This window comes from Acomys minous (assembly GCF_964271855.1).
Source record: "Acomys minous genome assembly, chromosome: 3".
NCBI lineage: Eukaryota > Metazoa > Chordata > Mammalia > Rodentia > Muridae > Acomys > Acomys minous.
The window spans coordinates 23,408,326-23,685,349 of record NC_140485.1 but is presented as its reverse complement, the minus strand read 5'-3'; the positions used below and the strand labels follow the sequence as shown (position 1 = coordinate 23,685,349).

Below are 277,024 nucleotides of genomic sequence, written 5' to 3'. Positions count from 1 at the left end.
TGAAACACTAGAGTAGGTCTCTGGGAAAGACAGGAAGTTTATCAGTGAGCAACAATACATCCTCCTCACAATGGACCTGTTGTGGGGACTGGAGGCATCTGGGAGTGGAGGAAGACAATGGGTGAGCAGTGATGTGGGGACCGAGGACTCGCTAGCCCAACAATCTGGGGCTAGAATGATCCTTCGAAGTAGCCCCAAGAAGAGAGGAGAGCACCCGAGAAGAGAGGAGAGCACCCGAGAAGGGAGGAGAGCGCCCAAGAAGGGAGGAGAGCATCCAAGAAGGGAGGAGAGCATCCGAGAAGGGAGGAGAGCATCTGAGAAGGGAGGAGAGCATCTGAGAAGGGAGGAGAGCGCCCAAGAAGGGAGGAGAGCATCCGAGAAGGGAGGAGAGCATCCGAGAAGGGAGGAGAGTGCCCGAGAAGGGAGGAGAGCATCCGAGAAGGGAGGAGAGTGCCCGAGAAGGGAGGAGAGCATCCGAGAAGGGAGGAGAGCATCCGAGAAGGGAGGAGAGCGCCCGAGAAGGGAGGAGAGCCCCCAAGAAGGGAGGAGAGCATCCGAGAAGGGAGGAGAGTGCCCGAGAAGGGAGGAGAGCCCCCAAGAAGGGAGGAGAGCCCCCAAGAAGGGAGGAGAGCATCCGAGAAGGGAGGAGAGCATCCGAGAAGGGAGGAGAGCCCCCAAGAAGGGAGGAGAGCCCCCAAGAAGGGAGGAGAGCCCCCAAGAAGGGAGGAGAGCACCCAAGAAGGGAGGAGAGCGCCCAAGAAGGGAGGAGAGCATCCGAGAAGGGAGGAGAGCATCCGAGAAGGGAGGAGAGCATCTGAGAAGGGAGGAGAGCATCCGAGAAGGGAGGAGAGCATCCGAGAAGGGAGGAGAGCATCTGAGAAGGGAGGAGAGCATCCGAGAAGGGAGGAGAGCGCCCGAGAAGGGAGGAGAGCATCCGAGAAGGGAGGAGAGCCCCCAAGAAGGGAGGAGAGCCCCCAAGAAGGGAGGAGAGCCCCCAAGAAGGGAGGAGAGCATCCGAGAAGGGAGGAGAGCATCCGAGAAGGGAGGAGAGCATCTGAGAAGGGAGGAGAGCATCCGAGAAGGGAGGAGAGCCCCCAAGAAGGGAGGAGAGCCCCCAAGAAGGGAGGAGAGCATCCGAGAAGGGAGGAGAGCATCCGAGAAGGGAGGAGAGCATCTGAGAAGGGAGGAGAGCATCCGAGAAGGGAGGAGAGCATCCGAGAAGGGAGGAGAGCACCCAAGAAGGGAGGAGAGCACCCGAGAAGGGAGGAGAGCACCTGAGAAGGGAGGAGAGCACCCGAGAAGGGAGGAGAGCGCCCAAGAAGGGAGGAGAGCACCCGAGAAGGGAGGAGAGCATCCGAGAAGGGAGGAGAGCATCCGAGAAGGGAGGAGAGCACCCAAGAAGGGAGGAGAGCATCCGAGAAGGGAGGAGAGCACCCGAGAAGGGAGGAGAGCATCCGAGAAGGGAGGAGAGCACCCGAGAAGGGAGGAGAGCATCCGAGAAGGGAGGAGAGCATCCAAGAAGGGAGGAGAGCGCCCAAGAAGGGAGGAGAGCATCCGAGAAGGGAGGAGAGCACCCAAGAAGGGAGGAGAGCGCCCGAGAAGGGAGGAGAGCACCCGAGAAGGGAGGAGAGCACCCAAGAAGGGAGGAGAGCATCCGAGAAGGGAGGAGAGCACCCGAGAAGGGAGGAGAACATCCGAGAAGGGAGGAGAGCATCCGAGAAGGGAGGAGAGCATCCGAGAAGGGAGGAGAGCACCCGAGAAGGGAGGAGAGCATCTGAGAAGGGAGGAGAGCGTCTAGGGTGGGCTACCCAAGAGGAGGGGTGAACTTGTTCTCTGACAGCAGGTTCTGAGGAAGGGTATCACCATTTCCATCAAAGGAAGTATATAACTCTAGTTAAAACAAAACAAAAAACAAAAACAGAAACAAAACAAAACAAAACAAAAAACCCTTTCCTCTCAGACTGGCCTGAGTTCATCTCCATTTATTGGTGGGGCCCAATCCTTAGACATTAAGAGATATAGGTCAAGCCTGGGTGTGATTATTTGGGGTGGGTTTGTTATTGTTTTGTTTTTATCGGAAAGATAGGATCATATAGTTCAGGTTGAATTCAAATGACCTTGGACTTCTGTTCCTCCTGTACCTACCTCCCAAGGACTGGAAGTCCCAGCATATCTTGTTATGGGGTGCTGGGGTTGAGCCCTAGGCTTCACGCATGCCAACACGCACTCTCTCAACTGAGTTAACTGGCAGCCTTGCCAAGCCTGCTTTTTAAGGTTCATTGACCCCAGGTCTGGAAGCTTGCATTGCTTGACAGCGCTTTCACCACCACTATTTGAAGAGCCTCACAGTCTTTATTATTGGGATGAACTAATTTTATAGTTGGGGGTCACCACAACACGAGGAACAGTATTAAAGGGTCACAGCATTAGGAAGGGCGAGAACCACTGATTTAGAGGTTGGTTTAGCGCAACAGCTTCTCCAACCTGTCTGGTCTCTAGTTACCCCAGAATATGCCTTTCTCTACTAATCTCCTTTCAGTGTCACAGCACCTAACAGCGCCCAACTTCACTCTAACAGCCCGTGTTAGAAAGCGAACAATGGGTAACTCTGTTCACAGCAATCTGCTGAGCCCGTTTACTGTTGCTTGTTCATGAAGGTGACAGACCAGCCATGACTATTAGATAACCAATTAGGGCCTCATCCCTAGGGAAGTCTCTCTCTCTCTCTCTCTCTCTCTCTCTCTCTCTCTCTCTCTCTCTCTCTCTCTGTCTCTGTCTCCAGTTGTTAATTGTGTATAGTTTTTCATCTAGGGGTGGGGCCCTTTGCCATTTTCCTACCCATGTTAGCATGTCTGTTGGTGTTGTCCATGAGCCGCTGTGCATTTTCTGGCTTCTGACGCATTTGGAGGAGCTGGCTCAGACTGCTAAGCCTGACCCAGGTGCAGGGGGGAGCAGGTCACTTGGTCTTACCATTTGAGCGACTCTGGGTTGCAGTCACTGTTGTTGCCTTTCTCTCAGCCTTGCCTGGCTTCTGTGAGAAGGGTATGGGTTGGCACTGCCACTGTGTCACCTCCATTGTTTCCCCCTCAGTGACACCTGGCTTCTGTGAGGGCCCCAGAACTCGTGAATAATTTCCATGCTCAGCATTATTCCCCCTGGACAGAAGTATGTACAGCTTAATCTGGGAAGCTTAGGCTTCCTTATTTGTATTGAGTTCTTGTTAATGTTGTCTGCAAACTGTTGATCGGGCTGTGAAACCTTCCGGAAGCTCACTAACACATTTGGACTTTTGTCAGTTTTTCCCTTAAGAATTCCAGCTTGACCCAGATTTTGCAAGACTTTGCAACACTATACAGACCTCTTGGCCTTCCTCTTCTTCCTCTTCCTCTTTCTCCTCCTTCCCCTCTTTCTCAAAGATTGCTTTACCAGTTTACAAATTCAATTCATATGCTGGTCTTGGTCACTCACCAAAGCCTCTCCTACTTCAAAAAGATCACATCCCACCACGAGAATCAAGAAAGCCATTAAGCCTTCCCCACCAGTCTCAAGATGCCTGCTGAGTCAACTTCCTTTTTAACTGTCCAGTGAACATCGGTTTTTCTGGCCTGATGAAGTGGGGTTCAAACACAGCTTCACTCCACCTCCTCAGTAATACCCATCCTTACTGTTCGGTTCTCAATCCCCTGATACCTTCATGGACCTCAGACAGAGGTAGCCAAGTGTTCCTAATGGCTCTCCTTAGTCCATCAAGACTTGATTTCCCTCATACTGCTTCTGGTTACAACGTATTTGTCTTAAGGAGGGATGGGTCATTGTATTGCTTATTTTTCTGCTTCCACAGCAGTTAGATGGAGCGCATATGTTTGCATGTCCCATAACCTCAGCAGCAAGTGTTTTTTGTTGTTGTTTTTTGGGGGGGTTGTTTTTGTTTTGTTTTGTTTTTCTTTTTCTTTTTTTGCTTATTTAGAAGTCTTCCCCAGTTGGAGCAGTTCACAGGCTAAGGATCACAGATTCCTCCCTTTTCTCTGTTAAAGTTCCTATACAAGGGTTATTTTCTATCCCTGTTGCATGTTTTTCTCCTCCTCTCCTATTCTTCCCGGGAGTTCCAATTTCTTGGAGCCCAAGAAGAGCTTCTTACCACAGATCTAAGCTGGACTCGTTTCCCATTGGCCTCCAGATGTAAGAAGTGACAAACCCACACTTGCATGTTCTCCTGTCTTCTATCTAACTTACCTGTCCAGTCAGAGGCAAACACAGAGGATGCTAGCTGCATCTCCCTTTCTCATCGAGATCCCTCCTGTTTCGCTCCAGCTGTGCAGCCACTTGGCCTTCAGTCACATCTCTTCTTACACATAACAGTGGCCAACACCCCTACAGGCACTTGCCAACACCCCCAACTCTTACATGCTTTCAAACACTGCAAAGTTTGTCTACACAGCTACGGGAAATGTAAAAGAAGCATACTGCCTTTTCTGTCAAAAGGTTACATAAGACAAAGAAAGCTCCACTTAATCTTTTTTAAATTGCCATTTTGCAAGAATCCTCCTGAGGTGGCATTGTCCTGAAAGCACGTGCTTGAGGCTGCTTTCTCTGCTCAAGGCTGCACTCTGCTTATCAATTGCTCTGCTTCAAGTTAACCAGCCCCATAAGAATATGAGACACCAGCCCACTTTAGGAATGAAAATCCAGGGGTATGCTTGCTTGCTTAAGCTTGGCTATGCATCATTCTCTAGAAGTTACAACTTTTTCCCTTCCATGTTTGTTTGTTTGTTTGTTTTTGAGACAGGGTTTTTCTGTGTAGCCCTGGCTGTACTAGACTGCCTCTGCCTGCCTCTCTCTCTCTCTCTCTCTCTCTCTCTCTCTCTCTCTCTCTCTCTCTCTCTCTCTCTCTCACCAGGCTGGCCTCCAACTCACAGAGATTCATCTGCCTTTGACTCCCGAGTACTGGGATTAAAGGTGTGCACCACCACAGACCAGTTCCCTTCCATAATTGTGTGGTCACCTTCTTGAGACTCCCAGACCCAATCCTTATACCTTTAACTGGTCTCAGGGCATCCCTGTATTCAAGTGGTGGACTCCACTCATTAAGCAAGCATGCCAGTCCACATCATACAGAGGAAGACTGCCACTCAGGGATTCCCCCCCCCCCCCCATGGACACTCTACTCCTGATACGAAGCTTTAGTGACACATCTCACTATGGATAGCAAGAACCATGAAACCACTCCCCACTGCAATGCTCTACCCCGAGGCTGTTTAGCCCCAGTTGCATGTCTTGCTACCCATAGCCAGGACCATGCAATCCCAGCTCCCCAACTCATCTTTGGTTCTGTCATTTCCCTGTTTGGGTACCAAGTGTTGTGTAAAAGACTTTTCCCATGGAGATGAAACACATGTGCATGCACATGCTTGTATATACTTACTCTTCCCAGAAAGAGAACTCAGGAAAGATCAAAATAACAGTTGACCAAAGTCCAGTTTCCTGAACCCAGATCCAATGAGTCATTATTGGGGTTCCTAGCAGGAGGAAGAGTGAGAGCTTTCTGACATCAGCAGAGAAGACTTAAAAACAGGTGCAGCACTCAACATCCCGCCCCAGCACGGCAACAACTCCTCATGGAAGCTGCAACCTGGAGCCCCTCTGCACAACTTGTAGGCAGCGGAATCGCTCAGCTTCTGATATTCTTAGAGCTCGGCTTAGCTGGTCAGAGTCTCCCCAATGCCTCCTGTATCAGTGGTTGCTTGTAGTTTCTCAGAGCCGAGGAGGGGCCCTCAAGAAAATTTCAAGTTTCCACTTTCCCAGACACACACCTTTCTGTTTTGTTTTGTTTGTGCGTTTGTCTACCTGCACACGATGAAGACTCAGAACCTTGGGCTCCCTGACCTTCTCTCCCCTCAGGGAAGGCCTTCCTCTCACTGTAGGCCTCTTCTCGACAAGAAACCAAGACAACTACCCTCCCCCATTTTTTCCTTGCCATACAAACTCCTCCTCCTCTTCCCTAGGAACTTGACATTACACCACCACTGAGTATATGAAAGGATTCCTTCTCTTGGCTCATGGCCCACTTCTCTCTAATTTACTTGAGAGTTGATTTGTCCTAAAGTATAATTTCCCACTTTGTGCTGGCTTCTAGAAATACCTACCACCCCATCACCCCCTACCCCCATCCTGTCACTTTTCCACTGTGACAAATATTTGAGAATAACACCTCAAAGGAGAAAAGATTTTGTTTTGATTCAGTGCTTCTGAGGTTTTATCCACTCTGGTTGCCTCGGTTGCTCTGGGGGAGGGTGAAACGTCCAGTCAATGGTAAAGAGAAGATGTTTTTCCCTTCATAGCAAATGAGGAAGAAAAGACAGAGCTAGGGGAAGGAACTCAGGACAAGAAACACCTCCAAGAATACTCCTTTGGTGACCTACTTCCTCTCAGAGTGTCTACCACCTCCCCAAAATGTCATCAAATTATGAATCAATCAATGGATTAATGACTGAATAGGGCAGAATCTTCATGGTTCAACTGCCTCTTTATGGCTGGATCCAAGAACTGGGATCCAAGCCTTTTAGGGGAAACTCTTACCCTAACTACAACAGTGTGATCTTGGATATTCTTGAGGGAGAATTAAGGGGACATAGGTAACTAGGAAAGTGAAATCAGGCTTTCTGAGGTGAAAGTTTCTTGTTCTCAGAAGACATTTGGAGGAGGAGCTAAGGACGTGAAGGATTATGTTTCCTGGTCCATGACGTGTGAACAACCAGTGCCACAAGCTTTTGCCACAGTGAACATCTCTGCCTTTCCTTCATTACACCAAGACAAACTGAATCTGAAATCGTGCATCTAATAACCTGTCTTTCCTCAAATTGCTTCTGTGGGATATTTTGGATTCAGTAACAGAAAAGCAATGAGTACAGGTGAGGGAAGAGGGAAAAAGCCTTCAGTGGGAGCTCTGTGCTGTAATCCTCCTTTCTGCTGTTTCCCATCCTGTGCAGAAGACCATCCCATCTAGATAAGTAACACAGGTGTGTGTATGGGGCAAATCTGGATAATCAAAACAGATACTTCAAAACTATTATGCCCTTTACTTGGACTCAAATTGTAAATGTGAGTGAATTGTGAGGCATTGCATGAAGGGTGTCTAGAACAATTAAAAATGAAAAATTAGTCACCATGCTGGAATTAAATTAATTCTGTCCTCATGACCAGATGGAACCATATAATGATGCTGTCACCAGGGACCAGTCCACAGCAATGACCATATTATAAAGCTAATTGTGCAGTCCAATAATACCCTTCAAAGATGAGAAAGGAAGACGTAAATGCTATAAAGAAGCATTAAGGGCCAGAAGAGATAGAGAAGGACCATGGCTCCTCAAGTGTGTCCCGGTTCAGTACATGGAAGCCCCTCCATTTACAGCCCCTTATCGCTTGGGCTTCCATTTTGTACTCGATAGTAAGTTCAGTTTCAGCTTTTCAGTCCCATTCAGTTGCTGATGGGGCATCTTTGTGACTTGTCCTAACGATCACCATTCTGCTTAATTAACAAAGCAGTAGCAAAGCAGCAGACACTCTGAATGCTGTCTGTTCTGTGATGATTAATAAAATTACACCACAAAATTAGTACTAGGAGCCGGGCATGGCGGCATATGCCTTTAATCTTAGCACTCAGGAGGAAGTAGCAGGCAGATCTTTGTGAGTTTGAGGCCAGCCTGGTCTACAAAGCAAGTCCAGGACATCCAGGGCTGTTACACAAAGAAACCCTGTCTCAAAAAAACCAAAAATTAAAATAAAATAAAATAATTATAATAATGCTAGGAACAAAGACTCCAGCCTTGCTCATGGATTTAAGATGATGATGTCTCTACCAGAAATCTTCCGCACAGCAGGTTTGGCAGAGCTGGTAATAGTGACTAGGTGTGAAGAAATTATTTCTAGGGTGTGAGGAGCCCACAAAATTATCTAAAAATAAATCCCCAAAGTGATGGAATCTAACCATGAGGAGCAACCAAAGGACCCTGAGAGCTGGGCGTGGTGGTGCACTCGGGAGGCAGAGGCAGGCAGATCGCTGTGAGTTCGAGGCCAGCCTGGTCTACAAAGTGAGTCTAGGACAGCCAAGGCTACACAGAGAAACCCTGTCTCAAAAAACAAAAAAAAAAACAAAAACAAACAAAAAAACCCAAAAAAACAAAGGACCCTGAGGTCCGGACGTGGGCTGGCTTCAGCCAAGCTCTCTGGTCATCGTCCTGTGTGCTTCTCTTCTTAAGGCTGTCGCTTTTACACTGTTTACTTCATAGGAGCTAAACAATGCTTTCAAATGAGATAACAATAGCTCATCTCAAAACTGTAATTATGGAGACTGTATAATCTAGAGTCATCTCTTCATCATGGCTGCCCTTGCTAAGTTAGATTGAACGTTCAGTGTATTAAAGAGAACACTAGACTGTCAGATTTTACTGTTAAGCACTCTGATCCCCACCAGCTTCTGCAGCACGGCAAGGCGATACTTATGAGTCAGTTCATAGTTTTACAGTAAGAAATGCTTGTGTGATTAGTTTCCAAGCCATTTAACTGACAGTCAATTTTGTGTCAATTTAGAGAGCTATGTCTTTTTAACTTCTATTTATTTTTATGTGTATGTGTATGTATGTGTAGTTTTTTAAAACAAAATCCCAAACGTTTGATTTTTGAGCCAGATGCTGGGGTAAAAGCCTACTAGCGCAGAGAGGCAGAGAAAGCACCGGGCTGACTTTCCTACGCAGCCATCCCATGAGGAAAAAGTCCCTTCTCCTTCTCCACGTTGTCTTAAATACCCTTCAACTCGATGTCCCTCCTTCCTGTGTTTTCTTATGTTCACTCCTTGTCAACTGGTTGCTCGCTCCACCTCTTGACCTACCGTTGACTTTATTTAGCTCTTGTTTACAGAGAGCTCTTGGGTTAAAGGTCAGTGCTAGGCCTGAGCCACACCACAACAAGAAACAGGTTTTTCCAGTTCACAATCTCAGGCTTCATCATGTGATCAGATATCCTGCCACATGTATGGGTCTTTTGCTGGCGTGTCGATACCTGAACTGCACGCGTGCTTGGTGCCCATGGAGGTCGGGGGGGGGGTGTCTGAACCCCTGGAACGGGAGTTAGGAAGGGTTGTGAGCCTTTGTGTTTGTGCTGGGAACTGAACCCAGGTCCTCTGCAAGAACAACCAGTTCTCCTAGCCACTGAGCCATCTCTCGAACCCCTCCTGAGCTCTTTGTATACTTAAAATCCCAGTGCTGACCCCACGAAGTCAAAATCCTGCATCTGTTCATTGTACTCTTCATGGGAGTCTTGGAGGAATAGTCATGTGTGGTTCCTAAATTATACACTGACAAAATATTTTCAAATATGTCTGAACACACTTCTGGTGGACACAAGAGATTCTCAGAGGATTCTCAATGCCATTATTTTCTAGGTGTGTGTGTGTGTGTGTGTGTGTGTGTGTGTGTGTGTGTGTGTAAGCCAGAGGTCATCCACCTCCTGGGTAATTTCTTAGGAGACATTCACCTTGTTTTCATAGACAGGGCCTTTCATTGACCTGGAAATTACCCAATAGACTAGGATGGCCGCCCAGGTAACCCCAGTGGTCTGTCTGTCTCCACTCCCCAGTGCTGTGAATAGAAAGTGCACACCATGACACTTTGTTTTTTACATCGTAGTGGGTATCGAACTCAAGTCTTCCTATTTTTTTTTTTATGGCAAACAATCTACTGATCCATCTCTGCAGACCCCACAATGGTGTATTTATTGGGTCAAAACGTTTTAAAATATTATATTAGCAAAAAGCATTCTGAAATTCTAGAAGAATAATTTACATTAAAGACACTGATCTAGATGCTCAGTGTTTTATTTAAACTTATCATTCCGTATATTATCAGTTCATTTTTTCCACTCCCCTATGTAAGCATCTGTTTACAAGGGCACACTTCCCCCATCCCCCATCCTATCCCCACTCCCTGCCAGCTTGCCTCAGATTTTGTTCCTTGTTGCAAAAGCCTCCAGAAGAGAAGCAAAGGGACACTTTTCAGCTTGCATGTCAGAGCCCTAAGTGACTTCTGCATTCTCATGGCATCCGTGTCTGATGGTGAACTTCAGCATAAGAAACTTGGTGACTCTGGCCCATTTTTGGCATGGTCTAAATTCAGACAGAGTTGGCCAGCTAAGAATAATAAGAACAGTCTTCCATTCCTGCCTGCCTCTCTTCCATTCCTGCATTACTGTCCAAGAAAATATCCTCCCACTGAGAAGGAATGCAAGCGTTTCAAAGCCCTCAAATCTGAAAAAGCTCCTCTACCAAGGGCCTTCTCCACAGCAAGTTGGATAGAGAAACAGTGACACTGGCCAGAGGTCTGAGACATGGGAAGAGGAGGGAGAATGTGTTGGCTCGGATGCATTCGTCACCAATAATGCATCGGTGTCCCATGAAGAAAAGCAAATCTAAAATCAGTTCCACTTGGTGTGTGATTTAATCAAGAGTGAAGCCAGATTTGGATCTCTACTTGCCTCTCCCTGTGTCTTTATTATTCTTGTGTATCTGGGGCATGAGTCTCAGTCTGCGCCTGACTGGGTGCTCTCTTGTCAATCTTATCCTGTATCTGTATATCCCCAACAAAGGGCTTTGCTCTCTCTTTTCTACAGCATCACACAGGGGAAGGAATGAGGGACACCTTGGGAATCTTCAGCAGGGACTTTTATAAGGTATTAAGGCAATGGCTCTAACTGATCCAATAACAAGCAAATTCTATCAAGCAATATCCACATGTTGTTGTCAACATTTACAGGAAGTGATCATTTTAAAAGGTTTCCTTCAACATATTTGCATATCTAGCATTTATTACCATAGCATGACTTGCTCTCTGTGTCAGAGGAATGGGAGAATACATAACTTATGACTACAAGTATGCATTAGCTTAGGTTTTAAATGTTAACTACATGGGAAACCCAACTAGGTATGGTTGGTTGTTCTACTGTGCTCTAAAAGGCGGGTCAAACAAACAGTCTGAGTAAGTAGTAAGATAAAAATCTTAAATTTAAGTAACCCCAAGATGTGTTATTAACTTAGGCTGTGAGTTCCATCAAATGTTCCAGAGTCTCAGTTTGTAAGAGATGTCTTAAAAATAATGCATTGCCATAGGTAAACATTGCTTAAAATGGCTATTCAAAGTACCACAAATAATGGGGATTATCAAAATTAAGCACTTAAATTAAAAAAAAAAAAAAGGATTAACAATGTCAAAGCATGACAAAAACCTGGTATTATCCAGGGGGAAAAAAAAGAATTAGGCTAATTTCATATTTTAAACACTGAAAAAGCAAACACACATTCAAAACAAAACAACCTCCCCCCCTAAAAAAAAACAGTAAGACATAACAAGAAAACATGAAATAAATGTTTAGTAAGCTTAAAAGAAGACAGAAAATGGGTAAGACAATAATTAGAACTCTAAAAAGAAACCAACTCACAGTTTTAAATCCACCAGGGTGCTTCCATGCTAGTCAGGGACAGACGCACAACAAGGAGGTGAAATGAATAAACATATCATTTCATATATCCCTGCATAATGAAAATTCATCAAATAGGTAAAGTATTAGCTGGTGCCCAGGAGGAGACTATTTTTATTTATTTGTTTTTTTAATTTTTTTTCACATCATTACTTTTTTTTTTTAACATTTATTATTATGTATACAGTGTTCTGCATGCATGTACACCTGTAGGCCAGAAGAGGGCATCAGATCACATTACAGATGGTTGTGAGCCACCGTGTGGTTGTTGGGAATTGAACTCAGGACCTTTGGAAGAGTAGGCAGCGCTCTTAACCACTGAGCCGTCTCTCCAACCGAGGAGACTATTTTTAAAGAGGGCAAGACATGAGAGTAAGAAAAACAAAGACTCTTCTTAAAATATTTTGTTTATTTATTTGTTTGTTTGTTTGTTTTTGAGACAGGGTCTCACAGTGCAGCCCCGGCTATCCTGGAACTTGCTCTGTAGGGCAGGCTGGCCTCAGACTCAGAGATCTACCTGCCTCTGCCCCTGGAGAGCTGGGATTAAAGGTGTGCGCCATCATACCTGGCTCTTCTTAGATTTTTTTTTTTTTTAAACTTGAATCTTAAGTTGAGAAGGATCAGGAATGCACCTGAGAAGAAGAAGCATTTCGGGAAGGGCACAACCAACACTGAAGTGAATCCCGATCACTCACCAGTCTTCTTACCAGAGGCAAAGAACATGGGCGGCGGTGGCCTGGGTGCTGAGGCTGCTCAGTTGTCATAGTCTCCTTGGGACACGGTGAAGCCTGCAGAGAATGGAAGGAGGACAAGGACTCTGATGCTGACCACAGAGCACCTGACGTTGAATGGCCTAGCTCCTATTAGACCCTCAAGTTTCAAGCTGCTGCTGCGCATATGCAGTTAAATTAGTCAGCAGGACTGGTGATGGCTGTCTCCTATAGAACAAGCCATGATGGGAGGATGTCTAGCTCTTAGCTGCAGTGGCTTGCATGTAGGGTTCATGTTCTTTTGGAGCCAATTTCCACTGTGGTTGACACTGCCCTGTGCTGTTTACCCCCTCAGAGTCCTGACACTCCTTCTCACTTGGCTAATAGCCCTTTCTCTGTCCGGTCTAAAACAACCCCAGATGAAAAGTGATCATAAGAAAACACTTTCTATACCCAAGTTAACAAAAGATGCCACAGGATCCGCGCTAGCCTGGTGCTAAGCGTTGTAAGCCCCTTGACATTTTTGTTTGACTAAAACACTCTGTTAGTACTCTGAGGCATTCATGAAGTGAAATGGCTTGTGCTAATCTGGAAGATAAGATGTGAGATCACACACCGAAGCTAAGTGACAGGTAAATGATACAGGACGTGTTATGGGAGATAAGATGAGGGCAAAGTCGCTCCTCGTTGTAAATTTCTTGAGTGAAGTGAGATTTTACTCTGGGACTAGGAAAAGGGAGTCACTGTAGTTATTACAGGATAAGAGAAACAGGTTTCAAACAGTTTCTCTCCTGTGAACTCTCTTTAGAAACTATCAAAGAACCCAGGAAAATGAAGGACCATACTAAGAGAGGGGTGCTGGATCCATGACACCATAGTCCAGTATGAGAGCACCACGTAGAGGTTTGTCCTTTTATATGGCCCTGGGCAGGGCCACGCCCCCGTGTCACGTAGCAGTGACGTCACAGGTAGGCCAACTGAAGCAGAACACTAGCAAAGTCAACTAAAGAAAGCATTTAATTGGGGCTGGCTTCCAGTCTCAGAGGGTTAGTCCATTACTAGCATGGTGGGAAACAGGCAGGTGGGCGTGGTGCTGAAACAGCTGCTGGGAGCTATACCTTGATCCTCAGGCAGGAGAGAAGGAGGGGGGAGGGGAAGAGGAGGGGAAGAGAGGGAGAGGGAGTGAAGCTTGGTGTGGGCTTTTGAAACCCACTGTTAAGACACCAAGAATACGAAGGCCAATCAAGTCCTATAGGGTCCTTCCTTCATGAACTTTGTATCTAACTAACAAGTTGACAATGGACAAGAAAATATATGCACATGCAGTATGTAGTACCAAGAAAATGTTCAGATAGTAAACAGTGCTGAATGAAGACAGGCCTGGCACATCAGTTAAGTTTTTTCCAGAACGTCTCTTGGAGATAAATTGAGTTTTGCTGAAGCCAAAGCAGGAATTAGAAACTCTGAGAAAGGCACTGACCAGAGGCTTGTGGGATAACAGCTCAAGTCGGAAAATGAGCAGAAATCTGATCACATTGCTAGACAGTTTGGAAAGTTATGGCGTTGAGATAAAATGTAAAGCCTGGGGCCCAGGAAGCAGGCTGAGTGGGAAAACGTGCTTGCTGCTCAAGCCTGGCAAACCAGAGGTCTACCCCAAACCCACCGAAAGGCGGAAGGTGGAGGTGATCTCACACTGGCATGACCCGCAGGAGCATGCGTACACATCATGCAACTGCGCGACAACAGATTCTTTAAAAAGCCCCAGGACGTATAGTGTACTGCACACCCACCAGAAGAACCTCGCTGGCCTGTAGAAAAGGCATGGGAGTGACAACTGTCCTCTGATACGTTTAGTTGACATTTCAATAAAAGTGCCTTGGGCCTTCTACTTATTTTGAAAAATCAGAGTGCACCACAACATGAGTTTCGTGTGTTTCTGGCAAAGTCCAGATAAACCCGGGGAGTCTAGAAAGTTCCTTAACTATCCCCTCTGAAAAGCCAAAAAAATGTTTGACTCCCAGCCATGGATTCTCCCTATTGCTTTGGCTGATGTCAAGATATTTTAAAACGGCCTGCCTGTCCTTTTGCGCAAGGAAAAAGGTCTCACGTTTGTGCCGCTGAACGTCAAGGCGGAGCGCGGGGCGGGGCCGCGGGCGCTGGGCCTGTAGGGCCTACAGCTCCAGGGAGGCCCAGGGAGGGCCCCGCCATGCCACTCCTGTGCTCGTGGCTGCACGGCCGCCTCCTGCGGGCTCTGCACCGTTCGTGCGCGCTCGCGTCCGCGCAGAGCCGAAGCTGCCACGGAACCTGCGGCGTCCCGACCGGGGGCGCGCGGGGCGGGGCGGGAGCGCGCTTGGGTGAGGTGGGTGGCTGGGGCGGGAGCGCGCGCTGCTAGGGGAGGCCGGGCGGGAGCGCGCGCGCTTCTGGGGGAGGCGGGGGCGGGAGCGCGCGCGCTGGTCGGGAAGCTAGAGCTGCTTAGGTAGCCGTGAGGTCGGGCCCGAGCGCGGGAGCGAATCCATTGGGGTCCCCCGGGGAGGGGAGCTTGCGGCGGGCGGAGCCTCCGCTTGCCCGCGCTCGAGCCCTTTGCGGAAGGCCGCGCCCCTGTCTTGCGCGGTGGGCTCGTCCAGGCGGGAGATTTTTTTTTTTTTTTTTTTTGCCCCCGGCTTACCGGCTCCCGCGCTCACAGCATTCCGCTTTCCTCCCTTTTACCGCCATGCCCTGCTCGGAAGACGCTGCGGCCGGCTCTGTGAGCAAGAGGGCTCGGGCGGAGGATGGCGCCTCTCTGCGCTTCGTGCGGCTCTCGGAGCACGCCACGGCGCCCACTCGCGGATCCGCGCGTGCCGCAGGCTATGACCTGTACAGGTGAGAGCCACGGCCCGGCGGCATGGATGCAAACACCGAGCCTCGGTGCAGTCTTGGCTCCACCGCGTACGCGCAGAAACTCGAGTTCACCTGGAGCAAACTTCGGCAGGGGTTTTTGGGCGAGAGCGCAGGATGGAGAGTAAACGGTTGTGACATTTCCAAAGCGTTACTCTGCAGCGTGCACTCCACCCTTTCCAAGTGGAAGGTCCGGATGAGCAAGGCGTATCCTTGACCGTAGGGTAACCGTCTGTGGTGTGCATGTTAGGAAGGCTACGTGGGAGTGTAGGAGAAAGATCCGTAGAGCTGCTTGCATTATACATTCACTCCGTCCAAGGACTGGGAACTTAAGTACCAGCATCCAGGGCTAGTGAAATGTTTCAACGTGAAAGTACTTGCCGTGGCCACCAAGCCCGATGACCCGAGTCTATACTAGCGTGTCGCATCTTAGGAGAGACTTGAGATATTTGGCCATCTCCTAAATAAGCCGGTGTTTTCTGTATATTGAAAATGACCGATGTCTAAGAGTGCAAATTCCATGTGAAAGGAATGGAGCTACTCTATACACTATCCGATTGAATTAAGGCCTCCAGAGTAATTTCCGGTGCACATTGTAAAAGTGTCTGAAGTTTTTTTATCAGGAAGGGGGCTGCAGTATTGGAGACAACAGCATTTGGCAGGTAGATCTTCAAAAGTCGATTTTGATCAGTGTCCAGCCCAGAAGCTGCTCTGGGAGACTAGCTCTCCCAGCAGCCACTCAAGTTCAAAGCCATAGCGTGGGAGGCTTATTGAACTACCTGGCCAAGAAGGAATGCAGTGCACCCCAGCCTCTCTCCTGTGTTTTGTCTTGAGATTTTCTCCTCAAAAGGAGACGCGTTTCAAAAGTAAAGTGGGCTCAGATGCATTAGCAGGTTAGACGTGCCTGGCATGGGGTGAGGGCCTAGTGAGTGAGCCCTTTTCTTGGCTTTTATTTTCTTTCCATAAGGTTAGTGAATTAAGCCTGCCTTTCTGAGCCTCGCGCTAATTCCCCAGCCATCACTTTCAGAGACAAAAAACTCAGAGTAGTGACAATATTGACATCTACTTCCCCCCCACCCCCATCCCCACTTCGTAGAACCAGCTGGCCTGAAGGTCATAGAGATCTCTGAGTGCGGGCATTAAAGGTGTGTGCCACCACGTCCAGCCTACCAGCTGTCTTTATAAAGCTAAAAGAAAATACCTACTACCTTCTAAGCATACTTTTTTAGGTGTGTTAAGAATCTATCATTAAGATTTCTTATAGGATCTAAGTTTATATGAAGCGATGACCTATCTATATACACTCTGTGTGCGTACTCACAGGTGAGAATGTTAAAGCAGTTTAATAAATACTTACTTGATTTAAATGACTTTTTAGTGCCTATGATTATACGATTCCACCCATGGAGAGAGCCGTTGTGAAGACAGACATTCAGATAGCTGTCCCTTCTGGCTGCTATGGAAGAGTAGGTAAGAGCTTTAAGAAATGGCTAACAACTGTCGTGTCCATCATTTATGACAACTCATGTGGGCACAAAGCGAAGAGATAAGGCCTGGGCTGTGTCCTAAGGTAATGAAGTGCCATCTGACCAGATACACCCACTTAAAAAAAAACTGGGACTCAGGTCTGCTTTGGGCCTCTTTTTGCTTTTTATTTCGAATACTTTCTTGGGTTTATAGGGTTATCAAGTAGACAACCCAGTTGTTGGTTCTTACAACTTCACAGAAGAGTAGAAAATTGAGGTGCTTTTTATTTATTTATTTTGGTTTTTTGTTTGTTTGTTTTGAGACAGGGTTTCTCTGTAACAGCTCTGGCTGTCCTGGAACTTGCTCTGTGGTCCAGGCTGGCCTTGAACTCACAGTGATATGCCTGTCTCTCTGCCTCCCCAGGGCTGGGATTAAAGATGTGCGCCACCAGGCCCGGCTTTATTGAGGTGCTTTTTAAATGAAACTTCCTCCTGGTTAGCATTGTCAGTTCTGCAAGAGTTAGTCTGCATATGAGGTCACATTCTTTGTAAGTGATTATATTTGTGTAAGTAAATGGCCCTTAGAGTGGTGGCTCCTGGCATTTTATATTGTGTGGGAGAGACTACCGGAGTGCCTGCATCCACCGAACCCTAACCTGTTCTGCATCCCATTGATGAGGCGGAGGGCCACTCTACTCCAAGAGAAGTACCTTGTATGTTACTGCCGAGAGAAAATGGACTGTGAGTCTGTGGACCGGGGTTTTTAGGGGCACACCACCTGTCTAGAGTGTGGATTCCAAAGTTGTCAAAAACGTAAATGCTTTTTGTTAGGTACTTTGGCCCCTAAAAGAGCAAAATGGTTCTCCTGGTCTCTAGCATCACCAACTACTACACTTCTAAAGTCCCAGGGTAGAAAAGCCAAGAGCTGGAATGAGGTAGATATCCCAGGGAGAGGTAGCAGTTACTGCCATAGCGCCTGCTTTAGATTACTCTGAAGCGAGGAGCTAGACATTAGGATGGTTAAGGTGGACCTGAAGACATTAGGATGGTTAAGGTGGACCTCATCAGCAAGTTTAAGCTATACAGCGGTTTTCCTATTTTTTAGAATTAAAAAAAAATGTATAGGAGATTTTGCTTTTGACGACAGCTATAGATATTTTTAGTTCACTGTTAGGGCCTTGGCCCTTCCTCATGTTTCATGGTCCAAGTCTCCCATTTTGAACCACAGGTTGGGTGAGAAAGATGGCTCAGCGAGGAAAGCCTTTGTCACGAAAGCCTTGTGACCCAGGTTCCATCCCAGGGACCCCTCGTGTAGGAGGAGAGACCTGAGGTCACATGAGTTGTCTTCTGACCTTGGACACACATCATACACGTGCACACGTCATAATAAGTGAAAACGACTGAGACGCTGGTCAGAGGGCTCCAAGCTGTAACTAGGGTGAAAACAGACGCATTAGAGGAGGCCACGGTACTTGAATTATGTCAAAAAGTAGTGCGTCTGTTATTTCCCCTTACCGTTGGAAATGACCACTGTTTTCCTGTTTTGTTTTTAGCCCCACGGTCCGGCTTGGCGGTGAAGCACTTCATAGATGTGGGAGGTAACATTATCTCTTTATCCTATGAAACTTTGTGGGTGTCCTTGCCACTGGGAACTTGTAAACCCGAGGAGGTGATAATGCTACAGGTGTTCGAACACTATTCGGTAATGTCTAATGCTTAGGGATCGTATTACATGAAACGCGTGTTACTTTACTAATAGGCGCAGTCTGGCCAACGGCTGTGCCGTGCTGTGCTAATAATCTGTGTTTAGTGCAAAACTGGTTCTTAGACTGGGAAAACCTTTTGTGTGGTTATTGAGTTATAGTTAGCTGAACTAATAGAGGAGAAGGTTCTAGAAAGGCAGATCCAGTTTGTCAAGAGTTTTCTTAGCTCTGTGAAAAAGGCCATGCTTGTTTTGTAAAATATAACAAGGTACTTTTTCCACATGATGCTTTCCTACATGTCTCAAAATTATCTTCTGAGACACCTGTTTCCCTTGTCCCCTTTGTAACTGTGTCGTCTGGTAGCCGTCCTTACGACAGGGCTTCTAACCGTGCCTTTATTTGTAATGAACGTTCACTTTCCCGATAGGACTTTTACATATTGCCTATCCGGTGTATGTGAGCCTTTTTTGCCTTCGTGCGTACACAATGCGCCATGTGCGTGTGTGGTTCTGTTGGAGGCCAGAAGAGGGCGCCATCCCTAGACCTGTTACAGAGGGTTGTGAGCTGCCATGTGGGTGCTGTTAAGTGAAACTAGGGGTCTTCTGCAAGACCAGCAAGCGCTGCTCATCCCCGAGCCATCTTTATCGGCCCTCTGAATAGGATTGTCTATTTCTGATCTCTTACTGGGGCACACAGCTATACTGATGTGCTAGTGTTTTGACTTTTGCCTTCGTCCAGTGTTTCATTTCAGACACATTGGCCCTCAGAAGTATAAGTATGCTAGATTGTCATTTTTTTTAAAAAAAGATTTATTTATTACTTATACAGTATTCTGCCCACACCTGTGCCTGCCCCATCACAAGAAGGCACCAGATCTCATTACAGGTGGTTGCTGGGAATTGAACTCCGGACCTTTCGGAAGAGCAGACGGTGCTCTTAACCTCTGAGCCATCTCTCCAGCCCTAGATTGTCATTTTTACAGAACCATGCCAAAAGATGCTTTTTAAGATGAGAGAACTGACTTAGAAATGTGTTTCTAGCACCACTGTTCTCACTGGTGGGATTAAAAGCTGCCCGTCCCCTTACTGTCCTGTATTAACTGTTCTGTGCCAGTGTAGGTAGGAGGAGGCTCATTGAGTACAGGATGAAGCTTGGCTGCCCAGACCACCTTAGCTGTTTTTTTAAAGTACTGGAGTCTCCTATAGTGTCACTAGGTGGCGCTGTGGGACAAGCCAGATACCCCCAAAATAATTTTCTGATCTATATAGCCTCAAGGTTGATATTTGCAAGCCTGTCTTAGGTTGAGAATTCCCAGGGCTTAGGTATATTTAATTTTCAAAAATTATTTTTCACAAGCCACTGATGGTCCAACAGTTAAGAGCACTGGCTGCTCTTCCAGAGGAGCTAGCTCAGGTCGCAGCACCCGTTGGACTCACCTCTAGTTCTGGGGTATCTGACGCCCTGTTAGACCTCCTCAGGCACTGAATGTGCATGCTGTGTGATGCACAGATACCTATGCAGGCAAAACAACAACCATGTACATTTTTTTTAAGCCAAAAACTAACATTTTACCAACTCAAATATGGTCACTTGGGATATGCTAGTTATCTAACTTAAAGTTATAAAAGATTTTGTATTTTTAAGTGAAATTTCAATTTTAGGGGACGATCCTCATCTGAAACTAGAAATTACCATGCCTACCTCTGAGGGGTATGAGAGCTAAGTAATGTGTGTGCAGCAGCCCATAGTGTTTGGCACATAGTAATTTGAGTTAACAGTTCTGTCTCCTAAGGACGTAATAGATGTTTTCATGTGGAAACTTCCTTTTTGTCTCTCCCAACGTTGTTTCTAGATTTTACTCTGCTTAAAACACCTCTCTGGGGGGCATCGTGTGATTGGAGAGTTAGTGTGCCTGTTGGTTGGTACAAGGCTGCTCATAAAATCACATTGTGGTATGTTCCAGGATGCAGAATATTAAAAAAATAAATAAAAAAAGTCTCCTAGGTACAAGTTTATCGTAGTTGGCGACTGAAAGGAGATGCTGTTAGAGGCTTCGGGCTGTAAGTAGGGTCGAGAGGAAGTGTTGAGTTCACATCTGGTAGGTGTGGAGCATCTGTACCAAAGCCGTTTCCAACGATGACATGCCAGAGCCGTGACACAGAAACCTTGCCTGCAGTCGGCTTAACCGCTGCCAGTTCCAATGCCTGGTTTTTCCATGAATAACTTTCCAAGATCCTCAGTGCAGGCTCATGGGGAGATGTGAGAGTGCATCAGTCTCCACAGGAATTATACGCAATGCTTATAACCTCGGAGAGAAAAGATGGATGTTGTGGGGGTTTCTTGCCTCTTTCCTTTTTTGTAATAGCAGTGCTAGGATTGAACCCAAGAGCTCACACACCCTCGAGGCAAAAGTTCTGCCTCCCTCTTGTCTCTTGTGCTCTCTTTCCTTGCAGTTGCCATGTAGGTCCTGGGAACTGAACTCAAGTCCTCTGCAAGAGCGGCTAGTGCCCTTAGCTGCTAGGCCGTCTCCGGCCCCTCTTTTCACATCTTCCAAGAGACAATCTCACTAGTTACCAAGTGAGCCATGAACATGCAGTCATCCTCCGTCAGCCTCCTTCCCTCAGCCTCCTCCCTCAGCATCCCAGGTAGTTGAAATTATAGGTCTTTGCCACGGAGCCAACATTGCTTTTATTGTTTATTTGCTTGGAAGTAGATGGCTTTCACATTTTTGTGTTCCTGTTTCATCCTGTGAGGTCTTCAATGGGTACCCATGGAGGGGGAAGACAAGTGGGGGGACAGGAGACACAAAGAAATGAGGGCAAGTCTGGATTCTGCCCCAGCGTGCCGGGGTTCAACTAACGCTCGGGAGGAAAATTTTCCTGTATAGGGACAGAACACAAGACACGAAGAAGGGGGCAAGTCTGGATTCTGATCAAACCCCGTTTATTGAAAATGTTCAGAGTTTTTATAGGCACAGAGGCATGGGTATTTGCATAAGCAAGGGTTGCTATGGATACCTAACTGTGGAATGCTCCAGCAGGTGTCTACCTTTACAGCTGCTATAATTGCAGAAGAGAGAAATTCCAGAGAGAAAAGGAAGTTGTGAAAGATCTGGTTAGTCAGGAAAAAGTTCCCAGAACTGCTGCTCGCAGGCAGCTGGCCTTTAATCTGATCTTACCAGTAGTCTTACTGGAAAAGCTAGTTTATAGCCAGAAAGGAGTAGCTCGGGGGTCTTAGAATGACCAGCCCCCACAATAAACCACAACAGGTGTCTAACTGCTGAACCTCGACAGGGTCAGCTGGTTTCTGAATGACAGACTGCTGAAGAAATAGGAACCTAGGCTCTGACAAGATGGAAGAACATTGGCCATATAGCCTGTCCCCTACATGTTCCAAGCATATAGAATAGGCTGGCCGTATAGAATTCAAGATAGCTATTTGAATACTCTCTTCAACAAGAGAACTTTGTAGATACACAGAGGAGGTATATTTATGCTAGAAAATTACTATATTTGTAACTCAAAAAGAACACACTAAAGCGATCATAGACAAAAATATAAAAAAACATGTGATATGCAAGTATCCATTATATATGTGGAAAGAAAAATGTCTAGCCACATGGAAATGGGCCATGGAATGTCATATTTATCATATTGGCCAGTAAGTCAGACTGCTGCCGTCTGGTCCTAGTGCAAATGCACACTCATAGTGTTGCTGCTGGCGTTGGAGTGGCTGTTCCTTTGGGAGTTATCCAGCGATATCCTCACAAATACATACATGGATGTATATACGTGTCCATCCTTTGACACGAGAAAGTTATTTGTAACTTATTTGAGGTAGCAGTAATGCACAAGGATGCACATCAAGGGGTGCCTTGTATATCTTAGCAAAACCACGAGAGCAGGTGGGTAAGTGGTGTTACGTAAGATAATATCTGCATAGAGATAACGGCGCTTCCTTTCTACGTACGCATCTGGAAGGAATGGCTAGAATTTCTGCTCTTTCAGAGAATAATTATTTGGTGTGGAAGAATTTTAAAGTAAAATTTCTTACCATAATATTGGCTTTAACCTTGTGCATAGTGATGCTGTTTTGAGTAATTTAGTTTTCTAATAAAGTATGACCAAGAAAATAAGTCAGTCCAGGTTATCGCTCACAGACTTAACTTGTAATAGATATGCTTATTAGGCCGAACCTCAGGGGTCAGCCACGGTGGAAACTCTCCAGCCTTCCGTGGTCATCCAGCATGGCCCATGCTCTACACTGAGGAGTTTCCTTGTTAAGCACAAACTACGTCGGTCCTGCAGTCAAGCTTTCTCCAAAGAGTACAAAAATAGCTGGCCCCATCTTTACATCAGTTCTTTCCCTGAGTAGTAAGGCCTGAACTAATAAATTGGTAATAAAAAGGAAACCTTATATAATATTTGGATTGGTGAAAAGTTTGTTGCTGTTCCACTGGGGGAAAAATAGACTCTCCCTTAGTCTAGACAGAATGAACTGCCTTTGACATGTGGATTAGATCTCCATGTTAAAAACAGAAACGGAGGGAGGGCTGTTAGCCACATTATCTGTGCTTCCGTAAACACATCAGGTTCCTGACTCTGGACACAGCTGAGGGCAAGTCTGGGCATGTATCTTCTGGGCCTTGGCAGGTCTACTGTAAAAATCTATTTGGCTTTATAATATAAACAGGTACTAATTAGATGTTTAAAAACAATCTTACTGTCTTTACATAAGGCCAGCAAGATGGCTCAGTGGGTAAAGGTGCCTGCTGCTGAGCCTGGCGGCGGGAGTTCAGGCCCCCATGGTAGAAGGAAAGACAGAAAGACCCGAACCCAGCACTTGCCTTCTGACCCCCACACATGCGCTGTTATAGCAACAACAGAAGCTTTAATTGAGCTCAGCAAGCTAACCAGCCAGCGTTTACTGCACAGTCAGGGTTTTAAAAAGGACAGTGCAGAGGTCTTAGCTATTGGCCAATAGGACAGTGGTTGGAATTGACAGGGGCCGTATAAGGCTCAGTTCTGCCGCTATCCTAAGAGCTGCGAGGCTGCTGCTCAGCCCTGCCACCACTGCTTCCTGCTGCAGGTCACCAGGCTCTGGAGTGTCTTTATAAAGTGAATTTCTTTGTAATTCAGAGTATCAGTGCAAGCTGTTACCATAGAAGACTTGAAGTCCAGCTCTTAATTTTCTCCTAGTCTTTTTTTTTTCTTTTTTTAGATTTATTTATTTTTTATGTATACAGTGTTCTGCCTCCATGTAACACCTGCAGGCCAGAAGAGGGCACCAGATTTCATAGTAGATGGTTGTGAGCCTGGTTGTGTAGCTGTTGGGATCTGCACTCAGGACCTTTAGAAGAGCAGGCAGTCCTCTTAACCTCTGAGCCATCTCTCCAGCCCCTTCTAGTCTTTTTCAGCATATGGACTGGGAGGTTGGGCACCATAGTTGCTCTGCCCAGCTTGAGGTAGGAAGTGCTCACAGCTGATAAGCATCCAGCATGGAAAAATTGAGACCCACTTTTAAATTCTTGTATTTGAGGAGAAAAAAAATTTTTTTTCAGACTATGTAGGACCAAAGGAGATCCACTTTGTCCACTGTAAGAATAAGAATCTCAGAAAACCTTTCAAAAAGTGGTTTTGAGAGGGTTGTAGACCCCTGGCGTTTTGATGGCAGAGACCAAGATAACATTTTCTCTTCCAGCTGGTGTCATAGATGAAGATTATAGAGGAAACGTTGGTGTCGTGCTGTTTAATTTTGGAAAAGAGAAGTTTGAAGGTGAGTTAAATACATATGCTCACGTACATAGTAAGTTTTGGTTTTACCTGTAAAGCTGACTCCAGTTCTCGTTGAACAAGACAGGATGTCGAAAGCACATCAATAAATATTGGTATTTACTGGTATTTTATTTGCATTTTCTTCAAAGTGAAAAAAGGTGATCGAATTGCGCAGCTCATTTGTGAACAGATTTTTTATCCGGACTTAGAAGAAGTTCAAGTAAGTGTTGAAATCGGTGAGTGGTGTGGCATAGTCGTGTGGCGTGGCATAGTCGTGTGGCGTAGTGGACAGGAGGAGGGTTTGAGAATGTGCTGTTTGTGGCTAAATCGTGTGCGCGACTGGGAATATCTTAAGCAAGATTAATTTTTTAGTTTGAGAATGTTGAGTGGCTTCTGTCCGGATGATGGTGAAGGGTTGAAGGAGGAGACGGTCAGGCAAAGGGCTTTGTGTGCCGTGCAGAGGCTCGGACACCGCCTGGTTCATCTTCCTGTCATGTCTTTCAGGCACTGGATGACACTGAAAGGGGCTCAGGAGGTTTTGGCTCCACAGGAAAGAATTAAAAGCTTGCTTGAAGGAGTTTGCTGTTCCAGTGCTGTAAACAGGAGCTTTCATTCTGGAAGCATTTCATGTTCTACGATGGGAGAAAGGAGCCCTGTCAGGGTCCCATGGGGACTACGCTGTCCCTGGTTAACGGTGCCTGAAAATCTGCATTGTGAGGATGGCATTGACATGCAGACTTGTAAAACCGAATGTACAATTAGATTTGTTGTTGTTGTTATAGTCTTTAAATTATAGCCCTCAACTGGTTTTGCTTTCATTGCTGTATCAATTGTAGCTTTTTTATACAATAAAGTTGAAGTTGTTTAGCAGATACGATTTTAATAAGCTGACTGAAGAACCAAAAAGAGGTCATGTGTGGTTCAGGGCTGTAACGGCACCTGGAAGCTGAGTCAGGAAGATTGCTGTGAGTTAAGAGGCTAGCCAGGGCTACTCTGTGATGCTAAGGGAAGGGGGAGAATGTTAAAAGTTAACTCCTTATTCTTTTCGGCACTGGTGCTGTGTGTCACTGGCCCTTTAAAGGTCTGCCCACCCCAGATTGGGAACCCACAAAAGTACTAGTTGGTGAAGGAGTGAGTAAGCTCACAGAACCAAGGGGGAGGTCTTAAAAAACAGGAGTTGAAATGACTCAAAGTTACCCGCATCACTGAAAGCCCAGCCGGCATGGTGACCCCTCGCTGAGACCATAGCCCTAAGCACACTGCACAGGTGTGGGGTGGCTTGTCAGTGCAGGTGTCTGCAGTTAATGGTCTGTTCCATGTTGTCGGAGGACATGACGGTTCATGTAGCCTGGCGTCTGGAGTATTATGACCCCACAGCAGCTAAATGGACAGTTGTGTCCTCTTGTCTGAGCACTGGGAGAATCTGTGCAGGGGTCACAGTCATTGGTAAACCGTTATGAGGCTGAAGGACATTTTCAGCGTTACCTACACAGAGGAAACAGGTATTGACAAGTACATCTGAAGTGACTGAGCCTAGCGCGGCTTCTCTACTAACCACACTTAAAGTCTTAGCTGCTCATCTGCCTTTAGAGGCCTCGGATACTGAAGATTGGTTTTGGTAGAAGCACTGTAGGCTTCCTCTGCATGTACCACAGCATGGGCAACACCTGCTCTGCGGGGCTGTCACACACGTACTCCACACAGGCCTGGGTCGGGTCGATGGCTTTTTGGATAAGCACACTCTTGGTGGCCTGGGTGGCAGTTCAGCTGGTGTTCAGTGCTGGAGCATCCCTCACCGCGTGTGTGACGTGTGACGGTGCAGGGGCTTCTGGCCCAATAGGGCCGTCACTTGTTTGGACTGTCTGCCACCCTGCTCACTTTCCCTCACAGCCCTACTGTCTGAATAGAAATCTTACGGGCTGAGCCAATGATAATAACAGATTCAGGAGTGTCTCGGGAGACAACGCTACATGCAGAATCCACCTGAAACATAGGATCCTTCAAATGATAGCGCTGTAACCCGTGCCTGGACATTTTAGTTGACATTTTCAGCTGGTGTAAACTGCTCACCTCAGCACAGCCCCCAGTCATCACTGACCTGATCATTTCAGCTGAGAAATGCCCTAGTTTATCATTCTAAGAAGAGGGTCAGGTGAGGATTTTCTTTGCAGGTTGGCTGTGCATACCCAGATATTCTGATGTTGCCTTTTACTTCCTTCCTTTTTTAGATTTTTTTTTTCCAAACAGGGTTTCTCTGTGTAGCCTTGGCTGTCCTGGACTCCCTTTGTAGACCAGGCTGGCCCCGAACTCACAACAATCCACCTGCCTCAGCCTCCCCGCCCGGCTTGTTGCTTTCTCTAAGCCAAAAGAAAACAGAAAAGGCATAAATGGAAAGCTCTAGAGGTTCCTTCAAGAAACGTGTGTTTAAACGGTATTGATTTGAAACTACGTGGTTAAGTTGGAGAGATTTTTTTTTTAATTTAGCAGGTCTCATATATAAGATTATAGATAAAATGTAATTAATAAGATCATTGTGTCTTGGCCCTGCTTTAAAAATAGATCTAGAGGGGTGGGAAAGAGGGCACAATGGTTATTGGCTCATGATTTATCTGTTGGGTTTGGTAAGTTCTCTTTTTGTATTGTCTGTAAACTGTTTAAAAACATGGCTCAGTCCACAAGAAGACCAATAGAGCCAGCTAACCAGGGTGCCGGGGCAGGGGCGGGGCTTGCTGAGACTGGACCTAGGCCCCAATGGGCAGCTCAGGATTCATGCGTGTCCCCTAGTAAGGGAAGCAGGGGCTGTCTCTGACGTGGACTCTATTGCAGCTATGTGATCACTTCCTCCTGGTGGGACTGCCTTGCCAGGTCCCGGGAAGAGGACACACTCAGTCCTGATATGACCTGAACTGGGGTGGATGGGAAGGGCTCCCCTCTTTTCTGAGGAATAGGGGAGGAGGGAGAGGGAGATAGGGTGGGGCTGGGAGGAGAGGAGGGAGGGATGGAGCTACGACCAGGATGTAAAATGAATAAATAAACTAAAAAAAAACATGGCTCAGGAAAAAGATTCAATGTTAGTGTGTATCTTTTAAGCTGTGTTTTACTGTATTTTCAATATGAAAACTGGATGTAGATTTTGAAGAAAAACAGAAAATGAGTTTGGGAACTACAGTCAAGGTTAAGTCCTTCTAAGAAGACTGAGTAAAGTCTCAGTTCTCCAAGGTTTCTTAATCATAAAGACCATGTCACATATTGAGGTGAAGGCCCAGCTTTTGTGAAGAACAAACTGTGACACTGACGGTGGCAAGATACTGCCACCTTGTGGCAGCGTACTAAAGCGAGAAGGCTGGAGTCAAGTTTCTATTTGTAGTGTGTGGATGCTAACATTGAATTCACTCAGACTTGGTCTTTTGTTCGATGATATAAATGAGACAACTAAGACAATAAATTGTCGCATGCCACCACCCCTGTGACCTAAAGAACAATATTTAATACGTTGAATCTGAAAAACAAATGCATATCATCTTAGGAAAAGTGGACATTATGTAACATGGGGCACAGCAAAGGAATGCTTGATCAATGGTAACAGTTACCCTCGGAAGAGAAGAGTTTAAAAACTGAGTGGGGTGATGCATATCTGAAATCCAGCACTGGGGAGGTAGAGGCAGGAAGACCACACATTTGAGACCAACGGGGGCTGCATAGTGATAGGTTGTCTCAACTTGGGAAGCGTGGTGGAGACCTAGGCAGAAGCGCAGGGTTATGCTATGAAGACAGAAGTGATGTAGTCAGAAAATGGCAAGTGTTCTCAGTGGGCATTCGCAGGGTACCCTGGAGGGGACACTCCTCGGGAAGCTATGGTCACATGATCTCGTGTCTGACAACTCAAGCTATCGCCAGCAGCCATACTGTGAGCAGAGTCTGGCCAAGGAAAGATTGCTGCAGATGGACAGAAATCAAAACCATGGCTGTGAATGAACCTAAGACAACTTAGAACAGTGGGCGGTCACAGAGGAACAGCAGGGGAAGGCTGAGGTGTGCTTGTTACCATGCCAACCCAACCATGGCAACTGTGACGCTGGGCCTGGGCTCCTGACTGGCTCCTGCAGCCCTTCCCCTTCCATAGCTGATGTGAACCCCACTTTCCAATGAGATGAACACTGAATCAAAGATGAGGCCAGACTTAATGTCACACTGTACATAGGAAAGTGGCTATCAGCTGATATGCCAGAGGGAGGGGAAAACTGGGTTTCTATAGGCTCATTTACTGTGGAAAGAAAAATCCCAAGTGGTCCTCTTTGAAACACCTGGTTCTTGATTCTTGAGCTGCTTTTAATGAATGTCTTTTGCTAATAAAGAGCAGCAGGTAATTTCAGGGGTAGTATTTTGACGAGTGACAGAGAAATCAGGACAAGTGACAGGAAACAAAGTATTCTGTAGAAGAATTGTTAATATTGTTGGGTTCAGGATGGATGCAGAGAAAACTTACTTCAGACACAGAAGCTTTATTTTTCTGAGCTCAGGGAGGTGGCCGGTTCAGGGTCTGAACCGCGTCCTTGAGGAGCAGTTGTATTCATACTTAGAGGTGAAAACTGTAATTAGCTCATACAGACAGGCGGATGGTGGAACAGGGTGGTCAGCTCTGACTATTTTGCTGACAAGAAGTTCTAGCTAACCTTGAAAGTGTGCCTGGCAGTTGGAGTACACTTTCCACAGCTGGGCTTGTGGTTGGGGAATTTTTGCTGATTAACAAGGCCACAGGGTATGTTGAGCATAAACATAGTTTATGGTCAACTTCACCTTGTATGGAGATTCTTTTATATCAGCATCGAGCCGAGATGATGTGGCTGGTGGGCCTGAAATAAAAATATCTATAGTTATTCTACCCGAAAGATACAGGCATCAACAAACATTTCATATTGCTTTATCCGGATTATTAAATGCAACGGTTATTATTTAACTCATTATTATGGAAATAAAAGACTCAGACACCTGTTAGATTTTTAATATACCTTAAACACTGGGGCTGCACAGACCTTAATCCCCTAAGCTACCCTGTTATCTTCCAGCCCCACATCCCACCTAAAATTCCCACACACACTTGCACATGCTTCACTGGGGCGGCTTCTCCATCATGCCAATCCTCAGGGCAAACTTCTCCTGGCCACGTTCTTGTTCACGCTAACCCCTGGCGATCTCCTTTCTCCTTCATCCTTCCTCCCTGCTCCTCTCTCCCGCTCTCCAGGCTCACGAACCTTAGCTCTGCCTACCACTCTTCTGCCCAGCCCAGGTATAGGCAATTTCATTGGCCAATCAGGGATGGTTTGGGAGAGAAGGTTACATAGCATCACTTGGTGTATGTGAGCATTTGCTCACAGACCAGTAAAGATCTCAGGGAGATAGCGGCGGGGGGTGGGGGGGTACAGAGGGTGGGGTGGGGGGGTTGGGGACGACAAACAATTAGCACTAGAATACATAGTAGCTCCAGATCAGCCACAACAGTGTACTTTGAGGAAGCAAAGACAAGTAGGAATAAAATCCCCAGAGCTACATGCTGAGAGATGACCGGGGCAGTAGTGTCAGGGGGAAAAGACGCAAGCCACACCAGTGTCCTGTCCCGTGGGAAGCATGGAGTGATTCTTAATGTCAAAAAAGCTGCCTGTTGGCTGAGGTTATCTCAGAAGTGGAACACTTTTTCGTAATAAAAAAAAAAAATTCAATCTACAGCTCAAGGGAAGAAGCTATCTGATGACAAGACAGTAGAGCTTCAGGAGGTTAAGCTGAAAGTCCACGTTTGTTTCAGTCAGATGATCCCTTGTGGCCAGATCACTCCGCCAGCCAGCTCTCTCCTGGAATGTTACCAGTCTCCTGGGACTGGAAACTGTCATGTCTCCAGGGGAGAATGAGTAAGAAAATGATACTGGAAAAAAAGGAAGGAGAGAGAAGAAAAAAAGTTCATGCCGACACTGTCTTGCATGCATTTCGGGACAATGGCCTGTGCCAGCGGTGACATGTCCACTTTACTGTTGCTTAAGGATATTTTCGGAATGGTGTGAAAGTCAGTTCTCCCACCCCCAGTGATCCCTAGCTCACTTTGGATTAGGAGAAGTAAAGACACACAGCTTTCACTGTGGCGTTACAGCTGCTCAGAGGGAGACCTCCCTTCCAAGCGCATTTTGAAAGGCACAAGCCCTTCTGATGGATAAGCACACCTTTGGGGGGAGTTTGGGCAGTAGCTTCAGACCCTCGCTAAGACCACGCGTTTTTCCAAGTAGAGCTGCTAAAGGAGCTGGTGCCAGCTGATGCTGAGGAAAGCTGAGGAATGGAGAGGTTGCCTCTCGCCAGCCCTCGGCGCCGGCCCATGCACTCATAGTCCACAGACTTCCAGGTCAGCTAGGGTTGTCTGAGCTGTGGATAGTGGAAAGAACCGGAGGGGTGAGAGGTGGATTTATATATATATATATATTTGAATTTATGTATGAGTTCTCTATCTGCGTGTACATTTGCATGCCAGAAGAGGGCATCAGATCCCAGTGTAGATAGTTGGAAGCCACCATGTAATTGCTGGGAATTGAACTCGGGACCTCTGGAAGAACAGACAGTGCTCTTAACCAGCCGGAGAGGTGGATTTTTTTAAAGGTGGTTTTATCTGGGCACAGAGCAGTTGTCTGTACCGAACATCTTGTCAAGGAGGCAGAATAACTGCCCACTTGCTCTGTGCTCTTTCTCTTCAAGACATTTCAGTAGAGCTTTTCTTTCTGAGTGTTTTGCCCTAATACAGTCATTCAATGCCCATGCCTTGAAGACTGAATCCTGGGCCCTTGAGTTAGAAAGCACACAGGAAGAGAGGAGCTTTTTAAAGCGCCGTGTGAGGCACGTGTTGACCTATGTGTGTTTTATCTAAAGGGGAGATTCTGCACACCTGGGATGGACCACTTAGGATGAGGAGAGAAATCCGTTTCTTTTTAGCTTAGTTTCCTTTGGGCTATCTGAGTCGGAACGGGGCCCAGGCGCTGAGGCAGCCTAAAAAGAGGGTGTAGGAAGGTAGAAGGGACTCCTCAGTTATGAAACAGGGGACCCTGTAGGGGACGGATGGCAAAGAGACCAGTGAGAAATGTCTTCCTGCAATTATTTCCAAAAGACTTGTTTCTTTAAAAATGTTAGTGGCATCCCAAGCATAGGCTAAAAGTGGTGCAGTAAGGTCCCGTGTCCTCCCACGGTTCCAGCAGCCCTGCAGAAAACTGTCTCCTGCGTTACCCTAATTTCTCACTCCCAAGTCTTCCTCTCCCCAAATATTTTGAACCAAGTCCCAGACTTCATAGCATTGTGGGTGACGTTTTAATCTGTGTCCTGAGCCGTTAGTGCTGTAGCTCCCTGTCCCTGTCCCCACCGTGCAGGCAAGTCCACCTCTGTCTTTCCACACTCGTGGTGCTTTGGAGGAGGAGGAAAAGGAGGAAAATAATTACACTTCAGTCAAAGTGAGGGAAGGCGAGACAAGTGCACAGAGCCCTTGGGAGTCGGGACAGTGAGTGGGAAGGTGGGGAGAGGTGAGCCAAGGAGTTTCGTGGGAGTTTCAGGAAAGTCTGTGCCCTGTGCGAATGTGCTGTTCTTTAATATTCCTGAAGACTCGGGGGAAAGCAGACAGCTGGCATTTAGGTTACGGCTGAACATTTTCTTCAAAGAAATACCGCCTTTCTTTTAGTGACTAATTTCTTTTTCTGTCCCTTTCACAAATCCAGTCTGTAGACATCAGTGTGTGCACCTCCCCCCCCCCCCAGGCATTTCTGAAGCACCAAACTGTACAAGGAGCGAGTTCAGCTATCCTAATCCCAAGTTAAAATCTCAGCTGACTCCATTGGTCCAGTCACTTATGAAACCAGCAACGGTTTACCCCAGTGTAGACAGAGCTGTATCCTCACCTGCTATTTCTCCCACCCATTTGAGGGTGGGCAGTAACTGAAGTAGATGCAGATTTGCCAAGTTAATGTTCTTTTTGTTTGTTTGTTTGTTTTTTGTTTTTTGAGACAGGGTTTCTTTGTGTAGCCCTGACTGTCCTCAACTCACTTTGTAGACCAGGGTAGCCTCGAACTCACAGAGATCCACCTGCTTCTGCCTTCACAGTGCTAGGATTAAAGGTGTGCGCCACCGCGCCAGGCTAAGTTAATGTTAAGGCGGCAAATCAACTGGGGTCTGTGACTGCGCCACCTCATGTTCACACCCACCCACCCGGCTGGTGATTGCACTAATGCCAGTGTCCAGAAGCACTCCTCCTACTTATTTATCTAGAAAGTTCTTGTTCATACTCCGTGAGAAGAAAAATGTTTTCTGTAAGGGAGGAAAATGACTGTTTCCCATCTTTATCAGACAGTCCTTTATCAAATGTTTTTCTTTCTTAAGAAGATAAGAGGCTATCTGAGAAACAAAAATTTTAAATATTTATAAAATAAGTTCTTGAAATTATATCCAGAGAAGCGGTCCTCCGCCTGTGGGATGCGACCCTTGGGGGAGCTGTACGACTCCACCACAGGGCTTGCAGATCAGATACTCTGCATATTCAGATATTTACATTATGATTCATAACAGTAACAAACTTGCAGGGATGGAGTAGCAACAATAATTTTATGGGTGGGCGTCACCACAACATGAGAAGCTGTATTAAAGGGTCAAAGCATCAGGAAGGTTGAGAGTCACGGCCCCAGAGGCGGTAACTAACCCAGACATCCACTAGGTGTCGCTGGTTGTTTGCTTTTTTACTTTTAAAAGGACCAAAGCAAAACAAAATATTGGCAATTATAAATTGGAGATTCCCAGTGGATGCAAAGCCTGGCAGAGGATGGGGTGTAGAGACATTTGAGAGCAAGTGGGCAGCAGTGGTTTGAAGAGTGAGATTATGTCCTTAAGGAAGATTTGGGTGTTTGTAGGCTTTGTGTAATCGCTCCTGGCATTCGAAAGGCCCAGAGAAGCCAGAGAGGCCCTACCCTCCTGCCTTGTTGAAACAAAGATGAAAATTGTACCGATGGGCTAGACTTGCCCCCCGTCTTCCATTTTCTCTGTTCTTCTCGCACTCCATGTCCCCCGCCCCCGCCCATTTTAAGGAGACTGTGGCTTTTTCAGGTTTTACCCTTGTATGAAATCATCTGAAGCATTTTAAGATCGAGTCTTCTTTGTTTGAACTCTCTACACACAAGTTAAAACTGCCTTACTCTTCATTATCTGAGTGAAAAGCATGTGGCATGCATAGGGAGAAGACTTCTAGAAGTTTCCCCTGGGGGTTTTCTGGGGTTATCCACTTCCTGTATTGGCCAAAACTCTAATAACCGGTTTCAGTGGAGGCCATGTACCCAGTGGTTTTGTTTTGTGTAACAGCTGTTTGTTTATTTTTTTTTTTAAAGCTGTTATTGTGTTTTGGCTTCACGATGGTTAAATGACTCTCAGTATTAAGTAAACTTCACTGACCTGCCTATTTCCTGTCCCGTCAAGCGTTCCCGTGTAAGAATAACAGTGTCCTTTTATTTGTAGTGTGCAGCATGATGTTTTTGGCATGCCCAACATTTTTGACTTGCAAAACGTTGTGACCTCAAGTGGGAGAGCGCCGAATGCTTTCCTCAGTGCCTCATAGGGTTCCAGTCTTCAACCGTGCCCTGATCAGATGTGTTAGGGTAAGGAATGAATTATCGGCCTGTTTCATCCCCTCCCCTCACGATCACAAACAACAAATAGGAATCCTTTTCAATAAGTTACTGAAATGATTAAGCCTTGGACTGCTGCTACCACGCCTCTGTGATCCTTCCAGCTAGCCAGACTGGACAAGATGTGGTACTTTTATTTGTGGATGTTTAATTCAAATCTTTAAAATGTATTGTTTTCAAACCAATAGTCATGCTGTGGTTGAGGTTGGATTGCTACTCACTCAGGTCAAAGAGTGGAAGAAATACCTCTGTTGCCTGATCTTTACATGCCCAGCTCTGTTCAGCTGTCTAGTGGGTTCTGTAAGGCCAACACACCAGAAGCCTCAAAAGTCATCCTTCACTGTCATCTCCATTTAAAATGCACTTGGCCTCTCTACCTCTTGTCTCAATACTGTGACTATTGTGACATAAGAATGTGATGGACATCTATTGCGTTTAGAGATTGGTGCCTAGTAAGTATTTACTTCCAAATGTTGAGAACTAATTACAGCCTAAAGAAAAGAGATTGGGTCAACAGGAAGGTGTCAGGGAATACCTGTTCACAGTCAAGCGGCTACTCTGGCAGTTTCCTGAAAGTCTCAACGGACAAAAATCACAGTATCTGTGGAGCTTGGTGGTGAGAAAGGAACCTATCAGCAGTCACCCCTTAAGCCTAGAAATACTCTTCTACAGGTGGTGGCGGCACATGCCTTTAAGCCCGACACTCGGGAGGCAGAGGCAGGCAGATCTTTGTGAGTTCGAGGCCAGTCTGAGCTACAGATCGAGTTCCAGTACAGCCAGGGCTACACAGAGAAACCCTGTAAAAGCAAACCAACAAAAATTCTCTTCTACCAAGAGCTTGTGATCTGGGTAACAAACAGCAGGCGTGAGGGAGATGTGGTAGCCATCACGCTAGCCAAAGCCCTGAAACAGCCGTCGAATGCAGCCCTCTTGTCAAACTTCCTGCCGCTGTCCCTGGCCACCAGGCATTTCTTCTTTTGTAGAACCAAATCCAAGGAGATTTGCATTGTTTTTACCAGGATTTACTTCATTTGTACCAAGCACATACACTCCCTACAGCCGTTCAAAGCCCCTCTCAACTGTCCGTTCCTTTTATGGAAAACACGAAGTGCGGTATACTGGACACATCACACTTTGCAGTCTTTACCTTTTATATAAAATTATAAAGCAACATACTAAGATGCAAATTGTGTTTTAAAGTAAAAATTGACATCCATTAAAAGAAATTGCTCTTAAGCGAAAGAATTATGAAAACCTACTGTAAAATGTGTCAGTTGCTGGTAGTCTGCGCTTTGTTGTAGAGTGGTCAAGGGGCTAGCCCGGCCTGAGAGTCAGACTGTCTGCACTCGAATTCTGTCTTTCATTAGTTACAGATTTTGGTAATGGCTAATTAACCTCTCTGGCTTCGGTGTGCCCTTTTGGTAAAGTGAGGGGAATTATACTGCTCAAGACATTACTTTCTTAATCATAAATAAATCCTATTTGCAGACTGCTTAGCCCAGGGCCTACTCCCTAGGAAGCGTTTGCCAGAATCTCCTGCCCTAATCCTTGCTGTGAGGGTGTTCAGGTGAGCCTTTACACATCTTGCTGGAGTTAATGGAGTCTGTTACGTACGCTAACGGGAACCGAGGGAAGAAATGAGAGATTGAAGTCAAACTTTCCATATCTCCGAGGGACCTGAAGATCGATTTGTGTTGTGATCGGCTTTGACACCTTCATGCAAATGTAGGGCTCAGTGACATTTTTTGCTATAAATTCTTCGTATTTGTAATGGGGTAGAAAATAGTTTTAAATTGCTTTAAAACATTTTTACTCTACATGAATTTTTTAGATTTCTTTATTTCTTTATTTTTATATGTCCAAGTGGGTGTTTTGCCTGCATGTGTGTCCGTGCACCATATTCCTGCCTGGTGCCTGGGGAGGGCGGAAGAAGGCACCGGGTCGCCTGGAACTGGAGTTATTGGTGGTTGAAGCTGCCACGTGGGTGCTGGGAATTGAGTACATCCTCTGGAAGAACGAGGCTTTTAAATTACTGAGCCATTTCTTCAGGCCCCTACAGGATATATTTTAAAGTAATTATTAAAGAGTTGCCCACTTAAGAGAAAATAAAAGGAAATGCTGGCAAATATGAAATGTATTCACTTACTACTTCTTCTCTGCTTTTAAAACATCTGAATATATGCCCATCCACTTAGTCTGAAGTTGCATCAGGATTTCATAAAGTACTCAGCAGTCACCATGCGGCCACAGTCGCATGACACTGCTCCGTAGCACAGCACATTTTGAGATTGTTTTGTTTCCCAAGACAGAGTTTCTCACAAAGCCCTGCTTATCCTGGAACTTGCTCTGTAGAGCCCAGACTGGCTTCAAACCCGGAAATCCTCCTGCCTCTTCCCCCAGCGCTGGGATTAAAGGCATGCACCTTGATTTATTTTCATGCTTATGTATGTGCAGGTGTCTGTAAGTGTTTGTCATGTGTATGAGTGGGTCAGAAGAGGCCAGAATCGGTCCTTGTCAAGCCTGAGTTACAGGTGGCTGGCTGTGAGCTGCCTGCCATGGGTGCTGAGAACTAAGCAGGAGTGGGGGGTCCTCTGGAAGAGCAGCAGGCACTCTCGACTGCTGAGCCATCTCTCCAGCCCCTCTTTAGCGACCTTAATTCCTGTGGGTCAAGAGGTGATCTGACTTACACAAACAATCCTGTTAGTGGTAGAGCAAACTGAGTACTGTCCTTCTACTGTGGCAGCATCTAGCCTAAACACGAGAGCTTACCCAATACTCAGTTACTGTATTCACAACAAACACAAGCGACCAAAGAAATGCAAACAGTCAGAGTGACAAGATGCAGGCATCATAAAATGACTATGCATCTGTCCTGGACACTTAATGCCTGTCACGATATCATCTCTTGTTTTTAACATTGGTTGAAAGCAGGAAGTTAAAATTATATGTTTTCCTTCCCACATGCCATTTTTTTCCTCACTCATGGGTTTCAGATGACAGGACCAGCACCATGGGCTAATTTATTATCTCTCTGGACTAGGGTTGCAGTGAAAATCTAGTGGGTGTAGTGGATGCTCTCTGTCCTTGGAAGAGGGCAGTCAGTGTGCACACAGAAGGGTCTGCCTCAGGCAAGGCCAAAGGAATCCAAACAGTATAATAATCCTCTGGGATTAAAGGCATGCACCTTTATTTATTTTCATGCTTATGTATGTGCAGGTGTCTGCAAGTGTTTGTCATGTGTATGAGTGGGTCAGAAGAGGCCAGAATCGGTCCTTGTCAAGCCTGAGTTACAGGTGGCTGGCTGTGAGCTGCCTGCATGGGTGCTGAGAACTAAGCAGGGGTGGGGGGGGGTGGGGAGGGGGGGTGGGGGGTGGGGGGGGTGTGGGGGTGTGGGGGGGTCCTCTGGAAGAGCAGCAGGCACTCTCGACTGCTGAGCCATCTCTCCAGCCACGATTTCACTTGTTGAGGGCCTCACACCCACACCTAAGTGTAAACTTGATTCACTTCCTATTGCAGCTTTTAAAATCTTCAACAGTTGTGGGTATTCTCATACTGACGCCTGTTTTAACTCTCATGACTGCTGAACAGTGATGATGATGATGATCATCATCATCTTTTTTATTATTATTATTATTATTATTATTATTTTGATTTTTGGAGACAGGGTTCTTCTGTATAGCCTTGCCTGTCCTGGAACTAGGCCTCTGTAGACCAGGCTGGCCTCGAACTCAGGGATCTGCCTGCTTTCCTCTGCTTCCTGAATGCTAGGATTAAAGGCGCGCGCCACCACACCTGGCTTCAAACTTACGTTTTAGATTGGAGTATAATAGACGTAGAAAACATACTGAGCTTAAGTGACCAGTCCATTAAAGTTTTATGTCCCCTGTAACCTCCATCAAGTGGGGGAGCAGGAAGGGGACTAAGTAAGAGCAAAGTACTTATGAAAATGCCACAGTGAAATCCATCATCACTTTGCATACAACTTTTGAAAGATTGTGCCAGGATTTAGAATATTGACTAGCGGTATTTACACGCCCCACTCCAGCACACTCGGGCTTCTCTTGGTTTGTACCCATCATCAGCCTCTGGTCTACCCGAGAGTGCATCACCATCCGCTCTCTCCCGCCAACGCTTGTGCCTGTTCTTGAGTGTCATAGTGAAGGCTCATGGGATGCCGTCTTCTTGTTCTTTACCACACGTGAGCCATCTGGGTCGGTGCCTGTTCCAGTAGTTAACTCTTTCATTGGTTTTTGTTTTTGATTTTTTTTTTCTGTATTATGAATACAAGATCACTTGGCTATTTTATGCATGGCTGATGCGAAGAGTCATGTACATTTTAGGAGCTACTACCTAGAAGTAGAGCTGCTAAATTAGACAGTGGCCATGAGCTTTTTGAGAAATAGTGTAGTTAGAAATATTTTCTATCACTTGTATGTCAGGCTCCGCCGGAACATGCTACCAAAATGAATGCGTACCAATTCTCAGCGGTTATACGTGACGTCTCTGTGCTTCACAAGTGTCTGACGGGGTGGGGGGAGTTGGCAACTCTCCAGGGCAGCTGTCTTCCATGCAGTGTGTGTGGTGTGTGTGTGTATGTGTATATGTGTGTGTTGTTGTTGTGTGTGTTGTGTGTGTGGGGTGTGTGTGTGTGGTATGTGTGGTGTGTATGTATGGTGTGTGTGTGGTGTGTGTGGTGTGCGTGTATGTGTGGTGTGCATGTGTGTGTGCCTGTGTGTGTGGGTGCATGTGTGTGTTCTGTATGTGTGTGTGTTGTTGTTATATGTGGTGTGTGTGTGTGTGTGTGTGTGTGTGTGTGTGTGTGATGCTCTACCACCAAGTTAGCCCTTAGATCAAACTCTTTCCATCTTAGTATCGAGCCTCATCAGAAAGCATTGGGTTCACATCCTTGGCTTTCACTGCTTTGACCAGGAAATGTGTCACAGGTGGCATCTACTTACAGCCACTTGATCAGAACATATGGGCTGGCCTAATTTGAAAGGAAGTGAGGTGTTCTGAGTAACTAAAAGAAAAGAGAAGCAGATGTTGTCTAGTATAAGTCATGCTGACCACACTCCACACATCTGACAGAACCTTGCTTCTGACGTCACACTGTGTGAGTTTGGCCAGGTGTTAAGGTTTCAGCGAAGTAATTGTTTTCCTTGGAATCTTGATTTTCTTCCCCCTCATCTTTTGGCTTCTGGTATACTGTTAAGAAGTCCAATGTCAGTGTGATTCATTATATGGGGACAGTTTTTCTCCTTGAAAAAAATTTTAAAGCATTTTCTCTTTATATCCTTGCTTAGTATTATGACATTTCACAGTGACATGTAGTATATTTTACTTTTGTATTTTTGATCACTATTGCTTTTTTGTGCCGTTCTCTAGATGATACTTTTCAATCATTTAGTTGATTTTAAATATTTTTATTTTCATATTTAGGAAAGTTATCTTTTTATATATTATCATAGATCATCCTGCTATTTTATGGATAAACTTACTCTTGACTAATAAATGACGTTCAGTCAGCCACCACTCCTTTAATCCCAGCACTCAAGGAGGCAGAGGCAGGCGGATCTTGTAAGTTCAAGCCCAGCCTCGTCTACAAAGTGAGTCTAGGACAGCCAAATCTTGAGAGAGAAAAAAAATGGCTTTCAAGGTTTCCTCACCTTTTTTTTTCATGTTTTATGTTTATTTTAACTTGTTTATTTAAAAACAACCTTTTTTTTTTTAAATTAGAGAACTTCCTCATATATCTCCTCTCTCCTCCTCCTCTTTCTTTCACCAGCCTTTGTCTAATGTCCCCTCTCTGGCCCTCTTTCCCCTCAGCACCATTTTAAATAGATTTCTTCAGAAGAAAACTTATAAATACTTACTTTTAATGTCTATGCTTAATTTAAGTAACTTTTTTTTTAAAGTTTAGAAGTTATGATATGTTTGTATCACTCCCCTCAAAGAAACACAATGCATACAGCATTAATATTTCTATGTATCTATTTATTCATCTATGTATCTATCTATCTATGTATCTATCTATCTATCTATCTATCTATCCATCTATCATCTGTCTATTCATTTGCTTTACATCTCAATCATAGCCCGCTCCCTCCTCTTTTCCTGATCCCACCCTCCCTCCCTCTTCTCCCTCCTCCCTCCCTCCCGTACCCATCAGGGAAGGGGAGCCTCCCCACAACCAACCCACCCCAGCAGGTAGCATCAGAACTGAGCACGTTCTCTTCCAAGGTGGCCCGGCTAGGCAGCCCCGCCAGGGGGAAGTGATGGACAAGCTCTGCGTTAATCTAAACTTCCTCAAATTCCTCCACAAAATCATCTATCACGTGATCTATGACATCTGCAACAAAGAGATTGCCTCCTAGTTCCCAAACATGCCAGCTTCTCCTCCCTGTTCTCATGGCTGCACACACACGTTGACCTTGCAGTACAAGGCCAGGTCTCCTTTCTTTTTCTTTTTTTTTTTTTTTCTTCCTAAAAAACATCCCATCTTCTCCTTTCCTGCATTCTTTGCTTTTGCTAAATCAAAGTTGGCCTCTTCTCGTGTGTTCCCATAAAACTCAAGGTTGTATATGAAAGTTGTGTTTTCCCTCCCCTGAGACAGGGAACTTGGACACAGTGTTTCCTATCACCACAACCAAGAACTGCTACGGAAAACACCGCCCCGGAAGGCAAACGGGTGCCTTATTCCTCTTGTACTTTTCTAGCACTTAGCAAAGTATCTGTCACTGTCTCAGACGCTCAATTATCTGTGTGTCAAAGGAGTGAATAAGGAAGAGGCAACCTGAGGTCCCTCAGCAGTAGGGAACGAAGTGCTCTCAAAGGGACAGTTTCACCTGGAAGCAGGATATGCAGGTCTCTGACCCTGCTTGGCCTGAGCTTGCTAGTACACATTTCTGCTCTCAGAATTTTCTCAGCTCCAGAACAGGGACATCTTCCAGAACATCATTTTTGGAGAGCAGTTAAGAAAAGCTCTGTGAAGCCGGGCGTGGTGGCGCACGCCTGTAATCGCAGCACTTGGGAGGGAGAGGCAGGAGGATCGATGTGAGTTCGAGGCCAGCCTGGTCTACAAAGTGAGTCCAGGACAGCCAAGGCTATACAGAGGAACTCTTGAAAAACCAAAAACAAACAAACAACAAAAAAAGAGAAAAAAAAAAGAAAAGAAAAGAAAGAAAGAGAAAGAAAAAAGAAAAAAGAAAGAAAGAAAGAAAGAAAGAAAGAAAGAAAGAAAGAAAAGGAAAGTGTTGTGTCCCAAAGCCATTTGGCCAGCTGTAAGAAAGTCACAGACCGGCCTCCAAGGTACCTTGGCAGGACAGTCATCACCGTGAATGAATGCCCCACAATTAGGTGCAATACCCACTGCTGTTCTTGGCAATTCCTCCCTTTGGGAAATATCACCAAGGCTTTTTACAAGGTGCCCGCCCCCCTTCTTGCCTGACCTCTTTTGCTTAACAATGACCTCAGATGAGGCTATGAACAAGCCCCACCTCACAGCTGCCGTCTCTTTGTGTCATCATATCTTGGGCTGGGATTTGTTTGTTGAAAAAAAAAATCCATCTGTATGGAAAGTCCCAATAATTGCAGTCAATAGAACGGCCCCCTCAGCTCTTTGTGGCTGAAACTTCCAGACAGGAACCCTGGGAAAGATCTCCCCTTTTCAAAGCACTTTTTTCACCCAAGCATCATTTCTGATAGCTTCGGGGGAGTTTGGGCAACACATTTTCCTTTCAGAGCACCAGCGTATATTTGGACAGTCGTGTTTTTGTTGGGTAGGAACATTAATTCTTGCCTAAGTGCTGGTTGCGTGGTTCTGATGGTTGTTCCTTAAGTGACTGGCAATGGCACCCCCTATTTAGCGTTTTAAAAAAGCAAGTCACTGGCTTTCCCTTGTCAGTGTCCCTGCCGGCCCCGTGGAACATCTTCTAGAAAAATAGCATAATTTGGGATTTCTGCATCTTCCCGGGCCTGCCCTTTCTGGCTGAAGTGTAATTGTGTAAAATAGGGTTTCTAGCTTCACACACAGCACTGCCCTAGATTTGACAGCAAATGTACTTATGGAGATATTGAATCGAAATAAGAAAAAATTTAAAGTAAAACAAAACACAGCTAATATGTCAGGAGCAGACTTACTACTACCCTGCAATATAAAGTGGTTTTTTGCCCCCTCAGATTTTCTTTATAAAAATTTAGACACTTAAGTAATCACTCACTTTCCTTTGGAAATTTCCCTTATGCGAAAACCATTTGCAAATAATTATAAAGTGACATCATTCCAGACTTTAAAATCTTACCTCTGGAAACTCCCGTGATAGGGTATTCCTAGTCTTTTCTCTGGCTCACTTAAGAGGGAGTGGCCAAAGGTCTAAATGGCACATGCCAAAAGCAAGCCGGCTAACCTGTCCATGGAGTTTGACAAGCAACTGACATCTAACATGTCACCAACACGTGGCCACACAGATGCAGTCAGGCTGGTCCTGGGATCTCCACGAGATATGGGTCAGGAAATGCTTGGCACTTACGCATCGTGGGACAAACCCAACAGTTGACACATACCCTATTGTCTGGAATTGTCTTTTCTTAGATTTGATGTGCATGTTCCCAATCACGCCAGAACTCTCCTTCATACCTGTAGGGATGTGCAGTAAAATCATATGCTTTTCTGAGTTCTAGCTAGTTTTTTTTTTTAATTTAAATTTTATTTTATGTGCATAGGTGTGAGGTTTTCGGATGCCCTAGGACTGAAGTTATAGACAGTTGTGAGCTGGGTGCTGGGTGCTGGGAATTGAACCAGGGTCCTCTAGAAGAGCAGCCAGTGCTCTTACCACGGAGCCATCTCTCCAGTCCCTCTGTCTAGTCTTTCCAGAGATTCTTTCTCTCTGCACCTCTATATGGTCCTTTTCTCCTCTTCTACAGTCTCCCACTCTTTCTTGCACATGAGGACACTCATGTTCTCCAACTTTCCTGATGTAACTTTGAATATTTAAGGCTCCCTAACTCTCTGCAAAAACACCTAGTCCTCACATTGAGAATCTGGGAAAACAGCTTGCAAGGCTCAAAGTGATGGCGTGTTTCCAGATGGAGAAGGAAGTCACACACAGCTTGCATAGTCTCCTTCTTCCTAACTCTCTGCGAGGCTGCCCCAGTCCTCAGTGCTTCCACTGATCAGATGTGACCCACTGACCACTAGGAACTTCTTCTCCTTTTTAAAAATAGACTTATTTTACCTTAATTATGCCTGTGCATGTGTGACTCTTGCGGGCGTGGCCGTGTGAGCGCATATGCCCAAGAGGTCCACAGATGCTTCGTTCTTGGAGCTGGAGTTACAGGGGGTTGTGAGTCATTCAGAGTGGGTGCTGGGAACCAAACTGGGGTCAGGTCACACTCCTAACTGCCAGCTCTGAGAATTTATTTCTTTTTATTTCTTTTTTTTTTTTTAATGTATATGAGTGTTTTGCCTGAATGTATGTGCTTGGGGCCCATGGAGACCAGAGAAAATATCAGATCCCCTGGAATTGCAGTTATAGATAAGTCTGAACTACTACATGGGTGCTGGGACTCAACCTTGTGTCCTCTGGAAGAGCAGCAAGTGCTGTCAACTGCTGAGCCCAGAATCTGGTTCTTATCAAAAACATACAATCTTATCACTTTGCCTTTCTTGTTATCAATAAATCCTAAATATTATAGTTACTTTCTTTTTAAGTGCAATGAGTTTCCTAAGAAATAAACTTCTGACATCTGTGCCTTTAAGAGTAGGGAGTTACGCTACTTTTAAATTAATAATTTAGCTTACCCAAGAGGAGAGTTTTCAAACCAGCCAGGGGACAAGCATCAGGTAGAGATGAGTTGTTTATTGTTATCAGCAAATTCTGTTTTTTGGTTTGTTTGTTTTTTTAAACTGTTTGAAAGAAATGGATCAGTTTCATGTCGATATTGAGAAACGGAGCCCAATTATGCTAGTAGTCATCTGCTTTTCACATAAGGAGTGTTTTTTTTCCGGAAGGACACGCCCAAGCAGCAGGAGCCTGGGAACCTCATGTGTTCCAGAAACCAGAGTTCCCGCATAACTGCATAATGCGATGCTATCAAGTTTCCAGCTCCCTGCAATGCCTGATGCAGCAGCAAATGCATCACTGCCACTGGGAGGAGGAAGTACCAGGAGGATCCAGTCCTGGGGATTGCTGTGCAAAGGCTACAGCAGCCTAGGCTTCCGCCTGAGCTTTCAGCCCCAGGCCAAGTTGATCCTGGACTAAGCATGCAGCCATCTTTCCCTCCTCTCTGAACTAACACTGTGGGCTGGTGCTTCTGTGAAGGTCCAGGAAGCAGAGCATTCCATTCTTCTGTTGATTTTGTTTGTTTGTTTGTTTTGTTTTGTTGGTTTTTCAAGACAGGGTTTCTCTGTGTAGCCTTGGCTGCCCTGGACTCACTTTGTAGACCAGGCTGGCCTTGAATTCACAGCAATCTGCCTGCCTCTGCCTCCCGAGTGCTAGGATTAAAGGCGTGCGCCACCACACCCGACTGATCTTGTTTTCATGCTCTGGGACATGGCAATATTTCCGACAGCAGCTCTGATTGTCCCTTTGCAAGAACAAAAGAATTGGACATTGACTTTTGAAGATGGGTTCATGATGGTAAAGATGAGGGTGGTAGCTTACAGGTAAATGCCATCATAGGTGTATTAGATTTTAACCTGTGTCCACTCTGATTATTTTTTAAAATTTATTTATTATTATGTATACAGTGTTCTGCTTGCATGTATACCTACATTCCAGAAGAGGGCATCAAATTACATTACAGATGGTTGTAAACCACCATGTGGTTGCTGGGAATTGAACTCAGAACCTTTGGAAGAGCAGGCGGTGCTCTTAACCTCTGAGCCATCTCTTCAGCCCCCTTCTACTCCAATTCTTAAGCCATTACCCAGTCCCAGATCCTGACCTGAAATGAGACAGGCTTACCAGTAGAGTGGATGGGGTTGAACATGGACTTTGCACACTTAGAAAGTGTTTAGATAACAAGGTCAAATTCTGTGTAATGTGATGGGCAATCGCACATCAGGTCATCAGGAGTGACTCGGACCCAGATCACAAGGCAGAGAATTCCAGCAGAGGCGTAGATATGTTCTGCAGAACATCCTTCCGCATTCATCTTTACCTCCCTTTTGAATAGCACACATCCCATGATGGGGCCCTGGTTGGTTCAGCTTTCCTTTGTCACAGCCTGGGTGGGCCACTTCCTGTGACCTGGATGATCAAATCCCCATGACTTCTAATCCCATGTCTTAAGAGTGATCATCACCCTGGCTCCTAGCTCCTATGTCACTGTTTACCTTGCTAGTGGCAAATCCTTTGGCTAAAAATTATCCAGATGTCCCCAAGAGCTAAACACAGCCAGAGGTTAAACAGTCTTCCCAAAGAAATCCCTCAAGTAACAGGATGCTTTTTTCCCCCTTCAAATTAAATCTCATGCAGATGCCTGATATCTAAAACAGATGAGTGTGGCATCACAGACAACGTTCACGAGGTTCTTATATTAACCCCGCAGAATCATTACAAACTCTAAGACCCCTCTCAACATGGATTAGAAGCCATTACCATACAGGATTCCAAATGGGAAACGGGGACCAAAAGGCATGAGCATCATTTCAGCACCTGCTCACTTCGTAGTTATAACTTCTGTTCCGTGACCTGCCCCTGAACTCGAGCTTCCTGGATCTCACTCAGAGTAGAGGATGGAGGTGACCTAAAGTAGAACTGACTTTCCACTCCATTACTCAATTTGTTGTTCCTATTTCTCATCAGCACCCTACTCTTGAACTTGCTGTGAGCCTCTGATCAAGGAAATTAGGTTCTGGGACCACCCCCCCCCTTCCTCTTTCTACCTGTGTAAGGGACCTGTGAATGTCCAGAGCCTTGGTTTAGTCTTGGCTTTGCTGAAGAGACTAGTATATACTTTGTGAAGATAGATGAAAATAAGCTAGCTAGATGAGAGTATTACATTATTATTATGTATGCTTCAAAATGATTAATACACATGCCAAGGACATAGCACTGAATTTTCGTTGAACTGCAGTCACCCCTAAAAACCTAGTTGGCTCCAGGGACACACACAGAAGTTACAACACTGAAGAAAAATGAGCAGCTGTTTTCAGCATCCCTTGGCGCTATGACTTCACACTTGATCGATGATCTATGTGCCACCAGGACACTTTAAAGTGATAGACACCTCCTCTAGTAATGTGCTGAACCACAGAGGACAGGTTGACAAGCTCACCTACTTAGCCACACTTGGAAAACAGTGACTTTCCAAATGACCAGCACTGGAGGTTTAAGCTGCTCCTATGTGGGCTGTGGTAGAGCAGGCATGTTTCAGCATCCCTGCTGTGTCATCCACATGACAGTATCCATGGGGCTCATAAAGGCTTCCATAAGGTCAGATAGAAGCCTTCAAGATCCTGGAGAAATGGTGGCCAGTGAAGGCAAAAAATAAAGGGGGCAGGGTCATATGTTTGGGCAGTAACCTAGCCAAGTTCAAAAACTATCAGAGCATTTGACAGGACAAAAACGGAGGCACCTGGAGATGATCTGGCGCAGAAGTTGGAAGCCTAACATGTCTATTCCATCTCCACTCTGCCCCATGCCCCTGGTGTACAAATGTAGCAAGGCGTCATGATAATCCTGGGCCACAAAATGGAGTCAGCCATAGACAGTTCACATACACAATGAAAGACGAGGATTTTGACAGGCTATGCAAGAGTGCCCCTCTCCCAACTAAGCCATGCTAACATGTCTCCTGCATAGACATGTACTCCCAGAATCCCTTTCAACACTGCATTCTGAAAAACCACTTCCAAGACTCTAGACGAGATGTAAGGGGCCATTTCTGTGATTTCTGCTTTATTCCTTTCTCCAGTCCTCAATCCACCACTGTGTTGTGACTAAGGAATCCAGCTGAGCAAGGCGGGGTGAGGTGGGGTGGCTTCATCTTCATTAGCCCCTCCAAGACGAGACCCCATCCTCTGAGATGTGGACCAGTCACTCTTTACAGGAATGACATGTATCTCTTAGGCAAGGCGCTCAGAGAGAAACTGAGGAGCCTGCTGTCTGCTGAGCATTAGCGGAAACCACAGGGTTTTATACGAGAAGAATAGACAGTGACTTATCCTATGTGAATTCTCAGCGACAAGGCAAGATTCCATAGGGCTGATAGGGACCGTTCCAACATTAATTACATAATTTGGCAGCAACAGCTGGCTCTACCCTTAAGAATTTTTTAAAAACTTCTTAATTTTCTAAGCTTCCTGATGACTTCAAGTAGTGTCCAGCCCAGGGGCCCACCTAAGTGGGACAGTGAGTCACTGCCCTGAGACTTCCCATGTACAGCTCTCTGGACTGGGGCCATCCTTGCTTTCCTGTTCAACCCTGTCTTCCTCCCAACTTTCCCCCAGATGGATTGTTAAGTCCCTTTGTTTGGGCCACTCACTGCCGGCCTCCGCCCCTGTGATTGCTTCACCTTCCCCAGGCTGCCACTATCTGTCCTGACTGCCCTTTTGGCATCTCTCCTTTCCAAGCCTGTGGTGCTCTGGGACCTCGCCCACTCTTCTCTACAGTTGCTATCTTTCCATTCCCCGTGCTCCTTTGTTTCTTAAGTCCTCACCCTTCCTGGCCCATCATCCCAGTGCTCCTCTTCAAGGTCTGTCCTTCTAGGTGGGTTTCTTCTTAGATAACCCCCACCCCCCCACCCCCAATTTCAAAGGACACCTGGTCATTCTCTTCTCAGGAGTTTGGCACTTAAAAAAAAAAGATCTATTTATACAGATAAAAAAAAAAGATTTATGTATACAGTGTTCTGCCTGCATGTACACTTGCAGGCCAGAAGAGGGCACCAGATCTCTTTATAGGTGGTTGTGAGCCACCAGGAGGTTGCTGGGAATTGAACTCCGGACCTTTGGTAGAGCAGCCAGTGCTCTTAACCACTGATCCATCTCTCCAGCCCACGAGCTTGGCACTTTTCTTCATGCTCTCTGTTGCAGCTCTTCATTTCATCTTGCCCACTGATAGACTTTTGTCAATAACATGCGGGAATTGACAAAGCAAGTTCAATCTTTCTTCCCTCGTTACCAGAGTGAGCAGGAACATAAAGAGCAGTGAGTCCGTGTGTGAGGTACTTCTGTAGTGATCAGATGCCTGTGAGAAGCACCTTTGGGAAGAATGGAGGCTGGGCTGCCATCAGCCTCCTCAGCATCTCACTGGAGGAGAGCATTTTGTAGCTAAGGTAGAGAAGGTTGTAGCAAGGTTCACATCAGCCATTTGGAGCTCAAGTCTGGCTGCTTATGGACTCTGATCCATGGGCTGTAGAAAACAATGTGTTAACTCCCCTATACTCACATCCAGGGAACCTTTCCTCTTGTCTTTACTCTCCTGTGAAATTCAGCACACACATACCCACATGCACACACACACATGCCCAAATGGCTCAATAGATTAGTATAGGCCTTGAAGCTTTCACTTCCCCCCACCTCAATTTGTCGCTAATTCTGACATCACACAGATGTATATTTTAAAGACTTATTTTTATGTGTGCCTATGTGGTTATGTACACAAGTGCAGGTGCCTGCAGAGGTATCAGATCCCCTGGAACTGGAGTTACAAGCCATTGTGAACCACTCAGTGTGGGTGCTGGAACCCTAACTTGAGTCCTCTGCAAAGACAGTAAGTGCTCTCAGGCCATGAGCAATCTCTTTAGTCCTTAAACATGCTCTTTGAAGCCTTAGAGGCCGCCAAAAGAAGAAATAGATGTAGCAACATAATGATCAACAATAAAGAAGGCCATGGAGGTTTTTTCCTCTGGATAGTCCGTCCCTCCTTATTGCGTCTTGGGCTTCTCTCGCCTCCCAGGGCTCCTCTGGCTGTCCTGCCCACTCCCATTGGCCCTGGTTTTGTTTTCCAGTCACTTTCATTCCAACGAAAGTGCTTGGTTCCCAGGCCTTGAAATTCCTGTGTTGGGAAGTCTCTGCTCTTTCCAAGTCAAGGGAGCCAGTCTCAGGCCAGTGCCACCAGTGGCATCTCAGGCCTGCCGAACTCAAGAGAGGACTGCTTCCAGCGGTGTCGATGTCAATGAAGGGCTTTGATTTTACCCTTCTTACATTTTTTAAAGAAAACTTTGGGGGAAAAAGAAGCATTTGGCAAATGCATCCCAATCCATCTACTGATATTAACTGTTTAGCATTGGCGTATGAGGTTGTAGATGTTGTCGCTTAAATGAGTCAGACTAGCCAGGAAGTGTGGGGCTGTTCTAGAAAAAAGTAAGACTGTTCTTGCTTCAAGCTACTGAGGAATGCACTTGAGGAAAAATGAGAAAGAAAACAAGGGAAGAAGAAACATGAGCTCAGATATATGGGACAGAGCACAAGAATAGAGGGAAAGGAGTCTCAGACGCCAATTATGAGACAGGGGGTTACGCAGTTTGGAGAAGAAGCTTGTTTCCCATGCTATGACTGGAAGGAGGAAGCTTGAGAAAAATCACACCCTCTTTTCTTTTTGTTTTTGGTTTTGTTTTTTGTTTTTGTTTTTTGAGACAGGGTTTGTGTAGCCTTGACTGTCCTGGATTTGTTTTGTAGACCAGGCTGGCCTCGAACTCACAGTGATGCACTTGCCTCTGCCTCCCAAGAGCTGGGATTAAAGGCATGTGCCACCACCGCCCGGCCCATATCCTCTTTTCTTAAGATTCACGTTGATATTGATTTACATTCAGAATCTTAGGCTCACCAAGATAAGAAAGAGATTTTCTTCAAGATTGCCAAATACAAATAGCCAAAACACTATGAATGTAACATTTATATAATTCCTGATTGTTTCATGGTTCTCCTTGCTATATGCAGTTTATTTTTATTTATATGTAATAATATGGATGTATACTTAAAAAAATAAATATAAGAAAAAAAAAAGAATCAAGTTGCCAGGTGGTGGTGCAGGCTTCTAATTCCAATACTTGGCTGGTAGAGGCTGGGGGATTTCTATGATTTCGAGGTCTAGCCTGACCTACAGAATGAGTTCAGGGGGAAAAAAGAAAGAAGAGCAAAGAAAAGAGGGGTGGGGGGAGGAAAACCCAGAGGGCAGAGACAGGCAGATCTCTGAGTTTGAGGCCAGCCTGCTCTAACAGAGTGAGTTCCAGAACAGCTAGGGCTACACAGAGAAACCTTATCTGGAAAAACAACAAAACAAACAAACAGAAAGTCAAGCAAAGCCAAGGGGACACAGCGCAGAGTGCAATGCTGGGGTTCACCTCGGATGCCCACACTCATCCCCATCCCCTCGGATTTTTATTTCTCAGTCCTATTTGTTCTCCGGGCCTGGGCTCAAGTGATGAGGTCCTCTGGCTTCTGCATCCTCAGTAGCAGGGACTCCAGGGGCCGCTGCAGAGTGTATCCCTCTCTTGCTCTTGTTTCTGTGGGTAATGGAAGAAGCTGGTAGGGAATGTGGCTCCCTGAGAGCAAGGGGGCCAGCTGAAACAGCGCAGGCTCTGCTGTCCTCCCCAGCTCTGGGTGTCTTGTGACTGTCCTGATGTCTCAGCAAAGCCTCTAATTCTGGTGCTCCTCATAAAAAAAACTCCGTGTTCTGAACCTGGACCAAGTGGCACATCTTTCTCCCCAGAAAGCAACCACGTTGTTGTCACAGAGAAACTGAAGGAGCATCTGTCCATGGACTTCTTACAAATATCCAGACACAAAAACTATTGGCAGCTTTTCTTGCTAAAACGTGTTCACGTGATGTCCCACTGGCAGTCCCTCCCCAGTGGCGGCTGCTTGGCTTGGGTGCCGTCATTCTGGCTCCAGGCACTTTCAGTATGGCCTTCATTGGGGTCCTTCAGTTGTGGGTGCAAATGTGATATCAACCCTGGCCAGTGTTTCGGAGCCGGAAGACGCCAGCTCACAGTGCATATCAATTGCTGCGGACCTCAAGGTTGCGTATGTGCTGCATGCTCGGTATTCTGCCTCACTGTACGCGAACAAGTCGGTCCCCACAACGTGGCAATCTCGCTTCAAGCACGGCCATGAGAAATGAGAGCAAAGCCCTGAAATCAAGACAGGTAAAATCTTGATTTAAAGAGGAGTTACGTCCTAAAGAGGTGTGGTTTTTAAACAATGGGTACTGTATAAGAAAAGGGAATCTATTTGTCCATGATGCAAACAAGGGAACTTTGCAGAAGCACACGCAAGCAAGCACGATACCTGATTTAGAAGTAAGCAATGTGCACTCAGATAAAGCGATGTGAATATTGTGTGTTGACTCTGTTTGTTCAGGATTTTTCGTTTGCCTTTTGCTTTCGTTTTTTAAGACAGGGTCTCCAGGCCCAGGTTATTCTTGAGCTCACTAGACAGCTAAGTGTAACCTGGAACTCTTGATCTTTCTCCCCTCTGCCTCCCAAGCTCTGGGATTAAAACTGTCATAACTTACCAGGCTTGGAATGTTGCTTTTTTTAAATCTTTTTCAGGGGGGGCTGTGCAAACTGTTGCACCAACCAAGGACATTGCAAGCAGACAACCTAGACCCGTGGTTCAGATGTAGCCAACGGACAGCGCATTCTCCACATGGAGAAGGGGAGGGGAGAGCGGGGGAGGGGAGAGAGGCCGGGGGGAGGGGGGGGGGAGGGGCTGCCTCTGACTTTTAATCTTTCTAAATGAGTCAATAGACAAAGCACAAACGCTTGACAACTGAGCACAAGTAAATGTTAGTTGGTTTGGTTGTGCAAAACTATGTCTGTGGTTGTAGTTTACAGGAGAAAGACATAGTAGAAATTAAAGTTAAGTGAAGCCCCTCTCTCTTCGTACCTGTTCAGGGCAGTGCAAACTCTGCAGCCACCTGGGGCTAATTTCTTCTTTACATTTTCCATGCCCTGTGTTCGTTTCCCCCTTCCCTGCTCTGTAGTCTCCAGAATGCAATGACTAAGGTACCAGCATCTGCCGTGGAAAGTCATTCTTTAGAAAACAAACATTACTGTTTCTAGGCTGGGATTTCATGACCAACGAGAAGGCAGTTTATTTACTGAGTCCTGGGAAGCTGGAAATGGACAAGAGGGCAGGAAATCCCCAGTGCCCGCACGCCTTCATTTTCTGTTCTTGAATGACAGTGAGCACATTCTGTGTATGCAGGTGGCCTCTTGCTGAAATGTGTGAGGGAAATTGTAAACAGTGATTTACAATCTGTTTGTCCATGTTTTTCTGACACGGTTCTCTTACCTCTGCTGCCCACAAGGGAAAGCCTGGAATAAGAGGTAAGACTCTCGGGTTGGCCACCAAGTTCTGGCCTAGCTTAGGGCTTTCAAAAACCTCAGAGCCCAGCGACACTCTCACGAGGTCATCTGTGACCACATTGCATGACATCTGCCCATGTAGACAGAAGCTGCCATGTGAGATCCAGGCATGGTCATTAATGAGGGAGCTAGGGAACCAGGCAGCAGGATGGGACTTCCCAAAACTCTAATCCAGGATTTAGACTTTGAGACCATAGAAATACTAAAGAATCAACACAGCTTCCCTCCAATGGGTTCCTTTCTACACTTATCAAAAATTCTGGGATGAGATGTGCAGGTTTAAACCGATCTTCGCGCTCCAGCCATGATAACTTAGCAGGCGTCTCGTGCCGACATACCGACCGGCTCTTTAAATACTGTAGATCACATTTTGTATCAGTTGAGTTCCAATCTTGACAGTTAAAGCCACCCTCAGAGAAGAGTGTGAGAACCAAGAGAGTTGGGTCTGATCTTTACAACTGTGAGAAAACGACAGACCATAAACAAAAGAAGAGTCAAGTTTCTAAAAGTTAAATGGAGTTGGAGTCATGAAACAGAATCTAACTGTGGGGGAGGAATGTGCGTCAGGTCCCGGGGACCAAGAGGATTGTTGGAGAAAAAAGTGGCCAAGCAAGAGAGCAGTCCAGACCCCAGCCTGCCCAGCAGTAAGAGCTCTGATGATCCTGAGGGGAGAGCAGCCTGCCAGTGGCCTTGGAGTCCTTCCCCATAATTGAACCCGAAGATGTGACTCACCTTTCCCTAGAGAATGCCAGTCACAATGGGACACTTGTCCACTAAACATTCAGGCTCCAGAGCAGTATCCCTAAGTACCACTTGGGAACCTCAAGAATACATTCATAACCAACAAGATTCTGCCATTTCTTATTAACTAGATGCCAGAGCCTAGTCTCCCAAGCACTGTATGTGGATTGCTATGCCACCCACATCTCTGCATATCGCGTAGTGACCTTTGCTAAGACATCTGTGGAAATGATTTATGCTCACTGATATTGGAGCTGACTTTGAATGTGGCCGCTTCATCTTGCCAATCAAGGGTTATATTGGACCAAGGTGCACCACTCTGATGCATGCCCTATTTGTGCTGTGTGACTGTATCACCATCTTTCAGCCTCCTCCTCTTCCTGGCTGTGATCCCTGGTGGCATTTGTGATTCTGGGAATTGGATCAGGGCCTCGAGCAAGTGGTAGGGCTGAGTTCTTCACTGGGTTTCACTCTTAGCTCTATCCCAGTTATCTTTGTTTCTTGATAAGTTCCTTTGCGTCTGTGATAAGGGAGGTGTTTTAGCTGAACAGACCTTGTGTGCTGGACTCTGCCTTCTTTACCAATGGTTCTATTGGCTGGGCACAATGGCACACACCTGTAATCCCAGCACTCGGGAAGGCAGAGACAGGTGGATCACTGTGAGTTCGGGGCCAGCCTGGTCTATAAAGTGAGTCCAGGATGGCTAAGGCTATACAGAGAAACCTTGTCTCAAAAAAACAAAAAACAAAAACAAACAAACAAAAAAACCCCAGTAAAAACAAGAATGATTTTGTCCAAAGAGTCACCCTGCCAAGCCACCAGTTTCCCATGCTCATCTTCTGGTGATCAGATGTTCAGACAGCCATGAGTATGACTCTCCTATACATCTGTCTCTAAGACTGGAAGACAGAGTCCGCTTTGCCCGTGCTGCTTCTTTGAAGTGAAAACAAAGCGAAAAACTCCTTTGGAACTTACTGTTATACAGGCAGCCAAGATTGTTTGAGAAGGACCATGAAACGGATGAACCAACGAACAAACAGAAAAATATAAAATTCCTCTGACTAGGCTTCTCTAGTGGGTCGTGAAATGGATCCCCAATGTCTGAATAAAATCTTACTGGCATGAGCCAGTAAGAGTCTAGTCCAGACTAGACTCCAAGCCAGACCTTCCCCAGAACCAGTCGCCCTGTCCGCCCATCTGGACTCCCCCTTCCTACTTGGGTAGGTGCCTGTTTGGACCTTTGCTGTTCTAGGGAGCATCTGTCTGAACTGTGTTGCTGTCTCGGTGACGCCTTAATTCTGTGCGCTCCACCAGAACCTCCATGTTCCGAGCCTGGGCCGAGCAAGGCATCGTTGTCCCTAGACAGTAGCCCAACCTGAACTCCATGTGTAGCGGAGGATGACCTTGAACTTCTGATCCTCCAGCCTTTACCTCCCAAGTGCTAGGATAACAGGCCTGGGCCACCAAGCCCTCTTTTATACAGTGCTGCAGGGTGGAGCCCAGGGCTTCACTTACGTTAGGTGAGCACTTTACCTGTGGAGTCCCGATTCCGACCCATGACCAATACTTTGATTAGCATGTTCGTGTCTGCTTTAGCTCTGAGCTTGTGAGAAGGAGCATTTTAGCACCTTTTCCACTCTGGCAGCCCCTGTTCCCACTGCAGTTAATTGGGTATTATTCACCACTTACGTCATTTTAAGAGATAAACTGACTTTGAGCTAAATGAAAAAATTGGGACAACTAAATGGGTTCAGGGTTAGGAGGAAGCTGAGAGTTACTAATTAGATTAGTGTCATTACCTCAGGATTTTTGGCACTCTTACGTACCCGTTCTCCACACCCCAATTCCACTGGGAGTAAGAAAGCATCGATGTCACCAGTTAAACATACATAAGTGATTTACAATAGGGAGCAAGAAGGCACCAGTAAAGCCCCAACACTGCAACACCATCTGGGGGACCAGGGGCCGGGAAGGGAGAGCTCACCATCTCTTCTCTTTACTGTCCCCATTTCTCTTCTTTCAGGGTACATGTTGAGGATTGCAAATCCCTGGCAAAAGCATTTCCCTTTCGGAGGAAGGGGAGAGGAGGAACTGGTGTCGGGAGTCCTAAAGGCAGGTGACGAGCCCCTGCAAAGGGGAGGATTTCTCATCCACAGCTGGCAGCTGCAACAGCTCGCATCATGTGGGAAAGACGGGGAAAGATCTGGGTGGGAAGTGGAGGCCTGAGGTAATGGCATTCCGTTGTGCACAGATCCTTCCCTGCAGGCAGAGACTGTCCAGGGAGAGACTGTCCCAGGAGCATCGGGCTCTGCTCCTCATAAATGGCAACCGGCAAAGGCAGACGTTTCACCCAAGAACACTGTTCAGATGATCACAGCTCCGTAAGTAGGAAGTGGGGCTGCTCTCTCGTTAATGTAGCCCTGTCTGTCCAGCAGCATTCCCAGATCACTCTAATGGAGAAGGTATTTGCTGAACCCAGAGATGTTTCAACTCTTCCTTGTGCACAATGTTGCTCCTTTCCAGAGAAGAATGATTTAAAACATGGTTTTAAATAGACATGTGTGTTATTTTCCTGCTTTCCTATTCTAACAAACTTGTCACTGGTTCCTGATTCCACTCTGTGGGAGTAGAGCCTTTAGAGGTTTAGAACACTTTTCAGTTCAGAGTACAAGAACCAAGTGCCTTCAGCAATGAAACAATGGCCTCTTGCTTTGAGACAAACAACTGAAAAATTGACCTTTTATTTAAGGTGCTTCAAATTTTAGCAATAGCTTTCAAAACGAATTAAGAAGTTTAAGTTTTGGATCTTTGTCATCCTTTAACGATTTTTGTTTCTATTTAGCTCTAGGTTCAGAAAATTGAGTTGCAAAAATTAAAATGTTTGATTTATTTTATTTTATTTTTTGTTTTTTTGAGACAAGGTCTCTCTATGTTATCTTGGCTATCCTAGACTTGCTTTGTAGACCGGGCTGGCCTTGAGCTCACAGTGATCTGCCTGCTTCTGCCTCCCGAGTGCTGAGATCAAGGGCATGCGCCACCATGCCCTGCAATTTTTTATTTTTTATTTTTTAAATTATTTTTTATTAGTAAGTTAACACATGCACCAGAAGACAGTTTTGAAGAGCTTCTGTCCTTTCACCTTTGGTTGCTTCTGCGATCAGACTCAGATTGCCAGATTCTGCAATAAATGCCTTTATCTGTTGAGCCACCTCACCAGCTCGAAGCTTGTACATTTTGCCAGGAGGACCATTACCTTTCTAATAGTTCTGCATTACTTTTAAGTACACGGTTTCTCTCTGTTCAGGTGCAGCATCCTGTCTGGACCCCTGGTCCCTGGCCTGGTGACTGACTCTCAGTGTCTGGAGAGTTAGAAGAGATTTCAAAGACCATCTCTCTTCAAAGTCCTGCCCCATGAAGGGAACCTGTCCTGAGTACTCTCTGTCACAGTTGCTAATGGCATCTCCAGGACACCCACGCTGTCTCTATTCTCCAGGGCTCTTCCCTGCGGGAGATAGACTTATTTGCAAAGATGAGCAAGGCAGGAAAACTGGAAGTATCCAAGTCCATTTGCCATTTCATTCTTACATTCGTTTACTCTTTGGCGAAAATGTACTGAGCACACCTGTGCTTTGTGCCGGCACCTAGGGCAGAGGTCACTGTGAGGAGATATGTCCACCTCAGGAGGGCCTTCAGGAGGGAGACAGGAACCTGCTGCACAGTGTACAGCTGTGATGGGTGCTTGAATCACGGGTGTCAGGATGATGAGGGCAGACTGCAGGGAGACAGAACCCAGACTTGGGGGCGGGGGCAGTTGGTACTTTTAACTAAGCTTCATTTTTCTCCTATCACCCCAAGGAAGCCTGAGACATGAAAGCTTAGATTAGAGTTTCTTAACAACTCATCAAAGGGGGCAAGAGGTTTCACAAGTGACAAAGGAGAGTGCTGACAAAACCCAGATTTTTCTTAACAAGTGAGCAGGTATCTTAGATGCTAATCCTTAGGATGACAGAGACACACATTTAGTAGCATGCTAGGGAAGATCTCACCCTCTGAGAAAGGCCGGAGTCAAGCACCTGTACATCCAAAACACGGCTCTATACATAACTACTTTACACCATACAGATAACATCTCTCTTTCATCTCTTCTTGTATTGGTTTGAATCTGCAATGTACCCCATGCATTTGTTGAAGACTGTGATGGGTGCTTGAAATTCGGATGTTAGGGTGATAGAGCCAGCTGGAGGAAGACGGAACCTAGACCGTGGGTCAGTTGGTACTTTTAGCTAAGATTCATTTTTTTTCCTCCTCCTACGCCAAGGAAGACTGAGATATGAAAGCATAGGTTAGGATTCCTTAAAATAACTAGTCATAAAGGGTGTGGCTTTAACCTCATCAGTAGATAGATGACGGAGTCATAATTAGATGGCAGTATTGGGAGGTGCTAGAAACCAAAAAAGGAGCCTGTGTGGAGTGAGAAGGCTGCCAAGGGTGTCTCTGGAAAGGTGGGTCTTATCCCGGATCCTCCCTCTTGCTCTCTCTGCTTCCTGCCAATGTAGCATAAGCAGCTTTCTTATACAGCGCACTTCTCCCATGCGGAAGAGCCTTCCCACAACCCAGAAACCTAGAACAAGTGACAATAAACTACATTTCCCTAGTCAGTGGTCTAAATACATCTGTCCTCTCTTATTTGATTTGTCTCATGTTTTTTTTTTTAAATAGCAAGGCAACTATGATTGACACATATTTCCTAACGAAAATCCTCAGAAGTTCATTTTGCAAATGAGGGTAGAGGTAAACAGAGACCCAGGATGGCTGCTGTTGGATCTTATATGTGAGTCAGCAGGAAGAATGTCAACCACAACTCCCTGGAAAGAAGCTGAGGCACCAGAGACGGTGGTTAACATATAGGCCTTCTGAATTCATAGACACCAGCGGGAGACTCTGGATGTTCACAGGGTGTGGTGGCCATGGGGATAGGATTCAAGCCAAAGAGGCAAGAGCTGAACTCGAGGCCCAAAAGCAACCTAGGGGTAGACAGGGGCTCCCTCTGACACACAGGCCTGTGGACTCACCCTCAGAGCTCTTCTTAACCTGGAGAGAATGCCCTAAGCGGCCACAGCCCGCTTGTGATGTGACACACTCCGGTTCCTCACAAATGACTCGGGTGCTCATATAGTAGAGTTCATTTCCGACAAGAACATTGAGCTTGGCTTCCTCCACCTGGTTTTTCCACGCCCCGCCCACTGGCCATGTCCAGCGACTCCATGAAGAAACACGTTCACTATCTAAGAAGGCCTTAAGCCCAACTCAGATAGCCAGCCCAAGCAGGAATGTGTTGGCAAGATAAGGCAATAACTGTGAAGACTGTGTCCAGGGTGAGGCTTGAAGTCCCACGGAGCTCTGCTGTTTTAGCTTTGTGACCTTAAAACATTCCCTTGAAGTTCTGTAGTGTCCCCATAGGCAAGATAAGGCAAATCACGCAAAGAGGTGTGAGAAGTTTAAGGGAAAAAAGTACCACAGATACTAAGGCAGAGTAGCTGGAAATCAGACAGCTGTCCTGAGGTGGAAGCTGGCCCGATGGTATGTGTAGAGAGGAGGGTTTCTCTGCCTCTGACAGGGCAATGCAACCCATGACTTAAAGTGTGATGGGCACTGGTCTAGTGACACAGGGCTGTCATCCAGCTGCTTGGAAGACTGAGGCAGAGAGACTGGCAATTCAAGGCTTTTCTGGGTTACAGTGGGAGTTTACGGCCAGTGTGACCCAGGCTCATGAGAAAAGGAAGGGGGACAGGGCACTTGGCATATAGCTCTGAGTAGAATGCCTGCCTAGCCAATGCCTACAACCTGGCACTCAGTCTCCAGTACTGAAAGACTCAGTATGTATGATGGGTAGATAAGGACAGAACAGTGGCTGTAGGTCAGAGCAGGGGTGCTTATGAAGAGCAGAGCAGGACAGGTTCTGGTACTCAGTATCCCATAACTGAGGGGTCCTGAGATGAAGTCCTGTGCACGGACAGCATCATAGTATACAGCAGGCACACATTCTGGCTCCCACAGGGCTTTGGCCCTATCCCTACCACTGCCTTAAGGACTCTGGCTCCTTAACTAATCAGACAAAGGTTGTTTTGGGGGCCAGGGTGTGTGCTCCACTGGGGGGTGGGGGGAAGGGGTGCCACCAGAGGGGACACTGTGTAACTATGCCAGTGGCAACTACTGCCAAAAAGAACGGTCAAGAAGCTCGCTTGACCTTCTGTTTAGCGCCTTCCAGTGATATTTCTCAAAACTAGCGTGTTGTACTGAAAAGGCCTTGCTAGGGTCTTGGGGTTCTCAAGTGGGCATAATGTGGTTGCTTGGGCATTTTGCTCTGCCATTTGAGGGAATGCGACTGCGTTTTGTACCCCCAGGCTAGTGAATCAGTTACATTTGGGAAGTGGTTATCAGGCTGCCTGGCCCAGTTTTAAAGGCTCCATAAAAGACACTCCTTATTAACGAGCACACGTGCCTTCGCAGCCAAGAGCACAGAACAGAACTTCTTGGCAGTCAGGGCTCCCTAAGGAGAGGGTGCGCCTTAGAAGCCAGAGAAGAGAAATGGAGTCATTTAGCTGACATACACCCGGAGCCTCCTTGGAATCTTCCACCCCAACACAGAAGTCTGACCCAATTTGTTGGCTCTTCTCCTGAGACCCCCTGGTTCGGGCGCTGCATCCAAACCTCCATAACGGGCTGCGGTTGGGAACAGGGAAACAGAACTTGCCGCACCCCCAGTGGAAGCCTTAAACCTCACCCCATCTTCTCCCTGGGGCCAGGAGGAGGCTGTAATTTCTGCCTGGTGGACAGCAAAGATCTTCCCTTGGATTGAGAAGCAACCAAGTCATGGTCACCCTGTGGTTTATTGTCTTAGGGGAGAAGAGGCCACAATGTCAGTGCGAGGCCGACCCTGGGCTTAGCATCTAGCTAGAGGGCTTTTAGATCAAGCTTGGTGTTCTATGCCATCTGTCTCAAAGTGGGGGTTCACATCAATCATTTGTGGGCAGAGCCAACAGCAGTTTGCAGCCTGGAGTTCCTTATGTTTCTGGAGACCCATTTGTGCCCCACAGAAACTAGAGGAGCAGATGGTTAAGTGTTGAAGCCATCTTGGATGTGGATTTTCATGTCATCTGAGAGCTGGGAGCATGAGTTGGCTTCGGACAAAGGACATGGCGGGTGGCAGGTGTGGACATCAACCCAAGGCAGTGCTCATGGCCAGCAGTGTCACTAAGTCCAGCTGAGGCACAGACCTTTTCTTCTTCCTGCTACTTTGCCTGTGGCACTAAAGCAGATTCTCCTGGAAGCGATGATCTACCCGTTGCCTCTGTTTATGGGAAATTAGCAATCCTAAAATGTGCTTTTTGCCATGATGAGAGCGAAAGGGAACCGAGAGGAATAGAAACTCTTCAACGCTCGTGAGACTGAGGTAGGCAACAGGAAAAGGCCAAGTTCGGAGAGAAGAGGCAGAGGTTGGAGGTGGGTAGGGCAAGTGGCTTCCGTGGCGTGTAGACAGGCTCTGGGTTAGACACAGCAGCCAAGGCTTGTAAACCGTGTGTCTACTGTATGTGTGGGCACCCTCTTCCTTTCCAAGATCTATGCAGTACCTTGCTCCTTCCAACCTCCTATAGTCCCCTCTATAGCTCCACCTTCACAATGTTTACACTTATGGAACTGGGTAAGTGTAGGAAACCCGGGTCCCGGAAAGAAGGGACTTTCCCTGGGTCACCAGATGGCATATCAGAAAAACTCTCTCTTAACCAAATGTGTCCTTTTACTTCCACTTCCCCAAACAACTACAGTGCATAGGGCCCTCCTGCATAGGGTTATTCCTTTCAACAAGGGACTGAGTGAAATGAACATAATTCTGCCCTCATGCCTCACCATGCGGCAGGATAGGTAGGCAACGGCCAGCCGAGTGACTGTACATAAGCACCGACCGGAGAGGAGTCACGGCCTTCCCTGATTGACCTGCCATCTCAGTGGCTTCTCATTTCAGACATAAGCCTGTCCACTCCATACAGACTAACATTCCAAATGTTCCCAAGGCAACCCAGGTAGTCAGATTACTGCAGAAGCCATGCTAACCATGCCCCCCCTTCACCCCCCCCCCCCGTTCTCTTTCCACACCCAACCTGCCAGCTGGCCAAAGACCACTCTGTCCTTGCCATCTGGGGTACCCTTTCCATGTAAAAGCCCAGCTGGGCTGCCACGCCCCATGAAGGATTCACCAGCATCTCCAATGGAAAGGACCTTTCGCAGTTTACTATGTAATTTCATAGCATAGTTTAAGACTTCTTTTGTGGAAAAAGACACACCACCGCACAGCTTGAGGAATTTCTGGCTCCTTTGGGTGATTGATGAAAAGGCCACTCAGAGACAGACCGAAGTAGGGAAGCCCCGGTTGTTCGCCTCTCAGCACATTTTTGTAATGCTCGCTCCCATCAAGCACGCCCGGTTCATCTTTTCTCAGTCATCAATGCATCCTGGGTGCCACGGGACAAAAATGCAACCAGAAAAGCAGCGTCTGGAAAGATACAAGTAGCTTAACACAAACCACCTCTGTCAGTTGACATTTGGAAAACTTCCTAGAAAGTCTATGGAGTCTGCGTCAGCTGAAAACCATTTACCGAGCCCCATTTCCCCTGAATCGGCCCCATCCCCACACAGCATTTCGTGTGGTGTGTTTTACATGTGGAAATCACAGCATAGCTGGGCACACACCTCCTGGGCTCACTCTGCGATCCTAGCCACAAGCGGCCCCCTCCACACCACTTTTCAGCACCCCACTAAAGTTTCTTTTCCCTCTTCAATCTTACGATCTCCCACTCCTTACAGATGCTCTCTGTTCTTAGTTTAGCGCCGCACAGATCATCTCTGCCTCTAAAGTGACTTAGAAGCAGGGAGGTTAGCTTGACTGGGAGTCTGTGGCAGGGAAAGCTAGCATGGCTGCTGTCCTCCTAGAGGACATGTTGTTTTGTTTCGGGGACCCAGTTCCCCATGACAAGCTATCCCTTCCGGCTAGAGCTTGTTACAGCATCTCAGGTGCCGTGAACACTACATCTTCCTCTCCTTTTTGTGCTCTTGGATGCCACACACGGGGAGCTCAAGGTCAAGAGATTCAATGTAATAATATATACGAGGGTCCCTGATTTAATTCCCCACCCCCACCCCTGGGATTTCTGAGAGATTGCATCCTCTGAAACCGGGCTTAGAGATCCATGTGAAGAGCAGTGCGGACACTGGGACTTGAACTCCGGTAGTCCAGTTCTCTGCTAGAACAAGCTGTGTTCATAACCGCTGAGCCATCTCCCCAGCCGGGGTCCCAGATTTGAAAACACAAGGTTTAGTAAATATTTTTTCCTCCTATTTCCTGGATCACCACTTGGGGAGTTATCTCCCCCCAAGAGTCTGATCCTCTGCCAGCCAGGAACAGCTGGACAGGACTTGGGGGCAAGAAACAAACGTCCATCCTGTTAAACCGCTGAGATTTTTCTCTGACCAAAACAGATGAACGAGACTGAGTTCCACCTCTGCGACAACTCAGCTGTGCGTCGGGAAGGTCGCTCAACTTGCCCTGGTTCAGATTCTCCACGGATAGAGATTGATCAGCTCTGGCAGGTTGGGTGTGAGGTGTGAATAAGATGCTTCTGAAGTGCTTGCAACTTCTACCTCCCTGTGTCACGTGGGCATGCAGTAGCTTCACGCCTCAGTCTTAGGATTGAAGTGTATGTTCTTTGAATAGTCAACTTCTGTAGACACCAGAAATCCCGGTACAACTCACACAGGGCCCCGGCGACTATTTACTGAGAAGAGAATCATCCTGATGTCTCCCTACCCCAGCCCACCCATCTGGTGACATAGCTCCTTTTATTCTCCGCCACCTATGACCTTCGGCTGATCCAGTGCTCCCTTTGGCTTCCCACAGATCAACACCTTTAAAGCGCATCTTTGTGTAGGGCTGCTTCCCAGCGGCTGAGTAAATGGGTGTATCTACTTGGATGGAAGTGCTTTTGTGGTTTGTAACAAATGGAGTGAAGCCAGGCAGGGGAGGGAGGGAGTGAGTGGATGACTGAGCTCTCGGAGGACACCATGCTAGAGATGACCTTGTTTTAATATTTTCGCAAACGAGCTGTAGACATGAGTTGTGTGATGAAATCTCTAAGTTGGAAGATGTTGCTAAGCCCCCACCCCCACCCCCCCGCCCAGAATAAAAGATCAAGTTGACGGGGCTCAACCACCTCATCCTCTTGGTATGTTGAAGTCTTGGGCATCGTTTCAAGGCATTTTTAAAGAGCACATATACTCAAAGAGTAAGAGCAAAGAAGGAATGAGTGATGGATTGCTTTGTGTGGCCTTAAGTCAACACAATTAAGCTAATCTAAAAGAAATCAGACACTGTCCTCCACCGTTGGAAAGACACCCACAGCTCCTCTTCAGACTGGAAGTTTTGACATGACCTTTGCATATATTTCCTCACCCTCTTCTATAAAGGCTCCCAGGAAAAGCAAGCATGAAGAGTCTAGAAGCATTTCTGCTGATAGATGGAGGAAACACGTCCACCCAATTAAAAATAAAAACTTTTTGTGTGATTTGATTTAAAACATGTCTTTAACATGTAGACTTCATTTTAAATCAGTGTATGTATGTGCACAAGACACAAGTGCAAAAAAAGGCCACCAGGGAATCGGGGAACTTCGACTGAGGAAAAATGTTTAGAATTCATCTCTCTGATCTAGGAGGAGTTCTGTTTAAGGAGAACCGAACCGCAGAGAGAACTTTTGTACAGTTATTGCATTCCAGCATCTCTTTGTCATTTGGGGCCTTTGAACATATTTTATGTGATTTGAGAACTGGTAATGCTGAGCGGAGGCAGGCTGTGAGGCAGAGATGATGTTCTTCAAAGCAAAGTCCAAAGAGACCCTGGATTGAGAAGCATAAACGAAAACTGTGTTGTCTAAAGACAGGGCAAGGTACGAGACACACACTGTTGGGCACACCCCAACACTGATCTGGGGTGCTTTAAATCTGGATTTAAGGTATGCAAACTGCAGGCTCTACGTTGTGGGCTGATTGGCTGTGGGCTCATTGGCATAGTGTGCACACCTTGTGGGTGCTAGAAATTCAGACCCTCGACCCTTATGTCAGCTCTGTAGCTCCCTTTGCCCATTACAATCTGCCCAGGGTGACTTGCACACAGACAATCTTGACTTGTGAATGCTCCCAGCAGAATTTGGTGTCTTCAAGCAGATACTCAGTAGACATTATTATCTATTACTCTTATTAAGGACACAAAACATTAAAACATGTGTCTCTTCATATTCAACGCAGGTTATTTAGGTCATGTGAGTAGTAACGCTTAAAGGTGTTTGGAATGACGTCTCTGTATTGTGTCTGTAACCACACAGCTGGTTGTTCTCAATGCGTACACACAAGTTCCCTTTTCCAGCTCTCAGTTGGCAATGGCAGCCTACTTTTCTGTAATTCTTGTTTTGCTCTGTATTTTCATGTGTGGTTTGCTGAATCAGAAAACTTCCTGGGAGGCATATTAAAGTTTACGTTTTATAATAGAATGCATTGCCCAAACCACTGTGTAATTTATACATTTCAAAATGGAACCACTGGGGCCAGGATGGGTGGTGGCCTGGTCTGTATCCCATCATGCAATGTGTGCATCCTCAGTAGAAACTGGCGGCTGAAAAAGAAAGCATTTGTTTTCTCCTTAGAGAAAGGAACTGAATGGTGTTTCTGAGGTCCATATTTTGGAAGGTTTCTTTGATGCTTTGCTATGAACAGGCTTTATGTTAGAGGCATTGGCTTCCTGCAGATAAACCAGTGTTGAGACAAGACTTCTTCACAGTGGCTGTTATGAGAGGGCAATTGTCGTTGGTCGGAGTCCCAACAAGTACCCAGCAATGTCCACAAAATATCTTTCAGCTGCCTGTGAATTGTCAGCTGGTGCCACAAAACTCCAGTGAAAAGTCACAGTCATCAGAGGCTGGAGATGACATGTGTTATTATGTGATAATATGACGTCCTATAGATTGACAGTGGTAGTGGGAAGGGGGCACATTGGAATTATCCAGAACAGTACACCCCTGCCCACCCAGTTCTCACAAAGGCTCTAAATCTTCAGAGCAGCGGTTCTCTTTCAGGGATGCTAACTGGAATCACCTAGAAAACTCCTAAGACTGGTCATGGCTGGACCACAGACCCAGATTCTGAATTAATGTATTAGGGATACAGTCTAGACCCAGACATCCCTTTTAAAAGGCCAATGCGGTTCTCATGTGCAGCCAAGGTGGAACTCCATTACTGTGTGGATTCTTCACAGTGAAACAGTAGAGATGTGCATATGTCTTCATTAGAATAACCAACAGTATGTGTTACCAAAAAAAAAAAAGCCCTAGACTATTAGAGATGGAAGGCAATAAACTTGATTTCTTGTGGGAAGGACTATATGTTTTTGTTGGCTGTTGTTTGTTGTTGTTTTCAAGTAGACCTGGCAAGAGTGTGTGTCAGTCCCTCTAAGAGCATCTTGGTAAGCATCTTGGCTTACCTAGCCCCAAACCATCTGTTGAGATACGGTCTTTCTGTGGGCTCAAGAGGAAGAAGCAGTGTTGATAACTAAATACTTAGTTTCTGCTACAGAGAAATGCCGGGAAAATATTTGAAACCCTTTCCTTTGTACATGGTACTATAAGGCGTTACTTCAGGCCACGTCTTAGCACTTCAGTGTGGATGTTTAATATTAACCTCACTTATCAACTTCCTCCTATCTTATAGAGGCGCTGGTTCCTTAAAGCACACTTAGGTGGTAATTTTTAGCAGGAGATGACAGAGTCTAACTTTATAAATGAACTCACCTCTTTCTGGTAGCTCACCAGATTATTATGGGGAGCTATGGGGAGAATGGGTTTGTGATTTGGGTGACAGACCCTTATGTACAGGGTGAACATACCACACTTTCTTGCATATTGTCTCCGAGGCTGTGAAGCCGAGATTCATAACACAGACACTGTAGGTCTCTAGTCAGATGCGTAATTTCTGCTTTGCATCAACACACTGTACTTTAGCCATTCATCTTTTGCCTCCCACAGCGATTGGGTACATACTGTCTTGTTGAAGAGCAGGGTGTTTTAATCTCATCTTAACCTCTGTAAGGTGAGAGACTTTTGGCAAAACCCTCAGACTTATGTCCCAATAAATACCCAAGTAGACATCAGAATCATGGAAGCATAGATCAGACAGCTTAAATTTAGAAAAAAAAATATAAATAGAGGGTAATAGATATGGCAAGATAACACAGAGAGAGTGATACTGTTACCAGGAATTACCAGGCTCAGAAACCCAACGGAGTTGCCCAGGGCCCATGGCTGGAAAGGGATGGAGTGGAGCAGTTGTAGGACTCAGCCCTCCAAGAGGATCAGATAGCTCTGTCAGTGCACGTTCGTTGTAGGTCAAAATATCATGGGCTCTGGGGGAGACACCCTTGCCAATGATTGGTGAAGACCATTGAGAATGGTGAGCCCAGCTTGTTCCTTCCAGTAGATGTGAGGTCTGTGTGGGTGGACAGTGGGCAGGACCTGAAGCCATTGTTTCCTGGAGTGACGCAGCATAGACACAGAGCCATCTGGGAGTTCGTGAAAGCCTGCCAATGACCCCCCTGAGCAGCCAGCCCACCAGAACACAGGAAGCAACAGGCCTGAAAGGGGTCCTGCTCCCTGCTAGGGCCTGCAGCCCTGGTCTTGGGACCACTTGAGAGAAGCACAGAGCACATCCAGGGAGGATGGATCGTTTTGATGCTCTGGACGACAGAAAGGTAAAAGAGCCCCTCACGCTGGCTCTGTGTAGTTAGGAAAACACACCATTCTGACAAATGACCCATTAATCCTCTCTGACAGGTCTGGGTTTCTCCTCCAGGGCTCGGCTCAGCATGTAGGCACAGCTCCACAAGTCTGTGGCCCCTTGCTGTTTGTGTCTGGGAGGGTGGATGGGAGGCATGATTATCATCCGGATGTTTTCAAATAGCTCCATTTCCAGACCCAAAGAGTTTAATCATTTAGGTTTAACTTCATTCTCCCCAAGCGAGTGTTTTAGGGTGAAGAGGAAACGGATCTCTCCCTGTATTCCCTGCAACTTCCAGCACAGCTGCAAGGAACAGGTCAGGTGGGGATGGAAGCCAGGCAGGCACTGCTGAATGTGGACTTCTCCCCTGCCAAAGGCCCCGCCTCTGTGCTACTTAACCTTGAATCTGAGCTCTTGTCTGGATTGGAGAAATACTGAGAAGCCTTGGTGCCTCTTAGCTGACACTGTAACTGATCCCAGGGGACAAAGAAGAAGAAGGCAGGGTGCCGAGGACTTTTATGAAATATGAATAGTCACAGGGGTCAAAAATAATAATGGCTAATGAGCCAGCATGACTCACAACTTACCTGCTAGGATACAGACTCTACTTGCCAACGATCAAACGTGACCTTTCCATGCACACGGAAAGGTCAAGGATGCAAACAGCTCACTTCCTAAAAGGAAGGCCATGACTTTTTTTTTTTAAAAAAAGAAAAGAGAAATAGGATTCATTAGTAATTAGTTGAAATAACAGATTGTGTGGCATTGCCAGGTCCTGCAGTGTCGAATGTTCCAAACACATGGCTATGAGGATATGTTATGTGAAAGCCAATCTTTCTAGTGCTATTCATCTCCTACCATTTAAAAACAATGTCCTTAAGCCATTGGACAGCTGTGTTTCTGGTATATATCTCTAAAAACTACAATTAAAGCTAGAGTAAAGTGCATAGTGTTGACAAAGCTGACCTGTCACTTGAAAAACTCCAGCAGCTTATAGGTATATAATATGTTTATATTATCAACCCGATTGTCCTCTACTTTGGCCCATCCAATTTACAAGCATGACTTCTGAAGTGGAACAGTATTTGTAATGGCAGCATCCAAAGCAGTTTTGGCTGAGTAAAGCACGATGTGTTGCACAAAAATTTAGCTGCTTATGCAAGTTTAAACATTTCACAAGGGCAGCTAAGTTCACTTCTTACAGAAACGCAAATGAAATGGGCTGTGGGAATGACAAAGCGTTCTCAAGCTTCTGAATGGTTTGCAGCATAAACTCTCGGACTATCAAAAGCAAAATGAAAAGGCCCAAAACAATTGAAAGGTGCAGGTTGAAACCTTGGGAGAGAAAGGGATTTTTACAAGAGAATATATTTACAATGGAACAATGGGAGAAAATGTTGTGTTATAGTCAGAAACATGGAAAATATGCCATTTCACACTGCTGGCTCTGAATAAATAAAATCCAGATTTAGACTATTAAAAATATCAAAGTAGCCTACCACATGCCAACTCCATTTTCTTCTGGTGTTTGTTATAAAGAAAATCTATTATTGAACGGAATATAGTTCTGGTTAAATTATCAAAGACGTTTTCCACATGAAAACCATAGTTTGCCACATGTTATCAGTTCTTCACTAGCAATTTTAATACACTTCTGTCACAGAGTGATAGACGCAAAGTTCAAAGGAAATTCTGACTTGCATTTTAACCTCCTACTTGTCATCCCCCGCTCTTCTCTGCTGAGCAATGATCATGGCCAAGATCCTTCTGGATGTCAAAACCAGAGATTAAACAAACATACAAAACAAACAAACAAACAAACAAACAAACAAAAACCTAAGAACAAAATCCAGACAAACCAACCAACAAACGAAAATACCAGACTCTTTAAGATACGGGCATTAAATAGAAGCCAGCACCCCTGTCTAAGCTAGCTGAACTCAACACGTTTCCAGAACGCCCTTCCTCTCAATGGGTAGTTTTCTCATTAGGAAGGTATGTGTTAGACTGAGGCGTAGAGCAGTTGACACTAGTTCTGCTTTCTGGAAAAGCACAGACCGTAGCCTACTCTACTGGCTTTAGCCCACGCTTCCAAGAATTTGAGAGGACTTTCCCATGTCTTGGAAAATTCCACTCTCACCCTCCCTTCATGTAACAAGGTTAATTCGTCTTATTTTCACTACCACAAACTGTTTTGCTGGCCTGGAGGATTTAAAAAAAATTTTTTTTTCTCCTATTAACTGAATGAGCTTAACAGTTAAATATTGAATATTGCATTTAAAATAAACCAGCCTTTTTCAAGTTAGGACATCTGAAAACCAAGAGTGGCAGCATTAAGTTGAACTCAGCTTGGCTTTGGCTCTCTGTAATTAGTCTAGCATTGACCAACAACGGACAGGGGAGAAGACAGAGAAACTTGCCAACAGTGTGGGGAAGGGGCATAGAGTTCAGATGTTTGAAGAGGATGACTGAATAGTATATCTGAAAGTTCTTAAATCTGGGAGTTTAAATGTCACATTTTAGAAACGATGCTGCGGTCTAAATGTCTTCCTAGTTAAGTCACGGGCACGAACCGCACATTCAGCAATTAGTGATAGCAATTGAGGGACTAACTGAAGATGTGATTTCTTCTCCCAGTGCTTAGGCTACACACCCGTAGACGGCACAGATAACAGAACAAGGAAACTTTAAACCCAGGAGACTTTATTTCACCTCCAGAAAGGCCCCTCCAGCCTCAATCCACACAAGAACACAAAACCAAGGAGTAAACTAAAAAAGGGAGGGAGGGAGTGATCGCTTTATTATGACATCATGACATTAACCCCTTGCTGACAGGAATGACTGAGAGCGATTTTGGCATATTGCACTTGCTGGGTGATGTAGGATGCACTGGTGATCCTCTGGTGGCTGAGACTGTTTTCTTGTCCTCCCCAGCCTCAGTGCACAAGTGGGCCAGTCACAGAGAATCCACTACCACGTGGTGTAGATGTTTAACAAGTCTTTGGTCTTAACAAGCACCATTACAAACCCTCACATTAAGGGCTTTATTATTCTAGTTTATAAATGTTTCAATGATAAAAAATAGCACGATTACAGTATACACACACTTAATTTACATGTAATGTATTATACTCATAAGTGAGATAAGCTACTGAGCTAACTTTGGTTGATTGACATGAAGTACTTGAACTGAATACTTGGCAATTTGGTTTCTAACCTGTGTACTTATTACAGTGCATCAATAAATCTATTTTGAGAATTTACTAGCACCAAATAGACACCATAAGCGGCCGACCTACTACTTGCACTCGGAGAAGCGAAGTTTCGAAATTTGAAAGCAAATGGAACAATCCATCAAATGGGAGCACGGTTTCTGTGCGGCAGCTGCAAAGTAGAGCCCGTCGGCGTGGATGGCCAACCTCAGTGGATATTCACGTCCCAGTTTTCAGGAATCAACACATAGGACAAGGTAGCTGGGCTACTCACGAGATGCCTGAGAAAGTGGCTGTCTGAACCAGGATCATCACTGTCCCACCTCGATGCTGTCATTCAAGAACCGTGATCATTTGCGCAGATTGACTCGGTGAATGATTTGTACCATGGTGTGAAGGTTCTGGTTTGGGGAAAATATAATTCTACCTACCTAAAGTTGCTTTTTTTTTTTCTTTTTCTTTGTAATTATTTGGTCTCTGGATGGTGAGTTAATGAAGCAGGATCTGAATTTTCATCTTCAGGTTATCGCCCAGTTCCCCGCTGAGGTAGTCTTTGTCATGCCTGTCTTCTAACTGGTTGAGTTCTTTCCTTTTATAAAGTGGAGTACTACTGATGTGTAAGGAGTAGCTTCCAGCCACTGGCTTCTTCTTCGTGAAGTGGAGGTAGCTGACCCCTTCCTTCTGGTTGATTTTGAAGAAGCCGTCCTCATTTCCAGACTCAATCAAGTATCTGTTGTGGTTCGTCAGAGTCGTCAGGGCTGGCAGCAGCTCTAGGATGCGGACCTTGTTATTGATGTGGGAAATATTGAAGGCAAAGCTAGCTGGCTTCTCCACATCCCAACTCGCAAGGCTCACGTTGGCTTCCATCTCAGACCCATCCTGGAAAGACACACAGTAGTGAGTTACATCCAACTAATTATGTTCGTTAGTTCTCATACTGGAAATTAAAAAAAAAAAAAAGCCATTCAAGTCTCAAGCCAAATAGAGTTTTCTGCTCATGCAGTATATGTTATGCTGAAAAAGCACACTCACAGGCACTTTTGTTTAAATCACAAATGCGTTTTCAAAAAAAAATTTTTTTTTTTAATTGATGGCAGGAAGCTAGGTTGAAATCATCTGTATTGGGGGAGGGGGAGTCCCTCAATAGGTCTCAAAATGTGGTCCCTAAAAAAAGGCAGTCTCAGGCTGCCTGGAAACCATTAGACATGCAAATTCTTAGCACCTCCCAGACCTGTTGAATTAGCTTCCCTGGGGCTCTTCCTAGCAATCCAGCCTTAACAAGCCATCCAGGTGATTCAGATGCAGTGATTTTTTTTTTTCCTAACGCTCAGTTTATAGATTGTTTTCTTTCCAAAGACCTATCTCACTTCCCAAACCACAGCAGGTGGGTTGCAGCATAGATACTCAGGCTCAGAACGTGTCAAGTTCAGTTTTTGCTCACTGACAGGAAAGCAACCCCTTCGGAGGGACACGCTTATGGACCTACTTCCTGGCTCTGATGAGCTGCTAATGTTCCCTGCTTTTCACCGAGCTTTCTGCTTGCCTCTTTAGGACCACGGAGACTTAGATGCTCCCAGCCTCGAGCCAGAGATCTGGGTGCATGACTGCATTCCTGACTTCATATAGCATCGTGTGTTCCTGCTCGCCATCCAAGTTCCCCCACACACCATGTGACTCTTTCATTGGAGGAGCCTCTGCTTTCTAGACCTCAGCTTCCCCAGTGAGGGGAGCACCATGAGTGCATGCCTTTCTGCCCACCAGCTGTTCCTGACTTCAGACCTTGTCCTGTCTGCAGACACTGGGTGGGCGGTTGACTTTCTTCTTGGTGAGACAGAGGAAGTGAGCAAGTGTGTGAAAACCTTTCAAACTGCCACTCTCGGAGGCAGCCAAAATAAATAAAGAAAATAAAAACAACTCCTCACCCCTACGTTCAAGCCCCTTATTAAAAGACTGCTAGAGCCAGGAAAATGACTGGGCTTTCTGTCTGGGGAGACAGCTCACACTTTGGGGTGTCCTTGGAGAAAAGCACAGGAGCCCAAGGGCCCTTACCTATCAGCAGGAGAGGAGAGACTGACTCCGACCTACCTGGACGTCGGAGGCATCCGTTTCATTTGTGCTTCTCCGTTTCCTGCCTCGTTTGGGGTAGCCATTGATCTTACACTCATAGCACGCCTCTGGGGACAGTGAATTGTCGTCCATTTCACCACTGGCAGGTGGCTCTGGGCCTCCTCGGCCCATGCCCATTCCAGAAACACAGTGCCTGCCGCAGAAGGGAGCACAAGGCAACTTCCATCAGACCCAGTAGCTCTGATGCCCAGCGTCCTCACTAGACAGCAGACAGACTGCCCACTGGACAGTCATCTGCTTCTGAAAGTCATACCTATGCCCTGTGTTTAGAGTTCCTAGTCCCCAGGCCCCTCAGCACAGAGCTCCATCCCTTAAGACTGGTTTGTATGCTTCCTTGCCCGTCATCTCCCAGCCTAATGGCACAAACCTTTGCAGTACTCATGCAGGGAGGGGACACTAAAAACTGCCGCTCAAGAGTGAGGGAGATCGTGTGACTCAGTAGGTCACTGAAACATGTCTTTTTTTTTTTTTTTTATGAATTTTGCCCCATGGTAGTAAGGAATTGTTCCCTGCCAGCTATACCTCTAGGAGGCAGCAGTGAGTGGGGCAGGTGGGCCATATATAGGGCCTCTTTCAGGGCAATGTATTTTTTCCCCTGCTGTGACTTCGTTTTTATGTTTTAATTTTTAAAATCAGCATGTAATATGTCAGACACCGTTATGACATATTTGGACAAAGTGTGTTTTCGTGGCTGTCTTTGTCATATGCCTTCCGCCCTCCTGCTGCTACCTCTGCTCCTACCACCCAAGTCTTTTACTCTTTTATGTCCCATGTTTTTATGTTTTGTGTCCATGTCCCTCTCTGGGCCCTGATGGCTCAAGTATGGCGTGATCTTCAGGTCCTTAATAGCCCACTTCTTGTCCTGTTCCACTGCCACAACCACCCCTCCCCAATCTGTTGGGTAAGCAACTGCTTCCATTTGACAGTTTGCTCTTGCAGACGTTACTGCAGTAGGACGAGCCGTCCACGGCACTGTGCTGTGAAGACATACAGTTCGTTCCTATGGACAGTATGGGTCAGAGCAGAGCTTTGCCCAACTGTGGGAAACAGTTTAATGTCAAGTCATTTCAAACCACCAAGGCCACTGGATCTGACTCATGTGAAGGCGGAAAAACAAACCCAAACCCAAGAGAGAATCTTTCTTTTCTTTGCCTTCCAGTTACTGAAGCCAAGTTATGGGATGGGCTTCACACAGTATCTGCCTTGTCTTTGTATGGCTCCCTTTCTCAGTGTGTCAAGAAGCTGGGAATTATCCTAAGACAACCCTCATTTAGGGGGTAGAGTCCACTGCAGTGATGTCACAGAGGGGAGGCCAAAACCGTCATACAAGGGTGGGTTTCTATCACAAAATGTGCACCAAGCCTTACTAAACTGATTCTGGGACTGTGGCAGCTGACCTACTGTTCACAGCTCATTTCCTTGCGTGTACACAGGATTCTCACTATACTTTTGTGCTTCTCTCTATTTCCTAGGGTCTTCCTAAATGCACACTTTTCTTTCCTCTTCACCTCGCAGTATGGAACATGGGTAAACAAGGAAATGGATGAAGGAGGAAATGCCCATCCTGTGCATCCATATAGAGGATGGTTCCAGGAGTTAGCCCAAAATCTGCAGGCTCGGCTCCTTTCTCAGAACGTCTCTCCAGGATTCTCTTGTTCCAGGAGCACCACTTATAAGAAATGTGACTACAAAATCCCACTGGCAAAAAGCCAATTTGGAGTGTCACAATTTTTTTTTTCTGGGAAAAATGGTTCTGGCATTAAACTGTAAAAAAAAAAAAAATGAGTCAATTGAGAGTCAGACAGACATCTGGGAATTTGGGTCCTACTGCTGGCATTCCGAGAGCTTCCCACGAAGCGATCTTCTACCTTGAAGTTTATGCAGACTGGAATAAGTCCCTGAGTGCCAGTGTGTCATAGACACCAGGACCACTGAATTCATATTTGGGATAAGTGTGTATGTAATTATATATATATATATGTGTGTGTGTGTGTGTTTGTGTGTGTGTGTGTGTGTGTGTGTGTGTGTGTGTGTTTGTGTGTGTGTATATGAGGGGGGTGAGGGGAGAGGGAGAGAGAAGCAGAGAGTTCTAATTAAGAGAGACAGAATTCTAATTAAGAACTAGATGTATATTCAAGTCATTAGGGAAGACCTCAACCTTAAATACTTACTAAAATTTTAAGCCACTGATATTGGGGTTTGGTCTGGTGCTATGTATTCTAATGATAATTACTGGCCCCCAAGATCTGGCTGCTACCCAGATGGGTGCAGCCTGACAAACACTGATCTTTGTTGTGTAAAACTTGCTCGACCTGACTTATAGGTTGATTGGTTAATAAAGTTGCTGAAGCCTGTAGCTGGGCAGAAGAGAAATAGGTGAGGCTTAGGTTTCTGGGATTTGGGGCTCAGAGGGACCATGAGGTGGGAAGGAGGCAAGAAGAAGAGGATGCAGTGAAGGAACAGGAGAGAAAGCCAGGGAGAAGGAATCACCATGGGAGAGTATGGACCATGAGCAGGTGGCCATGAGGGCTGGCTTGATGGAGCAGAAGCAGCCAAACAGAACATATGGCAAACAATATTATGGTACATGTAGCCGGGAAATAGCAAAATAGCTTAGAGGGTTGATATCTGCCCAGTTACTGTCCCTTAAATAATATACAAACCATAAAAGGTCTCTATCTTGAGTATTTGGGAACTAGCCAGGGTAGAAAAGACCTCTAGAGTCTAATGTCAATTCCACAGTACACTGAGATAAACAGTGTTCCTTCTCTGTCCCAGCTGTCACATGCACACTCCTAGTCACATTACTTTGTAAAGCTGTCTACTTGGAAAAGACAGCTAATTATTCCAACTCACATTGAATGTGCCTGTTTTGATCATTTCTAACATAAATTCAAGAGTGAAGGGCAAAAGATGTCTTAAAGACTATAAGAGACCTCCAGCAAAAGTTATCTATAACCTGATGCGAACTAGAAAAGAAAGCACTGTAAGTCAAGACAGAGCCCAGGATGCTCCTGTGGGAGGTGCATCAGGTGTGTAGGGTGGGCCCAGTTCTGCGTCAGCTGACCTCACCATGCGTTCTTGAAGAAACCCATCCTCTGCAGCATGTGAAGAACAAGAGACAGAGAAGCTGCTCGGTGAGATACGCACAGTGTAGCTGCATCGCGTTGTTGGGTATTCTATGAGTTTCTAGAAACCTGGAGACCCCCTTACAGATGCTCCTCTCCAGCGTTCTCAAAGCTAACTGGAATAATCTTGAGGGTTAGAGAGAGTGTAGCTCTCGAGTAGGGTGGGTGATTAGGTACCTATGCATATTCAGAGAGTAGCCAAGTGAGGGCAGGAAGAGCAATACTTACCCTTGGCCTATGCGGAAGTATCCTGGAGGACAGCCGCACAGGTAGCCACCCTCTGTGTTGGAGCAGCCATAGCTGCAGGGAGCCTGTGCCGAGCCACACTCATTGATGTCTTGACAGCCGCCGCTGAACTGCTCATACTGGAAGCCGGTGGGACACATGCACTTGTAACTCCCTAGGGTGTTGTGGCAGGAGGCTCCCCCGCAGACGTGTGCACTCAGACATTCGTTCTCGTCTGCGGAGAAAACAAGGAAACAGGACATGTGTGACGCTTGCCATAGGACTCCAAGGAGGAGTTTGGGTTGTGTTCCTCCTGATCAAGCAGCTGGCCGATAGGTAGGTAGGCAGGCTCTTGGGACAAGAAAGTGTGGCCAGCGTGGACAGAACAAGAGATGGAGGGGGGGAGGGAGGGAGACACGGGTGGAGATGCAAGTAGCCTCTTGCCACGCTGGTTAAATACAGTGGCAGAGAGCACCCAGGACGGCACTATGAGGAGCCTCAGACACTGGTTCTCACTGAAAGCCATGCTAGCTTGTTCTGCTCAATGTGAGGCAGGACCACAGCTAAAATTTGGGGTTTAGGGCAGGTGGGAAGGGACCATACAGTTGTCTGTGTTCTTGCTTCACAAGTGGCCGCAGGATGGATATCCCCAGAGCAGAAACCTCCAGATGCTGCCCTCAGGCCTTCCTGATGCAGGACGTAACAGGTCTGGGGATGGCTGATGCCCTATAGGGGAGGGGAACCTGGCCCATTTGTGTTTCCTTTTCAAAAACTCTGCAAGGGCATCCCCGGTGCCTATTCTTAGCTAAGTCGTATCTCCTGGTATGTCTGCTTTCTCTCTGGACGCCTATCCAAACCATCTGTGGCTCCAGTGTCTGAGCCATGACTAAAGCTAAGTGTGGCTGGGAGAGATTCCATGCAGACTTTTCAGACAGTAACAGGGGAGGGGAAAATCTATGAGACATGGTTTCTGCCAGGCAGCCTACCATAGGAGCCTGCACAGCCTGGAGGCAAGAGATAGGAAACGAGAACAACCCTTTGAAACTAAAAAAAAATAATTATTATATGTTCATCTGTATGTCACATGCAGGCCAGAAAAGGGCTCAAGATCGCCTAGAACTGGGCTACAATGTGGGTGCTGGGAATCGAACCTACTGGAAGAGCAACCAGTAACTCTTAACCACTAAGCCATTGCCGCTCCAGTCCCAGAAACATAACTTTCAAAAACATCAGTTCAAAGGATTGTGACTGTCTCACTATTTCAATCCACGTACTTTTAAAAATCTCTAATATTCTTTTTCTGGGCCCACCATGGTAGGGCATGCTGGGAACTTGCTAGAGAGACCTATCTTTAGAGCTACAGCACACTCTAAGGAGCATGGCTTTCATCCCATGGACAGCCACGTCCAGTGGAAGCCAGGAGGGAAAGGAGCACCCACCGGGGGGTGGATAGGCTACGGGGTGGGGTAGGGAGTGACTCACATTCATTTATACAAACCTTCCTACCACCTCTGAGAAGCAACCAGGCCAGGGCCCCATCTGGGCTGTCTGACTGCAAAGGGTAATGCTCTATATACCATATTGGCTTGCAAGAGCATACCCATGTTTAAACTGGTATTTCTTCTCTCCTATAACTAATTTGACCTTCTTTGTTCAGAGAACACTTTTCTTCTCTTTTTCTCCAAATACTCTAAATAACATTTAAAAAATCTTTTTTATTGTGTGTGTATATGTGTGCACATACAGGCACATACAAGAGAGAATGGTATGTGGAGGTCACAGGACAACAATGAGAGTCCTCTTTCCTTCCACTCTATGGATTCTCTAGATTGAATTCTAGTCATCAGCATTGGCAGCAACTGCCTTTATGCACTGAGCCAATTAACCAGCCCTCAAATACTTAAACTGGTGTATATTCATTGTATAGATTGTATACAGTGATAAGTCTAATAAAGGCATTGCCATCCAAGTGTAATGTGTAATTTGAACATACTCACTCTCCTATACCCTTCCCTCCTTTTCCACCTTCATCCCCTTTCTTTTACTGGATAATTTCTCTTCTTCTTCTTTTTTTCTTTTTCTTTTTTTTCAAGACAGGGTTTCTCTGTGTAGCCTTGGCTGTCCTAGACTCACTTTGTAGACCAGGTTGGCCTTGAACTCACAGTGATCTACCTGCCTCTGCCTCCCGAGTGCTGGGATTAAGTGTGTGCCACCATGCCTGGCTATCTCTCTTCTTTCATGTCATGTATTTAAAGTTAGTAAATAGGTATGTAAAAGTGAAAGGACTAGGGGTTTTGCTGATAAGTACTAACATTTAGTATCACTTGTGTGTATGTCTAGTATTATTCATGGATATATATATATATATATATATATATATATATATATATATATATATATAATCTATCTATCTATCTATCTCTCTATCTATCTCTCTATCTATCTTTCCCTTCTTTCCCCCTTCCCTCCAGTCACTTTGTCTATTCGAAGATTCTCTAAAGACCTTGTCTCCATCCAAGGCCCCTTAGTCTACAGAGATCTTAAATAGACAAATCAAATATAATGTTGCCCGCATTATTTCCCCTTATTTGAAATAAGGAATGAACTATGCTATAGATACCAATGGAGGCCATCTTTACTCTTTGTTTGACATAGGTCTGGTTTGTTTGACAAAGAGTAAAGAACTGAGGGTGTTTATTTAAGCAGTCATCTGGGATGACCATTTTCTCTTGACCCTCCATGGCCCCTCCATCCTCTCCACCTGCTCCCAGCATCCACAGTACTGACGCGTGTGAAGCATCAGAACCTCTGACCTCTTGTTCTCCATATGGGTTAGCTCATGGGACCCAGATGAATAAACCACGAGGCATGGGTAGCTTTGGGCAAGACCTGCTAGTCTATCACTTGGATTTAGTCTGCTTTTTGCTAATAGGCACAAAATGTATCAACATTAGCAGAATGGCAGTGCATTTATCACACAAAAAAGGTAATAGCAGCAGGGTGTGGTGGCACACGCCTATAATCTCAGCGCTTGAGGAGGCACAGGCAGGTGGATCTCTGTGAGTTTAAGGCCAACCTGGTCTACAAAGTGAGTTTAGGACAGCCAAGGCCACACAGAGAAACCCAGTCTCGAAAAAAAAGAAAAAGAAGAAGAAGAAGAAGAAGAAGAAGAAGAAGAAGAAGAAGAAGAAGAAGAAGAAGAGGAATAATAATAATAATAATAATAATAATAATAATAATAATAATAATAATAATAAGAAGAAGAAGAAGAAGAAGAAGAAGAAGAAGAAAAGATACTTGCAAATATTAACTCTATCTGTTCCTAGCTGGACTATCAAGGAAGAAACCAAGTATCTCCTAGTATGGAAGCCAAACTGGCCTGGTCTGGAAGGCCTGAGGAGCTCCTCTATGAGGCGATGCCAAGCTGGAGAGTCTCCAAGGTCCTTTAGCCTTAGGCATCTGTCTGGGCTTCTGTAAATACTCATTCAGGTGGATAACTCTCCTTCATTTCTCTAGGCTTTCCTATTGTAGTTTACTACTTCTCTGATAACATTTAATAACCATTTAACTTCATTCTGCTCCTCTGGGTTGGGGCTGAGGAGAGGAGCACAAATTAAGATCATCGATCAGCAGCGGCGCTGTGTCCACAGCTTGAGGGCAGCATGTCCCTTACTCACACCCAGCCTTGCACACTGGCAAACACCATGGTTTGGTTAACTTGTATTGCACTTGCTCTGACCCCTTACATCCCGTGTACCCTGAGCAACTGACTCCATAAGGAGTTATAGTTTTTTATATGTCTCATTATTTTGATTTGTTCTTACACTTGAAATTTTCATTGGTGATGGTTTCCTTTTTTAAAATTTTATTTATTTTATTTTATTTTTTTATTTTATGAAAAAGAGAGTTCCGATGTATTACCCTATCAATTAACGCCTCTGGAAAACTACTCCTTAGGACTGATTGAAACCTCCCAGTCTGACCTGTGGCACCACGGTCACGATGCAGGTTAGTGGTCATGTTAGGGATTGTCAGTAGAAAACTCCCAACTGTAGAATAGGCTTTCTTTGATTGTATTTTTGTAGGACCAAGTGGGTTCTACTCAAGCTGAAAGTCGAAACCTGCCATTTGCTTCTAGAAAGGAATGGAGTTAATGGCCCCCGACCTCTGACTCAGCCACCGGGAAGAGTGAACTTCTGACAAGCTATGAGTGGACACCCAGGCTGGCCTAGTCCGAGAGATCTGCTCTGCATAGCCTCGCACTGAGGGGGACCATTCCATCCCATGGCAATGCTTATTCTAGATAACTTAGTTCTTGAGAGCTCCGAGCCCTATTTGGGATTTTGGGTCTATAAGAACCTCAAACTTCTTCAAGCTTCTTAAATTGACTTATTCTAATCTGGCCACAATCTTCCTGGAACCAAAGTACATCTCTTCAGGGAACTAGAGATCGTAGAGAGAGCCCCAGTGTGGGCTGATGGCTGACAGTGTAGTGGAGGAGGCAGAATAATGTCTAAGGCCTTTCATCTCAGCTGTCCCCAAAGCACCCTTCACCACTTTCTTTTTCCTTAAAGACCATCACTTCCCTTTGGTTTCAAGCGGGGCAGAGCATCTTTCAGTGGGCTGTTGTTGGCTTGATAACTTTACTTCAGAAGGAAGGCACCGGCTCTCTGAGGAGCCAGCCACCCTGCCCCTTGGAAGGAAGAGGAGCTACTTGCCTACACACTGGTTCCACTGGTAGTGCTGGAGGTAGCCCTGGGGGCAGCTACACCGGTAGCCTCCGATGATGTTCTGGCAGCCGTGCTGGCAGCGGTGGTTGCCCTCGCACTCGTCCACATCTGTAAAGGAAGCAGAGCTTCTCGTGAGCCCCTTCAGCAGCTGTCTCTCGGCCTCTCTGAAGCCTCATCTATCTGACTGTGAATCTAAAAGGCAATCCTAGAAATAAGCCTTTCATCGAAAAGAACTATCCTATCAAAACATCAAAAAAAAAAAAAAGCTACACTGATATTCAGAGATTCCTGGTAAAGTCTACAGATGAAAATGATGTTAAGTTTCGTCACAAAGCATGTCGTGGGGTAGCTCAGGAAATGATCTGTTTGCTTATTTGTACTGGAATTAGAAACCAAGGAATATCAATAAGAAAATAAAATTATAAGAATTAAAATGTAAACATCTAATTATGCCTTTGTAGAAGAGTTACTTCTTACATGTATTGTCCATGTTGGAGAAATCTAAGGACTCTGGCCTCACATGTCAGATGTCGGGGTACTTCTGTGGAGTTAGTCATACTAAGTTAAATTGTTAACTGAACAATCTTGATCTACACAGAAGAGGCATGAGTTGTTCTGAAGCACGGGCCCATGCAAATACCTCCATCTTCAACTGAGTGGTTTCCCTTCTCAGAGGTTTTTTTTTTCTCCTTTCCTTTTTTGCCTTTTTGTTTGCTTATTTACTTTTTACTTTTTTGGCTGACGTCCAACTTGTGGCACTCCCCCTGTCTCTGCCTCTCTGTGCTAGGATTACAGGTGTGTGCCGACACACCCAGGAGAGACCATTGTTTTTGCACATAGGTCACCTCTGCAAAGAGCATCTAGCTAGACACAGCTGAAGTCTGGACCCACCTTCACAGCTGGCGCCGCTCTGATCGAGTGAGAAGCCTCGCTGGCATTCACAGGTGAAGCTTCCTGGCGTGTTCTGGCAGACGCCCTTGGACCCACACAGGTTGATATCAGATGTGCACTCATTGTTGTCTGGCGGAAGCAGTGGGAGAAAAGAGGAGAGTGACACTTCCCGAAGCTGCTTTGTATTGGGAGGAGGTTAACCCAGAGAAGTCCAAAATAAGGTCAGTGACTTCACACTGTGTGTGCACCTCCCCCTCCCCCCACCCCACCCCCCGCCACCACTGCCAGGCTGCTGAGCCTGGTGTGCTGTTATCCAACAGCAGAGGGTGTAGGAAAGTCTTTGAAAGAACTGCTGTGTCCCGTACAGGGTCCTTCCTTCCTACTTACCGATGCAGGCAGTGTGGTGCTGGGTAAACCCAGGAGGGCATTTGCACGTGAAGCCACCGATGGTGTTAACACACAGGAACTGACAGTTATGCTGTTTGGTTGCACACTCGTCAAGATCTGCAAGAAAGCGTGAGATGGAATTCAGGTTGTGCCGAACACGCTCAGATGGGCGGGAAGTGGCTCTGGGGCTCAAAGGACTCCAGGCTTCACAGAGCCACAGCAAAGGGTTGACAGGAAGGCGGGTGGTGGGCCTTGAAAGCAAGGAGAGAGTAGCTCTGTGGGATCCAAGGACAGGCAGCTGCCTTAAGTTACAGACATGTAAGAGTTTCTCAACAAATTTCTTTGAAGGACATTCTAAATGTTTAAACCAACAGTAAGGATTTCCCATATCAATAAAAAGATCTAAGTGAAGATATCAAAATAGATGTTGAGGCTGGAAATTTATTTGTACCCTTAATTCAGTTGTTCTTAATCTGTGGGTCATGACCTTTTCACAGGGGTCCCCCTAAGACCATTGGAAAACACAGATATCTATATTACAATTTACAACCATAGCTAAATTACATTTATGAGGTAACAACAAAAATAACATAGTTGGGGGTCATCACAACATGAAAAATTATATTAAAGAGTCACAGCATTAGGAAGGCCAAGAACCGCTGCCTTAACTCCTTTCTGTTGGATTTAGAACAAACTCAAATGAGGCCATCAGTTTGGCTTCTTTGGTTAGCAGTTTTTCTTTGAATAAAATAAAACTGAACAACCAGGAAAGACCAAAAAAATCTGATTTTGATGAATTAAACCAAAATCAAAACCACCACCACCATGACCACCACCACCAAAAAAAATCCCAAAACCAACCAAAACCCCTTGCCTATACTGTAGACCCAATGTTATTTTCATTTCTGTATACTCTCACACCATAGCAGAGTCTTTCGTTACAGCCTTAGCTTTTGGACTCCCTTCAAGATCCCAAAGCATTTAAAAATATATTAAGGACTACCAAGTTTGTTGGACCTAAGGGATAGCTTTTACATGCCTGGGAATTCAGGAGTGCTTTTAAATTCAGGCTGCACAGAGGCACAAGTGGTATTAGATTTGCTGGCATCTGCCTCTGCTCCCAAGTGGCCTTCCCAGCTGGGAGGGCACCTGTCCTTCTGAGAGGACCTCCCCATGCCCATCCCAGCACAGCGGTCCCCTCAGACAGACCCTTTCTTGAGTTCTTCTACTGCTGAAAGGCTAACTGATGTGCACTTCCCTCAGAGCCCGAGTGGCTTCCCCGCTGGGAGCCGTGGGCACACCTGCGACTGGAGGAAGCAGGGTCACAAGCCCTCCTCATCGTCTATTCCACTAATGTGAACCATCCAATACCGCAACTTGCTGTTCTCATCCTCACAGATACCTTCTGTCTTCCCCTACTCTTTCCTTTCTGTTATAATCAACAACACAAACAAACTGTACAAGTTACGGGGGTTTCACTGTGTTGTTTCCATGGTTACATGAATCTTGCCCTGATATCTTCTCTCCTCTTACCAGTCCCACACCCCTCCCAGCGCCTCCCTTCTAGCAGTTTTCTTCTCAGAGTTAGTGAGACACATATCTGCACATGTCCACATATGTCAGACATAGCCAATCTCGCACTTTATGAGAACAAGGAGAGAGATGGGCCTATGATGTAAAGATGCTGAGCATAACAGTTTGGTCACCATCTTCATCAGAGCCACTGTGGCTAATTGCGAGTGACCATCACAGTCAGGCCTGTTGATGTTCCCTCATAGAAACAGAGGTCAGGAGAAGGTCACTAGACCCTCACCGGAGGTCCCAGGCATTCCCTCCTAGACCTCCTTTTGCTCAAGTTGCAAGTGTTATATAGAGTTCACTAAGGTTGGGGTGCAGGGGGAGTCATGGCTCACACTGGGGGGGATCATCACAGAAGAGATGTTTTCCCCTGAATGAGTTTCTTCACTTTCATGAGCTAACTCTTGCTGTGAGCGCTAGCCTTCCACTGCCCAGAATGTACAGTAATCACTGGTGAAGAGGAAGACCATGTCTTAGGATCAGGTATGCAGGACCTAGGACCAGGTATGCATAGGAGGGGTCTCTGAAGGTTTGATTTAATAAAAGATATTTAGGGCCGAATATACACTGAGCACATTTTGCAAAAGGTAATTTCTAGTTGAGAGATTTCTGCACAGGGTTTGCATGTTTCATGACTCTCAGATAAGCTCTTAGAAGGCGTAATGGCTTTATTTTGCAAACTTAAAATCTAGATAGATACATAGATAGTTAGATAGATAGATAGATAGATAGATAGATAGATAGATAGACAGTTAGACAGACAGACAGACAGACAGAGAGATAGATAGATAGAACTGATATGCTACTCTAACCGGATACACCTCTAAGATCATGCCATGAAGACCTCCTAGACCGCACCATTGTTGAACAGGGAGTGAACAGATAAAGCAGATGGGAAAGGAGGGGAATCAGCCTCACCAGAGCCTTAGAGAGTTGGCACCAATGAGCCCCTCATGGACGTCCTCCATGGAGGCTCATGGGGTATCGAGCAAGGACAGCTGCTGCTCCCAGCTTTCAGCACCCTGCCTGGCCTCAGCTTAACCCTCAGGGACCCACTTTCTGCCCCGACACTGAGCTCAGGGAAGCACACCCTGCAGCAGGTGAGTGGATAAAGCCCACTTACCTTTGCAGCTTCTCCCATCCTCTTGTAGAATGTAGCCTTTCGGGCAGGAACACTGGTAGCTTCCTTCAGTGTTTTTGCATATAAAATTGCAGGGTTTGGGAGCCTGGTTGCACTCATTGAGATCTGTGATCAAAAGAGACAGTGTAAAAGCCCTCTCAAAAGGCTTTCCGAATGCTCCATAGCTATACCTATAAACTCTGTGAAATATTTCATCATCGCCTCATAATTTCCTATTAAAGTTGAGATGCCTTCTAGACTTTTACAGTGAGGCTTTCTTTCCTATAGCCTGACATTTCTACTCAGGAATAAAGCATTAGAAAAAAATCACCTACCTACACAGGCAGTCCCTGTTATATCTGGTGTGTAGCCTGTTTTGCAGATACAGTGATATGACCCTCTGTCATTGACACACTCTCCGTTTCGGCAAACATCATGAATAACCTTGCACTCATCAATATCTAGGATAGATATAGATCACAATAATAAATACATTATAATATATAATGGGCAACATCAATACATAGAGGTCCCTTGAGTGTAAAATTTTATAGAATGTGTTACTATATTATGGACCAAAATATTAAACCAAGAGGAGACAGAGCAGACTTCTTTCTTTCTTTTCTTTTTCTTTTTTTCTATTTTTTGGCTATTCAAAACAGGGTTTCTCTGTGTAACAGCCCTGTTGCCTGGAACTCACTTTGTAGACCAGGCTGACCAAGAACTCACAAAGATCTGCCTGCCTCTGTGTCTAGAGTGCTGGGATTAAATGTGTGTACCACCACCACCTGGCTCAAGAATGGATTTCATATGCACTGGTAACTCACTGAATAGCTAATGAATATGTCAGATGACTTAGGCACATGTCTATTTGCAGGCAGGGCACAGATAGCCAAGCACTTTATTAAATGCCGGCAGCCAGCCAGTGCCAGCCTACACTGCCCCTTTAAGGCGTGCTCCACACTCAACCCAAAGACGCACAGCCCTCTGAGTCGGATGGGCAGATTCCGGTGGAGAGGCAATCCACCTTCCTCGAGGTACAGGAAGATGTGCGCAGCTTGCTCCTCCCTGCTTCATACACCCCCATACAGAGCAGAGAATTGGCCGCAGCATCCCCCACTACATGCACCGGACATATGAAGCAGGGGGAAGCAAGCTGTAGATCAGTACCCGGTGTATAAGACGACCCCAACTTTGGCTCTTTCTTTCTTTCTTTCTTTCTTTCTTTCTTTCTTTCTTTCTTTCTTTCTTTCTTTCTTTCTTTCATTCAAGATTTGTTTATTTATTATGTATACAGTGCACATCAGATCACATTATAGATGGTTGTGAGCCACCATGTGGTTGCTGAGAATTGAACTCAGAACCTCTGGAAGGGCAGTCAGTGCTCTTAACCGCTGAGCCATCTCTCCAGCCCCAGCTCTGATTTTTCAGGGGTGTGTGTGTGTGTGTGTGTGTGTGTGTGTGTGTGTGTGTGTGTGTGTGCGCGCGCGCGCGCGCGCGTGTGTTAAAAAGTCGTCTTATATGCTAGAAAAATATGGTAACTCATCGAACAGCTAATGAATGAGTATGTCAGGTGATTATTTCATATGCAATGATAACTTATCAAATAGCAGATGAATAATTGTGTGAGGTGACAATGTGGAACTACTCGAACGAAAGGAAAGCCTTAACATAATTGGTCCTCTAACTCTGTGTTATTTTTCTCTTCTGGGTTCACGAAACACCCTACTGAGACGTATTTGGCTCTCTGCTCCACCTAGCCATCACTCTTGAGACCCCGCCTGCATCACATGAGCAAAGCACAGCAGAGGACCCGTCGGGCAAAGGAAGTCCAGCTTTTCTTTCTAATGTTGCAGGTTCAAAAATAAGAAGGAAAGTTCCTTAACATTCTCTTTGTCCTATTTGAAGTTGGCCCTGAAAAAATAACAGATTACCCAACATGGGGCGGGGGGTAGAACGGGATGGGTGGAAACTAACCGAGGCTCTGGGGCAGATGACGGGGCTGGGCTTTTGCAGTTGGCTAGAAAGAGACACCCTTATTCATGTCTCTGTTACAGATAACATGCACTGATGGCCATCAGAGCCACTCTCCTCCACCTTGTGTCCCAGCTAGCACAGGGCACCAACACAAGCACTTTGCACATGTTATCAGCCCTTTACTGGCAAATAATTATTTAATATCAGCAGACATCTTTTTCTAATTCTTTTTTTTTTTATTTTTTTGCTTCTAACCGCCACTCCCCAGGAGCACAACAGAACTATATCAGACCCTCTTCTCAGTCCTTGTACAGACTAAACCCCAACTCTGATCACTATTGATAAATGTGGGCTCACGTGAAGCGTCTGGGTCTTCAGGGCTGCCCCAGACACCTCAGTGGCCCCCATACACATCTCGGTTTCCGGCTGAAAGCAGCTTGTGCATTTCAGACACAATTTGTGCCAATTCCTAGCATTCCAGTAGTATTTATACTTTTTTGATATAATACATCTTAGCTAGTTTTGATTTAAAATGAATATTGGTGGGGTGGAACTAAGCCATCATTTATTTCATCGCTCATCTATAAACGGTCTCATTTCTGCCAGACTCTTGTAATGCAGAGGCAAGGACCCAATCACACCCAACTCAGTCAACTAGACCAGGACACTTAGCAAAAGGCCTTGGGTGGTTACAGCACCACAAGAAAGTACTTCTGTCACTCTCAATCGCACAGATGACACAAGCCTAGATCGTCAGTTCCAAACTGCCATCGGCTCCCCTAGTGAAACACAGAGACTCCTCGCTGCTAACTTTGTCTTATAATGAAATCACGAAAACCTAGCAATGAGAGAAGAGCTCACACCTTTCGTGGACAACAGAACGGAATGAAGTACCTGCTCCATTAGTCATGAATCCTCGGCCGTGGGGGCACAGCTTCTTGTAAGCCACGGTGCCCTCAAAGGGGCAGATCTCACAGTGGGGTCCCCAGCCTCCGCCTCCATCACAGCAGCACTCCGACTTGGTAACAGGGTTCCTGTTGCTTGAGCCAATCTGGCACATGTTCTGCAGGACTTCTGAGAAGCAGTACCCTTCCCGGTTGTCTGGAAGAGACAGTCCGCGGCAAAGAGGGGTTGAGACACTGTCCTGAGTGCATGGGGGCAGTAGGAATTTTCGGATATTAAAAAACCAAAAGGATGTAACACTTTACCCTGGGTGAAGAGGAGCGAGAAGGGAAAGCTGGAAACAGCGGAGAGAGAGAAAGGAGGCGTCTGAGGGAAACAAGACAAGAAATCCGTGAGTTGGCAGACAGGCATTGGTGCAGACAAGCTTTTAATTCTTTGTGCCCCGGACATATGGAAGGACAGTTGCAACAGCCATGCTACAGGAAAGGGGGCAGAAAAACATACACAAGTGGGCCTGGTCATGAAGGCCTTAAAAGGCAGCAAGAAGGAAACCCCAAGCTTGCAATTCTGTGTGCAATTAGCAAAGGAAGAACTTCACTGCAAGGAGGTCCTGACCCAGTGGACACTCGGTCACTAAGTCATCTCCCAAGGATGACTGTTTTCAGCCCCTTTTCAATTTTTTTTGATATTTTCTCTTATTTCAAACCAGAAATAATGCTGTGGAGTATCCCAGCCTGAGAGCTGGATACAAGGAAGGCAGCGGTGAGGTCAGCGCCAGGTACTCACCCAAGCACTCGTCCTGTGTGGGGCTGGCGGTGAAGCCGTCGTTGCACTCACAGGTGTAGCTGCCCCGGGTGTTGAGGCAACGTCCGTTCTCACAGATGCCTGGCTTGGTCTGGCACTCGTTCTCATCTGTGTAGACAGAGACAGGAGTCATCAGACATTTATAGAAAGGTTGATTGTTCTTCCTTGGTCCCTCCCTCCCTCCCTCCCTTCCTCCCTCCCTCCCTCCCTCCCTCCCTCCCTTCCTCCCTCCCTCCCTTCTTCCCTCCCTTCCTTCATTTCTTCCTTCATTCACTCACTCAATCTCTCTATTTGCTTTGAAAACAAGTAGTCTCTTCACATGATTAAAAGCTAGAAATCCAGGAAAGGCCAGGAAGAAAATCTACCAATGTCCCCCTTTCATCTGTATCCCCAGCCACCAAAACCCTCATCCAGACTACCAATTTCTGATGTGCTCTTCCAGAGATAGATTATGAAATAAAAGTAAAATCTCTCTTCTCTCTCCTCTCTTCTCTCTCTCTCTCTCTCTCTCTCTCTCTCTCTCTCTCTCTCTCTCTCTCTCTCTCCCTTTCTCTCTCTCTCCCTCTCTCTGTTCTGGTAAGGCAGCCTTGAGCACATTGTTGATATACCTATATGCAATGGCAGCATTTAGGCACACTTACATTTTTTTTTTAAATTTCACTCTCACCCCATCTGTACATAAAGAATATTCCTGGGAGGTTGGTTATCATTTTAAAGGGATATGTTACTTCATCAGAATAATGCCAGGAAGTTGTGTTGACCCAGGGACATTATTAGTCTGGCCTGATCTTCAGATTCACCATAGCTTGTTTGCACTCTTCAGCAATATTATTGAGAAATAATAAACCACAATTTAACATCCCAGATTTAAGGAGAACATTAAAACGGCTGGAGTATCTTTGGGTTATTTGGTGATTGTTTAGATCTGAATATCACTCACTTCCCCGGTGTCTCTCTCATTTGAGAATAGCTTTGAGTCCCTGGAACATGGAACTCTCTGAGAGAGGCAGAGACTGGAAAATGATACCCAGTGCTCAGCCAAACCTGATGGTACAGGCCAGCAACCCAACTGCTTGGGAGGCCAAGGTGCAGGAGGTGTTTAATAAAACTTTATTCACAAAAGAAGTGGCAGACAAGCGTTGGATTTGGTTGGAAGCAGGAGTCTGCATTCCCTGGTCCAAGGCTGTGGTTCTCAATATTTGATACACATTGGAATCACCTGGGGACCTTTAAAATACCACTACTTGGACCCACCTCAAGTTAAGAGCAGATTTCAAGTTAGAGCCACTGGCTTAGAAATAGTCCTGGCTCAGGGGGACGCAACACAGGATCTTAATGAGACAACTGAGTCAACTGAGTGGTGAGGGCAAGCAGTGGAAAGGGCTATCTCCTGGACGGCCACATGCACAAAAGAGCAAGGGTCAAAAGTCAGTGACTGACTCTGGCAGCATTACAGGCCAAGAGAGAAGGCCAGCCCAGTGGAGAGAATCGCAAGGCCTCTCCACTGTGCGCTGTGACGTGAGATGAAGTGGGAAAGAGCACACTGCCAGCCCGACTCAGAGCTCAAGTCACTTTTGCTCTCTGTGGCTTCAAGGTCACGCTGAGCAATTTGTACAGAAGTAGCCTTACCTATGCAGCCCTCTCCATCAGGTCTTCGCTGGTACCCAGGGCCACAGATGCACATATAGGTACCTATGAGGTTCTTGCACTCCATTTGCTTTTCGGTACAATCGTGCTTTCCTTCTGCACACTCATCCTCATCTGGAAAGAATACATAACCATAACTTACAGACAGGCTGCGCTCAATGCTCGCCCTTTAAACACAAGATATGCGTCTCTGCTACTTTAGTGCTGAACTTGTTTCTTTTTATATTTGTTGGCCGTTGATATATTAAAAATGGGAAAGGATCTTCTAACTCCCCTCAAACTTGGTGAAGAAACTGCTTTGTGACCAACTGATGACCTCATCAGAAGCAAGATGCTATGCAGACCCTTCCTGACTCCCTTACTTTATGCTTCATGCTTGTGTGTTGAAGCATTTATAATTCGTATGAATAAATGGACCAAAAAGGGCCTTATGTTATTATAATACAATGATATCTCAATCTCATAACAATGATAAAAGTATTAACACTGTAGTATGATAACATATGACATATATTATAAATATCATGGGTATAATATAATAATAACAACAAAACCCTGTTACATAATGATTATAACAATGTCATGTATGGCATTATTTTAACATGGTAGTATTATCTAATGTAATTAGTATAATGCAATATCAGAGTAGTCGTTGTGCGGTTGAAGCTTAGTTGAGGAAAAGGAAAGCGTTCCCGAGCATCTTATTCCCCATGCTCTCTCTGCCTTTCTTTTTCTTTCTTTCTTTCTTTCTTTCTTTTTTTTTTTTTGGTTTTGGTTTATTACTTTTTTCTTTTTCTTTCTTTCTTCCTTCCTTCCTTCCTTCCTTTCTTTTTTTTCTTTGAGACAGGGTTTCTCTGTGTAGCCTTGGCTGTCTTGGACTCACTTTGTAGACCAGGCTGGCCTCAGACTCACAGAAATCCACTTGCCTCTGCCTCCCTAAGTGTTGGGATTACAGGTGTGCACCACCACGCCCAGCTCACGCTCTGCTCTTAATAGCACTGCGTTTCTCTCTTTCTGTTCTCTTCCATGTCCTAAGTTGTGGCCTTTGGATTCTATTCTGCATGCGGTAAGGAACTCTCAGTTACTGAAGCTTCTCCTTCAGACAAAATAGGATTTTAGCCATTTTGAGAGACCAGGTATCTGCTTATTAAAGGAATTCAGTGGGATTCTTCAAACAGTGCCCCAGTTTCTCTGCCCCTGGTTCTATGCTCCGAGACTGCCAGTGTTCAACAAATTCTTTTTCATGGAAATGTGTTAAGAAACACAGATTTTAGGGACTGGAGAGATGGCTCAGCGGTTAAGAACACTGGCTCTTCTTCCAAAGGTCCTGAGTTCAATTCCCAGCAACCACATGTTGGCTCACAACCATCTATAATGAGATCTGGTGCCTCCTTCTGGCATGCAGGTGTATGTGCAGGCAGAAGGCTGTATATGTAATCTTTAAAAAAAAAAAAAAAGAAAAAAAAAAAGAAACACAGATTTTGCCGTGCCTTTTAAAAAATGTAGTATCTCTTTTTTCCTTGGGTTGTCATATGCCCTTTATTTTGTATTCTCAGAACATTTTGATTTTGTATATGTTAAGATTTAATTTTTTCATGTGTATATCTGCATGTAAGTACCCTTGGAGGCCAGAGAGGCCATCAGATCTTCTGGAGTTGGAGTTATAGGCAGTTGTGAGCCGCCTAATGGGAGTGCTGGGAACTGGATTTGGTCCTCTGTAAGAGCAGCAAGCACACTATATCACACAACCATCTCCCCAGCCGCCACCTCTGAGCGTTTGGTATATATATAACCCTCATCATATTTATGACACTAGGATGATTTATTTACATTTTTGCCTTTTGTCTCAACTTCTACATACTGAGCTCTGAGGATGTTGGAAAACACCTTTGTCCAGAAAATATCTTATACCTCACAGGATGCCTGACATGTCTTAGACATGCGATGCATAGCGACCTAATCCAAGGCCTTCAGGGCAGCCCTCCATGGGCTAATTGTGCTTCTTGTAACAATCTAGGGGTGAAGGGAGGAATGGCAAGCCCTGCATTCGCTATGGGTCAGGAGACTTCACTCAGTTTCCAGACCTTCTCTTCTCACGGACGCTTTAGAAGGACATCTGCCCTCATACTTAAAGACAGAGCCTCTGCCTCGAATGAACGCCACCAGGGACCTCACCTTTGCACATCCTCCGGTCTTCTCGAAGAACGTATCCAACAGGGCATTTGCATTCATAGGACCCGTAGGTATTTACACAGCGGAAGGCACAGAGCAGAGGATTCTGGGCACATTCATTTATATCTGCAGTAAAAAGAAAGTGAAATAATGAGCCAATAACACTAAGAATGACAAAAAGAGTAATATGCACTGTTATTAAAAGCCAAAAGTCTTCCTTATCATAAGCATGAATGCATCCAGACGATTATAAAAATGAGTTGATTATTTTATAGCTGGTATAAATACGGTGGCCATATTTTCTGGCTCTCCCAGCACAGCCCCCAAGCTTGCTGCCCTGGTGTAATTATGAATTTACATAAATGAGAAAGAATAGGTCCATTTTGTACACTTGGAAGACTCAGGTTGACCAGTCCCTTTCTACATGGACTATGTCTCGCCTTTGCTTCCTTCAACTAAAGCAGTTATGGCCAGAAGAGAAGCCAAGCCCTCTAACACTCTCAGTCGCTTCTCCTTCTCCAAACAAAGAGGTTTCTCCTCTGAGACAACAGGGATTCTTCTGCTCAGAGTGTTATGGTCATTTTATTCTTAGAGAAATAAAGTTTACACAGATGCCCAAGTTCTAGCCCTGATTAAAGGGGAATGGCTTTACGTCTATTGGGCAAAGTAACTTTCCTAGAGTTTATAGTTTGGAAATATCAGGATGTAGTTCCCAAAAATGAGATGGTTAAAAACAAGCCACTCGGATGATCATCTTGCTTCCCAGGAACGATGATGTGAGTGGAGGACAGGACTGAGTGCCCAGGTCATGGTTTATTCACGACCTCTAAAGGCTCACAACCCTCTGAAGGTGCCAGCACTCCGTATCTCTGATGAAGGGCTCCCCTCAGTGCCAACATATGCCCGCCTTCCCCCTCCCCCTCCCCCTTCTTTTCCTACACCAGTGAACCTCATCTTGAGGCGCACGGGGACCATCTGGACAGCTGGTGGGCCCCACTTCTAGAGTTCGTGATTCTGTGACATAGAATGAGACCACAAAGTTTGTACCCCTAACAACTCCCCGGGGGATTCTGAGGTGAGCTGTCTGGAGACCAACCACTCTCTGGCATCCCTAAGCCTTTCCTTCTTTTCCACACACTTCCTTCCAGGCAGTCATACTGACAAATACTTTTCAGATGCTTCTACGGGTTAGGCAACCTCTCTTCTGAGATTGCCTCCAGATGACCACAGGACGTCAGTGGTCACCTAGCTCTGTGTGCAGAAATTTCCAAAAGGAGAAAAGAAGAACACAAAAGGGGGGGGGGACCCTTGGAAACAACAATAACAACAACAACAACAAAAAGAAAAAAAAAGAAAAAGAAAAGAAAAGGAAATAGAAAATAAAATGGGAGGTAGTAAACGAGACAGGAGCTGTGTTGAAATAAAAGCACAGGAGACACACGAGGTAAGCACACTGCAGTACACAGTATAGCTTCCGCCATAAGCCACCTATACTGCTTGTTATATTTCCTGAAGAGATGAGGCCACTCAGAGAAGAAATGATGCAACAGCCTGCGGGGCTCAGATGTTCTTAATTCTCCACACCCTGAAAGGTTATTTAATACTAAGAAGCGCAATCAAGCAGCTGCTCCCATGATCAGTGTGGGCAGCCGACTCTTCTGTATTTAAGGCACTGACCTTCACACGTCATCATTGGACCAGGCTCAAATCCTTCCTCACAGGTACACTCGAAACCTCCGATCACATTCTTGCAGGTCCCGTTTCCGCAAGGATTGCCCACGGAGCATTCATCAGTATCTGCCAGTGGCGCAAAGAGATAAAACGAGTGAGGATTAGTGGGCTCGGCCTCGGATGCCACTAATTCATTCTGTCCGGGTTCCTGGATCTGCACTATCTTGCTCAGTTCTCCTGTTCTTGCAAGGAGGGACTGTGCATGCCTTCTGATCACGGGGTTCTAGCTGGAGCTTGCCCTCACTCACAGGCAGAGACTGTGAGAGAGACAAAGGCTAACCCTTATATTGCCCGTGTGGTTTTCTGCAGCCTGTCCTTAGGAAGAAGTGCATGTTTCCGTGGGAGGAGCTGCTCTAATGGGGAAAATAAGGCCCCCCCCCATGCTGCCAGGGGTTCTGCTGGTTCGAAGACAGAGTCTCCAATTGGCCTCACATTACGTCATTGCACAGGAAGGCTGAAATATGATGGAGTCTTGCCAGATATAAAATAGAAGACTAAATTTACACAAAATAAGAGACCCAAGATTAAGTAGAATTAATGTACTGGATAAAATCCAACACTCAAGTACATTTTGTTGATTCTGTTAAAACCAGGTGGTTTACGTTAGGCAGGGGGGGAAAAAGGCTAGAAAAAAGAAAGAAAGAAAGAAAGAAAGAAAGAAAGAAAGAAAGAAAGAAAGAAAGAAAGAAACATGTTTAGGGCATGACCTTTCTAAACAACTGTGGAGAAAGAAAACATTTTACCAAAAGAAAAAAAAGAAAAAGAAAAAAAAATCCCTAAAAGATGCAGATGTCTTCTAATCCAACCACCTGGAACACCCACTGTTCTCACTTCTGACCCAGGCCTCAGGGACAATATTTCCCTTGGGAAAGAAAGAACCCTATTTTTAGAAATTGCATTGCTATTTTAGAGATCTGAACCCCAGGAAAATACTGGGCTCTTGTCAAGGGTTCCTCCTTCTGGGCGAGGAGGAACATACACAGCACATACACAGCAGCAAACTGAAGATTTCAAAAAGCTAACATTGATCACATTTGTTTCTGTTTTGCTACCAAACCCCACTTTACAGTGAAGAATACTGTATCTCCTTTGATTTAACAAAAACAACAGTATCTTTGCGGTTTAGAGCTGCCAGGGTAATTAGACACAAATCAGTCATTCGCATAATAGCATAAGCGAGGAGGTGGGAGAGCTTAACAGATACACGTGGGCTCCACCCTTAGCCAGCACTGCAGTCCTGGGACTCCCACTCCTCATGGGAAGGCAGGGCTTTTCCATCTGCACATTCGATGTTGAGCACACTTTGTTTTAGAGTTGTTGGACATAGTATTTGAACCCAGCTTACAGTGAATGTAACTAAGAGCCAATGGTCACAGAGGAGTCATTCTTGGGCATTTTAATGAAAAGGCTAAAACAAGAAACTAGATTGGGTGGGTGGTCTTTCCTGTTGCCAAATAGACATGATGCATACAAAACGTTTGGCATTTTTACATACCAAAAGTATAAATTACAGCCACTAGCAGTATGTTTTTGTACTAAGAAATACAGAAGTTGTACCAAGACTTCTGTTTACTGTTATCCATTTTGGTATTTCTTAGGACATGCCCCGGATCTGCCTTCCAAGTTACACTACAAGGGCTGGGCAAGGAAGGACTGTCCTTGCTTGCTTCACTGCTCTAGGTTCCTAACTAGACATCTAAATGAAGATGTCCTCAAGGTGACTCCTACTTTGGTTGAATAAAAGCCAAGTAGCTCAACTTTTTCATAATACAATTCTGAAGGAGGAGATGGAGTCACTACTCACCCACACACTCATTCCCTTCTAGAATATAGCCAAAGGGACACTCGCAGCGATAGGAGCCGTCTGTGTTGATGCACTGGCCATGTTTACAGACGTCAGGCTCTTTGCATTCGTCCATATCTTAAGTGAAGGAAGAAAAAGCAGTAAAAAGCAAGGTATTTCTCTTAAACAACTGCCATTTTGGTGTTCAGTGGTGAATATCTGACACCGCAATGCAACTATCATCCAAGTGATAAAACAACAATCAGAAGAGAGTATTTCTCCCAGGTAGGTAAGGAGACCTAAGACCTGGAGGAAGGACACAGAAGAGACCGGGAGGACCTTGCTTGGGCCACTCACCCACTGCTGAGTCATCAGGGCCCACAATGATCCCACTTCCGAAGGGGCAGATCTGGCGGAAAGCCTCTGTGGTAGAAAGAAGCACTCATTAGTGGGCAGGCCAGGCACAGTGACAGGTTTCCCACGCCCCCATCCATTGCCTGTTTGTGGCCACAAGCTTCAGACAGTAAGGGCTAACGAACAAGACACCCAGAAACAAAGAGGCATGACCAAGATTGCTAACGACGTGTCCATTCTTTGGATGGCTTTGATTTATAACATGTTGAAAAGAGAAAATAACTACCATGCTCCTTCGATAAAATATGTTTTTTGTTTGTTTGGTTGGTTTGGTTTGGTTTTTTGAGACAGGGTTTTTCTGTGTAGCTTTGACTATCCTGGACTCACTTTGTAGACCAGGCTGGCCTCAAACTCACAGTGATCTGCCTGCCTCTGCTTCCCCAGTGCTGGGATTAAAGGCATGCGTTACCACACCCGGCATAAAATACGTTTTAATAGACATTCTGATTACAAAGATGCTAGACTTACCATCAGGCTCGGTGGGGCACAACTCGCATGGGTCTCCCCAGCCTTCTCCCTTCAGAGCACAGCAGCACTCCTGCTTGGAATGGTTTCTGGATTTGGGTGACGAGCACTTTCCACCTTCAAACTTCGCATAACAGTAGCTCATCCTCAAATCTGCAACATAAACCCACACAGTACACTTCAGTTGACTTCCTGCTGGATCTTTGCTGTGTGATAGTGGGCCAATGTGTTCTCTTGTTAACCAGAGCAACACTCCATTAAGTGACTGGAATTACCCACTACTTCAAAGCAGCCTGATGTGAACACTAAAGTCCAACCCTGTCAGTCTTAACAGATTTCTACTAATGACTTCAGGACCATAACATTCCCCAATGGAACCAATCACAAAGATGAATCTTTTCTTGCGTGAGTTCTGCACAACTTTCAGCAAACAGACTAAGGGAGGACAGCCTCCTGGTTCTAAGACACATACTGTCGTTCTGTGTCCTGTACACCCTGGAACCAAAGAAAACACCACACCATAGCATAGAGCAAGTAAAGAAGTGGTAAGTGTGTGAACCGGGAAAGTGTGCCACCAGGGGCATTCACCAAAGTAGCCACTCACGGCATTGTGGGGACACATTTCAAGTGGGGTTCCCTGCAGACTTTATGCTCACACACACATAGCTACATCAAAATTAAATTTCCACACAAAGCCTGTTCAGTGCAATAGAAAGATGAAGGAAAAAAAAAAAGGACAGAAGGCAAGACTTCGGGTGGGTGTAGGCAGAATAACCTGTCTTTCAAAGAATATGCGTTTCTTTACATACACTATTGCTCTGGTAACAGCAAAGAAAGGAGACCTCTTTCTTAGAAACACTCTAACGTCGCTTGACATAATTTTTGGAGGTCAGCTTTTCTAGTTCTCCTAGAGCAAATTGGGGAGCTCTGAGCAGTGAGCTCATCTAGGGGTCTGGAGTGTGTTTTAATTAAAACTTGACTTCCAGAGCCTTGCCCAACGTCGCCGTAATTACACAGTGGCTAAACTTCACAGGTCTGAGGACGTGTTTGCTTCCCCAGCCATTTTGCACCACCTTCCTCCCTAGATCTGCCCACCTCTCATTTCTCTATTCTCTACCACGTTTTCCAGCACAGAAAGCATACTCATTTAGCACTGTTTGCCACCCAAAATATTTACTTCATGGAGAAATACCAAGATCTAACTAATTTTCATTTTCTGGGAGGCGGGAGTGGGGGGGGTGGGGGTCGGGTGGGGTGGGGGAGGAGGGAGTGCCCTTTTCATTTGCTTTATTCTGCGAGGTCTCTGTCACATCCATGTTTTGCATAAACAGTGCTATTTTTTTTTTTTACCACTTATTCCTGTCCTTGGGTTGCTGACCTTATTCTAGACCCAGTTCTATCTTTCCCCACACAGAAAGAAAATAAATATCTTTGACTCAGAAGCAGACTCAAGTTGCATGAAGTCCCAAGTCAGTCAAAAGGACAAATTCCTGTCCCTGAATCTTGCAGGTAAGAGTACTCCTTTACAACATAGCGCCCAGGGCCAGAGTCTGCCCCCTCTGGCCCTGAGTGCTGCTGCATTTGGTGCTTAAAAATCCCAAATCAGTGGTTCTGTGGAACTTTCTCATTTTTTGGCCAACAGAAGCTTGATTCAATTTGTCACCCTATAAGGAAGCTCCTAGTTTCAAAATTTCAGGGTCCAGCCGGGCATGCACTCAGTAGGGGATTTCCTTTCAGTCATGTTGGTCCCTGTAGGCGAGCTTAAAGGTGCCCTGAATTGAGAAACAGCTCTGTGCTCACAGGTACCGCCTTAGCCAGAGCTCCCTAGGATGCCAGCTTCCCAGTCCATCTGCAAACAGCCCCTCCTGACCTCTGAAATTCCTTTGGAAGTATGAAAGTCACTTTCCCTGCTTGCATTCCTCAGTTCTGGCTGAGGATGTGGCAGGGTTCTCGCAGCTGGGCTGGTTCTTCCTGCAATGTCAGCTTGCCCTGTGACAAGCCAGTGCAAATTGAATTAATAGCCTTGGAGTTTCCTCTGGCTTGCCACATCGGCAGATTCGCACCTGGCTTCTCACTGCTTTCTTTCCGAATGCAGGCCAAGCCAAAGACACAAATGAGGGAGTAGAAGTCAGGCTCTACTAGGGCTGGCCTGTGCCTCAGTCATGGCTCGGAAACCCCTGTGGCCTTCTGATAGTTCCCTACAAGATCAAACGAGCCAGGGAATTTGCAACTTTTCCATTAGTACTTCTGCAATGATCAAATGGAAAAGTAAAACAAACAAACAAACAAACAAAACCCGTAACCAGGCAGAGTAGTAATAACAAGAGTTCACAGAAAACAATAGAAGTCTGTCATGCACACAGGAAGATGGTTTGGGGTGGCATGGGGTGAGTGCTGGTGTAGTTTGGGTGACCAAACTGGACTTTTATGCCAATACATGGCTCCTCCAGTCAAAACTTGTCAGGCCTAGGACCCCAAAGCCTTATGTTAGACTCTTAAACTATATTCTATACCTATTATTTGGTAATATGAAGCAAATCACATAAACAAAACAAACAAACAAACAAAACCATAAAGCAACATATAGACACTGACTGACTGAAATTCTAAATGCAAATCGGTGGGCCTTCCCCGTCCTGCAATTCATTAAACTAGTTTGTGTAAGAATAGCCAAGTAACAATTGCCTTGTTTAAGAATGTCTAAACAAGTTTCTGGGTTTTAACCAAACACTGTTTTGTGTTTCCTTTCAGAGTCTTTAATTTTTTTTCTCCTTTTGTTTTAAAGTTAGCCTGGCAAGCCCTTGAATATTTTCACCATTTGACAAGTATTATTCTGTTTCCCCAGAGGATCTGTGAAGCAAAGATGGAGGACAGGTGATCAGTTTGCCCTTCCTCTGTCTGAGGATCTTGGTTTGCACCCACATTCATATAGGTGGAGAACCCTCAGCTGATCCGGCCTCAGTGACTCCCAGGGATGCTCCCCCCCCCCCCACCCAAGAGCCCATCAGCATCTATGCTTGTCAGAGGGCGAGGGGTGTAAGTGCCAAGAAAGTTGTAGAAGCAACAGAAACTTGATGGATGGGTTTTTAACCTTAAAAGTAAAAAAAATGAACCTTCAGGCATATGGTACTCATTAGGCCTGTGGGTGAATGAAACGTCTTCCCGTTCACAAAGGCTCAGAGCCTTGCCATGTTTAAAACATAAGACCACAACAAATAAACACAGCGTAATGGAAGTCCAAAGCGTTCATAGGCATTTACCTTGGCACCTTCTTCCAGTCGAGGACAGGGAGAACCCTTCTGGACACAGACATTTGAAGCTGCCCTCGGTGTTGCTGCAGGTCCCCAAAGCACAGATTTCTGGCTCTTCAACACACTCATCAATATCTAAAAGAATTATGCATGCCAGAGTCAGGATGTCACAGAGACCTCATTAGTCACCAAGTCAAAACCATACAAGTTCAGCGTTCTAGCTGTTTCAGAATCCTTCCAACAGGGTTACACATATTTTAAGGTGAATTTTTAAAAAGTCACTTCTAACAAGTCTTGATATATGAAAATGGAAGCCATAAGCATCTCCTAGGAGTTGTCGTGATAGACCTCTCTCTCACTCGTGGGGGTGCAGGGCCAGTCAGAGAAGCCACACCAACTCCACACCACACTGAGCTGGGACAGAGGCCTGAACCCTAGCATCCCACTTCACCACTGCACAACCCAAGTGCAAGGCTGATTTCAAGGAGAGCTGAGTTCTCTTCACTCACCCATGCAGCCTTCCCAGAATCCTGTGATGTAGCTTTCTCATTACTTAAACACAATCCCATCCCAGAACACAATTCTGATCTGCAAGTTAGTTTTTCTGAAGATATGAACCGCCCCCCCTTTTTTTCTGTATAGAGTAGAGCTTTTCCTTCCTCACAGAGCTACCAGGAACTGGACACATGTGAACTAAGGCCTGGGCTCTTTAGCACATCAGTATATCATATCACCTATAAGGGGTGACCTATTGAGAAGTCAGAGTGCCTCAGCTAACCAGTGTGCCATAAGGGTTTTCCTAAGAGACTCCTCCTAGCATGTGCACACTGGTGTGACTGTAGAATTAAGTATTCCTTCTCTCTCTCAAACTTATCTCTGTTTAGTGACTTACACAAGCATTGTGCTTTTGTAAAAAGCACAGCCACTCTACTCATCCACGCCCCGTGACTCTCCGCTAGAATTTATAGTGAAGGAAGGCCTTTATAGTCTTAAATCTGGGCTATCCTGTCCTAGTTTAAATGCACACACACATACTATCTTTTTGTTTCACATTTGTACAGTTGTGCCTACACCAAGATCCATTTACATGACTTTGTTCTCCAAAGGCCATCTAAGGGAAAGCCAAGAAACTAACTCCATTTTCTTGCCTTAATATGGTAACAACCATGCAAGAGATAGCGTAGACATAAGGCGTCAATGTGATTATTCTCTTGTGCAATGCGAAATCAGCCTCCTCGTCACTGCCTCCATAGTGTATATTTTTTAATTGTCATTTTTGGGCTTACTAATGAGTTTGGACTCCTCTTTGAATCACTTCATTCTTAAACTCCTTTCACCACTATACCTGACCTTTCCTTTAAAAAAAAGTTAACTTTTGTAAAAATGTTCAAACATTTCCTTTTGGAGGTTGCTTTTATGATTATTATCAATCTTTTGTTATTATGTATGATGCACATATATATGATGCACATGGATATGTGTGTGTGTCTGAAAGTGTGTGTGTCTGTGCACACATGGACGTGTGTGTGCATGAGGCCACACGTTGACATTAGATGACTTCCTGGATCATTCTCCATCTTATTTTTTGAGACAGGCTCTCTCAATTAAACATAAAGCATGCTGGCTTGTCTCGTCTAGCTGGCTAGCTTGTCCCAGGGATCCCATGTGTCTACCCCCCCAAGCTCTGGGGGTACAGGAAGGCCACCACACTCACCTGGCATTCATGTGGGTGCTCGAGATGCAGACTCAGGCTCACGCACTTGTGCCAACTGAGGCATCTCCCAGCCCCCTTTCTTTTTCTTATATTAAAAATTAGCCTCTAGGTGCCATGTTCTAGGTAACAGATACAGATTTGCTGATCATCTGGGGAAGTGATCAGGACAAGGATCGGCTGTTTCTGTCTTGATGGAGGATGAGGTCATAAGTCACATCCTCTGACTTAGGCCTTTTTTTTTTTTTAAATGTATTCTAAACTGGAAATGCCACTGCAAAAACATCCTGACTTCAGCGGTTCCAGTGCAACGCCCCAACCCTTCTCCTTGCCATCACAGCCCTGCCTCACCTTCACATTTGTCATTCTGGAGACTGTACCCAGGTGGGCAAATGCATCTGTAGGAGCCGTCTAAGTTCTGACAGGTCCCAGGCGCACACTTCCCAGGATCCAGAGCACATTCATTGACATCTGCAGAGAAAAGGAGAGCGGAGAGAGGTTCCTGCCCGCACGCTGTCCATCAAGCAGGGCACACTCCGGCAAAGGACCCGCAAGCAAACCGGAGAAGCGCGCGGAGCCCACTAGAAGCCACAGAGGTCTCCCAAAGAGGAAAGCAATTACTTTTAAAAGCTTCCCAAAGGGCGCAACACAAATTGAGTATTGTTAGAGAAGTGTAGTTCTCGGAAGGGGTTTTAAAGACACGTAAAAGATTATGGGAACTAATCTCTGGAGAGGTATTTTGAGCAAAATATAACGAACCATAGATATTAAGTTTAACAGTTAAGATTTTTTTATGACTATAACTGAATTTTTAAAATAAGAAAATGGCAATATGCACGCACTGAAAAAAAAATAAATCCTTTACCAGCAAGAATAGTGTAATCCTATGGTGATTTTTCCTTTTGCTGCCCACAGTAGAATTAGAACAGAGACTTCCTAGTTCTGTGTTTGGAACTGGGGACATTTTCTCAGGGACTTTTTTTACTTCCCTTTTTTTTTTTTTTAAATTTGAGGACTTCATAAGTACACTGTATTTGAATATTTTTCACCTTCCCTGGCCCCTTTCCAACTCCTCCTCATGTCCCCCCCAAAACCCCTCTTGATTCATGACTTTTATATTTATTTTTGTGGTTTACACACACACACACACACACACACACACACACACACACACACACACACCATGCCATAAAGCCTTCCCCTTATTTGCATTTGCATGTGTCACACTGACCCTTAGGACTGGCCTGTCCCCCTGTCAGGGTCTTCCTGAGCCCTGCACTCACCCACACAGGTCCTGCCATCTGGAGCCACTTCATAGCCTTCGTTGCACCTGCACTGGAAAGACCCCACCGTGTTGACGCACTGGCCGTTTCTGCAAAGATTCCCATTGCCCGTTGCGCATTCGTCAACATCTGAAAAAAAAAGATCTTTGTTATGTTCCAAGGAAAAAATGTCAGAATCCCAGCCTTCATTCTAAACTTTGGTGGCCTTTGTGGACACCTGGCTAAATATAGGAAATTACAGTAAAGATCTGGTTTCAGTCACAGACCCAGCTGTAATCACGCATCCAAATACAATGCAAAGATTACACTATCAAGTTAAAGCTGGTAATTTGCATGATAATTTTGTAGCAGTTTTGCATGTATATATATATATATATTATATATATTATATATATACACACACACACATCTACCCCTTTTTGTATTGTTGGTTTAAAATTTTTAATTCAATTTATAATTAATTATATACAAGATTAGGTTTCATCATGGAATTTTTAACACAAACAAAATTTGTTTCGTAGACTTTCCGCTTCATTCCCTGACTCCCCATGGTCTCCTCTCACCCATAAACTTCTTTTGCTTTCGTTTACAATGTGTCCTTCGCCCTCTCTGTGCTCCTTCAACACCTTCTCCCCACCTCTTTCTGGTCTCTTTAATTTAGATTTTATTTTTAAAAGATAGAGTGGATTTACTGGGTACGTAATTCAGATGGATTCATACTTTAGTACTGCAAACAGAAGAATTTAACGTTAGCTTCTAACTCTGTATAGCATTTGGTACTGTTTCTTAGCATCCCTTCTTTAAATTATTTTTCAGTTTAAAATAATGGGTCTCATTATGATGTTTTCACACATATATATCCTTGCATATATGTATATGTAAATATACACATAAAATGCATATGTATGTTTTATATAGCACATACATAATGCTAAGTCTACATTCCATACCTGTGAGGAAATGCCTATCACGTCTATACACTAATAACTTGTTTATTTAAAGAGAGATTGCAGAGAGGGATCTAGGCCAAGAGTTCCACATTTTCTGAAATTATGTATTTTATAAAGACTTTTTTTGTATATTTTAACCTAAAACATTTATTTAGAAAAAAATTTTTTTTTCTTGAAAACGTTTTAAACTTAAATCAAAGTCGATATAAAAGTTGTAGCAGCGGATACAGAGTGCGATAAAGGTAATAGGGTTGCTACCTTTGACTTTTAACTAACACGTTATATTTGACTGTCACGTGACAGAGCAGCCTGCGCGCTGCCTGGTGCGGCGACATTCCCCAGCACACTCACCTATGCAGTCGTTGTTGTGAGAAAGTATGAAGCCGTGATTGCAGCGGCAGTTGAAGGAGCCAATTGTGTTTCTGCAGGTCCCGTTCCCGCAGGCGTCTCTCTCACACTCATTTATGTCTGAGGGAAGAAAGGCCCGAGAGGAACAGCGTGACTGAAGGAGAAAGTGAGCGTGTGGTCCCTGATGCCGCAGGGCGGCTGAGGCTGCAGGAGCTGAGATGCTGTGGCTTGAGAAGCTATAAGGTGAGGGCCTACAGCTTGGAAGGCCAGTGCTTCCTCAGCTGCCGTGTGGGAGGAGGCGAGGTGAGGACGTGAGAACCGGACAGGAATCCTAACTCTATCTGCCTCTCAAATTCCTCACCCTTGCCACTTCACTCAAATATTTCCACTTGGAAATGGAAAAACTTCTGTGTGCATCTGGGCCTTCGTTTGTCGCCACCGTTGGCACAGTGCAGCTTGCAGGATTCGTACTCCAAGTTACCCCAGAGAGTCATGACTCACCAGGCTCTGCTCTGCAGTCAGCAACGGAACCCTGTTCTCCAGCTAACCTAACCTGCCACTCTGGATGCTTCTCCTTTCTCCCGCCAGTGATAACTCAGCGGTCCCTCTGAACTCAGCGGAGGCATGAGATGGTCCTCAGCCTGGCTTTGCTCAGAAGTCCTGGCATTTTTTGTCATTTTATTCATTGGTCTGTGGCTTTTCCCTTTGGTGCTTTATGAAGCTTATTCTGGCAACTGAAATATTTTTGAATATCACTTACAGCGGCTAGCATCTTTCTTGTGTACTATATTAAGGAGGGAGTAGAAAAAAGTGGGTGAAAGAACATTGGTACTATTGGTTTGAAGAGGGAGTTCTGGTGAAAAGGGCTGAGGATAAAAGGGAGAGAATGAGCGGAAAGAGACTCCAGGAGGAAGGTCAAAATGTAGCGATGAAAGTCAAGACTGCCTCTTTCAAGCCTGCGACCTAAAGATAACCTTTGGTGACTCCGATGGTCAAGTTATTGCTAGGTCCCTGGTGCCTTGAATATGGACTGAGCATTACATCCAAATACTGAGTCACTGCCACTATGCCAGCCGCCCGAGAATTGGGAAGGCACAGCAAAGCGGTCATGTTGTCAGGTTTCAGAAAATTCTGAGAGAGTCAGAGAAGGCGGGGGAGGGAGAGAGGGAAGAGAGGGAGAGGGAGAGAGAGAGAGAGAGAGAGAGAGAGAGAGAGAGAGAGAGAGAGAGAGAGAGTGTAGAGTAGAATTTATGGCAATGCAAGGAAGGGTGAGCCACCCTGGGATGAGCCAAGCCCAATCATGGAGAAGATAAAATGTCATTCGCAGGTGGACCTAGTTATAGCCAAAGGTAAGTGGTTTAAACAGGACCGTGTAGGCTCTCTTCCAATGGAAGTTTGATTCATGGGCGTAAAGACCCTCAGAAACCTAATGGAGCAGCCTTAAGTCAGAGAGAGGAGGAAGTAATGTGAGAACTGTGTGTTGTGGAGCAATTGGACAGTCCTGAAAAGGAACTGAAACCCTGACAGCTCCCTCTTTTCCCTATAGGGAAATGATTCCTGTCCACGCTTTGTAACAATTTTCAATTTGCCTTTGAAGATTTGACACAAACTGGACACACACACACACACACACACACACACACACACACACACACACACACACACACAAATGGCCATATATTCAAACGCAGAGGTCTGGCCGTATAAATACTATCCCAAACCACACACTATTAACATTTGTATTAAATTAAATTGTTTCAATATATTTCTCCATGTATCTGTTAGTTAAATGTCTTTTTTTTTTCCTGAGGCTAGGGGTGTGACTCAGTGGTTGAGAGCCCCCCAGTGTGCACGAGGCCTTAGGTTTGATGCCAAACATTGCAAGAAAAGGATTTATACACACTGGCATTAACCATTGGCGGTTAGTTATCCGTGATTAAGGAATAGCCAGGGAGCTTAATGTGTTCACAGTTCCAGAGACTAATTGGTGGGTCACCACTCATGCTTATTCTTATTTTGGGACCAGCAAACCAATTAACAAACAAGTTAGAAGTTAGCATTGACTCTTGCCCTTACTCGGATGCACACACTTACCCAAGCACATGGTTTGATCGGCGTTTGTTTTGAAGCCAGTGTGACAAAGGCAGTAGAAGCTTCCCACCGTGTCGATGCACTGGCCATGGCTGCATATGTTGGGGATTTCTTGGCACTCATTTCGATCTGTGAACCAAAGGCATCTCAGGTGAGCACTGTGCCTCTACATGCATGTTTTCTTGGATGGAGACTTAGACCACAAAACGATGGAATAGATTATTCCTAGACATCGTTCTCAGAGACACTCCTAACTTGAAACCGAGGTGGCGAAGCAGATGATGGCACGCTGCCTATTTCAACTTTGAAATCAGCTAGAGTTACTTTCAGGGCATTAGTACTTAGTAAATGGAGGGAACGGGTTCCTCCACCCAGAGAAAAATAAACAAATAAATTTAGAATGGGGAGCAGTGCTCAAACTAGGTGTCTAAACAGCATCATGTGGACTTGATATCTCTAGCTTTTGGTACCAAAGATCATGGGCACTTTGGGCGTTTCCTCTGAAATTTTATAGCGAAGTCAAACACATTATGCTTTTATTAAAATGGGACGATATCATAATTGAATAGATGCTCGCGGTTAGACTTATTGCTTTGCCTCACTCCTTTCAGCTTTCACTCCAGCACATCCTGCTTCTAGTTAAAATCCAGGCTGTTTCTCTCGAGCCTAGAGAACTGTTAACATAAGAGAAAAAGGTCTAGATCTGGCAGAGACTTTCCTCTCAGCCAATTCCAAGCAGAATCAATCAATAAGGTACTTTTTAAAAAGTCTCAAGTGTAGGAGGGGAATTGGGATCACAGTGCTTGGAAGCTATGGCTGGTCAGCACCGAAAACAGTTAACAAACATCACTGTTGTCCTTTGCAAGACTATCTAAAATGAAGAACGGGTGGGAAAGAGAAGGGGATTTTTACTTTTATGATCAGAAGGAGGAGTTGCCCTTGAGGCAGGTCAGGTGTTGTTGGATCTAGGAGTGTGCAAGGACCAGATATATCTCTCCTTTATCTTATGACACTGAAAAAAATATGGAGTACTTGAGGGTTCTAGTAACGAAGCAAAAGTTGGCATTTTAGACAGCCTAACAGTGTTGGCTCACTTTTCTCGGTCAGATAATTAGGACTCTGTAAAAGCAGTATTTTTAAATCCCAGGAGATTATGGCTGAGGTTCCCAGGGAAGCTTGGCCAACCTTTGGTGTAGGGGCAGGATCTCAAACAGGAAGAGTAGAGATCATAAGAAAATGGTGAGGGATGCAGTTGGGAAAGGCATTTCTGTAGGGGTAGGATTTGCTATTGAGGTAAAACCGGCAACCTGAGCTCCACCCTCGGCAGTGATATGTGAGGCTAGGACCACTGCAATTTGGAGTTGGAAACAAAACGTGTACAAATCCAAATGAAAGTCTCCTAGGATGATATTTTAATTTTAAATACAGGCAGAGAAATAAATGCCTTGCGTTCAGCCTGAAAATTACCAGGACAAGACAGTGCTTAAAAGTGTTTGTAAAATAGCTTAAAAGTAGAATGGCAACCTAACATGGTAGCCAAGAACTGGAGCCAGCACCCCGGATGTGAAATGAGGGGATAAGGGTGAACTTGAGGCCAGCCTGAGCTAAACAGTAAGAGGCTGCCTCAAAAACCAACAACAAAAGTGACGCGGGAAGGAAGGAGTTTCAGAACAGAACCTTCAACCCTCAAAGCCGAGTAGGTTACAAAACTCCAGGGCCTTGGCAATCGGGGGGTGGGGGGTGGGGGGGGAGGTCAACTACAGCCTACATAAACTGCTCGCCCAGATTTTCCCTGATGCCCAGATGCGGTTTAGGTTAACATCCTATAGGAAAACACAAAAGGACTTGAGCTGTGGTAGGCTGCAGCTGGTCACCTTGTGTTGATCTATTAATAGCCCAACTTAATGGCCAAAGTAAAGGGTCTACAGTGGCACACTCAGTATGACCAGCCAGACTTTGTTTTAACTGGACTTATTACACCCAGCTCCTAAGAAGTATAAATGAAAGTCAAATGCAGGGAAGCCGAGCTGGAGCCCGATATCACTGGGGGAATTGTGCTTCATATCAGCGAGGCCCTCATTTTTCCTGTTCTGTATCTTTGCTTGATGTATAACCTCAGCCCCATTGACAGAATGTTAAATACCTGCACATGCTCCCTTAAACTCAACAACACAAATCTTGGTTTGCAAAGTGATTTTTTTTTCTGTCCTTCCACCCTCTCCCCACCAAGGTCTCATTAAACAATGGAAAATACCCCGCAGAGAGCAACACACTTCCTGCCACTTAATCACAACTGGGCAAGAGAGCCAAGGAAAACCTGACCGGGGTCCTCCCTGAGTTGTTTCATTCACAAGTGCACAAACCCCCAGGAAACTTTGGAAGTGAGCCCCGAGCAGGGCGAAGTGCTCTTCCAGACCTTAAAAACACAATGAGTGTAACCACGCTGGGACTTACATGAGGACCAGTCCGAAGTCTTAGTTAGCCTCTGAACTCAAACACAAGGGTCTTAGTAATGGATCCCATCAAATGTTGACTAAATTTATCACCATTGTAAGTCGGCCACACATCCTTTTCTTATTTATACTACATCCTCACGCAGGTGAACAGCAGGCATTCCTAACCTCCTGCTTACTGCAGGCACTGTGGAGGTGTTGTGACTGTTAGTGTTTGTGGCCTTCAGGGAGGGAAGACAAGGGTGGTGTGTGTGTATGTGTGTGTGTGTGTGTGTGTGTGTGTGTGTGTGTGTGTGTGTGTGTGTTGTGCATTTTAAATCTGTCTATGCAGAAAAATCTGATCCAACTCAAGGGAGTGTAGCCATTTAACACACATGGAGAAGATGGTGAAGACCTCCTCTATGTAAGGGAGATTATGTAGAAGATGACGACGACGATGATGATGACGATGATGATGATGATAATTTGGTCATGAACATTGATTAGAGAACTGTGGACTTTTGTGTGTGGGTAGGTGGGTATTTCTGGGTGGGGTAGGGACATAGGCCACCATTTACGTAAATGACCTGATTTCTCCTTTGCAAATATCTCACTTATAAGGAAGGCAAAACACTAAGTGTTTAGACATTTCAGCAATTTTCCTGTTTTCCTTTCCCTCTTTAGTTACTTTGAGTTTATGAGCCTAACTCGTTACCTCTATCCCTTAGCCTTATAATCTCTAAAGAAGTGAAGATATCAACCCCTCGACAGCGACCTCCCCTGGGTGGGTGCTACGTACCGTTGCACTGGCCTGTGGAGGTGAGGCGGTAGCCTGGCTTACAGTCACAGCGGTAGCTACCTGCAGTATTGATGCATTCAGCATTGCGCTGGCACACGGGGCCATTCTGACACTCATCGATATCTGCAAGCGGAAGAGAATTTAATTCATGGGAGAAAAGATGTCTGGTGCTGAGTCAGCGATGTCTAATTCCTTACATTGGCTCAGTCTTCTGAAAAGACAGCAGTGGATATTTGTAGCAGGTTCATTCATCATGACAAGAACTTGAAAGCAACCAAGAAGCCCCTCAGTAGGGGAATGCACCCTAAATGCACTGTGGTATATTAAAATGGTAGAATATCAGTCAACAGTCTACGGAGCTGGTCAACAAGAAGACATGGGAGAAACTCACATGTGGATTAATAAGTGAAGGGAGCCACCTGAAAAAGCCATATGCTGTTCTGATTCCAACTATCTGAATTTCTGCAAAAAGGCAAAACTATGGGACCAATAAAAAGATTAGTGGTTTCCAGGGCTTAGATTGGGGGTTGTTGGGGGGGGGCAGGTAGGTAAAACCCAGAGAAGTTTTGGGCAAAGAAACTATGATACAATCACTATAAAATCATAGTAGATATGTACGTCACTATAAATGTGTTCCAGATGCCAGGAAGTACAATTCCAATGGTGGATCTTATTCCCTAAGCGATGAGATATAAAAGGCTGAGGAAGGGAACAGAACTTTCAAGCCTCAAGAGGGAGAGGAAACTCTGGCTGAGGGCCAGCCAAGCTGCCTGCAAGTTGTTCAGGGAGCGGCTGCTATGAACTGTCCGCCATGTTGGGGTAGGGTAGGCTTTCGGTGATGTAGCTGCCTATGGGCATCCATGCTCCTGTGTGGAACCTCTCACCCATCCTCCTGTATATGACTCAGGAAAAGTTACCAGTCCACTATGGTAGACTCTGGTAGCATTGCTTCTTTGGTCTCCTGTCAGTGGCCGACCTGGAGTGAGTTTTGTTTGTTCAGACCTCCCCAGGAAAAGCCACAACAGAAATACAACAGCATTGTCTCTCAGGCCTGTGCTTTTTATGATGGGGAAACCTGTCCACCACCGATGGAGCTCCCGGGAGTGGGATTGTGTGAGGTTGCTGCACCTCGCTATGCAGTAGGCCTGTGAGTAGCAGCGTGGTGCCAGTGTCGTAACGGACGCAGCATTGCTTCACCCACTAGTTCTGCCCTGCTTGTAAACTGTAAAGAAACACAGAGTCAACTACGCCACAGAAGAAGCCAAGTGGTGTGATAGGCAGGCACTTTTGTGACTTGCAAGCCTAACATCTGCTCATATACTTCCTTGTGCAAAGTATAAATATGGAAGTCCCCCAAAACATTCCTGGAATCCTTTCCAGTTGCAGGACAGCTGAGACATGCATGAAGTCAACCTTAATTTTCTGATTTATTTTGAAAGCTAAGAATGTGTTGGGAAGCAGCTGTGTGTATTTAAACGCTCACCTCCAAGATGAATAACTTGTGAAATGGAACCCCAAAATCGGGGTACTTAATCTTCTTCACGTTCTCTGAACGTGGCTGTTTCATGACACCTTTATAAGCAGAACCAGTGGATGAGGCATGCTGGGTCTTCCCCGACAGCAGGGTACCATGCCCTGACCCAGCAGTCTTTCAATCCCATGTATACTGCAAGGTCTGGGCTGACTTTGTACTACTCATGGGTGGCCTTGCTTATGTGTCCTGACCAAGGGCAGCACTGTTAGCAAAATTAAGTGGCATAGGGGGTATTTGAATAATTATACAAGGGGCCTCTAAATGGTAGGTATCCTGAGGTGTGTTCCGGAAGGGAAAGAGTACAGTCACGAGTAAGATCTACTGTCTACTGTTCTTCCTACGGCTGCACTTTCTCTGTAGGAACCTGATTCTTGATGGTTCCTACAAACGCCACAGCTGGAACCATGGTCTGAATTGGCTAGCTCCATAAAAAGTCCCAGACTGGCTATCACCCCCGCCCACAACCCACACAGCAAGCAGGGCAAGCAATGCTTGCCCAGTTGGCCATGGTGCTTGAAAGCTGGCAGGAGAGCCTAACAAGTATGTGGTTACTAATGGAACGTAACTCTGTGTGCAGATTGTAAACTGTCCCTCACTTAGAGAGAAAGGATTCGAATGTCCAAATGTTGACATGTGTGCCATAGCGCATGCGCCAAGGGGGTAACAACCCTTCTACAATGTGTAAAATTTGGCTAGAGGCCTGCTGCTCAAGCATTAAGTAGAAACTGACTTGAGTTGCCCTGAAGAACATCACATACTTCATACGCAGCAGTGTCTCTTCCACTAAAATGTAAGAGAGTGCTCTCCTCCCTGACAGAGGGGGAAAGTATGAAGTTATAAGGAACACTTGGAGTCTCAGTCTGTACACATGGCAACAGGAGGCAGCCGAAAGTCCATTTGCACACGTGCCAACATTCTCCATATAAAATCAGATTTGTTCTTTTTGCCATTTAGAGTTCTCGGATGAGTTTGGAATGTTGCGTTCACCATTGTTTCCATTTGGGGGGGGAGGGGCAGAGTCTCTGTTTGGAAGAGAACACTGACTTTGACATTTAGTTAAAGATGACTACCCTCTTGTGTTTGCTTTGAAGAAAGGGAAACAAAAGCAATCTATTTGACACACCCAGGAACTCAAAGCTTCTTCCTATCAGATGGGAATCTAATATATCATGTTGTCAGAGGATGAGGTTCTAGAACAGACAGCATAGTTTTCCCACTGAGAGTTAATGAAAAAAAATTCTTTTTGCATGAAATCTCATCTGGGTCTCTGCCATGTGCTTTTCTTAATTAACTAATTTTTAAAAATAGTATTTTTGTCAACTCCGGGAGAAATTTCTGCAATGTATTTTTCTGTTCTACCTCTTGACCGGAGTCCACTATTACAGAATTTGGCCAGGGTGTTGCTGAGTAGCTTATTGGTTGCTCCATTTGTACATGCAGTATAGGCACACTTACCTTCACAAACCAGTAGCTTGTCATTATAGAAGAACCCCACTGGGCACTCACAGCGGAAGCTGCCAACCATATTGATGCACACTCCGTTTTCACAGACCCCTGGGATTTCCCGGCATTCGTCAATATCTAGAAACAGGGAAGCCCCTTGTGAGCCATAGTCTGGTCCCAGATCCTGTACAGGCTCAGATAGGACACGTGTGTCTATGCGGAGTCCATATCTTTTGGGATGAGTTTTGTTGCAAAGCATCCAATTTATAAGGTAGGGACCACTTGCGAATCGACTGAGCAACATGTACAGCAGATGAGGAGGGTCTGACTAAAGGTCAGCTCTGAGGAAGGACTGCTGTAGTAGGCTGTGTTGTCCAAGGCCAGAGGGTTAGGCTTGTCTGCTTCTTCTTCTGGAGGGCCCCTCTGTCTGCTTGTCAGAATTTGACAGACCACGTCAGTTGGGCAGTACAGCCTACACTCACAAGTCTCTAGTCCAGAGGCTTCTGTTACTCTAGAGGAACACTTGTTTTCTTATTATAATCAGGAGGCCCTGTAGGGTATTTTCCTTGCCTGAGATGTAAGGCGGCCATGGTGGGCTAAGGTGGGGTTTAGCAGAACAGCAGACACTTCAGAGCAGCATACCCTGAAACCAACCTGTCCAGGGCCCCTTTTGAAGGGTTTGATTTTGTTTGAAAGCAAATTACATCCTTAATGGAAAACACAGCTTAGTTTCTCCTGAGGAGATGTAGGCCGTGAAACTAGAAAGGTGATCTCTAGAGAGGGGGTTCTCAAGGGAGGCAAGAAGTAGGGTAATTGGTTACTATAGCAAGAAAGCAGGAGTGGGCTGACTGGAGGGAGGAAGGGACCAGGCATAGGTGCAGAGGGAAGAAGCATAACTACATGTGTGTATGGAAAATGCCATGATAAAGCCCATTGTTTTACATGCTAACCTAAGGAAACTGATTTAAAAAAATATCTTCAAGGGTACAATGTCAAAGCATCACTATTTTGAACACAGGTAGTTTTGACCTTTGGCACCAATGTTAAGTAGCCATGTGAGGTAACATCACAACTATGTTTTATCTGCAAACAACACCCAATTTAGACTCCACTCTCTTAGTATAGATTAAAACATGAAATAGGGTCACCCATATTCATTAGTTCCAAGTAGAAATGATGTGTTATTACTCAGCTTAGCAAACACTCACTGAGTCGAATCTCATTGTTAGGTACAAAATAGCCAATGGATATTATTAAATGTGGTCTTTTTCTTTTCCTGTCTGGATTCCATTTCCACTTGGAGAAGTTTGTATCTTAAGACAAGATTAGTAAACATGCTATAGTTTTAGCTGCATGAGAATAAACTCTATATGCCAAGAGTTCTAAGACCTTTCGGAAGGAGGCTGTAAGCTCAAATAAAATAAGGCTTTGTTTTGTCATGGCAGAATTTGGTGACTCTAAGTGCATTGCTAAATACCATGTTTCTAGCTGCCCAGAACTAGAGCCAAGCAAACTGTGAGTCAGGACTGGGTTCTGGTCCCAGCTCTGTTACTAATTAGCTTGGTGGCCTTGGGTGAGTCTCTTCCCTTTTCTGGGCCTCTGCCTCCTCCACTGGAAAGCAAGGGAGTTGGACAGGATGGCTGGAGGTCTTCCCAGGTCGGCTAGTGGATGGTGCTAATGCCATTTCATGTCTTTGTTCACTGCCAAGTGTGGGGGCCAGGCCTTGCTGGGTTATGTGCCTGGACTGCCCATGGAGGCCCATTACCATTAGAGGCCACTTACCTCCCAATCACAGATTCTAGACAGATTAAAAGATGTTTTGGGAAGGAGGAAAACAGAGTCGTGAAGGCCAGGTGCGCCATGCCAATGTCATTTAGCAGCTTTTCTTTCCAAACCATGAAGTTTCTTTGGATGTTGACTGGCCTGTGGAGCCATATGGATTTGGCACTAAGAGAGCCTGCTGATTGCTGGACCAGGCCCTTGTTTTCTTAAACAAGGTCACTGGAAAGGCTGATGTGGACTTCACGTTTACTTACTAGGAATAAGGCAAGCTGGAGCAAGCCGTGGTGTCTGCTATAGGACACAGTCGCAGAGGCTTAGGGGGCATCTAAGGACTGATATAAATCATGCCATGGAGGGTGTGGAGGGGGTGTTTTGAGAATGCAACAGCTTCCATTGACTTTGGTGGTATTTGCTTCTAAACCGCAAGGACACTGCCCATACTGGCTACACCCTGTGCAATGCTTCTCAGTCCACTGTGCTTCTGAATCTAGTACAAGCTACTATACCATTGCAGGGCCTGTGTCAGCTCCCGCGCGACCACATACTGAAAAGACTTATGTCATGAAATTTTCCATGCAAGGGGCCCAAAGAGAGGCCTGGGGAGACAGAACTGATAAGCAAGGGGGCTTTGTGAAATCAACCCTCAAAGAAGTACTGAAAAGTCAGGTTACACTTAGACAGAAAGACACTGAATTACAGTCAAATCCAACTTCAGCTGGGCCTGACCTTTCTTTGCTGATACCTAGAGCTAGATTCGCTAAGCTTGATTGTAACTTCTGGAAAGTTTTCCAGGCCCTTAATCGCAAGCAGTAAAGGCTTCTATCCATTAGGGGGCGCTGCAAAAGGCTTTTCACTATTTCAAGTGAAGACTTGCACTTCAAAACAGGTTGAGGGTCATCTGACAATGTTTCCTTCTCAGAAAAGGAAAAAAAGTGGACCTTAGGAAAATGACGGTGTGTATTCCTCCCTCTTTTAACACAGAGGCGGAAGCAGAGGACCCTCACCACACTCACAAGCACACAGGCTCAAACTCACCCACGGGTAAGCCAGTGTAAATATCAATGACGAAACCTGGCCTCTGGCTCCCACAGAGGGTAGCAAACTCATCTGCAAGAGGCAAACAAAGAAGGGGCAGAAGTCAAGAGTGAGCAAGAATTCACAGAGGGAAATAAGCAGGAAACATTTATAAACATGTATCCATCTGAAAATGCTGTGGAAGTAGCAGTGCCTGTGACACAGACACTGAAGGGAAAAACAACCTCCCCGCTAACAGTGAGAGAGAACGGGGTTTCCATATCCTCCATCCTCTTTGCTGTGTCTGGCTTTCATGTGAGTTCTCAGCAATCCCACTCAGGCCCTCCCACTCGCATGGTGAGTGATTTTATACACAGCGCCTTCTCCCCAGCCCAAGGCTAGCTTTAAATACACGAAAAAAGATGCTCATTTATTTATCCGGTGTTTTCCCTGGTGTTCCCAGTGTTTTGATGATGAGAGGGAGCTCTGAAACAATGCTAGCAATGTTTATATTTTCATGATATGTTGAATTTACTGGTTTGGTTACAACGTTGGATGCAAATCAGAAAATGTATGGTGTTACTCAGCGTTCAGCAGGAATGACCACGGACGGGCAACTAACTGCAAAGTAAATGCTCGCCTTAGTAGGTCAAGTTTTCTCTCTGAAAATACAGATTACACTCTTTTTTTCTCTTTACTAAGCCCGGTCTTCTCTGGCAGTTCCCAGCTAACTTCTCCACCCTGGTCACCTGTGCTTGGAATAGGGCACTGTTCACAGGGCTTGTTCCAGGCCCTGCCGATGTTGTAGGAGCAACAGCACATCTTCTTTGTCATGTTGAAGAGGAGCTCCCCATCGCAGGTCTGATTGTCAGCATAGTAGTTTCTGTAGCACAGACTTCTTCTCATGTCTAGGAGGAAAAAGAACAAGCGGGCCTGGTGATCCCAGTGTCTCTGCAACTCTTAAGGGGAGACTCAAAAAAAAAAAAAAAAAAAAGAGCAAGGATCTGTGGTCATCCAGACGCAACAGAAGCAGGAAGCCATCGTGCGCGCATTGTCTCTCGGCTACAAGCAAGGCACTTGGAGAAGTGTACTGCCTGTGCCACAGGGTGACGTCATTATGTAGTGCAGCATTAGCGAGCTTCACGTGTCCCTCCACCCACTCTGCTCGTCACAATTCTCCACTGCCACTTGGCAAGAGTCTCTTATTTCCGACTCATGATGTTTTAATGCTGTCAGTCAGCACTGTAATATAATTGTATAGAGACACACCCATAAGTCAAACAGAAGAAGAGCCATTAAACTGTTTGGCATCTCCCAACATCACATTTTAAAGAAAACCCTCAACTACCACACACCGTGGTGGAAGTGCCAAACTTATGGTCTACCAGGGTCATGTGTGGGCCCTCCCACTACAACAGTTCAAAGGAGGGAAGAACTCCCGTGAGCAGAACGGCCCCTATGTGCCAGCCGCTTGACTGGTCTTTTGCAGACGGGAGCGGAGCCCGCGTGCTTGAGGAAAACTCGGACTCACCCATGCAGTTATTTCCCCCGTTCACTTGCATGTAGTCTGGAGGGCAAATGCAGGTATAGTTGCCAACGGTGTTGTAACATGTCCCTGGGCCACAGATACCAGGAGTCGCGCATTCATTCACATCTGCAACCCAAGAGAGAAAGTGCTAGATGAATAGGAAAGCATTGCTCTGGAGCGGGCGGGTGATCGGTGTCAGGGTGGAAGTCGACAGCAAAGAACAAAACCTCCATCCAGAGGATGTGAAGCCTAGGTATGCAAAGCAGGTCCTCAGCCTGTGGGTGCCCCTTCTCTACGTCAGCTTGTCAGTCAAGAAGGCTCACAGAGGGGCTCATGCCTTCTGATACGAGTGCTTAGTAGGTTAGACCTTAATGGTCCCCAAAGCACCGAGGGATGGAAATGGGGCAAAATCATAACCATCAAAGTGCACTTCAGAAAGGTAAGGACGTATTTCATATGTTCACACATATAATCTAGGCTAAAGCCATCAGCAGCTGACTTCCTAACTCTTCACTGTAAGACAAAGTCAGGTGGGACTCCCTTGGCGCCTCTCCTCTTTCAAACAAGGGGGCTCACTGGAGCATCTGTTAGCCACAAGTCTGAGCGTGGCGATGCTCAAATAATTCTTCCTGAAGAGGTCTCTTCCCTGACTGGTCCTGTGAGTCCTGGATATAGATTGATCCCACCACCCAGTCCTTGAACTAGTTGCTCTCAAATTGAAAAATGGTCAAAATTCTCTATCTTTAAAAAGGCGAATGAGGCCATTGGTTGTATCATAAAGATAAGCGTCCTCCGGAGGCTCATTTGAACACATGTGTACAGGTGGGAAGTGGTTAGGGACAAGAAAAGGAGCCCAGAACTGTCCTGTACAGAGATAGCATGCATGATAGTCTAGTGAAAATGGACTTTCTAAAGAACACGGTTTAGCTCGAGTTTGGCCTACGAAGCTATTATGCTGCTAGCTCCTCAATCTCCCGGTAACTCTGTTCTGGTTTGGAGGGTTAGTCAGTCCTCAGCAGTTGAAGAACACAGCCTGCGAGGGTTCATTTACCATCACACACTCGAGTGTCTTCGTTCAGGTAGTAACCAGTTGGGCAGCGGCACTGGAAGCTGCCAAAGGTGTTGATGCACTTCCCGCCTTGGCACAACCCTGGAAGCTCCTGGCACTCATCAATGTCTATCAGGATGAAAAGAAAACATGCCTTCAGGATCCCATTAAACCCACGGACACCCAAACGGTGTGCATGCTAAGACAAAGTTGGAGCCCTTACCTTCCAATATAACAGTGATGGGATTTGGCCGAAAACCTTCTCCTCCAGGGCAAAGGATTTTATACTCAGCTATCGAAACAAAAAGTTCCATGTGAGTTCTTCTAAATCTAAAACTTCTAAAATAACATCTTCAGGAGGAATGCTGACACATCTGACTGAAACGCTAACCGTTTGGACTCTTCAGCTCTTATTTACCTATTTAAAGCAAGTGAACATCTTCGCACACAGCACGCCAAACATAAGGCCGCTGTGCTGATCTTGGAAACCCAGAGTTACTCTCCTGGTCTTACATTCTTGTGAGATATTTTATTCTTTATATCTGTCCACTGCATTTTAAAAGAGGGTTCCTCCCTATTTTTGTTTCCTGCTCACTTCACTCCATTTTGGTTACACTTCGTATTCCTTCCTAGGTGTCAGCATCTCTCATAATAACCACCAGCTTCTCTCTAAAACCCTTTCCAAACAGAGGGTAGGAGATTCTTCATTCTTTTTCTCGGCCCACTCCCCTCCTTGATGGCTAGATATTTTTCTCACTCCTCTGCCGCTCATGTGATTCTAAAGATATGATCTCCAAAAGAAGCCAGCTTTTCTAGGCTCTTTTAACTATTCCAGCAAGCCACGAGAGGCTTTCTTTCGGTGTCATGGCTCAGCATGTGAGTAACAGTGACCCAGCCCATAATGTCACCCTAAAGAACCTGAGTCTTATTCTTTCAAAATTATCAATGTCTTTCTGAGCCTCATCCTTGCCCTGGCTTTATAAAACCATATGGATTCATATATGTTCAAATTCCCATGTAATCTGAGCTGTGACTTCTTGCTCATCATTGTTGTCCTATATCATAGCCTCAAATCCTAACCTGGTTCTGCCCCTCTTAATATCAATGACATTGGGGTCTTCCTCTTTAGTTTTCTTCTGCTCCTCCTTTGGGTGTCTCCTTACTTATGTCATGTGTTTTTTGTTTTTGTTTTTGTTTTTTAATGCTGAAAAGTTCACAAAGCAGTCAACACCCACTTCCAACTTAAACTAATATCTCCTTCTCCCTCTCTCTGTCTGTGTCTGTCTGTCGGTCTGTCTGTCTGTCTCTCTTTCTCTGAGAGAAGGTGGTGGTGGCCAGGCTGTGATGGGTGAGGTATCCTAAGACACTAACCTGGCCAAGGTCACACAGCCACCACTTGGAAGGTCCCACCTTGAACCTAGGGCATGTTTTCTGTCCAGTGTGACTTTGTGCCTACTCTTCTTCCTCAGGTTGAGGCTCGTGCTGAAGTAGAGCGCTTATATTTGTGACCTATTCTGCCTAACAGGTGCACATTCCTGGAGGGCAGAACTCTGGCTAATCCATATTTCTACTCTCAACTTACTTGGTGAATATTGTGAGGAGCAAATGGCCCTTCTTCAAGGGGTGAACCGATGTTAATGCCAATAGGCCCTGTAAGCAGCAGGCACTGACTTTGGCCAGATTGGCTACACCTGATTTAAATCAAAGTATACAAGACAAGAAGCCCCTTTAAAAGAGGTGTATCCTTCAAGCTGCATTCTGGAGTTTCCATTCAAATATACTTGAAAACCTAGCCCTGGAAATACTGAAGTCATTCTAACTTCTTACTAGGATAGGAGACACTCCCTGCCCTACACAACTTTTAGGGCAAGCCAAAGAGAGAGCTTTTGGGCTCCTATGTCCTGGACTGATGGCCTTGACCCTTTCCTATCCCAAACATGGCGACACCAGCAGATCCCTCCTTCAGTTGTTTCCCCTTTATGACTCTAGAGAGAACAGGTCTGGAATGGAGTAATAACAGGCAGGAGGTTGTCCACTTACACGTGTTCACAGCAGGACACAGTTCACACGGAGTTCCCCAGGCTTTACCCAGCGAGCAACAGCAGGAAGCCTTAGAAACACCAACTCCGATTTCATTGCTGCAGGCTGTATCTCCGTTGTCTCCTCGAGGCCGGATGTCCAGATAGCAGTTTCCGGATCGAGTATCTATTTGTCACACACACAAACACACACACCAAAAAAAACCCCAAAACACTTGTCAGGCAAATTCTCCCTGTTGTAGTGGTAGAAGGGGCAAAGAGTCAAACTCATTTCTGAAATTTACCTTTACTAAGAAGAAGCTGAAAAGTGCCTAAGAATATATATATATATATATATGCTGTTTTCCTTCAGAAAAGAAAGCTCAAAGTATATAATGTGTTTAAGAAATATTTACATTTCTATACTATTACTTTTGAAAACATCAGGAGTGGAATATTCAGTAACGCTTTTAAGATAATAAATAGCATGTGCCTTAAAAAAAAGTTTTAGGGATCTTACCGACACAGCCAACTCGAGTTGGATTCAGCTCAAAATCAGGTGGACAGTCGCATATGTAACTACCAGGGGTGTTGACACAGTTGCCACTGATACAGGTGGTTGGATCCAGACACTCATTGACATCTGCAGCCAAACAGATGGGCAGAATTACCCAGCATCCCGTGTGGACTGACATCACCAAGGCAGTCGCACCTAGTCTCTGGCTCCCACTGAGGACCGTTCTGAGGTTATGCCTACTGATTCTGCCTCCCACCTCCAAGAGGCACCAGGAGGACCTGTGTTGAAGTCTTTGATCCAACCCCCACCCCCTGAACATGTTTACCCTTCGAATTTGTCATCAGAATAAAATGTAGCTTTGGAGCTAAGAAAAATATTCCAGTCAAGGTAACTGGCGGCAAAACATTGTTTTGACCTCGGTCAACCAAAATTTCAGACATAGGTTTATAAAAGCAATATTTAATATGTGTGGCGTGTTATTTTGTCAAATTAGAGCAAGCTGTCCCAGGGAGCACTTGGGAGCAGGTGGTCTCTACTGTCCTCTTGCATACACATGCAGGAGGCTTAGTGAGCTTCTTCAAGCTCGTAAGAGTCTCCTCACACAGATGCTGCGCAGAACGTTTCCTTTTGGTTTCTAGTCCAAAAATATACACAGCATTCCAGATACTTAGGACATGAATTTTTTTTTTTGACAAATTCTAACCCTGTACAACCTTCCTTTTTTGTTTTTAATGCTTTAGAAACACCCCGAACTAGACAAATGGCTTTGGAGCAGACAGTGTGGGGAATCAGGATGCTTGTCCTGGGGTGTTTGCTGTGGCCTGGGAACCCAACGTCCTTGAGGATGGGACCTGCTTCCTCTGTATTTTGAGTAGGAGGGTGGATCAAAAAAAAAAAACTGGCTCTGATTGTCCGCCTTTTCTTGGTACCAAAGAGAGCTGTGTGGTGGGTGGCTGTAGGTTTTTTGTTTTGTTTTGTTTTTTTAATGTTTCCCTGGGAGTCCTTTGTTCTACAGAAAAATTACTTATGTATTAAATGGAGCTAAGAAGATAGTTCAGTGGGTGAAGCATTGGCTATGCAAACAGGAGAACCCGAGTTGAGATGCCCTGCACCCACAGACTGCTCGGAGTAGGAGAAAGAAGCAGGACGCTCTCAGGAACTCACGGCAGCCAGTCTAGCCAATCAGTGAGAGACCATGTCTCAACAAGTGCGGTAGAAAGCAACAGAGGAAGACACTGGACCTTGACTTCCAGCCTCCACATACATAGGTACAGACACCTAACCACCTACTTGTACCCCCAACACCCACCACTGCGCACAAAAGAAATGCATGGCCTGCCCCTACGTATCAGGCACTCTGGTGCTCAGTACCCGGAGCAGGGGTGGAAAGGTGTGGGTATTGCATTGGAAATGTACAAGGAACGAATCAGAGATCTCAAGGCATGGCCCCTGAATGGAGGTTCTGAAGGTGTATTCTAGGAGGGAAGAAAATGGCAGGAAGCTGTGCAGCGAGAGCTCCCCAGAAATATCCCTCTAGAGCCACAAGCTCACGTCCACACCTACAGACCTATCTCTTCCCTTTGTACACTCTTACCTATCCATTCCAGGCCTGAGAAAATACACCCTTGACTGCCAATGCCTTACTCTTCCTGTCTTTTCCTCTGTCGCTTCTTTGGTCCCGGTGATGCCCAAGTAACATGCCCCCTGGGATACCTGAAGCCCCACCCTCCTTTTTTTTTTTTTTTAACATGAGTGATACCTTACCTGTGCAGTTCCCACCACTCCGGTCCAGCTCGTAGCCAATCTCACACTCACAACGGAAGAGGCCCGGGAGATTGTGGCAAGTTCCAAAGACACAGATGTTTGGAAGGGAGCACTCATCAATATCTTGAGGGGGGAAGGATTACAAAAAGAGGGGGAATTTTAAAAATTCCATTAAAGAAGCCACCCAATAAAATTAGCCAATAGATATTGGCATTAAGAACATGTAGTCTACCTGCCAACAATGTAGGCAGTCCCCTAGACTTACAGGGGATTGTCACTACACCGAAGGCTTGCTAGTGACAGGCTATGCCTCCTTGGGCCCCGTCACATGCCAAGCCATAGCCTGAACATTTTCTAGGCAGCCATCTGTCTTTGTGACATTTGATATAGATTTACATCTTGACGTAATCAAGAGCCAAACAGAACAATACAGACTAAATTCTTGTGTTGTTCTTGTCTATATATTCCACAGTTTTGGGGGAGAATTAAAATTTTAAGACCCTCTTTAGGATAGCTTTAAAGTTCAGTTTTCTGCTCTGTCCTAGTCTAGTTCTATGGGTGTGCTTGCTGTGGTCCATAGGAGACCTGCGCACTGCGGATGCCTCTTCCAGGCCTCCCCACCCCACCCCCCACCCCCGACTGCTTCCCCAGAGTGTTCTGTTTGTGTGATGAATACACACATTTTCAGACTGGAGACTGCTTTAACTAGGCGTGACCACTCTGTCGGTGATGATTTATATTAAGGACAAACAAACAAACAAACCCTTCCTGTAAAGTTTTAAGAGAAGCAACATTTGCCCTGGGACTGCTTGTGTCACCAGCAGTGGCATTAGTGCCTATGTCCCCTGGGCTTGGGGGTACAGAAGCCAACAAGGCATTAGGCTCATGAGCAAGGACATAATATAGCGTCTTGCCTCAGAAGCTTTCTTTTGGTGCTGCGTTTTTAACAGGAACACAACAAAGAATGCCCAAGGGTTCCAAAACTAAGGAAAAAACAGAAATCAATGCATACAACACAGCTGGGGATTCTGAATTCATATCTGCTTAATAAGGAACAGCTATTGGCTAAAGCGCTAATCGCGGTCTTGCCTAAACTTCTGTCAATCGTTATCATTTGTTTATTTCTCCTGAAATCACTTTAGTTCACTGTAGTCCCTAATTACGTTCAATAAAGACAATGTGCTTAGATTTGACAAGTGTGAGTAAGAAGGAGAATCTGTTACTTCCTAATTGGATCCGTCCTGAGTCAAGAGGCTCCCAGGCCTCTTCCTGTCTGACCAATGCTTCCCAGAAAGACAGAGCTTGAAGCCGAGAGACCAAAGCAAGTGGCGCTATTCCAGGGAACTCTCCTCCAGGGACATGTCAAATCCCGTTCTCCATCTACATGCTGGAGGTATTTAGAGAATGTTCTAAGATATATTTAGGCCAATACTCCACACAAGGAAGCAAACTCTGTGCTGTCATTATCTGGAAGACTTGATCTCTAGAAACCAAAGCCTGGCTGACATTAACAACCATGCTTCTGTATTTATAGACAGCTCTCAGAACATCAAGGGATCTGGGCTTTGAGAGGGTTTTTTTTCCCTCAGAAGTAGGGATAACTGAGTCCCACAGAATGAACTGTGCATAGTCACTGTTTCTCTCTTATGTGCCATGGTCTGACACTGCAGACCACTTGGCCCAGATTTTCTCTGCATTAACAGAAATGGTCTACCTGAAGGTACAATTATCTTCTACCAGTCACTTGTCCTGTTGGTGTGACAAAATACCCCCCAAAAAGTAGCAAAAGTAAGAGCATTTATTTCAGCTCATGTGTGTTTGTGGCAGGGACATCATGGTAGCAGGCGCTTTGAGGCAGCGGTCATGTATGTCCACGGCCAGGAAGCAGAGAGCAGAGGCTGCTGATGTCCTGTTCTCTTTCTCTTATCTTACCTAATCCGGGACCCTGGCCTATAAAACGATGCTCCCCAGAGTTTAGATGACTCTCACCTCAGGTAATCTCATCTAGATAATCCCTCACAGGCATGCCCAGAGGCCCGACTCTCAGTGTCCCTAGATCTTCTGAGGTTGACAATACTAACCGTCCTACCCCTCTACCAAGTCAACGGACCAGCTTACATGCGAAGGTAAAACACACTCCAGGTTTAGAGTAGAAAAAAAGTCAGCAATGTGCGAATAATCAAATCTCACCCAGCCCTGCCGGGCTCTTACAGCTTCCCCATGGTTACCTTCACAGGCTTTCCCGTCAGCACTGGGCACAAAGCCCATGTCACATTCGCAGCGGTACCCGCCAGGGGCGTTGAGGCACTGGCCATTGCCACAAAGGTTCAGGTTGTCCGAGCACTCGTCGAGGTCTGCAGACAGAAACACAAGCTATACTTTTGCAATCAAGCGCTTTCCAGTGCCTCAGGTCCTATAATTTTTTATAACTGCCAAGTTCCCGAGCTTAGCGGAACTTCGTCCTAACTCCTGCTTGATAAATGTAAACTCACTGGCTTTTTCTTTGGCATGCCCAATATTGAATGTGCAGCAGTGTTAGGTACAGACTCAGAACTCTGAATCCTATATCATCCCTAATGCTGCAGGGTGAATATTAGGTCAAACTTATTATTCAGGCTAAGATCTTTTGACAAGAAGGGTCACTCACAGGGAGGACATGTTCCAGACCCAAAAGGACACATCACAGTGTGTACCCATTTCTCAGGCTTCGGGAACAGACCAAGTGGAGTGCACGTGAGCATCAATGCCTAATGAGTGCATAAGATAATAAGATAAAACATCCTTGGATTGGGCAGAGATGATTTCAGCAATGATAAAACTTCCAGCACATTTTCGAAGGTCACCCAGTGACCCTTTGCTTTTTTGCACTTACCTGACACCTTATTATTGACTTCACAGTGCCAGACAGAAATCAGCTCTTCTCAATTTTTTAAATGAATTTAAGCTGATTCTCTAAGTCACATAGGTGACTTGAAATATGGATAGTACAGTCATACTACTTTATGGCCAATGGGTAATGGGTCTGTCTTATTTAATCCCAAAGCCTTGACACAAGAGGCACTGTCTTTGTGGACAAGCACAGCTGAGTATCTGCATAAACTGTGCAATTGCATAGTATGAAATCATACATATTTAAATTCATATTGCAAGTTTATGCTAATTCTGTGACTTTTAATTAGAGCCAAGAAGAATGACGATTTCACATCATCAGGTAAGAGAAAGCCTTACAAAACAGTTTTGAACTGTTGTTATGCCAACACACTGTGATGGTATGGTGATGTGGCGAGGGTTTGTACTGCCTCCCTCATGCAGAACACCACATCCTCTGTCCTGTGTCTTCCTACAGGAAGTTTATCCTTGGGTTTGATAAGACAGGAAGTCACCAGTGAGAAACAGGGATGAAGGCACAAAGGTGAACACTTGTCATTATATAGATTGATATGTGTGCATATAAATGTATATGTGTACATATATATGTACATGCATACATATGCATATGCATGAAATGTCTGTGTGTGTGAGAGTCAGGCAGATATACACGCATAGACTGTGCTAGCTTTTGAGTTCTTCTTGGTGACCTGCCACCAAGGTTTCATTCCATGGGGACCTAATCTCTGATAAAAAAATCTTATCTGGCACTTGACCGGGACGCCCTAGTCTTCAAAAAGAATTGCTGGTTACACAGTCACACGGTTGTTTCCAAAGCAAGCATACCTGTGCAGGTGAAGCCATCGCCCGTGTATCCGTCCTTACAGAGACAGCGGTACGACCCCATGGTGTTCTTGCAGTCCGCGTGTTGGCTGCACATGTGCGTTCCATTGGAGCATTCATCCAGATCTTAAGAACAAATGATTATCAATACCACGACATTTACATCGAGTAATGTACAAATCAAATCTCACTTTATACAATTCGTATTTTCACGTTTCTAATCCATGTAGTTCACGAATGCAACTTTCGCCATTTTTCCAGTTCACCTGTGCACTTAATGCCGTCTCCAATCCAGCCGGGGCTGCAGCTGCACTTGAAGCTCCCCGCCGTGTTGGTGCATACAGCATGTCTGCCACAGTTATGTGCTCCGATCTCACATTCATTGATGTCTGGAAAATAACCAGCACTTCAGAAAAAAGTTTGGCACCAAAGCTTTTTTATTTGTTTTTTTGTGTGTGTGCTTTTCTGGCCTTAAAAAAAAAATGACTTAGCAGTACTCAAAAGCAAATTCTCTCTCATCCTCACCACAGTGTAATACAGATGCGTATGTGCTAAGTTCCCTATTGAGTGGCTTTGCACTTTAATTTGCAAAGACAGAAGGATGTGCTCATTGCATTTGCTGTGGGTGGCCGCCATTCGCCATTCTCTGGCCAGCCTCCTCTTGGCAAAGCCACCTCTCTCCAAGTGACAACATAAAAAGTGAGTTGCCTAATAATGCCTTCCAGTTAGTGTTTATGGTCATGTTTTTATTGGCAATATATTTTGTTAAGACAACTATAGGAAATATGCATTTCTCATATTTAGAGGCAAATGAATATAATGTTGACACATCAAAAAATTCTTGAATGATGACATATTTTTATTATTAAAGTTAAAGCATTGTTATTTCAGTATGCTTTACTTTTGTACGATTCTTGTTTTAGGTAGTATCACTTCAGTCCTACGCAGAAGATGTTGCTTGAGGCTTTGTGTACTCTTCCCTAGCTTCCTGTCAGTTGGCAGCACACTGCAGCCTAAGCCTTCGTGAGCTTCATGTAAAACTAAAGTCAGCCTAGAAAAGAACTTTTGTCAGAATAAGAAATACCAGATTACAGCACTCGGGAGGCAGAGGCAGGCAGATGGCTGTGAGTTTGAGGCCAGCCTGGTCTACAAAGCGAGTCCAGGACAGCCAAGGCTACACAGAGAGACCCTGTCTCGGAAAAAAAGAAAGAAAGAAAGAAAGAAAGAAAGAAAGAAAGAAAGAAAGAAAGACAGACAGACCAGATTAGGTCAAGTTAGTAAAAGATCAAAAGTGATTTCTTTTTTTCTCTCTTCTCTGAAATTTCATTTCAAATGTATCTAAGATAGACTGTATAAAAACATTAGGGTGACTTTTTTCCATCAAATAAATTCAATGTATAAGGGGTTATCTTCATAATTAGCGCTGTCACTTACTAGAAACAGATATGCATGGATAAGATATTATGATTTTTTAAGTGGAAACCAATGCCTCACACAGACCTTGGGCAGTCATAAGGAATGTTGCAAGGATTTCCAGTGGCCACTCAGATAGTGGCTGAAGAAGAATTCAGGTGGGGACCCTATACTTGCTCTTTTGTTTACTCTTTTTTGTTTCCTCTTTTGTTTACTCAGTTAAATGATTCAGAAGTGTTTTAAGAACAGGTGGCTTGCCAAAGGTTCCATCTTAAGCCTAGAACGGTCATTTACAAAGTATAATTTCACAATTAGTCAGAGCCTGTCCATCTGTAAGTCTATACTCTCCAATTTTCTCTTTTTACTAGCATATATTCATTTTGTAAAATGGGTCTGATTATGTCTTCATACATATATATCATGTCCTTTGACCATAGTCAACCCCCAATTGTCTTTTTATTCTCTCTTTGCCCAGTTGTCTAATGGTCAAAGATACCACTATTTTCATATGCTTTTATCTTTTCCATTAATCTTACATTTAACAAAATGGCCACTTCTTTTGATACAGGGATTTATTATTATTATTATTATTATTATTATTATTATTATTATTATTATTAAAATGTAATGAGAAATATGATTTTATATGTTTAATAAATTATTAATAAAATATAATAATCAAATAAAAATATTTTTAGACTTTTGTCATGCTTTTGAGGTGAAAGAAATTCCATTTGGAAGAGGATGTGTGTTGGGACCTTTGGAATACCTGAAAAGGGTAACTTCAGGGTCACGTTCAAGCCTCATGTTGTGAATATAATAAATCCTGCTAAGTAGCTTATGTTCTTAGGGCGTAAGAAGCAGATGAGAAAGACAGCAGCTCAAAGGATGCAAACACATTTCCAAGTTAACAGCATCAGCGGTCAGCGTGAGTATGGACATGGACACACACACACACACACACACACACACACACACACACACACACACACACATTCCAGCTCTTATTAACTGTTTCCATGGCAAACTTGGGCAAACAGAGGGAAACTGAGCCATAAGGAAAACAAGCAAACAAAAGCAGCATACTGAAACACTCTTCAATAGCATGAAGGAAACGGCACACATTTGCCAAGAACATCTCTTTCTGTACAAATGTTCTCTTTTCTCCACAAGTTTGCTCCAGACAGAAAATTCATTTCTCAGAAGAAGTGGAAGCCAAGCAAAGCAAAGAAATTCACATTCAGGCTGACACTGCAAGCTCCTTAACCCCACTGGTCCTCTGTCACAAAGACTCTCACAGGTCCTTTGAACAGGGCCCCCTGGAGGGTAAGGGACTCCCTGGCAGGGCTTTGCCTACGCCCACAATCTGTCACCCAGCCATGGGATGTATTTTGACCTTCTGTAGTCTCCCACACCATGCCACCTACAGAGATGCTTGTCCTTCTGCCCCAGACATCTTCTGTCCCACGATCCTGAGCCCAGGGTCCTGGCTTAGAGGGATCTCTAGACCTAGGGCTGAGGAAGTTGGCGTGATAACTTAAATGCAAGGGCTACTTGGATTTCTTAATCTGGGTCAAAATTTGAGCCAAAACTATTAACTGAAGTGAACACCCATGGAGTTTCCACAGGCTGAGAGCCAGTGGAGGAAAAGCCGTGGTGATAAGAAGGCGGGAGGAAATGACTAGCTGTTGGTGCGGAAGCGTATGATTCTGAGAACCGCCAGAAACAGTCTCCATGTGATAGGAACACAGAGTTTGAGAAACAGATTTATCCAGAATTCTTGCTAGTTCAACTCTTCTGATTTTATCCCCCGGTTAAGAGATCCAGAGGGTCCTAGAAACCTACAAGAAGAACACTATGATGGGCAGATCTGGGCCCACGGGTCCTGCTCAAACTATGATACCAGCCAAGGACAATACGTGCAGTAAACTTCAAACCCTTACCCAGATCTAGCCAATGGACAGGACATTCTCCACAGTTGAATGGAGAGTGGAGTCTGACTTTCACATGAACTCTGGTGCCCCATATTTGACCACGTCCCCTGCACGGGGAGGCCTGGTGGCACTCAGAGGAAGGATAGCAGGCTACCAAGAAGAGACTTGATATCCTATGAGCATATAAAGGGGGAGGAAGTCCCCCTCAGGCACAGTCATAGGGGAGGGGAGTAAGGGGAAAATGGGAGGGAGGGAGGATACAAGGGATGGGATAACAATTGAGATGTAATATAAATAAATTAATAAAATATATTTCTTAAAAAAAAGAGAGAGCATGTGATGCCAGGTAGGTTCTAAAACTCGAGCTTGTGAAAGCCGAGACCCACTTGGGCGGCACCCTGCAATGGCTTTATCGTCTTCCCATTATAGTTAGGACAAGCAGCAGAGGTCACAGGGAAACTGTGACCCCGCCCACTCAAGCCAAAGCCAGAGGAGCTGCATCCTAGGTTTCAAGCAAACGCACATTCTCTCTCCATTAAGTCAAACATTCCCCCATCAACAGTATCCACAATGTGGACAAAGCTAAAGAAGAAAAAAAAAAATGAAACCCTTAGCATCTGTGTGGGCTGGGAATGTGAGTCAGTGGGTGGACTCTTAACACTGCCGATGTGATTGGGAGAAGAAAACATGTTTATTTGTTAAAATGGAAACAATCAGTAATGACAAGGGGGACTGACATATTTAGACGGAGTTGTAATGGAGTCCAGAGGGTGACCAGTTCTCATGAAACAAAGTCTCTCCTTAGGAAATAGCATATGTGTTCTTAAGCCTCTCAGGGTGCTCATTAAAAAAAAAATCTATCTAAATAAGCAGGGTGTGCAAGTATGCGGTGTGTGTGTGTGTGTGTGTGTTATGACACAGTTGCAACATCTCTTTTTGCTGCTAATTGCAGTGCGTCTTACTTAGCCACTTAGGCAGGATAAGCATCTCGGTTTACATTAGTTGTCTGGGATGTTATAAACACTGGTCTTTAACAGGACCATCACCAAGGTGACCTGGTGGCACTTGAAGCTATGAGTAACACTGACTTGAAACCAGCCTGAGAGAGCCCTAGTTACATGGAACTGAAAAGACAGTTTGGCTGAGTTTTAAAAACTTGTTTGCAAGTGCGTGAGGCTTCTTGCCAGTTCCTGTCTGCCTAAGTCATTTCCGGTCCAGTGTGATACCCTTGGCTGTTGCTAACAGGATTGTTCACAGAGGATCTTTTTTCTTCTCACTGGGAGGCAGCCCACTCCTCCCATAGGTCACTGCAGTGTTCTTTGCCCAAGGGGGTTGTTCGGTTAAAATCAGAGGCCCCTGGTCATTTGTTTATGATCACAAACCCTCGGAAGAGCCCAGAACAAAATCCTGGATTCTACTCTTTCTAATGTGAAATATCAAAAGCCATGCAAGCGTGATATCGAAGAGGCCACAAAACTGGGGGCCTCCTCTTATAGTACTTGGTGGATACCATTAAATTGAAAGGCGATCCCAGACTGCAGTTGGAAAGAATAGGGAGGCAATGGCCCTTCTGAAAGGACAGTATTTCCCTGAGTATATTTCCGCTCGTGGGGTTTACTGGAAGGTGATTACTGTACTCTAACATTGGCACTGACTCATCCAGCACGCAGTGAGTACTTCCTGTCCCCTCTGTCTCAGCATGGCTGAAAATTCAATTACAAAAGATTTCCCTAGAAAAATGGAGTTCATGCATGTGTGGCAAACAGTTACATAGAAGTTTCAGTAGACTTCACGTTGCCTCGAGGCAGGGTATCAGAATAGCAGTAAGTTGCCATTCATCATTATCTCTTTTACCTATAATGATGCAACTATAACAAGGATATAACCTTTCCTCATGGTAAAGGCTCCAAAATAGCCATCCACTGCACACTCCCCAGTTAAACGGACCTTGTAAATGGAGCTCTCCAGACCCTTTCCCTAGAGCCAATGAAGACTGTACCCAATGAAGACTGTGTCTCCTTGGGATCACCACGTTCCTTGGCTTGAACATCAATGAGTTTTATTTCTTTCCTCTATTCATGACCACACACCATAGAATTAGTCTACCTGCCTATTCACGCTGCCAGGCCACAATCCCTTAGCAACCCTTATGTCAACACTGGAAGCTCATAGTAAATTTTGAACCAGAGAATCCTTTGTACTTGAGCACCTATGCAGAGAGGCTGAGAGTTTAAGCATTCTGCCATTTATCAGAAGGGACTTCGGATAAGCAACAGAGGTAGCATAGAAATGTTTCAGTGTTCCACCTCCTCCAATGGCTTTGGCGGACTGTCATTTTTGAAACACTAATAATATTACTGCCATGTATTAGTAAGTTTGACAGTTAACAAGGCCACTTTGTAACTAATAAATATATTTTGACGCCTTCTTGAAATACACTGATATAATCAAGCTGAGGATCCATACATTATCAAGTTGCCAATATGACAATTTTAATGTTTAAGTCATAAGGCCTAGCCAAGCAGCTTCTAGAATTCAAGGGCAATCCATTACTTGTTAAATGTTTTTTGAAGTTACCTAGATCAAACTCACCACGATGTCCATGATGTTTTAAATTATGTTATATGTTATAATCTATCGCTTTAATATAAGTTATCATAGTAAAACTTCATGGTCTGCCATTCCATGTATGAAACTTCATTATTTCCTGTTTGAACACAACAACTAAACACTTATAAGGTAACATCATGGCACAGAGTGGCTTCTCCCATTTGGCATTGAACAGACTAGCCTCCTGAAAATATTGCAAGAGGTTTTCTTAAGTGCCATTGATAGCGAAGCAGAAAACTGTGACTGGCTCAAGTCCTTGACATTAGTTATGTCACATAAACAAAGACTTGTTTAGACTGAAATGTTAATGCGTCAAAAGCAATCTAACTTGAGGATTGAAAGACCGGGAAGAACTGATGAAATGCAGGGTGTTTTCCTCCCCTGAACAAGCAATTTCAGTTGTAAAATAAAGTGCTGGCAAAGAAGCTTGGTCTGACCAAGGGTTGGCAATCTCCAGGAACCAGCGTGGTCACTAAGGTGGCCTGAAAGTATGACTCTTAACCCATAAAACCCACAGCATTCACCATGTTAACTTATGCAGCAGAGCACAGCAGTCACCATGTTAACTTATGCAGCACAGCACAGCAGTCGCCATGTTAACCTATCCGGCACAGCATACCTTTGTTTTCACAGATAAAAGACAGACTTCATTCACCTTAGTTCTAATAAATCATGGAAAGTTTCAAAGGCATAGAAGCTAAAGTAATAAAATATGGCACACAAAATACCTACAATGCAGTTAAAACAGTAAGTTTAGAAACTTGGGTTAAACTGTAATTATTATGTCGGTTTCTTAGCTACTTGATTTTTTTTATTCATATGAAAAAGAAAACATACCTGTACAGCCTGTTTTCCCTTTTTTCCCTGAATAGCCCATATCACAGTGGCAGATAAAGGAGCCTTTAGTGTTTTCACAGGTCCCACTGAGGCAGATATTTGGATTCAGGTCACATTCATTGACATCTGTAAGACACACACACACAGTCCATGTGTCCAGGTTTCTGCTGCAATGGATACTTATTTTCTGAGATAAAAGAGCTATGATAGAAAACTAAGGAAAGGTGAGACACTTTCACTAAAATAATAATCTTGGAAAGAAAACATAAAATATACTTAGAATGCTTTTACTCAGAAAAAAATGAAAAAACATTCACACTGGCACACTTTAGTGCTGGCTCAGCATGTAGCCTGACTTTTACCCCACCATGAAGGGTCAGTAAACCTAATTCCTGCCGCGTAGAAGCTCGCTTATGGGATGGATTTTTCTAGGAGATGACATTCTCTGTGGTAAGGTAACTGTGATTCTGTTTGTCTGAGGCCTACATTTTACTTTCCGTATTTAAAAAAGAAAGGATGAAGGGGTAGGAGAGATGGCTCAGTGGTTGAAAGCACTGGTTGTTCTCCCAGAGGATCAGGGGTTTGATTCCCAGCACCCGCACGGCTGTTCACAACTGCTGTAACTCCAGTCCTAAGTGATCTGATGCCACCTTCTGCCCTTCGCTGGCACCAGGATTGAATGTGGTGCACAGATACTCATGCTGGCAAAACACCATCCACATAATGAAGGTGCACATGACCATCCTAGGTACCTACCTCTGGCCAAGAGGGAATGATCTCCTCACCAGAAACAACAAAAAGAAATTAAAACAGAAAAATGGACAATAGATAGACAGAATGTTCTTCTAGGCCCTGGACAGGAGGCAACAAAAATGCAGTGATTCTTAAGATAAAGAAAATAAACTGGGTTCTAGATTATTCTCAGATTTTTGAAGAACAAATTCTAAGCCCATGTCTATGGCAGAGGATAGATGCACATAGAACAAGGTGACATCACTGGCCCAGGTAAAGTCAGAGGAGGAAAGGAGGGAGCGAGAGAGAGACAGAGACAGAGAGACAGAGACAGAGAGATAGAGACAGAGAGAGACAGAGAGAGACAGAGAGAGAGACAGAGACAGACACAGAGAGAGAGAGAGAGTGAAAGAGAGAGAGAGAGTGAGAGACAGACAGACAGACAGACAGACAGACAGACACAGAGATATCACCAGTAGAGAGAACACGAATGACCTGCAGATATTCAGATCAGTGGTGGGCTCGCTCATGCCAAGAAACAAACCACCCACGCAGTCCTTGGCATTTACAGAAGAGCAACATTAGTGGCCTTTTCCCGTGGCTAAATTAGAAAGCCGTATGCTTCACAGGGCATCGAGCTGAGCTCCAAAAGGGTCTTGCCTCAATAATATAGCAAAACCAGCTCTAGACTAACTGTTGCTTAAAAGTAAGACTTTTAAAAGGATCAGCCTGGTTGCAGATGACCAAAATGCACTCTCGTAGTTCAACAATACTTCTAGAACACAGAAATCGCCAGCACTTACTAAGGTGAAGTTTAAAACGACCAGTTTATAATAGTTATCAGGCAGGAAATATGAGCAAACTGATCTTCACGTGATTTCCCAATCCTTGTGACTGAACAGGTGAGTCAGATGACGCTGCCTTCTTCCTTACCTACGCAAGTTTTCATGTCTTCAGACGCCATGAAGCCATCATAGCACAGGCACCGGTATTCTCCAGGTATGTTTGTGCACTGGCCACCATCACAGATATTGGGGTTATCTTCACACTCATCAATGTCTGAAAAGAAGAAAATCAACAACCACGGGTTATAGATACTGATATTGGCTCCATTATTCAGCAAGGAGGCATGAACCGACCCAATGTAACAGCCCACTTGGGTAAGATGAGTTATCTCCTAAGTAAATCCAAATGAAACTTTGTATCAGTTACCTCATCAGGTTATCCTGGGGACTAAGAAAGCAGTCAATCCCAAAATTCTCAGTATACAGTCTAAGAACACAGCAGACCCACGCGGGTGTGAAATACTATCCATACGAATTTAAACCTATGAATTTGTAATTCAAAATAATTATGAATCATATTTTATCATTGTCCTGTTATAAATGGTTACTTTCAACATTTACTTTGGAGAGTCAAATTACACAGAGATGGGTTTTACGTGTGTGTGGGGAGAGTTTGGGGGTGTTAAAGGTCAAATGCAATTTCTCTTCCTAACCAGAGGCAAAATCAAAGCCTGAGTCACTTTTTATCTCTTGTTGGTTGCCTGGCTCATCTAGCATAAGGTAGTAAGATGGGAGGTACAAGTTAGGAGAGTGGCTCTCAGACTTCAGCATCTATCCAAACACGTGGGTCAGCAAGATGACCTCATCAAGATGACCCAGCACTTTGCAAGTCAGTAGATTTGGATGGAGGTTGAGGCTTTGTGTGTCCACAAATCCTCGGGCCATGTGGCTGCTTCAGAAAACACACTCGGAATTACACCAAATTAGGTTCAGGATGCAACTCTCCAAAAGGCTGTTTCATGAAGAAAATGCTTTCTACTCCATGGATTACAAGCTGGGTGCTATACTAAACCTTTTTCCTCTTGCCCACAGTCTCAACTCCATTTTATAAATGAAGATTTGCTGATAAGTGTGGCTTGAAGACACAGCCGAAATATGCAACTGACAAGGACCTGAATGCAAGGCTGTCACGCTCCTAAGCCCAGGCCCTGAGTCGCTCTGCTTGGGGGACTGTCACTGAGGGAGATACAAGCGGAGGGGAAAGCCGCTCACCTGTACAGGACCGCTGGTCTGGCATCAGCGCGAAGCCCGGCTGACAGCTGCATTCATAGCTGCCCTCGGAGTTGGTGCAGAAGGTTTCACAGCCACCATTCATTATGCTGCACTCGTCGATGTCTGAGAGAAGTGAGAAGAACGTAAGAATGCTGGTCCTCCCCCAGACTCCTGCTGAAACTTAATTAACCACCAGAGAAGAATTGAGGAGTGAGGCCGTTAGATTAGGAGGACTCCATTCTCATGGGTGGCATCGGTACCATTACTAAATGGGTGAATTTGGCCTCTCCCTCTCTCTCTCTCCCTCTCCCCCCCCCCCTCTCTCTCTCTTGCTCTTTACACATTTTTGGTGCAGCAAGAAGGAGCATGTTCAGTGCCAGAACTTCACCACTGTTTCCCAGCCTCCAGAGCTGTGAATCAATGAATTTCTATCATTATAAATTAGCCAGCCTCGACTCTTCCGGTACAGCACATAAACACTGGCGGAGACACCTTCTCCTGTGTTTAGAGTTGTGCCGATCTTCTTGGTCACTGACTCAGTTATAACCGTGGATTACGGCTTGATGGGCTGAGGTTCTGAACCTGAACTGAAGTCTTGAGTTGTCCTTGGCTAGATTTCAAAAGAATCTGGGCTGATTTATGGTTTTGGGTGGAAACCATCTGCGACTTGGCAGTTCCACATGGTGTACACCCCAAGCCAGACCCAAACTGGCAGCATTTATACAATGTCACTTTGACGCTGGGCATGGTAAAGCCACAGGGCCTCCCTGTGTCACTCTTCATGGTACAGAGGACCAACCACAAAGCAAAATCTTTGTCCCACAGAGGGCCACACTTAAGAAGTGCCAGGCATGGCTTTTATTTCAGAGTACGATATGAACATTCCCTGACCTTCTTGCCAGTGGTCACTCTTTGAAATCTTTAGGTGAGCTCCACCAAGTAGGGCAGAGACCTCACCTCATGCCTTCCCATGTTTTCCATGGCACTTGCTACACTTAGTTCATGCCAGGGTTAATTATCACCGCCTGATGTGCTTTGGCGCTCATATGCTACGCTCATTATTCAAAAAGCGTGCAGCTGATTACACATCTCTCACTCGTCTGCCCCTTTGAGGACGGAAGTAAGGTGTGAGAACTGTGAGCCGCTGTGAGGATTTTACTTCCAGAGAAACAAGAAAGACTAAGCAAAAGCCCCTAGCAATAAAAGCAGAACCCACAATGCACAGCTTGGGTGATTTGCAAAGAGAGCTCAAAGGAGGCTGGAACTTACCGACACAGAACAGCCTATCAGGAGTGGAGTGGTAACCCGGGTTGCAGGCACACTGGTACTTCCCTATGAGGTTCACACAACGGCCGTGGGGACAGAGGTTTGCACTCAGCTCACACTCGTTGATGTCTGTTTGGAAACAAAGGCCGTCACAGAAACAGTGTCTGAGTGTGGCAGGGATACAGGTCAAACAACTGACCTCACGCAAGCGGTCTGAGAGAGTTCCTCCTTACCGATGCATGCAGAGATGTTTGGGGACAGTTGGTGACCAGGAGGGCATTCGCAGCGATAACTTCCCTCTGTATTGTGGCAAATGCCACCTCGGCATAGGAGAGGATTTCGCTGACATTCATCAATATCTGTAAAATGGAAAGGCCCCACATTGAAGATGCTGATGCCTTGCTCTATGTCAGGCCATTTCCTTTTCCAACTCTCAGTTGCTGGGAGTCCCGGCTACCGACCAACGGCTTCTCTGTTCCCTTCTGGGAGAACTGCTGTCCACCACCCTCAGAAATGCCTGGACGGCGGAAGAGCGCAATGTTCTCCCGCCATGAGAAGCAGTCCACAGCCAGTCATGATTGTCTGGCCTCGACCTTATCTCCACACAGGACAACGCCTGGTGCCACTCACTCCTCCAGAGCTCCCTGTGGGATCTGAGTGGGCTGCACTCCAGCCAGACTCTGCACTAGCCTGCTTCACTGCTGCTCTGAGGGATTCCTCGCTCCAAACTTTTCCTTCAAAAACCATAACAAAACAAAGCACAAACAACCCAAAATCCAAACAAATGAGCCCAAGTCCACCACACTTGTGTGGAGGAATCTCATCTCAGACTCTGTTCACAGGGGAACCTGCCCTAAGGCAACTTAGTTAACAGTGTCTTCTAGAACTGTTGGGCGCAGACCCTGAGGTGGGGCTGCTACTATGCCAGTGTATGTGAATGGCTCTCAATTCGCTGTGTCAGGAATCCAGGCCTCTCGCGGTTCTTTGCTTCTTACACTGGTCACAGCGGCACACACTTACCCATGCAGTTCTTCATCATCATGAATCCGCTTTCATAGCCTTCGTCACACTTGCATTCAAAGTCCCCTGGGGTGTTCACACACTGGCCTCGGCCACAGAGGTCAGGAGATATGCGGCACTCGTCAATGTCTGCATGAGAAACAGCCGGCGGCCACAGTGAGGGCAAGGACAGCCTTACAACATGAAGCGACACAGCAAACAGGGCCTTTGGGGACTCCTCACCTCCCAAGGCGACACCCCCACTCCCCCGGAGGGCCGCTCACTGACCTGTGCAGTTCCTCTCTTCAGAATCCAGAGCAAAGCCACTGTCGCACCTGCACTTGAAGCTGCCGATGGTGTTTCTGCACTTGCCGTGGGTACAGAGGCTCGGGATCATCTTGCACTCGTTGATATCTTCAGGGAAATGGAAACGCAGGGAAGAAAAGCACGTGAGCAAGCAGGATGTCTCAGGGGTCCCCACTTTACACCCAGAGGGTTGGAAGGCCTCAGTTTTAAGGTCTTGACAGTATCCATCTTAAAAACATATGATAATCCAGGACTAGGGTGTCATAAATATCCCTAGCTGTTCTGACTTGTACATTTCAAGAGAATGCTTAGCATTCTTTTCCTATATGGAAGTAACAATCACTGGGCCACTGTCCATAGGAGTTAAACTGGTCTCAGAATTAGATTAAAGTTATAACTTCTTATTCTGACATGGACTTTAGATTATGGCATGACCAAAATAATAACAACAACAACAACAATGTTTGAAACACAGTAAACAGCAGAAGTGAAATTCATTGCATTTGGACAAAGAACACTTGCTAGTGCAGTCTCCACTCACCAAGGTAGGAAAGTTTCAAGTAGAGACAAAAGGCTAAATCACACCATTTTGCAGATTATCTGACTCCCTTTAATTCTCGGGATACTATTAAGGTTATTTTACCAGCTAATGGATAGAAGAGGTAAGAAGTTCTGAGAATTCAGGACTTGGGGTGGGGCATGGGCGGGGCAGGGGGGCATCGTTACCATTGGTAAGAGGGATAGGGAGAGCTTTCCTCAGAGCATTGAAGTGCTGAAGGAAAGACCTCGCTAACGGTATCTGTAGCAAGCTGGGCTCCCGAAAAGGCATTTCCCCAAAACCCCAACCAGCCACAGGGAGCTCTGTACCTTTGAAGAAAGGTTTCCCATTTGTAATATCTTTTGTCGCAAAGCCAGGTCCTCGGGGACAGAGCTCCTCATACTCCCGGCTGTTTCTCACTGGACATTCCTCACACTCTTCGGTTCCCCAGGCTGCCCCAACTGAGCAGCAGCAGGCATCCATTCGGTGGCGGCCAGCGATGGGCAGGGTGCATTCTTCATCATCGTACCTCAGGAAGCAGGTTTCCAGGCGGATGTCTGTCAGAGGGGCAGGAGACTGAGGACAGCTATCCCTCACTGTCCAAAGCTACCAACTTTTGTTAGAGAAAATGCAGGCTACTTTGCTATATCCATGACTACATTTTTTTTTCCCCCAGATGAAAACCAGGATTATGTGGTAGGTGTTCCTGTGAATGAAGACTTTAACTTTTTCCTCAGGCATGTTTAAATGTCCTACTTATGAAAAGCTCCCTTCCAGCTTTTGGTGTTTTCTGATAATTCTACAATGACTGAAAAGTGTCACTTTGCTGCTTGCAGGCATCTTTCTCCTTGTAAAGCCATATCCATCATCAATGCCTGCATTCCGTGATGCCTTGGCATCTCCTCTCTATGGAATGCATCCTATCACTCAAATGGTCCTGACTCAGATCTACTGTATTTTTTGGACCATAAGACAAACTTTTCCCCCAAAAAATTGGGGAGGAGGATTAGGGTGCACCTTATGGTTCAATTGCTGTTTTCACTGTTTTTTCTTGTTTTACTGCTCTAAAAACTGGGTGCGCCTTATGGTCAGGTGCATCTTATAGTCCAAAAAATATGGTACTTCATTTCTGAAGAGGTGGAATTCCAGTCTGGAGTGAGGGCTTCCTTGCTTGCGAACAAAAGCCATCCATTCTTCTAAGATGAGCCGTGTGTGTGTGTGTGTGTGTGTGTGTGTGTGTGTGTGTGTGTGTCTGTCCCCAAATGTCCAATTGCATCTTATTTATCTTTACCAAGGCAAATTCTGCCCGTGGCATCCAAAGTCATCCCACTGGGACACTCGCACTTGAATGAACCCCTGGAGTTGACACACAGGCCGTTCTTACATACTCCTGGGAACACCTCGCACTCGTTGATATCTAAAACAGAAAACAGGGAAGCATTAAGTCAGCGTATCTGTATAAGTTAACCCTGGTTTACCCCACTCATAGATACTCAGGATTATCACAAAAGAAAGGGCCTTTTCTGAGCCTGGTGAGTTTAAAACAGAAGCTTGCCTCCAAACAGTTCTTATGAACTTCTGATGGGACTAAATAGCAAACAGTGGGGCTGTTTAAGAAAGCTGGGAGTCTCTACACTGGCCTGTAGGAATAGTGTTTGAGTTGTAGAGATAGGAGCCAAGGGTTTGGGGGGACAGCTCTGGTAGGTAAGGTTCCGAGGGTTTTAATTAGCTTGAGGACACACGATGAGTGGAAACAGACAAAAATCATCAAAGAAGAAAAAGCTTAAACATGAGTGTATAAAAATCAAGTCCTGCTGTGGGATATGCGGGTTGGTCAAGGAGTACTGAGCCTAGGAGGGAGGGTCAACACATGAGCGTCCACTCATCATTTACCAGTGCTGTCCAGACCTACTGATCCTCCTCAATTTGCCTCATGAAGCAGTGTGTTCTCTGCACTTAATTTGGAAAAACAGACATCATTGAATTCATCCAAAGAAAGGCAATCTAAATGCCAAAGGGGGGAGCCTTAGTTAAGACACACACACACACACGCACACACAACACACACAGACACACACACACACAGAGACACACACATACACAGACACACACACACACACACACACACACACACACACGCACACACACACAGAGTGTCTATTTTAAAGAGGTCACTCTCCAAGCCAAGAGTGTTGAGAAAAAGTCTCAATTTTTTTTTTTAAAGGGAAAACTAAATGGGAATGAAGCTGAACCTACTTTTGGGAGGTTTGTTCCTTGGAGCTTTTCCTTGGCCATTTGTATACTAAAATGTGCTGTTAAAGCTCAGATAAGTTATGAACGGCTGGTCTAAACCAGAAAAAGCCAAACGATTCAGTCATCATTTGGAATGCAAGCCCTTGGGTGGGGGTTGTAGTATTCCTCTTTGTTTTAAAAGGAAAAAAAAAAGCCTCGATTTTATCCCACATATGGGACTAACTGTTGTTTTTTTAAATATTTCAGCTGCTGTGTCATGTCAGGCCGAGTTAGTCATGACCTATATCTACTCAGGACTCCATGAGAAAGAACCACAGCAAACTGGAAAGGGTCCACATGGGCCTTGAAAACAAAGGCAACTGAGTTCACCTCTCTGAGTCACCCAGGAATGTGACACAAATAAACAAGCAACAATAGTTTTAAAAAAAAATAGGGCCAACCAGGAATGCAAACTGCATAATCTTTGAAAATAGAAATGTCTTGGGTTTGTGCTCCAAACAGTGTATGGTCATTCTAAAGCCACACTGTCCTTTGGCCATAGTGATCTGACACTGGCAACAGTCTGTGTGTTTAACATCTGTTCTTTTATGCAGTTCTCTGTATTTTTTTTCCTCTGCAGCATATTTCTCACTGTGAAGTTGCCTTACTCCTTTATCCAGGCCAAATTAACACAAGCATTCTTCACACACACACACACACACACACACACACACACACACACACACGCACACACACATGCATGGTTTATAAATGATAAGAAATACCTTCACATTGTGTGCCTTTAATTCTTGAGTACCCTTTACCACATATGGGATCTGTGGGAAAACAGAACAAAATTAATAACAGCTATCTAGACTTCCCGGACATGGTAAATATAAGAACCTAAGGAAGGGCCTGGAACAGGAGCTGGGTTTTGCTGATGTGAGTGAGCATAGGTCTGCATGGATACTGAAGAGCAGTAATGAGATGCCTCTGCTAGGAAAGCCCAGCTTGCAGGAAGCACTGCAAGCCTAGCACATGGCCACCAGAAGATAGAAAATGGCAAATTGACCAGAATCATATAAAATTGATGTCCTAGATACTTCTCCAGTTTCCTTATTTAGATATATATTTTATCAAGGCCATCTTTAAATTTTCCATGTGGCCTTAAATCCGTGGAATGACCAATGAGGTGGCTGCAGAGGCGTGAACCACTTCTCTTACCAACTTGACATATAGTGCACGGGCTCCCCCAGGCAGCACCAAGCGAAGAGCAGCATTCAGACTTCAAGGTTGCCCCATTGATGTTGATCTCACACCGCCCGTCGATGACAGTCTGCCAGCACGTGCCCTTGATTGTTTCTGCAGAAAGACAGGGTGTTGGACATTTAACAGAATCTTATCAAAAATCCAATGTGTAGTCTAGGATTACAGCCAGAATAGCATTATGAAACAAGGAACAATAATCATTTCTAATGTGTCTTCTATATCTAAACTTCCGTTGCGGTCCAAGCAGCCATTAAGCATAGTAGCACTGAATTATTGATAAACACTGAAACATGATTCTCAGAAGGATAAATACCTATGCAGATGGTTTTTGTTGGATCCAAGGTACTTTCAGGAGAACATTCACAAATAAAAGAGCCGGGGCTATTCTTGCAGACTCCGTTAATGCAAGGACTCGATTCACATTCGTCAATGTCTGAAACAAAACCAGGTCTCCGTTACCACTGAAAGCTGGTCTTACGCATAAAATGCATACTTCGACTTTGGCCTTAATTGCTACCACATATCCTTCATTAGACAGTAAAGCTGGCCTAAACAGTTTTTTTTTTCCAAACTAGAAGGAATGTCAAAATACTAATTGAGCATATTTCTTTAGTATAGAAACTGGCACATGAGTGAGTCTTCGTATTCAGAAAAATCTGGGGAGAATTATGGATTCAAATGATACATGCACAACATTTTCTTCATCTATTAAGTGATGGCAAATAAAGTGCCAACTAGAGGCAAATGAAAATGAATGCCCTAAAACCACCATGAAAGGTGAGTAAAATGCCAAACACAAGTGAGTGGCATCCGGGGCTAGAGAGTTTGTAACAGTGCCATTTAGACTCGGCGAATCCCGAAAGAATTGGTTTAATTATCTAAAGTAGAAGACACTCCAATTTACTGCTAAGGTGGTCTAATGGCTGAGAGAGAGAGAGAGAGAGAGAGAGAGAGAGAGAGAGAGAGAGAGAGAGAGATGTACAGTGTAAGAACAAAAGCACAGTTTACCTTCACAGGTTTTTAGGTCGGGTTTGTACACAAATCCCTTGGGGCAGGTACAGACAAAACTTCCAGGTGTGTTTCGACATTGTCCGTTGTCACAAAGTAGGCTGTTCAGCACACATTCATTAATATCTGGAAAGACAGCAAACGGGAACGCTTGAAAGAGCTTGTTCCTCAAAGGGAAGGCCTTCCTCCCTTTAGGTTAGGCCTTTAAATTCTTAATGGCACAGTCGAGGCCACACAGAGGCAAGACTCTTGTTCTGGAATCAAAGGGACTAATCTTACTGGTTTAAGGAGCTAAATAAACGGAAAGCAATCTCAATGTGATGGTGTACACCTGCAGTTCCAGCATGAGAGGTGAAGGCCAGGAGGGATCACTCCAACCACAGCAGTGAATATACTTAAATCAGACAGGAAGTTATGTTCCTATTGAGCAAATGAAATGCTGAAGGTCTATCAAAATACTATAAGGAATGCAACTATTTCCCAAGAGTTCCAGACTTCAGGAGGCTTCAAATGGACCATGCAAATAAAGCAGCTGATGGCCAGGGACACATTCGAGCAGGGATTTCCTTCTCCTGAGTCAGAGCCCCAGGAGATTCTCATGCGGATGTAACAAGTTGCTGCTAGTTGATACGCTGTGTGCCAGACTCCAAGAACAAGCAGGTTTTTATGTCAGTCTGAATTATCCCTGAACAATCACTGGCTTCAAAGTTACATCAACTCCTTGGACAGGGACCTTCCCAACTATGGCTCTAAATGCCACCGAGGTAAAAGCGGGAAGCACCTGACTCCCGAGCTCTAAATGGAAATATTAAAAAATATATAAAACCTGAAAATTTTCCAGTTTATCTTATTAATTTGCACCATAGTTCATAAAAATGTATTTGTTTATATTCAAAATATATTTATTCTTCAAATAAAAAAAAAACACACCACTTTACATTTCACTTTGCACAATCCTTTCCCCAGGAGTGTGAGTATCTTGGCTTTAAAAGCTCAACATCAGGAACCACAGGCTGTGTGTCACTCCAGACAGCAGAGGTTTTCAGAAAACACTATTCTAGGCAACTAAAGAATGTTGGAGAAAAAACTAATGCCCTAGGCTGACTGGTTTTTTTCTGGAGCAAATGACTTAGTTTCTGGGTTCTTCCCTCACTAAAGGTTGTTAGCACATGGGAAATGGTGCTTGTTAAAGCTAAGGTACAATCAGTACTGAAAACAAGCTATACTTTCTCTGGTTAAACCTAATGAGGAATTGGGAGAGCTGTTTCAGTAGAAATAGGAGTGGCTCTGTAGCCATGTGAGAGAGGCTCCTGACACTTGGATTTTTTACACCTAACAAGCATCTCTTGTGAGTCTGGCACAGTATTCTTCACAAACTGTCAAAAAAAAATGTCACAGAGAGTGAGCTGAACTCCTTACCGACACAGTTTTTTCCAGTTATGTCTACTTCGTATCCCGAGTTGCATACACATTTGTAGGTTCCACGGAGGTTTTCACAGATTCCATTTGGGCAAATATCAGGATCTAATGCACATTCATTTATATCTACAGCACCAAAAAGTTCAAGGTCAATCATATTCTAAAAAAAACATTAAGTGAAAACAAAACAGTGCAATGTGTGCAATGACCTTAGGACCTCTCGAAGGGTTCACTTGGAAGAGAGTATCTCACTCATTTTTGCACACCATAGGACAGCATGAGTCAAATCTCCCTGCCCCCAGACCCTGCAGGGAAACTGGCATCTGAGCTGACCAGAAGATCACCCATCATCCCTGAATTAAGCCGAGGAAGATGTCCTGGATGGTCTGAGCACCAGGATGGAAGCAGATGATGCTCAGAGCCCGAGCCCCTGACAGCACCTCTTTCCTCTTCCCTCTGCCTCACATACTGCCAACAAGGTATCACACCGTGCCCTCGCTTTGAATTTCTGTTAAGTTCAACAATGTCTTCAAGTTAAAGCATGAATCATGTGCTTATTGGCTCCAAATCTGGTGCTCGTTCAAGGCCCCCTCCCCACTGTGTGGGGAGATCCTTCAGCAGGGTCTCCTTACAGACTGAAAGCAAGCTCAGAGCTTCCGCTCTGGCCCCGAAGTGACCACACATTCTGTGCTCTCACATACTGAGCAGAGTTCTCTAGTGTCAGAGAGGGAGAGAGAGAGCTACAGCTATGTGGATGGATGGTCTTTACAAGTCGGGGTTATCCTTGCTTCACCCCCCATGTCCTTATCACAGCTAGTCCAATCGCCACTGACTCCTTCATCACCAACTGCCTTAGTTCCCCCTTTCCGACAATATGCCCTCATCATCCTCATCCACACATATGATGGGGTGAATCAGCCAGTCTGGGTTTTCCCAGAACCCCTTAGCCAAATTGCTTAGTTTCATATGAGTGAGGACAAGAAGAGTCCCTTCTTCTTGTCACGAGCTTCACACTCAGATCAGTTGTCTCTTTTGATTTTATTCTTTTTAATGACACTCAACATTTCTTCAGTCCCTACACAAATATTTTGATTTTCTTTTAACTCAGTTAGTTGTTGTTATTTCTTGCTACAAAACTTAAGTGGCATCTTAGGATGCAACCTTCGAGAATTAAGAAATCTTTTAGACTGTGAATGGATAACTGCTCGTCTGATCCAAGATCCTCAGCTGTATTTGATAATGGAAATTCATAAAAGGTTCAGGATGCCACTTAAGATTGCGCAATGCCAGTCACTGCATCCCATCTACAGCTCTCCATCAATGCCAGTCAGAAAGCCCACACCCACAGCCACCAGGGCGCCACAGCAGTTCTGCCATGGGGGCTTCTAGGCATCCCAAGGACATCACCAGACCATGTCACGAAAGTAACTAGATACGCACAGAAGGCTCAATACTGCCTTTGCACAGGCGTAAGTCAGTAAATGCCAAAATGACTCCTTACCTGTGCCTGCTGATGTCATGCCCGGCCCGCTGCTGCAGAGCGCTTGGTATTCTGCTGTAATAGATTATCAGATAATAAATGAGTCCCTTGTTTTCAGAAGAGGTCAATTCTGCCCTCACACACAGCGTTTCCCCCCAAGGAAGGAGAGCTGAGCTAAACTGCTAACAGAGGAAGTGGGCATCTCCTGGGGGAGTCACCTTTACAGCAGGCTTTCATTTTAAAGGCTTTGCATCAGGGAGGAAACTGGCTCTGAAGGACACAAGGAAGTCATAGCAATTTCTTAGGCAAAGCACTTTTGGAAAAGGTGTTTTTTCCTATAACTCAATTTGTTCACCAGGGAACACTTTACACGTACAGTGAAACACGCCTGTTAAAATGTGGTTTCTTGGCTGTTAATAACACTTTTCCCTGCCATCCTGGGAATAGTTCTGTTTCTCAGTTCTAGTTGTTTTTTTCCAGTACGATCAGGTTCTCGCATTTCCTCAGTTCTCTGCAGACACTGGGCTCTCTGCACGAGAGCACAACAAAGCATCCAGTCTCACAGAGAAGTGTAGTTTTTGAATCATGCGGATGGATACTGTGTTCATTTTCCATGGTGAATCCACAGGAAAACTCCTGATAACTGTTAAAATCATGCATGACTACCAGGAGAGGAGGGATTTGATTCTAGCCTGAGTACATTAGCATTCGGATCTCTTCCGTACACAGAACAGTCAGGTCCTGACCAGTGGCAAACACAGTGGCCTCGCTACACTTCTGTTTAGGCCAAGTATCAGCTAATCAGAAGTAGCCATGACAACACTGCCACAGAATTGTCATGGCTTTGTTATTATTCACAAAGTTTCATGTCCATTTTAATACTTGAGAGTGAGAAGAGATAGCAACGATATGTTTTTGGTTTTTTTGTTGTTGTTGTTGTCTTTCAGTCTCTGGCTTTTAAATACACAGTGGCTCACATAGTTCTCCTTGTTCGTTGTTGGTCTTATCAATGTTTGTTTGTTTGTTTGTTTGTTTAATGAAAACATTTTACTGCTTGTTATAAAATACAGACTTTGGAGGATTCATTTCTAATGCTACTTTTCTTGTTTTTTGCTTGGCTGTTTAATGAGACAACATAAATGCAGGCAGTTCACACTCTTAATAACTGTTTCCTAAGCTGCCCCAAGGGACAGCAGTGTGACAGGCAGCATGGACACGCCCCAGAGCTGCACTCATAGGGCTCAGCTGACCACTTTTTGAGAAAGGAAAATGCTTGAAGGCTGAGGAGGCGAGGAGAGACTTGCCACCCACACAAATCAGGTCAGGAGCCAGTGACACAGCTTTGCCCATCCCGGTTGGCTTGCATGGTATGCACACAGTGACCTTGGATATTTGCATGGTTCCAATGTCTCACTCAGTTGACTGCTGAAAGGAGGGAGATCCTACACAGGGATCTTTCCTGATTCGACATTCTTCAGTCACTGATATGGTGGAAGAAAATCCACGTGTGGACCGTTTCCATGTAAATATCCTCAGACCAAAACAAAACAAAACAAAACAACAACAACAAAACTACCCATAAATATAAGCAGGAAGTTAGTGCTCATAGGCTTCTGATTTAGCTTCCACTAAGCTTTATTGCTTAAAGAAACTGGGTTTCTTTAGTGACCTTTTCCAAAACCTATATAATTTCTCTGCATAGGAGATGTTCTTGGTCCCAAGGGAAAGTGATAAAGCAAAGAACGTCTAGGCATGTGCACTATCAGCTTCCCAGCTGTACTGACACACACCTGTCTCACAAATCCACAGTCCATGAGAACAGGACTTTGAAAAATTGGTGTAACCAAGGACAGAATATACAACTACAGAGTTTTATGCAATTATTTTGTATGGATGAATATTTACATACAGTTAAAGTGTATTAAATGCATATTTAATGGATTTTGGATGACATACAAATAATCTGTGTATTATTCCCAGCCACAGCAACACTTTCTATCTTGTAAGAGGCAGCCCTCACTTCCTTTGAGGTCTTCCCTTTATTTAGCTTCTTATGATATTTAATTCAGGACACTGTAATTTCAAAGATTATTTTCATTTACACATCTTTGAAAGTCATACCCGGATTAATTTTTAATGAATTTTACTTAGGAAGGAGATGAAATAACTGACTCTTAAAAAAACATATATATTTATTTTATTACACATGAATTAAACAGGGAGAACCATGAGATGATCATGAGTTATGTAAGTGTTACATCCATAGTGATTTGGCTATTTGTATTTGTCACACTTTAAATAAACATCTTTCCCATTTTGTTGGGTCTAAATTTCTTAATGAACTACAATATCTGTCATATCTCATCTCTATTAACGTAAATCCTTTATCTTGATCTAAAAAGATCTTATCCCCTAACCAACTAAGAAATAACTGACTGTTACATAAAAACTTACTATGTGTTTTCTTTTCTTTTTGTTTTTAGTCTTAGCTTTATTTTAGGACAACAAAGGCCAACTGATAAGCTAACTTAAGATCATAATCAAATAATAAAAATCTACCATCTTCGTTTCAATAAGTTGCTTTCTTTGTTCCTAAATATATGTCAGTTTTACTCCCCTGACACTCTTTCTTCTCTCTCATCCTGGTCCTCTTCTTTATCCCAAAGAGTCCTCATTTCTGCTTTCATGTCACAAATATTTTATTACTTTCTTTATCCTCCCACCTCATCATCCCTTTCTACTATTCTCTCTCCCTCACATTCTCCCTCTCTCTCTCTCTCTCTCCTTCTCTCTCCCTCACATTCTCTCTCTCTCCCTCTCTCTCTCCTCTCTCTCTCTCTCTCCTTCTCTCTCCCTCACATTCTCTCTCTCTCTCTCCTCTCTCTCTCTCTCTCTCTCTCTCTCTCTCTCTCTCTCTCTCTCTCCCTCTCTCTCTCATATACACACAATTTGCATAAGGGAGACAGAATGAGATATTTCAATAAATTATTTTTCATTATGAATATAAGTAAGTACACCTGCACAGGACAGTCTAGTTCACCTAATTAAATTTATTCTGTAGGTCAGAACACTAGGAATTCTTTGTCCATATAATTCCATTTTATAATTATCCTTATTAATGTGTCTTTTCCAAATGCTTAAATGAGCAAAAATATACACAAATAACTAATCTCCCCCAAATCTCTCTGCCTGTGAATAGGGAAAAAGAATTTGACTAACTTCCCTGGTTGTCTTTTCAGTATACTTGCTACCTCAACTGCAGAAAAATACTTTTTCCCTAAGGTTGAATAAAGCCATTTAAGAAAAGTACACCAAAATTAACATTTGGGTTGTGAACAAAATTTACAAATGGCCTTCTGGGAAGCTGTTGGGAATATTCAGGTCATCTGAATGTTATTTTCTTCTACACTGTGTAAAATCTACCTTTATAATAGTCAGCTCCTGGAAAAAAAAAAAGCGAGCAAGCATCCTGAAGCTGTGTGTGTTCTCGGGAGCATGACCAGGACTGAGGTGGGGTAGTTCTTACAGAGGCGCATGAACTGCTTATGGCAAATCATTGTGAGGGCAGGGAGAGTCACACACGTCTAGACACTGGCTAGCCTCTGCCAAGACGCAGGGAGGGCATACAAGTTAGCCTTAGGAGTGTGACACAGACTTTTCCGCTGACTTATATGAAAGCAAAGACCATGAATGGTGGCAGAAAGCTGGCAGCAGGAGGGCCCCTCCGCGATTCCGCTCACCTGAATTCTGTGCAGGACACGGCTGGCAGGGCTCCCCAAATGCGTACTCGGTGCTGGCACAACAGCATTCGGATTTGGTAACAGCACCAAACAGAGGCTTCACACACTGGCCTCTCCTGTATCCCCCGTAGCACGTGCTCCGCATGTGTGTGTCTAACCGGGAGGAAGCACTGGTCATTACCCTGTCATTTTAAGCAGATAAAAGCCCCTGCACTGCAGCCAAAGCCACCCTTGTTTCTTCACCGTCCCTGCTCTGACTCACAGGGAATGCCTCTGTACTTAGGACTTGACAATGAGAAGACAAAACTCTCAACCCACATTAGCCTCTGAGCAGTGGGGCTCAGCGGCCAGAGCCGACCTGTCTCCTCGGGCTATCGTAGTTGAGCAAACCGTGAGGCCCTTAAGAGCTAGGGTTATTTTTCATTCATTTTTGTCTTCCTTAGGCATGCACAGAGCAGAAACTATAAACACTGCATGAAGGCTGGATCTCACACTGTGATAAGTAAGACCTTTATTAGAAATGTGGCTTACTTGAAAATAAACATGCAGTTATTGAATGTCTAAATTCGGTTCACTTTCCAAAAGGGAGAAAGTTTAGTGTGTAAAAGGTTCATTGTATAAACCTGCAGATGCCGGTCAACTAGGCTGTGTTATCTTTATCTCTAGAGAAGGAATTTCCGGCTTCACCCAATCTTTTCTAATTCAAAGGGCTTACTGAGTATCTTTTAAATGTCACCTGGATAAAAGTTATTTAACAAATCTCAAAGCCTCATAAACTATCATCGCATGTTTCTGATTTATCCATATTTCGGTGGCATCATGCATTTCTCTTGGGCATTTAATTCTCTATTAAAATGTATACCACAAAATGGTGTACATATACAAGTCAAGTCTGTAGACTGTAATTTTTTATCCACAAAGAAAGATGGGAGAAAATTGAAGATGGCTATATATTCAGGGAAGAAAAGGCAAGGATTCCCTGGCCTTTCCTTTACTTAACCTTATCTTCCTACTCCCAACATTAGTATCCAATTTATTCAAGAAGAGAATTGAATTTGTTAAATCATTGTTCAGCAAAAATCACCGTATCCTACCTGCTAGGGTAGGACACACATGTTACTGATAAGGATTGCTGACTACTGGAGCATTTATCATAAACCAGGCTGTGGCTTTTTCTTACCGACACACACGCGTCCATCTAGACCCACAGCCAGGCCAGGAAAGCACTCGCATCTGTAGGAGCCATCGGTGTTCACACAGCGCCCGTTCATGCAGATCCCAGGGGTTTCACATTCATTGATGTCTGTAGCAGGAAGAGGCATTTCTTTAACACCACTGAACAAGCTCACTATGCTAATACTGGCACATGGGTGGTGTAGACAATGATTCCCAGTAGCTGCAGCAGCATAGTAATGGGATGCCTGCTCAGTGCTCTTCCAGAGATGGAAAATGGAAAAATCAACTGCGCTTGGTACCATCTATTAAAACCATCTTCACGGAGCCTTCCCAAGATGCTTGCTATCAAAAAAAAAAAAAAAATACAAAAGCCAGACAGAACTGGTAGATGAAAGAAAATGACCACTAGAAGACAGAGGACTCTGTATCACACATCCCACTGTGGCCGTGCCAGAATCTGCTTATAAACTGCATCTTTGACTGTGGTGGGAAGCTTTCCCTTCCTGGAGCCGACACCCAAGCTGGCATCCCTGCTAGTGTCAGCCCTGTCTGAGCCCGCCGAGACAGTTAGACAAAGGCAGACATTAACTCCCAGAAGGGGCACCACAGAGACAGAAGAAGGAGGGACACAGGATGGTTCGGATGACAGCCCTGGCTCAGGACAACAACTCGAAACCGCTGAAATGTGGTAAAGTCTTTCTTAAGAACTGTTGAGTAATTTTAGTATCATCTGTGTGTTCTTAAGTACTGGAAGAGATGTCATTGGGTCCATATTAGCAATAGTGGAGAGTTCCCCCCATTAATATGACTAAGCAGAAAGGGTAGGTACCCAAATTGAGTTTTGAAAACAAGGGTGCTTAGAAACAAGTCATCCTCCAGGAGTCCTTTTTACAATACACAGCTAGAGTATGCAATGATTTCCTTTCTCCTGACCTTAAAAAGGCAAATTGAGAGGGAAGCACCTCTGTGTTTTACTTAGCTTGTGTTGTTTGGCACAAAATACATTCCAATGGTCCAAGATTTCATGTTCAGATTGTAATTAAAACAGCAGTTATGTTTAAGAACGTGAAGTCAGGCCGCTTCATTTGTTTCAGGCACCTCTCGTTCAAGCAGAGACATACAGTGAAGACTTTATTCTAGAAAGCAGCCTGAAGAAGGCTTTCCCCTGGGACAGAAAGTCCCTCAATCGGCATAGGCTCTGTTGACCAAGCTTTCGGCAGTCATGTGTTTGTGGGTTGAGCATGACAGAGGAAGAAAAAAATCTCATCTCACAGCAAAAGGAGGAACATGGCATAAAGGAAAAGAGCATATGATGTTTATCTGAGCTTTATACACTAGGAGGAAAAAGATGAGGACAATAATAAGAGCTGATCGCCTTCCTCTTCCTTCCTCTCTCAGTTGGCTAGGGTGAGCCAATGCAATTACCAGTCCTTCCACACAATCCAACCACCTATTAATGGGGATGATGCAATGCCTATGACTACCAATAGCTTCAGAGCCTACATTCATCTTTGAGGTCATAACGTCCTCTGAGACAGCATGATCTAATGCCAAGATGCTATCACCTCTGTCAACCACACCTTGGCATTTCAAATAGCCTAGCAATCATTCTCCTTCCCACGTGTCCAGCAAATGCACAGCCTGATACTTTATCTTACTGTAGAATGTCACCAACCTCTCTCCCCGACTTCAGTTCCTCCTAGCACAGAGTTCACTGTGTACACAAACCATTTTCCTACCTCAAAATTGGAAAAAAAAAAGTCTACTGTTTGTTTTCCACTGACGATGGGCTTTCGCAATATTACGAGCCACCGATGTGAAGGTCACAGGGGATGCAGGTAAACAAGCAAGGGCTGGAAGCTCTTTAAAGGTTGGGGAAAGTGCCCACCTGGCCAAGAGTTTAAGACATACAAGGATTTCTTCCATGGTACCTTAACCAGAGCTGAAAATGAGGGATACTCAGAAGAGGCGCTTTGTGACTTTGTCCTGCCTTTTTGGCATGCGATACTGCTGCCATTTCCACAGCAGAAACTGTGGACAGAGGCTCTGGGCAACTTAGTAGACTTCCCGGGCTGCTTTACATAGAAGGCTCTGAGGAGTTTGATTCTAGCTCACATCATGCACCCACATGCTAAAGTCCCCCATCCCTGACTCCATACAGCAGGAGAGAGGGACACGTTTGTCTCCAGCAACTCGTTAGGACCCCAGCAGCACAAATGGAACTTCCAAAGTTTTGCTTCCAATACCTGAAGCAATGAGATTATTGCAAAAGTTACCAGGGTACCGCCATGACTCCTGGTGTATTTCTTCTTCCTCTGTTCCTTTTCCTTAATGTAACTTGGTAAGACCCAATTCATTGCTGTTGTGTCTTAGGATAGCCAGATAAACAGCAAGGAATACAGCACCACAAATGAGTCAGCATTTTGCCCCCAAGGGAAGAGGTGATGAATGGCCTAAGGCAATGATCAAGAGGCTCCCCCCTCCCCGCCCACCCTTCTCCTTGCTCCCCCCCTCCCCATCCTTATTCCTCAACTGGAAGGAAAAGGCAGAACACGGCTTTATCAGAAAGCTCGCCAGATCTGCTGGAACCAATTGGGACTATATCACCTTACACTGCCACACTCAGCTGATTCCAGGATCCTTTGAGAAGAACCCAGATGCCTTCCCTGAAAACGAGACTAGCCTTGTTTCACTAACCATGTCTATTTGGATGCCTGGAACATAAGAAGGAGTAGCAGTCAGGTTTCCACGTGAGACCCTGGGGAACTCATCATGGGAAGGCTCTTCACGGAAGCTGGAGAGAGAAGGCGAGCAGGCAAAGGCCACAGCTCAGGGCTCCCTGGTACACACCTTTGCAGTAGCGGCCGTCTGATGCCAGCTGGAACCCAGGTTTGCAAATACACTTGAAACTTCCATCTTCATTGATGCACATCCCGTTCAGGCACATGTTTCTTATGCTGCACTCATCCATGTCTAGAACCAGAGACACGTGTTCTCTCGGTTAGAAGAGGGAGGCAGGCCTGGATAAATATAACTTTGGCTTTTCTCTATTCTTTCTTTTCTTTCTTTCTTTCTTTCTTTCTTTCTTTCTTTCTTTCTTTCTTTCTCTCTTTCTTGTTGGTATAGCCTAAGGCTGTTTTTCCTCCAGGTGATAAATACAAAGAGAAGAGAAGGCATGTGAACCAGGCATCACCCCAAGTTCAGGTTAAGTCAACAGAGGGTGGTAGGGTCCTCCTAAGGGTCACAAGTCTACAAAATGGAAGGAGTGCTACCAGCTTATTTGGTTCACTGACCTGTGTTCTCATGACACAAAAAAAATGAAACAAAAATTAAGGCTACCGGATATGAAAATGTACTTAGGCTAAATAAATCCTGGTTCTTTAAAAATAAAAATAAAAATAAAGGACTATAGGGAGAAGTGATACAAGGTTGGGTGGGTAGGGAGGATCTGGAAAGGGCGGGGGGGGGGGGAGCAGGAAATGTGATCAAAATACATCGTATGAAATTCTCAAAAAATTATCTGAAGAATAATAAGAAGTAGAAGAAAGCATGTCATTTTAAGCAATTTGAAGTGGATACTGCAAAGCTGGATTTAGTAAGTGCTAGACCTGGCTATGGGATCCAGCTGAGCCCACTAATATTTAGGTCTCTTTGATCTGAGAGACACTTCTTAATTTCATGGGCATGCTGGTCTGTGAGCGATTGAAGCTTTCCCGGGAGGCCCGCGCCTCTTGACATGACCTCTTTTCACTTACAGGCTTTTAGTCAGACTAAAGTAATTTATGATTTTCTTTTATTTAAAAAAAATAGATTTGACCCTAACTGGGAATTTTGGCATTGAGTCTGTGGATTGAATCACCGAGATAATATTCTGCCAAACATGTTCCCAAGAACAATTTTGAAATTCTTTCAACATATTAACAGATTCTTGGGGCCTTTCCTAAAGAAGTTTGAAAACATGATAAGGAGCGTTCTGCACCTTCTGCTAAAGGCCCACGAAGCAGAAACTTAACCATCGCAGTCATATTTACTTTGTAAGGGAAAGCTGGCCACGTGGTGAGTTCAGAGTTCAAATATAAAAGCTTGGCTCTACACACCCCACAGTTTTCTCAAAAACAATTCTACATGCCCAGCCACTGGTTAGGGGGTCTCACTACCAGGCAGGCACTTTATACAAGAAGGATTCTAAGTAACTCGAGAAGGCATGGGCTTAAAACATGGTCTTCTCATGGTTTTGTTTGTTGTTAGGGTATAAACGCTCCACAATATAAAACTCTGATCGCATAAAACTAAGAAGCAATGGGACACTCCACAAAAGCTTTACCACACGTGGTACCTTCAAACACCCACGGCTGCTAGTGTGTGTAAATGTTACTTGACAGGTACAAATGTGACTGTGGTCGCGACAACGTGGAAATTGACGTTTGCCTTTCAGGAAGAAACTTGCGAGACACCTGTGAGAGTTTGATCTTTCACACAGCACGTGGCTCTGATCGGAGGGGAGGGGAGCAGCCTGAGGACAGCACATTTACCTTCACAGTTCTTTCCGTCCCGGGTGACATGGAAGCCAGCGTTGCACACGCAGTGGAAGCTGCCGTCTGTGTTAATGCAGCGCCCGTTGTTGCAGATGCGGCCGTTCTGAAGACACTCGTCGATGTCTGAGGTTAAGATTAGAAGGGATGAAGTTGACTCGGAGGACTTTCAATTGCTTTCTTTCTCCCTCCATTTCTAAACTTATGGCCTTAATCTTGGATTCCAATTACTTGATACACTATTCGTCACCTTACACACCATACCGGATAACAAAGTATACGGGGTCATCAGTGTCAGAAAAATAGGAAACAGAAAAAAAAGATTTAGCGATTGCACTCACTCTTGCTCTCTATTAAGACCACTCGGATCTCAGTTATATGAAGAAAATAGAGCTTTCACCATTTTTCAAGATAATTTATTGAGTGGTATATGTGATTATTTATATTGACCTTTGGCTAATATAATTTCAAATACGATTAAAAGGTAAATATTACAACAAAATCAGAAATAACAGAAATGTTTTGTGTGTGTTTTTTCCCAGAAATTGCTCGATTCTCCCTAATAACTCTCCTTATAGCTACAAGATGTCCACATGGCTCACTGCAGTTCTGGACTAAGTATAGTTTCACTGGGCATGCATATGAGTCTCAGTCTAAACTTTATGACTATTCTACTTATCAAGCAAAGCATTGATCCTGTGGAGGGTGTCCCTTCCCCAATTAATAATAATAATAATAATACATTATTATTATTAAATAATAAAAATTATTGTTATTATTATTAAATAATTATTATTACATAATAAAATTATTGTTGATATTATTATTATACCAATTATAATAGAACTAAGAGATGTTTTAAAATGACATAAGCTAAAAAAATTTAATTCCATGATTTAAAAGCCACCCTTGGTAGACAGCAGGTATCCTGAGTCTGCTGCTTCTGTCCCAGGGACTACAAATGGATGGCCTTCAAAGGGTCACTGCCTTGTCCCAGCAGCATGCAACCATCTCCATGCTCTGTCCCCAGAAGATGCAGAACAAGGCCCAGTTGGATGAGAGCAACCCATCCACGCTGAGCGGAGGCTCTGAGTGTGAGCATCCTGCACACCCTAGTGAGGAATGTGCATTTACGACCTGCCCAGTTATCCCGTCTGCCCAGTGTCTGCACTGTGTCTGTGGTTGACCTCCTACGCGTTCGCTTTCCAAGCTGATCCCACAGTGGTTTCTGTGTGAGCCACTGGACTAGCTGAAGCAGTCTGGGCTTTTCTTCTGTCTGATCTTAGTGCCAAACCCCTCTGATTTCTTCTCTTTTTTCCCTCCTCTACTTTATTCTTAATGTTCACTAAAACCTGTCTTGCTCCACAAAGAAAAATAGTAAAAAAAAAAAAAATCCACATATTCTCAAACCAATTTTAACATTCTATAATTTTTTGAGGTTAAAATAAACAAGAAAAAGAGTCCCTCTTTTCTCCTCACTGCTGTCAGATTGTCATGGGGGATACCGTACACTTGTAGAAATCTACACAGCATGAACGTTTCTTACTGAGACTTGCCTTCCACTCTTCTATTGAAAAATGTCCAATGCACGGCTCACAATCAAATTACTTTAACAGCTAAAGCATTCAGAGGAGTTTAAAATCAGCTAAATGGTCAACCTATTTGGATTTATAATTCAGATTTTAGGCTGCTAATAGAGTATTGTGGGAATACTATGCGTACAGATTTTGTTGTTGTTGTTGTTGTTGTTTTCTGCTCAAAATTGGCATTGCTGGGTGGTGGACCTAAATATGGCGATGGTGCTAAGTCTCTAAATTTGAGCAAATGCAAAGATTCTGAGGGTAGTTCATGGATGAATATCAAACTTGCTCAACTCACAGAAAATGCTTTTGCTAAAAGAGGCAAATAAAATCATCTCATATTAATGAATTCACAGCTTTAAATGGCACAAACCTCCCCACCTGCCTTGTGTTTAATAGTGCTCACTTAGTTCTACTGGATTAATGACGCAACTTATTCTGTGCTGAACATACAGATAAAGCTCTCGGTTCTTGAAGGGAAGGCAGTATATATTACTCATTTCCACCCCAGAAACTTACTATGTAAATGCCATTTAACCAAAGGCATATCGGACAGCTCAATAAGGTATTTGAGAACTATATCTGTGACTTGACAACATGGGCAGGGAAATCTCACAAGGTCCCACAGCCACATGAAGAGCTCCAGGGAATCAATGGCTGCTGAGGGGGGTGGGGGTGTTCAGGGTCCAGCCTCCTGATAGGTGTCCTAATCCAATCAGCCATCCCTGAACACTTACACACCAGCAACACCAAATGCACTCAGCAAGCTGTATTTATGAGCATGCATGTGTGTGTGTGTGTGTGTGTGTGTGTGTGTGTGTGTGTGTGTGTGTGTATGTGTGTGTGTAAACAAAAATTAAAGAAGAGGTGAGGGGTTGAGGGGCATAGGAGGAGTTGGAGGAGGAAGAGTGAGGGGTGGAAATTATCTAAACACAGAACCAATGTGCAAAAGTCTCAAAAAATGTGTTATTTTTTATATTTTAGTAAAAGGAGAAGAAATAAATCAGAAGGGCAACCTTTCAGAGAGGACACATACAGAGCTTCTGAGATGTTGGTGTGCACACAGATGGCTGGGGAAGCCTGCCAAGTGCTGGCTCTGATCAGCAGGCCTGAGGAAGGGCTAGAGAACCATTTCAGGCAACCCTCGTGTGATACTGCTGTTGGCGTCTGACTTCTGCAGAGCAGAGCCTAGCATCCGCCTCTCTATAGAGAACTAAAGACATACCACTTTCACCAGATGCTTCCCCAGTTTCTGTTGCATAGTTACCACATCCCCCACCCTCCCAGAAGGAAGCTGAACAACTAGCAGAAATCACTCGAAAGATGTGAAAATAAGCTATTCCCCTGGGCACATAGATAGTTTTTAAAATAATCTGAATGCTTTCTAGATTGTATAGCAACATCCTCAAAAAAATGATGCTTGGAATAAGGTGTGCACCGCGTGCGCGCGCGCGCACACACACACACACACACACACACACACACACACACACACACATACAGAGCAGCGGTGTAGGGGAAGAGTTAAGGGGATTTAGCCCCTACCATTTTGTTTCCCTGGAGTCCTTCAAAGCAAAGCCTTCATTTGGGACAGATGCCCTCAGTCCCCAAGAGCCCCTCACCTCTGCACTCGGTCCTGGTGAGCGTGCTCTGGTAGCCAGCCCGGCAGTGACACGTGTAAGAGCCCTGGTTGTTGATACACTCTCCACCGGTACATGGGTTTTTCTCACACTCATCAACATCTGTAAAACACAGCGTGTCTTAGTGAAAGTTTGCACAATGGCTCACAATTCTAAGGCTTTATAGGTTTCTTCATGCCTAAAAAACACTTTCCTTTAAGAAAAGAGCAAAGCCAGGCAGCAGGCAGTGGCACACATCTTTAATGCCAGCGCTCAGGAGGCAGAGGCAGGTGGATTTCTGTGAGTTTGAGGACAGCCTGGACTACATAGTGAGTTCCAGGTCAGCCAGGGCTGTGTATGGAACCCTTTGTCAACAAAGCAGAACTTGGAAAAAGAAAGAAAGGGAAACTGCATAATGAAAGTATTTTTTCCCCTTTCCCACTTATACCAGGCCTCTTCCCACTGCAAAGCTAGTGGAACAGTCTGCCCGCATTCTTCCCTCTTTTCCCAAGTTCTGCTTGGAACATGTAAGAGCCCTGGTTGTTGATACACTCTCCACCGGTACATGCTCTGAGATAATAAACACATTCTGTTTCTTATGTGAGTCTGGCCTAAGAAAATCAAACGGACAGATGCGAGAAAGCACATGGCTGTTATTCCAGCTCCTAGGGGTCGGAGGCAGGAGAATTACAAGTTTAAGGCCTGCCTAGATGACTTGGTAAAACCCTGTCTCAAAAATAAAAAGAGGAAGTAGAGTAAGGATGTTACTTAGTGGTAGGGCACTGGCCTACCACTTATATAAATTCTGGCTTCAACTCCATGTACTGGGGAAAAAAAATCAAAGGGACTAACATTTACCTTAAAGGTGGGTTCTCTCTCTCTCTCTCTCTCTCTCTCTCTCTCTCTCTCTCTCTCTCTCTCTCTGTGTGTGTGTGTGTGTGTGTGTGTGTGTGTGTGTGTGTGTATATATATATATATTAGTACAAAGAAAGTCTGCCTCATGTCTAAGCATCTCCTGCTGCTGTTCTGTAAAACATGTGAGAAAAAAAAGTGGATAGATGGTTGTTTAAAGGGAGGTCCTCATGTGCCACCGTCCATAGCCTTAATCCCAAGGTGTTCCAGTTGCTTTACATACTCAGGAGCAGGGCCCACTGGTCTACATTGATGCTAAGGAGTAAACTAAGGCTCCACAAAGCCTTATTGCTCTACAAGTTTCTTGGGGGTGCAGAGTCAAGTCTGACCCTGAGCCACACACTCCTCCCTCTCCTGTGTCACTCTGGATAACCCATAGAAGAGGTTATCCTGCCCATATGATCGGGGGGCGCGGGGGGGGGGGGGGAAGGTGGTGAGAAACTAGGAACTGACAACTAAGAAACAAATCTATTTTATGGCGGAAGAGCACACGCTGACCGAGTGCTGTCAGATCCAACAGCCCAGTGGTCCTCGTGTTGGACTACTGAAGAGCCTGCCCTCCGGGATGTATAGATAAAGAAAGGCCACGATGCTCTACTTGTCTCCAGAGTCTGAGAAACTCTAGAAGGGTCAGGAAATTCTCTGTCCCCCAGAGGTTCTGAAGCTACAACCCCACCAACACCTAGCTTTTAAGACCTGTATTGGAAGCCAAAGATAAGAAAGTTCTACAGTTTGGAGCCACTGTTTGAGGTGCTGTGTTACAGCGGCAACAGGAAAACAGCACAGGCCCTGGTGGCTGGCATAGGAATGGCCCCATAGGTGCTTGGCCATTAGGGAGCGGGGCTACTTGACAAGGGGTAGGAGGGGTGGCCTTGCTGGAGTGAGTGTGACCTTGTTAGAGGAAGCGTGTCATCAGGGTGGGCTTTGGGGTTTCAAATGCTCAAGTCAGGCCCAGTCTCTCTCTCTCTCTCTCTCTCTCTCTCTCTCTCTCTCTCTCTCTCTCTCTCTCTCTCTCTCTGCCTGCGGACCAGAATGTAGAACTCTCTACTTGTCTCCAGAAACCATGTCTGCCTGCCTGCCACCATGTCTCCCCGCCATGATGAAAATGGACTAAACCTCTGATATTGTAAGTAAGCCTCAGTGAAAATGTTTTCTTTTATAAGGATGGCCGTGGTCATGGTGCGTCTTCACAGCAACAGAGCACGGACTAAGACACAGACAATTACAACAGAACTACGGTATCTCTCAGTTTCAGCCAAGCGATCAATTGCGTACCTATGCACTCCCCGCGGATATCCAGTTGGAAGCCCTTGTTGCACTCACACCGGTAGCTGCCAGGAGTTGGAATGCAGCGTCCGTTTTGACAGAGATAGCGGACCAGCTGACAGTAGTCGGTGACGTTGAAAGGCAGCACCCCTGGAAGAACAGCATTGAACCCCACTAAAATTATTCATAGCTATGATATCTGCTCTGTCAGTAGTAAACAAAATACCAAGTCCTAAAGCAAGAGCTACCGAGGGTGAGCCAGGCACTGGAGCACAAGGCCATCCAGCATCCACAGAGCACGCTGCATCCGGCAGGGTAGAAGGTGCTGTGGCCCAGAGGCTTCTCTGCCTGCCTCTTGCCCCTCCACGGGCCTCCTTATTCTCCAGCCTCCAGTCTGGGGTAATAACTACGGCAGCAAGGTATTCGCAGTCAACTATTTTGTATATTATATGACCTAAAATATAATTTCATACGTCTTCTGCCATTAATTTTCTCTCTCTGAATCCGATTTCGGTCTTTCCCATACCCCTCCCACATTTGATTGAGACTATCAATCACGAAGGGACATTCATCTCTGGAACATTCAAGGTTTCCATTCTTATTTATAAAACTGGAAAGCTATGGAACCTGGAAAGCTGTGTGCAAATTTTTAATCTAACAGTTGGTGAGAATACTTAAAGACGAAAGCAGCATAAAACAAAACGATGACTTATAAACACAAGAGGAATTAAGTAAGGCTCTTGAATTCTTACTTGGCGGTTCCCGTGATGGAGGCGGATACGGATAATCTGGTGGTGGCCGAGGGACTGGGACCACAGGCCCCGGAGGAAAGCCAGGAGGAACTGGTTGGACTGGAGGAAGGGGGCCAATGGGTGGGGGAAGATAGTCTGGTCTCCCGGGAATTACCAGAGGGACAGAGCACAGCTTGTTGAAATCCTCTGGAAGAAATGAGACAACAGGACACAATCAGTAGAGCCATGGCTGCCTGGAAGCCGGGGAAAACACCCCCTTAAAGAAACCAAAGTGCACTGGCCAATCGGAATAAATGCTTCATTCGTATGCTCAATGTCTACACACTGGCCACACAGAGACAATAATTGAAAGTTTAAACAACAACAATAAAAATGTCTCCAGAGCAGGTATCATGTGCGTCTTCCAAAATCTAGAAGGACATTTACACATTGAAACCCACCAGGATAAATGTTAGGGGTCACTCTTCCCACCCTACCCCCACCCCACGGCGGCAGCTGCCCCAGGCATCTGAAAAGCACATCAGAGGGCTTGTGTCCTATCAGAGAGAAATACAATAACATAGATGATGAGAAACGCTATGATGAGACCCATTACACTGGATGGTAATAATTTTCATACTCACAGACACACAAAATAAGGGCTAGCAAGATGACACAGTGGAACTCTGGGGCCCCATATTTGACCACGTCCCCTGGATGGGGAGACCTGGTGGCACTCAGGGGAAGAATAGCAGGCTACCAAGAAGAGACTTGATACCCTATGAACATATACAGGGGGTGGAGGTCCCCCTCAGTCACAGACATAGGGGAGGGGAGTAAGGGAAAAATGGGAGGGAGGGAGAAATGGGAGGATACAAGGGATGGGATAACAATTGAGATGTAATATGAATGAATTAAATAATAATAATAATAATAATAATAATAATGATAAAGATGACACAATGGGCAAAGCAGGAGTTGAAATTCAAAGTCACCTTTGGCTACATAGTGAGTATAAGGCCAGCCGAGGCTACAGGAGGCACTGTTGTTGTTTGCTTTTTTGTTGTGGTTGTTGTTTTGTAAGGCTTTGACTTTTATTTTATGTGTAAAGGGAAGCCACCGCACTCTCTGGCAGAATGTGATCACATGAGTCTTTTCAGCTCACTCTTGCTGATGCATAAAGGACTAGAGGGGAGAAAGACTTGTGTGGAAAACCAAGGACAAGATGATGATGGATGCACCAGGGAGGTAATGATGAGACTTGACAGTGTGTACAAATGGTCCATGATAGTTTATAAGTAAATAGTAGTGCTTGGTGATGGACAAAATGTTGGAGCCGCAGGAATAAGAACTCGCGAATAACTACTAGTGCTTTGGTTGTTCAGATAGGTAAACGCTCTTTCCCTTTACTGTGGGAGGAAAGCTGTCAGGAGAGGGGGGCTGGTGTGATGGGCAGAAGTCAGACCTTACTGTGAGTTAGGAAGTATCAGACAGCCAAACGGAGATATCACACAACAGTTGTTGAAGACAGTTTGGAGCCCAGAGAAGAGGTCAACATTTTCAGTTATCAGAAGAGAGGTAATATCTGAAGCCATGGGATGGAGGAGTTGTCCTAAGACATGTGGAAGGCAGGAAGTTCAGAGCAGAGAGCCCTGAGGTTTGTCTGTCAAACACAACTAGACAGATGGAGAAGGCAGGTCTCCGCAGTGGGGTTTGTGAATGCTGTACAATGATTCTGTGACCTGGGTGCCCTGGCTTGTCAAGTATTTCCCCATGTTTTCACATTTTAGAGTTGAATACTTTTTTAAAAAAAAATAACAATATCAGGTCTCTATGAAAATAAGTCTTTGCTAGGTTCTCGATATCTTTTCTCTGAGTTTCCAGAACAACAGTATTTAAGACAGCATCTAGCTTCAGGGTACGCTTGTGGTACTCATCTGCCGCTTTCCTCCACAGGCACAGATGATGACCGTCGCCTTCTGCAGGCCAACTGCAGCATTTTTCATCTTTGCTTTTGGCTAGAATGTCGCTAACTTTATTATCTTGTCCACAGAGTGATTCTTATTTAGCTGTTTTCAACATCGTGCTAACCATTATCATAAAGTAGGCTAATGTTTTCTTTACCTGTGACTACTGGGATGCTTTCCTAACTCAGCCTCATGGGACGTCCTGCGAATTGACACCTGACTAACCATACCAGACTCCACATGCTCTGCTGTTTCTAAGTCGTCCGTTTCTGAACATTCTTCAGCCTTACTTCACACCTATAACTCAGACCAAGTTCAAGCTTCCAGAGAATTCCATTACTAGGCTCTATTATTTATATGGAATTTTGACCCACAAATTCTTGGCATCTAACTGTATTTGGAAGGGATTTTTCCTTGTCTGTGTTTTCCTGACTCAGGAGTTTTGTTCACTAAACTACAGTGACTCTTCCTACAGAATTATCACTTAGACACCCACATTAATTGTTCCCCGAGGATGTTTTCACCACATTTCTATGCAGCAATTTAAATCTGGATCATATATAAACCATAACTAAGTCTCACTCTCAGCCTAGCCCTGTGAATTACACATAAGAGGATTTCAGTACATGTTGGATTTAATTGAATCCTGACTATATTAAAGGAAACACTTTGTTTTCAAGTGCTTGTAAGCACTGGGTCAACCTCGTTTTAAAATTCTTTTAGGATTTGTGAAAAAAAAAGTTGGTTGGCTTATTAGTGTTTCTGCTAATTAGGTGAGTATATTACCTTAAGGACATCACCAGATTCACCTTAGCCCTGTAGCACATGTATCTAAACTGGGCCCTAAACTCCTTCTTTCTACAGAGGGATGGTTTTATCTGTGAGCTACTTTACATTAAGGATCAGCAGCCAGGGATACTTTTTCTCAATGGTCTTTACTTTTTCTGCCTCCATTCAACTCGGAGCTTTTGTTTGCTTGCTTGCTTTTGTCTTTAAAGAAAAAGAAATAGAAAAAAGGCAGAGTCCCTCTTACATTGCCACTTTACAGGCCCAGAGCTCAATAGCACTGTCCTGAAAGATCTGAACAAACAAAGCCTGCCTGAAAATGAGCTCGCACAATCAGTCTCCTTTGCTCTATGCCTGTGCCGGGCTCATGTCTTTCAGCTCCCTGCAAAGTCACACACAAGAGCTGGTGTCTTCCTGCTGGGTCCTTCATCCACAGTCTTCCCACCTCTACTCAAGGTCTCAACACAAGGAATCCAAACAATGTTACTGATTCCCAAATTGATGTGTGTGTTTAAGAAGCAATCCTTCTGGTATCCACGTCATGCATCTTGGTGGGAAGTCACGAGCTTCTAAACTTGATCCACCGAATAGCTCTGCAGCAAATTAGGAGGAGGGTTCACTTCTTAGGGTGTAAACAGCAAGTGGCCAAATGTCTGGCCTGTTGAATCGTATGTATGTATGTATGTATGTATGTATGTATGTATGTATGTATAGAGACACAGAAAGACTGTATTACTTCTCTCCCTCACACGTACACTTCTCAGTGGTGAACAGCATCTTACACTGACACCCATGCATGGCTCTATAACCTGTGATGAGACCCACACATCCTATACGCAGCCCACTCAAAACCATTATGTCAGCTCCACGTTCCTCCACTATTGGTTTCACTGCCTCCCCTCAACTTTCCAATTTGACCACGCCATTCAAGAGTCGGATTAAACAGGGCTAAAGGGCAGCCTTTCATTGGGATTTGTGGAGGGAATCATATTTAATGAGCTGTGCGTTCCGCCTGAATGTCTCTTATGAGCAAGCTTACGCTAACTACTGCAGCAAGCATGAGGAGTACAGGATTACAATGATGACGACTAAGACCCTCTCCATGAGATTCATAACTGGCGACAGAGCAGTACGTGGGCACAAGTGGGCACAAGGCAGAACAGTGTGACCCTGAGCACAGCGAAAGTACAAACCAGAGCCATAGGGCCATGAGAGTGAGGCCACTCTCCCAGCTGTGGCTATCTTGGCATGTTCATGCCTCAGGCTGTTTGCCCAGATCCTTAACCCTCTAGAGCAGTGGTTCTCAGCCTTCCCAGCACTGTGACCCTTTCATGCAGCTCCTCATGTCGTGGTGACCCCCAACCATCAAATCATTTTTGTTGCTACTTTATAGCTGTAATTTTACTACTGTTACGAATTGGAATGTAAATATCTGTGCTTTCCGATGGTCTCAGGTGACCACCGTGAAAGGGTCGTGAGACACCTTCCCCCCGACAGAGGGGTAGTGACCTACAGGCTGAGAATTACTTCTCTAGAAAGTATGTTAAACAGCAAGGGTTGTGGGAGAAAGGATGAGGGGTTAAGGCATGAATGGTGCAGATATTTTAGGAAAAAAATAATTCATTTTTTTCTAGAAATGCTGAGACTGTTCAAGGGAAACATAACCATATAATTTAATTAGAAAATGAGCTGTTGAAAACATTAACAACTAAAAGAAGAACTGGGTTCAGATTGTGGGACTCCAGATGCTAATCCAAATCTTAAATATTTTTTGGTGTCATTTGGACCACCAAATAATGCCAACTGTCATACTAATGAAAAGGTCCCGGACATCTTTCTTTCTGTACCTTCTGCAAAGAGAAATTTTAAAGCAATGTCAGGTGAGCTACATTTTGGGAAAGGTATATGGCAGGATCTCCCACTGGAAACTTGGGAGGCTATCACAAACATTAGGATCGCAGAACAATAAGCTTTTAGCGCAAATGAAGCGAATATGACAGACAAATGCGAAAATATGGAGGATTAAAAAACAACAGGACTAGCCAGGCATGGTGGCACATGCCTTTAATCCAAGCACTCTGGGAGACAGAGGCAGGCGGATCGCTGTGAGTTCGAGGCCAGCCTTGTGTACAAAGTGAGTCCAGGTCAGCCAATGCTACACAGAGAAACCCTGTCTCAGGAAAAAAAACCAACCAAACAAACAAAAACAACAGGACTTACAGAAGGAAGAGAAAGTGATGGATGTTAGGGAAAGAGGAGATGTGCATGGTAGGAGAGCAGGGCTTTGTCCTGCTGAGCTGGGAAGAGGCACAGGAGAGCAACCACATCCCTCATTGAGACTACGAGAGAACAAAGATTTCCTGAGGCAGCTACTGTTCCATGGCAGTGAGAGAACTAAGTCACCAGCAGATCTAGACTTTACTTGTGCACCGTCTAGAGAATTCCTCCATCGCTACACTTTTAATGTCTGGAGTCTTATTTATTTACCTGGGTTTCATCTGGACCCACACTGCACACGGTGCCATGGGCTTGGGAGGGTTGTATGGGATATGTTGCAGATGTTATAGATGGGCTCTTACCAGTGGATCTGATGGGACACATCTCGGGAGCGACAGTAACCCCTGGAGACCAGCATCGGCCAAGATCACAACAGCACTGCATTTTGGTTATGGACTGTGGCAGCTGGTTAGAGCAGCGCCCGTTTGTCAGAGCCGTGTAGCAGTAACCAGGGCGAACATCTGAGAGAGAAAAAAAGCACACAAAGTGTTTTAGATCCAGTGTGGGACAATAATCCTGTGCCTTAACACCACCATGCCTCATCCTGAGAAGATTGACAGACTGACCAAGAGCATGTTCGGGAAAGACAGCTTCACGCTTTCTGGCCCTCTATGTAATCAGGAGTGCCCTGTCTCCCACCTTGCCCTGCACTCTGGGGCACTTGGCCAAAATTCCACCCCAAGGAGAGAAGAAATGATTTAAATCAATGTGCCACAGGAACAAAAAGACTAAGAAAATCATTAGTAGTTACAGACAGTTAGTCGTAAAGACGTGCCTCTATATTAAAGACAGCCTCGGCTGTCTTTAGTTTAAATTACTTAATTCGAGCCACTTTAGGCAAACATTTATATAGACTCATTAAAAAACAACATTTCATCTGTGGCATGGGCGTTCATTTTCAGTCTGAAACTGTGCCTCAGACTTGTGAGGCTGTGTTTCGAAGGGATGAATCCGTTTTCAGCCAGATCTAATGCTTATTAATCAGGGTTCCCATTTGTCCTGAGGCTCTGAGTAATTTTTTCAAAGGATTCTTAGCCCTGTAGGGACCCAACAGTTCTAGATGACTTCTTTTCTTCTTGGCAGAAAAGTATCTCCTCAAAGCAGCATGGTGAGGCACAGTCCTATAGATCACTTTTATTGGATTACATCATGTCTGACTGTCATGACAACAGCTCACACACTGTGGTACAGCACTCAGCTACCAAAAAGCGCTCACAGCACAGGAGAAGCCCCTGGGATATTCCTCTGAAGAGAGGAGGTCAGAGCAAAGGGCAAGCATCTATCTTTATCTATACACAGGGCGTAGGCTCTCCAAGGAAAATAGATCTCTGTAGAGTCTTATATACAATCAAGTTGTGAAAAGTAAACAATATCTGAAATATGCTTCTCACTTAACATAAGATATGCAGGACACTTGTGTTTGGGTCCCAGCACCTGTATTAGGAGGCTCACAACTTCTGCTAACTCCACGGAATCCAACATCCTCTTTGCCCTGTGCCCACAAGTGCACAAAGTTGTGCACACTCACACACACCCCCAAAATTAAAAATAAATTTAAAAAAGAACAAACTAAACCTTCATTCAATTTCTGTCTTCATGCAAACAAACACCACAATAGTTTAGAGCAGAACTGCCATTGCCTGCAGAGAGAGAGAGAGAGAGAGAGAGAGAGAGAGAGAGAGAGAGAGAGAGAGAGAGAGAGAATATGTGTGCATGCGTGCGTGCGTGCGTTATATCACCTTACCTGGAATGTGTACATATGTAGGTATTATCATGCTTGTAGTTTATGTGAAACCACTGGACACTGATAATCACTAGTTTCCATGTCCTGATGGAAAGTACCCGAGATGTTTAAGCAAGAATGTTATTTAATCAAATGACTATTTTAGGAAGTTAAGTTTGACAAAGAAGATTGTATAGAAGCCAGACCAGTTAAAGATTACTGCAAAATATCAGATCTTGATTAACATAGATTCTGGAAAATGACTAAAAGTGGTCATGGGGAGACTGCACCTTAACTCACACACTGAGGATGTCTACAACTCCATAAATGAGGACACACAATGCCTCCACTGGCTAACAGGGCCCTCCACTGTTGAACGCATTTCCACAAATGCTCATCTTCCCCTCAACTGGTCCATTAACAAACTTATTCAGAGACATGTTCATGATGGACGATGTATAACAACCATGCCTGCCATCTGTCATTAAACTCACCTATGCACCTGGTGCCATCAGGAGAGGTGTAAAAACCAGGGGGACATTTGCAGAAGTAACTGCTGACTGTGTTTGTACACTCGCCGCCATCACAGACTCCCGGAATGGTGCTGCATTCATCGATATCTGCAATGCAAGGAGGAGTTCCTGTTAGCTGGAGGGTGCAATGTGAAAGTTCATGGCTACAAAAAATGCAAACAGAGCACTTGGGAACTCAAGCCCCCAGAAGCAGCTGTGTGCACTGAAAAAGGACTGCCCGGAGAAGAGCTTATTCAGACAGACGTTCCCTAGGGATTTACCAAATTCAAGAGATGGAGCAAAACAAATTCATCCTCTTTAGAACCTAAGGTAACAGGCTCGCAGCATGCTGCTTTTCCAAATACATTTGTTTTTAAAACATGCTCTCTCTCTCTGAATATTTTGTACTATATTGAACTCCTCTTCTAATTATTCTATATTCTTGTCTTCTGTATTTGTTTTCAATCAAATTCCCCACAAGACAGACACTGAAATCCTTCAGAGAAGACCCCATGGCCTGGACATTGATCAGACCTGTGGTGACCAGAAGTACCAGCTTGGTTTCACAGTAGCACATCCAAATGAGCGTGATGGAGGCCCTGTGTTGTAAGGATGTGATTTGGTAAGTGAACCCCAGAAGACATTTGGTGCTCTGGTCAGCTCTCTCTTCGGGGAAGGACTGAGTGCTCCCCCTGAGTGCTCCCACTGTTGGAGGTGCGGTCAACAGGCTGCCTTTGTCTTTTGGTTCTGTCAGGGATCATTGAGCTGCCTTGCCTGAGGTAGCCTGCCTGGGTACCCGACATCTAATAGGAAATCATGGAGGATGGGCAAAAGTCTGGTCATCTCAACCAAGTGAGGGGCATCTGCAAAGTCTACTTGACTCCACACCACTCATGTCACTTGATGTCACACTGTCCTCTGTGGCCAGCTGATTCTGCCTCTGGGATGTACCACAGCTCACCCAATCTGTCTTTACATTCCAGCCACTTCTCCCTCTCTTTCCCACACACTGATCCTAAGGAAATGCCTTAACAAAAATCTTGAATGCTACAGAGGCCAGAGAAGATCAGTCACTAGGGCCTGAGGCCACTGGTCTCCTCCAAGGAAACAATAAATGTCCCTTTGAGACAAATCTAACTATTTCCTCATAAGGACTTTTCCAAAAGCCCAAACCTCTTACTCACAAGTATCAGTAGTGGCAAGAAAAGGGAGGAGACCAAATGGCGTGTCTTGCACTATCTAGGACAAGCGAGAGAGGCAACCTAACTGCGCCTCTTGGAGGAACCAGTGCAGCCAGCTGGTACTGCTGACAGTCAGGAAGGCTTAGCACCACTGAATGAGAGCACTTCCTCTCCCGTCCATGCGCTCCTCTTCATTTAAAAACCAAAACAAGGTTCCAAGCGGACCCCACTCATGTAAATTCTCTTACATGCAAGTATATCCTCATCCAAGTTGACCAGTAGAGTCACAAAGTCATCAACGACACCATCGCCATGATGTTTAGCCTCTCGGAAAGCAAAAGAAACCATTTTTTCTATGCCAGTCTGGAGGCTGAAGGAAGGTGTCACTGAGCACAGAGTCAAAGCTACAGTGCACAGCAATGTCACTGTAAAGGTGACGCTATTCAGGGGAGAAGCAGCGCACACACAGTGTAGGCTTTTCTAGACCCAGCGCCACACCCTAACACTCTCCTTACAACATCTCTGCTTTTGGTATCCTTCTGTCTTTTGATTGCCCTCTTATTCTGAACACACACACACACACACACACACACACACACACACACACACACACAATCAGTGTATCAGTAAGCCTGCAAAACACAAAACCTAATTTGAGGACAGAGGAAGACATAACGGCAAGGCAAGGCCTTTGTGGTGATGAGTAAGAATGACCCCAACGGGCTCATGCCTTTGAACGCTTGGGGCCCAGCTGGTGGAACTGTTTGGGAAGGATTAGGAGGTGTGGCCTTATTGGAAGATGTGTGTCCCTGAGGGTGGCCTTTGAAGTTTTAAAGGCCCACACCATTTCTAGGCCTGCTTTCTCCCCCTCTTCCCTCCCTCTCCCCCTCTCTCTTTCTCTCTCCACCCCCCCCCCACCCCCAGAATCTGCTAGGGATGAAGAAACTTAACGGAGCCTGTCTCAGCACTAGCTACGATCTTCCTGGACACTCAGTTGTCCACAATAGTGACTTGACAAGGGACCCAACTACCTGACCCTGGATGTTGTAGTTACCGCTCAAGTGGTGAGAGGCAGACTAAAAACTTGGCGGCAGCTCTTTAAAAGAAATCAGGCAGATTATGAGCCTGTGCACTTAACTTTGTTTCATTGCGCAAATGCTGCCTTTTAAGATGCACGCAGCGGACAGGCAGCCAGCCAGTGCTGTTTTAGTCACACACTGGTACCCATCAGTCACAGATCACAACTGCGAAGGAGTAAGTGGAGAGGTGGGGAGCTCCGGAGTACAGAACAGTGAAGGGCCTCTCTGTGTCATCGCATGCGCAGAGTTGGCACCTGATGTAAACTAAGACCACATAGTGAACTGGGGACTTTACCAGGGCTGGGGCCGGGCCCACCTTACTCACTGGGCCTTTCAGGCTGTAGCACTACTCCATTAACTGTGCAAGGAGCTTAGCTATGCTGAGCAGAGAGGTGAGCACTATGTCCAGGAGTCTCACCTGTGGTGATGGGTCAAACAGCCCCAGGGATGCTCACTGGTACCCAAGATGACAAAAGCCCCTAAAGCAGGTAGCTATTAGGTCAATATGAGATAGCTGTGGTAAAGAGAAACCCCAAGCACTCCAACTCACATATCAGGGAGTTCGTGGATGTCAGAGCCACGTGGTAAAAATTCCTTTGAATCATGCCATGCTCTCAGGATTGTTGGAGGCTGGGCTAACGACAATCCAAATCCCCAAACGTTAAAGGTTAATTATTAATTAAAGGGACTTCTTCCGGGGAAAAAAATAATGTAATCCCTTAACTAAAGTTTCTTATTTCTTAATTTCCAGCCACAGTAACCTATGCAAAAACGGGCTTCGTTTCCAGAAGGGGAAGTCGCCTGTGCTCCTCCAGTACACAAGCTTCACAGTCATCAGAACAAACAAACAAACAAACAAAAAACAGCAAAGATGTGTCCGTGAGCTCTGGTCCCCTTCTCAGATCACAGCTATAAATCTCCACCTTTGGGCTGAAGAGATGGCTCAGTGGTTAGGAGCACTGACTGCTCTTCCAGGAGTCATGGGTTCAATTCCCAGTACCCACATGGCAGCTCGCAACTGTCTGTAACTCTGGGATCTGACATCTTCAGACAGACAGACATCCAGGCAAAACATCAATGCAGGAAAGAAGGGAAGAAAGGAAGGAAGGAAGGAGGAAAATCTAAAAAATAAAAACAAATCTCCATATTTGCCTTTTAAAATGTTTAAAATCTGACATTGAATCCCTTATTAATTTACATTTTAACTGCTATAAATTTTATGTACCTATTAAACCTTCGTCTATAGGATTTTATTGGGGTTTTAGGAAAAGGAAGATATGAAAAAGGGAGGGTTCTGAAGAGGAAGCTCTCATGAAAAGCTTAAATACAGCCATCAGGCCAGAGGGGAGTGGTGGCTGCTATCTTAGGAATTTGGTAAGACCCACTAGATTGAAGTGGCTTTTTAATTTTTAAGGTAATATAAGGACTATACAATTTCTTCCTTTCTGAGTCAAGGGAAAACACACTTAAAAAGCCAGCTACAGTGCCAGTGACGTGGCTCAGCAAGTAAGGACACTTGCTGCTAGGCCTGACAACCTGAGATTGAACCCCCAGAACCCACACAATGGAAGGAAAGAACCTCCTCCTCCAAGCTGCCCTCAGACCTCCACATGTGTGCCCTGGGTGCAGGACACATACATACCCATAAACCTTTCCTTTTTAAAGTTCATTCCTTCATGTATTTTGTCATAGTAATAAAAACCTGACTCTCACACGTGGGCTCAGAATGAGGGCACTACTATGCCAGACTCTCTTTCCCAGCCATTTATAGGATTTTTTTGTTCTCTTTGTGGTTGTGTGCTAGATCTTCGAGGCTCCCTTCCTTGACCACAAAGGACATCCTGTGCCCAAATAGTGCCACTCCCCTAGTGTGCTGCCTTACTTGGAATACAGTAAGGGAACTGATGAAGAGAACCTAGCTTGCAGAGGGTTCTGGGAAGACCTTTCTGATGATGTTTCTTCTACCAGAGCAAGACAAGTCAACAATATTTCAAATTGTCCCAGGCCAGAGCACATATAGCACTTACAACAAAATATCATATCTGATGTCAATTTGCATAGAAAAATAGAGAAGGGAAAAACCACCACCTAAATTTAATATAACTGTGATGGCAGAGGAAACATGAACTCTCCCCAAAGGGTTCTGTCCTCTGCTCAGTTGAGAATTTGTTTTTGTTGTCAAAAATATTAATAATTCTCTGGTTGAATTTTAATTTGTTAGATGCATACAAAGCAGGATGCTTAGCATTAATTTAAAAAAATTCAAGTTCTCTAGAGTTTTCTTTTTCAGTGTGAACACTATGTCTGCATCTTCTGTGTGATGCACAGCCATGACTGTTCCTGAGGTCGCCAGCAATTCTAATCAAGCAAAAGGCTGTGCTCAGCACCATCACAGACTTCTCATTTGAAACTTCAGGCCACAGCTGGTGAAATGAGACAACAACAAAGTAATGGCTTTCTCTGAGCTTGATACGAGATGGATCTTCGGGTGTCGCTTTGAGGCTGTCAGAATATATATATACTCCATGAGCTCCACGGACTCATCGAAGAGACCGAGAGCTGTCTATGTGCTTCCTAGATGCCTGCATCTCAAAACGAAGCTACTACACCGGAAGGCATGTAACAGTAGCGTGAGATGCAAACATGTCCCCTGTGTATACATCTTAGAAGCCTACTCTACAAACTAAACAGAGAAAAACATACATCAGGTTACTTTTTGTTTTTGCTTGGCAGACACCAGAACGCTTTTTCATTCAATAGACATGTGTTATGGCCCAGAAAAAAAATTCCTAAGCTCTAATGTTTATGTTAATATGTCATACACTCAAAATTCTACATTCTAACTAGAAAATAGCAGTGGTATAATTTTGAATGGTATCTAATGATCAAATTTAAATCCATGCCTCTAGAATTATACAAAACATGCATCTTGAATATTTTAAACCAAGTATCAGCCAAAAATATTTCATGTTTTAATATTTAATTTGACTCAGATGGGCCTCTTTATTTTGTGTGTATAAAAGTAGAACAAGCTGGAGGGGCTTTACTAGTCCCGTGGACCATAGACATATGATTTCTGTCAGACTGTCATTTTTATACCCCCATGGGGCTACCACAGACAGAAGGTCTTGGGTGTAATCCGCAAACAAGCTTAGCCGATGCCATCTTGTCTGCTCTCCCCCACGTTCCCTTTAGTTTCGGAGCACGAGGTTACTTACCTTCACATTTTTGCGACACTTCATTAAATTTGTGTCCAGCAGGGCATTTGCACTCAAAAGACCCAACAGTATTAATGCAGTTTCCTCCTTGACACAGCCCAGGGATAGCCTGGCATTCATCCACGTCTGTCACAAATGGGAAGAGAGAAAGATTCATTGCAGAAGAAAACATGATAGAGAGTTCATCCACCATCATATTACCATCTCTACATCAAGTCATCCACCATAGCTTTTAGAAAATGACGGTAGCAACTGTCGTGATACATTACGTTAAACAATAACCGTTCGGAGCTCAAGTCTTGTCCCTCCCCATCACTGCTAAGTGAGAGAAAGTCCATGACCTTCCACTGTCTGCCCTAATCTCCCTCGCCTACCTCTCCCCTTTCTTCCCAGGTTTCCTCAGATACACTACAGACACGCCTGCCTTGGAGTTTTGTACTCGTGCCCCCTATTTCTGGAATATTTTCCCCATTGGAGCCACATGGCTCATTCTGACTCATCTTTTAGTCTCTGCTCCAGTGCCACTTGGCTCCGGCTCGTGTGACAGCAACATCTAGCCCCGGGTCCTCACTACCAACCGTCCTAACGATGAATCTGTTTTGTTCCTCAACAACATAGGCTTCCCAGCAGCAGAGACTCGGTTCACCTTGTTCAATGCTCCTATCCAAAAAACCTAGGGACTAGCTTCTGGTTCTATACATAGTCCAAAATTAACTTCCCCAACAGAGACCTCCTTATACGTGGAGCTGGCTTCCTGGATTCCATTGTGGAAAAATGTATACAAAGTGTATTCTCTCCAGTTCTTTATTCAGAACATGGAAAATCCCGGTTTGCTGACGAGGCCAATGGGTGCCTTAAGTGTCTTCTTTTTGGACTATCTTGGAGACATCTATGAGTGAAGTACCCTCTTTAGGTCCTGATGCTGGGAGAAGCAAGAAAGCCACTGCCGTTTGCAGGCTCTCACTCTGCGCCGCTGGGAAAAGTCACCCATAGTTAAAGGGGAACTAGAGGGGAAATATTTATTTGGGTATAAAAGTGTCATTATTTTAACAGAATGTTCTGATCCACGACGCCTGTGTTGGATTATGTTCTACAGTCAGCTTCATCTCTGTCTTACATCAGGGTTTTCTGGATGTTTATTAAAATGTTACTTGAAATCACAATTTCATAGCCAGATGGACAGCTCTAGATAGTCTGTTGATCATGATTTTTGGTTAACAGGAAATATATATGAAGGCGGCTCCCCACTGACCGCATACCCCCAGACTGTGCCATACAGCCGCCTCTAACAACACACTTGCCCACACCCTGCTTCTGCCCCAAGGGCTAGAAACAGCAGCGAGAAGGCACACTGGCCACATACTTCGAGACTATCTCCCAGCAGAAGAGACTCTCTTTGCGAGTTGACCATATAAGCTGCTACTTTGAATTCATGGGTTTCTGCCAAGCTACCTTTAGTCTTCCCCACCTAGGGGCTGACAGTCATGAAGGAACAGGAAGCAAATTTAGAGAAAACCTAAGAGAGTCTACCTTCCCTCTCTTCTCTTTTCCTATTTCTTACTTCTACTGGCATCCAAACTTCTGACCGGAAGCTCACTGAGCAGGAATTAGAGATCTGCCTTTCTAGTCACCGCAACAGTTCATGGGCATTAGCAACTTCAAACTACAATGGGCAACAAATTCCTCAAAACTCAAGGAGACTTTCTAAGAACGTCGCCAAAGAAGACATCAAAGGAGACGACGCTTGCTCCTACCAGTCCCTTGTACTTCTAGGATTTTAAAAACAGCATCCTCTGGCTGCGCCTGACATTCAGAGGGACTTGCTCAAGGCCTTGCAGAGGAGTGTTGCCTGGAAGCCAGGCATATTGAATTTAGAGCAGCCCCACCCTGTAGATGAAAGCAGCTCAAAGCCTGTTTTCCCGCATCCTAGCCTTCAGGAAGAACACACGGAACTGAGCCAAACTACTACCTACTTGCCTCAGAAAAGCATATTTTCTGGATTGTATAAAAATACTGCAGTTGTCTAAAAAAAAGCACCGCAGACGTCTAAAGGAAGCAGAGATAGCCTGGGAGTTTTCAGGCCCATCAGTTTAGTGTGGAGCGGCCTCCGCTCACTTCCTGCTCTTTCCTGCCAGACACCCAGACAATGAAAGAATTTACACAGCTGGGGGAACAGAGGCAAAGCCAAAACCAGGATTCTAGGGGAGAGCAGAAGAGTGCTAAGGCAACATCTGGGGGTATTTAAAATGGTGAAACCAATTCTAATTTATTTCTGACTTGCTTTTTTTTTTTTTTCCTAAAGCATCATGTAGCATGTCAAATGTCCAGAGGAGCAATTTTCTTCAGGTCAGTTAAGTACAACCTCGAGCCCAGGACTCTAGAAGCTTCAGATGAAGAGAAAACAACAACAACGACCTTGTTCACTGTGTTCCTACAGGGCACTGCCCTCAGACACAGCATCGCCCTGACACACTCGCTACTCCTGTGCCAGGTACACATGAAGCCTCTCCTGGGCCAGAGGGGCTGCTGGCAAGACAGACTTAGCAAACCTTCCTGGCTCCAAGAACCATGCTACTGAGGCTTCAGTTGTGCCCCTAGGCCGGGCCCAGGACATTCTCAGCAGCTGAGCTATTCCCTTAGGGGGTAGGGTGGGGATGGGGGGGTTCAGGGGGAGGGGTTCTGGGCAGCTTGAGAACGCCTTCCGCCCTCCTTGTTATTCCCTCAGGCATTACCTTGACAAGCTCCAGTGCGGATGTTGGGAATGAAGCCTCTTCGGCAAGGGTGAGGCTGGGCAGGGCACATCTCACAGGGGTGGCCCCAGGCTCGGCCCACCGTGGCACAGCAGAGGGTTTTGGTACAAACAATCCCGCTGAGCTGCCCCTGGCACATCTGGTTGCTGACCACAGCGAAACATGGGCCTGTTCTATAATCTGAAAATGAAGAAGAAGTCATCTTGTCAAAGTCCAGAAGAGCAAGGACCAGTACACAGATGGGCAGCTGTGCCCCCATCCTGCTCAGCTCCAAGCTCAGACACAAACAAGCTCGCAGATCATTGACACTGTATAAAAGTCTGAGTGGCCCTTTCCACCCCTAAACCCCATTTTCCTCACCCACAAAGGTGGGAAAACATTAGTTCCTATCCGCTTTGGAGATGCCCATGTTAAGACGAGATGAATCTAGAGAAACTCTTTATAACCCTGAATGCTGAGGGAAACACAGCATCCTGGTGTTACTACCCAATCACCAGGTCTAGAAAACATCTAGGTATCTATATTACATCACACCCTTCATGTACCATAGGCACCTCAGTGAAATGAAATCCATGAGTCAGAGAAACATCTGAATTCCTGTGGTCATTGATATTGTCCATAATTGCTAGGAACGGAAGCAGCCCATGTGTCTCTCAGCTGGTGAATGAGGAAACTGTGGTACATATGTCCCATTAAGTATATTCAGTCATGAAAAGGATGGAATCCTGGCATTTGAAGCATCTGAGATGAAAGTGCAGATGCTCATGGTAAGTTAGTTAACTAAGGCAGTGCAGAGAAACAAGTACCATGTCCTGTCATCCATAGGTGAGTTTTCCACACAGAAGTTGGGAGTACAACAGTGGTTCTCAAAGGCAAGGCAAAATAGGGGGGAAGAAGGCGTGGGGGAGAATTATCATTAATCAGTTACAGTCAGTACAATGGTTGACTGCAGGCAAGAATAACGCAATGTGCATTTCAAAATCTAGATAGAATTATAATGATAGTTGCTGTCAAAAAGAAATGCTAAATGAAGCAGAAATGTTTAAATTGATTTAATGCATTTTTACATGTATGTATTTGTGAAGGGAGGACCCTCTCATGCCATGGCATGCATGTGGAGGCCAGGGGAGCTGTAGAAGTCCGTTATTTCCCTCACCATGTCTATCCCTGGGCCATCGGGCTTGACAGCAGGAACCTTTACCCACCGAGGTCCCACGTTCCCTGTCAAAATTAGTATAACACTACACCATCGGTACAAAATATTTTACTCTACCGACTTTTAAATTTGGCTTGTAGTTAAATTCTAGGTATACTTTGCTAGTCCATATAATACACTGGATTTCCTCAGAGCTTGACATCTTCCATAGGTACTAAGTTTAAAAAGGAAATTCAAAAATTTACCACTGATCTGCTGACTAAAATCTCAGCCTTCATTTTGTTCTCCCAAAAAAGAGGTTAATGATCTCTGAGGTGGACTTCCAGAAAGTCACTCGCATGCAATAACTATGTGGACAAAGTACAGCACTGAAGTCATCTTTACAAACAATGCCCTGTAGATGTTTAATAAATACTTCTTATCTATGTTTTTATTATTTTAAACATTAGCACACAAAATAATGGGTTTCATAGCAGGATTTTCATATGTATATGAAAATTATATATTATTACATGTAATTGTATATAATACATAATATATAATATATGCGATGTTAGTATATTATATATATAATTTCCCCCTTCATTCTATTACTCTGTCTTGTTTTTCTCACATATATATGTATATAAAGTATATACATATATATATATATGTATATCTTGAAAAATCTACATTCTACATCTGAGAGGAAACACGCAATAGTTGTCTGAGTTTAGGTTATTTTGCGGTCATAAGATCTCCAGCCCCATCCATTTTCCTGAGAATGACATAATTTTGTTCTTCTTTATGGCTGAATAAAACTCCACTGTTTATACACACCACCTTTCTCCACCCATAAGCTATTCTATAACGTGGCTCTTTTGAACGGTGCTACAACAAACACCATGTGCAGGTGCCTCTGTAGTGTGCTCACTCAGACTGTTTTGGACATAGGCCCAGGAGTGGTGGAGCTGGACACTCTATGTTTAGTTTGATGAGGCTGCTTCACAACCGCTCCCAGGGGACTGCGTCCACTCACTTTCCCACCAGCAGTGTACAAAGGTTCCTCTCCTCTGCATCTACACTGGTTAGTAACTGTTTTCTGCTTACTTTATAACAGCTGTTCTGACTGGGCTGAGGTGGCATATCAGCACTGTAGTTTAGGTCTGCATTTTCCTGCTGGCTAAAGAATGTGTAATTTTTGTGCATGTATTTGTTTGCTATCTGTACTTCTTTGGAAAGCTGTCTGATCAATTAATTTGCCTCTTTATTGACTGAATGATTTGGCAGTTTTGATGTTTAGCTTTTTAAAAATTCTTCATATATTAAAGATATCAATTCTCAGCAGGCTAGCTCTTTAGTCCATTTATTTTTTCTTTTATCATTTAGTATTTATCATGGACTTTTTATTTAAATAAAGAAATTATTTTAAACAATTAGGGAAAGGCAATGACACATAAATAAGAAATCTAACTGTATACAGACTCTTGATTACATATGGTTATATTATATAAAATCTACAATGTGTGCGTTACTTAATCACAACACAATGATAATATAAGTATTATCTTATTTGCAAAATAGGATCTTGGTTTCCTTTTAGGAAATGTGTTGCCTAATTTTCATCAAGCTATGGTGTAATTTATTCAATCATTTTCTTACTGTGTTATCATTGAAATCATTTCCAATTCTTCATTATTATACATGGTTTTCCGTGGGTTTAGTTCACGCAACAACCATCAAGACTTGCCTCACTTTATGTATCTTAAACTAAAGCCAGAGCCACACGGTATTCCTGTGTGATTAAACAAGGCAGAGAATACAGTCTGGGCCCTCCTTTCCTGCTAATTTACTGAAGCAAGTAGAAATGCTTTGACCAAACAGATTTGTACGAGCATGCCATTCTCATTTTTTTTTTTGAAAAAGCATAATGGAATGTGGATTTTAATAAACAGGCCTCCCTTCATCACTGCTTGGATCTGTGCTTATTTTAATAATACTCAATGGAGTGTCATATACACGACTGATATAAGCATTTGGAGTAACACGAACATGGTGTTTTGTGGATAGCTCCAGCAAACACCAGGAACATCACACAATGCCAAGAAAAGTCCAGTTCAGCCCTGCATGATGCTGGCTCCCACCTCAAATCTGAATTCCTGACTAAAAAGTCTATTCTCTCTTTTTCTCTCCATTTTACATCCTGGTCACAGCCCCATCCCTCCTCATTTCCCAGTCCCGTTCTCCCTCTCTCTCCCCCATCCCTGCTCCCCTATTTCTCTGAAAATGGGAGGCCTCCTTCCCATCCATCCAAGCTCATCAAGTCGTATCAGGACTGAGTGTGTCCTCTTCCCCCTGTGAACTGGCAAGGCAGGTAACCAGAGCCCTTGTCAGAGACAACCCCTGCTGCCCTCAGTAGAGGACCCACATGAAGCCTGAGCTGCCCATTGGCTACATCTGTGCAGGGGGCCTTAGTCCAGTCCACGCATGGTCCTTGGTCAGTGCTTCAGTCTAAGCAGGGCCCTTCTGGTCCCTGGTCAGTTGTCTCTGTTGGTCTTCTTGTGGGGTTCCTGTCACCTACAGTTCCTTTTTTTCCCTTCACCCCACTTTCCCACAAGACCCCGTATACGTCTCCCAATTGTTCTGGCTGTGAGTCTAGTCTCAGCATCTGTTTTGAACTGCTAACGGGTGGAGCCTCTCTGAAGGACAACTCTGCTAGCCTGTCCGCAAGCATAACAAACTATTGTTAATAGTGTCAGGGGTTGGCTGTCTCCCATGGGGTGGGTCTTGGGTTGAGCCAGGCATTGGTTGGACCTTCCCTCAATCTCTGCTCTATCTGTTCTATCTTTATCCCTGCACGTTTTGTAGACAGGGTAAATTTTGGGTCAAAGTTTTTGTGGGTGGGTTGGTGTTCCCCTCCCTCCACTAGGAGTCTTGTTTAGTTAGAGGGTGTCCTCTTCAGTCTCTATGGTCCCTACTATAAGGAGTCTCCGCTAGAGACCCCCTCATCTCCTCCCAGGAGTCTATCCAGATTTAGGTCTCCAGCTTGTCACAGAGATGCCCTTCCCCTAGTTTCTCTTTTTCTCTGCAAGCCTTCTGTCCTCCTGCTTTCCCTAGGTCTATCTCCACCTTTACATCTCTCTGCGCTCCATCTCCTTCCTTGCTCACCTCTCTTCAGCCATTACCTGTCTATTCTATTTCCCCTTCTGCATGAGATTTCAGCATCCTCCCTTGGGTCCTCCTCATTACTTATCTTCTTTGGGTCTGCGCATTGTAATATGCTTATCCTGTCCTATATGGCTAAAATCACCTGGAAGCTCTTAATATAAAGGATTTTCACAACTTTTCCAGAGTCAAAATGAAATGTTGCAATAGATGGAATAGCATGAAATACATGGAGCCGGGATGATACCTGTTAACCCCCACAATGTCCGTTAGATAACTCTACAGCCCACAGGGGCTCATCTTTGCCGATATACTGGACACTGGCCAAATAGCTGGAGTACACAGACTAGAATCTATGGGTCTCACACATGTCTACACTAGGAACTTATAGCCACAGATGAAGTAAATTTGAAATTGACATAGAAGTTACTTGCTTTGCTGTTGGCAAACATACTTGAGACCCATACTGTCTGGGGGAAAATGATTATTACAGACAGAGTAGCATAATCTGGGTGAAACGCATTTGGAAATAAAAAATTTCTTAAAAAAGCTTTTAAATGGCACTCTGATTTGGGACTTTTGTCTTTGTTCTACTCTTTACTATGTTTTAAAAGTTAACCCTTTTTCTGTTCATTATTCCAAGCACAAAAGAAATTTACCTACACTCCCAATGCTTTACTAATAATCCAGTTGTGTATAATTATTCCTACGGCTCTAGTGTGATACTAAGTTAAATTTACAACCTTTTCTTTTAATGTTTCTTCACATATAGGCCCATGCTAGATACAGACTGTGTCTCACTGTATGCCTCAACAGAAATAATTCTTCTTCTTCTCCTTCATCCTTGTTTTCCTCCTTTTCTTTCTTTCTTTCTTTCTTTCTTTCTTCTTCTTTTTTGTTTTGCTGAGAAATTATTATTTTTAATGCAAGTAAAACATGATATTATAATGATTTTCTATTTGCAAACCTCTCTGCAATTACTTCTTTATAAGAGCTCCATGAACTAGGGCAACCAGGCCAGCCTTTTCCGATGTTAAAATGCAAAATTAGTCTTTAATCTAAAATTAGTAAACTGGTTTACTCTAGTTTGTATCACTTCTGGGATGCCTTGCCTCGATGTGATCCACTGTGAGTTCAAGGGCTATCCTCTAGACCTATTTTTTTTGGCCTCCAGGATTGAGGGGGTTTGTTTTGTTGCTTTAATTTCACCATACTAGAAAGAAGGCCAGAGGTTAAAAGCATGCACTGCTCTTGCAGAGGACCCAAGTTCAACTCCCACACCCAGGTTAGGTGGCTCCAGGGGGCACCTGATCCCTGGGCCTCAGCAGATACCTGCACTTGTGGACACATATCCACATACATATACACAAACCTACGATTAGAAGTAATATATATTTTTATTAGACTTATTGGAGGAGGGGGGTATGGTACGTGTGCCTCTGTGCACACAGGTGAAGGTCAGAGGACATCTTATGGGAACTGGTTCTTTTCAACTATCATGTGGCTCCTAGAGATTAAACTCAGGTCATCAGACTTTGTGGCAAGCACCTTTACTTACTAAGCTGCCTTGTCTAGGCTCGAGTCCTGGCCATATAGCTGTGGTCCCTGCTGCTCACTTCCGGATCTGCAAAATGCTTGGGCTGTAAACTTAGTTCTCTTTTCTTCATAATCAGACTTCGCTCTGATGCAAACTCATCACTGACAGGCAAAGTGTTCCTGTGGTCAGTAAATTCCTGTCACTCACGCCCAGCCACTGAACCACAAGCTATAGAGGATGTCATTTTGGGTACTAGGCTCCAATTATTTAAAACCCTTCCTTTCATAAAATTACATATAGAAGATTAAGATATCAATTTATTCATGACAGAGAAGTCAGAGCAGGCATGCTTCTCCCAGGAAAGCTGACCGATAAAATTTAAATTCAATTCTTAGGAGTGTGTGGGGGGGATTCTGAAAGCTTTGAGTCTAAAGAAAACTGAAGGGGAAAAAAATCCCAGGATTGAAAGCAGAAGTAGCCTTGTTGCTACTGCTACTATTTCTTCTTCCAGCCGTGTATTCTCTGCACATCACAGAATCAAGTTAGAAGCTTCTGCAAAATACTGGTGCCTGGAACCCTGCCCCTGTTCCAACCAGCCTCGCCATGGACTCTTACTCTATGGGTGTGTCGTGCAATATTCTGTCATTAAACTATTACCACAAATGAGATGTTCAGCAGTAGACCAACATTAAAACAGAAAGGCCTATGCTAGCAAAGAGGTCATAAAAAATATACTGGTTAAACTCTCCCCCTGCCACCGGTAGATTCACTTGCTAAGCAGAAGGCACCCAGTAGGCAGGTTCGGAAAGACAGCAGAATGGTGGTTGCCAGGGACACGGGAAAGGAAGGAAAGGAGGGTTGGTGTTTAGTGAGTACAGAGTGTCAGTTTGGGAAGATACCAAACAGTTGTTGATGGAGAGCGCCTTCTTGGGTGGATAATACCAATTCTAGAAGCCATGGGTTATCAAACAAAATTCCCAGTGCCAAATATGGGATACTTCTTTATGACCTGTTGGTGAGAAAGGCCTCCAAAGGCTCCCAGAAAGGATATAGGCTATTTCCACTGCTCTTGGTTGAACACAAGAAATTAATGGTAAGGTCTTATTGCTGAAGACACCACAAAGCTTGGTTAGAAGCTGAAACTGCAGTAGGAGCTTGCTTACTGAGGGCTGCTTTTCCTGTGCTGGAATGTGCTACGCAGGCTGCTGGAGGAGAAAAGCCATCAACGGCCTCCCCTAGTTGTGAACTTGTCCTGCTACAACACCAACTTGCCAGCTAACACGTGCATACTCGTGCAGCAGTGCCATGACTGTCGTGATAGCCAACTGCTTTCTGACTGTATCTGAGGCTCACTCTACAGGAGGGAGCTCATGCCTAGAGCTGTGGACCTGCTCAAAGGCCCACGGTTTGGGAGGTCACAGGCCTGAGGGGGTGAATCTATTGCTTTCATTTTCCTAAATGGATGCGTGTTGTCAAGCTGTCTCCTAAATATTTATGTTTTTATTCATGGATAACCTTGATCAAAGAGGCTTTTTTTTTCTTTCTTTCTTTCTTTCCAGCAATGCATGAAGAGGTGCTCATGCTGCTAAGAACAAATGAGTGTTCTCAGTTCCAAGAAGAATATCTGCATTAGCCCCTTCAAGGCTCAGAGACGTCTTGAAAGAGAAGTCAGAAAGAATGTAGGGGACATAAGATAGGGAGGACTGTGAAGCGCTGTTTTCTGGAAATGACGCAGCTAGTGCAATCTTGAACTCACAGCAACCGTAGCTGTTTCCACTGGGCCTGCAGAGGACTAGGCCTGACAATATGGGAGGATCTCATGGAATCTAGCCCTTCTCTGGGGAACCATGGGCACTCACGGCTTCTGAGGAAGTGGAGCCATTGTCTTCAGTGATGTAGCCATTGGTAGTTTACCATACTCTAGCAGTTAGCTCAACCCTATGCCCATACGTGGCTGGCCCACAAAACCAAAAAAAATCAAACCAAAGACATAAAAAGGAGAAGGGGACTTTCAGGAGGGGCCTGACAGTGGTGGGAGAAAGATAATAGAGGGTGGGTGGATGAGGGCAACCAGATGCGTTAACACGTGGATGGAACTGTCACAATAAAGTTAACTTAAAAGAGACGTTGTAGAGCTAGATGTGGTGGTGGTTGTCCGGTAAGGTGAGTTTACTGAGAGCCCCACACTGCTCATCTAAAATGGTCACATTCATAAGTTTTATTTTATATGCATTTTAGAATAAGAAAAGAAAAAGAGACTGTGCTGCACACATAAAGCGTTTTAATATCTCAGCGCTCAGGTCTAAGAGTAAACGTTAGGATCAAGGGCTTCTCTATTCATTTTACACTTTACAGAGTAGCTATGCTGAATCAGTGGGGGATGCAGTGAAGTCCTCGCAATGCACACAGGGGGTTTACAGCCCACTACAGTAGGTGGGTAGGGAACAGGTAAATATGTCAGAACAATTTCAGAGCCAGTAAAATCGGTATAAGACTATGCTGAATCAGTGGGGATGTAGTGAAGTCCTCGCAATGCACATATGAGGTTTACAACCCACTACAGTAGGTGGGTAGGGAACAGGTAAATATATTAGAACAATTTCAGAGCCAGTAAAATCGGTATAAGACTTGTACATGCCCACTGACCAGAGTTCAACTCCTGGAACCCACTTCAAGGTGGAAGGACACCAACTCCATGGGATTGTCCTTTGACTCCCACATGCACGCCATGGCACAAGCACACCCCACCATACAGATACACACCATATGTGCGTGCACGTGTGCACTTGTGTGCACACACAAAAACAGTGAACGAAATCACTCTAAAACTTAAAAAATTAATTCCAGACATGAAGTTGTGATTTAGCTTACAAATGGCCGCTGGAGCAAAGGAGCTGGGGAAGGCAGTCTTGGTGAGATAATCAAAGAAGATTGAGAAAAGCTGACAGAGGACCAGGCCTGGAAGTTGAGGACAAGCTGCACACACAATGTAGCACAGGTGTCCCCGGCATTAGCAACCTCAAGGGTGGTGGCTTGAGCTGGGAGGCAGCCTGTCACATCAGGCAGGGACTTAATTTCACAGGAGGCTCCAGGCCACAGTGAGGAGTTTGGATTTAATCTCTAAGTTAGCAGAAAGTCACCAGCAGACATTACTTTAAAGGAGGGCTACCTCGTGGTCTCTCTACTGCAGGACTCGGGGTAGGCATGAGCAGTGGCTTGGCCGCAGCTGTGTAGGAACGAGGAAAGGTTATGGATGGCTCATGGTCTTGGGCAACAGGGTCAACAAAGCTGCAGGGGATTGGAAGTGAGGGAGGAGGGAAGCAACAGTTCGAGGCCCTGGCCTTCCAATTCATTTATCGAAATGGAGAAACTGAGAGAGAGGCTACATTCTGGTAAAAGTAAGTATTAAAAAGGGTTCACTTTTGCAACAAAGGCGCTATTGTAGGACATGCGATTAGAGCTGAGAAGGCTAGCCCTGAGTGAAAGGATGTGGTATGTGAATCCTGATGCTGTCAAAACTGAACAAAACTTTAGTAAATATCTTGACCCGTATCCTTTAACTGTGTCACTAATTTTTCCCCCTCTTTTCCTTTTAGTAGATAAGCATTCGCTCATATCATAGATTTACGGTTGAGTGGTTGAGACTCTCACTTCAAATGCATTGGCCATTTCCCACAGAAACCTGAGTAGTAAGTACAGAGCAGCAGCGTGTGATGGAATCCTGGCGTGGTGGGAGGGAGCAACTGCCTACAGAGCAATTTCCCCGCTGCTTTCAACAGTGACAGGCATGGCAATCCAAGACCACTAGTGTGTGAGCTGCCAGCCCAGCGTTCATTCCACAGTAAATGGATACATACCACAGTCCCGTGATGTCATCAATCCTGAGAGGCCTAATAGAAAGTGTACAGCAAGGATGAAGGTGCAGCCATTACCAACTGCATTTGAGAAAAGTCTCGTGTAAATATGGAGTTTCTGTAATATCGAGCCAGACCAACGGCTGTGAGATCGTTTACATATACTTGTTGGCAAGCATTGTTCCTTGCACTGGCATTTCACCAGGTATGCACTTGCTTGCGGGATTTATAAATTATTTCTCTCTCTCTCTCTTGCTCTTCCCTTTCCCTCCCCTCTCTCGTCTCTCTTCTGCAAAGACACTATTAAGTAACTCTCAAGGCAGCTCCACTAGTCTCAGAACTTTTCTTTGGAAGTCAATGTCCAATGAAGAAAATTTCCTGACACTGTTTCCAGCTGAACTCGATGGAAGAAAGAAAAGTTGGAAGAAAGTACCACAGCACTCAGGGCACCCGAGTACATTGTGCAGGGGGGAATGGATGTAGAATGGAAGGGACAACGCAGCAAGCCCAAAATCCAGTGATGCAGATTCAAGCGGTTGACCAAACAAACAAACACCACCACCCGCCTCAACACTACAAGACTGTTCTTAAGAGATATCTGTGCATGCTCAGATATCAAATCAGATGCATGGACGCTCTCAAAGTCTGGCTCACTAGAGCCCCAGTGCATGGTGCTGGTGGCGCTCCATGACTGTCCGCATTGAAAAACTAAGAATATGGCAGAGACAGACGGGCCATGGTGAGTAGCTTGGAAACTTCTGGAAGTGAAAAGCCACAGGAGGAAAGTGAACATGGTTAGAAAGTATTAAGAGACCCCATTGAAAGTGGCCTAACGTGTCCCAAGGGACAAGCTGAAGATCATAATTCTCTCTATTTGTGAGAGAAGTTGGCTTTCTGGTATATTTACAGGCCTACACCGTGTACCTTCGGGTATTTGCAAAGCACATCAATAACTAACATTGGAATGTCCAAGCTTTTAACAGGTAAAAGTGCACCACTGGTAGAGCATTAGAATTCCATGAGCTTGACATTGCTGTCCCGGGACACCATTTCTCACTGAGGGATTTGAGGTTGAGGCCAGGGCTCTACAACTTAGCCTTCTTATACTCAGATTTCACAGCTTCCAAAGGCAGCACACACTTTTATATTGTATGTCTATCTCTACACTCCACACTAAACTGTATTTTCAATTTTCTGCATCAACTTTGTGCAGTCAGGGAGTTGTGACTCAAAGATCTTTTTTTATTTTTATTTATTTATTTATTTTTTTGAGACAGGGTTTCTCTGTTTATCCTTGGCTGCCTTGGACTCGCTGTGTAGACCAGGCTGGCCTCGAACTCACAGCGATCCACCTGCCTCTACCTCCCAAGTGCTGGGATTAAAGGCGTGCGCCACCATGCCCGGCTTAATAGTGTAGTGGTTATCACCTGTGCTTTACAAGAGGAAAGTCCTAGGTTCAAACTACAGTGACTCAAAGATCTTAAGCAGGAGTTCTAGGATCTGTAGTAACCCCCAGAAGCATGCACAAGTTTGATGGCTCAGGCACAGGTGGGCAGCCATGTATTCTTTCTAGAACTTTGGAATTAGGATTGAAGAGAACCGCTTTTCATCCCCACAGCTGCCTGGGACTTTGGGAATTAAAGGGCATCTGTTGTGTGGGGAGGCAATGCATCTTCATGGAGGCAGGTGTGAGGGCAGCAAGGGGCCAGGGTACACACAGCTCAGAGAGCCTGCAAGGACATCTGACCCCAAGGCCATGGCCAAGCAGTGCCCTGCTGCTGCACACCTGCCCTTGAATGACACCCAGCCCGCTGCATCCCATGTTTCTTGATATAAATTCTTTCTGCTTAAGCTTGCTTCTGTACTTCCAGCCTGCAGAATGTGACCTGATCAGAGAGAGTATCGTTTAGGAATATGTAGGTACAGCTTTCACCAGACTTTCAGCTCAACAGCGGGATAAATAAAGCTCCCCAGTGTGTAATAAAAAGCAATTGATTAGAGGGCTGACTGCTGATGTAGCTGCCCAGGTTTATTGGAGAGAAGTTTATCTTCTTTTCAATCTCAAAGAAAAGTTAAAGGAATGGATAAATGGATAAGTGGGTGGATGGATGAATGAACAGTTGTCCCAATTAGGAACATAAGCACCCTCTTTTCCTGATTTATAACCCAAGAGGGCCACACAGGAACAAACTTGCATGAGTGTTACCACAGGCAACTCAGCCACTAACCTCAGAAATACATGTTGGCTGGCTTTCCGAGAGCAGCAGGTGAGGCCTGGTGGTTTTCCTTGGACAACTGGTGCCATAGGAAAAGCAAAATGCAGTGGCCAAGTCAAAAGGTCTGTGTGCCAGTCTCATGTCAGCTCGAGTTGGACATCCCACAGGTCTTCTGGGATCAGAGAAGCCAAGAGGTGAACTGTGGGTGGGTGCTGCAGGCCTGAGCTAGGACGGTGGAGAACTGGTGGTTGGGGTGTTGGGGAGAGATGAGTAGTTTCTATCATAGAGAAGGGACAGTGTGTAGAAAGATGGCCAACAGGAGCATCTGTCTTATATTTGATGTCCCTACATACCAACCTTCACAGGCCAGCTCTTCAGGCCACAGACTTGGGGGAGGACACACTACCCTTCATACTCCACATTTGGTGACCCACAAGCCCTCCCTCGTCTGTAAACTACTAGTCACTGGCAGGTACCCTTTCCTGTCTCCTGTAGAAGAGAGCGTACTTGGCATGAGAGACTGAGGCAGCTGGTGCAGGGTCCTTCCATTTCAGCTCTGGCTTCTTCCCTAAGTTGTAACCACCCTCCAGAGACACTAGGTGAACTGTGCTTCCTCAACTCACGCAGCCATCACATTACCTCCTACCCACGGATCTTTGAAAATGCCATCCTCTCCTTTCCTCTCTCTATTTTCTAGAAAATTCCTCCTCCTGGAAGATTTCCTTGATTGTTTTTTTTTTTCCCTCTACCTTCTGTGGCACTGATTAAACTCTATGGAATCACTCAGGAATAGAACTTTCTTTTATCAGACTAGGAGCCTGGAGGGTAAGCATTCTGTCTTTTAAACAATGTATCTCAGCTGCCCAGATGAGTTTGCAGGCTCATGAAAAGGCCAAGTGAGTGGCTGAACAAACAAAGAGAGTGGCACATGATCTGCTTGTAAGTTAATCTAAATCTTTTGCATTCTTCTCTTTCTTTAGTCAAGACACAACTAACTCTCCATGCTCTATCCTGGTCATAACAGTGGGTATTACTGGGGCTGTGAGCGGAATTTGCCTTTACATAAGCTTTCGCTGCCTCCTGGCCTAGTGAGTGAAACTGTACATAAAACACTACCATGGTCCCTGGTCCATCTCTCTTCTTTCCCCCTCAAATTTACCTTCCACAGATTCTGTCACTCTTAAAAATAGATGATGCCACCAACGCAGGAAGCTTGTATCTTTAGCCTATTCTACAGAGTGGGCCCAAGTGGCCTCTCCACTCTTGCTTGGTCCTTTCATGTCTGCAATAGTTGAGAATTTCAATAGAGGGTAAAAACAAAAGTAATATGAATTCAGGTTGGATTCAGGGCTGACTCCACAGGAGGGAACCCACATCCAGTGCTATAAACCTGATCAAAACCCATGCTGGTAAAAATTACACACACACACACCCCACATACACACACATACACACATACACACCACACATACACACACACACCACACACACACACCACATACACACACAACACACATAAACACACAACACACACACAACACTACACACATGCACACATACACACACACCACATACACGCAAACACCACACATACACACACAACACATACACATACATACACAACACACACACATACCACACATACACACACACCACACATACACATAAACACACACACCACACACACACACCACCCCCAGGGGGGACTGAAGACTATCATTTAGCTAAACCGAATTTGCATCAAACACCTTCTAAACATTTATGCTGCTCCTCACAGACAAATGCCAGCCTCCGCCTTACTCAGAAAAGCTTTTTTCAGCAAACAAGCAGATAGATGGCACCTGAACAATCCTTCGGCTCTGCCTACCTTCCAGTTAGGAGTGGACTTTTGCCCAGGACGGTCCAATAAGATGCAGGCAGAGGCCTAAGGAGGGGAGAACCCAGGAATGCTTTTCACTGTCTGATAAAACGAGATAAATCCATCTGGATTACCTTGCCTTCCTCCTTTTCATCTTTCTAGAAGACATGATGCCTGGGAGTACATTACCAACTTGCAGGCAGGAGGACGGATGTTCAGGGATGGTAAACAGAAGGAAAGGAGCAGTGGGGTCTTTGATGGCATTTCTGAGCACCCAGACCACCCCCTGCTGCCCTCCACCTCTCAGTGACCTCCCCTTCCACCCTTCTCCCCTCTTCTTTCCTTCCTCTCTGCTCCTTCCCTCCCTCGCCCTTCCTTACTTCTCCCTCTCTCTCCCTCTCCTCCTCCTTCCTCCTCTCTATCTCTGTCACTACCTCTCCCCCACCTCAGAGAATACTCTACTGCTGAGCTACCTCCTAGACTTTTACCATTTAAATTAAAATTAACTTTATATTCTCCCTTTTCTGTCTGTGACTGAGTTTTCTCCGTTTTTTTTTACTCCCGTCCAAACTCATTTCTGACTGAGGCAGCATGTGTGGATTTTGCTGTCCTTTGACATACACGTGACAGGGACCCTAGAATCACATGTAACATCCCTGACATTTCTGCATAGAATGTTCAAAAATTAAGAGCAAAAAGAGCAAAGGGGGTCAATTGTGTAAATTTTATACAAAATGCAAGATAGAATACAAAAACCTTCTTCATCGTCTTGCACTTTAAGACTCAATTTAATGTTCTTTTCTGGAAACTGAGAAAGGTGTCTGACGTTGGGGGATAATGCTGATAACGTGCCCTAACATACTTTTCTTTGATGTGTGTGTGCGTACTTTTCAAGTTAAGTAAACATAAAAATGGTCATACTCCTCACTCCCACCAGCTCTCCTCTGTAAAAATCCATTCCGTTTTATAAAATAAATGCTGCAATATCTCAGTCAGATAACCACATTTGTATATTTTATTTTCTAAACAATTAAGATATTTGACTGTGATATGCATATTATACTGCCCTCAATCTAAAAAAATCACAATCCCTTCCCCTGGTTTGTAATTTGGTACCATTACGGTCATAAGAACATAAAAAAAAAAAAAATAGAGAGAGGATATTTAAAAAAAAAAACAACAACAACAAACCTGAAGCACCGGTACTATGCCCAAACAGTGGCCAAGCTCAAACTGTGCATCAGCAAGAAGGGATTAAGAAGGGAGCAAAAGACGATGCAAATGTCCTCAGAGGTCCATGTACCAGAAATATGTGGTACCAAAAGGTACCTGTCACCATTTCAGAACATGGGGAATTATTCAGTCATTAAATGGCGTGACAGATAAATCATGTAAGCACAGGTGGCACATGAAACAAACACACAAAACCCAAACTCTTAGCTATGGTGTGTGTGTGCGTGTGTGTGTGTGTGTGTGTGTGTGTGTGTGTGTGTGTGTGTGTGTGTGAGCTGCTCGATTTTTCTCTCCACTTCCTTCTCTTCGCTCTGAGTGTGAGAGGACCAACCTCTCCTTCAATCCCAGATGCTGTTTATGACTTCGGAAGGTTCATCCAGACCTTGGAAGATCTACTGATGACAAGTCTGATCGGAGAGACCTGCTGAGGCCTTTAATACAGGAAATTCCATAATTGCTTCTAATGTTTATGTGTAAGACAAGTTTTGGATCCTGTCACTTTAGAATTGGGGGAAAAAAAACACAGAGGAAAGGAGAAGAAAACAGACATCTGTGAGCACAGTGCTGGCTGCTGCGCACACTACTTCACCTAATTCTCACAGTCCTTGGAGGGAGGAAACTGAGGCTCGGAGTACATGGAGGAACTTGCCCAAGGTTATGAAGAAAGTAAGTGCCAGGTTGAAATGTTTCCAGTTTTTAAAGCCATGCTGTTCCCTTGGTGATTTACACTAGGGCAAATTAAAATGCAAGTGGGTTATTCTTCTTAGTTTTACCAAACGAACTCATATATAAGGCAAGTCTCAGCGCAAGCCCTGTTTGTTACTCCATCTGTCCTCTTCAGTCTCTCTCCCCCTTGCACCCTGGCATTGAGTCGCAGCTTTCAGAACTGGAGCAGGGCTTGTATAAGCTAGGCAGCTCATTCATGTCCTATGTCTTCAGCGACATTGAAACCCTTGATGCAGTGACATGTGTTGTCTTCATGAAATGCAAATTGCTCCACTTTTGCTTTATTGAATATATTGACCTTGAGCCATGAGAAGACAGAATCAGTTCGGATGTCATCTATAAAAGGTATGTGCTGAACCATGTGACAGAAGTTATATCTGGAGGGGATACAGTGGAGAAGCCCAAATGCACCCCCTAATGTTCTAGGGTTTAAATTGGGTTCATCTTATTATTATTTTGTTATTATTACATATGATGCATATTTTAATGTAATGCCACATATTATAAGACAAACAGAATAATAAACATACACACAAACACACAAAAACTAAGCAACATACATAGAAACACATCTCTGTGCTGTCAGAGATGGAAACACCGCTTGCACCTATGCGATTGCGGGCAAACCCTTTTCTCCCTGATCCTAAGTTTTCTTAAATAAGGAGGACAGTGGGATATTTGTAAGAATTATATGAGACAGTGTATAAAAATATTAAATGTAGATCTACTGTATACCATCATAATATGAACAGAATTCTTTGCCTAAAACATCATTTGATTGGTTTCTGAGATATCAGATAGAATTGGTATCAACTAGTATACTGTTCTACTAGAAAGCCAGATTATAAGCTACATGGCATAACCTATTCTAACATGCCAAGCAATAAGGATGTACAAATTTCACACACCATACCTATATGCCTTTTCTCTCCTTGGTCCCTCTCTCATGTTCCCTCCTTGGACGGTCCCACCATGAAGTCTCTGCCAACATGGCTACTTGTTACTGAGGAACACAACCCCCTTAACTCAGTCTACAGACTCACTCACCCATGTCCTCACAGGGCAGCACTTTGGCCAGCACAAGCTGGCAGGGCATTGTTTATATCATCTTTCCCCATTCCAGAATTCCCTCCTCTCCTCCACAACCTTTTCATCCTTCAAGACTAAATCTAAACACTGCATTTCAGAAGCAACCCATTGAATCTGATGCTCAAGGAAGATGAACCTTCATCTTCTAAGCTTCTATGCTGTACTAAGTACATGTACCTATACACAGAGCCAGTACACCCTGCAGAGGAAAGAGTAGAGGTCACAGTCTACTGGTAGCAAACTCTCTAGAAAGAGACAACATCTCTTGTCTATCTCTGGCCTCTTGTCCTCTATCTCCAACTGCCAGGAATAAGAGACACACAATAAATGCTTGCTGAATCAAGCATATATTAGTAACTGGGTGCAGAATTAGTTCTTGCATCCGCTTGGGCCAATTTCCACTACCAACAAGTACACACATTCCGTAGATGAGCTCATGTGAAGTTAATTAGACAAGTTAGCTAAGTCTCCAACCCAGCAGGTTATCAGAACTGAATGTCCCCAGCGCACCTATGTGCAAAGACAACAAACAAGCTCTTGCCTTCTACATGTTTAATGAGGGCTCCTGGAGGACACTTTGTGCTAGATACAACACTATAAGATGTGGAGAGCAAAGTAAATAAATAAATAAATAAAATCTATATTTAATAGCTTTTGTAAAGTACCAGCATGTCCAAGCTGAACAAGTCCCTTCTGCCTCTTAGACAGTTTTGCTCAGTGCAGTTGCAGAAGGACATGGATTATCTGTGGATGTAGTTTCCTCCGTTAAATCACAGCTACACACAATTCCATCAGTCAAGACGAGAAGAGCTCAGCAAGGACCATAAGCTTCAGGGACGCTCATCTTCAATTGCCATCCACTCATAAGATGCAGCCACCATAAAGCAGTGACTAGAGAAAGGACTTAAAGCCGAGCTTTAGCTATGTCAGATTCAAATTCCAGCCAATGCCAGCCAAATATGAGCCAGAAAGTTCTCTTAGGTGGAGGGAACATGTATTAAGCAGCCCTCTTTGGTGGGCCATGTTACAAGTCAATCAGAAGCATGTGAGTGAGTTCAGGACGCCGTTGGAAATCTGGATTTAAAATAAGTAGGAAAGTGCTGGCTCGGCACAGATTCGGGGTATCTAAAAAGCTACACAATTTTCATCTTCTCTGGAACCTTCACAAGGTCCCTGATACCCCTGTACAGAGGGCCACGTTCACTGTGGGCTGTGGATGGATGAGTGTAACCAGAACCCAGGCCTACCATCAGCACTGTGTGTGCTGCTGGGTCACCACCAGGACAGGTGTATCTCATAGGTGTTCCTTCTCAGGTTGTCCAGGGCTAGGAATACAAAACACAAGTGACACAGAAAACACCATTTCTCAAGCACAAAGGTTTTCAGTGATGCTTGAGTCAGGGTCCCCCAGGAAAAGGCAGACAAAAAAGTAACTCAGTGTGGACCACCCACACTATCCAACATGCTTTGAGATTCCTCTCCTCAGTGTTGACTGTACAGGAGAAGGAAGAGCTCTAAGACAACAAAGCCCAAGACTAAGACGTGAGCTATGCACAGACTAGGCGTCTACACAGAAGTGGCCATGCTCTGTAGGAAGAGGCAGGGGCTATGCAGAAAGAACACAAACACATCTATTCATTCAAGAGTTTGGTAACCTTAAATGAATCCCTCACTTTCAAGGTCAGAAAGGCCCACAGGGAACATCTGGCCCAAATTATCCCTACAGAAGAAAAACCCAAAGCTGAGCAGTGAAATGATTTGCCCAAGGTCAATATGGCTATTGAACGGCAGAGCCGACACTGAACTCGAGTTTCTCGCGTCCATATCCAGGAGTATTCTCACCAACTCATGTTACTACTTTGGATGCGAGTCTGATGGACTCTGCTGCCAGGTGGCAATTTGTTTCCCCTTCAGAGGGGCAATGGAAGGGGCATCAGACCTTTTTCTTTCTTTCTTTTTTTTTTCTTCACGTTGGCACACACCGAGATGGCGTCAAGGAAGCCAGGTTTAAACCAGGTCAGCCAGCAGGGTTTGTCTAAAACACAGCTGAGCAATCGCTGCTCCGGGCCAGGATTCCATCAGCATGATGGGTGTGTCAGCGACAAAGCTGAGCTAATGATGCTCGAGCCAAGAATTCATTGAGGAGCCTGGAAGAGATAGGGCCAGCTTGGGGGACAAGAAGGGAAAGTGACTAGGTGAAGGGTGAGGAGAAAGGTGCTAGATCACTGGGTTCTCCTAGAGTATCTCTCCCAGCCCAGGGCTCGTTTGACCATACATGCCACTTCTGGAGGCTCCCCAGGCTACTTGCCATCACTTGACTTGTATGTACTTGCAAGATTTTCACCTCCACAAGAACTCTTAAATCTTTGAACTGATGACATTTCAGACACCCTTATTCACACATTTTCTGTTCCTTCAGCTATTTCCTATTCTTCTATCAGCTTATTTGAACAAGGAAGTTTGGGATATAAAGAACCATTGATACGTGGCTATCATCCTGAACACCCATTCAAATTCCACATCATCAACACAAGACTTAACTTTATATCTTGGTAATTCCCAGAGGAAGCATTTAAATCATTATCTACATTCCAAACCAAGGTTGAAACCCTCCCCAGGGACAGAAATCAGCTGAGTCATCTCACAGTCAAGCAGAGCACACGAAGCGATTCTGTTAAAGTGACGGCTGTTTTTTGCACACTGACAACTGCTTTGGATAGTCTCTACCTAAGAAGTTGGGTAGCATCATGAAAAGTTGAAGAAAAATCAAATAAAGCTAGGAAAATACCTGGCTACAGTATATTCTAATACAAAACCATAGATATAGGAGTGGCAGAGCTTATCAGCGTCAAAGAGAAGGTTTAGTGGGAAGGGGTATCAAATGTGTATTCAGGGAAGCAGTGCCTGTGGATGAGGAAGGCGAGTCTGTTTCCTGAGAGCCAGCTCATGCCGTGAGCATCTCTGAAGTGATACAGGAGACCTGCAGTTGCTAGAGAAACAGCGAACTACAGAGCAGCGTGTGCGCATCCAGACGTATGGACATGCAGGTGTGCAGACATGCAGGTGTGCATCAGTGACAGTTCACCTTCATTGTCCAGATGACTGGATTCACATCATCTTGGAAATACACTCCAGACTGTGGCTTATGAGACTGCTGCGAGTTTTACTGAGCCAAGAACATCATCCCTGAATTTGGGTTGGGTACTCATAGGCTGAGGTCCCAAACAGAATAAAAAGAAGAACTTCAGCTAAGCACTACCATCCGCCTCTCTGCATCCTGACCAATATCGCAGAGTCCTGCCACAGAAAAAGAGCCACTCTCACTGCCATGATGAGCTACAGCCTCAAAGTGTCTGCCACATAAACCTTTCCTTCCTCAGGAGGCTTTGGTCAGATATTTTTTTTTTCTTCACAGCAGCCAGAAGAGTAACTAATGCAGCTTCCTTGTCAAGGAATCTCAGTTGGCTGGTTTCCTCACAGGCAGTCTTTTCATTTCATTTACATCCACACTGGAAGCAGGCAAGCGCAACCTTGTCTGAGACAGGTGAAGAAAAGCACCTCTCCAGCCCACACCAGCATAAGCCTGGGGCAAGTGTGAAGAGTAGAGAGTAAGGGCAGAGTAAGTGTGAAGCCTCTATCTGCCTGAGGTTACTGGAAATAGCCCATGTAGTGCTCCAGGGAAGGCAGTGGAGTGCTGGGTGTTCCACACCAGTTCCCTCTCTCTCTCTCTCTCTCTCTCTCTCTCTCTCTCTCTCTCTCTCTCTCTCTCTCTCTCTCGTGCTCCTTTAACAATTTATTGGCTGCAACAGCCTTGTTCCTTTCTTAACAAATTGTAGTCACAAATCTATTATGTCTAAGGAATTTTGAGACCCCTTCAAAAATGGAGCTGGAACCAGTCCTCCAGGCTCTGGGCACTTTTGAGCAAGAGCAGAGAGCACTCCAGAAAGTCTGTCTGGTGGAGGCTGGGCTCCCCCCAGACTGAAACCCAAGAACTCTCATTAGAAGAATCTGACTCCAGTGAAAGGCCTGCCGAGGACACTGGCTGAGGACAAGCAGACAGACTCCGAGAGAAGCCAGGGTCCCAAGCAAAGCACAATTTTACAATCTGCGTGAATTCTGCCAGCGCAGCCAAGCTATGTACCTTCTCTGTGTCCATGTGAGTAAGGAAAAAAGCAAATTCCCTTGGCTTCCTAGAGCAACTGGGTAAGTGCTGAGATTGGGCTGCCAAGGGCTCTGCAACATTCAAGGGCAGAATGGATGGATTCTGGCAACGGGGAAGGGGATGAAAGAATAATGGCATAGAAAATGGGATGATAAAAGGGAAATTTCATATCTAAGTATCAGAAAAATAATGAATAACATATACGGAAGGGAGAGAGTCAAAGGATGCTATCCCCATGGAGCCTTTTACAAAGGTTGTCAGGTTGTCTAGCATGCCCAGGAGTTGTTTTCCATCACCTTTTATCTCTAAGAACTAAGTACATCTGTCTCTATTTACTATATAGTGAAGGTAAATTTTGGAGCCAGAATGCAGAAATTGCCCCTGCAGGAAACCAGCATCGTCGTGAACGTCTACAGAGGCCAGCTATGTTATCTTCACAAGATGCCCATCTGTCACGCCCATGCCTTCTCAAGCATGGCAACAAGAGAAGTCTGGAGGCACACATAGCATACCCCAAAACAGCAGAGACTCCTCGTCAACGACCCAACTCTGCCATCCATGAGTCAAATGTCTTCTTCCTCAGAAGGCTGTGGTAACAGTTAGGGGCAGTCACATATAATGGCTGCTACCACTAGCCTTCAGACAGACTACCTAACAGTTCCAAGGTTTAAGAAGGGCCACAGAGTGAAATTGCAGTGATCTTCCTTTTTGGGTCTCTTTCCCCATCAGAGGATGCTATCTGTGAGAAAGACTTTTGTGGATGTTCAGACACCAGTCGCAATTATTTTTAGGAAACAGATTAAATAGGCAAATGACATTCTAGGGGAAATTGGAGCATCTAAGCCTCTTGGTAGCTAAGTACTGAATTTGCGCTATGTAAATATATGAACTGATATATTTGCATTCTTTAGTATGTGAGATCTGTATATCTCCCCTAGTCCTTGTAGGATGCTCTTCTAATACAACACACTTGCCTTGTGCTTCCATTTCTTTGGGGATTTCTGTAAAGGGCATAGAACATGTATGAGCCCCAAATATCTGTAGCTTATAAGACTGTCATTCTAGAAGGAGCCCTAAAGACCATCTCCTACATGTCAAGAGCCCAGGAAGCTAGACATCCTTCTCCTGTGTGAGCCTTCTCATCCAAACAAGAGAGATCACAGCATGCTGCCCACCCCCAGGAGCAGCTTCCAGCGCTCCTTAACACAACGTCTTCAGAGCAGACAGCAGCGGAAGGGCAGGGCGTGCCCGCAGCCTGGAGAACCACATCTGGAAAGAGCCGAGAGAGTTTTCCCAGGTCACCCAAAGCCCCAGTGATGAGTGGTCTGTCAGGGAAGGGCTTTAGGGTTGTGCGTGCCAAACTACGATGATTTATGCTTCTAGGACAATTAGTGATTTCCTGCCAATGAGCCGGATCAGTAGATTCTGCCTTCCCGGCTCTGACCAATCAGAAGTGTTCATTACCTTCTGTTCTATGGGAAGATGATTATAGAACACTGGGCTGAAGTGGAGAAATTACCTACAAGCCCTACTGTGAATGCCAACGCTTGAATTGTTGTACAGCCTTCAATTCTGTGAGTAGGCGGTGCGCTCCAGGGGCCAAAGACCAAGAAGTATAGAGAGTGGTCACTGAAAATTCTACCCTCCTCTACTCCCCCCACCCCACCCCCTCTGACCAGCTCTTTTTCCTTCACAGGGAAATGCGTCAGTACTACCCACCCATTCCTCTGAAAAGTGGTTGGCTTTTTTTTTTTTTTTTTACGGAAACACACACACTCTCAACTGAACTTTCACATTTCTCTTTGTAGACTTTATCAACAATTCCTGACTGGTCCCTGTGAGAATTTTCTAAAGCTACAAAGGGAAGTTTTATTTCTAAAGGAGGGGCTTCTGCTTCTGAATAACATTATCTTCCACCTTCAAAGCTCACCGGTAAGTGGTTTATAGTCCATTCAGGCATCGAAGAGAAGCAGGAAGGCAGATCACAGGCAAGAGGCTCTCTGGGAGTTGGGGGCGGGGGGATAGTCTCGAGGCATGTCACTCCAAATTCGGTACACATAATATTTGAATTCCTGAACTGGACCCCGGTAATTCTGATCCCCTGGGATCCAGGACTCACATGCTCACTGACAGCCATGTAATGATGATGCCGGGAGCCGACAGACTGCATTTTGGGAAAGAGCAGACAAGGAGTCCAGCCTGATTCCTGTGAATAAGTGTGTGGCCCCTGCTAGTGACGTGACTCTGGTTCACTGGAATACCACAGGATCCCGCCAAAAAGCGGACAGTGAGCCAGGTGGCCGTAAGCTTCCCCTGGACAGTGAGCCAGGTGGCCATAAGTTTCCCCTGGACAGTGAGCCAGGTGGCCATAAGTTTCCCCTGGACAGTGAGCCAGGTGGCCATAGTTTCCCCTGGACAGTGAACCAGGTGGCCATAAGTTTCCCCTGGACAGTGAACCAGGTGGCCATAAGTTTCCCCTGGACAGTGAGCCAGGTGGCCATAAGTTTCCCCTGGACAGTGAGCCAGGTGGCCATAAGTTTCCCCTGGACAGTGAGCCAGGTGACCATAAGTTTTCCCTGGACAGTGAGCCAGGTGGCCATAAGCTTCCCCTGGACAGTGAACCAGGTGGCCATAAGCTTCCCCTGGACAGTGAGCCAGGTGGCCATAAGCTTCCCCTGGACAGTGAGCCAGGTGGCCATAAGCTTCCCCTGGACAGTGAGCCAGGTGGCCATAAGTTTCCCCTGGACAGTGAGCCAGGTGGCCATAAGCTTCCCCTGGACAGTGAGCCAGGTGGCCATAAGCTTCCCCTGGACAGGCATATACAGCACGGCTAGGCCATTCTGGTCAACTCTGACAGACCGCGGGCCACAGAGAGTATGTCCTGTGAACCTTGAGGGAGCAGTGAGGTGCCATGCTCAGGACCCAGCACTCTGCCATCACTATTCTCAGGGTCTTGTATAACTTGAGTCTCTGCTATTTGCCATGAGCTATTTTAGGCACTGAAGATATTTTACAAACAAACAAAAACAACTTAGTCTCTTTCTTCTTCTTCTTCTTCTTCCTCTTCTTCCTCTCCTCCTCTTCCTCTTCTTCCTCATCATCATCGTATTTATTATTATTATTATTATTATTCCTTCCTTCCTTCCTTTGTTCCTTTCTTTCTTCTCCTCCTTGTCCTCCTCTTTTTCCTCCTCACTTCCTCCCCCCATCATCCCGTCCCCTGTGGATGCGGGTGTAGTATACATATTAGATGTGAGTGTATAACATGCCATGCCGCCTGTGGAAGTCAAAAGACGAGCTCGGGGGTTGGCCCTTGTCATTCACCTTGTTTGGGACAAGGTCTCCTGTTGTCCGCCAGGCTAGCTGGCCCACCGCTGGCAGGCGTTCTCTCTGCCTTCCACCTCCCCACAGCGATGGACGGGAATTACAGACATGAGCTAAAGTCCCGGCTTTTGTCGGGGCTCAGCTCCGAAGGCTTGAGCAGGAAGCGCATTATACACTGAGCCGCTGCCCCAAGCCTACCTCCTGCTTTTCTCATGCCTCCATTCTAAGAGAAATGTAATTTTGGAGAAATATTTTTGAAATAAAGTTATGTGATGAATTTGGACCTGGGGGCGGGGAGGACAACATTAAAAAGGATGATGAGAGAAATTGAAGGGCTTGCGATCAATAAATTAATGAATGAGTGTCTTGTGAGGGCAATTAATTGCTTCCCATAAACCTGCTATCCTGGGGGGGGAGGAGTAAGGAACCCACTTCTATAAAGTTGGGTTTGAACGAACTATTTCAAAACCATATTCCACTAGTTAAACCGCCGTGAAGCTGCCAAGTGGTGTAAGTTCCAACTACCTACTCACTCCTAAAACATGTATAAAATGAAACATTTTTTAATTTCCAAGAAAGCAGGCCTCATGCTGTATGTTATCTGTATTTAGCCGTCTGTCTTCAGCTATACTGCAGACGCACTCTCCACATGGGCTTGGTGCTCTTCCCTTGTGGCTGTCTCTCGCGTATGACACCCTCTGCTCTTTCACCCGCCCTGCCCCTCTTGTCAGCAGAGGTTAATGTGTATGCCAATCAGATAGTCCATTTCTCCTCTGTTTGCAAAGGACTCCTAGGAAAAGATATAGACACGGGAGATCTTCAAATCAAGCATATTCTTAAAATGCATATACTTCACGGTACATATTAACCTTGACACATTTCCTTATAAAATAGAAGGTGGGACTGTGAAAGGACATCTGGAGGGGCCAGGGGGACAGTGCCAGGCACGCTCTACACTCTTTCTAAGCATCTGGATCCTTTTATATGCTATAGTGTGCCAGTGGGTGGTCTGGAAATTCTAGGGGAAGGCAATAATGTTTGGTCTGGGAGGCGGGCATGCAGAATGCTCCAGGCTGGTGCTGAGGCTGCTTCACTGTGGAACAAGAAACTCGGCATCAGAGCAGCTTTCCTCACCCACCACCCTCACCATCGCACATGCCAGCTCCACCCTGCCACTCGGTGATCACCCGAGAAGGCTCTTTATGGAACACGATTAGTGGCTGGACAGCGTTCTGGGAAGGCAGATCAATAAAGCAAGCTTACTGGGATCATCTGCTGGGCACAGAGCCAGTCTGTAACATAGAGTCAGGAAGGTTCGATGTGTGGTTTGCCATGACATCACAGGACAGACATTTTTCTGTCTTCATCTGAACTGTTCAGGACAGATTTTTTCCCCTTAGTTATTGATGTTTTCTCTCAAATGTTTACTAGTTAGTAATAGCTCAAAAGTAATTAGTTAAATCTGGGTGACCTTCACCTGTCTATAAGATAAAAATAATAGTTACAAAACTACAAAAACAAATGCCACTTTCTCACTAGCCCTTATGATAAAGCTAGAAATGCATTCACAAAGTCCCTCAAAAAACTTAGCTTGACAAACTTCTGGTCAATTGGTGTTTAGAGTCCTGTGCCAGGGCAGAGCAGTTGCAGGCATGGCAGAGACTTCTCAGGGACTGCCTAGGACAGCAATCATGTCATGTGCCCAGGCTGTCCAACCCTGATAGTGCTGTCTACCACAATAACTGTGACACTTTCCATGCACCAAGTATCAGACAGGGTCCTCCACACACACAACTCAGCCCCCCTTCCAGGTGGGAGGCACAGCATTATTACTTCAGATGGTAATCTCTTATTGGGGGGTAGCATGTTCCCCACTGACCGGATGTCAGTGTGACGATGAACCACAGCCTGAGCTCAAGGGAAATAGCTCCCTCTTCTCCCTAAACTCAGGCATATGCACTGGCATACCGTATGTACACTGCACATAATAAACAGGTACGTAAAAAATTTCTGAAAGTAAAATATGGCTAACGTTCCTAGATTTTAAAAGCTTTATATCTAAAGCCTTTTCATTAAAATAAATGAGGCCCTTCCAGGACACTCAAAAGATACATAGGAAATTAGAAAAAGAAGAAATGAAATTTTGTTATAAGCCCATTGCCAGAAAGAACCACGGAACACATTTTCTGCCATGTCTGCCCTAACATTAATGATGTCTGTTAGCACAGAACACAATTCAATGTTGGCTAATTAAAAATGAAAAAGGTCTGGGCCTGGAGAAATACTTGGGTGGTTAAGAATGCTAGCTGCTTTTTCAGTAAATCTACCTTCAATTCCCAGCACTCACATGGTGGCTTCCATCTGTAACACCAGTTCCAGGGTATCTGATGGCCTCCTTTGGCCTCCATAGTTAGAAAGCACACATGTGGTACACAGACATATATGCAAGCAAAATAGCCATACATATAAAACAAAATCAATATCAATAATAAAAATGTTTAAATAAAACTTAGATGGTCTGTCATTAATGATCGTATTATTTACTAAATGAATAAACAAAACCTACCACATAAAATATCTGCAGAAAAGGCAAGAATAAAAGAAATACAGTATCTTTATCATTTAATTAAGCGTTCAGTTCATTACACTGAAAAAAGCTGGAGAAAATGTTAACTTTCTATCCTATAATTTTATGCTTTAGAGTCTTCACATCTCTGTACCAAGATAAAAATGCTAATGGTGTGTTAAATTAAAAATATGTCTTACATTAGTAATCTAACCCAGATAAAATAATGACAAATGGATATTTCACTAAAGTTTTTGGGCAATTTCTAGAGAAACACTGGCAGTGACAGCAGGCTTTCATTTTTCTCATTTGTACTGAAAACCAAACCTGGGGCACTGCATATGGTAACTATGAAGTTGGCCAATGTCTGCTTTTCAGTTAAGATGAATAGTGACGTGCAATCAATGATTTGTATTTGAGTCAGAAAAAAAAAATTAAGAGGGTGGCTGAGCATTTCCAATCTTACTGGGAGAGTTGGAAAGAGGAGCATGAACTCCCATACAGCAGGTAAAGCAGAATTGTGTTCTATTGCCTGAAGAATGTGTTATTCATGAGCTCTACACGTTATGTCGATTGTGAATCACTTTCTCTGGAGGCTGTCAAAGGTCCCCACCCATCAGCGTGGAGCCTGCAGCAAGAGCAAGATCACACTCACACACGTCGGAGGCTGGGGACACAGGCCCCAGGGGGTTGGACAACACATCGACTCACCACCCATTCCACTTTGCTGGTCAGGAGCGCGGGACACTGTTTCAAGGGTCCCAGTTAATGAAACAGAATGTAAAGGGAAATGACATCATCACACATTGGCCAGAATCCTTTTGGCTATTTTGTGCCAACTTGAATTTCATAATACAAACACCTACTTTACTTGTCTCCCCGTAGTTTAAGCACAGTTAATTATGTTTTAATCAGATTTCCAACTTGAGGTTGAACAAGATCGTACTCACTGCTTCCAGACAACAAACATGGAGTAATCCTTGGACGCTGACTGATCTCTCTGTATTGTGCTAACTTTAGTAAAGCATAATTACTTTTATTTTTTTACATCATCCAAAGAACTGTTGCAATAGAAAACTTTGAATTGACATTTTCTTAGGTTTATAATAAAGGAAATGTGAATTCAGTCATAATTCTCTTTTGAGATAAGTGCTTAAGATCACAGACAGAAGATTTGGAAGAGACTTGACAGACATTCTCTGTTCAAACCTCTCAATCGATAAATTCACAGCTGGAGGCGCAGGAAGGCTAGGAACCAAGAAAAACAAACTGTATTCAGACAATTGTAATGGTTGAGCAGCAATATGGGGAGGCTGGAAAGATGGGTTAGCAGGTGAAGAACATGCACTGTTGTTACTGAGGATCTGAATTCAGTTCCCAGCATCCTCAGCAGGCAGCTCACAAACACCTTTATTTCCAGCTCCAGGGGGCCTTGTAGCTAATTGTCTTCACAGGCATCCTCATATATGTGTACAAAGCCCACTCAGATACATGCACTTAATCATACATATAATTATATTTCCATATATGTTTTACTATCTGCATTATATTTCATGCCTATGGGCCTAAGTATGGCCCATTGGCAGTGACAGTAGCCGAACCTGGAGTTTGATGGACATGCTGAGCCTCAGGCCAGACTCCCAGATCTACTCAATAAGAACTGCTTTCTACTTAGCAAGATTCTTGGATGGTTTCTATGTACATGCACGTTTAGAAAACCCAAGCCTATAGGGGCTGGAGAGATGGCTCAGAGGTTAAGAGCACTGATTGCTCTCCCAAAGGTTCTGAGTTCAATTCCCAGCAACCACATGGTGGCTCACAACCATCTATGATGTGATCTGATGCCTTCTTCTGACATGCAGGTATACATGCAGGCAGAGCTCTGTATATATAATAATAAATAAATAAATCTTTTAAAAAGCCTATATCCATACAATTTAAAGTTGATTCACAGATTTGTGAGAATTATTTCCTGCCTGTGAGGAGATAAATACAAAAATTAAGGATAAGCCTTTAGAAGGCAAGCATGCATACATAAGCCCCAGCACTTGGGGAATAGAGCCAGGAGAATTGGGAGCTCAAACTCATTCTCCCCTACATTATAAGTTCAAGACCAGTTTGGGCTAGATGAGCCATCAGCTCATAACACCAAAAGACAGAGACAGACAGAGAGAGAGAGAGAGAGAGAGAGAGAGAGAAACCTGTGCCTTTGTATTTGAACCCATTTTTCCCAGTAGTTTCAAACCTGTTAAATCTACCTTGTGAAGGGGAAGCCTTTATAAGCTATATTTGTGTAATTTTTCAAATGATACATTTGATTGCATTTTATAAGGATATCAGTTCACAAGAAATGAGGACTCATGTGAACGGAATTTCACCAAAGGCTGAATAAGAGGCAGCTACATCATCCTTCCCCCCTCTAACTGAAACCCTGGGAGAAGGGCTGACCCGCCCCTCATCTTGTCTATGAGCCTGTACCATCTTAACGTGAAAACCAGAGAAAGACACCGAAAGAAAAACTAAGTTCGCCTCCTGTGAACAGAGATGCAAAGACCCTGAACACAGCACAACCGAAGCAAAGGAACAATATGTTAAGAGCATCATTGCTTTACCAGGCAAGACATCACGGGGATGCAAGGCTCGTTTAGCATCTGAAAGGCAGCAACCATAACGTGTGATATGAACAGATGGCGAGAAAAATGCCACTATCCTGATAGCTACAGACAAAGCATGTGACGACGCCCAACATCCATTTACGATCAAATTTCTCTACAACACGTACGAAGAAGCTAACACGATGTGACAAAAGGTGCCTGTGGTATGGTCAAGTGTTGCACATCGTGGACAAACCAAAAGGGCTAAGACTGATCACCAGGAAGGAGTGACAGCCCTTGCCCCTGTGACTGAACACCCTATGTGAGGCTCTAGCCTATGGAATGACGGAAAAAATTAAGGCATACGGATTAGAAAGGTGGGATAAGATGCAATTCTTAGATAAAACAATCCTACATGTATAAAATGAATTAATAAACAATTTGGCAAAGTTATGGGATAAAAATATAAGTATTTAAAGACCAATCATTTCCATAAGCTAGCAATGAAGAGTATGAAATGGAATTTCACTCACAATCACACCAAATGCAATAAGATTTATACAGATAAAATCCAGAAAAATTTCAAGAACTGCACCCTAAAATCTGAGAAACATTAGAAAGCCTTTATAAGTGATATGAAATTCCATATATACAGATTGAAAAAGGAAATTATCAACGTGGTATTTCTCCATAAATTGATTAAGGCAATTGACTCCTGGTGATATCTATAAATACCCCGATAAGAATTACTTTCAGAAGTTGAAAAATGAAGCAAAATTTTATAAATATGGAAATGTAGATGAGCTTGAAAAAAAATGCAGTAAACGCAAACAAACAAATAAACAAAACCCCAAAGCACAGGGAAACTGGAGGACTTCAAATTTCACTACAAACCAAGCTATAAAAATCAAGAGACATTGACTCTGGTGTGAGGATAGATATGCAGGAAAACCAAGTAGAGAAGTCAGAAATGAACTTTTCCAGTTATGACCAGCTGGTTTTCAACATTAGTGCCAGAGGATTTCTACAAAGGCGAAAGAAAAAGCTTAGAGGTAGAATACTTGCCCAACCTACACAAGGCCCTAGGTTCAATCAAAAGAATAAAAGAATGATAAATAAACAATGAAAGACAGAGACAGAGACAGAGAGACAGAGAGAGAGAGAGAGAGGGAGCGAGGGGGGGAGGGAGGGAGGGAGGGAGGGAGAGGGAGAGGGAGAGGGAGAGGGAGAGACAGAGACAGAGACAGAGACAGAGACAGAGACAGAGATGAGAAATTCAATGCGTGCCTGAAGAGATGGCTTAGCAGTTCACATTAAACCCTATGTTCAGTTCTCAGCACATGTGTCAGGTGACTCACAAATGCCTGTAACTCCAGCTCCAGTAGAACCGATGTTCTTTTCTGGCCTTCACAAGCACCCGTACTCTTGCACACACACACACACATACACACACACACACACACGCATGCACACATGCATGTGCACGCACACACACACAAGGGACGGACGGAGGGAGGGAGAACAAGAACCACACCCAACCTGGTAGTACTGGTCTTAATCACAACTACTCAAGTTGGACCACAAGCTAAAGGCTGTCATATGCATATGTGTATGTGTGTACACACATGGCCTAAGGATGTAGCTCAGCAGTAGAGAGCTTGACTATCATGATCAAGCCCAGGAATACACACACACACACACACACATGAAAAAGGGAAGGAAGGAGAAAAAGAGAGGAGGGAGAGGAGAGGGAGGAAAGAAGAAAGGGAGGCAAGACCCTCTGACAAGTGTGGGATTTCTCCCTATCAGTTGAAGGAAAGGAAGGACCCAGAAGCATCCAGAATAATAAGGCTAGACCTATTGCCGTTGCTCGTGGTTGCCCACCAGAATGTCATGGTAAGACCCTATTGCTGAAGACATCAAACACGCATTGGCCACAGGACATAAAGATGCCAAACTGAAACTGAGCCGGAGCTTGCTCTCTGCTGGCTACCTTTCAGGGTTGGAAGTTACTATGCAGGCTCCTCAGGGAGTAAAAAGCCATCAACAGCCTTACCTAGCTATGAACTCTGCAAGCTACAATATTAAACTGCCAAGGAAGATGCCCCCACTGGTACAAAACTGGTGTGATTATAATGGAGTAACCAATCACTTTCTGATTACATTTGAGGCTCCCTAGAGGGAACTCATGCCTGACTCTGTAAGCCTGGCCCAAAGCCCCTGAATGAGGAGGTCATAGGCCTACAGGAAACCTACAACTACTGTTCTGCTAAATGAACACGTTGTCAAGCTACCTTCTAGATATTCATCTCTGTAACAATGGATTAGAGCTGTTATCAGCTTTCATCAGGGAAGCTTTTTTTTTTCTGCAGAAGGGTGGGGCAGCTGTTAAGGCAGAAACCAGTAATTGGTCCAAGTGCCAACAATAATTGATGGCAGAGTGCTCAGACCTAAATGAAACATCTGCATCATCCCCGCCAAGCAAGGCACAGGGGTCATACAAGAGAGGAGGTGGAAAGAACGTAAGAGCCAGAGGATAGAAAGATGTACAGGAAAAAGACAATTATTCTAAACATAATGTGGTGCTTGCACCCATGAACTCGCTATAGCTGGGGTTATCTGCAGAAGACCAGCGCAAGACTTAAGTCAACAACATTCCTTCATGTGTCAGGAAGGGCTCGTGAGGCCCCCACTCTTCCCTGAGGGACTTGTGGCAGTCAATAATGACTGGGGGAGGAGGTATCACTTTCCTCAGCACTGTAGCACATACTCCAATAAGCAACCCCCACCCATGATGGTGCAAACAGCACTAATTTAACTTGCCATATCACAGAGGCGCACAAGCACACATGCACACATATGCACACACACACAGGCACACAAGGAAATAAAAGTAGAAACGGAATATGTTGAGAAGGGTTTCAGCAGAAGAGGGATAAACATGAGAGTAGATTGTAACGGGGGTTGAAACAATTAAAATTTATTACATATGTATGAAACTGTCAAAGAATAATAACAACTATTTTATAATTTAAGAAATATTCACATTAAGAGCAACAAACAACTCTCAGACTGAGAAAGATATTTATATCCACAGGACTTCCATCAAGGTTAAGAAACTCCCAAAATTCAATAAGAAAACTGAATTTAAAAAAATCAACGAAATAGTTAAAGTATATACTTTACCAAATAATATGTGTGAATAAGCACATGAAAAGATGTTCAATATTATATTTCATTAGGAAGGTAAGAAAGCTTAATCCATCGTTGCAAGCCCATGAGCATGAGTGAAATGGAAAGCCCGGGCAGTGCGGAGAGGCGATGGCGATGCAGGGAAATGCTGCACACTCACTGCTGGTGGGAATAGAAAGTGGTACAGGCCCCTGGGGAGCATCGCTTGGCTTCTAGTTGTAAGCGTCACTCAATGGGTCTCTGTGTGCCGCACTTAGATAAAAGCGATAAGCTCGTGTGACCTGTTGCACAGCAGGCGGATGTTAGAGGAGCCCAAAATTATAAAATTTATCATTTTTATTTTAGTTACATAAACTTGTATGTATTTGAGGGATACAGTACTGAAAACACATGTACAGTGCTTACTCACCAGGTAAAGCGAACTGGCAGACATCACTTTAGTCTCACACCACTTGTGTTAGTATCATTCAAAATCCTCTCTACCAGCTACTTTGAAATACTATTAGCTGCTGACAAGGATCGCTGTTACACTGTGCTACCGAGCACTAGAAGTTTTTCCTATTATCTAGCTTCAGCCCTGTACTTACCAAGCATCTTACAGAAAATTTCAGTGTTCTTATAACTCGAAAACCACACAGCCCCCCCCCACAACCCCCCCCCCACAACACAGTGATTTTACTTCCTCAACGCAGCGTTTGTTGGATCGCTTGTCTCCGGCACAGCGAAGCACCTGCAGTTTCCCTGATAAAATTAGGTCACCCATCAAGTCTCAGACTTTCTTAAAAATATTTACTTTCTTTTAATGTTATGAGACTTTGCCTGCACGTATGCATGTGCGCCACGTGCACACAGAGGAAGACGTCTTCTTTCCTGGAACTGGGGCTACGGGAGGTTGTGAGCTGCCATGTGAGGGCAGGGAATTGAACCCGGGGCCTCTGCAAAAAGCAGCCAGTGCTCTTAGCTGCTGAGTCATCTCTCCTGGCCCAATTCTTACACTTTCTTCTAAGGCAGTTTATTTTCATCAGGCCTTACAAATCCTATAAATTCTATAAACGGTAAATTTCTAATTCTTTATCTTCCCACTGAAAGAATACACGCCCTTTTTCTTGACATCTGCACACCCTCACCAACACTTGGCTCATCCAAATTAACTCTGAGCTCTGAGATGTAGGGACCTTGTTCTGTTGGTAACGGACCGGGCACATCCTAACTAATGCTTGGTGGGGAAGGAGAGGGCAGGAAGAGATGGTGCAGGGAAGACAGGGAGGCTAAGAAACCCCATTCACTATCCCACTCAGCAAAAGCTACCATGACCTACTTCACTCCTGCTGTAGTAGGAATTGTAACTACCACAGAGACAGGGGTGTGGGGCACAGCGGGGAAAGTCACTGGCCTTATCATGTCCCGAGGCCTAACAACAGAACCTGATCGTGCAAGCTGCACAGTGTGGAAGGAGTCACTGAGGATTGCCAGATGACAGGGCAAAGAAGGAGTCTTGGAGGAGGAGCTGCTTAAAAAAAAAAAAAGCCTGTTGCTTCCAGTTGGCTGTCTCAATCTGGGTTTTGTACCTCCATCACAGGAGGAGTCAGTCACCTTTTTCTTCCTCAGATGCCCAATGACAGATCTTGCAGAAGTTAGAATTCTCAGAGTACTTTAAGCTTCGGCCTCTTTTCCTAATGCTCGACATCAATTGGACCATAAATCTGTCATATAGTCCTGCTAGCTTGGGTCCCTCCAAGTTATAACCCATGCTGTCTGGCCAGGACACGGAGACTCCCGGAGTACTTTCATCACATCCCAGCTGGAAACTCTTAATTCATTATTTTCAGTCCTAGCCAGTACCTCCTCTGAGCACTCCAAGTACAGGAATAACTAGGTCACAATCATGTTCTCAAGATCCCCAACCCCTAATTGCAATGCCCCCATGATAAAAGAATCTGCGTACGAGTTCATATGAACCGAGTTCCTTCCGTTCTTAGGCCAAATGATATTTTCTCTTGTGTAACTTGAGTCTGAAACTTGGTTCTCAAAACAAAAAGGCATTTTTAAGTATACGAACCACTGATTAACTCCAAGGGGGTGGGCATTCAAACAGCTCCTGACACTCGTTGCTGACCCGCTCCATTTGTCACTTTCTTCTTTTACGTTTCTCTTTTGTCATTCCTTACCGTGGCATCTTCTTCGCAATATGGAATCAAGAAACTTGCAAATCGGAGCCTTGAATAAACAAAGCTCGTGCCTTCTCCGAGTGGAGTGTCCCCGAGAATTCTCCCTGCTCCTCTAGTCAACAGCACCATTTCCACTTTCATAGACTGTGTGTTGGTAACTCTCCATAACACGTGAGTTGATATGGGCAAGAAAGTAAGCTGGCTAGCGAAGAGGAAACGTCCTGCTTGGCCCCTTCCCACGGAGAACACACTGTTAACATTAGTACACTTAACACATCTCTTATTGTAAAAGCAGCCTTCATCTGGCACCACCTAACTTGTGCAGCTTAACAATTCAAAAGGAAATTCGCCTGTTACTATGTACTTGTTACCAAAGTAATGCCTCGTCCACCAGCACGCAATTCTGGGGAATGTTGCGTACAAGAACTCACAGACTACAGTCCAGGAAGTGAGACTAAGCAATCACAAGAGCGGCTGTTATTTCCAAGATTTTAGAAGAAGAAAATACTTAAAAGTCTAGCCTGAGGGTTGGCAGATCCTTCAAATTCACTTTTAAGTTTTGTTTTGTTTGTTTTGGTTTGGTTTTTTTTGTTTTTTGTTTTTTGTTTTATTGTTTGTTGTTGTTGTTGTTGTTGTTGTTAAAACAGAGAAGCAGAAAGGAGAGTCACATCTCCCACGCTAAAAATCACAGGGTATTCTACATCCGCACGTCTGCACAGAAAGGAGGAAGGCTGAAGTGTTAGGTCAGTACCTTTGGCAGTACCGGAAGTGGGAAGCTTCCGGACAGGACCGTGAACTGGGCTCTGGTAGAGGCTTGGGCCCGGACTTTCCCTCTGACACTCTTCCACTCACGGGTGTTCTCTCCAAAGTGTGTTCTGTGACTTGTTTTGAAGTTTAAAATGTGAGCTCTGAAGATGCATCTCCAGGGTGGCAGAACTCGGAAACTCTTTCGGGGAGTGGGTAGCAGCAGGGGGGCTGACCGTGGCTTTGCAGGGACTGCAGGTGGAGGAGGTGCAGGGAGAAAGCCAAGAGTGTTAGGAAGGGGGCGGGAGGGCTCCTTGTGGGAGAGTGTGATGAACTTAGCAATTGCAGAAGAGAAGAACAAATTCTTTTTGCTCGTGATTGATGGCTTCCGGACAAAAGCCGGGCCTTACAAACGCTGTGTCACGTGACTTAAGGAGCCACTCCTCTACGGAGTTAGACAGCTATAGGATTGCTGTTAGGCTGTCCCTGAATAATGACCATAATATTTTCCTTTTGTTTGTGTCTTCAAGTGCAGCTGCACGTGCATTTACAGACACACAAGGGAGAAGCGTGGCATGCTCAGGGATAGCTTCACAAAGTCTCAAGTTGCTCAAAGCCAGCCTTCTGGAATCCAACACCACCTGGAGCCTCCTGGGATACTGAGCCACGGGGGGTCCGAACACTTCTGGCAAGCTCTCCTTTCGACGATGTGGAGCTCTTTCACTGGTCTTTACACCTCACCTCAATCCCCCCACTGATCTGAGAAAGAGCTGGACACATGGCCCATCCCCTCCCTGTCTCACTGTGGGAAAAGCAAACTAAAGCTGTGAGCTCCCCCAGGCTCGCTGTGCTGAGACAGACCAGCTGTTAGCCAGTGAGCGCCTCTTCCGTGTCCTCTGGCCCTAGCCTCGGCCACTCTCACTCTGGTAGGGTAGATGACGTTTTAGTAACCATCATGTCTAATAGAGTTGTCATTGATATTCATTGTATGAAGTTCAAAAGGAGTCTGTTTTAAAAATAACTTCTAAAAATCAAAAGGCTCGGCCCAAAGTCATTTGCTGAATGAATTATTGAACAATAAGAGAGGAAAAGAGTCCATTCCACCATTAAAAGGTTAAAATTGTGATAAAGAAAGAAACAGCTTCTTTATTGTTCCTGGGAAGTGTGGGCCTGCCTTTGCAATGTGTTGGGTGAGGATTTATGCTGTAAGCAAGCGCTCCTGATGAACCACCTGCATTGCCTTTCGGAGCGTCCTGTGACATGCTCAATACTTTATTACTACAGCATAAAGAAGAAACCAGAGTGCAGACAGCTCTATAGACAGCAACTGGAAAGGCCAAAGTTTGAGCCATTCTCCTTTCGCTGTGGTTACTGAGGCTAAAAGCAAAAGCTTAAAATCTCCACAAACTTTTATTTTTAATTTCTCATCAAACATCTTAGTTTCCTTTCCTTTTTCTTTTTACTCCAATTTTCCAGTTGCCCCTCACGCACCTACTTACACTGTGACACCACCCGAGAGCACGCAACCTATGTACACATCACGGCTAAAAGGAACACATGTAGTCTTTAGGTTTCTGATGATCTGACAGTTGGGATATTTGCGTTTCAAGGGATGACTGAAAGGCATCTGCCATTTCCTAGCCCCAGAAGCAGAACACAATCACTGCCTGTTGGCCTACAGTCAGTCACCTCAATTTCCACTGCCCAAGGAAAACTTGCTTCATATACTCCCGCATCTGCCTTCAGAGGTGTTTCTATCCAGTCCCTACACTGCCCTGTGTGCTCTTTAGGCTGCCTTCTCCATGTGACTTGGCAAGGCAAAGCTCAGTCTAAGGATGTAGATAACCCTGCAGGCAGGAAGTGTGTCTTGCTGGACACCCCAAGCAGAGCATGGGAAAAAAAGAAACCAGATGTACGTTAGGCCATTCCAGTGACTCAAGACTGTGCCAAAAGCCACACGCCCGCCCGAACTCGAGTTTCTTCTTCAAGCCAGATCTTCTTGGGACCAAATGTTTCTCAGGGGAAGAACACTGGCAGCATATTAATCCATGTCACTTTGGGCTACCCGAAGGAACACACTGGATTCCTGTCATTCTCAGCCCCCTCCTTCCAGCCACAGATTAACTACAGTGACTTTTCTGTTATTTAGAATTAAACTAAGGCAATTTCATAATCACGCACAGTGGGTGGAAGGAGCCGGAATCACTCCACGGGAGGAGTGACTGGAAACTTAGGCTCTGCACACCACGGCCAACACTTGCTGTGCTTTTTTTTTTTTACACTATTGGCTTGGTAACGGAGGAAGCTGATCACCGAACATCAGCACAGCCATGAGGCCAGTCACACTCATCCCTTTTGAGGCCACGGGAAGAACAGGACAGATGCGCGCTTTCGGCACTGAGCGTTTATTAAGCAAACGGCATTTTCTAGCTGTGTGATAAGGCAACCCCAAAGCCTTGTTCCATGGAGATGTTCCACTCCAGGTTCCCAGTTGTTTTCGTGAAGGAGAAAATTCAAACCTCCTGATAAACAAGCCAAACCAATGACAAGAAAGAACTGATTCCTAGCCTTTGCCTGGCTCCTCCCCTCCATGTCCTGTTCTCACAGTTCACACCCAGAAGAGGCCAGCGAGATGGGTCAGTGGGCCAAGGCGCTTGCTGTGGAGCCTGATCACCAGAACCCACGTAGTGGAAGGAGAGAACGGCTCCTGAAAGTTGTCCTCTGATCTCCACACATGCATGCATGTGCATGAACACACACACACACACACACACACACACACACACACACACACACACACCTCAAACTTCTCTAGGACCACATTTTCTTCCTACTTAAGCCAAAGCTCAACTTCCATGAGGTCTCAAGCCCCTCATATTTTAATAAAAACTTTATTCATTACAGCCCTAGCCAAGGATTGCCTACCACACAACGGCCTTTCACAATTAAAGACAATCTCTCCCAATAAACTAACTCCAAGTGATTTTCCTGGTCATATAAAATTGAGAATTCTAAAAACTGATCTAAAGACTAAGGCACACAGGACAGAAATTACAAAATGACAATCCTAAATCAAAGAGGCATACAGACAGAGAGGAAGGAATAAAGACAGTTAACAGAAGAGGGTTCATTATCAATAGCTAATGAGTGAAAGAGCCGGCCCCAGATGTTGCAGGTCAGGTCAGTATCCACATGGAAACTGGGGTGTTTTGGAAATAGATCTCATTTCTAGACCCCCATATTTGGGATGGCTACCGGGGTTCTCTCCAGGCCTAATTCTCTTGGCCATAAAATAAAAGTGACTCCCAGGACCAAGTGAGGTAGGGATGTCTATGTGTACTACACAGAGGGAGGGACCATCTAAAGTAGCCTCCATAGAGGTAGGCGTAAGCACTTCTCAGAGAATTCACTGGCTGTGTTTGACACCGTTCATGGCTTGAAAAGTTAGAGGATCTTCAATATATATATATAAATGCCATTATTTTTGTATACTAACCTAAAACCTAAAGGAACCCTGCCTACAAGGGACAAAGGCTATGTCAATCATCTCTTAATTGACTCACAAGAGTGGAAACAAATGCTTTCTGAGCTCCGGGATGCTAGACATTGGGCATAAGGCGGCGAAGAGGACAGATGATCCCCTCCTGGCCGAATAGAACCAACCATACTAACACGCTGGCAAAACCTCTAGTCCATTCTTACACAAGCTGCCCAATGAAGCCTGGCTTTTCCTCTGGACACAGTGGGGTCACCATCTGCTGTTCTTTTAGACACAGTAAGAACTTATCTTTCTAAAGCCCCCAAAGCCACATGTGGCACTCGACAACATGACACGACAAAACAGTAATGTTGCTAGGTGGCTGTTGTTATTTCTTACATAAACTATTACACATGTATCTAGTGACTGAGGAGGTGGCTGTGACTTGTCCAAATAGCAAATGATTTATAGAGGGCAGAACTGTTGTTACGACATCCAAAGGCGTTCCCAGTCTGCAGGCATCCACTCAAAAGCATGCATTGTCTCAGAACGTGCGGTGCCTCAACAGTTCACTTCCCTGGTGTCCTTGGTTTTAGGTCACCCAGAATCCTACTTAGTGATGGGTCCAGGGAAAATCTAGGGGCTCAGATGCATGAGCAAAAGAATTAGAGAAGGGAAAAAGCCATATAATAAAATTATCAAGATCCCTTCGACTTCAAAGAAAATCTCTAAGACCCCCCTCACCTTAACAGAGTCAGTATTCCAGGGCTCATTGGGGCATTTTTATGTATGCAATCTGAGATTTAGGCTACTAATGTACTGAAGAAAAATCCACTACACAAGGCTCTTTACTATGTCCAGAACAGGTGCCATGGTACCAACGCAGTTTAGGAGCTGCGGCAATTGTATGACATCATCTCTATGGCAGACATGTGCTCTCTCACCAATACATCACAGATATTTACCTCTCCTTTTCTCTTATAACAATTTCCTTTTAGGTTAAGATGCCTTAAGGGGGGTTATTGTTATCTTCAATTACATGTATGTGTGTGCATGTGTGGGTGTGCTCACAGGTACCTGTGGAGGCCCGAGGTGCTAAATCCCTTGGAGGGGGTGGCTGTGAGTTGCTGCCTGCTATGGATCGTAGGACTAAAACTTGGGCTTTCTTCGAAGAACTGTACACTCTCTTAACCACTGTGTTGTCTCTCCAGCACCAAGAAGCCTTTTCTTTCAGGTTAGGCCTCTCAGAACTTAACACCAATGAAAAAGGTTTGAAAGCTGTTGGTTTAAACTACTCCAATATTTTGGTTTTCAAAGCTTGGGTCTTCCAGAACCAACATTTTTATTGGTCTGAAATAAAAGAAGAGTGGCTTGTGGTGCGGTGAGTGGAAGCATTTGTAACTACCAACCGACCTGACGATGCTGTCTGCAGACTCAAGTTATCACATCCACCGTGAAACTGAATAGGAACTTGGTGTGTTACCTCCTGTTGTTTCCCTGAAGATCTGTATCGAATATCACTCACCGAATTTTAGGATGTCACATTTCTAAGGGTGGCACAGCTGTTGTTTAAGCATGAGACACCTCCCAAAATCTCACCCGGGTGACCTCGGCCCCCCACCAGTGGGTGGCACTGTTTTGGGATGGTTGTGGAATCTTTAGGGGTTGGAGCCTCTCTGGAGGAAGTGAGTCATTTCTGGTGGGGCTCCTTCCAGGCTATCCTCAGCTTCATGACTGTAGATGCAATGTGACCAGTCACCTCCAATTCATGATGCCCTGCTTTCCCTGCCAGGAAAGACTGTTCTCTCTTAAACCATGAGCCAAATCAACTCAACCTTCCTTTAGCTGCTTTTCTCAGATACTTTGTCACAGGCGTGAGAACAGATGGTAACCAATATAAACACATCTCTAAGGTACCTCTTATGCTTTGCTGCTGGGCTTTTTTTGTGTGAAGGGGTAGGTTCACACTTCATTGGTTGCATGTGTCAATAAGAGTAGTAAAAACCTTTCATCAGCCTCCTCTACTGGTGGACAGCTCATGGACCATCAGCATTACATTTTATGACGGATCTTTGCTGACCTCTGCCTCCTCCATTGCTGCAATTCGTCCTCCTGTTGTGTCAGTCTGTGTTACAACTGTTTGCAACAGCTGGGTGTGTATTAAGGAAATGCATATGGTTGATATTATATTCAAGAGCAATGTTGGCTGCATCTGAATAGATCCAAAAGAGCTATATTGCTCAAATTTTTAAAATAAACCTCTAAATGGGGAGTCGGGGGATGATCATAGAGGAGCCCCTAAAAGACAGATTTGATTTCATGATGTCATTTATGAAGAAACAAAATTCAGCCAATCCCTTCACTTAAGTGACAGTGAGAATGCCAGTCACCAGAAACGCACCATTCAAACCCCATGTTAAGTGCTTTCTGAATTACTGTATTGAATCTTCTCAACCATCTCTCTAGGCAAATCCTCACATTACAACCACTGTACAGATAAGAGAAGTAAAGCTATGGAAACACAGCAGTTAGTTGCCTAAGGACTCATGGCCAGCAAATGAGTCCTCTGCCTCCTAAGTGCTGGGATTAAAGGTGTGTGCCAGTGTGCCACCACGCCTGGCTGGAATAGGGGTTTTTGGGAGATGAAATTTTGTCTGGGAATGATTTTCCTATTATTTCCTGTCATTCATAAAAGGTAAAGAAAACAACAGAGAAGTCATGAGGGGCCCACATCAAGCCTCAAGAAGGGACATGATGTCTTCAGCTTGCTGTCATCTGCTATGAGAGCTTGTCCTGCTTGGTAAGTGGAAACGTGACAGGAAAAAAAATAGGTCTAAAAAGGTCTAAATGAGGTCCAAGCAGAAAGTGTCTATCCTACTCCGGGTCATGAGGTCTAAAAAATTCTTAAAGAATTATCTACAGTGTTTAAGGCTGACTTCCTCAAGGATGACAAGTCAACTCTACTACACGTTGTTCCCCATCGCCAGCCCAACGTCATTAAGATGTTGTGTTCCTCCTTTCAACAGAATCTTATCCATCATATGAGGAAGGACTGGATTAAAACTTACTGCTGAGGGGGATCTTGTGTGGCTTTGGTCTAAAGCTCGTGAGTCTGACTTGGAGAATAGGGTCTCTGAGAAAGCAGGCGCATTCCATGGAGACTTGAGGAAAGAACTGCCACCTCCAAAGCAAACACGTGCTTAACACAAAACACTTTCCCACAGGATAAATGTGGCCCTGACTTGCAAGCCTTCACTTACAACCTGGTTCAGTGTCCTGCAACGGTGGAGGTTAAAAGGGCCTCTGTGGGGCCAGCAGGCAGGGAAGAGCTCACCAGACAAAAACAGAGATGCCCCCATTTTATGAGCTGAGCCCCTAGAGCAGTGGTTCTCAACCTTCCTGGTGCTATGACTCTTTAATGCAGCTCTTTATGTTGTGGTGGAGCGACAAGCATAAAAATATTTTATTGCTACTTCATAACTACCATTGGTACTGTTATGAATGAAGACGTAAATATTTTATATACTGGATATCTGATGTGTGGCACCCACCCACAAAGGGGTCGCAGCCCACAGGTTGAGAACCACTGCCCTAGAATACTTTCATTTCCTGAGGAAACAAATATCCCAACTTATTGTCTACTTTTAAAGTTCTGAGCAAAGGGATTGCTGCTGAGGAAACATGATGGGAAAGCTGTTGAATGATCAATTCATTTCCTCCACAGACTCCACCCTCCACACGGATCAGGGACAGATATCCACAGTCATGTCCTTACAGGGTGTGCACCATTTGTTAACCTCATGTTCGCAGTGTCTCATCTCAGAGGCTGTGTCAAAGCTACGGTTGGTAGTTAATGACCTCTCCAGCCTCGGTATTCCACAGTTGGAATATGTAAGCAATCAGCTACTTAGTTAAACCTGCTGGCTGCACTGCGCTGGACATATTTGATGAGAGAGAAGGGACCCCAGGCGTGGGCTTTTGTCTTTAGTGAGGAGTACCAAAGTGTCACTGAGACACTGCATTTAAGTCAGTATTTTATCAGCCTTAAATCTATAGCAAGTTCTGTAATTCCCAGATCTTGTATGTAAAAAAAAAAAAAAAAAAAGTTTTTTGGGAAGGTGAATAAACGCACTCCTTATCTCTTAGTAAGCATCATTTTTTTAAAAAAAATCATCAGCATATACCCCCAAAGACGAGTCTTGGTCACACAATACAAAATTAATATTGAATTTTACTAAAGTCCAGAAAAATAAGATGTCATTATAGGATTAAAATGGCTAAAGTGGGCTGATGCGACCCTTAAAGTGAACAACAAAGACAGAAAGTTTAATGGATACATTAACCAACAAACTGAAACCTGAGCAGGGAACAGAATGCCAGAGGTGAGGAGGGCAACGGAGACACTAGGAGACTGATGGCGGTGGGTAAAGGGGAAACAAATCCAGATGGCTGCTTCATACAAGTGTAAGTTTAGGGTGAGATTAATCCTCTCAAAGAACAGTGTCTACACAATGATGCTCTTTATCCAAAACCACCCAGGTATTTAGATAGTCACCTCCTCTGAGCGGGGATAATGTAGGAAGCAGAGATAGCACTCCAGGGCATGAAGCCATTGCACGGGCATAGGAAGTGACTGTCATCAATACAGTCAGGTCCCAGAGCTTCAGGACAAGGGTGCCAAAGATGTCATGTGGGGCAAAGAGGAGGATTCCGGAAGGAAAGGAAGGCAGGAAGGATGGATGGGTGGATGGATGGATTCGAAAATATTCAGCTTTAAAACTAGGCCAGATACTTTGCTTCTCACAGGAGTCCCTGGGGTTCTTATGTTAATTCTTCTCGTACCTTCTCCAAGAATAAGGATGTGGTGCAGGGTTTCCAAAATGATATTGACCATGGAAACTGCATTTCATGGACCCCTCTTGAGACTAATGTTCTACAAAAAGTACTTTGGCAGACCGGATGGACCACATATCTCCAGATATTTGTCTAATACACACTAATAAACCCCAAAGGTCAACTCCCTGGAGACCACGACTGCCAGGGAACATAAGCACCGCACATCCTATAATACTCCTGGCTGAGCATACAAGTTAGTAAGAGTCTCTGGACTGCAGTCCATAGACAGAGCTGAAACCGTTTCAGAAACAGACTGGCCCTCTCCCAATTTATACACACAAGGGCAAATCTCTTTAAAATCCCAACCCCCTGCCTCGGACAGAAGTTCAGCAGGAGCACGGTGAGCAGGCAAGAGAGAGCCTCAGAGACACCTGATCCCACCTCTTCTTTGGAATGAGACCAGATGACCTTTGGGCTCCATCTCTGCTCCCATAAAAAAAAAAGAGTGCTCCCAGCACGGAGTCCTCCTCTTGCCCCAGATCAAACTGGGCGTCTGAATATCTATACACAGTCTCCCCACCACCATCCGCAGCACGTCTTGTCACCTCTGCTACTTTGCTGTCTACTGCACGCAAGTCTGTCTTTGCAGAAAACATATATATATATATATATATATATATATATATATTTCAAGGCTGGTGACAAGAGCCAAGTGTTACTTCCTGATCCTGCCACTGTGCGTAGGTCGACGCTGGGCCTTTATGACACACTTGAGTGGTTGTTCCATCTGGTATGATGGTGAACACTTGTGTCCATTCGCTTGTGCTTGGACAGGATGCCTGTCAGGGTCTTGATGAAACTAGATTGGCTGGAGGCTCATGGGACTCTCATGAAAATACCGCTTTCTGAAAGGTGGGAGGACAGGCAGTAGGATGGAGGAAGGACCTTGCCTAACGTTTGCTGTGCACGCTGGAAGAAAAGCTCTAGGCTGTGCTGCACAACACCACAGCTGTCAGTCAAGGTGGCTATCCGGTGCTTCAGAGTGAGATCTGATAAAACATAGGTTTTGGCTTTCAAAGACTTAGTAAAGAAGAAAGAATAGGATAGATCATATTAATAATCTCTAATGCCATCTATTAAGATTAGGTACATTGGGTTAAATGAAATATATTTTTAAAAAATAGAATTTGTATTTTCTTCATGTGTCTACCACAAAAGAATTAAAAGTATGGGTTTTGAACATTCCAGAACAAGAAATTTTCCAAATATTAAATGTGGTTATTCACTTACATAACCAGTTTTCTCTTTTCAAAGGTTCACAAGGGACCAGCGAAATGGCTCCCTGTGGGGGAAGGCACTTGGTCCTAAGCCTTATTACCTGAGTTTGATGCCAGAGTCTCATATGGTGGGTGGAGAAAATGGACTCCCAAAAGTTGGCCTGTGATCTCTACCCTCGTGTAAGGGCATATGTACAAGAACATGTACACATGGGCATACACACACACACACACACACACACACACACACATCAGAAATTTTTAAAAGTAGCAAAAAATTCATGTTCACAAGAACTAAAAGTACAAAGATTAGAACTGAAAACAAGTTGTCCTTGCGGATGAAACAGTGATAGCAAATTGCATAGCTGTTGCCCATTCCTAGCTTTGGGGCTGGAGAGATGGCTCAGTGAGCATTTGCTGGACATGCATAAGGGCCTGAGTTTGAATCCCCCAGAAGAAACCAAGCGGGGATGCAGGAGTGTCTGCAGCCACAGCACTGTGCAGAAGATGAAGACAGGGGTGTTGCTGGACGCCAGCTCAGGTCTGTCCAGCTCCAGGTCAGGTGACAAACCCCGTCTCAAGGGAGAAAGGTGAAGATCGATAGAGAAGGACACGTGATGTACTCCCCAGCCTCTGCGTGTGTGTACACACAGCCTCACACACGTGAGCATGAACCGTATCTACACATCACACTTTAAAATGTTCAGTTCTTACGTTGCTAATGTTAGAACAGGCTAGAAGGAAAGCGCCAAATGCAGTGGGTGGAACAGTGAGGGTGACACGTGACACCATGATGCAGAATTTGCAGAGGTAGATATAATGGGCTATTAAGTCTTTGTGAATGTCAAGAGTGGCAAAGCATCCATGGGGGATGGAGACTGGGACGGTGCTTACCTGACAGAACTAGGTTGTCGCAGCACTTGGGAGGAAACCGGGGGAGTCCATTTTATGATGTCAAGTTACCAGATGCCAGAGACTTCAAGACTGTTCCCACCAAAGGCATCTATCATAGGCCCTGCCCTGTGGGGGGGATATACAGCACTGGGGGCTGCCCCATGTGGTTACATGAATGGGGGTTCCAAAGATGGGTTTTTTGCTTTGCCAAAATCGGTGGTTTGCTGTGGCAAAAATTAAAAGGCACAAGGGTTCTAGTTATGGACCACTAGAAGAGAAGGCTAGCGTGGATGGGGTGAACCCCTCCCCCCAGAGAATGCCTGCTTAGGCAGCAGAGGGGATGGAAGCTAAAAGGAAGAGACAGACTAAGGAGGGCGATATAAGCCAAAAAGCCAAAGCAAGAACATAGGATGCTTTGCCTACATCAAGAAATCGGGGGGAGGGGGGTAAGAAATCTGGAAAAGTGACCAGAAAATGCCCTAGCTAGGATGGGAGAATTGCACTAAGTGTGAGACAGAAGTCAGGCATTTCCAATGGCACACCACCAGTTCTATGAGGCACTGTGCCCTCAGAACACACCGTTGTTCAACCAGAAAACAGAAAACATCTCTGTCAACAGGTGTAGTTTCTGGGCTGGATCTAGAGAAAATCAGATATATCCAATGATCTGCCAGCTGCCCATTATAAAACCACCTTAGGCATAGTGTCACTCTCAGGGCCTTCTGTCTCTTCACACTGTCACTTTCCATTCGACTAAATTCCAAAGGTGAGGCTCCCAGAAGGCTTCAACATATGTTAGTGACATGGCTACAGTTTGTCACCTTGTGGGGAAAAAAAACCCTGCAGCGTTCAGAGTTCTGTTCCAAAGGCCCCGGAGGAATGAGGGGGAATAAGAGTTGGTCTGCAGCACCGACTCCAAGAACTTTAGTTGCAGCCTCTTAGAATTTAAAACACTGAAGCAGTGAGAGGAAACACTCCAGCGAGAAAAGAAAGTTAATCTTCATTTCAATGACCCAAAACAGTTAGGGAAAGAGGCACAACAAAAGATTCTTCCATTCACCAGCTCACTGGACTCCTTCAGCCTACAGATATGCTGCCTTCCACTATTTTCTTCATTTGAATATTTGGCTTTCTAATTTTTTGAATTATTAGCTTCCATGACAAGTGACATTGTGAAATGTTTTACTCTTTGAGAATGGCTCCTTCTACTTAGTATAATGTTCTCTGGGCCTATGCATTTGTGGAGAAATGGCAGGTCCCCATTTCAAAGCTAGCCAATAGTCTATTACACATAAGTGTGCCAGCTTCTACACTCATCTGTGGACATGAGATTACTTCTGTGCCCTAGGCACCACCAATAATGCTGTCATAACCATTGCACTCTATTAAGGTTTTTGTTAAGTAAATGGGTTTTTGTTGTTCTTATCACCAATAAGTAAATGTATGAGAAAATAAGAGAATTTGTTCTACTATAAAAGCCACGTTACTGTGCCTGCGCACCTCATAACACTGTGCTGTAAACCTCAAATGTACACCATAGAATTTATTTCAAAGAAATAGTAAGCCAGGTATGGTGACTCACTTGGGGGGTGCTGAGGCAGGATCGCAAATTTAAGGCCAATCTGGGCTGCATAGCAGGAAAAAAAGTTCAAAAAAATTGAAGACAAAAAAGAAGAAGAAGAAGAAGAAGAAGAAGAAGAAGAAGAAGAAGAAGAAGAAGAAGAAGAAGAAGAAGAAGAAGAAGAAGAAGAAGAAAGGGAGGCAGGCAGGCAACCCCTGAACCCACAAAGCTCTCTAAACAGCTCCTACAAGTCACAATAAAGTGTGGTTGTTATAAATCTGTGTCTCTGTGCATTATTGGTCTTTCCCATTTACCAGATGCTACAGTCAGTGCCCTTCTCAATTTACCTAATACTTATTGGTTGCTTAATATGATACAACTAAAAATTAATAAAATCATTTTGAACACATCTAATCAAAACCATTTTTTACAACTTAGGAGAAACTAAGGGATAAGGACCAGAACTCCTCCATGTCACCTACAGGACTGAGATGACACTGAGAACAACCTCGTAATTTATTTACTATTACGGAAACTCACAGCGATCCACCTGCCTCTGCCTCCCTGAGTGCTGGGATTACAGGCGTGCGCCACCCTGCCTGGTGGTTCTGGAATTTTCTGACTCATTTTGATATGGGGCAAGACCTGTCAGTCTATTACTTGGATTTATTCTGCTTTTTGCTAATAGGCACAAAATGAGTCAACATCAGCAGAAGGGCAGTGAACTTATTATACAAAAAAGATACTTGCAGCAGGGTATGATGGCATACGCCTGTAATCCCAGCACTTGGGGAGGCAGGGGCAGGTGGATCTCTGTGTGTCAGGCCAGCCTGTTCTACAACACTAGTCCAGGATAGTCAAGGCTACACAGAGAAACCCTGTCTTAAAAACAAAAACAAAAAAACAACAAAAAAAAAAAAAGGAAAGAAAATTCCCTGTGTTAGATACATCTAAGCAATAGTCAAGGCTTCCTTCTTTTGGTCTTTATAATTACTTAAAATAAACTTGGTTGAACTGTAACAGAGGAAAACTACCCTCCTAGCCTTAACTTTTTTATCTACAACAACAATGATGAACAAATATACTTATTATTATGCTTTCTGAGACAGGGTCTCGGGTAGTCCAGGCTGGTCCTGAACTTACTGTGTAGCCAAGGTTGGCACAAAGCCTATAAGAATGCTAATCTATCCGCATACAGGCAACCAACACTGACTCACTTCTAGAATATACTGTTCATATTGAACGCTATGCCTCTGCATCTCCTGAAGAGGTTAGGCTAACCCAGTTATCCATTAGACACAACTCATCAAGGAAAGCTGTCCTTCCTCCAGCATGGATGGTCATGATAGATGCTACACACTTATCTACCATTCATGAAACCACACATATAAAACTGGAAAAAATATAGAACCCCATTCTTTTAAACCATGACTTTCAGACGAGAACAAAATAGTGACAACATTATAGATGAAAACAAATTCTGCAGCCAAGAAGGCACTCTCTCTTCCCCTGTGGTGAGAGAAAAGGCTTTCTGGTCCCCCTTCCCTCCCTGAAGGTCAGTGCAGTGTCCCTGGGAGAACAATGGAGGGTAAGAGCTGGGGAAAGCCCACTTCCTCTCCACAATCTCCACTTCTCCCAGTTATCTGGAATGCTGCCAGAGTCACTGCCACTTTATGGTCAAGTCCTTCCACACCTCAGTGAAGACTACTTAAACACACTCCAAACTTGGAGAGTCACACTGAAATACACAACTTTGGTTAGTAATTTGGTAACTTCATGCACTCAGGCCATTTCTTCATCTTTGGCAAGCATCAAATTTTTGAAGTAGAAATGGGTGTGTATTGAGAGCCCACCTTCCTTTGGCCTGTCAGCATCAGTACCTCCCACTACGGGAAACAATTGTTCTTTGCAGCCAACAACTGACCACTTTGTTCAAAGAAGAATGTTAATTCTATTAATTGTTTCTCCAAAACAAATTAAACTCGGCAGCAATATCTAAGGAGTTTCCTTCACATGCCAACAATTTTAATCTACAACATCTTCCCCGAGTAAACGGTAAGGTCACAGAAGGCCACTGCCTATTACTAATTGTCCCTTATTGCTACGAATGCCACTGGACATGTATTAGTTCCAGGACAATAATATATGCATACTAGTTATAAATGAAACCACTTAAACACAGACTCCAAAAAGACATCAAGATGAGCACCCTGGCCATGCCAGTTACACATGACATAGCATCACATGACATAGCATCACATAGCATCACATCACATAGCATCACATAGCATAGCATCACTCTGCGTGGCCTGAAGGACAGAAATACTGTGTAACAGATGTACCATCAGTCTATTAGCAAACAACTGAATTTAGGTCAACATGGGCAAATTGGAAAATGAACAACTCACACACTGCTGTGCTCTTTGTTTCTCTCAGCTACATGGCTCAAGTGACATGTGTCAATCACATGATACTTATGTTTGCTTTGCATCTTAGAATAAGATCTTTATACAACTTGGAAGAAAAGTGATAACAATTTTTAAAAGTTCTGAGGAGTTTTCTTTGGTTTTTATTGTCTTTTTTCTTTTTCTTTCTTTCTTTCTTTTTTTTTTTCTAACAGAATTTTTGTATATAGCCCTGGCAGTCCTAGAACTTGTCATGTAGACCAGGCTGCCCTCAAACTCAGAGATCAGCCTACCTCTGCCTCTCCGACTCCTAAGTGCTGAAATTAAAGGCATATGCTACCACGACCAGCTCCTGCAGATTTTTCAATTGCAGTTTTATATAACATAAACCTGTTAACCTTCACTAAACAGCCAAGAATGGGGAGATGGCTCTGTGGTTAAGAGCACTCGTTATACAAACAAGAATCACTGAGTTCAAGTCTCCAGCAGCCATATAAAAGATGGGCATGGCTGTACATGCCTGTAACCCCGGCATTGTGGAGAAGAGACAGGCAGATCCTGGGGACTCACTGACCAGCCAGTCTGGTCAAAACAGCAAGCCTCATGCTCAGTGAGAGACCCTAACACCATTACACAAGGTGGGGAAGGAAAGAGAGAGATCCCAATATCCTCTTCTGGCCTCCACATGTATAACATGGGTGTGCACACATGTGCACATACAAAATATAACACAGACAACTTTTTAAAATACCACTTTAAAAACACAATAATAAAATGAGGGATATTAAAACTAGAAATGATGAGTAAATGGCTGTGAATGTGGAGACCAAATGACTAAGAAAGCCACCATTCATTAGGAGCACAATGCATGCCTGCATATCTCAACATCATATTTGCATCGATAGCTAGGCAAAGCGTGCAGATTTTTTCTTTTAATTGGTAGCAGCAGCAAGCATTAAATGTGAAAACGGAAAATTTAGATTCAAATGAAAGCTTATTGATACTTTTGGCCTTGACGCCACCCCAGGACGTCTCTGAGCTTTGGTCTTTTTTTTTTAGGCGAGGGTGATGGTGGTTGTCCACACTTCCTGAGCATGCGCACTGCTACTTAGCAGACCCCCTGCAGAGAGCTGTGAACCCCAAGCCTGTTACTGCAGCTCCTGCCAGGGGCAGTGGCTCGTCACATGTGTTTTTGCCCTAAACTTTTCCTTTCCACATGTGTTCTCTAATTCACAGGATCATGTGACATTCAATATTTCAACTTTATGAGAAATTGTCCTTTTTGTATATCTCGGTGCCCACCCTTCTTAGGTATAAGAATACTGCATCCCACTGCCAAGGACATACAGGTTGTCATGGAAACTCAGCAGCATGGTCCTGGCATCCAGGAGACCTCCTCAGAGACAATTCAGAAGCTCTGATGCCCAGCCAGCCAACTTCAGCAAGCAGATGCGCACGCTCAGTGTCACCGGAATGCCTTTATATAAATCATTTAAAATCACTTTACCTCTTTCACACTGAGGTCCGGTAAAGCCGTAGGTGCATGCACACCGATTTGGGGCCACACACCTCCCTCCATTGAGACAGCCACTTTCACAGACAGCTGCAAGATAAAGAGAGAAAGTCACGACACTGCACTTGGACTGCCCAGAAAGGGGAGCAAACACAGGGTGAATGATCATCCCGGAGTTTGTTTTGAACGCCCACCCCAACACACATACCATCATTAGGAAGCTCTCAGAACAGGTGATTCTGTACCTGGGTTATGCTTAGGGTCTCATCACTCGCAGCACCTGAGAAATGCTTTCAGTTCTGCATCTAAGGCGGCGGTTTTTAACTAGCTTCGCCAGATGCAAAGTGCATGGGAGCAATTGGACTCTTGCTTGTGACTGATGCTTAATTTTGAGAGGGCTTTCCCAGAAAGACAACAATGCTCCTGCCAATAGCACCGTTAACTGCAGGTGACCAAATGTTGATACTGGGATTCAGCCATTTAAGCAGCATAATTAGGATCCATTTGAGTGTCACAACATGATCTAAGACACCACTGGGGAGGCAAATCCTAAAATTCTAGTATAGGAACATATTAGTCCCGCCCCCCAAATGACTCTAAGAACTGAGAGCGCAAGTACCGACTTGGTCCTCCCTGCACCGGTTCCTCTAACTCCTGCATACGTGAGCTCAGTGACAGCATCATCACGGGCGGTTGATACTTCCCTGTGCTGGCTAGCCTTTTGTCAACTTGACACAAGCTAGAGTTATCCGGGAAAAGGAACCTTAACTGAGAAAAAATGCCTCCAGCGTTTTGTCTATGGGTGAGTCTGTAGGGAATTTTCTTGGTTCATGATTAATGTGGGAGGGCCCAGCTCACTATGGAGTGCCGTCCCTGGACGGATGGTCCTGGGTGCTATAAGAAAGCAGGCTGAATGAGTCGCAGGGAGCAAGCCGGGAAGTAATGTTCGTGCATGGTCTCTGCTTCGGTTCCTGCCTACAAGTTCCTGCCTTGAGTTCCTGCCTTGACTTCCAGTGTGGTCATCTGAAGCCCATCCCTTCGTCTTCCGCCTCTCTTTTCCCTTTTATTCTTCACAGGGGTTTGACCCAATAAGTTTCTTGTTCATCTCTTCATCTGCTCTGTCCTATAAGGCCTGCACTCACACACTTCTTAGTTCACTTGAACTAAGTGAACTAAGTTAGTTCACTTAGTTCACAAAAATTAAGATGAGTTCCTCTCCTCACCACAACAAGTAGAGAGGGTTCTGAGTGCCCATCACTCTTCTTGGACTCTTAACTCAGGGCAGAATAAACATGCTGAAGTGGAAAACAAAATGAGGAACTGCTTAGGCAGCTCTCGAATTTTCCAGAAGAGGAAGGCGGAGTATAAGGAAGGTTTTCCAGGTTGCCTCCATTGCCATCTGTCTATTCTGGGCCTTGGGCTAACATCCATCAGGGAGATACACATACAGGTACCTGGCAGATCTAGCCACCCTCCTTCTGAAGGGCAGGGACTCTATCCCCACCTCTCCTTCTGTGGCCACACCTAACTTAAGTCCTCCTACTTCCTGTTTTTGCCATCCAGAATGCTCTTTCTCACTGTAAATCCTTGTAAGTACAGTGAATTAAGCTGGGGTTGCATAGTGTTAACACATGAACTATGAAGTCAGGCCACTAGAGCTCTATTCCCAACCCTGCTTGTAGCCTGTGGATCCTCAGAGGGATTGGTGACATGTTTGAGTCCCGACTTCCCCAACTGTTAGAGACAGTATGGCCGGACAGCTTCTGACTCAAAACAGCTGTTACATTAACTCAGTTTAATACAGGTTGAGTTTTTTGTTACATTTTATTGACTGTGTGAGTATGTGAATGAGTGAGCGAGTGAGGGAGTACACACACCACAATACACATGTGGAGGTCAGAGCCCAGTATGAAAAAGTTGGTTCCCTCCTTCCATCAAGTGTGTCCCGAGGATTGACCTCAGGACACCAGGCTTGGTGGCAAATGCCTTTACATGAAGAATCATTGTGGCAGCCCTAAGACACTTAGCTGCCACATAGCAAGATACAGTAAGTGACTCAGTAGTTTTAATTCGCAGTTATTTTATTATCTCATTGCTTTTTTTTGTTTGACTTGCAAAGAAGACTAAACTTGTTTAAAAAGCCCTTGGGCCACAGCTTCCCATCTTACTGTATTCCCCACCATCACCTTCTCCACATCTCATCTCTAGAGTTAACAAACTCCTGCTCTGGCTCTTGCTCCATATAAGTCCCAAACAATGTTCAGCCCAATCTGGGCCATTTGCTTAAAAGGCCTATGACTCATCACCTGACGAGTGAACTCCTACACATCCCTCAGGACAGGGCCCAGGAGCCACCTGGGCTGCCTTGACTCTCTCCTCAATCCAAGTTGGGCTGCACAAAACTCAATATTCTTGTCACACAGCAATGTGGAGATAATCACTAAGCATTATATAGGTGTTGGTTTATTTATTGGAGTATTTTCCCTCATAGAAAATATACATATGAGTATAAATCTCAAAACAGCATGAATAATAACTATTTTTATTAACTAAACATGTGTATAATGGAATTTAACACAACTGCGGAATAATTAATAACACGAAAAGACAAATAATAAAATATTAAGTATAAAAGATCTCAGGCCTAGAAGGGAGTAGTTGGATAATAGAATTATAGCTTTTTATTTTTTTAATCATTGACCTTTCCTAGATTTCTATAGGGTGACTAGTTCATCCAACTGTAATGAAAAAGCTGTAAGATGAGCTCTCATTCTATGCAGTGTGCAGGGACCAACTGAGTGCAGACACAGTCAATGGTGCTCACAAGTTAACCAGCAAACTGGACACGCAGTAAACACTACTGTCACAGAGCCTGTCTTGTATTATGCAGACATAATCAATACAAGAAAAATGTCTGGAAAGAAAGATGAGATTTGTTTTTAAAATGCCTTTGAGATGTTTCCTAAAAGTCACCAGTCAAGAGGTGATTGTTTGGAACTAATGCTGGGACTTCTTTTTGAAGAGATGAAAATGCTCAAAGACTGGTTTGTGGTGACGGCTGCAGAATCTGGGAGACAAGCTAACAGCATGAAACCCTTCAGTTGGAAAGGGTGGGTTGTATAGTTTTGTGAATTAAATAATTGTCAAAAAAAATTTTTAAAGGAGAATTCTGTACCTGTAAGTCTAAGAGTTGAGGCAAGGCAGGCGGTAAAAGCAAATGGAAAGAAAGTGAATCAACCAACTTACTGTCAGCATGCAGGATGGAGAGCCAGCACTAAGTGTTTGGATGATCTGGTCACCTGCAAGGGTCCCTAGACATCTACAAAAACGGGGCGCCCTGGGTCATTGAAGAAAATTCACAGCACTTGTCTCATAATTCCATAGCTCTACACATGACCAACATCTACCTCAAGGTGTACTTACGTTGTCCACAGTGGGTGCCAATGTATCCTTTCTGGCATAGACAGTGGTCATCACTGCAGCTGCCCCCGTTCATGCAGCGAATGTTACAGTGTTGAACTAGGAACAAAAAGAGAAGACGGATTTAGTGCTGTGGATGTAGATGGCAACATTTCACCAGAGAAGATTTGTAGCTATTTGACAAGAAAATAAAATAATTCACTGAGGTTCATATATCATGCAGATAGCAGAGGTTTCCTAATTTTCAGGGCTCATTACGTTATGTATAAAACCACTTACAGTGCAATGTTTCTTCTTGGCATTTGCCTTAATGGGGCTAAATGACTTCCCTAATTTAGCAGAAGTTGCATCTCAATGCCATCTCTGTAATTTATACCAGTAAGAAAGGAGTGCCCGGAGTGATGACACATGACAAGGTCAAGGTGGCAATGGCTTCTCTGAAAAGATTTAGAGTCCTAAGTATCTGGCCAAGTAAACACCAGGTTGTGTTCCGTTTTGTCGGTAAGATGAAAGGACATACTAGAAACTTTAAGTAGCCAGAAAGTTTGATGGGTGGAGAGTTGGGGGTGCTGGCTGGGTTGAACCTAGAAAGAGCTGCTCATGTAAACTGTCACCTTAAACTAAATACCACCAATATTTCAAATTCATTCTCTGTCACATTCTCACCGAAGGAAGTGTGCATTCCCAAGCCCTAAACTACAGGTGCACACCACCAGACCTGAGCCAGGGTATACATGGAGTCTTAAAAACAGGTGGCCGACTCTCCCATGAGAGAGGACAATTGTCACCATCAGGATGTGCTCGCTCATCTAGGATGCAGGCTGTCTTGTACTGCTAGCGCTGCTTTCAGAGGGTCCATCTGGTCTGTCGTCTCTAGAAGCAATAACAACCCTACCTAAAGAAGACTAAAGCCTTGGCCTAGGGGATCATGAGTCCTGTTAATACAGCTCTACATAAGAGGCCATGGCTGGGCACCGGAGGTTTGGCTGATTCTGGGGTGCTCTGTGTGTGGGAGTCAATTCCCAGGGGAAAAGGCTCAGCGGGGAACAGTTGGTGTCCATCTGTACAGATGCCGGAACCATCTCTAGCGGCCTTCCTGGAATGTGCAGGCCAGACTTCTCCTCTGGGGTTCAGCAGAGCCCTTCCCACAGTCAGCCTCACCACTGAGAGGTCCTCACAGCAGTACTGAAAAATGTCTACATGGCTATGGGGGGGGGGGGGTACGTGGGGCATTTGTCTAACGAGCTACAAGTATTCTGAGGTCAATCTAGCCTGACAGCAGGAAAAGGAAAATTCTAACTCCTGTTCTTCCTGCACCCTCTCAGACACAGGGAGAAGGCAAGCCGAAAGGGTTTGCCTTTTCAGGAATATTGCACTCTTCCTAGAATATCTTAAAAGGCTCCGTTTCTCCTGAGCCAAAATATTCCTGCATCTCGGCACTCAAGGCCTCTTCAGTGGGGCCCCAAGGACTCATCAGAGTTCCTGGAACACAGTCTCCTGACCTGTGAACCCATCTTTCCGTCCCTCAACAAATACATCTGAATCCCTACTGTGTGTCATGCGAAATGCTAGGCACTCTGGGCTGGTCTCTTTGCGGAACCCCCTCCTAACCTCGTCTGTTCTCATCAAATCCCACTTGACTCCAAGACCCTTTAAGTGTCTCTTTATTTCCTGCTGTTCTCTGACTCCGTTTTCTCTTCTTCTCTGTTTTCTCCCTCCCACACCAGATGGGAGGTGGTGAAGGTGAAACCCTGTGTGAGCGTGTGTGCGCATGCATGCATGTATGCGCGTGCATGCGTGCATGTGTGCTTTTCTTGTTTCTCCTTTTCCTGATTCGTCTTTCCTGAGAAGAGGAAGGTTGTGATGACTAACTACATCCCTCAATGTGCCCAGAGCAGCACTATTAACTCATTTGCTCACCTTGTGCTGCCTAGTAATGACAACAGAAGCCACACTTACGAGCAGCTGAGGCGAAGAAGTTGCTGCTTGTGTCCCAGGTGCCTTTACAGCTCTAAGCAGATGATTATTCAAACATCTTTATCTTTTTTCCTCCAGCTAATAGCCCACCCCACATGCACTACTATAGATATCAAGAAAACCATCCATACCAACTGTTATTTTAGGCTCTGCTTAACCTTTGAGCCAGCTGGGCACACGCCTGTAATCCCAGCACTCAGGAGGCACAGACAAACAGATCTCTGTGAGTTTGATGCCAACCTGGTCTACAGATTAAGTTCCAGGACAGCCAAGACTACACACAGAGAAACCCTGTCTTGAAAAACCAAAAACCAAAACTCAAAACAACAACAAAAACAAAAAACCCTCAGCCAAATGGTTTTTAGCTCTAAAGCGATCTACAAGTATGCAAAGGAAAAAAATGTGTCTAAAACTTTGGATGCTATTCTAAGTGGGTCAGGAAATGGTGCACAATTGCTTTAAAGCTTGGTGCTATGCTTAGTTCCATCCTATCTTAGAAAAACAGAAGGACTGGGAAAAGGCAGGAAATGACGTCATCCTTAGAGCAAACTCAGTGCACAAACTGATTTCAATTAAAGTGGCTCATGCCAAGACCTGATTTCCATTCCCACATGAGCAACAAAGCCACTTAGTTACTTTGAGATTTCAAACAAAAAAAAAAAAAGAAAGAAAGAAAGAAAGAAAAGAAAAGAAGTATACTAGGGGCTTGCACAGTGGCTGCTTCCCAGTTACTTGTTCGAACTGAAAGTCAGAATGAAATCTCCTTTCCAGGAAGAACAATTACACGAACTTTGAAACGACACACATCAAAAGCCTCCTCTGATACGGCTTTCATTTCCTTAAGGCCTCTCTTTCCAGCTGAAGCTTTTCCAGGTTAAAAATATTCTTTCTCCTTAAAAAATAAAACAAAACAAAACCACCCTACAAGACTTGGAAGGGCAAAAGGCATTGTGAGCCCAGTGGTCACGCAGCCAGTGTGTGACCCAGTGGGACATGAGTCCTGGGGGACAGGGTCTAAGCAAGGTTATCAGCAGAACGGAGACCTCCATGTTGCTTTATCATGGATGGGTCTTAGAGCTTAAGGGAAAAGTGTTCCTGTAAAAGTGGGAGTGAACCGTGCATGTGACTCATCTCTGAAACGCTCAGGCCTGGGTATGCTGAGGCTGGAGTGTGTTGTGTTATCGTGAGTTCAAGGCCAGCCTGGGCTACAGAGTAAATTTCAGTAACATACAAACTGAGACTCTGTCTCAAGGATTATCTTAGAAGGTGGGTGCAAACCCCATGCCTCTGCAAGGAATTAAAAGAACTAGCTACCTGGCCTCACCATTGCCACCCCAGGTGGAAAGAGTTGAGAGAGCCCAGACCTACAGAAAGGATTTTATTTGGATTGAATCCTGCCACTGGTGCCTGGTTTAAGTTTACTCTCTAATTTAAACAGGAATCCTAGATGTTTCATAATTAGCAGACCAGAGTTTGTCTAATGAAAACAGCAACAACTGAGAAGCAAAGTTCTATTCACACCCATAGGATGCAGTATTCTTTGTTGGATGTGCTAAGTACCCCCATGTCAGGACACATGCCTAAACTCAACCTGTATTGAGATTTCACCAGAAACAGAATACTAGAAGAGTGTCAGCATCATTGTGCAAGCTGAGGCTGTCCTGTGCAGTCAGATCTCCAAGGAGAAAGTCCCATTAAAGATGGCTAGAAGGCCTCAGACCATTTCACACCAGGATCCATATCCTAGAAGTAACAGAAACTGTTAACCTTTACCTGTATCCACAACGGTCCCAAATAAATTTTGCATTCATTTCAAAATCAGCCGGTCCTTTCAATCATTCAACAAACACGGACTGAACATCTTCCACTGACAAAGTAGCAAGAGGCGCTCAAAAGCCTTTCTCTAGAAAGCACAGTACAAACTCACTAAGATGACTAACTAGAAAGAAATGGCACGCACGCGGCACAGGAAGGAATAGATGCAGGGCTGACATTTGGATCTCAGAATCTCAGCAATGACTTCCTTCAGAGCGCACTGAGTTCTGAAGACCAGCCATCATCCTCTCGGGAGACTCAGCCCCTAGAGAGAGCGCTCGGAGCAAATTTCAAATAAGCAACTGTAGGCTGAATATGTGTCCTAATACCAGCACTGAGAAAAGCCCACACAGGCAAATGAAATAGCCAGACCAATTCCTGGACTTCACACCCAAGACAATAATCCACTGCGTGGCCCGAGTCACTGCACGACCAAGAACAGTTTTCATTTAGGCCGATAATTCCCTTAGGTACATAAACATCCACGGCCGTCTATGGACTCTGCTTAGAACAGGACCAGAGCATCTCCAAAAAAATAAAAATTAAAATAAGTTCAGAAAGAACAGGTTGAAGGTCACCTGTGATAGGTGTCTGAGCAGGGAGCAAGCTTAAAGGTGTCTGAGAGGCCTTTAGGTACCCCTCCCTGTCAGTGTAAACCCTACAGATCCCTAAAATGCTGTTTCCAGTGTCGCGCCTTCCAGAGCAGCTACAGCACAAGTGTCTCTCCCTCTGAGCCCACTCACATTTCTGGAACATGGCTGTACCACACTCTCAACCTTCCTTGGTCTTCCTACGTTCTCAGATCTATGATGGAAGTACAAGTGTCCTCAGACTCAACTGTAATTCGATTAAACAGAAAATGACAAAACTTGAAAAGGGTGGACTTCCACGAGACAGAAGAACTCCTCAAACTGATATGCGTCTTTCATTATAATTCCTATCAAAATCTGCCAAAGTTGTAGAGGTATTGGTAAGACCAAGACGGGCAGGAGAAGAATTGCCAAAACAATCCTGAAATGAACGAATAAACTAAGAGCGTGGGTTTATTTTATCACGTGGTTAAGGGAGCAAGGCTGTGTGAGAACAGAGGAGGGACCAGCTGAACAGCCGGAAATTCTGACTCACAAAAACACACCCACCTGACTGTCAGCAAAAACACACAACTAATTCTTGTTAGCCAGGTTTCTATCACTCTATCAAATACTTGATTTAGTCAGCCCATAGTGGGACAGGGGTTATTTTGGCTCACAGTTTTGGAGACTCTATTTTACAGTCTTGGACCCATTGCTTTTGTGAGCACACGCTGGCGGAAGTATGGGGCAGGGCCAGATGACTCAGTTCAGGGCAAGGAACCAAAGACCGGCATGAAGGGGGCTGTAGTTTCACAGTCTCCTTTCAGGGCATCCAGTAACCTGAAGACCCTCCCTAGGGAGCTCTCATGACTCCCAACATTTCCCTGACCTTTATGAGACATTTAGGAGCCAAACCATGGCAAACTTAAATGCCTAAGGACAGGATTTTGGTTTTCGCTGGAGCAACTGGACACCCATAGGTGACAACTGAATCTAACCTCAACCTCACACTTAACACAAAATGCATCTCCATAGAAACCACAGGTGTAAATGTAAACCTGTAAGCATTTAGAAACGAGTTAGAGAAAATCTCTGTGGCTGAGGGCTAGGTAAAGATTCTTGGACTGGACACCAACAGTGTGAAAGACCAGAGGAAAGTCCGATGAATTAGAGTTCGCTAGCTTTAAAATCTTGCTTTGTGGAAGAGCCTACCGACGATGAGAAAGCAAACTATAGAGAATGGCTTGCCTGGAAATGTCTACAGATCCCGTGTCTGACAGAGCTTGGATTTACAACACACACAGCTCTGAAAACAGTGGTAAACCAGCAATCTAAGAGAGTCTGGTCACAACAAATGAAAGCACCGCTGGCAAAGACACGCACAAGGCAAATGAGCACAGGAGAGGGTGGTTAACAAATAAACACACACGAAACGGTGTTCAACACCATTAGCCTTCAGGGAAATGCAAATTAAAACCACGATGAGACACACACCTAAAGCAAATCAGAATAGTGGACATTAAGTTCAGAGGCCACACTGAGAGCTGGGAAAGACACAGAACCTGGGTCACTCATACTTGGTGAGAGAAATGTAAAGCTGCAACTCACACATTGGTTATCCAACACTAAAGCATCAGCCCTGAAAACATAAACATAAGTAACATTATACAGACTGAGGTTGTATTTATGTATTTAGGAAAAATATGTATCTACACATATGTATAAACACCAAGTAATGAAAAATGAGGCCATGAATTTGAAAGAGAGCAAGAAGGAGTTTATGACAGGACTTGGCTGGAAAAAAAGGAAGGGAAAAATGATGTCACTGTATTATAATTTCAAGAAGAAAGAAAAGAAAAGAAAAAAGAAAGAAAGAAAGAAGCTGTGCAACTGCCCAAAAGTAGTTTGACAATTCTTAAAAAGCTAAACCTACAGCTGTCACACAACTCAGAAACTGCTTCTCCTTGGTGTGTGTACAGAGTACAGTAACACACACACACACACACACACACACACACACACACACACACCAAACCCCAACAGCTGAGAGCATGTAGGAGCTTTTCACCAGCTGTCCACTGTGGGTGGCACCATTCCCCTGCTTAGGGCCCAGAGCTGTGCAGGGATGGAGAAGGTGAGGTGAGCACAGGCATGCTTGCTTTGCATTGTTGCTCTCTGCTCTTGACTGCAAATGGGATGTGATTACCTGCCTCAGGGTCCTGCCACCTTGACCTATCTGTAATGATGCACGCAACCTGAGATTGTGAGCCAGGTAAATCCTCTGGGCTACTTCTACTAAACAGAGACAGTGCCCGGACCGGGAGCCTGTTTACCCTGTTGTCATGTGAGAACACGCAGAGGAAAATATATCCTTATCAGACATGAAACCTTCGAAGGTCTTCACCTTGCAATTTCCAGTTTTCTAAAACCACAAAATAAAGTTCTATGGTATTTAGTTATGGCATTCTGAAGCATTTTTTTTCCTAAGACAAGTTTTAAAATGTTAACTTATTTGTGTGTGTGTGTGTGTGTGTGTGTGTGTGTGTGTGTGTGTGTGTGCCTGTCATATGTGTGTGGTTGCCTTAGGAGCCCAAAAGAAGCTGTTGAGTCATCTGGAGCCGGAGTTACTGGCAGTTGTGAGCCACCTGGCGAGAGTGCTGGGAAAGGAACTTGGGAGGTCCTAACCACTGAGCCATCTCTCTAGCCCTCTGAAGCATGGCCCCCCAACTCTCTCTTTCTTATGTGTGTGAGTGTTTTGTCTGCCCCACAGAAGCCAGAATAAGGTGTCAGATCCCCTGGAGCTGGAGTTACAGGTAGTTGTGAGTTACCATTATGGGTTCTGAGAACTAAACCTCAAGAGTTCTCTGCAAGAGCAACCAGCGCTCTTAGCCACTGAGCTCTCTCTCCAGCCCCCCTGAAACACTTCTTTATCCTATAGTATTATTATAAACTAATACGTACTTGCAAATGTATGTGTACAGACACACTTAAGGAGAGTTGTAAACTCATTCAGTAAACATGGTGGGATTTTTTTAAGAAGCAAAACTGTTCAGGATCCAACCCTAACCTCAGAAACTTGTAAGTCCTAAGCAGAGCTGGAAGTAAAATCCAGAAAGAAAGCAAACAAACAAAAGCCAGGACTCTGATTTTTATCTAGCTAACCTTTCTTTCGCTCCTGTACCTAAGTGGCCAGCGGTTAAGAACTGTGCTAGGTCTAAGGGAAGTCAAATCTTTCTGGTCCCATGGGAAGTGGTGGCTGTAATTGGAAACTTGTAGAAAGATGTCTCCCCATTTAGCTATCACAGGGCACCAAGTCAAACACCATCTGTAAGAACAGCTTCCTTCCGGCCGCTCCTCATCACATGAGAACAAAAGAGCTCTGGGATCCACAACCTGCCAGCCTTCCATCACCCCCATTGCATAAGTAGAATTTGTTAATAAGACAGAAATGATGGAAATCAGATTTGTCCAACCTGCAACCTACAGTCTGCATATGCCCAGGGTAGCTACCAATACAACCCATGGTCGGCATATGCCCAGGGTAGCTACCAATACAAGAAATAAACTTGTACATGAGAGAGTTCTATCACAATGGCAAAAGCTTGGATACCCTGGAAACTGATCTCTCTTTAGCAGAACAGGTAGTTGTATGAAAACATCTCACTTACTGATGTTATCCCATTAACAGGAGAGTTATCAGATGATCAACACACAAGATGGCCATATCCTCTGTAACACAGCATAACTATTCCATTAACATTGTTTCCAAAAAACCAGAAAAAAAAAAAAAGCTTAACCATCCTGGGCTACACTTAATTTTTAAAAATATTTCCATCTTTAATTGTTTTCAAGCTCTTAAGAAAATGTTAATTCTAAGATAGTCCAAGCCAGTGATTTTTAAGACTCCATGTACACACAGCTCTGGGGCTTTGCCCAATGCCCACGCACCACGGCGAGTTAAACTTCCAAAAAAGCACCACCTGCAAGGCTCAGATTCAAATCTCCAACTTTTAAGTCAGTCTTGGGTTCTTCCTGCTATGCTTCCTCCAACCTCACGGAGCTTGAAGCATGGCAGGGTGACCCAGACAGCAACTCTGGTCTTGTTAAAACCCTGTCCACATCTCATGATGTTTGCTCACAGAGACATCTTGAGCACTCACGTTATCGTTGGATTAACTTTCTTTCTACACACCCTGGTTGTGATTTCCTTCCCTTGAAGTGATAATCAGATAAGAGGCCAGGCTAAGGGAATGGTTACATTCCTATTTTGATAACCATGCTCTTTTGAATACTGAGGCTATCCCTCCTCGGTGGCAGCCTGGGGTCTTTTGGTAGAAGACAAGATGCCCTGCCTGTTCCTGAAGCGGCCAGTGGACTTTGTTGTCTCTGTTCCTCCAGCTTGGGTGCCCTTGATGGGTAAAGTCAGCTCGCACATACAAAAGCAAGCTGAGATCAAAGAGGAATATGCCATGCTCAGTGTGTGGACCCAGAGTCCCAGCCCACGGGGCAATTTCTACCCTGACCCTACAACCAGTTTTATTTAGTATTTTGCCATCTTCACTTGGGTTCCACCGAGAGCGGACTCCAAGACAATTTCGGCAGAGGTAGTTTGCTTGAAAGGGATTCGAGGAAGAGAGCTGGGGGTTGAGGCTGAGTCCTGGTCAGGAATTTTAGGAGACAGAGCAGAACAAATCTCAGAGCTATCCAAACTGGGAGCAGAGAAGCCAGAAAGCTGGGCCGGAAGTTTCATATCTTTCACCGGCTGAAAGTTGCTTCTGTGTCCACTGACCCAGCAGCCTTTCCCAGTTCCTCTGCTCTGGACCGTCCCTGGACCATGCTGTCTGGAGGAGTTCATGTGCTCCCCCTGTGAACGCCAAGGGAGATGTGTGGGCGTTAAGAAGCCTGCTGTATCAGACAATTCATCTGAGTCAGGCACTGGGCTTCTAAAAGCTACTTCACGCGAGGCCTCTCAGCACACAGCGAATCTTGATACACTGTAGTCTGTACCCGTACCAGACAAAGAAGACCACACTCTCTCCACACACCAGTGACTCTGAAAACCTCATCAGATATGGGATAGCAGTAAGGGGAGTGCATTTTCTCCCCCCTAGGAACTGGAAGTGAAATAGGAATACACTTTCATTTTGCCTTGGTTAATAGTTGGGATGTCAAGGGCTATTTGTACAGATATGAACTTTAACCTTTTAAACAACTAAGGCCTCGCCTCCCAGCCTCCACGTTTTCTTATTTCAATGCTTTGGATGTCACATTTAAAGATAAAAAGAAACAGTAAAACCAGAAGGCGATGCCTCTCTAGCATGCAGTGTGGATGTTTATATGGCCAGACAGAATAAACACCATGTCTTACATCATGTCTGTATGTCACTGAGTCTCCTGTTTTCCTTGTGGAAAAGCAAGTGTCTTGAGTTTCAAATAAGTTTTTTTTTTTTAATCAGAACAGCTTTATATCTCAGTAGCACAAACTTGGCTAGTTTTCTGGAGCCAAAAGATGTTCATTATTCGATCATTTCAGTGAATACCTCTCCCAGTGTTTCCAGTAGAGATACAGAGATGAACGTGGCTGTACCAACATGGATGGCTATGGTCTTTAGGCTCCTCCCACCAGCTACACCCCAAAGTAGTTTTCCTATAAAGAGTGGAGAAGGGAAGTGGGAGGCTAGATCCAGGAATGCCTTTCCAAGAATTCTGGGCAAAGTAGAGAAAGCAGATGTTCTAATGGGGGAAAATGTATCTCAGGCAAAGAAAAAAAAAACCTAAAAGCAAATTTAGGAGAAAATAGGGCATAACCACATAAAATAATACCGTCTATAATGACATATCACACTCACTGGATCTGGAGCCGCAGGAAGGCGATATCTGACCGGACGGGCAAGTGCACATGTTCGGCCTGGAGCAGAATCCATCCCCACAGGAATGTCGGCAAATGGCTGCAAGTCAAATCGGAGGTCTGTCAGCACAGAGTTCCTCAGCACACAGCTAGGCAAGGGGACTTGGTGCTCAAATAGGGGCCTGGGCCCATTGCCCCTCCTGTATTCATTTACAAAGCAAGTCTTCTGGAGTACAGAAACTCTAGTTTGCAATCAGTAACTCCCTTGTCAACATTGGTAGCTCTCTGCCTTTCTTATTCAACAGGACCCAATAGCTCAAAATCCTTGGGTGGGCCATGAGCAGAAAACAAAACAAATAAAAATCTTGTCGCTAAACATTTATATTCTTACAAGATCTCTGTTCTTATGTTAATTTATAATTTAATAGTGGAAAGCTTATAACAGCATTCTTATTTTTTTTTCTTGTTGGTTTTTCAAGACAGGGTTTCTCTGTGTAGGCATGGCTGTCCTAGATTCGCTTTCTAGACCAGGCTGGCCTCGAACTCACAGAGATCCACCTGCCTTTGCCACCCCAGTACTGGAATTAAAGGCATTGGCCAGCATGCCTGGCCCTTTATTACAGTATTCTCGGCAGATGATTTTATTATGAACATTTAGTTTATAATAAATTACACAGACAGCCTGATGGGAGAATCCAGAATCCAACACTTAGAGTTTACTGTACAATAGTGAGACATTCACATTGTCACTGTCACCAGAGTCAAATGCTTTGCCTCTGTCCTGAAGAGCAAATTAAATGGCAGATGACTTAAATGGCAAACTATGATTCGGTCTCTGCTCATTAGAGGTATTGGCACACTATGCTCCTTTGCCCAAACTCCTCAAGAGCCTTGTAAGAGGCAAACAAGATTTAAATGGCTAAAATAATATACAGGGTAGACTGTGCACAGAAACATGGAAAAAGCTTTCACAGATATGACAAACTGTTCTCCGATGAGCTCACAGAATCACAGCAACACTTATTCTGATACCGGATAAAAACATCCCACAGAGAATCCCAGAGAACTAGGAAAAAAGGTTCTACTGTCAAGCTCCTTTAGAAAATTCCAAATCCCCCCACTCCCATCCACTTAGTACATTTTTGCATTTATTTCTGGTGTGTGTGTGTGTGTGTGTGTGTGTGTGTGTGTGTGTGTGTGTTTGAACAAAGTTTCTCTGTATAGCCCCGACTGGCCTGGATCTTGCTATGTAGACCAGGTTAGCCTCAAACTTACAGAGATCCAACCTTCTCTGCCTCCCAAGTGCTGGGATTAAGTTCATACTATCATGCCTGGCTTTTTTTTTTAAGGACATGGTCTCACTAAGTAGCCTGAGCTGACCTCAAGCTCTTGATCCTCCTGTCTCAGCGTCTGGAGTTCTGGGACTGTGGTGTGACGTGCCACAGCAGTGACTTTGATCATTACAGTAAGCTCCTGCCTTTGCTCTATGTGTAAGAGTTAGACCTGCTTTTGCCCTCAAATTTCACATCCGTGGTTTGGGGAGGCTCAGGCACATTACAGCCAAACAGGGAGAAATTCCAACGAGGAAGTCAGCAATGAGAAGCTTTTGCTCCAAATCCCATTAGCATGATTACACTGGTCTATGCAGCCAGGAGCGGCATGCGCAAACAGCACACAACATTAATCAGGGTGTCCCCACGGCTCCATTTTGTAGATTTTTTAAAACGTTCTAAAGGAAATCACTGATTAAAGAGGGGCAGAGCTTTGGAAAGTTATTGTGTTTCCCAAATGGGATTCAGGAAAAAAATAGGAAACTCTTAGCTCCAGAAGGCTGAGCTATAAACACATTAATAGTATTCAGTAGCAAGTGTCTCCATGCAACTGAAGCCACGGTAACATGCAAATGATGGGTTATCTGTTTACTTACGGACAATACACTGATTTCCACCAGGTAAGGTTTTCCATCCAGGACAACAGTATGCGTTATAACGTGATCCACAGACATTGGGTCTGAAACAAAAACACAGAAAGCCATACTTTGAAAAATAAGATATAACCAAATGAGAGAGAAAGAATCCCCGCGTTATTGAGCAGAGTAAATCCCAGCAAACAGAGCACAGTAACATATGGGGGCCTGACCAAGTCGAGTAGTTTAGGGCATTTGGAACATTTAACATAATGAGATGGTAAGAGTCCCTTAACATCAATGGGTACGCAGTACACCAGGAAACGAAAACTCAGAGATGCCAAAGAGAGGGCCTGCCATCTCAATGCAAGAACCCATGAAGCCATGTATATTTAAATCAGTGTCTTACCAACTTGGATAAGAAAGGTCATATTAAAATCTGTTACATGCTAAGTTTTAAATGTCTACTCTCAGGAACTACAATATCTTTCCCCCTCTCTGGCCCAGCTCACCTCTAAAATGTTACCACATTCCTCCTTTCACAAACATTACAGGAATTCAAACCCCACCATCAGTCAGAAAAAAAAAAATAAGGGCCAAAACATGTAAATATTTCTTTAGCAAAAAACTTGGAATCAGCCAATACCAGAAATCACCAGTAAATAAAAGCAGTTTTAATTGAGTTTGCTGTTTACAGACAGCTTGTCACGTGTCTTAAAGCAAAGGCTCTATTCAGAATCCAGAGGGTCAGTCTTTCACAGTTCCTGGGGAGACCTGGGTGAAGGTGTGGCTAGCTTTTCCGTGTGCATGTCTGCTGAGCCTAATCACTGATGCTAGTTACCGTAGCTAACGAGAAAGCTCAAGTCTTGAGTACTCAGGCCTGAAAAGGACATCTAAACTCCTGACCCAAGGCTCAGGGAACCTCATGAGAGAGGGAGTAGAAAGAATATGAGAGCCAGAAGATGGGGCACAGAGCTGTGAAATGCTGTCTTCTGGCCATGGCATGGCTGTTGCATTCATGGACTTACTGCAGCTACGACCTAGCACACAAGACGAAGCCAGTTAAAAGTCCAGAATGGTTGGGAAATGGATCATGAGACTGCCACCCCTAGCTCAGGAACTTTTGGTAGAGGCTGGCTGCTGGGGGACAAAATGACAGCCCCACATCCATGCCCATATGGGCATCAGTAATTGGACTCAGGAGGTTATTAACTAAAAAGAAAAAAGAGGAAGTCAATGAAGTTGGGGCAGAGACATTTGGGCGGAGTGCGATCAAAACACATAATACAAAAGTCTCGAAGACTGAAACATATTACTTTTTTAAAGGTCACATGTTTTACAGTCAATTTCATAAAACAGAAGACATTCCAAGGCTTCCTAGTACAAATACCACAGTCCCTCAAGGGTAAAATTTCAACACAACTGCATGGCTAAAATGCATTTCTCAGCTGGGATGCAGCCTACTCCTAAATGCAAAGGCCTCCTGCTTGTCTTCTGCCCTCTCTTCTAGGGGATCCAGGTAAAATGTGTTCCTGTCCTTCCCCTTTCCTCTAATCCTGGAAATTCTGGAACAATCTACAAATACACAGTATGCACTTGACATTGGGGTCAGAGAGGAGAACTGGGCTGGCAGCAGAGAACCCTGGGCTTCATACTCAGCAGCATACAAAGCAGTATTGTCTAGAGACATGTTTTCATGGCCTGTCTCGTCTTCATGGATTTCAGCACACACAACGTTTGCCTTCTCTCCAGTGTGTGGGGGAGTATGTGTGCGCACTCGCATGTGTGTTCGTCTGCGTGCATGCATTCACGTCCGTAAAATAATGGACGTTCAAGCTTTGCATGTAAAAAAAAAAAAAAAAAAAGAATGAGTGACCAGAGTACCACCATCACCCAGACATGGTCATCTCACCTACCCAGCTTTGCCATGACGAGACAAAAGTGTACGAGAAATGTATCTATGAGACAGGAGAGATGGCTCAGTAATTGAGTGCTTGCTGCGTTCCCAGAGGACCTGGGCTCAATTCCCAGCACCACCATGGTAGCTCACAAGCCATCTGTAATTCCATTCCCAGGGGCTCAGACACTCTCCTCTGGCTTCCATGATAATCAGGCACGCACATGGTCCATGCACATATATGTAGGCAAAACGTACAATTAAAATTTTAGTAAAAATAATTTAACCGCATGGATCTTGTTGTTTCATGCCTCATATGACCATATGACAAAATCGAGTCCCAAGCTCCAATATGCAGAACATCCTCAGCAAGCAAAAGCTTGGAAAGAAGTGTATAGGAAACGGAACCCAGGAATGTGGGGGAGGAGGGCACTCAACCCTTCTCAATCCTATCACTTTAAAGGGACAGCCCAGCCATGGTTAGTCACCTCAACCCTTCCCTACCAATTGCCCTTTACAACAGCTCTGTTGGATCCAGTCCAGGGCCCAAACCAAATCCTGGGATCGCTTCCCAAGTCCCCCGAGCCTTTGCAGGGTGCCCGGTGGTTAAAGGTACTATGTTTTTTCAAGTGAAAACCAGAACTGTCTGACATAAATGAGTGCATTTATGGAATGACATCACATCTAACAGGGTGAAATAGCTAATGGCAAAGGTCCAGAGTTACTCATTTCCATCCTCCAAAGAAACATATTCAGAAGATCCCCCCCCCAAGGTATTGAAAATATAGTACTATGAGCATTATTGTTTTCTATATTTAGAATCAGTCTATCACCCAAATCATGGAAGACTGCAGAATTTATCACCGCTACAAAACAGGAAGTTAGTATTCTAAGCCTTCACAGTGTAGAAGTCGCAGGACAGAGCTGGAGAGAGGGTTCAGTGGGTAAGAGCTCTCGGTGCACAAGGAACTGGGTTCAAGTCTACAGAAAAAGCTGGGTATAACCCACACATGTGCCTGTGACCTCAACATCGTGGCAGGCACAGACAGGAGACCAAGGGGGCTTGCTAGCCATCAGCCGAATTCCACGTTCAGTGAGAGATCCCATCTCAACAGGCTGAAGGGAAGAGTGATAGAGAACACTCAACATCCCCCTCTAGCCTTTACACACATGCACACAGACACACACACACATCACAAAAACACTCACACAGGCATTAACTTTGTCAAATGAATAAACAAATAATGGCACAGCAGCATGAACTCATGAACAAACTGCAAAGAAAAGTTTGGAAATCAATAAGACAACTGACCCAAGAACCGCAGGTGCTAAGAATATTGCACAGTATTTTAAAGTAACTGGCAAAAGGTACGCTCTTGAGGCCAGCCTGGTCTACACAATAAGTTCCAGGCCAGCCAGGGATACAAAGAAAGACTTCCTCTATCTCACCCCCGCTCCAAAAAAAAGCACCCACCAGAAGAAAAGAAGCAGGATGAGACAAGGTGTGCATCGCTCAATGAGCTCAGCTCTCATATTCTGTCATAAGAACCCAGTGGCCAGCGAGTCCAGACATAGTGGCACAGGTGTAGCAGATGTCACCACAGGCACAAGCGTGAGAACTGAGAGCAGAAGCGAGTCCTGGGAAAGCAGTGGGGAGACGGTGGTTTGCTTCCTCACTTGCTGCCCTTTCACCCCGCTCAGGCTTTAAATCCTAAATATTTGGCTCATAGTCTGATCCTCCTCTTTAAGCTAAGGCATCGTTGTTTTTAAAGTAAGAATGCTTCCACGTCTCAACTGAACACTGTTTTACTAGGAGAAAACAGACAGTCCTGCTTCCTTCCACAAGCCCTTTCATTGGAGTACCAGGCTGTTTTACTAAAATCACCTCTAAAATCCACAGAATCTTAGAGTGTGATCAGCTTAATTCACATTACGATTTTTTACTTTTTGTTTGTTTGTTTGGTTGGTTTTGTTTTTTCAATACAGGCTGCCCTGGAAATCTCTCTGTAGACTAGGTTGGCCTTAAACTCAGATATCTGCTTGCCTCTGCCTCCTAATTGCTGGGATTAAAAGTGTGCACCACCATGGCCCAGTCACATACTTTAAATTTTCAGTTGTTCGTCCAATGATAGTTTTTTTTAAATCTTACTCTTTAGTATGGCTCCACAGAAAGTGTTGGAGATATACAATTTCTTCCCTGCAATTTCAGTTTTAAGGGTTGTGAATTAACAGAAATTTCTTAAACAAGCTGGGTGGAATTTTCTCTACTTGCACACAGACCAAAAAAAAAATTTTAAGATATTGAAAAAAAAAGAGCTCTAATCTAGAAACAAATGAATGTCTTGTTTTAGTTGGAAGGCAGTAAGACGTGTAAAAGTCTAAGGAGACACATCAGATTGTTTTCATTAGCAAGGATATTACTCTACAGTTTCAGTACAAACAGCATTTACAAAGAAGATAATTTTTTAATGAAGTTACTTTTGTGCAGATGAGAGTACAGCACACACATGACTTTCTCCTTCTTTTTATCACCCTCTCTGCTGACCCACTGCTTCTTAAATGGCATGGCTAAGTGTTCTGTGCAGGTAGCAATGGCCTTTGGCAAACTAAAAGGAACTTCTACTCAGAGGGTTGACCGTTCAGCTAAATGCCAGGGTTCTGTTCCTATGCTTGATTTTCATAGCAACTCTTGGAGGTTAAGTGCTGCTGTTGTTATCTTCAACTCTGTGGAAATTAGGGCCTCAGGAAGGTTAAATCAAAGTCTCATTTCTTAAGAATACGTCATAAGTGAATCTGAACTCAGGAAACCTGCTTTGAGCATATTCCCCCAAGCAATAAACTAGGGAACAGATATAGTTAGAGAGGAAGACAGCATTTCACTCAATGGCACCTGTGGAGGCAGACATAGATAAGAGAATCACAACATGTCTACTGATTGACTAGAGGTGAGGGCTAAGTCGGTTGTTACCTGTATTCTAATAGTCCGTGGAGTAGGAGAGGAGTGCGTGTCTATTCTGCTTCATCATTGTTGTGTGTGTGTGTGTGTGTGTGTGTGTGTGTGTGTGTGTGTGTGTGTGTGTGTATTCATCTGTAACTTCTCCTACCAAACCCCACTACCCTGGGGGATGGTGAGCCTCAACAGGCTTGTTTTTGGAGCCAGTTCAGACACAGCACTTGGAGGCTGTGTGGGCTAACTAAAGCTCCTCTCAGTAGAGCAAACAGCTGGGCTGTACCACGTCTGACCACATCATTGCAGGAATTGGCCTCTGTGCAAGATGTCTGCAGATGTCCACATTCCTTCAGCCAGAACCCACTTCTGCAAGTTTGGCCTGTGTAACAGCAAGATAGCCTTTCTGCTTCCTCCCCTAAGTGCAAAGCCTTTTCCAAATAGGGTTGGTGTTATAAAAACAAAGTCAGAGGGCTTTTATTTCATGTAAGAAATAAGGCTGTGCAGCAATTAAATACTTGTTTGGGTATGGGCAAATGAGGCTTAACCTGTGCCACAAGTTATATGCTTTTTAAATTTTTTTTTAACCTCAAAGAGAAAGGTTTCGTTTGAACCCAGTGGGTATAAGCACAGAGAAGAATCAAGAAATCTGAACTGTCATGTAACAAACAGAGTCCAAAGACTCATGGGACACGTGCTGAGGTCCTATCTTAATACCATACCATTCCAGAGTTAGAGCCTTTCGCTCTCCAGACTGTCCTAGTTCGTAGAGCAATGACAATACGCGAAGCGACTCTATCAGTAGTCAACTGCACACCATGATTTCATTTGTTCTTTGACAAATTTACTGTGATGAAAAGAAAAAAAGAGACTTTACGCACACTTTCGGGTGAAGTGTATATCCCAGCATGCTTCTCGCATGCCGAGCACCTACCTTTGTTATTTTAGCTGTCAAGTCCACAGTGAAGCGAGTCCCACATGTTCCAGCCCATCTGCCAGTCACAACAATGTGAGTCACAGAAGTGGCTTCTGTGACCGCCTCAGGCCTCGGCCAGACAACACTGGATCAGAGACACACTTCTGGCTCATCTGAAGTGACACTACCCAGGGTGCAGACAATCCCAAGTCCCTACTTTGAATGTACAAGCCAACCAGCCTCGCTAATTTACTTCGAGGACTATTTCTTGACAGTCTTTACTATTCTAAAACAACCTTAAAATAAACAGAAAGAATTGTTCACGCTCTGATTTTCAAAGTCTTTGTCCCTCATCTGCTTTCTCTGGCACCAGTCCAGTAGAGACTTCGGTGTCTTCCCTCCCCAAACGATGTGCTGGTCTCTTTTTCTCCTTCCTTCCTTACCTCCTTTTCATCTCTTTCTCTTTGGCCCTACCCTTTCTTTTTCTCCTTAGTGTCCATTTTCAGGACATGTAGAATGCAATGTTTTGTTACCACTTTGAACTAACCGAATCCAAGATCACACACCTCATCTTCTTGTACAGCCAGCAAATTCACTGCCACGTGAGCATCACATACCCGCCTTGTCCCAAACCACAAAGCCATTCACCAGTGTGATGTGAACATCTCTAGGGCTTAAAAAGGCCATACTGACCAACTGTAATGCATAATATGGTAGGTATCCTGTGATGGCGGTGGGAGCATGAAGGGATAATCAAGCAAAAGACAAGGAAAAGAATTGAAAGTGGAGCTAAATTAGTACCTGGGCATCACTACTTGTTCACTGATTGTAATGAATGTGCCATGACAGGCAAAGAAGCTATTCATAGGGCACACACCCATGCCCTCACTCCTGGCCCGTCCAGCCCTGGAAAGTTAAAGACACAGAGGCAACTCCCCAAACCTGGGAGGCCAATTTCAGTCCTTTTAGAACCTCTTTCAAGTGGTTGGACCATCTATATGCATGTGTTTTTCTTGGGGGAGAGAAAGGAAGAATTTAAAGTTCAAAAATCCCCGAGGTTCATTGTAACAGGAAACAATGCTGGGCTGTGAAAAGCAGCGGTCCAGATGTTTAAAGAACATCTCTGGGTGTGGCAAGTCCTGACTCCTCTGGGGCACCAGGGACTTTTTCTTCTTCTTCTTCTTCTTCTTCTTCTTCTTCTTCTTCTTCTTCTTCTTCTTCTTCTTCTTCTTCTTCTTCTTCTTCTTCTTCTATTACTCTGGAATAAATACTCCTAAAAGCATAGGACTCTGCTCAGATGCCTGGGCCACCTGAGTCTCCCTCAAAGCCAAAGCGCAATTAATGTGTTCTCTGTGGGGTCTATACTCTGGCCTGGGGCGTGGTCTCTGGATATGTGAAAGGTGCTCACATCAAGTACACAGACAGGGGAATGTTAGCCCCAAAGCAGAGCCGAGATAGGGGTAAGCTTGCCTAAGAAACAGAAAAAACAGGCTTGTCTCAAAGTTGTATTTCTCAAATCTCTGGGAAGAGTTGACCAATAGTATCGTGAAAACACAAGGAGCCTCTTTTGAGAGTCCTGCGACAACTGAGCTTCACCCACTGAGCTAGAGGTTGGCCATGACGAACTCTTTGATGTTTGCTTTGACTACTAGAGCCAAAGCCACGTTATACTCTCCAACGAGTAGATGAAGTTGCCGAAGTGATTGAAAAACATCAGATCCACACAGAGGGGTAGTGGGAGCCTTGAAGCAGTCTGGGGGGCATACGGAGCCCTCTGGTCCTAACTCCTTGTTGTCCCCCATACTAGAACTGGACTGAGGCAAACCAGGATGCTCACGCTATGCATAACATCTCAAAGCAAGAGCTCTGCCCTGGGAGATGATGCTTTCTGAGTGTTCCTGTCACCCCCGGGGAAGCAGCCAATGGGGACCAGCGTAGAGGAAGTGCAGGGTGGAAGCAACCAATGGGGACCAGCGTAGAGGAAGTGCAGGGTGGAAGCAGCCAATGGGACCAGAGGAAGCACAGGGTGAGAAAGGGGGTGGGGTGGGGAGGGGGTCTTGGTGTTTTATACGGGGGACAATGTGACTCCAGGCTTTAGTTCTGAATACCGGAAGGTCCTGAGTGATGAGCAGTTAGGGCTCTGAAAGTTTATTTCCACCTTTTGGCATCTGCAGGTTGGAATAGCCTTTCCAAGAGAAACTGTAAACAACTGGTGGTTTGGTTCCCAAACTAGACAAACCCCAGGCTCCTCCACTGCTTCATACACTAAATAGGGTACTGTGGACTGACCTGGGAACCCAACCACAGCTTAAAATGGTTTGTGGGAAACATTCCATAACAGAGAGTGTAGAGGAAACTTGGCCATGCAAACCCACAGGGTTAGAAAATATAGGGCTAGGGGAGGCCAGGGGAAAGGGCTCCATGCATGCAGCCCCAGGGAAGCCCTCATTCATGCTGGGTGATGACTTTCGAATGCAGCTGCTTTGGGATCACCCATGTTGCTGTCAGTAGCCTCTCTCCCATGATATGTAAGTAAGCCCAATAACCTTGTTGGTTCCCCCAAGGAATTTGGTTTGTCCTTAGAGCATGAGGAGGAGAGGGAGGAGGGGGAGGAGGGGAGAGGTGTCCATATGCCCCCCCCCCAGAGAGGACAATTTAGCAGTGTCATTTGTATACATTAAGTTTCTAAAATGTCAGAGGAAGATAGGTAAAGGCTCACTGTGTATTACAGCTCTGAGGGGAACCGTTTCCCCAATGAGAATGTTATAGCTCTGAGGGGAGAGGCGTCCTGGCAGTCAGGCATCAAGAAGTATGACAAAGTCACACCCCACAACAGACGTCACACAAGAGATTTATTGAGAAAGACACAAGAGGGTGGCAGTCTCTGCTTAGGAGAGAAGCAAGAAAGAACTGAGGAGGAGGCAGGCTTTATATAGGGTTTCTTGTGGGGCAAAGCTTTCCAGGGGGGCCTGGGATTGGTGGGATTCTGTGGCATGATCTTGGGGCAAGCTCAGGGATTGGCAGGATTTTATGGTCTGATCTTGTGCTCCCCCTGCCCCCCCCAACACACACATCCGTAGGGCAGAGTTTAGCCACCTGCATCTTGAGGGGCTGGAAAGGGCTGTTAAGACCATTAGAGCAGTCTGGGGGTGGGGGCGGGGCCTGGCCATTTGGTCTTGGTCTTGAGGGGCTTACAGTTAGTGCAATTATGTCACTGAAACTAGCACTTGATACAGTTCTGGCCTGAAACCTGACAGTTCTTTTTTTAACCCTCGCAACGAAAAGTAAAATTGTAGTAATTTACATATATACATTTGAAAAAGCAATAAAAGTACTTTAAAAGAATTGATTAAATTAATAATTTATCTAGCTCACACTACAAAATCAAGGCGGAAATTAGTAAATTTTGGAGGACATTATAACTTACAAAATAAGTTTCCCCCCTCCCCCAAAACCCTATCAGGAAAACACACTGCCTTGCTCATTTGCAGATGAAAACATGGAAAAAATCAGACTAAGGACATAACTAAGAACTATGGAGATCTGTCTTAAATCACCAAGTAAAAGGCAAAAGAACTGATGAATACAACACTCTCTGATCAGTGCTGGAGAGTCTGGGAGCAGAGCTAAGAAAAGATGTTTCTATAGTAACCCAAAGAAGATGTATCTTGCTTTTCACTAATTTGTACACACTGGGTACTCTGGTTTGCTTTCACTGGGTCTGCAAAACAAAACCACTTCTTTTTATACCAATTATATAAAGTGTATTGAGAGGGAGGGGTGACGGGAATAGAAGAACCACGTGTCTGTTACAAACAGTTCCTGTAGCCTGAGTCCTGGAGCTAGCTCCCAGGGTAAAAATGTTAGCCATCTCTCAAAGAGTAAGAGTTAGGAGAATATGCAACAAGTGTCTGGGAGGGTGGGGAGCAACATAATGATCCAATACCTGCTCTCTGCTGCCTCCAAAACCCACACTGGGCATCCACTTCTTCAGAAAAGTAGCTGCAGATGGACAGTCCAGTGACTGCCTAGCAGCCATCCACCTCGTTTAGGAGATGGTCGGCCGCACGAAGTTGGGGTGACTTCTACCCATTTCCAGCATCACAGCTCTCCCCTAAATCCAGCATGAATGCCTTCTTTCATCCAGAGGATACCAGCAATGACCACCACAGATGCCAGGGCCAGGGCATGTGGGACAGTGTTTCATGTCTCAGACTTTCATTCGTTAGAATGAAAGCTAACCACAAAGCTTCAACAAAGCAACATCTACTGCCTAACATGCCTCTGGGGTTTCCAGATCATTGTAGCAGCAGCCAGTGAAAAAGCCAAAGGCCTGGTGTTTCCCAGGAGATTTTCTCAGCAGACAGTAGACATGCCTTAAGCCTTTGGAAATAGCATCCATGCTGAAGATGCAGCCCTCACACCAACAGTGCCCGATGCACATGCGCACACCACCCCTCACCAACACTCAAGGATGCTCCTAGGCAACTCTTGCTCCTGAGACCTTTTCTAAGAGATGCTGGCTGTGCTAGTGAACTTTGCAATCTCTCTTTCAAATCACGGAGGGTGTGCTCAGGCATTAAATAAAACGTGCAATTCCTGAGATAGAAATGCCAAAGTGAGGGCATAAACATTTCCTCTCTTTTGGACACTCTTCTTTCCAACTGTAGTGAAAAACAGTTATAGGTGCATTATAGTGTCCCTTCTCTTAAATAATAATAAACCAGCAGTGGCGTTGCACACCTGTAATCCTAGCAGCCAAGAGACAGAGACAGGAAGGCCACCATGAGTTTGAGCCGGTGACTCAGGACACCCAAAACTGCATGGTGAGACCCTTTCTCAAAATTAATCAGCTTTAAAAGAAAATAAAACACTGTTTCCATTTCGACAGCCACAGCAGCTCGAGGAACCAAGGGAGGGATTCCAGCTGTGGGAAAGACCCCTCCAAAGTTAAGTCATTCAATTTGCCCCTCAAGTACCAGGCTCACTCTTTGGAAATTGCCCACAATCTTCAACCTCATGATAACCAATCATTACTATTCCATCTTTTCTGATTTTTTTTCTATACCCCTTAGAGTCATGAATCAGAAAAAGCAAATTTGGCTGGCTATGAACCATGGGTCTCCATGCAAAACTCCTTCCCAAGCTTTACAGCATTAATAAAGAAACAGACAGTGGCAGAATAAGAACGTTTCCATGTTGTCACCTGAATAAACCATGGTTCTAGGAGACAATCATCAATGGCTAAAGTCACGGGAAGAAAGGCTTGCATTACAAATGTGCTTCCTGGTGAAAGAGCACAACCCACTTATCAAGTCTTCTTGATGGAAAGTTCTCAGACCTCACAGCAAACACAATGAACACACATCATCACCTGGGCTAGGAGAGACGCCACAGCTACACAAGCTAGATACTACCCCCTGATAGTCAGATGCGGAACCTGGGCTGGGACAGAGTCACCTTTCTGCCCGAAAAGGTCTTACTGCAGAAAAAATGTCAGTTGCACTGAAGAATGTCTCTTGATTAGCTAAAGAATGCTCTTGGTAACGTGGTGACTATGCATGGGCGCATGCTTCTTTGCAGACTGCGCGGTCTACAGACTGTCCTGTAGACAGTCCTGCTGCTACGGCCTTCCTCTCTAAGTATTTCAAGGGGAACACAGTAGTTGACTATATTTTTAAAATATGTAAAATATGCATCACCTAATTACAAAATGCGGATTTTATTTGGACTCCAATTTCAATGAACTATAAAAATAAAATGTATGGCTTATAAAGGAAATTTAAAATTCAACAGACATAATATTTTAAAACTAACGTTAAATGTGATATTGGTATTGTGTGTATATTTCTTGAGGAAGGCTCATCTCTTACACATTGAAGTATTTACAAATAAAATAATTTTGGAGGGCATAGAGAGAGATGTTAATAAACTGGTTGGCATATGAAATGTGGGTGCCCTGTTGGATCCCCAGTACCTGCTTTAAAAGCCAGGAACAGTAGTGTGTGTTCATAATTCCAGCACTGGGAAGCAGAACACAGGAAAGCATAGCGGTTAGCCAGGCTAGCCTAGTTTTCAAGTTGCAGGACAGTGAGAGACCTCAACCCAATAAAATACAAGGGGTTGGTGGCATCTAATGAATGGTTGTTCTCTGGCCTCCACATAAATGTGGATACCCACACCAACACTTACACACACAAAAGCATGTTTCAGGATTTACTTCAAAATAACTCATGGCAGGAGATGAAGAAAATAAAGCAAGTTCGTGTGTGTGTGTGTGTGTGTGTGTGTGTGTGTGTGTGTGTGTGTGTGTGTGTAAGTTATATAAGTGTATCTATGCATGTGGTATATGCACATAGGTGCCTATGGATACGAGTTCCCAGGCTCATACATGCAGAAGCTAAAGGGAGATGTTGGGTGCCCCATGCTATCACTCTTCACTTCTTCACTGTATTCCCTTGAAACAGCGTCACCACATAACCTGGGGCTTGGATGATGGTCTCTGTCAGGTCTATGCCACATGTTCAGCTTCCTGCGAGGATTTGAACTCAGGCCCTTATGATGGGACAAGTGCTCTCGCCTGTGGCCCCATCTCCCCACCCCCAAGACTGACTATTAATTTATAAATGCTGAAGCTGAGACATCACTGCACCCTTCTCTCTAGGAACTGGGATTTTCTAGAAACTAAACCTGAAATTCTGCACATCGAAAAGGCAAATGGCTACTTAGTGACATCACCTGGTAGTCCCCAGTACATCCTGACTGCCACAGTCTTTGACAAACCATCAGCCCCTCGCATGTTTCCTTCCTTCACTTCCTTGATGAGCCACGTGTATCTGTCATATGCCTCAGAATTCCTGAGAAGCACAAAGACCCAGACCAGAAATGACAACAGGCCACCCCAATAATCTCCAACAACTGACCAGAATAACCATTGTGTCTATGAATTTCAACAATCCAGCGGCCAAAAAGTAAGGATGATGCTCACCAGATGGAGACGCCAAGAACAATCAGCTGGACCAGACCTGTGCAAGTCTGTGCACGTTGGCCATGATTCATTTTTACATGCACACTCTATTTTTCTTATTGATGAATCCATTTATGATGGTTTGAATTAAAAACGGTCCTCATTGGCCCATAAGGAGTGGCATTATTAGGAGATGTGGCCTTGCTGGAGAAAGTATGTCACTGTGTAAACAGGCTTTAGATTTCAGAAGTTCAAACCAGGCCCAGTGTGTCGAATTTCTCTTCCTGCTGCCTGTGGATCTAGACGTAGAACTCTCAGCTCCTTCTCCAGCACCATGTCTGCCCATGTGCTGCCATGCTTCCCGCCATGATGATAGTGGACTAAACCTCTAACACTGTAAGCCAGTCCCAGTTAAATGCTTTCTTTATAAGAGTTACCGTGGTCATGGTGTCTCTTCACAGCAATAGAAACCCTAATTAAGACAATAATTTTTTAAAAAGATTTATTTATTATTATGTATACAGTGTTATTCCTGCATGTACACCTGCAGACCAGAAGAGGGCACCAGATCATATTATAGACGGTTGTGAGCCACTGTGTAGTTGCTGGGAATTGAACTCAGGACCTCTGGAAGAGCAGTCAGTGCTCTTAACTTCTGAGCCATCTCTCCAGCCCCAAGACAATAATTTATTTTTTAAAAACATGAATGAGAAGACAAGGCAGCCTGAGCTCAAACACACCTCGAGTCTTACTTTCAAATGCTCAACCATGTCTACATTGCTTACAAAAGGATAAAATGACTTGCATACTCTTCTGAGAGTCTTGAAAGAATAATTCAAAAATGTAAAGGAGATGCTTATTTTTACTTTACTTTCATTTTTCTCCTTCAAGTTAGTGATACACAGGAAACACTCATATTTTCTCTTACATTTTTGATTTTTTTTTAAATAAACGTTGACTGTCATTCGGCTACCTATAATAGCATTCTATCCACCTTCATCACTACAGCTGAACATGCCAGGCTAGGTACTAGGAACATGGCCCGTACCGTGTCATTAAATCTTGGGACAACACAAAAAAGGTGCGTGCTATAATCTTGTTTACAAGGTAATAAGTGAGGCTTACAGAGGTCAAGCCACTTGTCTGAGGTTTCCTCCTAGTAGGTGGTGGAGCCAGGATCTGACCCAAGCATGTCTCTCTCCACATCCCTAAGTCTCCCTGACGGCAGGGCCGACGGTGATTAGCGCTCATTGAAAATGACTCCTCTATCTTTTAAAATATAGCCCCACAAGCAATACCACTCCACCCCATTGCCCACAACCAGGGCTCCAACAGGAAACAGTGTGAAGTAATTATAGCATAACCCCTAGCCACCAGCTCTGGGGTTTTATGACTGAACTGTCGAATCACTCCTAGCCAGCTCTGCAGGAAATGTTGAGACACTTTCTCGGATTCCAGCTAAAACGTCAACTGTGTGGCCTTGGGGAGTAGAGAGCTCACAGGGTGGTAATGGGATATAAAATTTGCAAACTTGAGGTCAGTGGCCTAAACTCTCGGGTGTGAAACGGCAGCAGTCCGCGGGAGATTAAAAACTACTTGCGGACTTGAAGCGTGCATGCCAAGGGCTCCCCTTGCCTGGCACTTGCCCACATCGTCCCTGACTTTACCCATCAGTGAAGAGAAAGATATCTAAGTGACAGGGTCTGGCCAGAATCATTGAAAAGAAAAGAAAACTATCAACGGCTTGAGAGGTGTGTTCGTTCTGAGAGTTGAGGATTCGGTCCAACTCAAACACAGCTAATGCTCAATAAACAGTTGTCATTAAAATTAAGCAGATGTTCTCCAAAATGATAGGGCGGGGAGGGGGGGCAGGTTGTAGAAGAAAATTCAAGCATTCAAAAAAATGTTTTCATCTTGGCACATTTACCTCATAGATTCTAACTGTATAAATCAGTAATTTGATAACTGGGTAAGCAAGTTACAAAGGATAAGATTGCACTTAACTATGATCCAGACTTCTCTTAGCCCGTGCCAGATCCCTGACTCCCTCACCTATCGATTAGAAATATGGGGGAGGGGTGGGGAAACAGAGGGGTGAGTGACTCCCTAAGACTACTCTTACTTTCCCTCTATCTAGCTCCCTCCCTGATACCTTTACTAAGTCGGGCTTCTTTAGAAAACCCTCATTCCTCCCAAGACCACCTAATGGAGCCTTTCAGTGACAAGCCAGGTAAAAGGAACTATCTAAAAACTACTGCACAGTACTCTCCCACCAAGTGTCACCTAGTGAGACACTGATCTCACTGCCCAAGACCAAAAAAGAAAGGAAAGAAGGAAGGAAGGAAGGAAGGAAGGAAGAAAGGAAGGCATCACAGTTGGGCATAGCACTAGGAAGGCAGAGGCAAGGGGATGGCTGGCAAGTTCAAGGCCAGCCTGGTCTACAAAGTAAGACGTGGTTTGCAGAAAGAGAGAGCAGGAAAGAGAGAGTAGGAGGGCGTGTGGGGAGAAAAGAAGGAAGGAGACTGCTTGCTGTGTGTGAGGTTTGCTCATGTTCCAAGCATTAGAAGACCTGAAGACACAAGTCAGCTCTCCGGGATATGAACACCAAGAGACATGATGCACTCAGTACCCAACATTCTGTTTCCACGTAAGTCAGATCTGTGCCTCTGTGTCCTACAGCTGTGAGATAAGGAAGAAAATACGCACCACATGGCCTTTCTCTGGGCCTTGGTTAGCATCTAAAAACTTCTAAAATCCATCTCTCTATAAACATAGTATCTCACTAACACCACTAGGAAAGCCTTTCAAGGTATTCCCAAACGTGCTACAGAGTCAGATCAGCAGTTAAGAGCGCCTATTGCAGAGATCCCAGTCGGCTTCCCAGCACCGGTGTCATGTGGCTCACAGGATCTGATGCCCTCTTTCGAGCTATTCAGGCACCTGCATTCACATGTACACAGCCACATTTATAAACAGATAATTAAAAACGAAATAAATCTTTACAAAGCTATTCCCAAAGACGCAATCCATGCAGTCTTACAGGTCAGCACCGAGAGGACAGCTAGCTGTGGACGCGAGCCCATTGCCCACAGTTCTATTTACACAACACCACGTTCACAGGTGCGTAATCAACAATGGGCTACCCAGGCTTCCCACTGCACTCCTCTGGGTGTTTTATGGAATCTTTTCTGTCTTGGACCAATTCTCCTTCCGAAACCCTAAAGAAACTGAAGGCCACAGTCACCACCAGGAGTAAGGACAAGCTTATGGAAACTCAGCACCTGTCTGTCCAGCCCCAGCCCTTAGCTGGAAAGGAACTTATTCCAGAACTTTCTCCTCCAGCCTCTCTCAGCTTTTCCCCTTCCCTCTTGTAACAAAACCTTACTTGTATTTTTCTTTCAGGAGAGTCCAAGTCTCCCACGTAAATAGACTTCCTTATTACTTAGGATGTATTTATTTTTCTTAATTTTCAAACTCTAAGGTTTCTATTCGCTCCGTTTTGTTTGTAGCTGAAGCTATAAAGTTGCTTTAGAAAGATGAGCTGATGAGAGTGTAGATGATGACGTAAAGGAAGGAAAAGGCAGACCTAGGCTCAGAGGCAGTGATGCAGTCCCAGCAGGGGCCTGGTGCTGATGAGAGTGTAGATGATGATGTAAAGGAAGGAAAAGGCAGACCTGGGCTCAGCAGCAGTGATGCAGTCCCAGCACTGGCCTGGTGCTGATGAGAGTGTAGATGATGATGTAAAGGAAGGAAAAGGCAGACTGGGGCTCAGCAGCAGTGATGCAGTCCCAGCACGGGCCTGGTGTGGCCACCTTCCTTACTGTTGGCTTTGGCCTCTGCCTAGGACTATGGGCCTGTCACCACACACTCTACCTGGAAAAGCCAGTGCAGGAGGGTCATGAGTTCAAAGGCAGCCTGGATTGCATAGTGATAATTCGTCTTTTTATAAAAAAAAAGGTGAAAGAGGAAGAAATAGAGGAACAAAGATGGCGACAAAAGGGGGGAAAAAGCAAAAAAGAAAATCGTCTCTGGAAATAAGCTCTTTATTAACATAGAGATTGTCATAAAATGTAGCAACAGACCAAGTGTATCCATAGGGCTGACATAAATCCTGTCTGCCGACACCAGTGTCACAGTGGCAGTACTATATTTGGAATTCGATGTGTATATTTGAATGTAAGTATGACTGATGGTCTAGGAATTCACAGCGCTTCAAAACGCTGACCCAAATCACTTGTCTAATGGGGCCGTTCTCCCACCCTGCCTGCTCTGTCTGGAGTACATTTCAGGCTGGGAATGGTGGAGATGAGGAATTTTTCCTCTCTCCCTTCTGCTCTGAGGGGGCTTGAGTAAACACACTTAGTGATAACTTCAACGAAAATACCACTTAAGTTGAGAAAGTTGCAAAGTCACAGGAAACTTAGAGCCAGATCTGCTGTAGAGGAGAATTCGCACATGCCAAGCCTGACTGCAGCCCTGATCTGGTTTTCTTCCGTGGCAAGGTGGTGACTCCCTTTAGGACAAGCATGGCGCACGCAGTTCAGCTTCTTGACTGCATCAGCTCCGACTGGCAGCTGCAGCCCTGCTGTTGGCTATTGTTTACAACCCCGCTTCCAAAACCAAAACATACACATAACCAAAATGGGCTGGATTACCCAACAGAAAAAAAAATGAGGCTAGAAAAAGAAATTGAAGGTAAAATCTCACATAAAAGCAAGGCTGAAGATGCTAAATACATAAGTTAATAGACCAGAGTGGGCTGGACAGTGTTAGTGCATGCATTTAGTTCCAGCACTTGGGAGGCAGAGGGAAGAGGTTGTCTGAATTCGAAGTCAGCCTGATCTATAAAGCGAGTTCCAGGACAGCCAGAGTACATGGAGAAACCTTGCCTTCAGAAACCAAAGAAGAAAAACAAACAAACAGAGTGGTTGCAAGTGAATTTCATAACTCTAAAGAGGGGAGGGTGTGTGTTCTATAGTGTTTATACGCGAATAAATGCGCCGGGTCATTGACTGTACTCTCATTTCCGGTGCCCATGTGTGCTTTCAGTGGGGAGCTGTGCAGGAAGCGAAAGCACTGCTCCTGAAACTAATCCGATAGAACCTGTGCTGACATGCTATTTGTGGAGCATCCTTACTCCGACGTCACACAGCAAAATACAATGGCACATTCACATCCTCATCCTCAGAGGAGAACAAAGCAGGCTGGGCTAGATCAAGCTGGAATTAAAACTTAAAAATATTGGATCTCCCCCCTCAAAGGCGCATTGCTTCCCTCTGCTCACTAGTCTCTAAGCACGGTTTACAAGAGTTCCTCCTTAACCTACAGAGACGCACTGCTCCTCACACACAGAATCTGTCATCCAAGCCCTTGAATCTGGGCAACGCCTGGGAATTCCATGGAATTCCCAGTCATATAATTGCAGGCTAAGGTTGAAGAGCATCTAGTGGCTTCCGCGTTCATGCTCATGTGAAATCCTGTGTAAAGTGCCTGGCTTTGTGTCTGGGGAGATCATGCAGCCAGGACACTGATGGAGGACAAGCTGAGACCACAAGGAAGTGAGCTGAGGAACTCAAGCCAACTCTGGGAGGACATGAGCCCATTCAAGGCCAGCCAGCCTGCAGCCATTCGAGTCAGCCGACGTTCAAGATATGAAGCTCCAACATGCCACCAAGGAAAAGCCCCAACAGACTCAGCCTTGAGCGAGGCCTAGCAGCTACATCAGGGTCTCAGTTTTCTCACTGACAAAAACAGACCGAATACCGTCATCCTAAAGGGGCATCCCAGGCAGGGAACTACAGGAGAGAGATTTAAAGCCCAAGAAATCCTAACCAGAGCCCAATGTCTTTATTTCTATGTAGATAAATCACAGCAAGGTAACAGGGCTGCGGGCCTGTATTTACACAGAAGCATCCTGCTATCATCCAGGCCAACAGACACTATGAGGAGTGGACACACGAGTCCCTGTCTAAATTCCTGACCCACAGAACTGTGAAGCCATAAAGTTGTTCAGAGCGACTTCCTACATAGCAAAATATAGCCATCGTATGAATGAGACTCCGTGTCTTGTGGTAGTAGGGTGCCCAGGGTATCTGGTGTCCTCTTCTCAGAAATGGGCTACTACATTTTCCTGTGTGAGCTATTTTAATTTATATGTACGTAGGAACCTTCTAGATGGCCCCCTCTCCTTAGTCTCATCCCACAGACTGCTCAGGCATACTACCTGCGTTGTGTCTGGGGGCAATCTGAGCCTCGTCTTCATCAATATCGACTCCCCAGCCTTTGCTCAGACCACTGTCTACTCTGAGTGAACCCTCCCACATTGCTCCCTGAACTCCCTGCCTCTGGCCCCCCTTCACTAACCACACAGCTCTCACACTGCTGCCTCTGTAACACGGGGCTGATCCTGCTGCCATCTTGGAGCCCTCCTCATCCTCACCTTCCATAGCAGTCAGGAGGCGATGGTCCTGCTGGCCCGTCTCCTGCCCTTACAGCATCATCTGTGTGTGCAGCCTCATGAGGCAGCCAACCTAGCCCTCGCTGAACAGGGCCAGTGGATCACGCAGCACAAGCCCTGCCTACTGTGCCCAATGCCCCTCCCCCATCCCAAATACTTCACATCCTCATCACCTTATGGCTTTTCTCCTTTATGTCAACTTTTTGTTCCCTCCATCCTTTAATTTATATAATCGGTCTTTCCCAGTCAGACAATCGCAATTGGTCCATATCTGACAATCTACAAACATCTGCTGACACCTACCCATGACCAATCCCTAAGGATCCTTAGAGAAATAAAGCACACGAGGCATCTTCCTCTCTGCCTGGTTCTCAGTCGTAAGAGCCAGCCACATTTTATTGCACAGTCAGAGGCTGCAGAACTGTCTCTGTAAAGGGCCAAACAGCAACTATCTCCACTTTTCAGAAGCTTTATCTCTTGTTACAGATACATCATTTGAGTGCTGCAAAGAGCAGGCAGGCCCAGAGTAACATATGCACCAACATCAGGGCTATGGGGCAACAAAACTTCATTCTCAGGCACAGTGTGGTCCATGGTCTGCAGACCCGGTGAGCTTTTACTGTGAAGTCCTTCCTGATTAATTTCTTTCCCAGGGTGCCTCTGTTGGCCTGTAACAGATACACCTCCAACCAATACTGAGTTGCCCCACAGGAGAGCATTCTAGGGAAAGAAGGCACCAAGAGGATTGAGGAAAGACATTTCCCAGCTATAAAATTTAATTTAGCCAAGAAGCAACAAAATATTAAGTTAAGAGTTCTATGAAGCCAGGTTTCCTAACTCTAGTTGATTTCCCTGGGGCAATGGCTGGAACTCTACATTCCTTGGGGGTTTTTTTCCAACCTGTTAAATGTGCAAAGATGTTTAATCTCCCTAGTAGAGAGGTGTGTATTAAGGAATTAATAATAATAGCGCATGATTGCCATAGATGCATCAAAGCTTGCTATTTTAACAATAATTGCTTCATGTTAATATATAAAAAAAAAAACGGCTTGAGTTGACAGGTAAGCAATGCAAAAAAAAAAAAGAATGAATGAATGAATGAATGAATGAATGAAAGAGAAAGAGACAGACAGAAAGAAGGAAAGAAAAAAGAGAGAAGCGAATAATTAAATAGTTCATCTTTGCCAGCAAGAATGTAAGGTATATGTCAATCTGCCTTCCTGGAAAGAGATGTGTGTTGCAAAACTCTCCTTGAGAGATATTTGTTCCATAGAATTTGAAGAGAAGAGATTCTGGATGATAAATTAATACATAACACTCTCAGGTCATGGGCCGGAGAGTGTAGAGGTGTGTGTGTGTGTGTGTGTGTGTGTGTGTGTGTGTGTGTGTGTGATGGTTACTACACCTTAGGAAAAAGGTGCAAGTTCTAATATTAAAATATAACGCATGCACCATCCAAGGACCCTGGTGGCCCTAACATCTTATGATTTTTCCTATTTTATTAATGTCTCTCTGAAGTCTCAGAAAAGTTATTTAACTGAGTAATAAGATTAACTATACTTAGCATTTCTGGACTATTACTAAAGAATATTAGAAATTTTAAGTGGATCTTCACCAATATCTTAGGCCCACATTTTATGTCTTAGCCCACTGATGCAAGAAGTCGACACCATACCTAAAATTAATTTTAAGAACTTGGTTATTAAGACTTTACTTATGCTTGCCAGGAGGAATGGACAGATCAAATGGTCATCTCCTACAAACACTGTGTGGATCGGATGAAACACTATACACAGGACATACGGAGGGCAGTTCCTGCACATAAACGCCTTCTAAGCATTGCCTCATAGACTGTTACTACACAGGGTCCTAAGTCACTGCCTAGAGATACAGTGTTTTTACTTTATAATGTGGGGAAATGGGTACATGCTTAATAGAAACTCTACTTCACATTTTAAGTGTTGATTCGCCCGCCCCGCCCCCCCCCCCACTCCTCCAGGGTGACCAATATAATTCTCTCAAAGCCCTTGGCAGGATTTATCAGTGCTTCATCAAACCAAGGATCATTTATGCTGCAGCAGTTGTTTAGCCTAACAGCAGACTCTGGTTTTGGCTGCTTTTCTGTTAGTGGGTTTGGTCTTCTGTAAACTAGGAAGCCCCTCCAAGCCACATGCTACCCATCTGTGGTGTCCCACTGCACTGAGTAAAGGCTGGTGCTCGGCCAAGACTTCCAGAGTTAGAGATGTTTTGAAACCTGTTGAACGGTATCAGTGGTAAACTGCTTATGATTTAACTCTTGTCTTTGATGATTTTACAAACTAATGGGAAAGAAAACCAAGTCTAGGGGTTAGACAGAGAAAGAGAGAGAGAGACCTCACGCAGTAAAGTGGGGACTTTGGTTCCATCCCTAGCTCCAACTTAAAAAGCCAGACAGGTAGTGCAGACCTGTAACCCCCGGCACTGGGAGACAGACAGACAATTGGTACCCTGGCGCTTGCTGGCCAGTCAGCCTAGCCTAGTCTAGTCAGAGACCTCCAACCCCAGGAGAAACCTGCCTTCAAAAAACAAAGCTACTCTGGCCTCCATATACATGTCCAAATATGTACTGGTTCTCTCTCTCTCTCTCTCTCTCTCTCTCTCTCTCTCTCTCTCTCTCTCACACACACACACACACACATCACATCACATGTATACCTGCACACATAAGAACACACACACATCCACATACATAACCACAAAAGAGACCATTGGTTTTTTAGTTGTTGTTGTTTTGTTTTTTGAGACAGGGTCTCTCTGTGTAGCCTTGGCTGTCCTGGAGTCACTTTTGTAGACCAAGCTGGCCTTGAATTCACAGCAATCTGGCTGCCTCTGCCTCCTGAGTGCTGGGATTAAAGGCATGCGCAACCACACCCGGCCGAGACAATTGCATTTTAATAAGCATGAAAAATAAATAAATGTTCATAGGTTTTCTACGTCAGGCTTGATCTATTATTAATTTCAGCTTTCTCAAAGAATATTATTAAAGTAAGCCCATTTGCTGGGCCATGTCTAGAATCAAAGAAATTGTTAAAATAGTTTACTTCTCTTCCAAAAACAAGCATTCACATTGAAAACAGAAGCTAAAGTTTCCAGATTGTCCGGGATGTATATATTAATTGTTTAGCATTTTTGTTTGTGTCGTTATGGTATATTAGTATAATGCTATAGTTTTTAACAAAGGAATCATCCAATATTATTTAAATTTCCAGTTAAACTTGAAGGTGTGTCTATACTTCCATTCTCTTCCACTCTCAAATCACAGTACTGTATGTTGGTGTGTGTTTTATTCATTTACATCCTCAACAGCTTACTCATTAGCCGGACATGGTGGCTCACGCCTTTAATCCCAGCACTTGGGAGGCAGATGCAGGCAGATCACTGTGAGTTTGGGGCCAGCCTGGTTTACAAAGTGAGTCTAGGGCAGCCAAGGCTACACAGAGAAACCCTGTCTCAAAAAACCAAACAAAAGACCAAAAAAAAAATCCAAAAACAAAAAACAGCTTACTCATTTCTTTAAATTCTCTGTTGTTCCCTAAAGGAATAGATGAAAAAGTCAAGTAAATATTTCATCCCTTTTCATTTTAAATGTGGAATTACATAAACCTTCTGCTTAAGAAAATAGGTTTTTAAAATCATGTCCCAATATATTAGCTTCCTCTTCTCATTAATGTGAAGACAAAAGATGGCATTGTCTGGGACTCCCCTACATGTAACTGGGAGATGTGTGACTCCAAATGAGCCCTAAAGTTGTCATTGTGAGTCAAACAGGGCTTCCCAAAGCCTCTGTTCTCCCCACAAATGGTGTTAAAACCACATTTCTGTAATTAATCCCTGGCGTTTGCTGTCACATAATCTACCCTGGCTGTGAGCTGTTCCATATGTGTTTGTATCATAGTAAGAACTCTGGACAATGTAAACAAATAAACAAAGACCAAAAAGAATCATGAGAAAGGTGACAAACTTTGTAAACCACAATGGGACTCCTGTGCCTGTCAGCCTGTTAGCCTGTCAGCCTGTCAGCCTGACGGCCTGTCAACCCATGAACCAGCAGCAAGGACATAAGACACCTTCCCTATTACTGAATACTTGGGAAAAGAAATTTCAGTCTAGGGAATGTTTCCCTTTGACATGAAACTGTAATATTTCCTTATTTGGGCGCTAAAACAATAAAGCAAGTATAAAGAAAGGGCGCATAGCTACTGCTCTCTAACTAGAGTTGGTTTGTTGCTATTGTGGTGGTGGTGGTGGTAGTGATGGTGGTGGTGGTGGTGGTGGTGATGGTGGTGTGTTATTACTGAGCCATCTTCCACTTTTGCCATAGTGTTAAAATTTAGCTGAGAAAAGTTCTTATGAACTGAAATGTAGGCAGTTAGGACTGCATTATTTCTCATCAGGTTATTTCACACATGTTCAGCAATAGTCAGGCAAAGGAAAACTACTGTATGCATTTACTATTTGAGAATTATTTTTAAGCTCACAAACTTTGGGCCAGTGAGATGGCTCTCAGCAATAAAGATGTCAACCAGCCAGTATGACAACCTGGATTCGATACCCAAAACCTAATAACAGAGTGAAATACTCAACACCTACAAGTTGTCCTCTGGCAACACACACACACACACACACACACACACACACACACACACCGTTGCCCACATAATACAATATATAAGAGTAATGTAAAGATAAATAAACTTGGAAATGCTCACTAGAAATTTGAGGAAAACATAGTTTTTGCAGAGTGAACGGGGACCACATTGATTCCATCTTTTTAAATTAAAAAAAAAAAAAGAAAATTTTCCTGTAAAAGTAGAAAATTGGCAATTTACTCCAAGAAACCACAGCCGCCTGCCATGGGAGGTAAGAGAGAAGACAGACTAGGGTAGCACACCTAGTCTTCAAATCGAGGAATCTGACAGGAAAAGAACACAGGACTTCAGGCCAACACCTGTCACATCAGAGGTGGTGGATGGAGGGGATCAGCCACTACATGCCAGATATCGGTGCACGAATATTAGTGAGGTGTCAAAAATCACCGCCTCTGCCTCACATCAGCCTCAACGGCTACAGACCACCTTCACTTCAGAAACCCAGCGTGCCCATCAAAATAGCACACAGGCGTCAGCATAGTCAGAGATGAGCTTTGAACTAGACAAGCACTTTAGCGAACACAAATACAAACCTTAAGTTAGAACTGGGCCAACACCACGCGTAGCATGCTCCTGGGCTGACTTACACAGCAGGGCACGGCTGAATGACTCATCACGTGAGATTGTAACGGCGGTGAGTGGAGAGACAGTTCAAAATCAGCATCAGAATGGGCGTGTTTAGAATCTGTGCAAAAACTTCGATTCAGCAGCTCTGCTTGTTTTACTCTGTGCCACATATAAGCTTATGCATATATGTGAGTATACAGAAAGATGTTGTTAATAGCAAAAGATTTATTATGAGCTCAAGAACCCTCATTTAGGACCTGCTCCGCCATACTATGGGGATCTACAAACCAAGAGAACACAAGTTAAAAAGATGGATACACTGAAGATATGTAAAAAGTGAAGGCTCACATCGTATACAGTACATCCACATAGTAAAACACATGTGTATATACACATGTTCATATATATTCATGCATGTGTTACATGCATATATGTAAGGCATATGTGGATATGTATATAAGTCTATAATTTTGTTAGAAAAATATGTAAGTGAAGTATCTGAAAAGTAGGAGGGAAATACTTTTAATTGTGTATCCTTTAAAATTATTTTAACCTCATCCATACGTAGAAATAGACACAGAAACCCTTATAGAAAACACAATAGCTAGGGATACTGGTAATGGCTGTTCTACTAATACTATGTGTTAAAAAAAAAAGATTTATAAAAATGCAATGGGATAGGGACTGTGAGAGATCGGACACTATGAGGAGAAGTACAGAGAAGTAATCTACAATCATAAGCACGTATAAAACCCAACGTAAATAAGCAGAAAAGGGAAGGACCCTGCTGGTAAGGCTATCTCCCCTCAAGAGATATAGAGGTTGGTGACAGAAACACATTAAGATAGCAAAACTCTGGCTTTAAGACTTGTCGTGTGTGTGTGTGTGTGTGTGTGTGTGTGTGTGTGTGTGTGTGTCTGTCTGTCTGTCTGTCTGTCTGTGTGTATATAGACACATATATTATATATATATGCATTTATGTTTGCATATATATGAGCAATGACATCACAATAGACACTAAGATGATTCTGTGCAGCAGAAATATACTTCTGAAAGACACGTGCAGAAGCAAACAAAGCCCTCTTGAGAACATGTTAAAGATCAGCTTTTCCACCCGTTTACTGAACTCTCCCTGAGCCTTGCACACAGGGCAACTGTTGTCTGATGCTTGGTCGGGATCAGTAGATTGTATTGACAAAGCTGTCAGGATGCTGGCTCTGTTTCCCACCAAGATCAAGATAGAACTGACCTTTGGCTATTTTCTGGGATCAAACAACCACAAACATTTTATCACCGCCTAAGTGATAACACAGCACTGATACTCATCTGGTCCCTTGTCCAGAGAAGGACCCAAAAACTGTCCCGTACACCCCGTTTTTGCTTCTTGAGCTGAAGCCATACAAACATGGGAACAAGAGATTCACTATATAGACAACACGGCACACAAGAACAAACAAAAATACAATGACCACCTTCCTGTGTCATCCTGGGTCATGTAATCAAGTTACAGGGTTACTGGGGTGGGGTAGGGGGAGCACCCTGGGAAGGACAAGAAACGTCATCATATGCATTACCTAGCATCAATGAGCAGGCTCTACCAAAGGACAGAAGAGTGGCCAATTGGGAATCCTACTGCTTTTAACACTGGCTGGAACTTAATCTCAGAGGACGGTCCTTTTTAAGAGTTTTTTAAAAAAAAATCTTAAAGGAACTATTTCCGTTCTCCTTAAGCTCCGGAAGCTGCCAAGCCTTAGACAGCCAACCTGCCTGATGTAAATCCTTCCCGCTGCAACACTAGGGCCTGGGAAACGGACGGTACAAGGATTTTCCAAGTAGACACCACATTATTAACACCCGTCCAGGGCCAGCCACAGCGACATTGCTCCAGCAGTCATATGCAGAACTTGTCCTGCCCAGACACTAATTCTCAAAAACTTTTGCCCTGCAGACTTCCAGGGTAGACATCAGAAAGGGAGTGTACGGCACTGGTGTTCGTGAGCACGCCTTAGGAGAGGACCATCTCCTGACCCCACGTCTCATCTCATCTCTGGGGTCTTCCTTTCCTCGCAGCTCCCAAACCGCCGCCGATGCCCACATAGAAAAGCATTTCTCCCTGCACACTACCGGAATTGGTCTGCAGCAAAAGCAGTGGACTTCTCCCTTTCTCTGGGTTTCAGCTCCTCCCCTTCTTCCACAAGGAGCCCTTTTCGCCTCCCCAAATCTGCCTCAACAATGGGCCAGGTTTCCCTCCAGCCAGGACCTCTCCTCTGGGGCAGGAACAAGGTACTTTATCCTAACAAGACTTAATGGCACTTCCAGGCTGCCCCTCCCCAGGAGGTCTCACCCAGGGTACTCTACCGGCCAGAACTGGCCCTGTCAGTTGCCTTAAATCTTAAAAATCCCGAGAAGGGCGAGGTGAGGCACACCGAGGCAGCAGAGCGCTTCCCTTACCCTTTCAGAGCATCGTGTCCTCCGCCGCCTCTTCGCTTGGCCCGGTTGGCTCTGGTCTCCTTCACGTTCCCAGCCTCCAGATTGGCATCCGCCCCATGGCTCGTGTAGGACTCGAGGAGCAGGGTGAACGCCAGCGCGACCTCCAGCAGCCCTCCTCGCCGCATGGTGCCGCCGGCCGCCACTCGCCCCGCCGCCGCTGCCGCCGCGCCTCCCAGCGCCCCGCGCCTCCGGGGTCCTGCTGTCCCGCTGTCTTGCCGCAGGGAGGTCCTGGCCTCGTTCCTACTGCTTTCTTCTCCAGGCGCTGCTCCCACTTCGGGCAGCCCCTGCCCTGCAACACAGACAAGTCCCGAAGGGGGGGGGGGGGGGAGAGAGACACTCAGGGCTCTGGGATGCTGAAGCTCGCAGTCCCTAAGCCGAGCCCAGCCTGCGCGCCGCCTGCGCGTGGCGCAGTTATTCGGATGAGTGTGGACCGCTGGGTCCCAGTTGGCTGCAGAGCCGGAGCCTGGCGACTGGCATCCACGGACCCAGCGGCCTCGCGGCGCCAAGTACCGCGTCCCCAGGGAGCCCAGGCGTCCCGCGAGCCGGCTGCCTACACTGTCTGAATGGCACTAGTTGCGCCCGGTAGGGGCTGACGACCCCAGCTCCCCAAACAGGGTCCTCTCAACCCAGACACCCGGCCGTGGCCACCCTCGCCAGTCCCCTGCATCCAACGTGAAGCAGGGCAACCCCAAGTCTCGGGTCCTGCAGCTGTCAGGCAGAGAGGGCCAGCTGCAGATGCTCGAGACAACCCCTCACTCTGCCCGGCCTCCTGCCCTCGGTGACACGCAAACGGCCCTCCAGACCCCGGCTGCCCCCCAACCCTGGAGGGACCCCGAAAGACCCACTGGACTAGCGGCTCGGACTCCTAGGCGGCGGTGGCTGCTCTGCTCCGCAGCTGTCCCAGCCGTGGCCGCCTGTGGCACCCACAGTCTCTGCCCCAACTCTGCGGCCCCCTCCTTTCCCACCTCTTCAAGTATCGTCCGCGCAGCGGTTTCTCGCGAGAGAAATACTTTTTTTAAAAAAAGAAAAAGAAAAAGAAAATGACACCCCCCACACCTCCCCCCCATTACCACCCCACCCCCGGCCCCATCTATCCTCCCTTTCCACTCCCCTCTGCCAGCCACCGCCCGGGACCAGGGCCTCCCTCACTCTCAGGATCAGAGCCCCGGGAGGAGGCGGAGGTGATCCAGTCCTGCCGGCCTGGGATATTCCGTTCCGGCTTGGAGAAGAGAGAGAATGGAAAGAGAGAGTAGCAGTTTAGACCTTTCTGCAGCTGAGAGGTCTAGACCTGAAATCAGAAGCGTGGAGAACTGTGCCACCTGCACCGTGAACGTGTGCTGGACAGCTTGGCCACCGAGGCCCTGGAGACCCTGCCCAGAAAGAGGCTCTGTAGCAGTCAGTGGTCCTTGCTTCTCAGTCCAGCCTTACAGAAGACACATGTCTCTGCTGTCTGGCTAGAAGAAGAAACTGTAGGCCTCGAGGCTCAGGGAGAGTGTGTCACAAGGCCACCACCACTGAGCCAGCCCGCAGGTTAGCTGAGGAAGGGGCTTGTGAGTGTCAAGAGCCCACTGGAGGAGTGGTTCTTAATGGCTCAGTGCAAGCCACTCACCTAGGTTAAATCCTTGGGGCTTCCTGGAAGAACCCTCTTTTCACATGTGCACATACTATGCAGAGCACACATGCGAGAGAGAGAGAGAGAGAGAGAGAGAGAGAGAGAGAGAGAGAGAGAGAGAGAGAGAGAGAGAGAGAGAGAAGGGGGAGGGAGAGAGAGAGAGAACACAGTACAAAGAGATGAGTGTTGGGTTACATACACTGAACTGAGTCTTTGGCACTAGGAATCAGAGTATTTTGTCATATGGCATTAAAACATATTACAATAGTGTGCAGTGTCAAAGGGGCATAACCACGAGAGAGAGAGAGAGAGAGAGAGAGAGAGAGAGAGAGAGAGAGAGAATCATCTCAAAAATACACCAGTATCCCAAGACTGCACTTTAATTTAACTGGTCCTGGAATCTCTGCAGCAGGAGCCAGAAACCCCCAATCACCAACTGTTGCCCTCAGCACAAACAGGTACCCTAAGAATGTATGAATCTTGTTGAGAAGGATTTGTCTTGTTTTCAACATTCTGTGGCCAGATACGAGATTATAGAGATTGAGGCATGTTATCAATTTGATCTTCGTTTCAAGGTGGACCGTACCTCACGATGATCAACTCACTGCGTTTGCCTTGATACCTGAACGAGAAGATGTAAACACTGATTTAAATTTATTGTCCTTTGAATATATTGTCTGGTTTAACTAAGGTCTTACCCAAAACAAAAGCAAACAAACATACAAAAAAAAAAAAAAAAAAAAAAAAAAAAAACCTCTGAGCAGACCCATGGACTGGAAAGTTTGGTCACACATCCTCAGCTGAGTAAAGAATCATTCATTCGAGGGCAGGAGATGACACAGCCAATCAAGGGCCTAGCCTGATGACACACATGCGAGACACACACACATACACACACACACAACCAAATGTAATAAAATAAAGAACTGTTCATTCAAGAACTAGATCTGAGCACAATCCTGGTACAAGGATGAAGCGGAGTGACTTGCAAGTAAGGAAGGACTTTCCGTTCCCTCGCACAGCAGGTGGTCTCCAGGGAAGGCAGGCTTGAAACAAGTAATAGCTCAAATGCTACATGCCAGCAAATACAGGGCACTGCTTAGATGGTGTATAGGAGGGTGACTAGACCTAGGCTAGGACTGATAGAGGAGGCTTCCCTGAGAAAGAATCATTGAACCCTTTTAAGGCATGATGACTACTTCTAGAGAGAGCAAAGGTTCGTAACCATAGATACACAGTAGGATCTAGGAACATAAATTTAAAAAGATCAGACACAAGGACCCAGAGGTTCTGCTTTTTAAAGTCTGTGCTGGACTTGAGCATGGATATCTCTCAAAGTTTCCCAGGTACAAAGAGGTGGTATGGAGATTGTTAAGGGTGAGAAAGGAGTCCAAGCAGAGGAACCATATAGGTCACCAGAACCAAAGTTTCTGGGAGTCCAGAAGGACCTCTACATATCCAGGCTGTTCTGCACCCAATGTGCAATCTCAAGACTGCCTGTTTTCCCTGTATTCAGGTGGCATACAGGAGGCAACGTGACCCTGTCTCTTGGCCTGCTTGGAGCAACTGAGCACAAGCTCCTTCAAAGGCTTTTGTCCCGGCAGCACAGAACACTCCCAGTAAGGAATCCACTTAGCTCGTGTTAGGGTCACCAAGTTCTCTGCAGTAAGTGGAGGGCTGGCGAGGGCTGTAACAATCGCTGTGCCTCCCTTTCGCTTTCAGTTTCTCCTCCCCAGGGCTTCCATGTGGGACAACTTTTCCTACAAGAGAGAACCACAAATAGTAGCTAAAGGAGCCAATAGATTTCCTTTCTAGATAGTGATATGACGTCAACCTTAAAACCTCACCCCATTCTTCCTTATTAGTCTCTGTACTAAAGAAAGGGCCAACACATCACTGAGAGCCTTGGTGCACTATGGTGCCTTGCTATGCCTCAGTTGCCTACTTTCTTGAGAGTGAGTGAAATGAATCTTGGCTGTGAAAGCAAACGTAAGTATAAGATGACTGGTAGCCAATGTATATACATTTGTATGCCGTACATTGTATTACTTAGTTTGCTATTCATTTAACCAATTTGACCAAAGTCAAGCACCGTCCGCTAAACACCACATCAAGGATGAGACTGTTCTATATTTCCATCATTTTTCTTTGTCTAAGAAATATTTTCAATACTTAATTTTAAGTATTTCCCTATAATCCTGCCATTATAACAACTATTTTCTTTTTATTTTCCCATTTCCCATGAGCCTTTGCCCCTGTGACACATCTCACATAACCGTAACCACAGGGTCTATATAACTTTGTCATCCGCTGAACAAAGAGGAGAATTTGTTCTCACTTCAGACTTAACCTTTTCCTTTTGCAGATGAGGGTCCCTGGGTGAGGTTAGCTGTGGCCATACTTCTGGCAAAGAGCATGTACGACTGTTGAATTATGTTATTGAAATAACTTTCATTACCTCAATCCCCCAAAGCAAACAGTTCCTCTCCACCCAAAACAAAAGCCCCATTTCCCAGCCTCATTTCACTTGTGTTTTCCATGAGTTCTGGGCCCCACCCTGGTATTGCCTGTCATTTTTTTTTCCCTACCAGACATAACAGATACCAGTCCAACAGCAGAGGAGAATAAAGAAGAGGCCTGGCCAGCAAGAAGGGATAGAACACTGCATCCATCACAAATTAAAAACACATCCTCCCTGAGTGCTGTTCAACACATGTTTACTTAAACACCGGCTCTGTGTGCCACACCAGGGAAGATCTTGCAGATGCCACCAAAAAACTTCCCAGGGTGCTTCACTTTCTCTCAGAAGAGGGAAAAAGAGTCCATACCTGCAAGGTTCCAAACCGTGAGAGGGAAAGGAGAGTACATTTCTTCAAACATTTTATAGGTAAAACTCACATTTTTATCTGTGGCCCATGATTGATATTTAGGTTTCATTTCATTTTCCTGGGCACTGAAGCATTCTGTTGATCTTTTTTTTCAATGATGTAAAAGTGAAATAACTTTTTACAGCTCACAAGGATATGAAAACAGGCATTTGGAGTAAGGGTTTCCAATAAGCAAAGTTTACCAGGACCTGGCCTGTAAGACAAAGGGCAACACAGAAAATGGCTTGAAGAATCCTCCCAAAGCTGGGTGTCACCAGAACAAGGGCCCACATGGGAGGTGGGTGGGGTGGGGTAGGCTGACTGCTCTGCTCAGAAAGATTTAATGGACGAGATGGGATTTAGTGGTGCCTTGAAAGGAGGGTAGGCTTTGGCTGCACAGAACCGTCTTGGAAGAACCTTCCAGACACAAAAGAGGAGCAGGAGGCAAAAGCAGAAAGGGCGGGAAGATTTGGGGCCAAGGAGACAGATGAGGTATTTTCCCATCCTTCTCTGGGACACACCCTGGGCTGAGTGTTTATGAAGGGCAGCGGGCTACTGTGGACCCGTGGGTATAGTTTCTTAAAGGGCTGTGATTAATCATACCACATGAATATTTATTATCTCCATCACTGAGGTCTGGAAGAACTGAAATCCACTCTGGCCTCTGCATTCAAACCGACAGAGGGCAAACTACACTCAATTTCCCCTGGGTTTCAATTAGTCACCTACATTAAGCAATTTTAGTGAGGAATGAACTTTTTCTCAAGATCTTAATAATAGCCTCTTTATACCAGGAAATGCATACCCTAACCTGCTGCCATGGGCAATCTGAAAGTCTGGTTAAGAGAGGAGTGACAAGCAATCTCCATCAGCAATGTTATCTCTTTCTACATCTGTTTTCACTTTCACTCTCAATTTTCTCCTAACAGTAATCAGCGGATACTAGTAATTAGCAGATATAAGAAATGTGGTTTTTTTTTCCTTGCCGACTTTATCTATTCCCATGATTTCAGCCCCTGCTGACAGCATGTTATTACGTCCTGAATCTGTATCTCCACCCAGAGGTGTCCCTGGTGCTTCCAGTGCAGATGTCCCCGCAGGATGCCTCCGCCTACTCCTCCCAGGGCCAAAGCCATTGTGTAGCAGCTTCTGAAACGGCCTCCAAAAATCCCACCCAGGTACTCAGCCCTGGGACAGTCTCCTCCCTCCCCCTGAGCATGGGCTGGCCCTACTGAGTCTCTTCCAGTGTGGCAGAAGCGAGAGGATGTCCCTTCGCGTGTGAAATTACATACTCCGGATTCCAGGTTGCCCTTCCCTTCTTGTTCTTCTTAGTTACACGGATGGAGTCAGGCGTCTCTGTTGTGAACTGACCTATAGAGTCCCAGTAGCACACAAGCGAAGAAGTCAGCAGTCCCTGAGAACCCAAATTCCCAGTCCGCAGTTTTCTGGGAGCTGCATTCTTCTAAGAATCACACGAGGGAGCTCAGACATCTTCGGATGCCACTGTAACCCCCAGCTAAGGAAAGTGTAAGAGCCAAAGAATTAGCAGAGCAGTGCCTGGATCATGCTTCACAGAAACGACGAAAACATAAAAATAGAGTGCTTGAAGCCTCTGAAGTTTGAAACCACTCACTGCACAGAAATGGATAACCAAGGGTTGGAGAGATGGCTCAGTGGTTAAGAAAACTGACTGCTCTTTCAGAGGACAGCCATTCTCCTGGGTTCAATTCCTAGAATCCACATGGCAGTTCACAACTCTCTGTAACTCCAGCTCCAAGGAGCCCCGACACCCTCACACAGATCTACATGCAGGCAAAACCCAAAATGCATATAAAATAAAAATAAATAAATTATAATAAGAAGACATGGATAACAAACATATTAGCAAATGTCTAAACTTGTTCCTTCTTTTGAATTCTCTATTTTAATGGTAAGGACCACCACATACCGGGGTGTCTTAAACAAATCCCGTTTCTGTTTTTTCCATGTCTACTAAAGGTCAGCTGCTTTAACAAATTTTTTTTTATCATAATTGACCCAATTTAGTAGTCTTCCTGTGTTCCCTGTATGTTCCATCTGGACCTCAAACTGTCTGTACTACAGCGTGATCTCGCCCGATTCCTGCAGCATTCTATTAGCAACCATCCTCATGACATCATTCTGGGTATCTTTCCACAGATGATAAACCCCTGGGAAGTGTCCGGAATGATAGAC

The 277,024-nt window shown here is 44.9% G+C and overlaps 2 protein-coding genes and 1 long non-coding RNA gene across 4 annotated transcripts; 2 read left to right on the top strand and 1 right to left on the bottom strand.

Annotated features, from left to right (window-relative positions):
- Nucleotides 1-14,386: 14,386 nt before the first annotated feature.
- On the top strand, nucleotides 14,387-24,925 carry DUT (deoxyuridine triphosphatase). Its single transcript, XM_084775517.1, has 7 exons — nucleotides 14,387-14,590; nucleotides 14,963-15,095; nucleotides 16,489-16,580; nucleotides 18,130-18,174; nucleotides 23,980-24,054; nucleotides 24,203-24,273; nucleotides 24,558-24,925. The coding sequence occupies exons 1-7, from the start codon at nucleotides 14,443-14,445 to the stop codon at nucleotides 24,612-24,614; spliced, it is 621 nt and encodes a 206-aa protein (XP_084631643.1). The 5' UTR covers nucleotides 14,387-14,442; the 3' UTR covers nucleotides 24,615-24,925.
- A 29,732-nt stretch (nucleotides 24,926-54,657) lies between these two features.
- LOC311593559 lies at nucleotides 54,658-57,505 on the top strand. The gene is made up of 3 exons (XR_014777754.1): nucleotides 54,658-54,910; nucleotides 55,050-55,179; nucleotides 56,103-57,505. It is a non-coding gene; the product is annotated as an uncharacterized lncRNA (long non-coding RNA).
- An 11,848-nt stretch (nucleotides 57,506-69,353) lies between these two features.
- Nucleotides 69,354-271,329, bottom strand: FBN1 (fibrillin 1). Of its 2 annotated transcripts, none has more exons than XM_084775482.1 (66): nucleotides 271,177-271,329; nucleotides 270,293-270,620; nucleotides 243,424-243,506; nucleotides 241,498-241,596; nucleotides 231,288-231,383; nucleotides 227,859-227,954; nucleotides 176,320-176,517; nucleotides 173,588-173,713; nucleotides 168,092-168,217; nucleotides 166,177-166,335; nucleotides 160,866-161,051; nucleotides 160,123-160,263; nucleotides 157,939-158,058; nucleotides 154,737-154,862; nucleotides 153,055-153,177; nucleotides 150,209-150,331; nucleotides 149,029-149,181; nucleotides 145,310-145,363; nucleotides 143,809-143,934; nucleotides 142,390-142,515; nucleotides 141,695-141,814; nucleotides 141,337-141,474; nucleotides 140,898-140,948; nucleotides 139,172-139,297; nucleotides 138,210-138,437; nucleotides 137,325-137,450; nucleotides 137,058-137,186; nucleotides 136,271-136,396; nucleotides 136,041-136,166; nucleotides 134,772-134,894; nucleotides 133,648-133,773; nucleotides 131,983-132,108; nucleotides 125,455-125,577; nucleotides 125,192-125,314; nucleotides 123,706-123,831; nucleotides 121,478-121,600; nucleotides 119,717-119,839; nucleotides 119,219-119,383; nucleotides 117,402-117,470; nucleotides 117,182-117,307; nucleotides 116,134-116,256; nucleotides 115,352-115,510; nucleotides 114,624-114,695; nucleotides 111,819-111,944; nucleotides 108,830-108,952; nucleotides 105,602-105,727; nucleotides 103,511-103,627; nucleotides 102,210-102,338; nucleotides 101,278-101,397; nucleotides 99,225-99,350; nucleotides 95,968-96,117; nucleotides 95,443-95,508; nucleotides 95,107-95,223; nucleotides 93,249-93,368; nucleotides 91,575-91,697; nucleotides 89,382-89,513; nucleotides 87,735-87,860; nucleotides 86,940-87,146; nucleotides 84,404-84,529; nucleotides 84,072-84,194; nucleotides 81,371-81,487; nucleotides 80,984-81,112; nucleotides 80,081-80,200; nucleotides 75,366-75,597; nucleotides 71,968-72,142; nucleotides 69,354-70,761 (listed from the first exon to the last, which is right to left on the bottom strand). In XM_084775482.1, exons 2-66 carry the CDS (start codon nucleotides 270,454-270,456, stop codon nucleotides 70,372-70,374), a joined length of 8,622 nt encoding a protein of 2,873 aa, XP_084631608.1. In that variant the 5' UTR covers nucleotides 270,457-270,620; nucleotides 271,177-271,329; the 3' UTR covers nucleotides 69,354-70,371. The 2 variants fall into 2 exon arrangements, with proteins under 2 accessions (XP_084631608.1, XP_084631609.1); XM_084775483.1 differs by having other exon boundaries at nucleotides 270,293-270,615; nucleotides 271,177-271,296.
- Between the last annotated feature and the right edge of the window lie 5,695 nt (nucleotides 271,330-277,024).

What these genes read in the sequence shown, in the direction of transcription:
- DUT (XM_084775517.1), top strand. Translation starts at nt 14,443, where the DNA reads ATGCCACTCCTGTGCTCGTGGCTGCACGGCCGCCTCCTGCGGGCTCTG. An exon ending in TGGAAAAGAGAAGTTTGAAG is followed by an intron (nt 24,055 to 24,202) that starts GTGAGTTAAATA and finishes TTTTCTTCAAAG; the next exon opens with TGAAAAAAGGTGATCGAATT. An exon ending in CGGACTTAGAAGAAGTTCAA is followed by an intron (nt 24,274 to 24,557) that starts GTAAGTGTTGAA and finishes CATGTCTTTCAG; the next exon opens with GCACTGGATGACACTGAAAG.
- FBN1 (XM_084775482.1), bottom strand. Translation starts at nt 270,456, where the DNA reads ATGCGGCGAGGAGGGCTGCTGGAGGTCGCGCTGGCGTTCACCCTGCTC. An exon ending in TGGGAAACCTTTCTTCAAAG is followed by an intron (nt 137,451 to 138,209) that starts GTACAGAGCTCC and finishes ATTTCCCTGAAG; the next exon opens with ATATCAACGAGTGCAAGATG. An exon ending in AGATGGCAGGACCTGTGTGG is followed by an intron (nt 101,398 to 102,209) that starts GTGAGTGCAGGG and finishes TTTTCTCTGCAG; the next exon opens with ATGTCAATGAATGTGCTCTG.